The sequence below is a fragment of the Mauremys reevesii genome, linkage group 2 (assembly GCF_016161935.1).
Source record: "Mauremys reevesii isolate NIE-2019 linkage group 2, ASM1616193v1, whole genome shotgun sequence".
Taxonomy (NCBI): domain Eukaryota; kingdom Metazoa; phylum Chordata; order Testudines; family Geoemydidae; genus Mauremys; species Mauremys reevesii.
Window position 1 is genome coordinate 41,542,208 of NC_052624.1, and position 258,336 is coordinate 41,800,543.

At 42.2% G+C, this 258,336-nt stretch overlaps 4 protein-coding genes and 1 long non-coding RNA gene across 20 annotated transcripts; 3 read left to right on the top strand and 2 right to left on the bottom strand.

The window, feature by feature from the left end:
- Positions 1–7,115: 7,115 nt before the first annotated feature.
- On the top strand, positions 7,116–11,927 carry LOC120399281. Its single transcript, XR_005595067.1, has 3 exons — positions 7,116–7,244; positions 10,455–10,584; positions 11,593–11,927. It is a non-coding gene; the product is annotated as an uncharacterized LOC120399281 (long non-coding RNA).
- A 3,064-nt stretch (positions 11,928–14,991) lies between these two features.
- Positions 14,992–143,097, top strand: FAM171A1 (family with sequence similarity 171 member A1). 3 transcript variants are annotated; one of them, XM_039526971.1, is made up of 8 exons: positions 14,992–15,107; positions 93,486–93,713; positions 101,547–101,639; positions 115,926–116,084; positions 118,751–118,927; positions 136,705–136,821; positions 139,276–139,390; positions 140,044–143,097. In XM_039526971.1, the coding sequence occupies exons 3-8, from the start codon at positions 101,597–101,599 to the stop codon at positions 141,740–141,742; spliced, it is 2,310 nt and encodes a 769-aa protein (XP_039382905.1). In that variant the 5' UTR covers positions 14,992–15,107; positions 93,486–93,713; positions 101,547–101,596; the 3' UTR covers positions 141,743–143,097. The 3 variants fall into 3 exon arrangements, with proteins under 3 accessions (XP_039382905.1, XP_039382904.1, XP_039382906.1); XM_039526970.1 differs by lacking the exon at positions 14,992–15,107 and adding an exon at positions 15,266–15,647; XM_039526972.1 differs by lacking the exon at positions 14,992–15,107 and adding an exon at positions 70,839–70,858.
- LOC120399078 (NADH dehydrogenase [ubiquinone] 1 alpha subcomplex subunit 2-like) lies at positions 123,678–124,041 on the bottom strand. The gene has a single exon (XM_039526973.1). The coding sequence runs from the start codon at positions 124,039–124,041 to the stop codon at positions 123,736–123,738; it is 306 nt and encodes a 101-aa protein (XP_039382907.1). The 3' UTR covers positions 123,678–123,735.
- A 21,624-nt stretch (positions 143,098–164,721) lies between the features above and the next one.
- NMT2 (N-myristoyltransferase 2) lies at positions 164,722–217,479 on the top strand. 5 transcript variants are annotated; one of them, XM_039522497.1, is made up of 12 exons: positions 164,722–164,828; positions 177,249–177,384; positions 189,262–189,406; positions 198,131–198,249; positions 198,348–198,439; positions 198,535–198,651; positions 199,477–199,647; positions 200,767–200,875; positions 203,569–203,739; positions 207,309–207,476; positions 215,652–215,789; positions 215,974–217,479. In XM_039522497.1, the coding sequence occupies exons 3-12, from the start codon at positions 189,277–189,279 to the stop codon at positions 215,992–215,994; spliced, it is 1,236 nt and encodes a 411-aa protein (XP_039378431.1). In that variant the 5' UTR covers positions 164,722–164,828; positions 177,249–177,384; positions 189,262–189,276; the 3' UTR covers positions 215,995–217,479. The 5 variants fall into 5 exon arrangements, with proteins under 5 accessions (XP_039378431.1, XP_039378430.1, XP_039378429.1 ...); XM_039522496.1 differs by lacking the exon at positions 164,722–164,828 and adding an exon at positions 164,872–165,289 and having other exon boundaries at positions 189,262–189,364; XM_039522495.1 differs by lacking the exon at positions 164,722–164,828 and adding an exon at positions 164,874–165,289.
- A 2,333-nt stretch (positions 217,480–219,812) lies between these two features.
- On the bottom strand, positions 219,813–225,031 carry RPP38 (ribonuclease P/MRP subunit p38). 10 transcript variants are annotated; one of them, XM_039522508.1, is made up of 5 exons: positions 224,355–224,448; positions 223,840–223,921; positions 222,920–222,984; positions 222,537–222,604; positions 219,813–220,896 (listed from the first exon to the last, which is right to left on the bottom strand). In XM_039522508.1, exon 5 carries the CDS (start codon positions 220,861–220,863, stop codon positions 220,012–220,014), a length of 852 nt encoding a protein of 283 aa, XP_039378442.1. In that variant the 5' UTR covers positions 220,864–220,896; positions 222,537–222,604; positions 222,920–222,984; positions 223,840–223,921; positions 224,355–224,448; the 3' UTR covers positions 219,813–220,011. The 10 variants fall into 10 exon arrangements, with proteins under 10 accessions (XP_039378442.1, XP_039378438.1, XP_039378435.1 ...); XM_039522504.1 differs by lacking the exons at positions 222,920–222,984; positions 224,355–224,448 and adding an exon at positions 224,914–225,031; XM_039522501.1 differs by lacking the exons at positions 222,537–222,604; positions 224,355–224,448 and adding an exon at positions 224,914–225,031.
- Positions 225,032–258,336: the final 33,305 nt, after the last annotated feature.

The following is a 258,336-nucleotide window of genomic DNA, read 5'->3' on the forward strand; positions in this document are numbered from 1 at the left end:
TTGATACCCCAGTCTAAAGAAAAGCAGCGTTGCCACCCATTCAGAAATTGTGACTGAGGGCAAAAATTTAAAAAATGTATTTTGAGGTGTTTGCCTTCTGATTTTCTTGAACTGACAGGGAAGCCTCTTCCTCCAGTTTGTATGTGGTCATTCCAGTATGAAAATCCAATCTTAAATGCACATGCAGACATCTCCCTGGTTGTTAGGCAGGGAACTCAATTTCTTCTCTCCCAAACACCAGAACAGAGAAGATGTCATTCTCTCCCTCTTCCATCATCCTCTTTCCCTATACTCCCATCCCCTCCATGACCAGTCTTCTGCCCCCTTCATATTTTAATTTGGGCTCTCTCTCACCTTCCCATCTGTCCTAGGTATCCCTCTCTGCTTCCCCCCACCTTTCCTTTTCCTCCACAGAGCCCCACCATCACTTCACCCACACACACATCCCCCTGTTTCCTTAACATCTTTGCTGTGCTATATATGGAGAACAGGGGGCTGTCATCTTCACTGAGGGTAGCCTTGCTTCTGCCCCACTGAAAACAGCAAGAGACAAATGGCCATCTTTACTACCAGCACCTTTACCTCCACCTGAAAAGGCTGTAAGGAGCTACAATCATCTTAGGGGGGCTTTGGTCACATTTAAAAGTAATGAGACAGGGCAGTGATTGTGAACAAAGGCAAGAGTGTATCAGATAAAAGCAGGAGATCATGAGCCACTTTAAAAAAAATATCAAGATTCTCAATAATAGTAATGAGAACTGACAATTCAGTAGAAGTATTTATAAGCATGTGTGAGAGAACATAGCAGTTTCTTCTGAACTGTTTCCATGTATTGATACTACAAATAAGGGGATTTTTTTTGTATTGTGTCTGTCATAACGCATAATTTTGTAGCAAGCTCTGGATGAACTTGGAACTACACATAGCAAGAGCATTTGAGTTTAGTGACAGCAAAAATAAATAAATAAATAAAAAATCCCTTGAAGAATGCATCAACTTAATTGTGGTGGGAGTGGTGCTATTTAACACTAGCTGATTTGAAAAGCTGGGCTCTAAGGAACTGAGAAACTTGTTGCACTGGCTGGCACAGCTGTAGCTATCTAAGATATTACTCAGCTATGATGGGATGTGTGAGATAATCAGAGATTCAGCAGAGCAGTCATGTGAGAGGAATGACATCAATAATTGCCTAGAGACTTATTTCAAATATTGATAAGACAGTCCAGAAAATTAATTCCAGGGGGAACAGATACTGCAACTGTTAATGGCTGTATAACATGGTAAAACTAACCGAAGAAATGTTTAACAAGTCCAGTTATAGTGCACCTTGTCAGAGACCAAGATTGGAAGGCTTTATCTTCTGACAGTGTCCTCTTCACAATGTAATGACATGGCCTTGTAAATAACCACATAAATGTGGATTGTTTTTGAGGTGCTATGTAATTGTGTTTCAGAATCTAAAGTTTCATTTTTAAAAGATAAAGTTTCTAGATCTTATGAAGAAAACCTTAGAAAGGTGAACCAAATGTAAACTGATGTAGTAAATCAGCAGACAGTTTGAAACAAGGCAAGAGAGAGGGACACAGGATTGTCTCCCTCTTCTACTGATGGAACCATCTGCCTGGACCGCTTGGAAATAGTGACCATAATACAATAGCATTCAACATCCCTGTGGTGGGAAGAACATCTCAACTGCCCAACACTGTGGCCTTTAATTTCAAAAGGGGGAACTATACAAAAATGAGGGGGTTAGTTAGACAAAAGTTAAAAGGTACAGTGACTAAAGTGAAATCCCTGCAAGTTGTGTGGGCCCTTTTTAAAGACACCATAATAGAGGCCCAACTTCAATGTATACCCCAAATTAAGAAAAACAGTAAAAGAACTAAAAAAGAGCCACCGTGGCTTAACAACCATGTAAAAGAAGCAGTGAGAGATAAAAAGACTTCCTTTAAAAAGTGGAAGTCAAATCCTAGTGAGGCAAATAGAAAGGAGCACAAACACTGCCAACTTAAGTGCAAGAGTGTAATAAGAAAAGCCAAAGAGGAGTTTGAAGAACGGCTAGCCAAAAACTCCAAAGGTAATAACAAAATGTTTTTTAAGTACATCAGAAGCAGGAAGCCTGCTAAACAACCAGTGGGGCCCCTTGACGATGAAAATACAAAAGGAGTGCTTAAAGATGATAAAGTCATTGCGGAGAAACTAAATGGATTCTTTGCTTCAGTCTTCACGGCTGAGGATGTTAGGGAGATTCCCAAACCTGAGCTGGCTTTTGTAGGTGACAAATCTGAGGAACTGTCACAGATTGAAGTGTCACTAGAGGAGGTTTTGGAATTAATTGATAAAATCAACATTAACAAGTCACCGGGACCAGATGGCATTCACCCAAGAGTTCTGAAAGAACTCAAATGTGAAGTTGCAGAACTATTAACTAAGGTTTGTAACCTGTCCTTTAAATCGGCTTCGGTACCCAATGACTGGAAGTTAGCTAATGTAATGCCAATATTTAAAAAGGGCTCTAGGGGTGATCCCGGCAATTACAGACCGGTTAGTCTAACGTCGGTACCGGGCAAATTAGTTGAAACAATAGTAAAGAATAAAATTGTCAGACACATAGAAAAACATAAACTCTTGAGCAATAGTCAACATGGTTTCTGTAAAGGGAAATCGTGTCTTACTAATCTATTAGAGTTCTTTGAAGGGGTCAACAAACATGTGGACAAGGGGGATCCGGTGGACATAGTGTACTTAGATTTCCAGAAAGCCTTTGACAAGGTCCCTCACCAAAGGCTCTTATGTAAATTAAGCTGTCATGGGATAAAAGGAAAGGTCCTTTCATGGATTGAGAACTGGTTAAAGGACAGGGAACAAAGGGTAGGAATTAATGGTAAATTCTCAGAATGGAGAGGGGTAACTAGTGGTGTTCCCCAAGGGTCAGTCCTAGGACCAATCCTATTCAATTTATTCATAAATGATCTGGAGAAAGGGGTAAACAGTGAGGTGGCAAAGTTTGCAGATGATACTAAACTACTCAAGATAGTTAAGACCAAAGCAGATTGTGAAGAACTTCAAAAAGATCTCACAAAACTAAGTGATTGGGCAACAAAATGGCAAATGAAATTTAATGTGGATAAATGTAAAGTAATGCACATTGGAAAAAATAACCCCAACTATACATAGCCCCCATCATGTTATAATTTAGCTACAACGAGTCAGGGAAAAGATCTTGGAGTTATCGTGGATAGTTCTCTGAAGATGTCCACGCAGTGTGCAGAGGCAGTCAAAAAAGCAAACAGGATGTTAGGAATCATTAAAAAGGGGATAGAGAATAAGACTAAGAATATATTATTGCCCTTATATAAATCCATGGTATGCCCACATCTCGAATACTGTGTACAGATGTGGTCTCCTCACCTCAAAAAAGATATTCTAGCACTAGAAAAGGTTCAGAAAAGAGCAACTAAAATGATTAGGGGTTTAGAGAGGGTCCCATATGAGGAAAGATTAAAGAGGCTAGGACTCTTCAGTTTGGAAAAGAGAAGACTAAGGGGGGACATGATAGAGGTATATAAAATCATGAGTGATGTTGAGAAAGTGGATAAGGAAAAGTTATTTACTTATTCCCATAATACAAGAACTAGGGGTCACCAAATGAAATTAATAGGCAGCAGGTTTAAAACAAATAAAAGGAAGTTCTTCTTCACACAGCGCACAGTCAACTTGTGGAACTCCTTACCTGAGGAGGTTGTGAAGGCTAGGACTATAACAATGTTTAAAAGGGGACTGGATAAATTCATGGTGGCTAAGTCCATAAATGGCTATTAGCCAGGATGGGTAAGAATGGTGTCCCTAGCCTCTGTTCGTCAGAGGATGGAGATGGATGGCAGGAGAGAGATCACTTGATCATTGCCTGTTAGGTTCACTCCCTCAGGGGCACCTGGCATTGGCCACTGTCGGTAGACAGATACTGGGCTAGATGGACCTTTGGTCTGACCTGGTACGGCCTTTCTTATGTTCTTATGTTATGTTATGTTCTTTTGGCTAGGCTGTACCTAAGAGAGGAAAGAGGATGAGACAGGAAGGCAGAGGAGAGGAGGCTGCAGTGCTCAAGATAAAGTGACTAACTTGAGAGACATGAATTAGGATTTTAGCAATCAACACATCAAGAAATGGAAGAATTTTAGGGATATTATGAAGGATGAAGTGACAGGATTTAGAAGGAGCCTGTATGTGGGGAGAAGAAAAGAGAAGGGGGCAAAGAAGACACTGACTTTTTGAGCCTAGATGACAGAATAATGGGGAGCTATCAGCAATGACAGAGGAGGGAGGCATGGGAATGGGTTTTGAAGGAAAGGTGAAAAGCTCAGATTTCAATATTGAGTTTGAGATGGGAGTGGGCCATCAGAAAGAGCTGTCAGAGGAAGACTCAGAGCTGGAAGAGAGCCGGGGCAGAGAAGTAGATATGGGAATGATTAGCATAGAAGTGGTAGCTGAAATTGTGGGAGCTGATGAGGTGTCCCAGAACAGAGAGAGAAAGATAACACAGAGGGATGCAAAAAGGTGAGCCAATGAAAGATAATCTGGCTGAAAATTTTCATGTATTTTGAAATTTCAGTGACAAGTTTCACCAAGAAATTCTTAGAAATTTCCCATGAACAATTTTTGCTATCTTTTGATCAGCTTACAGTGCTCAATATTTTTCATTAAACACTTGATTTTTTTTCTGCCTTTTTTTTGTTTTTCTAATCAGCTCCAATGATGAGGGAGCCATCAGTGAGTTAGTAGGAGAAACAGAGTTGCAGATGTTCAGGAGGAAGTGGTTGGTACAATCAATAGGGCTAGTAGCAGCTGACAGATCAAGGCGATTAAGTAGAGTAGAGACCCTTAAATGTAGCCAAAAGGAGGTCGCTAGTGAAGAAGGTTTCGATAGAGCAAAGAGGCGAGAATCCAGGGAGGACTGAAAAGACTTGGAGGACAGGAAGCAATGTAGCAGGCATTAGACATTAGGGACCAACGAGAAGAGGAGGGTGAGATGATATATGGTAGGTCGCTGGGATGGTTCAAACAAGTGTTTCTTTAAGGTAGGGATTCAAGAGCTAGCTTGTGTTCTGAGGGGGCAAGTCGTTTGTTTTTTGCAATCAGTTTTAGCTTCACATTAAAATTTACTTTTGAAAAGCAACCCAGCTATTAGTGCCCATTTGCCATCACTTCTCATAGTACAAGGTGAATTTGGTATCTTGTGGTTTGCCTTTTGTCGCACTTTGAATCATGTGAGAAACTCAAAAGCCTCGTGGCAGCTCAGCCAATCACATGGGCCCGCCATGAGTGATATCCAGCAGAGTTTGAATCTAATATTGTCTCCATGGAGTGTCATACCATTGCTCCTAGTCATCCTTCCCCACACTACTGCAGTGGTCCCTGCGCTGTGGTTTTGAATATTGGATGTGATATAAACAAGTATTGGGAAAGGAAAATGAAATGCTGTTGGACAACAGAGTACAGTTTTTATGGTTATTTTCCTTAATGTTTTTTTAGTTTGCAATGGTCCCTACTGTTGATATGCACAATAAAGATAGTGGTGTCAACTTGTATCTTTTATCTTGAGTCTTGCAATATTTTGTTTTTCTTAAATCCCCAGCTCCTGAAGTCACATGACTACATAAGAATCTCAGCTGTCATTTTAAAAAAGTTTCAGCCTTCATGATTTCAGAGAGAAAAAACATAAACCCTAAAAGCTCAAAAACAAGAAGTGCAAACCACTTTCCCCATCCCAAAATGTATTTTTAAAAAACCTCTTGTTTTGGGTGCCTGGCTCATGATTTTTTGGGTGTTTAGGTAGTCAATGTGAAATAGTAAATGTATTAAAAACCTCAATGGGGTTAGGATCCTTTATTTTCTTTGATTTATTGATCGTATGGTGTTACATTTTCAAGTATGCAAGGACAGCCTTTAAAAGCAGGATGTACTAAGTGTCTTATTTACAGTATAAAAGTGCTCTAGTCTGATGACTTGACTGCAATAAGAACTAGAGTGTGAGTCACCTGATTCTAAAATGAATCAGAACTGCAATGCTGATACTCTATTACTGACTCAAAGCACCAGCAGTCAAGTGTTAAGTCCTGTCCCTGTTCCTGTCTGTGCACTATACATTTTGGTTAGTTTAGGTTTTGTTCTGTTCAGTTAAATCAAAAGCACCTGAGCCTAGCATAATTGGCAAACCATATGTACATCCACACTGAACAACTCTCTATTTTCCCTTGGTACCTTGTATAAATTTTCTTAAATTATAAACTAATAGATTAAAATCCTGATTTGAGCAGAAGCCTCTCTTTTAGGGAGAGACTTCCACCTGCTCCACATTTTAATATGTTGTGTCTTACTTCCAGTTTGCTTCTACTGAATTATTAATATTTATCCCTGGAAATGATAGCTTAGCATTTGAATACCTAGACTAGACTCTCTACAACTACATTCTCAAATCTCAACAGGGTCAATCCAACCCCTTCTTCTTTCAAAGTAGATAAACTCTCATTCAGTTACCTGTATGAGCATCCTTAAGAAGAAGCCTTAAAAGCAAAGAGCTGGGCTGTTCTATCTGGAAATTGAAGGTTTCATGGCAACTTTCATAACACTTAGTTTTTCCTACAGTGTTTTTGAGCAAAAATTCCTCTCCTACTTCTATGAAGAGTGCTATGCACTGGTTGGCTTTCACTGTCTACCTCAGAAGTGGTTGTGTTAAGTATGTCTCTCATTTTTAAGCACTTTGAGATTGCTAAGATAATAGGTGGTTATATAACTGTCAAATTAGTCCCAAACGTGGTTGCAATAAGTTTTGCATCCAGGCTCAACGTGATTACAAACAAATCTATAGCCATGTTCAGAAATGATGATCAATTTGTGGTAAAGACAAAGAACTATCGCTGCTCTGTTAATAAAACTGCTGCTCTCACCCACAAAAGAGAGCACTGAATAGCTTTCACCATCTTCTCATAAAAAGGCAAATGCATCATATCAGAATATTTCTAATTCACTTTGCTGGGGACATGGCAAAATAATGATCAGGGCTGTATACAAAGACATTGTGATCTTTTCAATGGATTTTGTGCACAATCTTTCACAGATGCAGGAACTTGTTCAATGTGGAAGCCAATAACTATGCAAGAAATGATGCAAGTGCTTCAAGGCCAATCTCAAATGCACTGTGCTGTACTACTAATCAGCAAGATAGGACAGCAACTTGCTTGTAGGTATGTTTATATTACAAGTATTTGCACTTCTTAGTTCCCTGTGTTCATTAGTTGTAATAGAGTTTAAGGTTGTATTTAATTATCTTTCAGTATGGAGTTGGCACTGATTACACAGAGCTGTGATGTGGCCTGATAATATTATGCCGATATAGGTGGAGGTTGGGGGGAAAATGGATAGGAATGAATTGGGCTAAATAAAAGTTCTTTTGAGTTATGTCCCGCTGGGTGCTCCACTCTAGGTGCAGCAGCGCCCCCTCCACCTGGGAGTGGAGATCTTCATCAGCAGTGCCCATCGGCCTACACATGTGCACCTCCTCCCTCTCGTGCTGTAAGCGGATGTATATAGTGCTGTGCAGTCCGACTACCCCCAAATTCCTTCTCTACCACCTTTGGTCTGGGACGGAATCTGAACAGAGCCTGCTTCTCCCTGTGCCTTACTAGATTGCGACTTACCTGTTAGTTTTAGTGTAGTATTGCTGTTTTTTCTTCTTTCCTCTATCTAAAGAAAAGCAACACACTTTTTTCTGTTTTTTTCACTCTACCTTTACTGTTGTTCCATAGCTTAGGTTTTTGTTTCCCTGCTTCCTGCCCAGGAAGTTTTCCCCTCACACTTATGCCCAGATCTCCCAGATTTAAGAGGTGGGTCTCCTGACGGCCCACCTTCCTGGTAACGGATGGTCCCTCTGTGTGGGAGAGGGACACATACCACAAAAGTGTTCCCACTACCATGACTTGATGATAATCCACTTCATCTATGTATCCTCAATATGCACAATCCACACCCCCATCACAACTCTGATATGGATCACTCTGGATGCAATTACATGTTCCCCTCCCCCAATATTGGCCATATTGGGACACCTGGGCCATGTACAGGGCACAATTCGGGAAGCCTTCCATGGAACAAAGCCGAAGACCTAGACCTTTTCCCTCTTTATCGCTCTCTCCCCCACCAGAGAACGAACCTCCCCCAGAACGGGGTGAGGAGTAAGAACAGCAGGAGGAAGCTCCACCAACTCTACATTTTTGTTCGTCTTCCCCTGATGAGGCTATCATGGCCCAACCTCTTACAGCTGTTGATGACTTCAAGCACTTTTAAGAACCGTTCCACAGGATTGCAGACTCCTTCCAGATCCTTTGAGAGGAAGTGAAAGATCAGCAGCATCAATTACTAGATATCCTGCACACATCTTCCTCCACCAAAATTGCCCTACCAATTAGAGACCTTCCTTGATCCCATGAAAGTGCTCTGGCAGACCCTGGCATCCATCCTTCCAACCTGCAAATGAGCAGACAAAAAATACTATGTTCCTGCAAAAGATGTGGAATTTCTTGTTTCGCATTCCACTCCAAATTCCCTAGTAGTTAACACGGTGCAATGTTCCCATTGCTGACATTTGCAAAGCGGCCACATGGGTATCAGCAGACACTTGCCTATGTAGCCTGTTTTAAAACTAGACAAATATCTGGATGAGTTTATGTACCCATTGGAAGACCTCTGTGTACTCCCCAGGGCTACACATATCCCTGGATGAGAACCACTGGATTAGGGATATGGAACAGCTTTCATCTGAGGAGAGATTAAAAAGACTGTGACTTTTCAGCTTGGAAAAGAGACAACTGAGAGGGGATATGACAGACGTCTATAAAACCATCTACGGTGTGGAGAAAGTGAATAAGGAAGTGTTATTTACTCGTTTGCATAACATAAGAAACAATATACCGGTATTGGGTGACCCCTAACAGGCAGCAGGTTTAAGAGAAAAGGAAGTACTTCACACAAATGCATGGTCAACCTGTGGAACTCATTGCCAGGAAATGTTGTAAAGGCCAAAAAACATTTTTGAGCCCCATTATAGATAAATTCATGGAGACTGGATCCATCAATGGCTATTAGCCAAGATGGTCAGGGATGCAACCCCATGCTCTGGGTGGCCCTACCGTCTGACTGCCAGAAGCTGGGAGTCGGGATGGATCACTCTTATTGCCTGTTCTGTTTATTCCCTCTGAGGCACCTTGCATTGGTCAGTGCTAGAAGACAGGATACTGGATTAGACGGGTCATTGACCTGTCTCAGTACAGCCAGTCTTATGTTCTAATCTTAGTGAGGGGCACCTAAGCCCACGGAGGACAGTGGAGCCCAGAGAGTATGAGCTTTTAAAATCTACTCAGAACAGCATCTCCTTTTAGTGGGGTGGAGCTTAGAAGAATATCAACACAGACTTTTCCAGTTTGGCCGCCTGATGATGATATAAAGTAATACAACAAACCAGTTTAAAAACAATAGCCAGAAAACAGACATTTACAGACAACTCCTGTTGTTTTTAATCATTTCATGAAGTGGTGGTAAATGATGACAGCATTCAGGTATATCATTTCTGGGAAGATGCACTGCATATTTTCAGGACTTTTCCTGGTGGATGAAAGGGATTGCATTTCTCTGGCTGAAAGCAAACAAAAAGCCATGATTTTCGCATCCCTTCATCAATACCTGCGTCTCCTTACTGCCTTATCTCCAATGCAAAAATAAATAAATAAATTTCTTAATTCCAGCTAGCTAACTTGAAGTAAAATCCTAGTAAAGACAAGGGGGAAGCCTAGTTTTTAACCTGAAATACTAACTCATGTGAAAACTACAAAGAACCTTGTCTTCATGTAGATTTTATCTCAAGTTGGTGAACTCAAGTTAGCGGATTCAAGTTAAGTACACTTCTCTTGTCAGAGTGAAGATAAAGCTTTGTAGTTAAGTTAGAGAGAGCACTGCAGGTTGCTATTTATACAAGGCAAAAATCTCGTTTTGTACAGACCTATTCACCTTATAATAATTAATGTTGTATGTGATATTAAGTGTCCAATTCAAAGAAAAACAGTAGAATTCTCACTTTTTTGTTGAAAAAGCAAAGTACAGCAAGTCAGACTTTTATAAAGTTTTATGTGCCTGCAGATTTTAGGAATGTATGAATTAGAACGTAGCCTTTGTTCAAGCTATATAACTTCTGCTTAAAAGGTTAGCAGATGAAATACAGCCAGAAGTTGGGTCTTGAAAGATCTGGTTTATTTATAATTAATGAAGCAGAACAGTCTTTAACAGAACAGTTTTGTTTCCACACACACAGAGCCAAAATAAGACCCCACATGATGGATCTTCCTATGCTATATATAGTGTAAGTACTGGACCAGAACCAATACACCATCATATTGTTTTTCCAGACTTATCTGTTATGTGGCTCCAAACATCTGATGGCAATACTGCTAACTGAAGATAACTAGCTGTCAATTCTCAGAACTGTAACAAGAAAGATGATGTCTGTATGTTTTTATTTCTACAAGGCACAAAAAAGTAAGCATGACTTTTGGCCAGTGTTTCAAGTTGTTTTTGTGGGATTTTGCCTTATTCTTATTTCTTATTAGAGGTGGCTACAAACGTTTTCTTGATGTAATGCAGAAATAGGAAATTTGATTCCTTAGTTGTTACAGATAGCCAAACATGCTAGACAAGAACTGAAGTAGCATATCTATACCATGATTATTTTTGTTTGTTGCTTAGATTGATAGCTGTAAATTACTGAACATGGATGCATGGATTAGCACCCTCTTTGATTATCCTGTCCATGCCTGTGTATTTTTAATATAATTTTAAACACAGAATTATTAGTGTTCTGAAAGCATTATTTTAAAGTGTCAATAATGCTTTGAATATTTAGCTACTGATGTCTAAAATATATAAAATTAATGATCTAACAGTTGGACTGTAATTAGGAAAAATATATTGTATTTTGCTCTAGTTTTCCTCACAGACTAAAATATCGGTTTTACTAGTACACCACCATTGGCATCAGTTGAATTACTCTTGATTCACATAGATGTAAAGGAGGGAAGAACCAAGCCCTCAAAATAGACTATAAAGTAGCACCGTGTCACTGCCTCTTGACTATTGTCTCTTGGAAGGCACAAAACCCTCGACTACAGGAAAGCAGATCCTAAAACACTGTGCATGAAGTTCTTCTCTGGCATGATTCCCTTGACTCTTGCAGATTCCTACTCTAGCTATGTGCTCTATCTTAACTAGAAGTTCATGCAGGGATTACTGAATTAAATTTGCTGTGTTACACCTGAAGTTAGAATTGATTATCCTAACAATTCCTTTTTGCCTCAAAATCTGAGCTGGATTGTCTCCACGTATCTGTTACTATGGGTGGTTGTTGGTTTTTTTTTAACAAAACAAACAACCTTCCAGAGAGAGAGAGAGGAGAGGGGAGGGAGAAGACAGGAGTCCTAATACCATACTTACAAACAGGCTGCATATCAAGTATTTTTTTTTTGTTAATCAAGTTTTCTTTACTATTAGGCTACACATGGACTGCACTGCAGTGAGCTGAATAATTTCAAGCAACTAACTTTTACCACCTGACACCAAATTCAGAAAACTGATTTTAAATCAATTGAAGAAAAGACTCTTGAAGGGAAATGAGAAGTATGCTGCAGTGCAAAACCACTGTCAAAAGTTTCTGGAATACACGGTCTTCAGAAAAATTTCAAAGAGAAACACTCCACAATTTCTTACCACTTGGGACAAATAGTTCTGAACTGAAACTGAATACTGCTTCCTAAAAGTAATAATGTAATACACTGCATTTTATAGCACTTTTTGTCTAAGCATAGTTTGAACAATAAATTGAGCTTCACCACACCCCTGTGGGTGTATTAGCCCACAGTTGCCAACTTTCTAATCGCACAAAACCAACAGGGCTGCCCAGAGGATTCAGGGGGCCCCCACTGCCGAATTGCTGCCGAAGACCTGGTACTTCGGTGGCGGGTCCCGGGGTGGAAGGACCCCCCGCTGCCGAAGACCTGGAGCAGAAGAAGCTCCGGGGGCCCAGGGCCCGCGAGAGCTTTCCGCGGCCCCCGGAGCGAGTGAAGGACCCCGCTCCTGAGGCCCCAAAAAACTCTCGTAGGGGCCCCTGCGGGGCCTGGGGCATAGTGCTCCACTTCTCCCCCCCCCCGGCAGCCCTGAAAACCAAAGACCCCTGCCTCGCCCCTGCCTGCTCCATTCCCTCTCTCTGTCGCTCGCTCTCCCTCACCCTCACTCTCTTTCAGTGGGATGAGGTAGGGGGTTGGGATGTGTGAGGTGGGTGAGGACTCCAGCTGGGGGTGTAGACTCTGGGCTGGGGCCGGGGGTGAGAGGTTTGGGTGTGGGAGAGGTCTCAGGGCTGGAGGAGGAGGTTGGGCAGCAGGAGGGAGTGCAGGGTCCCAGTGGCGCTTGCTGGGGCTCCCAGGAAGTAGCCACCAGGTCCCTGCAAACCCTAGGCACGTGGACAGCCAGGGAGGCTCCGTGTGCTGCCCTTGTGCCGCAGCTCCCCTGGGTTGCAGTTCCCAGCCAATGGGAGATGTGGGCCAGAACCTTCCTGGCCGTCCATGAGCCTAGGGGCCGCAAGGACGTGGTGGCCGCTTCTGAGAGCCATGTGGAGCTAGGGTAGGCAGGGAGCCTGCCCTAGCCCTGGGCCCCTACTGCGCCACCCACGGCAGTTGCCAAGGTCTCTTTTCGACCGGGTATTCCAGTTGAAAACTGGATGCCTGGCAACCCTATATTAACCTTCCACAGGTATATAACCTTACACAGAGGTAAACTGAATCAACTAATACTTAAGGACTAACTCATGAGGCTGATGGTCCTCACTTGGGGGTTGGCTGGTTGGGTAGTGTTGCCTAGTTCTCAGGGCTAAGACCCATGACCTCCAGGGGATTTGTTGGTAGGAGAGCCCAGGCCCTCCCACTCCACCAGGCTCAAACCTAGGGGCCTTTGAGGGCCATCGGTGATCTGACAGCCAAGGCTACTTAAGGCTGCCCTCTCTGGGCCACTTCCTAGCTCTCTCCCTCTGTAATTGTCCCAAAGTCACCATCCAGGTTAAGGTGGTGTGAAGGGTGCCCATTCATCACAAGGCACCTTTTGTTCGTGGCATGCAGCAGAGTAGCCCTCTTCCTCTGGGAGGAGTTGTTGCCTTAGCATGCTGGCATTGTCCAAACAAACAAAAAGGTGATTTCTAGAGCCCATAGGAAGAAGGGGATGCTTCCCTCTTAGGCTGTCTATGTGGCAGGTCCTCCCTTCCCTCAGAGAGGAACCTTTGGGCAGTTGCCTTAGGGAGAGATTTCTGCCTTTCCTCTGCTGGAGTTGCAAGTCTGCACTCTTCCCTAGTCTGCCACCAAATAAGCAGTTCTCCCTGCCTTTTAACTCCTCCTCCAGTTGCAACATTGGCTCTACAAGTGTTGTGGCTGGGCCCAAAGTAGTTCCTTAAGGCCTTGTTGCCCAGTTTGGGGTTTGTACTCAGAGGCCTATGAGTGGGTATGCCAGGGCCGCCCAGAGGATTCCGGGGGCCCGGGGTCTTCGGCGGCGGGGGGCCTTTCCATTCCTGGACCCGCCACCGAAGTGCCCGGAAGACCCGCGGTGGGGACCCCACGCCGCCGAATTACCGCCGAAGCCGGACCCGCCGCCGAAGTGCAGCCCGGTCTTCGGCGGTAATTCGGCGGAGGGGGGCCCCCGCCGCGGGTCTTTGGGGCACTTCGGCGGCGGGTCCCGGAACGGAAGGGCCCCCCGCCGCCGAATTACCACCGAAGACTGAGCTGAACTTCGGCGGTGGGTCCCGCTCCGTCTTCGGCGGTAATTCGCCAGCGGGGGGGTCCTTCCGCCCTGGAGCAGAAGGACCCCTCCGCCGGCGAAGACCGGGAGCGGCAGAAGCTCCTGCGCCCGGCCCCACAAGAGTTTTCCGGGCCCCCCGGAGGGAGTGAGGGACCCCGCTCCAGGAGCCCCGAAAAACTCTGGTGGGGGCCCCTGTGGGGCTCGGGGCCTGGGGCAAATTGCCCCTCTTGCCCCCCCCCTCTGGGCGGCCCTGGGGTATGCTAAAAGCTCTCCTTCCTTTGCAGGCCTGTACAAAGACCTCTCATATTAGCAGTCTGTCAATGGTAGGGAAGCAGATGCCAAAAAGGGGGTAGGCAAAAGGAGATGTTAGAGTCATGGCGTTGTACCCCCTTCACAGTGGCCCAGGGAGAAGGGCTGACACATCAAGGGAAGCCCTTAAAGATGGATCCTGGAAGAGGCCTCAGGAGAGACTGTGCCTGCCTAAGGCATAATCACCTCAATGCTCCTCTTATAGCCTCCTACACAGAACAGTGATGAGATGTTACTAGCTAGCCCTAAGTGACTTATCTAGGTCATACATTGAGTTTATGGCAGAAGTGAGTATAGAATCAAGGCCTCCTGTCTCCAAGCCCTGTGCTTTAACTGTTACACACTTCTGTTCATTAACAATTTTCTGGTGACATTTTTAGACAATTTCACACAAAGTTCAAACAAACAGAACAACTCACATCTGCCCCACAAACATAACAACAGACATAAATATTACACAAAAGGAGCAGGAGCAAAACTGACTCTCACTGAGCATTAAGGAGACCAAGTTGCTTGTGACTTAGGTTACAAGAAGCCATTTAAGGGTATTTTGTGTGACTTATCATATTTGATGTCTGCTCTTAGATCATCACATTCTTGTTTTCCTGCTGGACTGCAGCTGGGAATGAGGAAAGATCTAATACTGGTCTTGAGCCAGTAGGCAAGAAACAAGCATCACACAGGATGCATTTTGTATCTGTAAAGGGAAAAAGGGGAGGTCCAAATACAGCCAGTGAGGGGGGAGTGGCTGGCAGGTAAATACTGTAGCTCTTGGGGGGCTGAGGGTGGGTGACAGGAGCAGCGCACTAACTCGCAAGCAGTAATATGTCTCGAAGCAGGACGAGCTCCTAGGGCGAAGGGGCTGGCACAGCTGGGCTTCAGGCCTGTCGGACGCCTCTCCCCTGCCACCGGTTGCCCTGGTACTATTTTCTAGCAGCGCACCGCTCTGTACTAGGCATCTCCTGCTTTTCTGCCAGCGCGATGCGGGGCTGGCGGCCGCGGGCTGGCCGGCAGGTGGAGCCCCCTCCCGGCTCTGCGCTGCTGCTGAAGCGGGGCAGAAAGGGTTAAACAGGCTGCCTCAGCCTGTGGGGACCCCGCACACAAATAAATAAATAAGCAGCGCCCTGCTGCCGCCCTCCCCCCGCTTTGCAAGGCGCCGGCCGCGGGGACGCAGCGGCGGGGCCAGGATGCGGCAGGGGAGAGCAGGGGGGGCGGCAGCCTCCGCCGCAGCGAAAGGCAACATGGAGGGAGGCGCGGAGCGGGCCAGCCCCTGATGCAGCGCTTTCTCCGCCTCCTCCGGGCAGCAGCGGCGATTCCCTTCCTCCCTCCCTCCCGGCGGCGGTGGCTGCGGCGGCGGCGGGTGGAAATGAGCAGGTCGGCGGCGCTTCTCCTCTGCCTGCTGGGCTGCAACGTGTGGAAGGCGGTGACCAAAACCCTGGGGGCGCCCGGTGCCGCTCGAGGTGGGTGCGGGCCGGGCGCGCCTTGTGCCGCCAGGGGAGGGTCTCCGCGGGGCCGCATTGTGCTGGCGGCGGCGAAGTTGGGGGCGCTGCCCGGGCAGGCGCGGCCGGAGCCCCGCTCCCCCTCTCTGCGCTGGGGCCGCCGCCCCCAGCCCCGCTCCTGGGGCTTTTGTTAAGGACAGGGACTGCTGGCCAGGCCCGCCTGCTCTCCTTGCCTGCCCCCCCTCCCGGGCAGGTCCTGCCTGCTGCTGGCTGCTGAGCCCCCCCGACGTAGCGGTGATGGGCGGCTTCGTAGAACCTCGCTCGCCTCCCTTGGCGAGTCCCGCTTGGGGCTGGTTGTGTTGTGCCCCCTCCCCCGCTGTTGCAGGTACCGCTTGGCGCTGGTTACCGTGCAGCCTCCCTCCCAGTCTCTGCAGGTCCCGCTTGGTGCCTTCCCCGCTCCCTGCACGTCTGGCCGGGGACTCATTGCACCCCCTGGCAAGCCCCACGTGCGGTCGGCTGCGTTGACCCTGGGTTAGGGTCCTGTTCCGTGGCCCAGGCAGGAGGCCCTGGAGCAGCCCCCAAAAGTTTCCTGTCTCTTCCTGGCTGTATTCCGCGTGGGGCGCGCACTGCTGGCTTGTTGTTGCTGACCAGCCTGTCTCTTCGTCTGGCCCTTTTGTTTGGAGAGGTGGCCAGTCCGACCCCCCATCCTTACTGCATGCCATGCAAGCAGCGTGCCCCTTGCTAGTAATGCATGTGGCACTTCTGTTGGGGGTGGGGAGCGTTCTATTTTAAATCAGGGAAAATCTGCTTTAAATGACTGTCACACCTTTCCCCCAGCTGATTTCGTAGCAATATAATCGTTGACCTTAGAACCAATACTAACCCCTTCAAAGCAAAGAATGGACCTCAGTGAGCAACTGTTTTAGCATCTAAATCAACTTTGTGGTCCTTTTCACTTGATTTGAGCCCTTTCTAGCTGAGTAGGATGGCTCTACAGTAATCCTTTAGTTACTTCCCTCAGGTGATGTGGTTTCATCAGCAAAATGTGCCTGCACTGTAAAAATGTGACACTGCCAAGGAGATACTGTAGGTGGGAGATACTCGATCACAGATTAGTCATGCTTCCACACTGCATTTCTACCCTTTATTGTTGCAGTAGTGTTCTATTTCTCTCAAGGCTTCATTCTGCGTAGCTCAGAAAGGGGTCATGTAATACCTCTAGGTTTCCGGGAGCTCATATATATGTTAAACAGCAGAAAATGTAGTTTGCTGATGGTAAATAGTTTGCTACAAGAGAATATAGTTGCAAACTGGTTAGTATTTGCCTATTAGTTAACCTTGTGAAACAGCTAAGTATCAAATGTCATTTCATGTGGAAGAGGTTTTTATTTATTTATTCCCCCTCCTCCTCTCCCCCCCCCCCTTAGCCTTCAGGAGAGCAGGTTAATTATATCTTTCCATAACAACCAGGGTGGAAATGCCATACATCAGGGATACAACTATACTCTATTTCCTCCCACCTTCTCTACCCTCTTTTGTATTTCTTTAAGGGTCAGTAGCCTCTAAGTGGCCTTTTTTATATACAAACAATAAAATGACATTTAGGTTCTTAGAGGTCATTCTGTTTTAATAAATTATTTTGTTCTTTGATTACCAATCATCATTTCTACAACATCCAATAAAATGCAAACTATAGTTCTGTGCTCTGATACCAGGTGATCAAAATTTGGGTATCTTGTGGTAAAACCTACTGTGCAATACAAGATCTTTTTTTAACAAGATTGGAAAAGGGATAGAGGATTTGACTTTGAAACTTGAGATTTCTTATTTCAAATCAACTATTCTTCTAAATGTTGTGTTTGGGGCACTTGCAAACAGGATTTATACTGAATTAGTTCACAAATATGTCAACAAAAATATACACATCCTTTGAAGGTAACGTTTGACAACAGAATTTGAGTTTTATCTTGGTATATAATCAGTATTGTGATATGGAGACTATTTACTTGATATGTTGGTGAAATTACAGTGCAGTTCGACTATCTTTTTTCCCCCCTTCCTCTTTCACTGTCAGCTCTTTTTAGAGGCAGCTCTTTCTAACTCAGAAACAGGAAAAACTAATGTCTGCAGCAACAATATAACTGATTTATTAAATTTATTTTTATGTAAATCATGGGGAAAGACAGGGAGTTGGCCATTATACAGTATCTATACTAAGGACTGTCTTTAAACTTGATAGTTTGACCTTTTTATTGCTTGCGGATATGTCATTCTTGAGTGAGCAGAGAATATTGATGTATGGTGAATAAAATGGTCAAATTCTGTCTTCAATATTAGAACATCTGAGGTTTACTGATGTACAGTAGACCGCTTTCTAGGCTTTCACTACTGTTTCTCAGTTTCCCCCTCTATTCTAAGCTATCTATATGCTTTGGAAGATAGACATGTGGAGGTTCATTTTAGTATTAAAAAGCATCGTATTTAGTTCAGGTCGGTAGTGACCACAAGTTTTTTTTGGAAGCTTATGAATTTGTGGTCATAGTCAAGTTTAGTGGACAGATAGCTAAATCACCAAAATAACCATTGCAGTTGGTACTAATTGGGACCCCTTGTTGGTAGACTCAAAATTAAAGGCAAGTGTTTGAATGGTTATCAAGACTGAAGTACCCCCCTCTTCAGCAATTGTGTTGGTACTTCTAGGTCAAGGTTGAGGCACACTGGGGTCAGGGTTTAGAAATCTTTACAATTGTCCATGTTGTAACTCTTGTGTGGATGAAGTATGAGGTTGGTCTGGGAAGAGGGACGCAAATGGATTTGGGAAGGATTAGAGAGGACCACAGAGTGGATTGGATCAGGTTGATGAAGAGAATGTAAAGTTCAGGAGGGGAAGCAAGAAAAATATTGACAGTGAGATACAACTAGACAGTGGAATGATTTTTTAAAGAGAAATGGTGGATATCCCATCAACTGCAGTATTTAAATTATAACTGGACAAAACACTAGAAAACTCGAGAGAATAGTCCTCACTGACAGGGTTGGACTAGGTGAGAGTTGATTAGATTCGTCTATATCCTTAGAATCAGACTGGCTAAGTGGAATTTGAACTTTGCACCATATGAATGTGGGGTTGTAGTTGACACTTTTGTTAAGGAAGAGAAGAGAGAATACAGCTCCAAAAAAATCCCATGATTTGATATTTTTCTTCCTCCCCTGGCACCAGCTCTAGCCCCAAATTTGAATAGCACCAAGTTCAAATTCTGATCAGCCAGGCTGATTCTGCAATTTTATGAATATGAAAGGTACTGATAATTAAGCTTCTTCATTCACACCCCATTAAAAAGATTGGGTGACATTGACACTTGAGTTGTTTCAGTGTGTCTGGCTCAACATGTAAATGGATGGATGCAGTGTTGCCTCTGAAGATGTGCTTCTGAACCACAAGGATTAGAAAATATTTTAAGAAAAATAAATCCCCTAACTTCTGGAGTATATAGCAAAATCTGCACAGGCCCTAGTTTTGTTTATTCTATGAATGTTGAGGCTTGTTATCCCTGCAGATGAAGTCATTGTGAACTCATGTAGATACATTTTAAGAATTAGTAGGATTATAGGTTTTCACCCTCTCTGAACTCTACTGCTTAAAATCGAATCAATATTTCAAATTAGGACTTAATTTCAGATTTTAAATAAAACTATAATCATCAGCTCTTCTTATATTTGAACATGTGTTGAAACAATACTAACATAAGCCAGTGTCATAAATTAAAACCAAAGTACTTTGGCTGTATTTGCACTGGAAACTGTGTTGAATCTAAATAAAACACACGTTGAAGAATCTAAATAAAACACAGGGCAACATCTGATCATGTGAACCAATGTCTTCCAAGTTTGGGAGGCTTGCCAGGTTTCTCAGTAGTAATTCATTTAAGCATTACAGGAAGAGCAGTACAAATCTGTGGAGACTTTTAGCAAAATCTATTTAATTTCTGCAGGAATTTTTTATTTTTCTAGTTGGTGTATTCTATTTGAACAATGTGGGACCATTCTGAAATACTAGGTTTTTTAAGATGAGATGCCATGGCTGCTCGAGGATCACATTTTAGAGATATTCCAGACAATCTCTCGTTGTGCTGCAGGAGTCCAGCATGTTTTTATGTGACACTGTAAATGCCATTTATAATTTTTAGGGTAGTAGTGAACATCTCATTTGTTCAGAATATTTCACTACAGTACTTAACCTCTTCAAAATCTGCAACCTTATTGGAATTGCTTCCCGTTAATGGAGGGAGTCGCAGGATGTGTGCTAAGTATCTTCCCCTCCTTACCCCGCCATGATTATTAGTTGGATGTTTCTATTATGGCAGTAAGGAAAGGTAGACAGACAAGGTGGTGGGGTTGAGGTAATATCTTTTACTGGACCTATGTCTGTTGGCGCGAGACAAATTTTTTAGCTAAAAAAAGCATATAGTAAGGAAAGGGTTAATAGTTGGGATTTAAATGGCCTTAATTAGCCTTCATGGTATCACCTTGCTTGGATAAATGGTGGTGGTGGGGAAATCTGACACTTTTTGGTGCTATTGTTTGTTTTTTAACTGACTGGCTTCAGACTCAGACAACATTACATTAATTCACACTGTGAAAGCTAATTTCACAACCATAAGGGCTTTGATATTTTATGAAGGTGATTACTCTGAAGAATATGGTAAAAGCAACTGAGAAACCCTGAATTCTTGTTTTTATTGGGTGGGTTTTTTTCTTTTCTGTTTTTTGGTGAGCCATTTCCCCAAGCTGTCAGTTTTAACCTAGACAATAGGTATTGTTAGGGGGTTAGAAGTGAAACTAAGGACACTAACACTTTTTGGAATGCAGATTTTGGCCTCCACATTTGCACCCTATCTGCTTAATGAGCTACTAATTACTAGGATCCTTCAAACACAAACGTTTACCTTAGTTGAGACAATCAGTGTAAGTAAGGGTACTCACATGTTATCCAGATAAAGTCCTGAATTACTCCAAGGCCCAAATGTGTAGCCGTCGTTTTTTTATTTTTTAAAAATTAGTGTTAGCTAACATATGGTAAAATCCTAGTGTGGACAAGGCAGTTGCAGTTTTCACACAGGCCAAAGTAAATCCTAGGCTTGCCTCCAGTGTGTACTTCAACCTGCTAACACGTGAAAACTACAAACTGTCTTGTCCATACTAAGACTGGCAGTGTTAACTGCCACTAACCAACACATAGCTTAAATTCCCCGCCCCCAAAACCCTGTTGGGATGCACCCTAAGGAGTGAGACTAGAACATGGGTCTTGGAATTTGTGGAACAAAGGACTGCCTTCTTTGCCAGTTGCTGACTAAATGGACAGCTTTGAACAGCATCTAACTTACCAGAGAACACTTTGTTTATTTGATAGGTTCCCAGTAAAAGCAGCTCTAGCACGTGTATTGGAGAGAGGTTTGTGCTGATCATGTTTGTTGCAAAACTGAAATATGCAGGATTTCTTGTGAAACTTCAAGGAGCCTCACGCCTCAATGAATAATGAGCTTCAACGAATAATGCCTACTCATATTTTTTTAGGCATCAATGAGAGTAGGCACCTGTGCATCAAGGGAAGAGAGAGGTTTTACTATTGCAAGGTCTGCTCTAGGAAATTAGGCCAGTATAACTTGGTCACTCAGGGACGTGAAAAATCCATGCTCCTGAGCAATGCAGTTAAACTAACCTAAACCCCAAGTAGACAGCACTAGGCTGATAGGAGAATTCTTCCATCGACATAGGTACTCCACCTCCCCAGGAGGTGGTAGCTATGCCAGTGGGAGAAGCCCTCCCATCAGCGTAGCTTCTTCACTGAAGCACTATAGCAGCGGGTGCAGCTGTATATAATAATGAGTTTGACATTAGTAATGTACTGACATGAATAATAGTTAGCTGTGGTTACCATTATACCTTCTGTTGTTGCTTAAACCATACAAAGGAGTCCAACCTCTTTATAACCGGGGTGAGGGCTGAGCATTCCCACAGCCAAGCCCTGCCCACAATTGTCGTGGAGTCTCCAGGAATTAAAGGTTAATTGTTAACTAAAGATTATGTCGTGTGATGAAACCTCCAGGAATACAGGCAACCAAAATTGGCAACCCTAGTTCCAGCCCACATTAAAACGGAGCCTGTGTTTTTCTCTCTCTCACATGCACAAAATCAGTTGACTGGGCCAGGCTTAAAGCACCTCTAAACCTGGGTCAGAAACTTGTAAGAGCCCAGGCTAACTGCAGGCTAACTGGGATATACACCCAGTAAGGGGTTGTGGTGTGGAGCAGAAATTGTCCTTTGCTAAAAGCAAAAGTGAACTCTCCCTGAGTTATGTAGACAGTGATGGCTCCCTCTTGATTAAAGTAAATTGAAACATTGTCTGCACATAATAGAACATGGACCTCTTTTGTTTCAGATTTAATAGGTAAATGTATATATTAAAATTGCAACAAGTATTTATCAAATGATAATTTGAATACTTTCTTGGCCATAGAAAAACGACAATGAATAAAGGTAACTTTTATATACAAAACTTCCTTGGATCAACAGTTTTGCCCAGCCCTTCCAATTTACACCCATATCCGAGATAGCAGAACTAAGGATAGTTGTGTGACAAACTGTTGAATGTTAGGCAAAATAACTTGTTAATGAGGGTGCCAGACACTTAACAATTTGTATATTTGTTTTGCATCAAGTAGTTTGTTATGCAACTATAGTCCTAGTCAGGTTTTACTAACATGGTATTGCAGTCTGGCCCTGTCTTTGTGAAGCTGGATATCCTGAATAACATACATAAAATAAAACTATGAAGGGTCAAAGATGTGAAGACTTTCTGCTGCTCAGGCTGCAATTCATTAGGGTACGCTACATTGCCAAAGAGCCTAAACCAGAAGGATAACTTTTTTTTTTTGTTTTCTATGAAACTGTTTGCACATCTAATGGCTCCTTGTTCATTGATACATAAAAGTAAAGAAAGGCTTGGTGAAACAAGGCAGGGATTTGTGGAGCTATTTGGGCTTCTCATGATTAATGAGGGTAGTTATACTGGTATTCACTCCTTTATGCTGGTACAACTGCATCCACCCTAGGAGATTGCATCCATTTAACTAAATCACTTATTCTGCCAATTTAATTAAATTGTTGTGTAGACAACTTCTTAGTCGTCTTCCCTGTGTCTCCAAAATCTCCAGAAATGTTTAAAGGAAATGATCCATTTTGAAGAAGAAAATGGAGAAAGAATCAGAAGGGCAAATACTGAGCAGCATAGTATTAACTACTGCACCAGCATATATTCCTCAAGAAGGCTCTGAGTGCTACTCCTGTTGACTGACATAAGCAACACTTTCTAGGGTGCACTAGTGTTGCTTGAGGCAGGCAAGTACTGTCTGGAAAATAAATGGGTTCAGGATCTCTGGGGACACCAGTGGTGCTGCAGGCTGTGAGACAGACAATGGAAAGTAAACACAGCTAAACAGTAGAAAAAACTTTTTTTTTTTTTTTAATTTTATTCTTCACACTGCGTTCAGGGAAAAGGGGTGGCACAAACTCAAGATTGCTGTGGCAATTTCTCTTTGCTCTACTGTAAATTATTCCCCTGGCAAGTTATGAAACTACTGAGTGGCACACTATCCTGGACAAATCCTACACCAGCTTTAAAAGCTATTTGTGGTAATACTGATGGAAGCCACTGTGAAGTAATGTGGCATACTTGCTGCTGCCACTTCACTGTTAATACCCAGCTGTTTTCATACAAGAGCTTTTGTTTTGTTTTGGGTGAGCATCTGGGTTCAGTGTCTCCTATTCTTTGTGATTTGCAGGATCCCCAAATAGGTGAGAAAAAGAGCTGCTGGAACAGAAATTGCATTAAGCAATATGAAGGATTGCAAAATGTAGCTCTTCACATTGAGGGAGATTTTTTTTCAAAAGTGTGAATGGCAGTTAGGTACCCAGTTCCCACAAAATCAGTGGGTGCCTAACTGCATTTGTACCTTTTTGAAATATCACCCATCATGCTATGCTAATTTCCATCAAAAGTTAGCTCTCACACAGTGGTGTGCAAGAGAATGTGTTGTTCCTTTCTTTAGGATACCACTATAGACAAACATTGACTTTTTAGTGGCAGTTACTGTAGTTGACTTATTCAAAGTAAATACTATTGTTTGGGATCAAGATAAAAAGAATAAAATATACTTGCTTTAAACTGAGTGTAGCTTTAAGCACTAAATCGTCGAACGGGTTGAATCTCAGCCTCTACTTTTTACTCCAGGCCATTAGCCAGAATTGGAATATATAACTTTTTATTTTTTAAAGTAACAAATCAGACATTGAGTGAAGAGGATTTGAAGTATTAAAGATCACTTGGAAAGCAATTAACTTTTATAGAATAGAGGCTAGATAAGGACCTCCCCCTGCAAGTCACATCTGAAAAGCCACCTGCTCCCTGCAGTTTACTCTCAGTAACATCCATGTGCTACTCTTTCTTAAATTGTAGTTTGATTGTGATCTCTCTGGAGTAAGGATATTGGTTTTGTCTAGAAATGTCACTTGTTAGATGTGATGTGTAATTAGTCCTGTAGTAAAACAGTTTTGCATTATAACACTATTAAATTGTATGACTATTCTATAACTTGCTTTGAGAAAGAGGGCTTGGGCCATATCATTTTTTCTCATATTTCACATGCAAGGGATGTTAGGAGCAGAAAACTTGCTTTTTTGAGGACACAGTCTGTTAGTGGAGCGGGGGTGAAGGCAATGTGACATCACCCACTTGCCCTTCTGCACAGTCAGGTTTTCTGAGTTTTTAGAGGGCCATACGTAGTGGCAGCATTCCTTGGGAAGCTAGTGAGTATTTTCATGAGTAAGTTAATGAACACACTTGAGTGAACTACTGTACGCCTTTGGAAATTCCTCTGTGTAGGGGAGAGTTGGGGGAGTGAGCCAAGCAAAGGTGGGGATAGGTCATGGCAGCACAGGTCCTTGAGAAGTTACGGAGAGGAATGGGGAGCCTTTGCTATACCATGGGTGGTATGGGCCTGAGATAAATGAGGAAATCCTATGTCTTTCAATGCATCTATGGGTTAGGAGTGTCCCATCCACTGCCCACTCTGAATGGGCAAACACCACACCCAGTCTGTGTGGTGGAAACTTCCAAACCTGAAGTCCTTAGATTGTTCTGCCTGACGAGATGTTTTTCTGCAGGACGTGCAATGCATGCTTAAAAGGTGTGTGTGAGGAGGGCAGTTTCAGAGACACAATATGCTTTACAAGTTTGTGATGAAGCAGAGAAACTACCAGCCAGCACATGAAGTGTTTAAAGAGAGCCTTTGGGCCCAGCTAAACTGTTCCCTCCTCCCATCTTATACCTGTACCTAATGCCAGGTGTGGAGGTGGAAGAAAAGGAGAGAGCTAGGCTCAAATTGGAGCTGTCTGGCAAAGGGGAAGGAGCTAGCTGCCTCTGTAACTGAGGGGAAGGATCACTAACTTGCCTGCCAAGGCAGCTAAATGGAAGGAAGCACTGTCTCTCCAGCCACGGGAGACTGTGGAGGACACCTAGGAACCTCTGGCACTGTGAGTGACTGAATGGATGAAGCCCAGGGACATTGTGGGGCTCGGCCTCACCAAAACTTACAGCTGCCCTGCCTGAAGGAGTCCAGGACTATGGTGAGGCACTGCTCAAGACCCATGAGAGGACCCTACTGGAAGCAAGCTGTCCAACTAAATCGACTAGAGGGGCCGCGCCCCAAACTGAACAGACACTGGTAGGAAGTGGCCCACGGCAATGGATTTAGACCAGGGCCGGATTAACGCATAGGCTATAGCCTATAAGACTATAGCCTTAGGCCCTCCCATGTTTAGGCCCTAATTTTTAGGCCCTACTGTAGGCCCTCTATTCCATATTGAAGTAGAAGCTGAGCAATGGTAGTGGGGCCATCGGAAATTTTCTGTCTCATTAGATATTGCTTTGTACAAATGAATCCATCAAGATTATGAACTCAATTTATAGTGGTTATGATTTTGTCTTTGTGGGTTAAGTAAGTGTTTGTGGGCCTAAGCAATATTGAACTTTGTGTACAGTAGGCCCACATTGGACAATAGAAACCATGTCGAAGAATGGAGGATGGCAGAAATTGAAGGAGGCCAAAGAAAGACAGAAAAGACAAGATGTAGTGCTGAAAGGTACTCCTTCTCTCCTAACATTTTTTCCTTCGACTAAGTCTAGTGGTGGGGAAGTCTGAATACCAGCCCAAGTGAACCTACTGTGCCTGTGCCTGAGGAAAAGGAGCAGCCTCCTGTGACTTCTCTACCTGAAGTCTCACCCCATTCCTCTGAAGACTTTCCCAGTGATAGTAATACAAAAATATCATTCTCCAATGATCCAGGCGAGTGGAACATGACTTCTCAAGATCTTATTGCATATTGAACTGAGTAGGACCCACAGAAATTCCAGAATCTAGATGCTGACTTTTCATTAACAAAGCGAGAGTACACCAATCAGAATAGTTATCTGACCAAATCAGTGTTTGAATATGTGAAGCCTAACAAACAGATTGGCAAGCGAGTTGTACTGTTTTTATTGCTGCCTGTTTTCTGATACCAAAAAGTGGGCAATATTCTGTGAAGGCTTCAGTGATTGGAAGAATACTGCATACATTACCAATCATACAATGAGTGAGCAGCATACATTGTCAGTTAGCAGCTACCATGCCCGAAAGAAAGTTAGTGGCAGAATTGATACCCCCATGGAAAACTAGTTTTTGGAAGCTCATGTTTATTGAAAGAATGGTCTCAGACACGTAGTTGAAACCATAGTTTTACTTGCTGAGCATGGTCTGCCTTTCTGTGGCTCAAATGAGACTGTTGGATCGAAACACAATGGCAATTACTATGGTGTTCTAGAGCTAATCGCTACGTTTAACCCTTTCTTTGCTCAGCACATCAAAAACACGCAGATAGTGGAAAAGGCCATACATCATATCTATCAAAGACTATTTGTGATGAATCCATTGCACTGCTGGCAAAGAAGGCACTATCAGCCATTGTAGATGATATTTTTCAGTGTCCGACTCAACACCAGATGTGTCACATGTAGATTAGCTGACCGTCATCTTGCATTATGTGCTACCCAGTGGACTAGTTGAGCATTTCACGACCTTCATAAACATCACCGACCACACAGGGGAGAAACTTGCCTCATACCTACTAGATTTCCTCACCAAAAATGAGATTGACATCAGCCTTTGTTGTGGTCAAAGCTGTGACAATACAAGTAATATGAGTAGCAAATATTCAGGGATGCAGCAAAGATAAGATTGCAATGCTTTGGTTGATTACATACCAGATTCTGCACCCTCACTCAACCTTGTTGGCCAGTCTGCGATGGATTGTTGTGTTGAAGCAGTTTCTTTTTTTGGATTTGTCCAAGAATTGTACAGGTTTTTTTTTCTCTGCATCAACCAGTCGTTGAATGATTCTTAGAGATTCACTACCAAAGGAATGCCCAGTGCCCAAATCACTTCCAGGGACATGGTGGAGTGCCAATATTTAAGCTGTGAATGCAGTTGTTCTGGGATATCCCAACATCCTTGAAGCACTAGAGAGCATCAAGGATGATGAATCTCAAAAATCAGCAACATGAAAAGATGCAAAGATCCTGAGTGATGCAATGCGCACTTTGGAAACTGCTATTTTGTATGAAGTCTGGAATGATATACTTCAGCCATTCAGACAAATCCAGCTTAGGTGCAGTCTAAGCTTGCAAAGTACTCAAATTGACCTTTCCACTGCTGTAAACCTAATGAGGAGTCTTGGAACTGTTCTTCATCAAATGCTGGATAGTTTTGATGAGTATGCAATTCAGGGGGCTGATAGGACTGCTAACCATGCATATAAGTCAGCCAAATGACACAAAAGACAGAAGACATGCGACAATGCAGCTGCCCACTCATTCCATGACAAGGAGGCCTTCAACAGTTAATATTTTCATCACAATCATCGACAAACTGAAGAGTTCATTGGATCGAGACTTACGAAAATATTGACAAAACCTTTAGTGTACTGACAAATTTTTCGCCTAACATTTCAAGTTCCAAAGTCAATGACAGTATCAAACATGTCAGAAGTACCCAGAAGATCTCCCAGTACATTGAACTAAAGAATTTCTTCAATTTGTTGAATTTACATCACTCTCAGACAGAGAGAGAAAAGATGATGAAAGCAAATCTATTTGGATGTACCAAGTTACCACTGAATCCAATGCGATAGAATGTTTCCCAAATATTGAAATTGCATTACGGCTGTATTTGTCACTAAGATCACTAACTGTAGTGGAGAACATTCCTTCTTTCTTCTAACAAGGGTCAAAACTGTCCTCCAATCCATCATGACTCAAGAGCATCTGTGCTTTGTCCCTCTTGAGCATTGAGAATGAAATGGTCAGGTCTTATGAATTATGTCATTGTAATTCAGACTTTGCCACAGCTAAAGTTACGGGGGGGGGGGGGGATTATTCTACTCTCACTACACTCAATTCTTCAAATAAACTTGTTGTTTTTTACATAAATTAATATCTACATACATATTTACGTATTTGTAATTCATACTCCAGGCCCTTCCCGCCTATTAGCCTTAGGCCCCTCAGAACCTTAATCCATCCCTGATTTAGACTCTTGGCCAGGAGGGTGATCCCTGTTCACGGTCTGACAAACACAGGGCCCTGGGCTGGGACCCAGTGCAGAAGGAGGGCCTGGGTCCGTCTACCTGCCCCACGCCTTAAAAATTGAGGCCTTGCAACCAAGCACAGGGGTGAAAGCCACATGCTTGAACTCCTAGGCTTTCCAGCCCTCCGGGCTGCCTGTTACAAAGAAATATGGTGCTAAAATACCTAGTTACATCTCTGTCCTCAGACTATTTACTGGGTCGCAATAGGCCACAAACATTTACAAATGTGTCCTGAGCCCAAAAAGGTTGAGAACCACTTGACTAGATGACCTCTTGAGGTCCCTTACAGCCCTAGATTTCTGATTTCATGTTGTTTCACAGTTGGTTACTATTTATTAATATTATTCTAATAATAGGTAGAAGCCCTAGGTAAGAACAAGTCCCTGTTGTGTTTGCACGTCGGTGTTCACATAGTAAGAAACAGTCACTCCCCTGAAGAACTTGCTCTTTTTAATTAGACAAGATGGAAAGTACTATGACTCCCATTTTACACATGAGAAACTAAGGCACAGAGGTAATGTGACATGCCCAAAGTAACGCACACAATGTGGGGCAGACCTGGGAGTTGAACCAGATCACCTGATTCAGTCCTGTGCATTAACCTCAAGATCATCTTTCCTCTCTGCCGTTATTCATTTAATAACCAGGAGCCTGTTTAGTGGCATTGCTTAGATGCAGCTGTCAGTTACTTCCAAGGATGCTCTTGAAGTACCCACTATACAGTTATTTTCATGGCTAATGGGCACTCTTTTCCTCTTACCATTTGCCTTAGTTTTATATACTGCATGCTTGGGTGGGCAGATGGACAAAGGATGGAAGACAGGGCTGCAGCCAGAATGTTCAGCTGGTAGGAGATAGAAGGCTGTACTTCCGCAATCTGATCTAGCTTGCCAGACAGGTTGAAAACAGGCAACTGTCACCTTGATGATCTGCCTATGCTATATCAAGCCTGGAGTCTGAAACTGTCAGACTGTCTCTGAACATTAGTGTTTCTGTTTACAAAAGAAGTATTTACTATTGTTTTGACACAAAGATAGATAAAAGTTTGGTTTGTGAATTTGCATATGTAGCTTTAAAAAAAAAAATCTGGCAGAAAGATGGTATCCTGGCATAAAAGCCTTCCCACTTTCTTACGTAGGAAATAACATTTTGGGTAGGTTCCAGGCTAAGAAGCTTGCTTGCTTATTTATTTATTTTATTTGAGAGGTGATCTCATAGGCAGGCATATAATATTGACTTTATCTAGATTTATGGGGAGAGAGACAGATTTTCAAAAATAAAATTTGTCGGAACCTGCAGATTTCAAATATGTATTGTGTACACAAACATTAGGCTCTGTTATGTTTTAAGCAGCATTGCGGGTAAAATCACTTGTTCAGATCACGTTATGTTGGTTGCCATTAGAGAGTCAATCCTTGCCCACAGTTTCAAGAACAGAAATACTATAGGAAATAACTACTGTTTCACATAGCAGTGTGAGGTAACAATAGGTAAATGTTGACTTTAAATAGCTACCACTGTAGTTGTCTGAACTCATGCATAATGTTAGTAATCGGTACCCTTGGAGTAAAATTGTTTTTTAGGGTTTGTTTTTGTTTTGTTTAAGTCCGGGGTACATGGTTGTGAATATAACTGTACAGAATAATTAGATTTCATGAGTTTCATTTCTGTACCAAAAGGGAATGTTATCTGAGGTCATACAACATGTAAAAGGGGGAAAATTTAAAACCGTACAGATTGAGCTAACCTTAGGCTCATGTTTTGAATAATACATTTTTTTTAAACCTGCCATCAGTCTGTCTCCAACTTTCACACCACATGTTCACATCTAGGGTGAGTGTAGACAGGCCTAGCAGAATGGAGAAAAAATAGAGCTGTCAAGCGATTTAAAAAAATTAACCGCATGATTAAAAAAAATGAATAGCGATTAATCGCACTATTAAACAACAATGGAATACCATTTATTTTAAATATTTTTGGATGTTTACTACATTTTCAAATACATTAATTTCAGTTACAACACAGAATACAAGGTGTACAGTGCTCACTATGATTATTTTTTATTACAAATATTTTCATTGTAAAAAGCAAAAAAAAATGTCAGTTCACCTCATACAAGTACTGTGGTGCAATCTCTTTATCACGAAAGTTGAACTTACAAATGTAGAATTATATACAAAAACACTGCATTCAAAAATAAAACAATGTAGAACTTTAGCGCCTACAAGTCCACTCAGACCTACTTCTTGGTCAGCCAGTCACTCAGACAAACAAGGTTGGTTACAATTTGGAGGAGATACGTCCCTCATGCTTCAGCCACCATTCTGGAGGACATGCTTCCATGCTGATGCTGGGTGCTGCTTGCTAACAATGTGGACTGATGCATGTTCATTTTCATCATCTGAGGGTATGGCTACACTTACGGTTTGCAGCGCTGGTAGTTTGCAGCGCTGGTCATCCAGCTGTGTAGGAGCAGCGCTGGTGTGTGGCCACACTCACAGCTACCAGCGCTGGTGTGTGGCCACATTTGGAGCATTTGCAGCGCTGTTGGGAGTGCTGCATTATGGGCAGCTATCCCAGCATTCAAGTGCACCAACGTGCACTCAAAAGAGGGGGGTGGAGGGTGGTGTACTGTGACAGGGAGCGGGGAAGATAGAGAGTGGATTTTTGGAGCCAACACTGTGTGTTAGCTTCCTGGATTGGAAAAATCACAAAATGTTCATGAGCCCTTAGTCTTAACTCTAATTGCAAACAGCCTGCCTCCAAAACGGACTCCCCCCTGTTTCACTCACTCCCTGTGGTGTACTGTGACAGGGAGCGGGGAAGAGAGAGATTGGAAAAATCACAAAATGTTTGCGAACCCTAACAGCCTGCATCCAACACTGTTTCCCCTGCCTCTCATTTGATCGTTCACAGCCAGGTACAGATAGCTCCTGTTTGCTGTGATCAGTGTTTGTTTTTATAGATAAGCAGTTCAAACGGAGCTCCGATCGGCTCCGTTCTGTTTCATTCACTCTGCCTGCCTGCCTCTCATTTGATTGTTTACAGCCAGGTACAGAACGGAGCTCCGATCGGAGCTCATTCACAACAAAACAAAGAGAGGCTGCATAACAAAACAAAGAGAGTAATTTATAAAAGCATTCTGGGATACACCTTATTCCCTGGAGGCCAATCACAGCGCTGGTGTGTGGCCACACTTGATGACCAGCGCTGCAGCACCAGCGCTGGAATCCTTATTCCCCATGCTGAGTGAGGTGTACGGCCAGCGCTGCAGCCAGGGAGTTGCAGCGCTGGAAGTGCCCTGCAGGTGTGGCCACTTACTAATTGCAGCGCTGGTGGAGGCTTTCCAGCGCTGCAAATCGCCAGTGTAGCCATAGCCTGAGTCAGATGCCACCAACAAAAGGTCGGTTTTCTTTTTTGGTGGTTCGGGTTCTGTAGTTTCCGCATTGGAGTGTTGCTCTTTTAAGACTTCTACAAGCATGCTCTACACCTCATCCCTCTTAGATTTTGGATGGCACTTCAGATTCTTAAATCTTCGGCTGAGTTCTGTAGCTATTTTTAGAAATCTCACATCAGTACCTTCTTTGTGTTTTGTCAACTCTGCTGTGAAAGTGTTCTTAAAATGAACATGTACTGAGTCATCATCTGAGACTGCTATAACATGAAATATACGCAGGATGTGGGTAGAACAGAGCAGGAGACAAACAGTTCTCCCCACCAAAGAGTATAGTCACAAATTTAATTGATTGATTTTTTTAATGAGCATCATCAGCATGGAAGCATGTCCTCTGGGATGGTGGCTGAAGCATGAAGGGGCATACAAATGTTTAGCATATCTGGCATGTAAATACCTTGCAACGCTGGCTACGAAAGTGCCATGGAAATGCCAGGTCTCACTTTCAGGTGATATTGTAAATAAGAAGCAGGCAGCATTATCTCCTGTCAATGAAAACAAACGAGTTTGTCTTAGCGACTGGCAGAATAAGAAGTAGGACTGAGTGGACTTCTAGGCTCTAAACTTTTACGCTGTTTTGTTTTTGAGTGTATTATGTAACCAAAAAAAATCTGCATTTGTAAGTTATACTTTCATGATAAAGGGATTGCTCTTCAATACATGTATGAGGTGAATTGAAAAATACTATTTCTTTTATCATTTTTACAGTGTATATGTTTGTAATAAAAATAATATAAAGTGAGCACTGTGCACTTTGTATTCTGTGTTGTAATTGAAATCAATATTGAAAATGTAGAAAAACATCCAAAATATTTAATTAATTTCAATTGGTATTCTATTGTTATAAGTGTGATTAATCGCGATTAATTTTGAGTTAATCGCGTGAGTGGGCAGCTTCTTGCAGTAGACTCATTTTAATGATTGACTTTAATTGAGTTAATAATCAAGCTTCTGGATTGTCTTTCCTAAAGAAATACAAGAATGTGCTTTCACCCAAACCAACCTTTCAACTCTTCACTTTCATTATGAAAGTGATAGATAAGATCCTAGATCTGACACTTTAAACAAACAAAAACTACACAAACATACAATTCATAAACTTGTATGCTTTGTAGGAGTATTTTGGATGTGTCCAGCTGTTATCGGAGTTTTGCTCCTGTGATATACTGTCTATCATTTTTACATTAATTTTTGAGGGTACTTCCGTAGTATGCTTTTCAGTACTGTGTACAGTTTATACTCGTGTATTTATTTTGATGATGATCATGACCATTATTCCATTAAATTCCTTGTCCTTGATACTTCAAATAGATACCTTGGGTCAAATTCTGTCTTCACACTCATCCAGCTGTTCTAGTAACACTAGGATCTGGCCTCTTTATGTTTTGCCAGTCAGTTGCCTTGTGAAAGAAGTTTTGGCTTGGAAACAGTTTTTTTTGTTTGTTTGTTTCTTTTCAAACTTTGGCAATATATTGGAAATAAATCATTTGGTCCTGTATACAAGGCATGTGAGTTAACTGCAAGAGTATGTGTACTTTTTTTTAGTAATCTGTTGTGGTCTATTATGAAGATTAAGTATCTCTGGCTTCTTGTCTTGTATTTCTGCAGTTTGCATGCTATTTGAAGACTATGGGTATGTCTACGCTACAAGAGTAGTTTGATTTAACTTGGGTCGAATTTGTGGATTCGACCTTATGAAGTCGAATTTGTGTATCCACACTAAGGACACTAATTCGACTTTGTGAGTCCACACTAACGGGGCCAGTGTCGACTTTGGAAGCGGTGCACCGTGGGAAGCTATCCCACAGTTCCCGCACTCCCCGCTGCCCATTTGAATTCTGGGATTTCCCCCCAATGCATGCTGGGGGGAAAAATGTGTCGAGGGTGGTTTTGGGTAACTGTCATCATTGAACCGTCAATCACGCCCTCCCTCCCTCCCTGAAAGCGCCTGCGGGCAATCTGTTCGTGCACTTTTCTGCTCAGTGACAGCGCGGGCGCCACAGCACTTTGAGCACGGATCCCGCTGCAGTTTTGGCCGTTGTCAACTCCTCGCACCTTATCATCCACCTCTTCCACAGTCAGCTGCTGAGAAATCGGGCTACTTTTCAATGGTGCTGCGAGCACTGGTGGACCATGGGGGACGTTTTACTAACATCAACGTCGGGTGGCCAGGCAAAGTTCATGACACGCGTGTTTTCAGGAACTCTGCTCTGTTTAGACGCCTGCAGGAAGGTAGTTTCTTCCCGGACCACAAAATAACTCTTGGGGATGTGCAGATGCCTATAGTGATCGTCGGGGACCCAGCCTACCCGCTAATGCCCTGGCTCGTGAAGCTCTGTGCAGGCGCCTTGCACAGCGACAAGGAACTCTTCAAGTACCAGCGAGCAGTGAGCAGCGTGACCTGTGACTGTTCAGTTTCTCTACAGAGAAGCTGAACCTGCCCCTGTTTCTTTACCAAGTGACTGTTGACTAGCATCTGCAGTTACATACCCCGCCCACCCTGCTTCCCCAACTTCCAACACACGTTTAAAAATAAAAGACATGTTCCAGTGTAACTTTACAAAGGTTTCTTTATTGATGACTTTGCGTTACAGGGTTGAAACTGGGACACGGACTGTGCTGGGTAGGGTGTGCAGTGATGTAAAGACCGCCTGTAAACTTGAGGAATGACAGACTCCTGCTCCCAGAGCGGTCTGCAGTGCCGGACTGGATGTTTCAACGGAGCCTGCCATCCCTCCTTTTTGGGACTCTGTGTGCGGGGGCTATGTGGCCTTTTGGCGGGGGAGGACGGATACAGCTTCCTCTGCTGCGTGGCTGTGTGGTCCAGGACAGGGACCGTTGCATGAGATCTGTAACCCCCCTCCCCCGCTACAAAGTCACGTACTCCCCCATCCACAAAGAACCTGCAAACCACCTCCCATACCGATCAGGGTGCCTAATGACTGCAGTGTGTGTGTGACCTGCTGCTGATCCTGCCCCCATGTCTGTACCCTGGTAAAGGTGATTGTCCTGTCAAATTACCAACCCCCTTCCCCCCCCTTCAAACACAGTCTCCTCTAAAAGAACATGACGGAAACAGTAATTAACAGAAAAGTATTTTTTATTATCAACTAGACAGTTAGGGGATGAAACTGGGATGGGGGCTTGGGTGAGGCGGGAAGGAAAGGACTTCTCAAAATTTAGGGTATGAGAGCTTTTGGGTACTTGAGCACTCTGCTGGGGTGCAGTGACAGTTTACACGGCCTCTGGCGCCCCTCCTTCTGGTTATTTTGGGTGGGGGGGGTATGGGACTTTGTGGCGGGGGAGGGCGGTTGCAGATACACGGCAGGGGGGCTCTGTCCTCCTGCCTGAGGTCCTGCAGAACATGCACAAGGCGCAGGAGCATGTCCGTTTGCTCCCTCATTAGTCCAAGCAGCGTTTGAGTCGCCTGCTTGTCTTCCTCACGCCACCTCTCCTCCCGTTCGCTGTGTGAGCGCTGGTACAGAGACAGGGTCTTCCTCCATTGGCTCTGCTGGTCCGCGTCGTCTCGGGAGCACCCCATAAGTTCAGCGAACATCTCGTCCCGTGTCTTTTTCTTTCGCCGCCTAATCTTTGCCAGCCTCTGTGAGGGGGGATGCTGTGGCGGGTCTGGAGACAGTCCAAGCTGTGTGATAGGAAAAAGGGAGTGAATTCCTTGCAAAGATAAATTTTTGCGAACAATGAACACGCTGTAGTCTGTCTCTATGAATTCTGGGTTGAGATCCCAGTGCCTGATGGGGCAAAAACCATTTTCGCGGGTGGTTCTGGGTAAATGTCGTCAGTCATCCCTTCCTCCGGGAAAGCTACAGCAGACAATCATTTCAAGCCCGTTTTCCCTGGATTGCCCTGGCAGACGCCACAGCGTGGAAACTATGGAGCCTGTTTTGCCTTTTGTGCCTGTCACCGTATGTGTACTAGATGACGCTGACAGAGGCGGTCCAGCAGCGCTACACAGCAGCATGCTTTTGCTTTTGCATGACAGCAGAGATGGTTACCAGCCATATTGTACCATCTACCACACCATAAATTGGTAATAAGATGGGCATGGTTACCAGTCCTTTTGCACTGCACCATTTGCTGCTGTCCTAAGTGCCCCTGGCTGCTCTTAGCCAGGGGCGCAAAAGCCAAAATTGGGAATGACTCCCTGAGTCAATCCCTCCTTTTTGGTATCTAAAAATAGAATCAGTCCTGCCTAGAATATGGGCAAGTGTACTAGAGAACCACTGTATCAGAGAACCAGAGAGCACAGCTGCCCTGTGTCAGATCCTGCATAGATTATGAGCTGTATGCTATTCACAGGGGGTGCTCCTGCAACAACCCCACCTGTTCATTCCATTCTTCCCCGGCCTTCCTGGGCTACCATAGCATTGTCCCCCCACTTGTGTGATGAAGTACTAAAGAATGCAGGAATAAGACACAGTGACTTGTTAGTGAGAAATGAGTGGAAGGCAGCCTCCAGTTTCTATGATAGTCCAGATAGGACATTAAGGAGTGTGGAGGAGAGGAGCCCAGCATCCTGCTGCTAGTCCAGGGGCAATTGAATCTTTTCTTTACACATGAAGGGTGGGGGCTGATGAAGCTCAGCCCCCTGTTGCCATGATGACGATGGTTATCAGCCATACTGCACCATCTACCATGAAAAATTAGGTTCACCTGACACTGGGGGACCTGACAGATGGTAGTCGGCATGGTTACCAGTCCTTTTGCACTGCCCCATGTGCCAATAGGCTGATGATGAGGACGGATACCAGCCATATTGTACCATCAGCCATCCATAGCGTGGGGGGAGCAAGGATGTTGGTGTTGAGTGCTGCACCATCGCGTCTATCTGCAGCATTCAGTAAAGATACGGTGACATGTAAAAGAGTCAAGAGAGGATTGTTTTCCCTTTCACTTCTGGGGGTGGGTGGGGGGCTGCGTAAATTGCCTAGCTATGCCCTGACCCACCGCGGACACTGTTTTTGACCCTAGAAGCATTTGGAGCTCAGCCAAGAATGCAAATGCTTTTCGGAGACAGCAGGAACTGTGGGATACCTTGCGTCCTCAGTCCCCCCTCCCTCCATGAGCGTCCATTTGATTCTTTGGCTTTCCGTTACGCTCGTCACGCAGCAGCGTGCTGAGTCTCTGCTATGCCGTCTGTCCGGAGATTTTTTAAAAATACTTTGGACCAGGCGTAACATTAAAGTAATTCCCCTAATTAGATGCCAGAGTCTCCGAGCGAGATCACCCTGAGGACGGTCACTGAAGGAGATAGAGAGCGCATGCTGCGTGAAAGCCAGCACAAACCAGGGCCCTATGCAGCCGTGCTCGGGGAGGCAATGCTCCCTGAGTACCTCATGAAAGCCTCGCGCGGAAAAGTGTGCTGCCACGGAGCACCCAATAAGGCAGCTCTCCTCAGGAACCTTCTGCGGAGGCTTTTAGATTACCTCCAGGAGAGCTTCGTGGAGATCTCCCAGGAGGAGTTCTGTTCTATCCCCATATATAGAGAGACCTCCTTTTCACATACTTCAGATTCCTGTTATATTAAGAATAAAAGTTTACATGGTTAAAGCACTTACTGACTGCTCCTTCCCCAATTCAGGATCCGGGTTAATGGCCGGGGACAGTTGGTAGGGGATCTCCGTGAGGGTGATGAAGAGATCCTGGCTGTCGGGGAAACCACCGTTGTAAGCGCTGTCGCCTGCCTCGTCTTCCCCAAACCCTTCCTCATCTTCCCCGTCCACGAACATCGCCGAGGAACTGTCCGTCGACACTGTCCCATCGTCAGAGTCCATGGTCACTGGTGGGGCAGTGGTGGCAGGCTCCGTAGCGTCCGTTTGCCGCTTGGATTTTTTGGTAGCCTCGTCTGGGGTCCTTGATTTTCATGCGGCGCTGCGTTGCATCACGGCTGTATCCTCTGTCTCTCACGGCTTTGGAGACCTTCTCGAAGGTCTTTACATTCCGTTTTTTGGAGCGCAGCTCCGAAAGCACAGACTCCTCGCCCCACACACCGATCAGATCCAAGACTTCCCGATCAGTCTATGCTGGGTCCCTCTTTCTATTCAGAGATTACATGAACTCCTCTGCTGGAGAGCTCTGCATTGCTGCCGGTGCTGCTGAGCTCGCCCCGATGTCCAGCCATGAAATGAGATTCTAACTGTCCAGACAGGAAAAGGAATTCAAATTTTCCCGGGACTTTTCCTGTGTGGCTGGTCAGAGCATCCGAGCTCGGACTGCTGTCCAGAGCGTCAGAGTGGTGCAGTGTGGGATAGCTCCTGGAGCTAGTAAGTTCGATTTGCATCCACACCTAGCCTAATTCGACATAGCCATGTCGAATTTAGCGCTACTCCCCTCGTCGGGGTGGAGTACCGAATTCGAACTAAAGAGCCCTCTAGGTCGAATTAAATGGCTTCCTGGTGTGGACGGGTGCACGGTTAATTCGAATTAACGCTGCTAAATTCGAATTAAAGTCCTAGTGTGGACCAGGCCTATTATTAGGACTCCTTATACATTTCCAGCTTTCTCAGAATTCGGTTTAAATCTTGTAACCAAACATGCATCATTGTGTAGCTGGCTGTTTGTGTCTGTGTTAGATTGTTCTTTGTTTTATAAATGTGTCATACCTGATGGCAGTTGACACCTTCACCTGTAATTAATTAACAGGTTACAGCCTTTTATTTGTATTAATGTATTTGTCAATTTACAAAAATCCATAATTTTCTTTATTCTAAAACATCAACATTTATATTTATTTTTAATTTACCAATGAAGAGAAACTGGCATTCAATGTATTACATCTGTGCTAAAATCCGCATGATTCAGGAGCTAATAATGTTACCCTGAAAATGAACATGATTTTAAAGTAAATACACGATCATAGAAATAAATGAGATTCATTAGCATTGTTTCCAATTTGGAAGTCAGTTTTGCTTTCTACTAAATATCATCTGATCTAGTGCATATGCATTGCAATGAAAAAAGGAAATTCACATTTCCAAGATTATATTACATGTACACTATTATTGTTACATAGATGTAAGATGTCAATTAAAAGCTACAATGCCTTGTAAGAAAAGAATGCTGCTTTAAGACCATATTTAGTCACCTTTATCCACATAGAATAATACCTTACTCTGCAAGTAATGCTATTGGAAATCAATAAGCCTATTTGCACATTAAGCTGCTGTTCAGAGTCAGTAAGGGTGGCAGAATTGGGTCCTAAGTGTTTAAGTATGTCTGCACTTAATCTGAGCTCAAAGAGCCGAGAAGCGAAACACCTGTCTGAAACTAATGGGCTGCTCTTCATCTTGTCTTTGTCAGCATAAACCTCCAATTTCTAATATGTTCTGTTTGGTGCCTTCTGGTAGAATCCCACTGTGACCCCCCCCCCCCCCCCCAGGTCTTGTTTGGTTTGTTTTGCAGAAAGCTACAGAAACCCCAAGTCAGAAATCTTTTAAATATTCCTATTCTGGCTGAATCTTCTGCCTCTGACGTTTGGACAGAAAAGACTCCTCTCATAGGCTATTGCAGTAGGCTCTAGGTATAAATGGGGTTAACATTTCTGCTCAACTCTGGCCTTGGCAGAACAGCTAGGCTCTTAAGCAATAGCCTCACCCAGTCATGCAGATTTAAGGCTGATTTTTGGCCCCCTGAGCATACTTCTTTCCAGCATGTCCTTGTAGCCCACTTAAAACATGGAGCATGGCCAAGCCAGCCAATGCCCACTTACAGGAGGTAAGAGAGATTGGTGGGCGAGGTAATATAACTCCTTCTGTGTCATCAGCTCTGGTCACTTTGTCCCATCAGTGCTTTGTCTTAATCATTCTTTTTCTTCCTTACTCTCAACCTTCAGCTGAAGTGAAAAGGGTTGAGAAGGACTTGTATAATTGCTACTCTCCTAAGGGAGACAATGACCAACTAATAAGTGGCAGGGGCGGCAAGCCGGGAGGGTGGCGTGCTGGTCACGCGGATTCGGTGGTGTTCCTGCGGGAGGTCTGCCGGTCCCGCAACTTCGGTGGCAATTCGGCGGCGGGTAAACTGAAGGCGCGCGGGACCAGCAGATCACCTGCAGAAATGCTGCCAGAGGCTGCCTGACTGCTGTGCTTGGGGTGGCAAAAAACATAGAGCCGCCCCTGATAAGTGGGATAAGACATCGAGACTGCCTTCTTTAGTGCACACAGAAGTATGTCAGAATACAAGACCGTAGCTATTTTATTTACATAACTAGAAGGAATAGAAACTTTTTTTTTAATGGAAACTTGGTTGCTGTAGAAAACTTTTCTTGGCAGTGTACCTTTTGCTTGGTGACCTCCCATCGTTAAGAGCCACTGTGGTATTGGCTTTGGGATCCTGAGCTCATGGGAAGTCACACTTTGACATGAGTTCTGGTTGCTGTTTAGAAGATGAATGACAACCCATCAATCCTGGATTGATCTGGTGAGATTCAGAAAACCAAGTAGCAGGTAACTACACTTCTGTTTCTTCTTTGAGGTTGTGACAAATGTGAACTGCAATTTTTTTTAAAGTGACTATAGGCCCAGGTTTATTTCTGGTATCCTTCAGATCCACATAAAGAAATAAGAGTGAGGCTTTCTGTTGTCTTTGTACAGAATTTTAAAATAAACAAAACTTAATTGTTCCACATTGGCTAAGTGCTGTAAGAACAAATGCACAATTTTGTGCTCTCAGTGCTTGAGGTAGGCAGGTGTTGGACTATACAGTGTATCAGCACTTTTATTTTTCTGCTTTATTATTATTGTATTGCAGTAGTGCCTAGAGGCCCCAGTCACAGACCGTGGCTCCACTGTGCTAGACATTGGCTGGTGGTTCTGCTCTGTGTTAATAGCAGAGAGAAATGAACAAAATTCCTTAGCTGTGTAGTGCTTCAGAGATCAAGAATCTTGTAAATTTCACTTCGCTTCATGAACGGAGTGCTAAGCAGTAGCAGTGTGGTGGTGAGGAGAAACAACAAAGGTGGAAAGCTCTGGGGTAGGAAAATCACACAGAATGGTTGGTTAAGTGGAATAACAAAAGGAAGGGAAAGGAGGGGGATGAGATCCCATGGAAATGACAAGTAGTAGGCAAAGCTAAACTGAGGGCTTGTCTTCACTTACCAGTGGATCGACGCTGTGGCAATTGATCCATAGGGGGTTGATTTAGTAGCAGGTCTAGCCGATCACTCTCCCATGACTCCGGTACTCCACCAAAACGAGAAGCATCTCCTGTTGACATAGCATAGTGTGGGCCCTGCAGTAAGTAGATCTAAGCTAAGTCGATTTGCATTGCGCTACTAACGTAACTCAAATTGTGTAGTTTAGATCGACTTTCCCCCCATAGTTTAGACCTGCCCTGTAGACCTGAATGAGAGAGAAGGACATAGTGAGACATGGATGTCTTCCTGCTACTAGATGTTTGTTCCAATCAGGAAAGAGAAAAGCGGGGAATAAATCTACCACTCATAGTCGGTTCATTCACGCTTGCTAATATCTATATTTAATAATAAGGGTAACTTGCTCAAGACTGGTGTGGAGTCAGTGTTACGTACTGCCAAGCAGGAGACCCAGGATAGATTGCTATTCATGCACTCTTGCAGCAGGACTGGGAGTGGGAGTGATGGACTTTTAGAAGCAGAGTATTAAGGTTATAGACATGGTAAGAAAGAGAGGGCAGTATTGTAAGTTGTTTAACATACACCTCTCTATTGAGGTAAACAGGGGCACTCTTGGATTCTAAAGGGTGTCCTATCCACTTTACTGGGAGGATGGATATAGTCATATCGATGCCAGCTTCTGGATGGCATGAGGAAGATCCTCAGAGAAAGAATAGTTTCTCTGGGACAGAGTTCAGGATATCACATTAATTCTCACTAGATTCATCTTGCTTGTTAACCACGAGATAGTTACGTTTTTTAATCTTGGGTTGTTTTTTTCCAGCAAGGTTTTGGAGAAAACTATCTCATCACCTCTCCGAATGCAATCTCTTATTTAAAAATATATTTAGAGTGACCTTCACAGCACAAAGTCTGCCCTACAGTTATTCTAATGCTGACCTCCTTGCCTCTGATTCCCTCTCGTCATACTCTGATTTCAGAATGGCTGGCTTTCAGTATATCAATCGCTCATTGCTCCTTATGCTCCTCTCACAAGAAGCTGGTGTCTCAAGCACTTGAGTCCCTGTTGGGTTTCTGTCAGCTCCACCATAAGGAGCTACACCATAATTTTCTGCTGTTGAATGGTTCAAAGAATGAAGTTCTCCTTTGTCCCATGTCCTGACTATTATACTTATGCAGAGTGATCATGCTGTGGCATTCTTCTGCTTGGGAGTTTAAAAAAAAAAGCAAGGACTCCTGCATACACCATAGAATGACAAAAGCAAAGGAGTTCAAAGTAACAGCTGCAAAGAGTCAGCTGCTATTCTGGCCTTATTTCATGTCATGGGTGAAGAAGAACAGTGTTGGCCTGAATTTTGTTTAAATATTTTAGACTACACCACAAAATGCTAAAAAGGCCAAATAAAGTTGGGCTTTTTTAAATTAATTTGTTGCTTGATTGACTGAAGTGTTAAGAATGACTGAAATGGTGAAAAACTAGCTAGTATTGTGGGTCTTTGTCTTGTGCCAAGCTTGAACAGGTGTTGATGATTTTAATAAAAAGCCAGACATTTAATTTAAAAAAATATACAGGTCCTATGCAAAAACATTTGCAGTTTGTGACTTTTGGTTGATTTTGTAGAATTATTTCCATGGGAGTCCGTTGTAGTCCTTGGAACATTTTTATAACTTTCAGTACAAGTCTCAAGTTTTTGTGAATTACATAAACTTTAGTTTTCCTTGCTAGCAATGTGCATTTTTGACATACTGAAAGTTATTGTAGGCACTAGCAGTAGCCTGCACTTGATTTCTTGGATTAGTTTTTTCCAGTTCTGTGGTTTAATGGTGCAGGCTGCTGCTTATTCTTTCCCTTGGAACCAGAGCAAGACGATTGTTAACTGTAGAACTTGGAAAGCAAATATTTACAAGCTAGATTTAAAACAAGTACCTTTTTTATTTTTCATTTTCTGTGTGTATAATTGTGGTCACACTTAATTTTCTGAGTGAATTGCCAGGTACATATGGCTGCAGTTGGAACTTGTGGATTGGGAGGGAGGAAATTTGAATGAGGTGAAATTATTTGGCCTGTGCTGTACAGGAGGTCAGACTATGATCATAATGGTCCCTTCTGGCCTCAAAAACGATTAATGTGTAACTGCAGACATGATGGGAGAGACCTATAAAACCTGTTTTTTATCAACTTACTATCTGTATGTAGAGCCAAGTACGGTAAACTTAAATATGTAGCAGTAGGCAAGATGTTTGTCATTTTGTTCAATCTACGCACATATTAAGGGGCCATTGCTGCAGTCCGCACTCACATGAGTTTGAATTTGGATCCTGAGACTAGCTCAATAAAATTAAGCACAGTGTCTGTCTTTTGACCCTAGCTGATCAAGCCCTTCCCGTGCTGCTATAACAGACATGGGCAAACTGGCCTGTGGGCCACGTCCAGCCCACAGGACCGTCCTGTCCGGCCTCTGAGCTCCCAGCCGGGGAGCCTAGTCTCCGGCCCCTCCCCCACTGTCCTTCCTCCCCTGCAGCCGGGCCGCCGTGCGGGCTGAGCTCTGGCCTGCCGCTCCTGCTGGGCAGCATGGGGAACGCCGCTGGCTCTGGCCGGGTGTCGCGGCTCTGAGCTCCTGCTGCTGGTAAGGGGGCAGAGGATCCTGGGGGGCAGTCGGGGAGGAGGGGGCAGTTGGATGGGGCGGAGGTTTGGGGGTGGTGGTCAGGGGATGGGGAACAGGGAGGGTTAGGAGTGGGAGTCTCAGAGGGGGCTGTCGGGTGGGGATGTGGATAGGGGTCAGGAAGGCAGTCGGGACGGGGTTCGGTAAGGGGATGGGATCCCAGGGGGCAGTTAGGAGTGGAGGGTGGTCAGGGGACAAGGAGAAGAGGGCAGTTGGATGGGGCTAGGAGTCCTGGGGGGGCTGTCAGGAGTTGGGGGTGTGGATAGGGGTCAGGACAGTCAGGGTACAGGGAGCAGGGGGGTTGGAGAGGGGGCAGGGTCCCGGGAGGGAGTGGTCAGGGGACAAGGAGCAGGGGGGTTGGATGGGTCGGGAGTTCTGGGGGGAAGTCAAGGGGTGGGAGGGGGCGGTTAGGGGGTGAGGGCCAGGCTGTTTGGGGAGGCACAGCCTTCCCTACCTTCCATACAGTTCCCGGCCCTCCATACAGTTGCGCAACCCCGATGTGGCCCTCGGGCCAAAAAGTTTGCCCACCCCTGTGCTTAAAGTGACCATACGTACTGGTTTTACCAGTACAGTACTGGTTTTTTGGACATTGGTCTGGTTAGTCGTGAGATGTAACCAGTACAGTTTAGGACTACAAAATCAAAAATTATTAATTTATCAAAAGATTGAGTACATCAAATCAATCCTTGATAAACCAGCCTAAATCAATTTTATTAATTTATCCTAGTTTTAGTTTTATTTTACACGACGGTTCTCGTCGTTGGATCTCGGCAATACTCAGCATTCAGCACATGCACTCTCACTATATTGTGGCCGCGGCGACTCTTCAATAATACTCCACAAGATTACATACAGCCCGACTGTGGGAACTCGATGATGATGTCATCACACAGAGCCCGCCAAAATCGACCAATTCGGTGTTAGCTTCGGACTATAAAAGGCCCTCCATAGCACAGGACAGGCACCAGTGATCTGGCATCTTCGGACCGTGACACTGGCCCTCAGAGCTCTGCGCTCTCTCGGTTACTCGAGCTTTTCGCTCTGCCGTTTTCACGGCGCACCTCGCTGCTTCGCCAGGACCCGATGACTTCGCCCCCTTGGACCAGGATCGACGCCTTCGCCCCTTTGGACCAGGACCAGCGTCTTCGCCCCCCTCGATCCTGGACCGGGGTGACTTTGCCCCCTCGGACCAAGACCGACATCCGACGAAGTTTGTAATAATTGTTTATTTTTGGACACCCATGGCGCCAAAACGATGAAAGTGTGTCTTCAAAGATGAGTTAAAATCGAAATATACATTCATCAAAGCAGGTACTAATAATGACAATAGTGAGGTGGAATGTGTAAAATGCAGAAGTATATTTTCTATTGCAAACAGTGGAAAAACCGACATTGAAAACCACATACAAACAGTCAAACATAAACGGGCCGTGTCTGCAGCAATTGCAAGTACGAGTGTGACATCATATTTTAAGAAAAAACAATTTGAAGATGCTGAAAGAAAACTAGCTGCAGCTGAAGGTTTATGGGCGTACCACACAGTAATGCATAATCACTCATTCCGATCAATGGATTGTACCTGAAAACTGATTAAAACATGTTTTGATGCCAGGTTTACATGTTCTAGAACAAAATGCGAGGCAATAGTTACCAATGTGCTGGTGCCTTATGCGAAACAGTTATTGGAAGAGGATTTAGATGCTGCACATTTTATTTCTATTTATTCGGATGCATCAAACCACAAGGAAGTAAAGTTGATTCCCATAATAAGAAGATATTTTTCATACCAGTCTGGAATACACGTCAAAATTTTGGAAGTAAGAGATTTGCCAGGCGAAACATCTGACATAGTTACTGGTTATATTTTGGAAGTGTTAAAGTATCGTTTAGATACCAAGGTACTTGGATTTTGTGCTGACAACACCAATACTAACTTTGGCGGAATGCGAAGAAGTGGGAAAAATAACATTTTTACCAAGCTGAAATCAAATTTGGGTGGAAGAGAGCTTGTGGGAATTGGTTGTGCCGCTCATATTTTGAACAATGCTATACAAACTGCAGCCGACTGTGTACCAATTGATGTGCAAACTTTCATCACCAAGATTTATTCATACTTTTATATATATACTGTGCGCGTTAATGAATTGAAAGAATTTTGTGAATTCGTGGACATCGAATATAAGAAAGTCTTGGGATACAGTGTCACATGATGGTTGGCGTTACGACCCGCGATTGAGCGCGTCCTACAAATATATCCTGCCTTAAAATCATATTTTGTCTCAAACGAGAAGAGCCCCACAATTATCACAAATTATTTTGATAATTCAGAGACAGAGTCTTGGCTTTACTTTTTTTGCATAATGTGTCATCAGTGTTCCACAATGCTATTTTGAAAATAGAAGGACAGGAGATTTCTATTATAGAAACTAGCAATATTTACAGTGACTTAAAAACAAAATTAGCTGACAGAAAAGCAAACGTTTTCTTGCCGTTACAGGTGCGGCAAAATTTGAAGCAGCTTGAGGAAGAAGGCATATTAAAACCTGCTATTTTCAAAGAAAAAGTGGTAGAATTTTATGACACATGTATTCAATATCTAGAGGAATGGGAAGGACCTATTAAGCATACCGAAAAATTCAATTGGGTTTTGTTAAACACTAAACTCACCCATGACAATATTCAAGTTTGCAGTGATTACATTCTTCAGTATTTTTCTGAAATCAATTTAGTAGAAGATGAACTGTTTGATGAAACCTGCTTTGTCCTGCGCTACATTACAGATGAAAAAATTACTCACTGGAGACAAAATTCTGTACCACTATCGAACAGATGGATTGAAATATTCAAAGCCTTCAGTGAAAATGATGTTTCCTACAAAAATATCGGCAAATTGGTAGAATATTGTCTCTGTTTACCAGGAACCAATGCACCTGCCGAACGTCTTTTTTTCTTTGATGAACAATATCTGGTCCAGTGATAAAACTCAAGTACACGTTGGAACTTTGAAATGTTTGCTAATTACTAAATATAATTTTAACCAAACTTGCATGGAATTTTATAAAAACATCCAGGAAAACGAATTATTATTAAAATCAATCCACTCTTCACAAAAATATAAGAAGCAAAATTAGGAATGTAGATTAAGTACTTTTGTATCATTTTTTATTAAAACCATTTTGTTTTACTGCTACACTTGTTTCTTTATTACTTGGATCCCAAAATCCTAAGTATACAATTATGTACTAATCTACCCATATCAATTTTTTTCTGCAAAATTACTTTCATAATATATAATATAAATAAAAGAAGTACATTTTATTGTATTCTTTCACTTAAAGAAAAAAAAAGATAAGCATACTCTGCAATATTTTTTCAACTTATATTCTACGACAGCGACTATTACTCATGCTGGCTGAGCTATTTTAAATGTCCTGGTTTTAAATTAGAAAAAAATGGTCACCTTACCTGTGCTATAACATATACTTGCCTACACTAGGAAATGGAAAAGCTACAGTCTGGTAGCCAATCATGGAGCTCTGCCTCCTAGCTTCTCCTACTTGTCCTAGCTTTGCAAGGAGAGTCAGTAGGGCAACACTAGAGGAGAAGCTGAGATGCTGAATACCCTGAGGAGCTGATATGCCTTTTGCCTGCCCAGCAGAAGGTGGGAAGTGCATCTACCAGATGTGAAGACTTTAAATGGGAATTATTTCAGGTAGTTGGTGTATGGGGTGTAACATCATTCTTCTTAGAAATATGGTTATGATATGAATATGACATAACTAAGATATACTTTATGCAAGATGACTCATGTCATTATCATTGGAAAGGTTATGATTTACTGAATGTGATTATCCAATCGGTATGCATGTATCATTTCTGTATTTAAAGTTAGGACTATTGGCCATGTAACAATTTCAACTGTGTGTACACTTGGGGAGGAATGCCCGCCAGACAGTAGGCAATCCTCCTGAATGACCCATTTAAGAAGGAAAATAGAACTCTGAAGATACTAATCTCTCGCCTTCCTGAGAGGCGTCTGGGACGTAGCTGTAACACTACAAGGTCAGGTGATAATGTCACCTGATGCACCTAATGTCACCTTGGACACTGCTGGTACTGCCCCATTCCCCTAGAGTGGAGATCAAACAAAGGATTCCCGCTTTAGGTAAATCTTTTTAAGTCTGGGGAGGGGGTTGATCTGGACTCTTTCCCCACTGCCTTCCCACCCAAGAAGAAAGACTGCGAAAAACACCTGAAGAGACAAAGGCAAGGGCTGAGTCCAGTCTGAGACAGAGGAGTCTAGTCTATAAAGAGAAATAACTGAAACTCTAAGCGACAGAAACTCTGCATCCTCCCTAAGTCAACATTTAAGATGAGAAATTATATTTTGTAACCAGTTTCTTCTTTAAGATCTTAAGCTTAGTATGTGTTTTATTTGCTTTGTTGTTTGCTATCCCTTATAATCACTTAAAATCTACCTTTTATAGTCAATAAACTTGTTTTTGTTTATTATTAAACTAAGTTTGTGCAATCCATATCTGGGAAGCTGTGCATCTCTCTCTTCACATTGAGGGAAAGGGTGAATTTTTATGAGCTTGCACTGTGCAGATCTTTCTATACAGCGCAAGACAATATTATTTTGGGTTTATTTCCTAAAGGTGATGTGCACCTGAGTGCTGGGGCAAATCCCTTAAGATGAGTTTTCCCAGAGTTGATCTCGGTGTCTGTGTCTTTCTGCAGCCTGTGTGTCCCTGCCTGTGTGTGTGTGCTAGAGGCGGCTTAAGAGCCTGGCTCAGCAAGACAGGGTAAAGGGGGGCCCAGGCTGGTGGAACAGGTGGGCTCACTGGTATCCCAGATGTCATTAGTCTTCTCTACAAGTCCTACAATGCCTGATGTGCCTCATGGGAGGGGCTACAGCTTCCTTTGAGGTGCTCTAGTTTGGTCAGGGAGCCCCCTGACCAGCTGAGATGTACCTGGAAACTAGGGAGAATATTGTCTGCAGCAAGAGAGTCTGCAGAGCTCTTTCTTTTTTTACAGTGAAGCTTCTCACAGAAATGCAAACACCAAATATAAGTAATGAAAAATATAAGACAAAAAGAGCCTAAAGCACCAGCGTGCAGCACTGACACATTCCAGCCAGCTTCAAACATGAGCTGTAGTCCATTAGAAAGAGCTTGCTGTGACGAGGCATCAGACTGTTATCCATGTTCAGCATGGGACAGTCCATTGCTGCTTCCTGCCCAGAGCTTTAAGTAAGAGAGGAAATGCTCCCACAAAGACGTAAGCTTGTTCTCCAATGTAAGAGCTAGACAGGGTGTTTCTAACAGAGAACTTTGGCTTCCTTAGAAAAGTCATGCCCCAAATCCTAGATCTGTTCTCCCATCGGCGCACAAGTCTCTAGGAAAAAGTTCAAGTCTTTGGGAACCAGAAAATTTTCTCCTTTCTACATAGATAAGCCTGCTACTCTCCCTGCTGTCTCCAAGGCAATTGCTTCCTACATACTATGATACTTTAGGATACCTTCCATGCACCATTGTGGCAATTACCTTGTTGCTGAAAAAGCTCACCTTTTACAGTAGGGTATTTTCCCTCAAGTATGTTTGTCAGAAAATTTTAGACTAATTTCTGCAGGACACATGAACTGGACCTTAACTTCATTTCAGCTGGCTCTGTAATGGCTCTTTATATTGGGGGACTGGTGGCTTCAGCCAGGTATCACCTCCTGTGGATTTTCTTTATGCTGCTTTTGTGGCTGTGGACAGTCCTTGGCTTCCTCTTCTCTTCATTAGTAACCTTAGTTGTGGGAGAGCCCTATGATTTTGGCCCTGGAACAAGGAGTTTCAAGCTGTACAGAAACTCATCACTATCCCCTTTAACAATGAGAAGCTGATCAATGAAGCTTTTGATTGGGATCTGCATGAGGAGAACTGCCCTGATGGAGCCAAAGAAATTCCGTTCCCTTCTCCTTGGCAGAACTGCTCTGGCCCCTGCCAGTTTCCTTCAGACCCCAGGACAAGCCTCCTTTCCAGAGATATTATCAGGCCAGGGCCCTCAGAAATAGTCAAGTTGGGTGAAGTCTTCCTGGCTGGCTAAAGAATGCTTTTCACACCAGGGAAAGATTTTTCTTCCAGTACCAATGTGGGAGGTCTGAGGATTGTGGGATACTCTGTTTGCGCACTGGGATACCTTGTTTTGCTGTTTTCATCAGATTTCTATCCAAACAGCAGCTCCAGAGTACTTCTTAGTTCTTTTTTCTTGAGGTACTGTCATGCCTCTCCATCCACTGATGTCAAGCTAGTCCTCCTTCTCATCTTGTGACTTCTTCATACTCTTCTGCTTGTCTTGCTGCCCTTGCAAGAACACTCATCCTATTTTATTTACTTTAAAAACAACAAACTACTACCATAGTGGCAGCTAGAAAATGATCTGATTGAAGTTCATTGTCATGGCTGTCTGTGCTCCCAGCAATGGAATCTTCACTGTGACAGATGTAAAATGAATCTAACAAGCTTAAAATTAACAGGATAAATTCATCCAGTCACATCTGTCCCATTCACTTAATGTGCACATTAATGGTCTTGAAATAAATGATTTCATGATGTAGTAGACTAGTAATGTGGAAGAGCCATCATATTGGTCAGGATTGCGGAACAGTTTTATTTCATGGTTTAAAAATCTTTTTGGTGTGTGTTGTTTTCATACACACTACTCCCTCTTCCATTTCCCTAGTAAATGACTTTATACGTATTCAGATAGTACTTGCCTTTTAGTTTTCAGAACTGAGCTGGAATTTTGGTAAGGGAGAATGCTAAATGTTTTTAACTCTCTTTCCTCACCCTCTGGAATGGAGGGAAGATACAGAAGGTAGTTATGGTGGGGAACACTTACAACTACTTTTCTAGTTGTTTGCAGTTTTTAGTTTTGCAATAATTGGCTTGGCTAAAGTGATTTGGGCCTTGCTAGATGGCATATTAATATGGACCTTCCTCCCAAGAATTTCCTTAACTGATGCTTGCTGCTTACAGACTGACAAGAAATTCAAGGCATTACATACTCCTCCCCTCCTCCCCACCATGCCTCATAAAGCTGTTGTATAAGATGACAAATGTGTAGGCTTTCACTAAATAAAGCTTAAAATGACCAAGATGCTGACTTACTGTGCTGGTACTAGCATTTTTGACTACTGTTCCATAAGAATCTTGATATACATTTGGCATCACAAAGACATTCCTGTATAAGCCATCATAGTGTAGCCTGTAAATGCATGTTAAATATATTACCAGTGGATTTTTGACTAAATCCTTTATTTGCAAAACTCATAAAGATTTATCCAGGCCCATTGATAATTTTTCAAATTATAATTTGTTTCCTGTTATACAAGGCAATTAAAAATAGTGCTATCAGAAATAAATTAAAGGAAATTAAACCAAAAAAACTAAATTAATATACTATTAATGTTCTGTCTAAAATGTTCTGTAGTTTAATTTCCTGTACCTTTTTTAGTAATAGTTTTTTAAAATTACCTTAAACATGCTATATGGATCAAAAATTACATAAGATAACCCAATATTTAAAACAAAATAAGCAAACAAATATCCTACAGTAGGAAGGGAATGGGGTGGGGTTTGAGGGGGTCACAATATTGATTTATTTGTAAAAATGAGTTTCCTTGCTCTTGTGGGTTCACATTTATATGCATTAAGGATTAGCCTGTTGTTGTTCCTTGATTTTTTTACAGTTTAATTTTTATTCTACTTTACATTAAAGTGGTTTAACAAAATAATAATTCTTCTCGACTTTTTGCACTTAAATTGAATTAGTCATTGTTTGAAACCTTGGTGCACACACACAGCACATTATTATTGAGAGGAAGTAGATGCATGCACATATATTAAGAAGATAATATTTTATATCCAGATTTCAAGTCTATCCATTAACATTGACTTGAGCACATGAGGAATTTGTTTGGGTTTACTATTAATACAAGAAAACAAAATTTACTCTATTTGATAGTGGAGGGATTATAAAGGGAATACCAACCATGTAAATACAAATGCTTTGTTTTAATGAGCATTAAGCTGTGTTTAAAAAGCTGTTCTAAAAGTATTAATTACACAAGTCGTGGTTTTTTTTTTTCATTACTTCTACAAACAGGCTATCTTTAGTCTATATTTTAAAAACAGTATGAATATTTTTTTCATTGTCTTCAGTACTGGAAACACTTTTTTGGAAGGTTTACTTTTAGTTTGTCATTTAGTTTACAAATTTATTCATACTATTAAAGTTCTGAAGGACAAATATAAACAGACAAGCTTGAATAGGGTTGCCCCCTTCTCTCGCTCTTCCCCCAAGGCCCTGCCCCCATCTCACTCTCCACCCACTCTCCATCACTCCCTGGATTGTCTCAAGGAGCCTTCCTGCAGGTAGCAGGTGGCCCCGGCTCAGCAGGGGCTGGCGTGGGTTAATCACCTGGCGTCTCCCCCTGCCCCGCAGTAACTGGACTTTTGGTTCAGATGCCATTTGGTTCAGATGCCATGTCCCCTTTTCGACCGAACTTTCCGATCAAAAACTGGGCGCACCTGGCAATCCTAAATAGCACCTGGACACAGAAACCAAAAATCGGATGGTCCGGGTAAAACACAGAGAGGTGGCAACTGTAAACTTGAAATAGGTTACCCAGATGTTCCAAACTTCTTTGTTCTTACTGGACTAGTGCAGTAGGTACAGAGGTGGTTGTGCAGTATTTTGCTATATATTGATAGCTCCACCAGTAGCTGGTGTAAATTTTAGAAACAGTAGGTATCTTGTGTATTTGGTAAATATTATTTATTGAGTAATACACATTGAGTACAGTAACTCCTCACTTAACATTGTAGTTATGTTCCTGAAAAATGCAACTTTAAGTGAAACAATCCAATTGTTCCATAAGATTTAATGTAAATGCGGGGGGGTTAGGTTCCAAGGAAATTTTTTGGGGGCAGACAAAAGGCATTATACTGTATACTGTACAATACTGTACTCTGGTTGGGAAGTGCCCCTGGCTTACCCCACTTAGGCACAGCCCGCTGCAGGCAAGGACGCTAGGAAGCACCTTTGCAGCTGCAGCGGCAGCTTCCCTGGAGAACAGGTTCGGATTTTGCTGGGAATGCTCCAGGCCTGCCTTTTCCTGTTCCTGCTCCACTCCAGGCCCACCTCTTCCCACCCCCACTCCACCTCGTCTCTGGAGCACGCCGCATCTCCCCTTCCCTCCCCCACCCCCAAGTCCTAAGCACCGCCAAACAGCTGTTTGGCAATGCTTACGACCTTCTGGGAGGGAGGTGGAGGAGCAGAGATGCAGTGCTTCCCCACTCCTGCCCCTCGCTCCCAGAAAGTCCTAAGTGCGAAATGCTGGGAGGGAGGGGGAGGAATGGAGACGCGGGGCTCCTCCCCCTCCCTTCCAGCACTTCACGCTTAGGACTTTCTGGGAGCGAGGGGCAGGAGCGGGGAAATGCTGTGTCTCCACTCCTCCCCCTCCCTCTCAGAAAGTCCTAAGCACCACCAAACAGCTGTTTGGGGGGGGGGAGTGCTGGGAGGGAGAGGGAAGGGGAGAAGCGGAACTTGTGCAATGCTCCCTTGTACAGTCACTGCTCTTCCACAGAATCTTACAAGCAGACAGCCCAAACGACGTTATAAGGGAGCATGCACAACTTTAAACAAGCATGTTCCCTAATTGAGCAGGAACGTAACACTGAAACAACATTAAGTGGAACAAGGTTAAATGAGGAATTACTGTATACTTATTGAATATACACATTAAAATCTTTCTGGTGACAAAAGTGATCTGACCTGTCAGCAAAGCTCTTCTCCACATCTACTCCTTGCTACTCGTAGGTCAGAAGAAGAAAGGCCAAGGACAGCTAGTATTGGATTTGAAGTGTTTCATTTCCTATATTAAGCTACAGGTATTGGAAATGGTGCTTGCTCAGTATTGGTTGCATCCACAGTAGAGTTATGGGATTATCTAGCCTCCATGGATTTAAGGTTCTAAACTATCACACTCTCTCAAAGATTACTCTGATTTTTTTCCCTAGGGCTTCATTATTTTCTTTATACTGCTTTGCTCTTTGACCTCATCTGTGAATTAAAGACTTTATCTTAGGTTATGTCTGCACTGCAGGTAGGAGCGTGTTTCTCAGCTTGGTTAGACAGATGCGCTCTAGCTCTGCTTGAACTAGTGCACTAAAAAGAGCAGTGTAGCTCCGAGTAACATGGGTGGCAGTTCAGGCTTAGCCGCCTGAGTACAAACCTGCCTGGACCCCCGGGGTATGTACTTTAGGTGGCTAGCCTGATTGCCACCTGTGCTGCGCCTGGCTATGCTGCTATTTTTAGCATGCTAGCATGAGGAGAGCTAGTGTGTGTCTCTATTCCAAAGATGAGACGCACACTCCCAGCTGTAGTGTAGATGTAGCCTTTGTGTCAGGCTGTTCAAATATGATTTAGTGGGACTGGCCTTTGGAGAGTTGCAGCATGATCCTGTGTGCTCCGGCATCTGACCTACCATTTTTAAGTTCACCTCTTATATTGTAAATGAAACTACCTTCACAAAATACTCTTCCCAGGCAGTTTATAAATTATGTCCTAATACCCAAATGCTGGAGAACCCATCTGTTTTTGTTTGGTTGGGGTTTTTTGTTTTTTGACCCAGTTTTTTGGAATTGCTCTACCAGTTTCATATGGATGGAACAATCACTTTTGTCAAACCAAATCTAAGAGGAACCAGTAGAACAATTCCAGTAGAACGGAGTCCCAAAACCAGATGAGTTCTTGGCCTGTATCCCGATAAAGTCTTGCCTCCTGCTATGGGTGTTGCATTCAATTTTAGCCTAGTATGAATTGCCTATATGCAAGTCTATCCTTGAGCATCTCAGTTAGACAGTTTCCTCTTATTGTAGAAGAGTGCAGAGAGCTTTGAAAAGGGGGATGTCCTGTGGGGGTCTCGCTGGAAGGTGATCCCCTCTGATGTCATCTAGCAGAATGCGTAGAATGGAAGGAGATGCCTTGCTCAACAGCTCAGCTCTGTTTTTCTGCCTTGTTCAGACACCCAAATTCTCTTTCAGGAAGCAATGAAATTTGGTTCTGCTTTGCTTCAAGAATGTAGTGCAGTGATAGTCCCTATTGGAATATGCAACACCTTCCATGGCACTTGTCTGCCTTGCTTGTAGCTATACACCAGGAGCAAGCCCTGTGCAGGGGGAGCCTTAATCCTGATGAAATGGGCAGAGAGTCATCTGTTGGCTGTCAAGATGACGCACCCGAGAGTTTTCAGTCGGCACTTCAGTTTCCTGACTTGACAGTCTCTCAGTCTTTTGGAATAGACAGGTAAAGCCAAAATGATAGGAATGGTCTATTTTATACTCTTTCATTGTACTCCATCTATCTAGCCAAGTATTCCAGCTAATTCAGCTTTAAAAAAAAAAATCAGGCTGTGTAACCCAGTTTGTTCTTGGTGAGTGGTGCAACATCTGAAATCATTCCTGCCATCAGGTCCTTATGTGAATTCTATCACAGTGTGATACATAAAATGCACAAGAACAAAGAATATGCGGAAATTTATTTTGTGAGGCATACAAGGATCATCTTTGGGGGCGATTTCCAAGAGCACATTTCTTGTATCCAGTGGGGAATTTTCCCAACAATTCTATTTTTAAAATTGTTTTTATCAAAAGTGAGTTTTTTGACAGAATGGAGCTCAGTCTGTCACACCACCACATAAATAAGACAACGTATTTTTATCAGTTACATTTCTAAATATGCTTTTTTCTTTGAGTATTTATTTAAAAGAATGTTTTGTATTTGTTCTTTGGTTGGCATGCACACTTATAACCCTTACAGTCTTTAAAGACGAACTGTAGATTCAGGCTTCAGGGTATAATCTAATTTGTGTTAAGGGGTTAGGTAAAAATTATTATTTTTTTTTCTTCTTGTCCCTCTCCCCTTTCAACCTTCCTGCATGCATGGTGTGCAAATGTTCTGGTTTAATTAGTCCCTTTTTTAAACCCCTTTTCCTTGAAAGCTCAGGTTTAAGCCACTGCCACAGGCAGAATACCATACTAGATGAACTAATGGTCTGATCTGGTTTGGCAAATCCTATTTACCATTCTTGTCTTGTCTGGATGTTTTTAAAAATGCAAGCCAAGCCACTGTGAAATGTTGCCGATGCTCCTCTTCTATGAATTGTACATTTTGGATTAAACCATAAATTAAATGAGGTCTAAAGCATAAAAGAATACAGCCCTAGGGCATGTCAATACAATGTTTTAAGTAGTCAGGTGAATAGCTTTAAGTACACTAGACAAATGAGTAAAATGCACTATGATGAGAGCCCCACAAAAGATAATGCAGTGTATAGGATCATTGCTTCAAGTTCAACCCATCTACATACTTCACAGTTCAGGACTATTGAACTAATATTTGCTGCTACCATAAAAGAAACTGCCAGAAGGGAAATTCTAATGGTTCGACATCATTTCCTGACTTCGATGTTTCCAGTCAAGGCAGTGACTGAATTCTGTCACAGGGGATCTATCAGGTGGATTGTGCCTACCCTCTGGCTCTGTATAACCCAAAAATTGTATGGTTAAACCCATCTCAAACACATGAGCAGAAATCAATGTGTTAGTCAATTCTCTGTCATGTTTGCTGTCTGTTAAAGGGCACTGTACTCTGCTTTGTAGTAAACCTATAGTTAGCAAACATATGTTGACTTGAAATTACACATTTCCCAATTAAAAAAAAAAATCTTCATTCAGCACCCTGCGTGACCTGTTTCTAGCTATCCTTCCCTTCTACTACTTTACATTCATTTTTTGTCTTAAGATGAACACTTTAGGACAGTGTTCTTCCCTGCAAGGCCCGTGAGCCAGTGGGGGCTCCCATGGACCCTAAGTGTGGCACCCTATAAATCGTGCTCTCTGGTGGTGCAGTGGGGCTGCAGCTAAGGCAGGCTCCCTGCCCACCTTGGCCCCATACCGCTCCCAGAAGTGGCCAGTGTGCCCCCGCAGCCCCCGTGGAGTGAGGGGGAGAGCAGAGGTCTCCGTGCGCGACTCCTGCCTGCAAGCACCACCCCCACAGCTCCATTAGCTGGGAACAGGAAACTGGGGTCAATAGGAGTTGTGGGGGTGGTGCCTGCAGAGAGGGGCAGTGCACAGAGCCACGTTCCCCTCCTCCCACGCATTGGCCCCTTCTGGGAGCGGTGTGAGGCCAGGTATGCCCGAAGTAAGCGTCGCCCCCTTCAATGGGCAGGTTCTGAATAGCTCTTCCACCACTGAACCTGCAGCCTCCCAGAGCCAGCCCCCAATACTCCCTCTTGCACCCAAGCCCCTTCCCGAGCCCCCTCCCAGAGCTAACCCCCAATGCCCCCTCCTGCACCCCAAGCCCCTGACCCAGCCCTGAGCCCCATACCCCTTCCTGCAGCCAGCACCCCGTACCCCCTCCTGCACCTGAACACTTTTCCCCAGCCTGGAGTCCCCTCCTGCACCCAAACTCCCTCCCAGAGCTTGCACCCCTCACCACCTCCTGCACCCTGAGTCTCTGCCCCAGCCCTGAGCCAGCTCCCCCAGACTCCTTCCTGCACCCCAAGTAACATTACCATATCAACCAACAAAGAACTCAGTGTTCAACCGGCCGGGTTGGGTATGTATTCAACTGTCTGTGATGTGGCTCTCACATTGAAGGTTTTTTGCCAAAGTGGCCCCCACTTCAAAAATAGTGAAGAGCACTGCTTTAGGATAATCAGGGTATGACGGGAATAATTTACAGTCCGTTTAGAGGATTGTCTTTCTCTTAAGACATAACTTCGATCGTAAATTATCTCATAGGTTAGTGATGGAAAGTGAACATGGCTTCACACAGTAGCGTGAGAACTGCACAAAGGAAGTTGTTTTATCCATAATTATCAGAGCTAGTGCAGGGTATGTCTTAATGGTCAAAGAATCAGGTTTGGAATAACAGTACTTTAGAACCACTGGCAGAGTGAAGATTCAGGCACACCACATCTTTCACAGAAGCAAGATTATTGCTGAAAAAGGGCTCATTTCACTATTTCTGACTTTAGTTTGAACTGCCTTGCTTGTTGTGAGGGCACTTTTGCTTGCAGGGTTTTTGCATCACTCTTAATGGTTATCAGTGATTAATCCATTAAGGATATGTTGTTTCATCATATTGCTCTTATTAACCCACCACTGAAAAGAATTTAGGATGTTTTGGGGGATTTTGAGAAGCGGACTTCCAGGCAGCTCATGTGGTAAAGAATCACCTATTGGAGTGGGAGTGAGAGAGAGACTTGGTTGAAGAGCACTAGTTATATTCAGGTCTCACAGATTCCTCATGCAATAGATCATCTTCCATACTGATACAGCTAGGTCATGGAGGTCAGTTTTATCACTTTTATGGAAACATAATGGTTTGGCATGTATCTACCTGAGCCTTCCTGCAAGTGAGCAGCGTTTTAAGGAATCACATGTCCTGTTGGTAACTACGCAGAATCACTGACCCACAAATTACTGCAGTCTTGGTTTAGCTTTATGAACTTTCACACAAATACTCTTGTATTTTGGGCACTGGAGAGATGTATATTGTAGATGTTAGAATAGTTTAAGCCTTCTCTTGAGTCTTTGGTTGCATAAATTTGTACTTTGAGGTATAAAACTCTCTCTGGACCTTTAGGGTCTAAAAAGTAGTTTGAATAAAAGCCAAAAGAGTGTGTGGGATTTAGGGTTGCCAACTCCAACTTTGGTTGGACGTATTTCTGGAGGTTTCATCAGATGATCTAATCTTTAATTCCTGGAGACTCCAGGACAATCCTGGAGGTTTGGCAATCCTAGTGGGATTCCCTCCTCCCCCAACCAAATAGGTGCTGGGTTTTTTTTGTAGTTATACAGTAAGCAATACATTTGGGTCTTGTTTGGACCCAAAAAGAGAAATGAAATTAAAAATCTCGGACAGAGAAGAAAGGGACTTTTTTTTTCTTAACCTGAGATAAGAATAACGTTTAGACCTGCGTTAGTATTTCGACTGGAACCTCTAGAGGGTTCATCACCATACGTTTACATACATTAGTAGCAACTATTTTTCCAACTTTTTTCAACAGGCCAGAGCCTGGAAAAAGCAATGATCAGCATTCCAGAATCTAAGATACAATGCTCTCCTAGTAACATTACTTCCTCTAAGATTGGGGAGTAGCATCATAGAATCAAGAGTTACCTCTGATAGAAAAGTCAGTGTCTAAGGGGTTTTAATACTCCTGTGTAGTTTAACTGAGAGGTTATCTTTGATACCTATCCTGACATTAGTAGCTCTGGCTACATAGGCCACACAGACATATGGAGCTGCTAGAGCAGTGGTTATCAACCTGTGGCCCAATTAGCACACATCTGGGCTGCAGCTGTGTGCTTAAGGCTGCCAGCCCTGTGCGGTGGAGGTCCGGGGCCCGCTGGCCCTGTACGGTGAGAGTCCAGGGTTCTGCCCTGCCACCCAGTCCCATACGGCAGGATCCAGCAGGTTGGGGCTGCCACCCAGCCTCCTACCCAGGGCTCCACTCCTGGCCCCACTCTGTAGAGGAGTCTCTGGGCAGGAGGCACTGGGCATAGCGGTCTATGGAGAGAGGTTGGGGCTGGCGCACTATGTCCTGCGGCCCAGGTAATGTGGCCCACAGTGATAAATAGGTTGATAACTATTGTGCTAGAAGAAAGATAGATTGACTGTCTGTGCATTCCCTTCCCATCTTTTTACCCAGAGATTCATCAGGGAACAACCTCCAAGACAATATTTTCCCTTGACAGTAATCTTTAAAATTTGTACAACACCTAGCACAATGTGATGGCCTCCAGATGCTACCACAGTATCAGTGTTGAATAATAATTCTAGTGGGACTGAATGCAGGATCCTGTTCATTACTAGGTAGTGTGCTTAAAATGTTAATTGGTTTTTTATTAATTTCTTGCGAACACCAAGGAGGAAGAAATGACAAAATTACATATTGATAAAACAAATTGAGAAATACAAGAAACATACCCCCAAAACACAGAATAAGCCTGTATTCATTTACACGATTAATTTCATGTGTGCACTTTTTCACTTATACATGCCAAAAGGAAGTTTCTGTTCACCGGAAAAGGAAGCACTCCCTTCCTTTCTTCTCCCCCATTCCCTGGGGTGAGGGAGAAAGGATCATGGGAGTTATAGCCAAGTGTGTGGGGAATCTTTCTGAAAAAGAAACTACTTAGCCAAATGCAGACACTCCAAGCAAAGCCTGAAGTCAATTAGTGAAGAAGACATTTGCCAATTTTCTTTCAAAAAAATAAATAGCCTAACAGTCACGTTAAATTTATAACTTAGACAGAGCAATGTAGTGGTAAGCTGTGCTGCGTTTACAGCAGGAAAGTCTAATGCCAGGCCTCTATCCAAAATTTTCTATAAATATTTACAATAATTATGAAAGTTCTAGTCATTAATAGCATGACTCTTAATCAGCTAAGTCTTTTTTTTTTAAAGCAACAGCGAACTAAGCCAATTTAAGTTGGCTAAATTTGAAAGATTATGTGCAGTATTTGGGAAAATATGAACAGTTAAGTAATGAGGGTTTGATTTATGTTGTTCCTGGCAATTAACTGGTGTTTGTCATTTGACCATATTGCATTTTCACAGAGCTATTGTATTGCACTGACTTGAGAGCAAACATTTAGCTTTTCTTGAAAGTGAACGTTGCACTGCTATTTAAACTCTGTTTGTACAATACACATTTGTAACAAGCACACGTTTAACTGTAACAGATTGAAAACAGGAGGACTCTTAGACTAGAAGAATTTGTATTCTGAAAGCTTGCCCACTACTATCCTTTGTTTCTGAAGTTATAGTAAACTAATGTAATCTTACAGCTCTAGCTTCTGCTGTTTTGTAGACAATAGGTGTGACTTGAAGGAATATATTACCTTGAATAAACAAAATATATGTTAAGTATTAAACTCAGTTGTAATTAACGTGTAATGGCAACAATTTTGCTGAAAAACTGTCTCATAAGGCATTGGTAATGACAGTGCCTTGGAGAGATTGAAGCCAGTTCCCAATTTACAAAGTGGCTTAATAAATTATATTAATAGTTATCTACTAAGCATATAAGAAAAACAGATTATTTAAAACCAGTTTTCAGCTGGCTTTAATGTTTCTTCAAGTCTTTTCCAGGAGGCCCTCTCAGTGCTGCTTTCTCTAATGAGCCCTTTTCAGCAGGATTGGCATTTTCTAAACTAAGATCAGAAAAAAATCTTGAATTTCTTAGCAATTTGAGAGTCAAGAACATTTTACTAGTTTTAGATGGTACGCAAAACTGGTGGCACCTCTCCTAAGAACAAAGGCTGACTACATCTTTAAAGATTGGCAGAGACATGTGGATGCAAGATAAGATCTTGCAGACTAAAATTTTAACACTGTATGCCTTTCAGGGTATAATTGAAAGGAGGCAGGAACATATAATGCACAAGATTCCATGTTTCATAGACAAACATGCTTAGATCAGCCCATTTGTAGGTTGCCCTAATGCAGATTCTAAGCAAAGGTCAGTTCTAGGCAAGGTAGAATTGCAGCATCTCAAATTGACATGTTGTAGGGAACACTGCTTTACTTATCCTTTATTGATTACTGAAAGATGTACATATGAAATTGTACCATAGTGTGTTTTTACTGAGGAGTACAAAAAGGACATCATTCCACCAACCTGCATTTCTTTGTGCCCTACCTGCGGAACCAGGATTGATAAAAGTCTTGTTTATTGCATGGTTTAAGAACTCTATAATGATCAGACATGGTGAGAAAAATGCCACTGAGGGTTAATAACTGTTTTGTGAAATTGTTCTAAATTGGCAAATAATGCTTTGCTTTCTTTGACATCTGTTAAATAACTGAATATAGCTGAATTCAAATCAACCACGAGGGAATTCTATTCTGTTCATCAGTTCTGTTTCCCTTTGCTTAGCAAGTACTTTTGGGGAGACTGTTTTATAGAAGAACTCTCTAAAAGGATTACCATGTTACTTATTTTGCAGCAGTTGCCTTTATGTAGACACAGCGTGCCTTCAGTGGTCTAAAAATAGGATTTTTATAATCTTAGACACGTATCTGAGTATTGTTTAAGACTAGTTTAGTTTTGTTTTTAAAAAGAAATCAACTTAAGAGTGGTGAGCTAGCTGTCAGGGTCTGGCTGGAGTCTTATTAGAAGACCCTGAGAAGCTGTTCTAATTTGTGCAAAGCAGTACCAGCCCCAACAGGCCTAAAATGTAGCCAAGGATCAGTATGGCATAATCATCCTGCCCATGTCCCCTTTCCTCCTGTTGTGCCCTGTCATTCCTGCTATACCAGCAGCTAGTGTGCGGGGGGGGGAAGAGTGGTGTAAAAGTATTGCTACTGGCTCTGTCATGGGAAGGTTACTTTATATTGGGGGTGATCCTCCCTGGACCTGTTGTAGGGTTAGCTTGCACTGACAGTGTAGCACAAAACAGCTGCACTGCACGGAAGCATACTACCTAGAGTGTGTTTGTATGCCATTTTAGTCTCCAAACAAATCAAGTATTAACTTGTACTAAACAAATATGCTGAACTCAAGCTTTAACTTTGAGAATCTTCTGAAATCCCAAATTCTTTGGCAAGCAAAGTTATTCAAATGATCAGACCAAATGAGATTATAGTTTTGGACTAAAATTGCTTACAACCATTATCTGTGCCTTCCTACTGATGTTTGTTAGCCCTCACTAGTTCCATATGGTGAAGGGCTGGGGCAAAAACTAAAACTGGAAATCATGATTTCTTGGCATAACTGCAAATAGTACAGTCCTCCCACATGCCTGCCCTCCTTGTATCTGAGTCAAATACGTCCATCTAAGATCCTCTTGCTAGCCCACGTGATAACTACTTAGTGCCCCCTTTAGCTCTCTTCTATTTTATAAAAGAACACTCCTAAAAGATCTTTCCGTCTTCTGAACTGGGTCCCCACCCCCGGCAATATTGATACACACAAAATAAAAACAACAACAAACCCTTGTGCTCTAATTTGCCTCTCAAATAGTAATAAACCATGACAGGATGTACGTTAGCAGACTATTGGTGAACTCCTATGGTGGTTGAATATACTCTGCCTTTAGCCTAGTACCTCACAAAGCACTTGGTGTGCAACAATGGACTATTAGTGCACATCCTGCTGTGGCTTACTGCTTAATTCTCCTCAGTGTAACTCAAGAGAGACAGCCATAACCACTCAAGAGTGAAACTGCCATTTCTAAGAGGCCACCCACTGATTGAATTTGATACGTGACAGAATTCTACCAGCTATTATCTATTTCACTGACTGCCAAGTTATTGACTGTAAAAGTTTTTAATGCAAAAGTGAAAACTATCCATAGTCTTGTAGACATGTCAGAAGCCACAAATCTGCTACTGATAAAGCAAACCGCAACTCTGTGTATCGGTAATCCAGACAATGCCTTTTTTCGTTTTCAGAGTAAAATGTCTGGCTTAATGCTGCTTAAGCAAGTCCCTGCATGCAGCCAACGCCATGTATAAAAGTCAACTCAATGGATCTGAGCTGTGAGTCAATAGAGTATCAGAATGCACAAAGGCTGTTGGTTCAGCTTTGTTATACATATTGGTACTAATTTGTTCTGTGATGTACCAAGGAGTGTCCCTCCTTACCTGTCAATCAATCAGACAGCCAATCCCTGTGAAGAACTTTCATGCCTAGACATATCCTCCCCGGTGCCAGCAGGCAGTGTCTCTTAGTTATTTCTGCTTCAGTCTGCACCAGTAACTACCCATACAAATGCCATGATTTCTCTGGAGCTGTGTGGAGGAAGAACAACTTCCTCACAAGATCAGCAGGATCAAGAATCTGTTTCCTGTATCCCTTCTGCCCTCACTTGCTGGATTCTAATTTACTTCTGCCTACTCCTATCTGATACCCAAAGGTCATTGCTTGGCTCAGTAGTGACGCTGGGACAATGGACAGGCCTGTGTCAGGAAGTATTTTCTAATGGTTTTATAGTAAATGTACCCAAAAAACCTGCTATAGTGAGCTCTAGATGCCTTTACCCAAATTAAAAAACACAATCTAAGAAAAGCTCGCAGTTGTTCCTTGTACACATTAGAAAATAACTAACCAATCAATCAAGCCTCCACATTCTACCCTTTTCATATACAAAAAAATCAACCTTACTGTGCCTCTCTCTCCCTAAAAGCCTGGGGAAAACACAGGCTTTGAAGTGTGGCTTGGGCTGAACTTCTTGGGCTGCTGTAGACAGTGATGAGAGGAAGAGCAGATTCCAAAAACGAAGCCCCCTCCTAGAGAGCGCCCTGGTGCTAAGTCCTTTTTTGTTTTCATAACTATCAAAGGATTCCATATCGAGCACCCCATCCCCCAAATGCTTTTGCACTGCTATGGAAGCAAGGCAGGGTAGAGAGATCATCTTTCAGATAGGCTGGTCCAAAGCCACATAGAGATTTATAGGTGAACACTAATAGGCGGCTAGGACAGAAAGCAGTAACTTCCCAATTTCCAGTCTCTTCCCCACAAGGAATTTCCTGTCCTCATTAAACCACTCACCAAAAGGTAAAAGCCTCTCAGGCTTGCTCTGCTTGCGAGTTTTCCCCTAGGAGGATGATCATGAACACCTCTCTGCTCCTGAGGCTGAGCTTGGTGGATACGGCTCCCCTCTAGGAAAAAGAACAAATCTCTTATCATGGATTCCACATAATTCATAGAAATATCAAGTCCTTATCAATCTCCCTGCCCCACATACTGTAAAACTTCCTCATAGTGTGGATCACCTCTTAATAGAGAAACAACGAAGAGTCCAGTGGCATCTTAAAGACTAACAGATTTATGTGGGCATAAACTTTTGTGGGTAAAAAACCCCACTTCAGATGCATGGAGTGAAAATTACAGATACAGGCATAAATATACTGACACATGAAGAGAAGATTTAAAAGTAGCCAATCTTCAACAAAAAAAAACTTAAACAGACTTCAAAGAGAAACTGCAGAGCTACAATTCATTTGCAAACTTAACACCATCAATTTGGGCTTGAATAGGGACTGGGAGTGGCTGGCTCACTACAAAAGCAATTTTCCCTCTCTTGATATTGACACCTCCTCATCAATTATTGGAAGTGGACCACATCCACCCTGACTAAATTGGCCTTGTCAGCACTGGTTCTCTACTTGTAAGATAACTCCCTTCTCTTCATGTGTCAGTATATTTATGCCTATATCTGTAATTTTCATTCCATTTATCTGAAGAAGTGGGGTTTTTTACCCACAAAAGCTTATGCCCAAATAAATGTTAGTCTTTAAGGTGCCGCCTGACTCCTCATTGTTTTTTGTGGATACAGACTATCACAGCTACCCCTCTGATTCTTAATAAAGTCTCACGGACTTCTCCTTTCCTGTTCCCAGTCACTTGGATTTAGGAAGAGCTTTTATTTGTGTTTGGCATTGAATCCCCCTGAAAACAAAACAAACACATTGTGATGGGTTGAATCACAGAACCCCCCTTGGGAGCTGCCACCTGTTGTGCCAAGACTACTTCTGCCCCTGCCTTCCCTGCCAGTTCGGGACTCCAGCACCCTGTCTTGCTTAGCCAGTCACGCCCGTCTGCTACAACACATTACTTGCCCCAAAGCTGCAGACTTAACTGAAAGCAGCTTACACAAGTGTTCCTGCCTTTAACACTGATATGCCCAACTCTCAATGGGGTCCAAACCCAAATAAATCCGTTTTATCCTGTATAAATCTTATACAGGGTAAACTCATAGATGAGTTTATGGGTACATTGTTCGCCTTCTATAACACTGGTAGAGAGATATGCACAGCTCTTTGCCCACCCCCCAGGTATTAATACATACTCTGGGTTAATTAATAAGTAAAAAGTGATTTTATTAAATACAGAAAGTAGGATTTAAGTGGTTCCAAGTAGTAACAGACAGAACAAAGTGAATTACCAAGCAAAATAAAACAGAACACGCAAGTCTATGTCTAATATAGTAAGAAACGGAATACAGATAAGATCTCACCCTCAGAGATGTTTCAGTATGTTTCTTTCACAGACTGGATGCCTTCCTAGTCTGGGCACAATCATTTCCCCTGGTATGGCCCTTGTTCCAGCTCAGGTGGTAGCTAGGGGATTCTTCAGGATGGCTCCTCGCTTTGTTCTGTTCCACCCCTTTATATATCTTTTGCATAAGGTGGGAATCCTTTGTCTCTCTCTGGGTTCCCACCCCCTCCTTCTCAATGGAAAGACAGCAGGTTAAAGATGGATTCCAGTTCAGGTGACATGATAACATGTCACTGTAAGACTTCATTACTCACTTGCCATCACACATGTATACAAGAAGACTTACAGGTAAAACAGAGCCATCTGCAGTCAATTGTCCTAGTTAATGGGAGTCATCAAGATGCCAAATCACCATTAATGGCCCACACTTTGCATAATTACAATAGGCCTTCAGAGTTATATTTCATATTTCTAGTTTCAGATACAAGAGTGGTACATTTATACAAATAGGATGATAACACTCTATAGATTATAAGCTTTGTAATGATACCTTACACAAGAGACCTTTTGCATGAAGCATATTCCAGTTACATTAGCATATTTTCATAAAATCATATAGAGTGCAGCGTCACACACATGTAAACTAAGTATCCTTAGTTTCCTTTGTAATGTGTTCCATTTTCTAAATAAAATGACTTGACAGCTGCCTCGCATGCATTACAATTTCTTTCAGAGATCTGTCATCTTCTAGAATTAAGATTCATAAGCTTTAGTTAAAAATTTTCTGTGAAGAACAACACGTCAGGTATTTTTATTTAAGCATGTGTAAAGCATTTGCCGCATCCAGGGCTGAAAATGTATGTCTTTAAAATCTTTCTTGGTGGCATAAAATCTGTCACGTCACAACAAAATTGCATCAGTGTTAACAGCAAAAAGCTACTTAAACTTTTAAAAAGGTGTTGTGAATGTTTACACACACAGGTCAACATTTTCAAAAATAGCTTAAGCTTAAACTTCTAATGGTGGGATTTTCAAAAGCAGCTCATTGATTTAAGAGCAAAAGTCCCCTTGACTTCACACTGAAAACCATAATGGAAGTCTATAGCATAGTCAGTGCATTTAAATTTTCTTAACCTGTTGTAATTCATTGTGTCAGAAGATGATGTTGGCTGCAAATAACACTGGCTATACTTATCAATTTTGTGTGTAAGTTTGGGCGGTTCTCACAGTATGGATGTTAATGAGGCTCTGGACTTGCATCTTTGAGCACAGATGACCACCTTAAGTGATAAACTTCTTAGTAAAATTTCAGCTTTTACATACATATTTTCTAAGAATTATGAAGCTAATTAAAGGAAACCAGTACAAAATATGATCTTTGGCAATTTGACTGTAAAAAGGGAGGAAAGTAAAGAACTAGTAACATGTAATTAAAAAATCAGATTTAAATGAAAAATATTGTTTAAAATATTTTTAATCAGGTTTTTTGCACTCTGGTTCTATGAAAATGAAGTGAATAGATTGCAGTGGAGGATGACAATGAAAATAGCTGAGGTCTGTATGACTTCTGTACACCTAATGTTAAGTACAGCATTTTTTTGACTAGCTGTACAATTTAAATGTTGCATTACAAAACAGAACGGCATTGTGTATTACTGATGTATTCCACAGAAATACATAGGCTTGCAGCTGCCAGCTATAATCCTTTGCCATATTACATAATGTTTAATTTGTTTTTCCATAAAGCAGTTTATGGATCATCTTCTAGTTTGCACTCCACTACTTAACCCACAGTTTGCTAAAAGATGTGCACAACATCAACATTATAGTACTTGAATCTATTGTTTTTTGGTTTTTTTTTTTTTGGTGTTATACAAGTTTTAGCCTACAAATTGCAGCAAGTGTTCAAGAAACTGAAGTCTTCTGCTAAGATTACAATTAGAATTGTTGCATAAATCTGTCTGCCTCAAGCCATGCTACTTGGCACACTTCTCCCCCCCAGCTTAAAATGTTCTGCCTTGAAATTTGTAGTTAGCACTTCTGTTTGTTATGGGCCATGCTGTGACCAATGCTATACACCTATGGGGTGGGGGTAATAAGGTACTCCCTTGAGTAGCTACCAATCTAATCACAGTGTGTGAGAGAGAGCAGCCTTTACAGGGCTTCTACTTCCTGTCCCGTGCTGGTGTTGGGGAGTAGGTAGAGCCTTGATTTCTCTCCCCTTCCTCTGTTCACTAGCTATTGATGCTGAGCTGACATGGAGTGGGAGGGAAGTAATCTGTACAAGGTTGGGGGCTGACTGAGCCTATTTCCTTTTCTGCCCCTGCTAGAGCAAAGGGGAAGCTAGGGACAATGTAAAGACTAGGCAAACCCAGGATTATATTATAACATGTTTAAAAAGGGGGAGTTGGGGAACTATAGGCCAGTCAGCCTGACTTCAACAGCTGGGAAGCTACTAAAGCAATGTATAAAACATTCAATTTGCAAATACCTGGAGGATGAAGGGGTGATCACTAGCAGGCAGCATGGATTTACCAGGAACAAATCATGCCAAACCAGCTTGATTCCCTCCTTTGACAAGGTAACTATTTGGTGGATAGGGGGAATGTGGTAGACATAATATACCTGGACTTTAGCAAGACTTTCAACACAGTCTCACATGACATTCTCATAAGTAAGCTGGAGAAATGCAGGGTCGGTAGAGCTACCATTAACTGGATGCATAATTGGTTAAACAACTGCAAACAAAAAGTAATTATTAATGGAATGACATCAGAAAGGAAGGGGATCTCAAGTGGGGTTCCACAGGGATCTGTTCTGGGTCTGGTGTTGTTTAACATCTTCATTAATGACCTGAGTGTAGGAATAGAGAGCCTACTGATCAAATTTTTACATGACACACAGCTGGGGGAGGGGAGGATTTGCAAACACTTGAGGATAGAATTAAAATTCAAAGGGATCTTGATAAATTGGAGAATTGGGCTTTAGACAACAAAATGAAATTTAGCAAATCAAATGTAAGATGCTACACTTAAGAAAGAAAAAACAAATACAGAATGGGGGATAACTGGCTTGGCAGCAGCACTCCTACGAAGGATCTGAGAGAGGTGGTGGATTACAGCGTCCACATGAGTCAACAATGTGATGCTGTTGCAAAAAAAAGCAAATGCAATTTTTGGTTGCATTAACAGAGGCCTAGCATGCAAGTTGTGGGAGATGATAGTACCACTGTGGGTGGTGCTGGTTAAGCCTCAGCTGGACTAATGTGTCCAATTTTGGTCACCGCTGTATAAAAAGGATGTAGAGAAACTGGAAAGGATCCAGAGGTGAGTGACAAAAATGATCAAAGAGATGGAACGTAAGCCATATGAGGAAAGCCTGAAGGAACTGGGTATGTTTAGTTTGGAAAAGAGGAGATTAAGGGGGGGACATGATAGTGGTCTTCAAATACTTGAAAGGCTGCCATGAGAAAAGTTGTTCTCTTTTGCCACAGAGGTCAGGACAAGAGGCAATAGGTTCAAACTACAGCATGGCAGATTTAGATTAAATCTCAGGAAAACTTCCTAACTGTAAGAACAGCAGGACAATGGAACAAACTGCTGAGGGAAGTCATGGAATCGCCTTCACTGGTGGTTTTCAAAAAGGCTGGACAGCCATCTGTCTTGGATTGTTTCTAATGCTCCCATCTCTGGGGCGGGGTGGGGGAGGAGATACTGTGAGAAAATTAAACACAGAAAGATCTAACCCCAAACCAGCCATTTTAACAAATAAAACTAGGCACAGAGGAGATAATCCCAAAGAAAACAAAGCACAATAATCAGATGTTCTGACCTGTGAGAGGCTTTCAGAGAGTGATTGCTGGGTGTACTCAGGGAGGGAGTTACTTAGATAAAGACAGTTGTTCTGGATGCATTGGGGGGGGGGGGTGGATGGGGGAGCAGATCCCTGTATAGTGACCCTGACCTGCAGCTGAGGAGAGATGGGGGGAGGGTTCAGAGCTTCCTCTTTCCTTGCAAGGAGTGGCTGGAGTTGCAGGAAGTCTCATCCTCCCCCAGCCAAGCCAAGCCAGGTTTAGCAGCTGAGCCCAGCATAGCATAGGAGCCATCAGCTGGGGCATCCCCAGTCCCTTCTACTTCCCCTCCCTGGCAGTGATTTACCGCTCCGCTAGCTGCTGCAGGTGCCCGAAATGATGTACCTGCACTGCTGGGGAGAGGTGCATGACCACTCTTGTGGCTTCCCTTTGCTTCTCGGTCAGAAAGTCATTTTTCTGCAGGGAAACAAATCTGTGGGGGACATGAATTCTGCATAGGTGGTGATGCAGAATTCCCCCAGGAGTTTAAATTTTTCCTCAAACACCTCTGCCTCATCCTGTTGCACTCCACCCAGTCCAAGAGGAAGGACAACAGATGTGGCAATTAACCAAGATGATTCCCATTTGTGTTGGCTGTCTCTGCCCTTTCTGTGGTGGCACCCCTTTTTGGTGAGTAAGCTCTTGTTTTCACTAGGAAAATTCCTATAGGTTAGTAAGCTGAGTTAAAGACTAGGCTCCCTTATACTCTTTAATTTGACTTGCTGACTCATGTGAAGCCTACAAACTGCCTTGTCTTCACTAGGATTTTACCATGTGTTAGGTAACTCAAGTTAATACACCTCTTTTGCCTAGAGAGGATGCACCCTAAGGGCTATGCATACAGGGACTGGAGAACAGGATAGCTCAGTGGTTTGTGCATTGGCCTACTAAATCCAGGGTTGTGAGTTCAATCCTTGAGGGGGCAATTTGAGGCAAAAATCTGTCTGGGGATTGGTCTTGCTTTGAGCAGGGGGTTGGACTAGATGCCCTCCTGAGGTCCCTTCCAACCCTGATATTCTATGAACAGTGGTAGGAAAGGGTATATGAAGATTTGTCCTTTCCTGACACACACAAACAAAACCTGTGAGCAGTCCCACTCAGGTCATCTCATTAGGTTGCTTTTCTCATAGAACCAACAAACAGGTGGTTACCATAGTCAGATTAATGAAGGCAACAGATTTGGGGTGAATCCAATAACCAGCACTAACTGTTGCAAATGAGTGACACCCAAAATTAACAAGGGCTGTGCACACAAAGTGAGAAGAAGAAGCTACTGTTATATGGGAGGCTGCTGGAACCTGTAACTTCCTTTACCTAGAAGTAGGAGTAGTGACAGCCTCCCTAATCAGGTAGGATGGGTTCCAGATGTATTTAGTGGCCCTCCCTATGTTCTGAACTTCATCCCAGTATTGCACTAGTGCAATATTAACAAGAAGTTCAGAAGATGGAGTTCTGTATAGTTGGGTGGATGCTGGAATGCAGAGAGAATAAGAATATAGACCAGCTTTAGTGAACCATTAACATTGTTCATGGAACTTGAAGATTTTCAAGCACTTGTTTAATTACTCTAATCTTAGAATGCAGTAGACACACACACACACACCAGAATTTTATTTTTTTAAATGTTATGCCTTTACAGTTTTAACTCCTGTCATAATGTTTTTGTCTCATAACTTCAAGATTGACTAACAGACGTTTTGCAGCATGAGCTTTCGTGGGTGAATACCCACTTCTTCGGATGCTTGCATGCTGCAAAACGTCTGTTAGTCTATAAAGTGCCACAGGATTCTTTGCTGCTTCTACAGAACCAGACTAACATGGCTACCCCTCTGATACTTAACTTCAAGATTATAACAAAAATTGGAAAAAACCTAAAGATTTGTGGAAGCTTGATATAGATGGATTATCTACTATTTTAAATACAGTCCCTACACTAATTTTATAAAGCTGCTTGGAGACTACCACTAAATATTTTTTCACGGTCTTGAATATGGGCTCCTTACATTTTTTGCAATAGGACTTGTGGATTTCATAAATTCTGGATTTCATTGTTTCAGAACATATGTATCTGATAACTTCAAAATTAAGCTACCGTGTTTTTCAGGAACAATAAAAAGCCTCAGTCTCATTGAAGCTAACAGTATAAAATTAGTATGAATTTTTAAAGACCAGGCTGTTTTGGAGGTGAGGTGACAAGGAATCGTAGGAAATTATTGGGAAAAAATAAATTAGTTTAAAAAAAGCTGTTTCCTAATACCTTTTGTGATGACCTTCTAAACTTTCCAAAACCTGTTCTGTGTTGTCAGATGAATACAAATGGGAAATTTCAAATTAAATTGGTTTAGCCTTCTGCAAAGAAAGGGAAATAGGAATTGTGATTTTAAACTGCATAAGGAGAGACTGCTGTATCTCCATAATTATTAAGTAAATAAAATGAACAAAAAGTGCTGCTCCTCTTTTGTAGCGTGATACAATTGCAGTTACCGCATGGTTATAAAGTGAGGTTTGTAAACATACTTCTGTTTCCAGGCGTTCACATCTAGGGGGGAAAACCCTTGAATATCAATTCTGGTGTTTGGCATACAGTTTTGGAGTTTATAGATGTGGCACTTTACTGATAACCTTGTGTATACTATAGTCGTTCACCAGACCAGAGAAGCAATTTTTAAAAACTAAAACAACTTAACTTCAAGAAAAAACCTCCCAACCTTACTGGGTTAGACACTCACTCTTCTCTGTCCTGTCTATGCTGTGTAAAAGACCTGGAGCAGCATAAAGGGGCCCTAACAATCCCCTATCGGGCAGGATTGCCCTGGTGTACGAGTGATAGGAGACAGCCTTACATTTTCACCGCTGATTGATATGGAGTTAACAGTCAGAAGATGAACTTCACTAAACTTCACAGATTAAAGACTTCATTACATTCAATATTAAACAATGACTTTTTTTGGTAAAATTTGAATGGAACACCCATTATCTTTCTCCATCAGGCATATTTTCCCTTCACCCAAATGAGAGAATCCAACATAATTATCATCTCTGTCGTATCCGAGTGGTGCCGAGCTCGTAGCACCTTTTCAGTACCAGTTGTTCTGAGATTGCCTAGGATCTCCTGATACTAGAATAAAAACTCTTGCTGCCAGGAAAGTTTTGCTGTGCAAAAACATTAGCATAACTGGACAGCAATTTTTAAGGCTGCTGGAAAGCTCTTCTCTCTCCATTGCAGGCAATAGAAGGAAAAAGTACAATGAGAAAAATAGAGGGGAAAAAATTCCTTCCCCATATTGTGTTTCTTGCACTCGTGATTTTTTCTTCATATTTTGGGCCAACTCTACATGGAAATGTTGCACCAGTATTTTTTCAGGCAGTAACTACCATGTGTCAATACTCAAATTGTCTTACATTGCCACTTGAATCAAAATAACTAAACCATTTTCATGTCAACATAATTCTGTTTTGGCAGGAGTTATATTAGTACAGAGCTATGTGGCTGAATCATTATATTGATACAACTACACTGATTCAATCAGGCCATGTCTACACTAGGAGTGCATTGCCGGTATACCATACCAGCAAACTCCTAGTGTAGATGCAGCTTATACTGACAAAGCTGTGATTTTACTGATGCAGCTTATTGTGTCACCCCCAAGAAGAACCACATAGCTTAAAACAATCTTGCCAGCATTTCGGTGTCTACCTTAGCTGCTTTTGCCAGCATTTCTATATTGTTCAGGGATAGCACTCTTCACACCCCTGCCTGATGTAACTTTGCCAGCAGAATTCTGTAGACATAGCTTAAGTCCTTCCACCGGTGTCCCTCACTGCCATCAGTTTACACTTGCATTGACCTGTCTGGTTACTTATCTGCACTTCACTGCTTCAGGGTCATCTGCACCAGATGTCACTTTCTCTTTAAATGACACTTGCAGATGCCCCAGGATCTCTGTTGATAAAGCCCAGAACAAGTTCCCGGGACTGACTTTGTACAGTAACAGTAGGCAAGCAGGCACAGTCTATCATTAATATTCCCTTAAATAAATAATTTTGAAGACTAAAGAGATTGACCAGTTGTGTTATTAGATCAAAGAATCCTGTGGCACCTTATAGACTAACAGACGTTCTGCAGCATGAGCTTTCGTGGGTGAATACCCACTTCCCACGAAAGCTCATGCTGCAGAACGTCTGTTAGTCTATAAGGTGCCACAGGATTCTTTGTTGCTTTTACAGATCCAGACTAACACGGCTACCCCTCTGTTATTAGATCAGTTGCTGCTGAAACTAATAGAGCAGCTTTCCTGTGAAATAACTTGTCATACATTACTAATGCATGCATATATACATTTCAGACTGTGCATTTTGTTTTCACTTCAAGGATTTAGGTGGAAAAAGATGGGAAACAGCATTTATCTTATGACGTAGGACATAAATGTATTAAAAAAAAAGTTGCCTTATTTTGATCTTGATGAATCTTAATGCCACAAATCAGGAGCATATAAACTATTTTTTTTAAATTAAATCTGTAATAGTAATAGTGGCAAACGGAACTTCAAATAAAAAAATAACTTTTAGATGTCAGTGTGCAAGAATAGATAAAACCTGGAGTAGAAAAATAACAAAAGAATAATGGCCTTGTAGGTATTTAAAAAAGATAAAAATAGTAGGCAGCTTTATAAGGAAATATTAGGTTTTCATCTCATTTTGTTTTACATACTTACAAAGGGCCTAGTTAGTACTTGTCCAGGAGTCAGTGGAACTACTTGCATGAGGAAAGGTGGTAGCCTTCCATGTTTACTGGCTTAATTAACTGTGCCAATTTTTTTCTTTTAATTGCTCAAAATATTGGTCTATCATAACTGCCAGTTTCTTTTTATAAGTATGAAAGGAGAATTGCATGGCAAGCGACAAAGATACAGATTACATCCAGGTCTGAAATATACTATCCTTCTCCCTCCCCTTCCCGCCCTCGCTCCCCGTCTTTTATTTGTATCTGGGAAACTGGTACTCAAGAACTTCATTTTTTGCCCCAGAAAAGAGTAGTAACGTTAAAGAATAAAGGCGAGTAAACGTCTAATGTGTTTTTAAAGTTGTGACAGGGTGGGTATACCTTTTCACACCCATTAAGGAAGAGGTTAAGCAGCTGCTTTGGGCCCAGGCAGACCCAGCCTGCCACATCTGCAAAGCATACATAGCTTGGAAGAGGTGCTCAGCAGGAGAGTAGAGCAGCGGACAGTGGAGGTGAAGTGACCTACACACTGAGCTTCTAGGAAGGAGCTCTGGATTAACTATAGCAATGTGGCCAAAACCTAAGGGAGAGAGCTGGGATTCTCAGAAGGTCTAAGACTTTATCTTTGATTTCCAGTTATGTAATGACTTTTTTTTTTTAAACCCATTGGAAAAGAGGGAACTGGTAGGAAGTGATGCAGAGAGGCAGCAGTATAGTACTTTGGTAGTGCAGGACTTAGCTGCTTACACTGGGCCCGGGATCGGAACATAGTGGAGAAGGTAGGGCTGGGTTCCTTTACTAATCACTAGAGGGTGCTGAAGGCAGAAATTGACCCCTGATAGGGATAGTTTAGGGGAGAGAAGGCCCTTAGGATTGAAGGGTCAAGATCCCAAGACCTCAAACCAAGGGGAGACCTGGAGACCCTAGTCCAGTGGTTCTCAAACTTTTGTACTGCATTTGCTATGTTGTACTTTCACATAGCAAGCCTCTGAGTGCAACCCCCCCCACCTTATAAATTAAAAACACTTTTTTATACATTTAACACCATTATAAATGCTGGAGGCAAAGCAGGGTTTGAAGGCTGACAGCTTGCGACCCCCCCATGTAATAACCTTGTGCCCCCCCGAGGGGTCCTGACCCCCAGTTTGAGAACCCCTGCCCTACTCTGATGTGGAGGGCTACTCCATTGATGGACTCTAAATACCTGGAAAGAGGCAGACATAAAACATGTGACCTGGCCCCAGGGCTGAGTCATGGAAGGGACAGAGCACTGCCGGATTAGAATGGCTGTGAACGGGGGCACTGGGAAAGATGAGGACTTGCCATGCCCTGCCTACCCACTGGGTGCTGCTTGCAGTGAGTGATCCCCTTCCAGCATGGGCTGACAAAATCAGGCAGACTTCAAAATATGTCTTGTCCTTTATCCTCTTGTGCCTAGGTATAGCCTATATCCTTTTTGTTAGTCAGCTGCCCTTCCCTTTACTCAAGTATACATGAAACACTCAGGGGCAGCTCCAGGCCCCAGCACGCCAAGCGCGTGCTTGGGGCGGCAAGCCTCTGGGGGCGCTCTGCTGGCGCCGCGAGGGTGGGTCCGCTGGTCCCGTGGCTTCGGCGGACCTCCCGCAGGCACGCCATGGAAGGCAGCCTGACTGCCCTGCTTGGGGCGGCAAAATTCCTAGAGCCGCCCCTGGAAACACTGATTTGTGATACCTGGAAACACCAGGTAAAAATGTGTCACTTTTTCAGATGCTGATTATTGACATCACTGTGTGCATGCCATTTCAGCTGTTTTGGATTCCTTCAAACTTATCCTGTGAATACAGCTGCCATTTATGAGTTCAGTGTCTGCATGATTTAATTATTCAGAAACTCTCCCATTCTCTCCTTTCCCTTTTTTTTAAAAAAAAATTATTTGCACAGTAAAGGATTTTCCAAACAAAACAGCTGTTTGTTTAACCTAATTCAAAGTGCTAGCCTACAATATAGACTAATGTACTGTAAAATGTTCTTGCCTGCACCAGAAAAAAAAAGATATTGGTATATTATAGATGTGTATGTTTCTATTTGTTAATGACCAAATGGATTTGTCTGTCAAGTTATAAATGCCTGTAATCCTCGGTGACATATCCTTGATTTAAATGGATGTGTGTTTACAGTGCTGGTATCATAAACAGAGGGCTGAGATGGGACGCTATTCAGAATTCAGTACTCATTCAAAATCAAGGTCAGAACCTTCTTAAGGGGAATGGTCATATGGTCATGACATACATTTACTGCAGATCTTCACAGTATAAGTAATGATCCCTCTTTTCATCGCCACATGATCTATATAACGAGTTGGTATATAGAATAGTCAAGTTTTATGTTGAGATCAGTGTATAAGGAGAGCAAACAGTGACCCCAGCATTCACTCTGACACCTTGGTGCTGTGCCAATATGACAAGTGCAAGGAGTCCTTGTGGCAGAATTGTAATGCTACCACTGGCTAATTAGGTATGCCCCATTTTCAAGCTGTGCCAAAAGTAGCTATGTAAACTGGACTGGCGGCTTGGCAGCATCCCTGTTAAATAAATTTTGAAACCAGCAAGTAGCTAGCAAGGAAGATGCACAGCAAGATGCAGCTATAACCACATGATTCCCATTAAGGTTTATGGAGCGCGTGGAACACATGAGCCAGTAAGTTCAGATACATTGAATTCTGCTTAAAGTGTATTGCTAAGTGGCTGCTATATAATATCACTTCATATCAGGATGGATAGAAATCAATTTTGAAAAAAGATCAGATTTTAATATTAATCTGATATTTTAAAATTTAATTTAGATGTGTGTAGATTTAAAATTATCTGTCAAGAGTAAGATCAAAAGTTAAGATTACTATAAACTATTATAGTAATTTAGAACAAGTTTTGTTTGCTGAATCAGTTGTCATGCACTGAATATTTAGGTAGTCATCACAGCTGCAATTTACATGGTACAGCAGCCTTCATGAAAACATTAATTGAAAATTTAATTCAAATTGCCTTGGATGAGAATGTTGCTGCATGCATTGGTAACTGGATGAAGGCGCATACAAATGGTAATGACAAGTGGCTACCTGTCAGACTGGAGAAGTTTTATAGTAGGCTGCTATAGGAATCTGCATTGGGTCTCATCTTGTTTAACATCTTCATTAATTATCTGGAAGATGGGATAAACTGTAGGTTAATTAAATCAGCAAATGATTTTAAATAGGACAACAAACATTGATGAGGGCAGAAATAACGCAAAGGCCTGGAGATGTTGGAAGTGTTTGTAGGAAATAAGATTGGATTCAGTATGGACAAATTCATGTTAATGTATGAAGAGGAAAAATAATCAAAACACAGATACTGAATAGTAGAAGGACCTTAGAAAGAAGTAAAGATAAGTGATTCTTAGAAGTAACAGTGAACAACAAATTAGATACAAGTTTTCAGTGTGATATGGCAACAAGAAAATCTTAAGATGACCTAGGATGCTTTTATGTATTCAGCCCAGTTTGCAAGTACTGTATATACCTTTGTATATGCCTAGATAGCTCCAAGTCAAGCTTTGTTCCAACCACTGTCATGATCACTATCACATCTATTGTCTGTATAATAACAAGTAAATTGGACCACAGAGAAACACAATCACTACCATGATAGGTAGGAGACTTAATAAGTACATGCGAGTCATGCAAGAATAGCAAGCCTCCACCCTACTGGAACCAGCCAAAAATAAATATTCCATTACTATTGTTTATTTCAACTATAGACATCAAAACATGGCTTGTCAAAGAAGGGGGAGAAAAATTGGTGTTGACTGTAAACCAGAATAACCACAGAGATGTAGTTATGTGCTGAAGAGTCTTAACCATAAGACCAGGAACTGGAGTAGGACTTGGGAGATGTGAGTTCCGTTACCAACTCTGTCCCAGACTTCCCATGTGACTTTGACTATTCCAATTGATCTTTCTGTGCCTCAGTTCCCCATCTGCCCAACAGGAGTGTAATACCTCAGAGGGATGGTGTGAGGGTAAATTCACTGCTCAATTGCTTCAATTATGGGAGCATGTAAGTGCTTAGGTAGAGTTCAAATACACAGAATCTGAGTCTGCGCTGCAGCCTTGACTCGTGTGTACAATTCTGTGGGAATCAATTGGAGTACTCATGCAGCTTGAGTAAGGGTTATAGAATCATGCCTGCTTCAGCGATCACATCCCACCTTTGCTTTAAAAACTGAGCTTTACTGATTTCAGAAATATGAAGTAGGATTTAAAAAAATACTCTGGAATAAGCAAAATTAATGCATGCCTGCTTTCCATGCCCTAGCATGTGTATCCAGTTTCAATTATATTGCATAGTTAATAAAGATGTCTCTGATGTATTTTTACGGTCGTGTGTGTTGATTATTTAACATAATTGCAGCTTTGAGACCCCATTCCAAGAAACAATAGGTACAGCAAAGGATTCTTGAGGATGAAGGTTTTCAAATTAGGCTACTGGTAGATTACATGCAATTTTGGCCTAAAATCCTTGTGGGCTGTGCAGTGTTTTCAGCTCATCCGTGTGTTGTCATTCTAGAAGCATCTCATAGGTGATGTTACAACATCACCTGATTTTAACCTGAAGCAGTGGAGAATTAATGCTAGCAGCTGAAAAATATCAGTGCATAACTTTACTCTTGTATTGATTTCTCACCCGTGTTTCAAAAGAATCCATTGGGAAAGAGCAGATTTTTTTTAAACCAGGATTACTTTTTCATGTCTAGTAAAGAATGCATATGTAGACCGATCTATAGATTATAAATAAAAATTCCCAGTTATCACTTTGAGGTTTAACAGGTTCTTATCCCAAGATCAGGCCCAATATTATTAAAATTATTATATCATTGGGAACCCCGATATGCACAGGTGCAACACTCACACTATAGGAACTCTTTTAAATTTACAAATAAATAATTTATAATACATTTAGCAAAGTCCCACACACAATAACTCAGTAAGGTAGATGGAGATAATACAGAAAATACATCTGAACATCCATACTCACACCATCCTTTCCAGAACAACTTGACATGTTAGCCATTATCGTCTTCATCACCGTCGCCTTCCTTATCTTCACCAGTGGCCATCTCTGGCCCCTCCCAAGGGCTACATCTCTCTTCCCTACTGCCCTGGGATGCCACTTTTGTAATATGTTATGCTGGTATTACCAGTGATGAGCTGCCAAAATCTTAACAACTGGTTCCCTATAAAAAGTTCTGATTTAAGAGGGGGGGAGTTAGGGAGGGGCCGGGGCAGGGGGAGACATACTTGTGGGGCTGGGGGCCCCTGCAGGGCCTGGGGCAAATTTCCTAGAGCTTGCAGCCCCCGCCCCACTTACCGTGCCAGCAGCTCAAAGCAGCAGGACGACTCTGGAGCTCAGCTGAGCTGCCCAGCTGGTGCCGGCGGCTGGCCATGCTGCAGCTTGGGGGAACCGGGGGAAGGGCCAGGGGAGCCTCAGCCTCCCCAGCTGGGAATCCTGGGAGCAACAGGATGGTCTGGCCCGTGGACCAGAGTTCTTTGCCCACCCCTGGCCCTTTAACAACCGGTTCTCCACGGAGGTCTAATTTTAGCAACCGGTTCTTGGGAACCTGTGGGAGCCTGCTCCAGCTCACCACTGGGTATTACCATGTCTAATGCATATTCAATAGGGGTTTCTCCCCTCTTCCTTATTTGTATTTCCTCCCCTTACCAATGTTAAGGTGTCCATTTTCTATAGGTTAGTGTATTTATGATTTCACCCCATTATCATGTACATCAGTTCGTTGCCATGGCACTCTTGCAGTCAGATGTTCCATCCAAAATCTTCCAGAAGCTGGTGTCAGCTCATGTTCTGTGGTTGGCTGAAGTTATTCTGGACAGAATTCCCCCCTACACTCTACTTCCAGTTTCCCAAAACTTATGAGTTACCTAAGTTTTTCTATGCCAAAGTTCGTAGGCCTCAAGTCTCATGCTAACTGCTAAAGCCAATGTCTTACAGGATACAAGCCTGTAGGTCAGGGGTCAGCAACCTTTGGCACGCAGCTCGCCAGGATAAGCACCCTGGTGGGCCGGGCTGGTTTGTTTACCTGCCACGTCTGCAGGCTCGGCCAATTGCAGCTCCCACTGGCCGCGGTTCGCCGCTCCAGGCCAATGGGGGCAGCGGGAAGCAGCAGCCAACACATCCCTCAGCCCGCGCCGCTTCCCACCACCCCCATTGGCCTGGAGCGGCAAACTGCGGCCAGTGGGAGCTGCGATCAGCCAAACCTGCAGACACAGCAGGTAAACCGGCCCAGCCCGCCAGGTACTTACCCTGGCGAGCCGTGTGCCAAAGGTTGCTGACCCCTGCTGTAAGTCCTTTGCATTACTGCTGAATATAATAAAGCAGAATATAATGCAAAGCAGTGAATATAATAGAGGTAAGCTGGCCCACTGGGCTACAATTACATGTATGGCAATCTAAAGCCTTCAAACTCTACTTCTGTCTGCACTCCCTGGCAGCAGCATCTTATAGTGCAGGATCTATGAAATACAAGTTTTGGAAATGGAAATTACTGAGTGTCACGCACAGTTCCTATAAAGATCAAAGCTGGGGCTGTTAATGTAACTATTGCTATTCATAAGTTTCATAGTCACACAAGTTTCAGGTTAATTATAAACGCTTCTTTAATCGATTTACAATAGGGCATCAGAGTCTCATCTAGGAATTATGCATATAGCGCTCTCATTTTAAATTAAAGCAAATTCCTACTGTTTTTACAAGAAATTAATTTGTGGTATCATCCTAGGTTGTAGCAGCTCGGGATTTATATATGGAACAGTCAAGTGATGAATATTTCAAATGATCACTCACCCACCCAAGTACATGCTTCTTCAGTAGCCTGACTGTCACTGGAAATGGCATAGGAGTACTCTAGTTTACCTTCTGTTCAATTAGTGTTTTGTGCCTCTGGTTTAGAATACACATTTGCATATTGTTAATATATAGATATATAAATTGGGCTAAATGAATATATTTTTACTTTTGATTTATAAGAAGGTGACAGATTACTGCAGGAAGCACATATGCAACTTAATATAGCAGAGTATTTTGGCGGGGGATTCCATCACCACAAGACAAAATTGTGTTTCCCTTTAGACAAAAGCCTTTAGGGCTTTGTACTGTGCCCTAAACACAAACTCTATCAGACTAGCAAAGGGACTCAGCGTAAGGGCTTAGATTTCAGGCAGCAGTGAGGTTAGGCACTACTACTTATTTTGCCTTTGAGTTCCTAGGAATGGAGACTCTAACAGGTGACTCTTCATCCTCGTTATGGGACTTGCAGGCAACTCTAGTGTGCTGCTGATCCATGCCCATGAAGTCAAACTGCAGAAGTACAAGGTCCCCAGATATATTTACCTTCTAGCCTGTGAGCTTTGATAGAAAATCTTCCCTGTCTTTTTTTTTTTTCCTAAGGCTGGTCAGCTATTCCATTTTATTACCTCTTTGTCTGCAAGGGACTCCTTTCACCCATTGTCACCCCATTGCTCAGGGGAGTATAATTTATTAGGTGTGTGGGGAGAATGCCCCCGACCCAGTTGTGTGGACCAGGATTCAAACAGGGCGTGTGAATCCTTGCTGCTTAGTTGTTGTTTTTTCTTTGACATAAACTTCTTCAGATTGTCTCTTCCCTAAAAGAGCTGGGTCTTATTAATTACACAACTAGCTGCATCCAATCCAGAGATATGGAAAAACTCAGAGTTACCCCCAAACAAAGCTTGCTGCATTTAGCACTATAAAAGGAGACAGTTTTAAATGCAAGGTCCCAGGAGAACTTTTCATTGGCTATAAAAGCCTGCCTGGCAAGCTGAATGAGTGAGTGCTCAGCAAACAGGTGCTTATATTTGCTGTTAATACATTAAATTTTCCTCGTAACATATCAGTTACCTAGTTTTAACCAGGATTTGTTTAGCTGCTTCTTTTGTTTTGGTTTGATTAGTAAATTTTGTTAATAAATTGCCAGTTTTGGCACCTGACACTTTTATTTGTAGAAGTTCAGTTCATTCATTGCCACACAGGAACATTTTGACAAGTCATTGTGAGGTTTGCTTTTGCTGTTTCATGTGCTTGTATATTGCTCTTTACAAGATCAAGTTAGCAATTGAGAATGATAAAGAATTTGATGACAGCATCAGAGATCATACAGAGTCAGAAATCAGAAGCAGACCTTTCGAGCTAGATCCTCTGCTACTGTAAATTGGCACAGCTCCACCGAAGTCCGTGCCAATTTAGAACTAGCTGAGGTCTGGCCCAGGTGTTAGCAATCATGTCTTGTGACCCACACAGTATATCTGTATTTTCCTTCCCTCTTTTGATGCATACATGCCAAGGCTAAAAGGGACCACTGTGATCATTTAATCTGACCTCCGGTATAACACAGGTTGTAGAACTTCCCCAAAATAATTCTTATAGAAACAAAATAATTCCACGTGTCAGATACCCCTATAGCAGGATCGGTCCCTGTTTTGTACATGTTTTGTCTGGTTTTGATGTGGATCCTTTACAGGTTTGCTTGATTCACTATTTGATGTGGTTCAAACGTAACCTACCAAAACCACTTTCATTAGCCAATTCAAGGTTCATATGTTACTGGCTGTTGGATACATTTTTTATGCACACTCTTCCTTTCCTCACACACAGCCACTTGCATACACTTACTCTATTATTTTAAAACCTCAAATTGTTGGTTAAAAAAACAAACCAAAACAAAACTTCTTCTTGCTACTGTATGTTTAAATGAGATGGCAGCATTAAATATGTGAGCTGGCATTTGTGACAAGAGGGTGTGGAGCATTTCTTTTTCTATAAAATATTTTCCCCCAGATGAATGGAAATCCTATTGTTCAGAAAGGATGACCTTACAAATGGACCAAAGGTTTAAAGCAAAAAGAGGAAGAACCTATTCCTTTGGCATGTAGGTATCAAAACCAAGTGTGTTGCCAGTAAACTTAAACTGTGTGGAGGAAGTAGCTTTAAATGAAGTTAATAACTGTGTTGTTGTTTTCTTTTTAAATGAGCAGACTGTTTTCCTTTCCTTTTTTTCCCCTTCTTTAATCACAATCTAGGAATTTAAACAGCTTTTAATTTTGTAATATCCTGAGTTTGTCCTTGCTTAGGGAAGTCCCAAAGATGCATAATAATTACTGCCTTGATTCTGTAAAGCTTATCAGAAGCAGACCTCTGCCTAGTTGACATCAGTGAGTCTTTGCACAGATGTAGAAGGGTGTTCTCACAGATGAGTTTGTAGAATCCATTAGGAAGCTACAGTGCTTTCTGGCTTGAAGTTACGACTTCATTCCATTGTTGTTGGGTTTTTTTTCTCTTTTATTTTCAGTAGAAGTTCTGATACTTGGCACTTCTCAGGATCAGACCCTTCAATTGTATATGCCATTATTTACTTATGTCAGTAAAACAGAATGATTTTCAAGGGGCTGGTTTGCGAGACTACACTGACTGGCCTCAGTACTTGAGGAAACTGGTATCTGATAAGGGAAAAACATGGTTCATGAAACATGGCATCAAGTGGGTTCTTCAAACGATGTTTAGATTTAGTAAAAACTCTTAAAAGGATTGACAAGCCAGATAGGATTTTAGGTTTGAATGTCAGTGTTTAGATTTGGCTTTCCCAAATGATAACCTTGAGGATACTGGTTTTCTTTATATAGCTGAGAATAAATTTAGTACTGGAAATTGAGAGTTATAGTTAAGTGACTGCTTTCACTCAAACTAGTAGTTTTTGGTTTGTCCTTGTTGTAAAAACAAATAGGATGTGATTGCTCAGGAGTACAAAGCAGTGTAACTGTAAAGAAGACGACTCTGGCTAGTGGCACTTGCTTGAGTGCACCACTGTAGTGGCTCTGATCCTGTCTCATGGATTAACTCTTTAACTACTGCGTTACTAATTTTCTGGTTATTATCTGTAGTCCGTTTCCCTTTTGAATTCTTGAGTCCTAAGTCATAAGATTTTTCCACGGGTCTCTCTTAACACTTTATTATTTGTAAGCAAAACATTTACAACTGCCAGATTTGCCACCCATCAGTTTTCAGATCCATTTAAACAGGAGTCTGCAAAGCCTAAAACAAAAGCTCTCTTAGGCCTGGTCTACACTACGCATTTATACCGAATTTACCAGCGTTAAACCAAATTAACCCTGCACCCGACCACATAATGAAGCCCTTTATTTCTATATAAAGGGCTCTTAATATCGATATCTGTACTCCTCCCCGACGAGGGGAATAGCGCTCAAATCGGTATTGCCATTTCAAATTAGGGTTAGTGTGGCCACAATTCGATGGTATTGGCCTCCGGGAGCTATCCCACAGTGCACCATTGTGACCGCTCTGGACAGCCATCTGAACTCGGACGCACTGGCCAGATAGACAGGAAAAGCCCCGTGAACTTTTGAATTTCATTTCCTGTTTGCCCAGTGTGGAGCGCTGATCAGCATGGGTGGCCATGCAGTCCCAAATCCAAAAAGAGCTCCAGCATGGACCGTACGGGTGATACTGGATCTGATCGCTGTATGGGGAGACAAACCTGTTCTATCAGAGCTCCGTTCCAGAAGACGAAATGCCAAAGCATTTGAAAAAATCTCCAGGCTATGATAGACAGAGGCCACAGCAGGGACTCAACACAGTGCTGCGTGACAAGCGTAACGGAAAGTCAAAGAATCAGATGGACGCTCATGGAGGGAGGGAGGGGGGACTGAGGACTCGAGCTATCCCACAGTTCCTGCAGTCTCCGAAAAGCATTTGCATTCTTGGCTGAGCTCCCAATGACTGAAGGGTCAAAAACATTGTCGCCAGTGGTTCAGGGTATATGTTCTCAATTTACACTCCCGCCCCCCTCAAAGAAAAGGCAAAAAAAATCGTTTCTCGCCTCTTTTCAAAGTCACCGTATGTCTACTGGATGCTGCTGGTAGACGGGGTGCTGCAGCGCTAAACGCAGCATCCCCTCCCCTCTCCTCCCCGGTGGCAGACGGTATGGTACAATATGACTGATAGCTGTCTTCATCATCATCCCGTGAGTGCTCCTGGCTGGCATCAGTGAGGTCGGCCGGGGGCACCTGGGCAAAAATGGGAATGACTCCTGGTCATTCCCTTCTTTAAGCTTTGTCTCCTGGAGATTCAGTCCTGGCAGACAGTGCAATAGGGCTGGTAACCATCCTCATCATAGCAGCTGGAGGCTGAGCTCCTTCCCCCCCCCCAATGAGTAATGGAGATGTTCTGCCTGGAATATCATAGGAGCTGGAGGCTGCCTCCCTCTCATTTTATCTCACTAAAAAGTCAGTGTTTCTTATTCCTGCATTCTTTATTACTTCATCACACAAATGGGGAGATAACTGCCATGGTAGCCCAGGAGGGGTGTGGGAGGAGGGAAGCAATGGGTGGGGTTTTTGCAGGGGCACCCCCTAGAATGGCATGCAGCTCATAATTTCTGCAAGATATCTGGGGCTCTGACCCAGAGCAGTTGTGCTCTCTGGTTCTCTAGTAGCCTTGCCCCATATTCTAGGCAGGACTGACTCTATTTTTAGACAAAACATAAAGAAGAGAATGACCTGGGGAGTCATTCCCATTTTTGTCCATGCGCCCCCGGTCGACCTCAGCGAGGCCAGCCAGGAGCACCCATGACAGCAGCAGATGGTACATTATGACTGGTAACCGTCATCGCCAATTTCCAAAGCAGCAGACGGTGCAATAGGGCTGGTAACCGTCTCTGCTACCTTGCAAAAGCAAATGAATGCTGCTGTGTAGCACTGCAGAACCGCGTCTGTTAGCAGCATCCAGTACACATACGGTGACTGTGAAAAAAGGCTAAACGGGCTCCATGGTTGCCATGCTATGGCGTCTGCCAGGGCAATCCAGGGAAAAAGGGCGCAAAATGATTGTCTGCCGTTGCTTTCACGGAGGAAGGATTGAGTGACGACATTTACCCAGAATCACCCGTGACACTGTTTTTGCCCCATCATGCATTGTGATCTCAACCCAGAATTCCAATGGGCGGGGGAGACTGCGGGAACTATGGGATAGCTACCCACAATGCAACGCTCCGGAAATCGACGCTAGCCTCCGTACATGGACACACACCGCCGAATTAATGTGCTTAGTGTGGCCACGTGCACTCGACTTTATACAATCTGTTTTAAAAAACCGGTTTCTGTAAAATCGGAATAATCCCATAGTGTAGACATACCCTTACTCTGCTGTTTTATGATGTGTAGAGAAGGCCTGAAAAGAGAGTGGTTGTTTTTTAAAAGAGGGCGGATTGGGGATTTGGGTCTCATCTTTTTTATTTTTTTCCTGGAAGATATTATGGATGACTGGAGAGCCAGTAGGACTGTGTCACTCGCACATATTAAGGAAGCTACACCTGAGTGCACGAGATAGTAAGGGACTTTTAAAGCTTAAAACTTTTTAAATTAACCCCTATTTTACTGACATACAATTGAGTGAAAATATCTTTGCCAAAGCTCCTTCAATTAATGTCTATGAAAGCTCCCACCCCAGTTCTCTAATCTTCCAGATAGACCTCTAGCAAAATTCAGGGAGTCAAGCTGATAAGATCCCTGAAATGGGAAAGTTTTTTTTTTTTTTTAAACCCTGGAAAAAAAAAATAAAGCTCTGCTTCCTTTGTATGAGCTAAGGTAAAAACTCAATTCCAGCATCCCAACACGCCCCCTTGACTCATGTGTTGATGGATCTATTCTTTTAGAGTATTTTCTTTTGTCATTGCTGTGATGCTGGCAAACCGGGTGCCAGCTCATGCCAAAGCCCCGTTGACCATTGAGAGATGCATGGCGGGAAACCAGTCTGGTTCACCTGTGTCAGTATTGTGAGGATAGATATTAGAGTTGTAAGAAAGTTTTTGATGTTTAGACCTTATGAATAGCTTGTAGGATGCTGCATGTATTAGTTTCACATATCTGTACGCTATGTTTTAAAGCAATACCAAATGTTTGCATTGTTGGGGGGAGGGATAGCTCAGTGGTTTGAGCATTGGCCTGCTAAACTCAGGGTTGTGAGGTCAATCCTTAAGGGGGCCATTTAGGGATCTGGGACAAAAATCTGTCTGGTCAGGGATTGGTCCTGCTTTGAGCAGGGGGTTGGACTAGATGACCTCCTGAGGTCCCTTCCAACCCTGATATTCTATGATTCTATAACCTTCTGTAACCCAGTAACTCATCAAACAGGAAAGAAGCCTTTCTAATGCAAATGCAGGCTTCCTACACAAGATGTTAGGTTCTGCCCAGCCAGAAAGCTTATGAAACCAAATGCACCATTGTGAGATACCAAAAGAACAAAGACTTTGTTAATTGAACTCCTCACCCCATCTATGGGGAGGAGACCTACACGTGAACTCACCCCATCAGCTTGCACTCTGGGAAGAAGGGGATATAAATCCCTGACAAGGATAAGCTAGGTACTTTTTTGCTGTTTGGGCTCTAAAGGGCCAAGAATCATTAAGCATAAGGAAAAGACACCCCCTCCCCTGATGTTTTACTGGGGTTAGCCCTAAAGGACATATGAAGTTTGCTTATCATAGAATTTTCTATTATCTTTTGGAATCTACAACTGTAACTCATTCGGATGTGTTATATTACCTGCTTTAATCTTGTAAATAACTCTCACTTCTTTTTCCTAGTTAGTAAATCTAGTTTATTACAGGACTGGCTACAAGTGTAGTGTTTGGTGAGAGATCTACGGTACAATTGACCTGGGGAAAGTGGCTGGTCCTTTGGGGAACATTGTTATGATTTTTTATGCAAGGGACCATCAGTCACAAAGACTAGCTTGCCTGGGTGGCAAAATAGACCAAGTGGACTGACTGTCTGTGACTCCATGTTAAGGCTGTTATAGTGCTAGAGGAGTTCACACTTGATACTGGGTTGGTGAAATCTAATTCTAGAACATACAACCAGTTTGGGGTTTTTTCCCTGCTTCTTAACAGTCTGCCTTGAGATTGGCACTCACGCTTGTGAGCCACTCCAGAAGGTATGACAGTTGCATTCCATCATTCATCTCTATTTTTATTATATAAATATATGTATTACTTCCTTTTTCTCATTGTTCAATGATACTTTGGGTTGCTGTGTAAGAGGTTTTCTTTGTGCAGCTGCAAAATTTCCTCAGAGACCAACAGAAACTATTATGGAGGTGCCAGTTCAGCACAGGGAAATTAGCAGTAGGAGTTGCAGATAGTTCAGCATTTTGGTACTGCTACGATAGTTTATCATCGATGTCTCTGTCTTGATGGGCAAAACTGGTGTATTTTTCAATCATGTTAGCTCCCTACTAGAGTACACCTGGGCCTGCTAACTACTTCCTACAAGCTACCATGTGGCCAGCTAATGTGGTTTGAAATATATTAGCTAGTATCTTAATGAGCGTTAGGACTTTGATCATGTTAAGCTAACTCAAGTGAACTAATGTGGTTGAAAAACAGTCATTGTTACCCACAGAAGTTGCACTGATTTATCTTAAATTGGTTTAGAATCACACCTTAAGTTAAACCAGGACAACTTTCTCATGTAGACAAGCCTGCCTATCCTTTTTGCCCATCCAGACAGTGTCCTGGGAGCATCTGAAAGAAAGGAGTTAGTATATAGCTGGGTCTCAGACTTGCTTTGGGCATATAGCATTGCTAAGGCACTGTAATTGCAATGATGCTGTAAACCTTAATTTTTCCCTCCCTTCCTCCAAGTCCTTACCTATTGAATCAATAGACACTTTGTTTTCTGCTAGTTTTAATGAATGAGCATAACTTTTGTAAATAAAAAAGCACAACGCTAATATAGTTCTTCAGAAGACTCCTACTGACTCTTCTTCCGTAGTGCATATTCTCTGAGTACATCTTTCCCCTCTTCCGTACTCCCACCCCCTGCATTCTCTGCTTTCTGCTCTTCATCCAATTTTCCAACCATGTTGGAGTCTTCCTTTCAGTCCCATGTGTGTTTAATTCTAACGTGGCTCTCTGCTGTGGTATTCTGGTAAAATCGAGAATGATGCATCTGCTACATCTCCTCTGTCTGTCTTCTTGATATTTCCAGCTGACAACTTTGCCAGACGTTTTAAATACGTTCTTCCTGAGTTCATACTGATTCTCCTAAAGCAGCTTTTACTAATTAAACACTCCTTTTTGGTGTATCTAATAATTCGCTCTAAAACCTCATCGTTAACTTGAGGTCAGACTGTCTGATCTAGAATTGCTTACGGTCTTTATCTTTCTCTCTCCCCACCCTCCTTAAATCCCTTACTTCCCATCTCTTCCTTAAATAGACTCTAGTATTTCAGTTCTGGCTGTGATCTCTGTGCACCAGTTAGATTTCCTCTGACTTTTCCATTTCTATAGAGATGATCTTGCTACGGGGCCTCATTCTTAACACCATTTTGTTTTGAGAAGGGGTTTCCTGCAGCAGTCTCCGCCTGGTTGAAGTTTGTAATCAGTCTATTGCTGTGGAAATTATTGTGATGCTGCAGGTTCAGCATTCCTGACTTCACTGTTGGATTAGATAAGAAGCAAAAAGGAGCTGTGGGGGAGAGAGAACCCTTGTTTAAGTAGGTCTTTGACGGTTCACAATGTGTCATTTAAGATAAACAAGGAAAGAGGAACTAGATGTCTTTGTTCAGTCTACAAGGAATTTTTTCCTTCAGTACAAAAAAAAAATTCGAATTAAAAAAAAAATCTATTAAAAAAAGAGGAAGGAATAGATAAAATCTGGGTGGGTGATCTAGTGACATTGACTTGGAACAGCATTTCCGGTATATTTTCCTAACTTCCCAGAAGTGCAGGATGCATTGCTGTCCAATGGCCTTTATCATACCAGACTGGTAGCCGTAATCCTGGACTGTGGACAGTCAGATCTAGCCTGCCTTACTGGAGAGAGAGAGAGTTACCTTGACACAGGGCTTTGTGTGGAGAAGAAATGGGAAGAAGAAAATCCTGAATGGGGTGTCCTGGAGGGGAGGACCCATAGACCCCCACTCTCTTTTAGGAAAGAGAAAAAGATTTACATATAGATATTTTTATTACTATCTTCATCACTTGTTCAATTCTAGTAGCGATCTCTATTCTAAAATTTTAAATTTTGAGAAAAATTTCAATATGTATGACATTTTGTCAGTTTTCACTTCTGGTCTCCTCCCCTATTCCATTCTAGATCGCTCTTGGCATATTATTAGTTCTAGTTGTTTAGAACTGTGCTTCTTATGTTACCGATATTTCTTGTTACCATAATGTTCAGTTAGCCTTGTTTCCTTGCTCTCCCTTTTTATGCATGCCTCATTATCCTTTGCTGCACTTGTTCTTCTAGCTTTTGTTAGGCAAATCAAAAGGAAAAGAACTGCTAACAACTTGCCTATCTCACTTCAGATCTAAGAGCACTTGTCTTCTGCAGATTTCAAAAATAAAAGCACATTTCACTCCTTGCCTTTCTACTTCATAAATACATGTAGAAAAATAGTCTGTCTGTGACTAATGTTTAAGGTGGGACTCCTTATGAGGCACTTTGTGTATGGTTATACATTAGTGTCCGGGTCTACTGCAATACACGTGTATGTACATTTTTTTCAATATATGTTGGGATTTTAAACTATTAAATGTAAAACTGGGAACAAACCCAGAATCTTTAATGACCAGAATATACTTCATGCTGATTTACTTTAAACTGGTACCCTTGGTTGCCAAGTTACAAAATGAGGTGTTTTGGCGATGATGAATTAAAATGGGATTTTTGTTTAGGGTTATCTGGCACTTATCGTTCTTGCACTTGTAGGCTTGAGTTGAGGCTGGAGTTGAGGTGACCTCTGGTAAACGTTTTTGCATGGATATAGGTTCTTTTATCCTTATTAATTATGTTTTCTCTGTAATGCTTTTACCTTGAGAATAAATGTGCTTGCTCAGAAAGAGCTGTGTGGTAACCTATGACTGCAGCAATTATGCCGTTCATAGCCTCTGGAGAGAAAGCAAAGCGCAGCCACTGGCCTTTTAGGCAGTCTGGCTTGCTGGGAAGAACTGTGCAGCCTCGAAAAACTCCAGTCAGGAGGGAGGGTGGGAGAGAGATGCGGGTGTCCTCCCACAAGAGGTGATGGCTGAGGAACCGGGAGCCTGGAGTGGGTGCCATCGAGGGACCACAGAGAAGGAACACAGGTGCCATTACCTGGAATTGTGATGACTTAGGTACCTTCTAATTTGCACCTGAAGTATCCACACAGGGGAAGTTACAATGCAGCACAGCACTCTAGTGGTTACTGCAATTCACACTCCTGTAATCCGAATTGTGGGGCCATGTAGACAAGCCTCTTGAGTCTAAATTTCTGAAGGGACCTAATATTTTCTTGCTGATGCAGGGCCCATAAGGAGAGGTGCTGTTACTTGAAGGATTTCATTAGACAATGAAATCCTTCCGTAAATTTTCACCTTCACTAGCATACTCAGTATTATTTAACCACTGAACTTTACAGGAAAGACTTGTTGCCCTCTTAGCTTTGTTACTTGCTATTATTTCTTGCTGCTTTAGTGCCTGCATGTACAGTTTAAAATAAAATTGAAATGGTTAATACTACAAAATATTTATACATGCAACAGAACTTAATCTCCCTTACTGTTTTATATAAAAGAATTAGTGCTTATTTATAAATAGTTGAAGTGAAAATTAGGTCATGCTCTGTTCCTTCTGCAGCACATGAAGAAATTAGTTGCATTTGGAGCATGAGCAACATGCTTGTCAGTGAGGAGTCTGGCAGAATTCCCATGAACAGGAAGGCGAGGGTTGCATCAGATTATCTCAGTGCATTGGGGAATCGGTATGTGGAAATAGGGGGAGGGAATGGGAAAGCAGCAGATTTGTGTAAAATGGGAGAGTGGGAGGGATGGGTCAGGCCCATACTTTGGGGAATGGGAGGGAGAGGATAACAGATTGTAAAGGGGAAGCCTGAATAGCTATTCGGGTGGGGTCAGTTGAGGACTATTAGGGGGAGGGGAAACTATCCTGGAAATAGAGGAACTTGGTAGCACAAGCCGCACAGTGTATATCTGGCTTCTTATCCATCAAATGCAATATGACATACACCTCTACCCTGATATAACACTGTCCTCGGGAGCCAAAAAATCTTACCACATTATAGGTGAAACCGCGTTATATCAAACTTGATTTGATCTGCTGGAGCGCACAGCCCCCACCCCCCCGGAGCACTGCTTTACCGCATTATATCTGAATTTGTGTTGTATTGGGTCACGTTATATTGGGGTAGATGTGTAGCACATATTTTAAAGGCATAAGAGTGCCTCTAATTTGGATAAATAAATTGTACATCTGAAGGCACTTGCAAGAGTAGTTAGTTTCTGGAATAAGGACAAATTAAGCCACTTCCCCACCAGTGGCGGCTCCAGGCACCAGCGCTCCAAGTGCGTGCCTGGGGCGGCAAACCGCGAGGGGCAGCCTGCCGGTCCCTGTGAGGGCGGCAGTCAGGCAGCCTTCGATGGCTTGCCTGCGGGAGGTCCCCTGGTCCCACGGATTCGGCGGCGGGTACGCCAAAGCCACAAGACTGGTGGACCTCCCGCAGGCAAGCCGCTGAATCCGCGGGACCAGGGACCTCCCTCAGGCAAGCCGCCAAATCCGCGAGACCGGGGGCCTCCCGCAGGCAAGCCGCTGAAGGCAGCCTGCCTGCCGTGCTTGGGGCAGCAAAAAAGCTAGAGCCGCCCTTGTCCCCCCCCCCCCAGTAAAATGCACTGTTGTGGCTGTTTCTGAAATTCTAGTGTGGATAAAGTTGTTCTGCCTTGGGCCATTGCTTTTTGCTGCTTATGCTGACTGGTTGTCTTCTGCCCAGATACCATGGTGATGGGTGCAGTATAAGCACCTCAATAGTCTGTGCTAATTGCAGAGTAAAGATCAGGGGAGCATGGCAGGTATCCTGCAGTGTGCGTCAGAACCCATACATATAAATGATATATATGAAATGTGCTTGTGCATGCAGTACTACCAGGTGGCAGCTCTGTAGAATTAACAATCTCTTTGGAGGACCATGACCTAAAATACACAATCATAGGTAGGGAAGATCGATAACAATATACATCTGTGTGTCAGAGATTACCATTGAGCCCTGTATTTTACTGTTAGCATCTTAGTTTGTTCTAACTGCTACATATAACAAAAGTTTTCCAAGGCTAATCATTGTGGTTGTCTGTCATTACAGAAGTGACGCTGAAGGTCCATGTAAGCGATGCCAGCACGCATCAGCCAGTAACTGAAGCCTTCATTGAGATTTTTACCAACCAGATTTCCATTGCCTCTGGAACCTCAGGAGCAGATGGCACTGCCTTCATCAAGTTTCAGTATAAGCTGGGCAATCAGCTGATAGTTACTGCTACTAAACATGCTTATGTGCCAAATTCTGCACCATGGAAACCCACAAGATTGCCTGGTAAGAGATGTTTATTTTTGTTCTGAGGTAAGACTTTGCATCTAAAGGAAGTTACAAAATTACGTGTGACTGACTTAATGCTTAGAATTGTAACCCTGGTGGTAAAAAACCTCACTTCTTCAGATGCATCTTGTATGCCACTGTAAGATGCATCTGAAGAAGTGAGGTTTTTTACCCAGGAAAGCTTATGCCCAAATAAATCTGTTAGTCTTTAAGGTGCCACCAGACTCCTTGCTGTTTTTGTGGATACAGACTAACACGGCTTCCCCTGATACTTGACAGTGTGTTCCTGTTATTCTTGGGGAATGTTTTTCTAACATCCTTGATATCTGGATGTTCTGATACTACTTGATATCGGGATGTGCTTTTATGAGTACTCTGTGCACTCCTTAAGAATGTGTATTTCTGTAGTAACAGCCCCCTTGTCAGATTCTGTGAGCAGCTCCTGCCTCTTGCTCACGGCTTGTCTTTGCTTTATATTAGTAAAGCTTTGACTATTACTTTAGCTCAGGCCTCGGGCCTCATACCAGGCCTCTGATACAAGGGCTTATGGCTCTGGTTCTCTTCCTACTACAGCTGGGGACTCAGATGAGACATGGCACTTCCCAGCTCTGCCAGTGCACCCCCACCTTGCTAAATATGCACTCCACAGCTCTGCCAGGGGTCCCAACCTCCTCTCCTTGTATCCCCCACTCCTCTGCCCCCCAACTTCTCCTCCCTTCCCAAGAAGCATTCACATGTCTGATTTTCCCCCCAAAGACTTTGGGTGGTACATCGGTGTTGGGGTGCACTGGCAGAGCTGTGGGATGCCGGAGTGTTGGGGTGCACTGGCAGAGCTGTGGGATGCCGGAGTGTTGGGGTGCACTGGCAGAGCTGTGGGATGCCGGAGTGTTGGGGTGCACTGGCAGAGCTGTGGGATGCCGGAGTGTTGGGGTGCACTGGTGGAGCTGTAGGGCGTGGAGGCTTGGAACTCACATCACTGCCATCTTGACCGCAGAGGGCAAAGAAATATGCATGCTGCCAGGCTTGCCAACATATTGACTCTGGGAGATTCTTGGAACATGAGGTTGCAGAAGTTTGGGGGGGAGCAAAAAATACACCACGGCATAGGGATTGTTGACTATGGGCTGATTTGGTTCAGTACACAAATTGTGGGACATGATATATACAACTGCCTAAATCACATCTTAACTCCTATCAACAGACCTTTTTTTGTCTCTTGTTCAAAAGACTAGAAAGTTCACTGGCGAAATACTACACTAATGCAGAGTCAGAGTTGCTTAGGGGGGTGTCGTCCCCTTGCAGAACGCTTTGCTCAGCAAAACTCAAACGTCTGAAAACCTGGAAATTCAGAGTTAAGGTTTCTCATGCAACCTTAACTCTGACCTCTTTCAGCAGTGATCTAGTATGCCCCACTAACACACACAGCTGTACTCTGACAGTCCCACAGTTTCCCCCCCCCCCACCTCCCCCCGGCCCAGCACTGCTTGAGAGCCCGAGTTCCAACCTGAGTCGCAATGTCAAAGCAATGTCTACACAGCTATTTTTAGACTTGCTCTGAGACGCAGTGTAGACATACCTGGAGAGGTTAAGTGACTTTCCCAAGGTCACACAGCAGGTCCATGCCTCTTCCAAAACTGGAAACTGCTTTGGTGGTTATCCTTTTTGTGTAAACTCCTTTATTTCTACCAATCACTGAAGTCTCAGCTTCTTTAACATTCTTCTTATATTTCCTCAAGACACAACTACCTATCATTAGTGCATGCATTGCCAATAGACTCTTATGTGTTTTTCATTTTTCTCTTCCCTCTCCAGTTTCTTTTGAATAAAGCATGCCCTTACATGGCATGTTTTCTTCTGATGTTAACCTTGGGAGAGGGCAATCAAATGTGATGCTATTGTTTTGATAAGCCATTGAAATCTGATAAGCAATAGCTTTGTATACACGTTTTATCAAGACTTTTTTTTCTAGGCAGCTGAAATAAGAGCACATTTTGGAAAAACAAAGATTTCTTTGGCCCTGGTCCTTCTCCCATGAAGTCAATAGGCAATTTGCCATTGACTTCAGTGGGAGCAGGATCCACCCTTTGTCTTCTTTACCTTGAACTTAATCCCTCTCCTGATTAAATGGCCACACAAAACATTGCAACTAGATACATATAATGCAGATTCAGTATGGCCAAGTTGAAAACTTTCTGTACTTGTCCCTTTTAGAGAACACCATTATTCAGTAGTTTAGGCCTGAAATACTTAAGTTTTATGGAGGATTTTTTTTAATTACAAAACTGAATATTAAATGTTTGATTTTTTTTTTTAAATATAAAGAATATTTTTAAATTTAAACATTCATGTAGGTGTTTACAACCCAGACATTGCAGTGCTCTCCTAGTTCATGAGAACCAAAAAGTGAAATGGACTAAAAATAGAAATGAAATTGATTAGTTCAAGCTGAGTGACATACCAAAAGTGAACAAACAGCATATTTAGGCTCTGATCTTGCATCGAATTCTACACATGCAGAGCCCAGCACCCAAATGGAGCTTAATGTTGGACCACAGTTTAAGTTCCTAAACCTTATTTATTAGTAATACCTAGTATATGGGTCAGGCTCTGCTGTGTGCTTTGCCCCACAGACCAGGTATACCATTCCAGGCAGCAGTCAAGTGTGTTAATCTTATATTGGGGTGGGGAGGAGAGCTTCACTAATAAAACATAATACTGAAAGCTATGCAGACACTGATCTAGTGATACTGCTATAATAACTTACGGTGAAAGTGTCCGGGGGGGGAGGGGGGAGAATGGGAGAGCAGGTATTTTCATAATTTGGGCACAAAGTAACTTGGTGTAAATATCAACAAAAATAATTACCAGAATTTCGCTGCTTAGTTACTCCTTCTGCTTAAATTACTTAGCTGGAAGCTGCAGGAGAGAAAAGATTGGGGAGGAGGTTGTGGAGAACTCTTTTAAAAAATTATTTTATGAACACAGCAAAATTCCCTCTCTAATTAAAGATAAATTTAGACATTGCTTTAACTATTTATTCGTGCATAATAGAAGAGACACTACTTGTATATCATTCATATTGGTTTTTTTAATGACTTTGGGAATTACCTTGAGTGTGAAAGGTGCTGTGTAATCAAATATAGTGTATATGTATAATAGATCCCTCTGTCTGATGAGCCAGCTCTTTACACTTCAAAAATTCTATCTTGTTCTAATAGAACTCTCCCAAGAACGCAGTAGGAGGGACTCAGATTACCCAAAGTAAAGGGAAGGTGTTGCCTTTGATGTGTCTTCATTTTGGTTCCCCAGATGTTCCCAAACTACTTGATTTTATCCTGGGCTCCTAATGTAAAGAACATATTAGAATTTACATTTTGGGAGAAAGAGCTCAGGGCACCTCATTTGTCATGCTGAGAAAAAGCCCAAGGGAAGTTCAAAGGTTATCTATGCACTGTGGCTCAGCGTGTGATGGGAAAGACATTGGCACGTATTCTTGCATTCAGCTCTCCAGAGTGCTTGAGTTACATTGGTTTTCACTCCTACAAATTAAATTACTGGAGTAAGAGCAAACAATTTTTCTAATTGTGTGGCTTTTATACTACCTTCTCTATAGCTCTTCTTTTAATGTGCCTGATGTGTAAATCCACTTTGACATGTAGAATATTAAAAAGGAAGTTCTTATTCTGAAATAGCTGCAATTTGAGTTATAGTCAATTTTATTCTGTGATTTCAACAGTACTCACGTGAGCTAATGAGGAGTTAAGTTTTATTAAGTGGACACGGTCAATGTATTTCTCCTAACTTAAAAATAACATTTCATATTTTAAAAAGTATTTTGACATCTTGAAACAGAAATCCAATGTATGAACTTTTGGTTACAACAGGGTCTTTATTGGTGCTGGGGTAAAAGAAAATATTAATTCAGAGTAAGATTTTCTAAAGCTCCTAAAATTCAATGGGTCCAGTGCCCCTAAATCACTTAGGGTCTTTAAAAAAAAATCTTTCTCAGATTGTGGTAGCATACAAAATATTCTAGGCACTTTCCAAATGCAGATTAAGAGACAACACCTGCATCAAAGAACATACCATCCATGAGGAATTCCTCCTCTTCCCTCCTCCCATCCCTGAGCCACTGGAGCAGATGCAGAGCTGCTTCTTGCTGTTGCTACAGTCGCAGAGTGAAGTATGCTCAAGAACTGCTGTGGTACATATCTCTTGCTCTGTATGCAGAGAAGATTTTGCATGAAAGTGCTTAGTGCCCCCCCACATAATTCCCCCAAGTGTGCTAAGGCAGATGAAGCCTTTGTTTCACATGGGGCGAATCCATTGCAGCAGACTTTCTGCATCCTATCCATTTTCTATACCACATAGTAGAATCACGCTGGTTCTGCTGCATATAGGACCTTCTGTACTGGGCTTATGGTGGGTGGGCAGGCTCAATTCTGTAAAAACTCGGGAGTATTTTGTAAATAATAAAAGATAAGTGTGACAGGTTAGATCACAGAACCCTCTCAGGAGCTGCCACCTGATGTGCCAAGACTACTTCTACTCCTGCCTTCCCTGCCAGCTCGGGATCCCAGCACCCTGTCTTGCTGAGCCAGACATGCCTGCCTGCTCCAACAAAGACCCAGAGTCTGAATTACTTGCCCCAAAGCTGCAGGTTTACCTGAAGCAGCTAACAGAAGTGCAAATCTATGTCTAATCAAACTGAATGCAGATAATCTCACCCTCAGAGATGCTTCAGTAAGTTTTTTCCTCGGACTGGACACCTTCCAGGCCTGGGCACAATTCTTTCCCATGGTACAGCTCTTGTTCCAGCTCAGGTGGTAGCTAGGGGATTCTTCATGATGGCTCTTCTCCTTTGTCCTCTTCCACCCCTTTAGATATCTTTTGTATAAGGCGGGAATCCTTTGTCCTCTCTGGGTTCCCACCCTCTCCTTCTCAATGGAAAGACACCAGGTTAAAAATGGATTCCAGTTCAGGTGACATGATCACATGTCACTGCAAGACTTCATTGCCCACTTGCCAGCACATAGGTATCAAGTGGAGTGCCGCAAGGGTCGGTGCTGGGGCCGGTTTTGTTCAATATCTTCATTAACGATCTAGAGGATGGTGTGGACTGCACCCTTAGCAAGTTTGCAGATGACACTAAACTGGGAGGAGTGGTTGATACGCTGGAGGGTAGGGATAGGATACAGAGGGACCTAGTCAAATTAGAGGATTGGGCCAAAAGAAATATGATTGCAGGACAAGAAGGAAGTCCTGCATGCACTGACTAGGGCTAGGGACTGGAGGCATGCAGGCAGCAAGGCAAATGGGGAAAAGGACCTAGGGCAGGAAGGGGATGAAAAGCTGATGATGAGTCAACAGTGTGCTCTTGTTGCCAAGGGGTAAATGGCATTTTTTCTTGTATAGTAGGGGCATTCCAGCAGATCGAGGAGGTGATCATCATCATTCCTTCAGCACTGGTGAGGCCTTCATTTCATTATTGTGTTCATTTTTGGGCCCCACACTACAAGAAGTGTGGGGGATGGGGAGAGAGGAGAGAGTGGATAAAGTGGAGAAAAAGGATTAGGGGCTGAGGGGATGCGAGGAGAGAGGAGGCTGGACTGACAGAGAAGAGAGCTGAGAAGATGAGAAGAAAGAGAGAGAAGATTCAACTACTTGAGGGGTTACTTGAAGGGGGGTTCAAAGAGGGGTCCTGGGGGCTGGATCTTGGCTTTGCAGCTGCAGCTTGGCGCTGGTAGTTTGCAGCGCTGGCCAGCTCCAGCTGTGCCAGAGCAGCACTGTGGCCACTGGTGTGGTGTGGCCACAGGCACAGCTAGCAGCGCTGATGTGTGGCCACACACATTTGATTTGCTGCGCCCAGGGCATGCAGTGCAACAACGTGCTTTTCAATCAGTGTGCAACAACGTGCTTGGGGTGGAGGGGTGGGGGGGAGAGTGGGGAGAGGGGAGAGAGAGAAGAGAGAGAGAGTGGATTTGTGAGCCAACTGAAAAATAGAAAAAAAATGAAAAAATCAAGAAAATGTTCTTAATTGCTTAGTCTTAAACTCCCCTCCTCCAACAGCACTCCTCACAACACTTCACTCTGTACTGTGACTGCACTGTGAGAGAGGAGAGAGAGAGAGAGAGAGAGGATTTTTGGAGAGGAAGTTTGGATTGAAAAAAAAAAAAAAAAAAAAACAAAAAAAAGCAAAATGTTCTTAATTGCAGCCAGCCTGCCCTCTGTCAACAACTCTGTCCTCTCAAACAAACATTCCTGCCTCTCATCATTTGATTTCACAGACAGCCAGCTGTTGCTGTGATCAGTGTTTGTTTGTTTTTCAGCAGTTTTTTTTTAGATAAGCAGTTCACAACAACACACAAAACAACAGAAACAAAACAAAGAAAACAAAGAACAAAAATTTTTTTAAAATTCTCCTTATCTCCTCTCCTTCTGGGAAAGCGCTGGTGTGTGTGGTGTGTGCACACTTTGATGAGCAGTGCTGCATCACCACCCGCGCTAAACCCCACCCAACCCAGCCAGCCAGCCAGCCAGCCAGGGCTGCAGCCAGCAGCGCTGGTGCTTGTGTGTGTTGCAGGTGGACTAATTGGTTACTAATTGCAGCTACCAGCGCTGCTGCTTGCACTGCAAGCTGCAAAAGCTCAGTGGTAGAAGAAGATGACACACAGAGTAATGGGTCTCAAGTTGCAGAGTGGGAGGAGGGTTTTGGACATTAAGGAAAAACTTTTTTCACTAGTAGGGTGGTGAAGCTGGGAATGGGTTACCTAGGAGGTGGTGGAATCTCCTTCCTAGAGTTTTTTAAGTCAGGCTTGACAAAGCCCTGGCTGGGATGATTTAGTTGGGTTTGGTCCTGCTTTGAGCAGGGGGTTGGACTAGATGACCTCCTGAGGTCCCTTCCAACCCTGAGATTCTATGATTCTATGTATACCGGAAGACTTACAGGTAAAACAGCCATCTGCAGACAATTGTCCTGGTTAATGGGAGTCATCAAGATTCCAAACCACCATTAATGGCCCACACTTTGCATAATTACAATAGGCCCTCAGAGTTATATTTTATATTTCTAGTTTCAGATACAAGAGTGGTACATTTATACAAATAGGATGATCACACTCAGTAGATTATAAGCTTTGTAATGATATCTTACAAGAGACCTTTTGCATGAAGCATATTCCAGTTACATTATATTCACTCATTAGCATATTTTTATAAAATCATGCAGATTGCAACATCACAGTAAGCACAAAAGCTTAACTCATGTTGACACAGAATCACCACAATACTTTGCACTTTTATAGTGCATTTCATCTAAGTACCTCAAAATACTTCATAGTTAAGCCTTACTACACCTTTCTGAGGTAAGTAAAATCATTTTACAGACTAATCGACTTAGGCACAGGTGGATTCCGGGTTTCGCTTAAGATTACGTATTAAGTCATTAGTGGAGCTGGAAATAGAAGGCAAGAGTCCTGACTCCGAATTTTCTGTTTCGTACTTTACTTCCTCTCAAGTGTGTTCAACTTCACCAGAAGCAGAAAGTGAAATACGTTGTTTGGATCAATAACAAATTAGTCTGTCAACCTAGTTACTTGGTTTACAGAATACACCCCAGCAATTTTGTGTATGCAAAATATTTGCTTTTCAGTCTTTTTATAGTGGTTTGGACTGACTATCCTTCTAAGAGTAACAGAGAAAAAAATATGCTTGTATTCAAAAGAATTGTTAACAAAGATGAGAGAATCTTGGATTTAGGCATCTTTTTAATAATTTTTTTTTTTTTTAAGAATTCAAATATATCCCACTCAAACCACTTTCCTTCCACAGTGTTTTCTTCTCTGAGCCTTGGACTTCTTCCAGAACGGTCAGCTACTCTAATGGTCTATGATGACGTAGTCCAGATAGTCTCGGGATTTCAAGGTATGCTTGTTTGTAGATTTGTAGAAGTTGGAATTGGAATTTAAACCATATTTAAAAAACAGTGGATGAAATCCTGGCCCCATTGAAGTCGGTTGGCCAGGATTTCAGCCCTTGTGCTTAGGAGTTTAAAGCCGGGTCCCTAATGCATATCATGACTTCGTTAAATTATTTTATGGAAAAGTTCACCCCTGTCTACATGGCAGTAACCTGAGGGTAAACCAGTTTGAACTTCAATGTATACAGGGGCTCTGGTCCATCTCCTTGAATTTCTGCTATTCTTCTATCTCAGAATTTCTTACCTTTTGGTATATTAAATAGAGCTAGAGCTGGAAGTTCCAAAATCTTTATTGGCTTCTTATTCTGTCATCTAACATCATGGAACCCTGTTTAGTTATAAAACTTGTGTCTGCTATTCAATCTAATTTGCTTCCTGCTTCCTGCTGTAATTACTGTGGTTGGATTTAAAGAATAAAGTATGGGGCATAGAGACCTCATCACATGGCCACAAAAATGCAAACTAATGTAGCAGCAATAACAGTCAAGTGGACACACTGTTGTGACTCCTGAATGTACAGCTGAATAGCAGAATTGAAGGTTAATTCACCCAGCTCTTTATCTGTCACTCAAGTACTGTAAATTAGACCCAGGTCTAATTTCATTAGAATGATTTGATTTACTGAGGTTAGTCTGTTAATGAAGCTCTTACAAATGCTTTGATAACCTTTAAATTAAAGCCAGGACCTCTTTCTGCCTGTTATCTTACCTGTGCATGCTGGTAGCAAACCATGCACTAGTTTTTCATCTAATTTTTAAATATCCTCTTATCAGAAAATTAATGAGAAACAATGGGTATTACTTTTCTTTAGAATCATAGAATATTAGGGTTGAAAGGGATCTCAGGAGGTCATCTAGTCCAACCCCCTGCTCAAAGCAGGATCAATCCCCAGACAGATTTTTGCCCCAGATCCCTAAATGGCCCCCTCAAGGATTGAACTCACAACCCTGGGTTTTGCAGGCCAATGCTTAAACCACTGAGCTATCCCTCCTTTAATGTTTTTTAAGCCTGTGAAATGACCATGCCCCGATGGAATATTAATATAATAAGGATTTCCTAACATTTTTTATGGGCAGAAATCCGCCAGACACAGTAGGTTTTTCATAAGTGAGAACTCTGGTGTGGAAGAATCACTAAACAGTTTATATAACTGATGGGACACTGTTAAAGAGGGCTGTATAATAACCCAGCTATAGTACATGCATTCTGCAGTTGGAGAGCTGAGGTTATGAATTTAATAAAAGGCAGAGAAGACGTCGAACCTCAAGAGCCTTCATCAGATAAACCGTGAAACAAGGGTTACAGCATTATTTTATTAGCGTGCTTTTGTTAGAGATTCTCATTCTTCTGCAAGTTTGCTAACAAATTTCACAATTCACTGTACAATAAAAATCTTTTCATGGAAAATTGAGGCTAACAGCTTCCTTGCAACTTTTCTTGCTTTGCCTCTTTGAATAAAGAGAGCTTGGTGAGAAACAGAAATGCAAATAGTACCTGTCACACCCATCTGGCTGCCATCCCCACTTTTTCTTGAATCAGAATGTCTGAAGAAGAGGAAGAGAGGCTGGAGCACAAAGTCTCCAAAATGCTATTAACTATGGAAATTGGCTGATACCTAGACGCCCATCTTCTCAGAGTAAAAACCGCTCACAGGACCTATGCTCTCTTCTTAACTTGGGAATTCTTTCATATCCTTGTTTTTCTGTAAAAACCAACAGTGGATATCTGTATTCCTGTTATGTTGAAACATGAATGAGGAACAACATAAGCATTTGATCAAGAGCTGGGAGGGCTCTCCCTAATCCCTACCCAAAACTTTTATGGTTTGATTCTTCTCTCACTTATACTGAAGTAAAACTGGTGTAGGTTCAGTTACTTCAGAGGAGTTCATCAGCATTTTCCCCAGTGTAAATATTAGAGCTGAATTGGGCTTACTCAAGCCACTGAGATTCTATACAGATTAATTAACTCTACTGCGCGCTGATCAAAGGTAAAGAAGAGCCTGCCCAGCACAAAAGTTACTAGTTGCCATTGAATAATTAATAAGATGAACAACTAAATATGCCTTTGAGAAGTTTGTTTGCAAGTTTGCTTCCAACCTCATTCTCATGCTGAAGGTACAATCCACTGCTGTACTTTGGAAGTAATTGCACAGATGCAGTTTGCCAAGCATAGGTTCTTTGAGGTTATGCAGAGGAGTGATGCCATCTAAAATGAGCTAAAATACCAGTTTATCAACAAACAGGTTTGAGTACTCAATTTATGGGAGCTATAGATAGCTTCTCTCTCTACTAATACATAAAAGTAACATCAGACATTCTTTACAATATCTTCCCTACACAGTTGCACTAGGCCAACCATGCTTCAAATGGTTATTTTGCACACATTGAAACACAAACAACAGAGTGACGCCACGCTGCCTACCCTGAGCTGGATTACGGTTTGACCTGGCATTCACACTAAGGACTGCCTTAAATCATTTCTGAGGAGGGGATAATAGCATGTGAGGATATTGTGAACTGGGGCGGAGGGGGGGATGCAGACAGGTGACTCTCATCCGGCGAAATAAGGAATTTTGCCAGCTTAAGGAGTTGTAAGCTCTGACAGCTGACTAAGATGATGGCTATGAAAGTTGACAACCCACTCTTTGTGCCAGTGTGTTACATCAACACTGGCACTTGATCTACAGAGCCTCTTCAAAGATTGGGAGAAACTTGCGCCCATTGCTGGTCCTCTGAGCCACTGGTTGAGGTGCTTTTTTACTTAGAACCAAAAGTGTAGTTCAATTAATTAGAGACACAAGTTTTTCACCTTGATACATTTCTCCAGTGTAGAGAAGGCCTTAGCAATATGCATATCTTGCACTAATAATATGTACTGACTCTTTCCATTAAAGAATTTCAAAGCATTTTACTTACAGAATTATTCCTGCATTTGAGAGGTACAGCTAGGTAAATATTACTATTCTCATTTTACAGATGGGGGAGGGGAGAACAAGGCATAAAGATCTTTGGTAAATCACCTAAGGTCACATAGCCAATCTGTGATCAAGAACTCAGTTTTTTCAGTCCTATGGTTTAACTACAAGATAAAGTTTGTACCAACTTTATTATCTGTAGTATTTGAGGAAAGTGAGATTCACTTTAAATGTTTTGCCCCTTTGTAAAAATATTTTCAGTAACAAGTTGGCAGCACTCAGCTCTCACAGGCTGTGCTATATCAAGTTTCCTTAAAAGATAATTTATTACTCTCAATAATTTATTGTGCTAACGGGCTCAACAAGAATTACTTTGTTTTTTAATTCTTAATTACGTGAATCTTCAGAAATATAATACTGGTACTTGGCAACTTGATTGATTAATCTTAATTATATCCATACACGGCAGCCTCAAATCCTGCAATTTTACATTGAACTGTTAAGAGATAATCCTAATTCTGCTTTATTTTTTGTTGTTGTGTTGTGGTGGTGGTTGCTTATCCATATGGAACATATGCACACACAAAGCAGTGCAGGCAGAGATTGTTGAATATTTGAACAGATCTGTCCCTGAGGTACAGCAACTATTATCATACTGCACAGCACTGGGGAGATAAGTTTTTTTTTTTGTTTGTTTGTTTTTTTCCCCTTGAGTTTGTTGAAGTTAATGTCTTTAGTCTGTAATGTTGCTGTTTTCCATTTAGGCCTGGAAACTGGCTAAGAAAGATTTCTTCCTGTTTCAGAAATGTGTTTAATTGCTGTAGTAACCATTTAAGGATAGTATTAGTTTTAAGAAACTGGTACAATTATTTAAAAAACATTCCAGTGATTAAAAACTATTTTTTTTACTCAGCGTTACAGCTTTCCTTGCAAAATTATCAACTTTCAAAATGTTGCTTTAAAAAAAAAAGGGGGGTTGAATACAATTGTGTTGGACAAATAAAGCTTTGTGCATGTGATCAGTGTTTACTTCGGAGGCAGATGAAATTAAAGCTAAACTGTTTGGATCCATCTGTGTACAGATGCTGCAGTCTTTGTTCGGTGGCAAAGCTTGAATTGTGTGAAATTCTGTGTTTTGTTGTAACAATAACTCGTGTCTGGAAACTAATTAAAGAAAACTGAGAGGTGGGACTAGTCTCCTGGTTGGTGGCTTAAGCAATTGTAAAAATAAGGTGCCTGACTTATCACTCGTACATCAGTTATTCTGTGAAGTAACTTGGTTGACTTCAGTGAAGTGACATGCTTAAAACTGGTGTAACAGAGTGATGGAACAAGCCCATTCATATTATGGTTTGGGCATCTTAGAATGGTCATAATTTACAGTCAGAGCAGAGTGGTGTTTGGCTCTTGATACTGTGTCACTTAGGGAACATCCTTTGAGTATTGAAAAATGCTCTTGGGAATAGACTAGCTTTGCCTTCAACAGCTGTTTTCAGTCTCCATTTGCTTGTTGTCTTAAAGCTTGCAGATGGGGCCTTGCTGTGTGCTGCAAAACAGTGTGAATGGTGAGAATCCTTTGAAAAAGGCTATTGGTTTCCTAAAGAGGATGTTCAAAGGAGACTAAAATGTAAGATACTACGTGGAGTTGCCTTAAATCCTGGTGCATTGGAAAACCTGCAGTTCATATGTATTGATTTTGAACAAATGCAGATGAGGGTCTAATAATGGACATCATGGGATAACATTAAAGGTGAAATCTTGAACACACAGTCTAAGGAATCTAGTTTTATGTGGGTGATGTCTTAAGGATCTGGAGTAACCAATCATCTCCTAACCCTGGACAAGTGAATTGGGTTGGTATAGTAACTATTGTCTCTTACACTCCAGCCCACGGACAAGGAAGAGCTAAAGATCTATATAAATTCTTCACCTCGTCTGTCCCCTCACCGCAGCTATGTGCAGTGACTGTGGAGGTTTGACATGTACACCCATACTCCCCTCCATCAGCAGTGTCCAAAAGGAGTCCTTATGCAAGGTTTAAGTGGTATGGAGGTGTTTGCACTAGAATCATAGAAACATAGAGCGGGAAGGGACCTCATGAGGTCATCAAGTCCAGCCCCTGTGCTGAGGCAGGACCAAGCAAACCTAGACCATTCCTGAGACGTTTGTCCAATCAGTTCTTAAAAACCTCCAATGATAGGGATTCCACAACCTCCCTTGGAAGTCTGCCCTTATAGTTAGAAAGTTTTTCCTAATATCTAACCTAAATCTCCCTTGCTGCATATTAAGCCCATTACTTCTTGTCCTACCTTCAGTGCACATGGAGAACAACTGATCACCATCCTCTTTATAACAACCCTTAACATATTTGATGACTGTTATCAGGTCTCTTCTTCTTCTCCCCCTCGCCCCGCCTTCTTTTCGTAAAACTAAACATTAGGTCTGTCAATTAATCACAGTTAACTCACGCGATTAACTCACAAAATTCTTGATTAAAAAAATTAATCGTGATTAATCGCCGTTTTAATCGCACAGTTAAACAATAGAATACCAATCGAAATGTATTAAATATTTTGGATGTTTTTCTACGTTTTCGGATATAGTCTGTGTTGTAATTGAAATCAGTGTATATTTTTTATTATAAAATATTTGCACTGTAAAATATAAAAGAAATAATATTTTTCAATTCACCTCATACAAGTAATGTAGTGCAATCTCTTTGTCATGAAAGTGCAACTTAAAATGTAGATTTTTTTTTTGTTACATAACTGCACTCAAAAACAAAACAATATAAAACTTCGGAGCCTACAAGTCCACTCAGTCCTCCTACTTGTTCAGCCAGTCGCTAAGACAAACAAGTTTGTTTACATTTGCAGGAGCTAATGCTGCCCTCTTCTTATTTACAGTGTCACCAGAAAGTGAAAACAGACGTTTGCATGGCACTTTTGTAGGTATTTACTTGCCAGATATGCTAAACATCTGTATGCCCTTCATGTTTCAGCCACCATTCCAGAGGACATGCTTCCATGCTGATGATGCTCATTAAAAAAATTATGTGTTAATTAAATTTGTGACTGAACTGCTTGGGGGAGAATTGTATGTCCCCGGCTCTATTTTACATGCATTCTGCCATATATATCATTTTATAGCAGTCTCGGATGACGACCCAGCACATGTTGTTGTTCATTTTAAGAACACTTTCATTGCAGTTTTGACAAAACGAAAAGGAGGTAGCAATGTAAGATTTTAAAAATAACTACAGCACTAGACTCAAGGTTTAAGAATCTGAAGTGCCTTCCAAAATCTGAGAGGGCTGAGGTGTGGCGCATGCTTTCAGAATTCTTAAAAGAGCAACACTCCAATGCGGAAACTACAGAACCCAAACCACCAAAAAAGAAAATCAGCCTTCTGCTGGTGGCATCTGACTCAGATAATGAAAATGAACACACGTCTGTCCACACTGCTTTGGATTGTTATCGAGCAGAACCCCTCATTAGCATGGTTGCGTGTCCCCTGGAATGGTGGTTGAAGCATGAAGGGACATATGAATCTTTAGCGCATCTGGCACGCGAATATCTTGCGATGTCGACTACAACAGTGCCATGAGAATGCCTGTTCTCACTTTTAGGTGACATTGTAAACAAGAAGCGGGCAGCATTATCTCCTGCAAATGTAAACAAACTTGTTTGTCTGAGCGATTGGCTGAACAAGAAGTAGGACTGAGTGGATTTGTAGGCTCTAAAATTTTACATTGTTTTATTTTTAATGCAGTTTTTTTGTACATAATTCTATATTTGTAAGTTCAGTTTTCATGATGAAGAGATTGCACTATACTACTTGTATGAGGTGAATTGAAAAATACAATTTCTTTTGTTTTTTACAGTGCAAATACTTGTAATAAAAAAAAATATAAAGTGAGCACTGCACTTTGTATTCTGTGTTGTAATTGAAATCAATATATTTGAAAATTTAGAAAACATCAAAAAATATTTAAATATGTGGTATTCTGTTGTTGTTTAACAGTGTAATGGTGATTAATTTTTTTAATCGTTTGACAGCCCTACTAAACATACCCGAGTTTTTTAACCTTTTCCTCATAGGTCAGGGTTTCTAACCCTTTTATTCTTCGAGTGCTTGCTCATGTCCATTCCACATGTTGCCAATTTAATTACTTTCTCACTAGATCTAGCAACTTTTTGGTTTCCTTAGTAGGAAAATAAGTGTCAAATCTAGTGACTTTCATTGCCAATGACAGTGACATTCAAAGAAAGAAGTCACCAGTATCTATAGTCACAAATCATTCACAAGCAGCTCAATAGTGTTAATAAAATCCATTCCATGCTCCTCTTACTGCATTCTGTTGCACACCAAGTCAGTGTCATTACGTCTCAATTGAGGACATCCTCGGAAGGAATCACATTCCAGGGCTTCCTGGGTTGAGATCACCATAATCTGCAGGCGAGGAAAAGAAGTTTGTGGAGGCTAATTAGATACTTTGCTAAAGCCGGGCACACTTTGGAGAGAGCAGTACATTAGCCAGGGCTTGTTTTTACCCAAATGTGTTCTTTCTCGCTGCTCTGTAGTAGGTAGCGAATCCTGTGATGCAGGTGAAGATGGCTAATGAAGTAGGCAGCATGGGGGAAGCAGGTTAGCCAGCAAGGAGAGCCACACAAATGGAAGGTGGGGAGGGATGAGACAGGGCCATGTGCCCCAATGGGGCAGGGGACACTGTGCCTCCAGGGATGAAGCCCTTACTACATGATCAAAGGTGGAGCTGGTTTGATTTTGGTTCCCCTTTACTGCTTCCCCAGGCTTGGCCTGGGGTTAGCTGCCCAGCTGTTTTCAGAAATCAAACCCAGGAAGCAGAGGGATTGGGAAAGGGTCCGGCTAGCAGATTTTTGTTTGGAATCTACTTTCTTGGCCGGAGCCTGCCTGGATGCATACACATATATATATAATTCTCTGGAAATTTTGTTTAGTGACATTTTTTACTCTTTTAGAGTTCTTAAACAGCTACATCTAGCGACTTTTCAGGGTTTGTCTGGTGACTTCCTGTAATGTGGCATTGGCAACACTTAGTGCGTGTGCCCCAGGCATGTCGCTGGAAATTTTCCCCTCAGTAGTCGGGTCGGCTCTAGCGCCCTCTGGTGCCATGTGCCTATAGCGCAGCATAAGGGGTCCCGCACCCTCTCCATTCCTTCTTACCACCTGTGACGGTCGTTGGAACTATTCCTCTTGTTTCAGCAGGCTATTCTCAGTGGCTCTCATTTGTCATTCCATTCCTTCTTTTTCTTCTTCCCAGTAGTTATTTCTAAGTTTGGATTTTAGTTAGTAGTTGTAAATAGTTAGTTGGACTCTCACTGCATTAGTAGAGCTTCCTCTGCTCCCAGAACCGGGCATGCCTGGGTCTCCAAGCTTCAAGCCTTGCGCCTCCTGTGGCAAGGCCATGCCTTTGAGCAACCCACTCTCCAGTTGTCTTTAGTACTTGGGTGAAACTCATATCAAGGATCGCTGTCAGATCTGCCGCCAGTTCAAGCCACGTATGAAGAAAGACCGGGAGGCCAGGTTAAAGTGACTCCTGATGGTGGTGGTGCTCAGACCCTTCTCAGATCTGAACTGGTCAAACTCGGCACACAATGCCTCTGCATTGATATGAAGTGCTCTGCTCGTCGTAAGAGACTCTCGGCACCATTCCCAGTCACTGGCCGACGAGGGGAACTTGGGAGGGCTTCCCCCCACCACCAGATCCCCCCTCTAGATGCTCTTCCTTGGTGGTGTCTGAGAGAAGGGCTCCTCCATCTGATTGAACAGCACCTGACCCAGACTCTGGTACCAACCCTGGTACTAATATTCAGGACCTAGACCCGTGGGATCTGCATGGTGCAGAGGAAGAAGAGGAGGAACCCCTGCTTGTGCAGGCCTCCATCTCCTCCACTCCAGATGAGGAAGTGTCAGGGCCAGGCATGTCACACTCCCCGCCTCAAAAGACTTTAAAACTCATCAGGAGCTGTTGAAGAGGGTGTCCTCAAACCTAGGACTGGAAATGGAGGTAGTAAGAGTCCTCCCACAGCCTCGTAGACATCTTGGCTGCTGTGGCCACATCAAAGATGGCTCTCCCTCCTTAGTTAAAACCCTTTGGCAAACCCCATCCTCTCTGCCACCCACTTCAAAGAGGACAAAAAGAAGTACTTTGTCCCCACCAAAGGTTACTTGTACTTCCTCCCAGCCCTAGGGTCTCTGCTCATATCAGCAGCTAATGAAAGGGACAGGCAGGCGCTGCAAGGGTTGACCCAAAGAAACTAGATCTCTTTGGTAGAAAAGTTTATTCTATTGGCAGTTTACAGTTTCACATCTCCGACCCACAGGCATTGCTAGGGAGGTACGACTTCAACATCTGGGACTCGATGTCTAAATTTAAGGATTCACTCCCTTAGGAATCCAGGCAGGAGTTCTCTAGAAGAAGGGAAGGTGATAGTCAGGGCTTCCTTGCAAGCTGCCCTAGATGTAGCAGATAGATCTATGATGGCCATGCTCTCGGCTCCAGTCCTCTGGCCTACCGACAGAGTTCTACCGGTCCCTTCAGAACCTCCTGTTTGAAGGGTCCTTACTCTTCTCAGAACAAACAGATGTGAAGCTCCCCCGGCCTGAAGGACTCCAGAGCCACCCTCAAGTCCCTGGGTCTGTATGCCCCGGTGCCTACGAGGAAACATTTCAGACCAAACAGCCCACCTGTTTATCAGCTATGCTGCCCTGTCAGGACCAGCACAAAAGGCAAAGTAGAGTCTTTAGGCACAGGCAACTTCCTCCATCCCCATCAGCATCACTGCCTGTCCTCCCAGACACGCCGGAGGGTGGGGGGAGAGGAGGAAGAAGGGGCCCCAAACAGAACATGTGATGGGGATCCAAGGGCATTATACTAGTTCCCACCCCGGATCCTGTCCCCCTATTTTCAAACCATTTATCCCACTTCAGCTCGGCCTGGTTGCATATCACCACAGATTGTCGGGTACTGAGCATGGTGGAAGAGGGGTTTACCCTCCAGTTTGTTTCCACCCCACCCTCCCTCCCTATCCCCCTTCAGAGACCCTTCTCACAAGCAACTGTTAGTCCAGGAGGTGTAAGCCCTCCTCCAGCTAGGAGCCGTGGAGGAGGTTCCTTACGACTTAAGAGGGAAGAGGTTTTACTCTCGTTATTGCCTATTGTAAAGGCCAAAGGTAGTCTCCAAACCGTTTTAGACCTGTGTGACCTCAAAAGCTATCTGAAAAAGCTGAAGTTCTGCATGGTCTCCCTGGCTTCCATCATTTACTCCCTGGATCCCAGGGACTGGTACACTGCTCTCAGTTTGACAGATGCCTATTTCCATATCTCCATTTTCCAAGGCTACAGAAAGTTTCTCATGTTCTTTGTGAACCAGACCCACTGCCAGTTTGCTGTCCTCCTATTCGACCTGTCGGCAGCCCCATGGCTCTTTATGAAATGCCTGGAGGTGGTGGTGGCCTTCATGAAAAGGCGAAGGGTGCAGGTTAACCCGTACCTCGACAACTGGCAGATCAAAGGCCAGCCTGAGGCCCAGATGAAGTCCAGTATCTACCTCATTCAGGCAACCTTTCGAGCACTGGGCCTGCTGGTGAACAATCAGAAGTCAACCCTCATCCCCATACACAGGATAGAGTTTATCATAGTGGTACTCAGTTTTACAGAGGCCAGGTTTATCCTCCCAGAAGCCTGCTTCCAGACGATTGCACATGTCAAGGCGTCCCCTGTCATGACAGCCCATTTCTGCCTCAGATTTTTAGGTCACGCGGCCGTATGCACATATGTAATGCAGCATGCGAGACTGTGCCTCAGACTCCTTTAAGCTTGGCTGGCCTTGATGTACTCAACAAATCGCCATCACAGTGCCCACTCCGGTCCTCACCTCCTTCGACTGATAGAGGGATCCTTGGTTGGTGGGCTCAGGTGTTCCCTTTGCCAGGCCCCAGCCCTTGATATTCCTAGTCTTGGATGCTTCAGAGCTAGGTTGCTAGGGACTCACCTAGGACACCTCAGGACTCAAGGCCTGTGGTCCCCAGAAGAGCTCTCTTTTTACATATAGATGTCAGAGAGCTCAGAGCAGTTCATCGAGCATGTCAGGTGTTCTTACCCCACATTGCAAACAAGGACATAAGGGTACTTACAGACTACATGGCAGCCATGTTCTTTCTCAGGCAGGGAGGGGCTCGTTCTTCCCCCTGTCAGGTGGCTATTTGCTTGTGAGAGTTTCGCATAAAGCACTCAAAGCTTCTCACCTTCCGGGAGCCCAGAATGAGCTGGCAGATCACCTCAGCAGGTCTTTCTCCACTTCTCATAGAGCTGTTTGCAACCAGGCAGAACAGAAAATGTCTCTGGTTTTGTTCTCTGCACAGCCACAACCCGGGCTCACTCACAGACGCCTTCCGCCTTCTTGCTCCCTTGGACAAAGCACCTGTGGTACGCTTTTCCCCGCAATCCACTCATGCACAAAGTCCTGCTGAAGGTCAGGCTGGAGAGAGTGAGGGTTATTCTTATAGCCCCAGCCTGGCCACGTGCTTCCCTGGAAGTCAGCACACTACTAAACCTGTCAGTAGTGACTCGGATGCCGCTCTCTCCCCTCCCAGACCTGATCTTTCCGGAGCATGGTTGAATGCTCCACCCAAACCTCAACACCCTCCAGCTAACAGCATGGAAGTCCCTTGGTTAAATCCTGTGGAGCTGGCCGCCAGGTCTTGCTAGGCAGTGGAAAACCATCCACCAGAGCTACATACCTTGCTAAGTGGAAGCGTTTTTCCGTTTGGTCATCACAACATGGCCTCTCACCCACTCAGTCATCTATTCAGACAGTGCTGGTGTGTCTGCTTCACCTGAAACAGCAAGGTCTAGCAATTTCATTTTTAAAGAGGATCTCACAGTGACTTCAGCATTCCACCCCCTGGTGGATGACTAATTGTTTTTCTTGCACAAAATGGCCATTCGTTTCCTCAAGGGTTTAGAAAGGCTATACCCGCAGATACGGAAGCCTATTCCCCTGTGAGACCTAAACTTGGACTTATCAAAGCTCATGGGCCCTCCCTTTGAGCCCCTGGCATCATGCCCCTGTTGCATCTTTCCTGAAAGGTAGCTTTTCTAGTAGCAATTACTTTGGCCAGGAGAGTCTCAGAGATCAGGGTCCTTACTTCAGAACCCCTGTACACAGTCTTCTTTAAGGACAAGGGACAGCTTTGCCCTCATCCTGCATTCCTCCTGAAAGTAGCTTTGCAGTTTCACAATAATCAGGCTATTTTCCTGCCGGTTTTCTTCCCAAAATCTCACGTGAATAGAGAGGAGCGGTGCCTCCACACATGCGACGTTGGACTCACCCTAGAGTCCTACATCGATCCATGTTTTGTAGATCCACGCAGCTCTTTGTGCTGATAGCAGACAGAATGAAAGGCCTACACATTTTGGCTCAGAGGATTTCATCCTAGATTACGTCATGCATTTGCATGTGCTATGAGCAAGCAGACGTACCTCCACCAACCATTTGGGCCTCCCATTCCATGAGGGCACAAGCTTCTTCAGCGTGTTCCTAGCCCAGGTACTGATCCAAGACATTTGCAGAGTGGCAACCTGGTCATCGGTGCATATGTTTTCTTGCCACTATGCCATCATCCAGCAAGCTAGTTTTGGTCGCCAGGTCGCAATCTGCATGTCCATATCTCCAAGCCCGCTTCCTACGGTAATGCTTGGGAGTCACCTAATGGGAATGGACATGTGCAAGCACTCAAAGAAGAAAAATGGTTACTAACCTTTCCGTAACTGCTGTTTTTCAAGATGTGTTGCGCATGTCCATTCCAGGACCCACCTTCCTACCCCTCTGTCAAAGTTGACCTGCAAGAAGGAACTGAGAGGGTGTAGGGTCAGCCAGACTCTTTATACCGCACCATAAGCGTGCAATACCAGAGAGCCATAGAGTTGACCTGATGGGTACCGCTGAGGGAGAAATTTCTGGCAGCTGTGCATGGGGTGCACACACACCTCACATGGAATGGACATATGCAGCATATAAAGAACAACAGTTACAGAAAGGTTAGTAACCGCTTTTGTGGGTTTTTTTGCTCTCCTCTAGCTCTCCACACCACTGATGAACTTGAGCCTGAGTGAATATATGATGTTTTAACTAATAAATCATTGGTTAAGCAACTTGACCTTTTTGAGAGGTAGGGGGACAAGTTTTTATAAAATCACCCAGTTTCCAGATTCTCTTCTCCAGAAAGAATAGTGATCCATTGCCTGGTTAGAAGCATCCCACATCCCATCATTTCTTCTGTTAGTTAGCTACAACTACACACGTTAAACTCTCCTTCCCTGGAGGATTGCTTGGGCTTTTTTTGGGTAGGAAGGATGAACGGTAGCTTGGGTCACATGTTTATCAGAAATTGAGGGGCATTCCTGATATTGAAGAACTGAGCAGAGTCTAGGGCTTGATGAAGATTCTTCATTTGAATTTTGTCTATTTGTTCAGTCATTCGCTACACTTTCTGACCAGCATCTTACAGATTAGCACCTCAAATGATAGGTGTGTAATCTGTTGGCATGTATTTTGTTAGCCTTGGCCTTCAATTTTACCCAGATTGTTTTTAGTGAAGCTATCCCATATGACATTTACTTTGTTTACATATAGTATAATCCTGTTTTTTCCTTAATTTATATTTAGCAGTGTTTTGCACTGTGATTTAAATAATCATTGTCTTACTGTACATATAGTGAGGTGATGACTGGACCAAGCCATTATAATCAAAGCAAAGTAAAGAATTATGGAATAAATTGGATGGAACTACAGATAGAGTACTAGTTTATTAAACTATTACCTTGAAGACTTTAGGGGAAGTAAACTTTTCTATTTCAAGTGAAATAATAAGAAATTAAGCATAGATAGTAAATTGCAAACTTTTCTTAGATTTTACATGCATTACCTCTATATTTAGTTTGTTTTACCAGCATTCATTGTTGGAGGTGTGCAAGGAAACTTTTTTAAAGTAAGACTAGGAAATATTTTCAAAAACCCCTAAGGCATTAGGTATCTTTATATATTTTACCTAGTAACTCTTTGTGACAAAATATCACTCACTGCAAAGTAAATTAAAAAATGCGGTATTATCTTCACCTTCATAGTAGCTCATTGTTGCATCTGTCCATCACAGAAAGATTTTAATTTGTAATGGAAATGTTAAATGCACTTTTAAAGGGCTGTTTGATATAAATATAAGCTCCTAAGCAATCTACACTCCTTGGATAATGTCACCTTTAATTTTCACAGGTGCACGGATTCAACCACGAGTTCACTTTCAAAGGAGAGCCCTAAAGTTGCCTGAGAACACCAGCTACAGTGATCTGACAGCATTTCTAACTGCAGCCAGTTCACCTTGGGAAGTGGACAGTTTTCCATATTTACAAGGATTAGATGGAAATGGAACTGGTAATTTTGAGTATCTATCTTTGTTTTTGTTCTGAGTTGATATTTATTGGAATGTAGTTTTGGGGGTTTCAGTTTCTTTTTTCCATCTCTCTGTCATTTTCTCCCTTCCCTTCCCTTTTTAATTTAAAAAATATAGGTTCAGCTGTCTGATCAAAATACTGTTTCTAAAAAGCAGTAGTCCACATGACAGCGTTCCCGTGCAACTGACACTAATAGTTCCCCATGTTGGCAATCTCTAGATAAGAGCCCTGGGTTGAATCAGCACGGAGACTGAATGTCCTTCTCACCCCTTATATATGGTCCCTGCTTGATGAAGCTGGAGGCTCATTGACATTGGTGGATGAATAATTTTCTTATGTTGCACCTGTCATTTGAAGACTAGCTTCCTGGCATGTCAGTTTGGGTCTCTTTTACAAATGCTACATTTATCTTCAATTTTAAAAATTGAGAGATGTGGGGAGGGGAAAAGATTTAACCTTTAGATTCTGCAGCATTATTCATCTCTAATTATTCCTGTGCCCTGAAGTCTGTACAGTGTCCATATTCTAAGAATTTAACGTTCTGCAGCATTGTGCTATGCCAACAAAGAGTTGTTTCAACAGTCTTGTTAAATGCAGAGTAATTTTGGATCCTGCTTTGGCCAAAAGTGTTCAGATTCTTTTGAAACAAAGAAGAACGCTGTGAAGAACTTTTAATAGAAACAGCTTCCAGTGGACTTTGAACTTTGAGTTTTGAGTTATTTTGTTTACATTCCTAACATCTTGGGATGGCAGCAGGTGAGGCAATTTAACTCTTCTAATTTAGTCTCCTCTGGGTGCACTTGTTTCTCCTAGTTAATTTAAGTTATTTCAAATATATGCTGAAGTGTGTAAGGTGTGTGTTAGTGAATCTTGTGTATTTCTTCCAAGAGAAAATGGTGTGATCTTCCCCCTCCTCTTTGATTTCCCTTCTTTCCCCTCTTACAACTCTCTCCTCATTCACAGATGCAGAGGTTTCTTCCCTGCTCTCCTCCTCTAACCCCTTCAGTTGCCTCAGTGATCCTGTCCTGTTCCATCTCTGGATCTCTCTATCACCAATGCTCATCTCCTCCTGTTACTCTTTTGCATATCCTCTCACTCTCCTCTCCTCTCACAATATCAAGCATGCTGTAGTCTCTCCCTTCTTAAACCCACCTTTGACCTCACTTGCCTCTTCAACTACTACCCCACCACCTTTTCCCTTTTAAGCTCATTGAACACTGACTACAATTGCAGTCTGGAGTTCCTCTTCTCCAGTTCCAGCCTAAACCCTCTTCAAATCAACTTCTGCCTCATGCATTACACCAAAAATATTCTCACCAAAGTCTCTAATGACCTCTTCCTAGTCAGAGCCCAGAACCAGTACTCCATCCTCATCCTCCTTGACCTGTCAAGTGACTTTACCACAGTTAAGTATCAGAGGGGTAGTCTGGATCTGTAAAAGCAGCAAAGAGTCTTCTGGCACCTTATAGACTAACAGACGTTTTGGACCATGAGCTTTCGTGGGTGAATACCCACATGTATCCGACGAAGTGGGTATTCACCCACGAAAGCCCATGCTCCAAAACGTCTGTTAGTCTATAAGGTGCCACAAGACTCTTTGCTGCTTTAACACAGTTGACTATCTTCCTCTTCTCGGAATCTTAACCAAAAAGGAACATCTCAGATCATGGGAGTTGTCAATCTGGCATCTTTTGTAAGTGCTTTATTTTTATTTTATTTTTTATTATTTTGGTAAGGCCTTGACTTTGGTTAGCTGACTTTGTCAGTGAGAATAATGGTGTTCAATAAAGGTCATCCCTGAAATCTTACTGACTTTTAAGAGTCATAGTAAAAATCTTGTATGCCTATCTGTATGCCCTGGCTGTACTGAAACCTCATCCTAACAGATACCTGAATTGTGATACCACCCATTGTCTAGAGATCCCATTTCATGTTTTAGATTAGTAGGTGATCATGTCTGTGCTCTGGCAATCTCTAGGTTTAGTGTTTTTTAGATGCTCACTTAAAAGTTTTGCAGGGAGGTGTGAGATTATTTCCCAAAGGTGCTGCCATCTGTAGTTCTTTCCTTTTCTTTAGTAGCTCTCTTCCTCTTTCTGCTCTATGGTCATAGACGCATGGGTTTATAATTTTTTTTTTAAATCAAATACATTTTGATTAATACTGTACTTTGGTGGGTGATCATTTTTAAACATAAACTAATGATCACTATGTCTAATAAATTCTTTAATATAAATGGATCTAAGAAAAATAGTATTACAGATCATAAAAATGTATACGGTTTGGCTTTTAATTTCAGTAAAGAAGCAAAGTAAAAGCATTCTTGAATTTTAAAACAATAGTTAATATTGTCCTCTCTTATACTATTGCAAATTTTGGCCATTAGTGCATTTAAATTATGGGCTATATGCATTTGAACTATGCTTGTGCAAATCTTCTTAAAGAAGAATGGAAAGAAGAAAATGTATTTTAAAAAGTATAAAATACTTCTTGCAAAGATTATCAGGTGGAAAATTAAGAAATTTAAATGTCAGTTTTCTGGCAGTATTAACAGGTTAGCTTTAATTTCACCTTCCCTTGATAACAGATAATGTAATGTATAATAATTAATACAAATATGTAACATACCATTATTCTTTCACTTGATAGGAAATAGCACCAGGTATGATCTTACCCCTGTCACTGCAGTCAGTGTTCATTTGCTCAACAGCGATGGGACTCCAATCCCAGTGAATGGCCCCATCTACGTAACAGTGCCTCTGCCAACAAACAGCAACCTGAAGCACAATGGCCATGTTCCAGCATGGAGGTTTGACCAGAAATTTGGTAAGCAGTATTTTGTAGTGATCCTGCAATCATTTTCATTCCTCTGAAGCTTGCTTCTCACTGTTTTTCATTTAATGTCCCTTTTAGAGAGTATTTAAAAATCTGTTTTCTTGCTATGTCTAAAAGTAGAATTTGTATTAATAAAGCTACATGATTAGGTATTAAAAGCTAAACAGTTGTGTATGATGTGTATTGTTTCTTTTTTGTGTAAACTTTGTCAATATTCTAATCGGTGTTTTGAATAAAAAATTAATCTGCTTTTAAGTTATCTAACAATGTAGATTTCAACATCTGGAAGGGTTTTGTACATCTAGATTAACAAAAATCAGTTGTGAGCAAATGAGAGCCACTGAACACTTTGAAAGGATGAGAAATACCATGAACATACACTGTCAAAGAAAATGCACTGAGTTGTCTCTGTTGCTCCGTGAAATTCATTCCTTGACAGAAAGCCAGCAGAAGGCATATATATTATGCAAACCATATTTAAAACTTAAACCCTCATAGTTTGAAGTGGTGCATGTGCCTCGTGCTGGCCCTCTGTACAGGGGTAAATTTCACCTTGAATGATTTAATTGGCTCCTGAAAGGTTTATCTGATTGAGGAGCAATTTCAGGAGGAAAAGAAAGAGGAATGAAAGAGGAGAAAGGTAGAGATTAGAAAGAAAGAGAAATGGGAAGTCAGAAGCGTGGATTTCCTGGAGAGAGAAAAATTGTTTAGGTGCTCCTCGCAGGTGAGAGATTTGTCTTACATTATGATATCTTGTAGAAGATTTCAGAAATAGAAGAACAAGTATGAAACCATTTTTTCCTCAAATGAGCATTTGGCTTATCTTCTGCCTCTATTAACTGAAGGTGTATCTTGGGTTTTAAAGTGTCGTTCCTAATAGAAAAAAATCTGTTAGAGGAAATCTGTTAGAGAAAAAAATTATTAGAGGATTTATTTAGAAATGGCTCTGAACATCCTGTAGAACTTAATAAAGAAGGATATGTCTTCTGTAGAATGTTTAGATCAAATGTAAAGAATGTAATGGAGAAGGCTTTGCAATTTTTACACAAGATGTGGAATAGCTAGTTTTCTGTTTACCCCTAGCTAATTTGAAAATTCTTCTCTTAACTCCTACTTACTTGATCTGCTTTTTATAGCACAGTTAGCAGTAGGGTTCATACATTCAGGTTCTTCCTGAAACTGATTTTGATTTGTGATTCTAGAAACTGTTCTGTTTTTCACTTGTTCAAAAGAAGAATAGGAAGACTGACTCATTCACTTTCCACACAAGAAGCCGTCCATCCCTAATCCTTCCTGTCTGCTGCATTATAACTGAAGCATGGCTCACTGGTAGTTACTGTAAAAGATTATGATTTTGATTTTAAGGTGACTGCTGATTTATGACTAAACTTCCGTGTCCCAATAGTGGGGCAGTAAAAGCTCTCTTTGTGTTTCACTATTGCATATAAAGGACTAGATACCCACAAAACTGAGTGACTGGCCAACAAAATGGCAGAAGAAATTTATTGTTGATAAATGCAAAGTAGTGTGGCTTGGAAAACATAACCTCAACTATACATACAAAATGATGGGGTCTAAATTAGGTATTACCATTCAAGAAAGAGATCTTGGAGTCATTAGGGGTAGTTCTCTGAAAACATTCACTCAATGTGCAGCGGCAGTCAGAAAAGCTAATAAAATGTTAGGAACCACTAGGAAAGGGATAGGTAATAAGATAGAAAATGTCATAATGCCGCTATATAAATTCATGGTACGCACACACCTTGAACACTACATGCAGTTCTGGTCACCCCATCTCAAAAAATATATATTAGAATTGGAAAAAGTACAGCGAAGGACAACAAACAGGAATAGGGATATGGAAAAGCTCCATATGAGGAGGGATTAAAAAGACTGGGACTGTTCAGTTTGGAAAAGAGACGACTGTGAGGGAATATGCTAGATGTCTATCAAATAATGAATGGTGTGGAGAAAGTGAATCAGAACCAGGGATCGCCCAATGAAATTAATAGGCAGCAGGTTTAAAACAACAGGAAGCACTTCTTCACACAACACACACAGTCAAACTCTGATACTCATTGTCAGGGATGTTGTCAAGACCAAAAGTATAACTGGGTTCCACCAAGAATTAGATAAATTCATGGAGGATAGGTCTATCAATGGTTTTTAGCCAAGATGGTCAGAGATGATACCCAATGCTCTGGGTGTCCCTGTACTTGGACTGCCAGAAGCTGGCTCTGGATAACAGAGGATGAATCACTTGATAACTGCCTTGTTCTGTTCATTCCCTTGGAACCACCTGGTACCAGACACTATTGGAAGACAGGGTACTGGGCTAAATGGATCATTGGTCTGACCCAGTATGGCCATTCTTATCTTCATCTGAGTCCAGTATGCACTGGATGTAACTGAATGGGGGTAACTGGTGCCACAAAAATGGGCTGTTCGAGCCCTCTCAATGCTTTGGCTGGTTCTGTATTGACTGCATATACAGATGTGCCATGAGGCTAGCAGAGTATTGCTGGAGACTTCGATGCTGGTGAATGGATGATGTACAGACCATAAGAAAAGTGCTCCTGCACTGATGGTCGTTCAGAATAGTCAGGGAATTTAAAGTCCTACTCCTTCATCTCTCTAGCTGGTAGAGACTGGAAGTGGTACAGGAGAATCAAGAGCTCATTTGGGTAGTGGGGACAGGGACCATAATACACAACCCCACCATTTCTGGCTGAATAGGAACATCATTTAATAGACTCCAGGAAGGAGTCCCGGCCCAGAAGTATGGTGGCCAAGAACACTGGGAATCCAATTCTTCCTTCAGTTATGTGAGTGTAAATCTTGTTGAAATCAAGGAGCTGTATGGGGTTGCGTGTCAGGAGTGAAATCAGTCTAAAGTCTGTTTGTTTATGTATAAAGAAAGAAAAATGTAGCAATCTTCAAGATTCTGACAGGACCAAGGGAAATCTTGGAAGAGAAATGGCAAGACAGCTTTCATAAATTTCTTCCAAATATCCCTTACTTTCAAAATTATAATATAATCTGTAATATTAAATAAAAGTAACTCCCATTGTTGGCTGAGATTCAAAAGAAAGAAACCTACAATCTCCATAAATACCAAACACACATTCGCCAACACAGCAAGATGATGGACTTGCATTTTGGCATATCTTTAGAAGACATGACTCCATAATGCTAATGTACCTGTGCCTGCTATTCCCAGTACTTACAGTTGCTGAAGAGTACACTGTACCATCATGAAAATAAAGTTGGATTAATTAATTTAGACAAAACTTCTCAAGGGCATAATTAGTTGCTGTTTATTTTATTAATTATTCAAAGGTAATACTGCTTTAATTTGCTTGATGTGCCATGCATTCAAACCAGTACATTTGTTTAGTAATGAAACATCTTATTTGGAACAGTATGAAATAGATAAAGCAGATTGTTATCAGAATCGTTTTTCTGATTTTCCCATTCCACCAGTGTCCACCAGTGAACAGCTTTCACTTAAATATGCTTGGTTTCCACCCCCCAATTCCCTCTACAGGATAGAGCTTATGGTAACAAAAATGCAGACTGTCCATGGCAAAAAACCTAAAAAACTGTCAATTTTGGCCAATGTAAAGAGTCATCTCTCCACTCTGTAGAAGAAAATTCCGGTGTTTCAAGTCTAGAAGCCTGTGTTTCGAGTCTAGAAGCCTCTGGGTTTGTATAAGACAATGTTTTCCCAGCAAAATTTATTGAATCCTGAGGATGAAACATGTCTAATATTTCTCTCTCCCTGCCAGAAACGTGAGAAGTATTTCAGCTTTTTAGAGTCAACTATACTGCATACAAAAAGAACGAGGAGTACTTGTGGCACCTTAGAGACTAACAGATTTATTTGGGCATAAGCTTTCATGGGCTAAAACCCACTTCATCAGATGCATGGAGACTCCATGCATCTAAATATCCATGAGACCCATCATCATTTGGGACCCTACTTCCAGATGATGTCATGGTATCCTCTCGCACTGAGGATAGCCCAGTTATTGGGAAGAGACCGGTAATAGCAATGGGTGATTCAGTTATTAGAAATATAGATAGTTGGGTTTGTGATGGCCAGGAGAACAGCATGGTAAATTGCCTAGTGCGTGTGAAGGTTGCAGATTTCATGAGATATTTAGACAGGCTTGTAAAGAGTCCTGTGGCACCTTATAGACTAACAGACGTATTGGAGCATGAGCTTTCATGGGTGAATACCCACTTCGTCGGATGCATCCGACGAAGTGGGTATTCACCCACAAAAGCTCATGCTCCAATACGTCCATTAGTCAATAAGGTGCCACAGGACTCTTTGCTGCTTTTACAGATCCATATTAACATGGCTACCCCTCTGATATTAGACAGGCTTATGTACAGTGCTGGGGAGGAGCCAGTGGTCATGATACATGTAGGTACAAATGACATAGGAAAAAGATAGGAGAGAGACCAAATTTAGGCTGCTAAGTAAGAAATTAAAGTCCAGGGCCTCCATGTTAGCATTCTCTGAAAAGCTTCCCGTTCCCTGAACAGGGACAGAAAGACAGAACTGTATGGGGCCATTGGATGATTGGAGCGCTAAAAGGAGAACTCAAGGAACACATGGCCATTGCAAAGAAGCTAAGTGAATTCTTTGCATCGCAGCTGATTTTTTTTTTCCACTTTGTCAGACATGCTTTTATATGCGATTAATAAGTTACAATTACAGATATACAGCTTCTCCAGTAAACCCATTCAGGCAAGGGCTTCAGCATATGCAGGTTCAGTTCTCTTTGTCTTCATGTTTTGCTGTGAACAATGTTCTCCAGGGCCTTGGCCACTTGATCCACATTGAGATTATTCAGTGGCACGCAACTCTCTCTGCCAAACTCGTATCGAGCCCAGAGCTTAGGCTGCACACCAGAGCACTCTCGAATCAGGATGGGGAAGTCCGGGTTTGCCTTCTTCAGAGTCACGTAGTGCTGTTCAGTGAAGTCTCTGGTGCCCTGGCTGCCCAGCGAGCGCTGACATAGGTGGATCCAAAGCTCCCTGAGGCTCCGGCCCAGGCCGCTCCCGATACTCTGCACAGCCGCAGCCGCCGCCATCTTCCCAGCTGATGTGAGAGAGGTCACCACACCTGAGAAATTCTTTTTAGGTGACAAATCTGAGGAACTGTCCAGATTGAGGTGTCCATAGAGGAGGTTTTGAACAAATTTATAAATTAAACTGTAATAAGTCAGCACGTCCCGATGATATCCACCCAAGAGTTTTGAAGGAACTCAAACATGAAATTGCAGAACTACAAACTGTGGTATGCAACTTATTGCTTGAATCAGCCTCTGTACCAGATGACTGGAGGGTAGCTAATGTAATACTGATATTTTTTAAAATGCTCCCAAGGTGATCTTGGCAATTAAAAGCCGTTAAGCTTAACTCCAGTACTAGGCAAATTGGTTGAAACTGTAATAAAGAACAGAATTATCAGACACACCTGAACACCAATATGTTGAAGAGTCAACACAGCTTTGGTAAAGGGAAATCATGCCTCACCAATTTATTAGAATTCTTTGAGGGTGTCAACAAGCATGTGGACAAAGATGATGCAGTTGATCTAGTGTATTTGGACTTTCTGATAGATCAGTAGTAACTGGTTAAAAAGTAGGAAACAAAGGGTAGGAATAAATTTTTGGTTTCATAATGAAGCGAGGTAAATAGCGAGATCCCCCAAGGATCTGTACTGGGACCTGTGCTGTTATCATAAATGTTCTGGAAAAGAGGGTGAACAGTGGCAAAACTTGAAGATGACACAAAATTACTCAAGATAATTAAGTCCAAAGCTGACTGAGAAGAATTGCAAAGGGATCTCATTAAATAGGATGACTGGGCAGCCAAGTGGAAGATGAAATTCAGTGAAAGTGATGCACTATACGTACAAAATGATGGGGTGTAAATTAGCTGTTACCACTCAAAGAGATCTTGGAGTCATTGTGGATAGTTCTCTGAAAATATATGCTCAATGTGCAATGGAACCATTAGGAAAGTGATAGATAATAAAACAGAAAATATCATAGTGTCACTGTATAAATCCATGGTACTGCATGGAGTTCTGATTGCTCCATTACAAAAGATAGAATAGAATAGGAAAAGGTACAGAGAAGGGCAACTACAATGATTAGGGATATGGAACAACTTCCAGATGAGAGATTAAAAAGACTGGGACTGTTCATCTTAGAAAAGAGACGACTGGGGCGGGGAGGAGACTATGATAGAGGTCTATGAAATCCTGAATGGTGTGGAGAAAAAGTGTTATTTACCCTTTCACCTAACACAAGATCTAGGGGTCACCCAATGACATTAATAGACAGCAGGTTTCAAACAAACAAAAGGAAGTACTTCTTCACAGAATGTACAGTTAACCTATGGAACTCATTGCCAGATGATCTTGAGAAGGCCAAAAGTATAACTGGGTTCATGGAGAATAGCTCTATCAATGGCTATTAGCCAGGATGGTCAGGGACGCAACCCCATGCTCTGGGTGTCCCTAAAGCTAGAACTGGATGACGGAATGGATCCCTTAAAATTGCCCTGTTCCATTCATTCGCTGTGAAGCATCTAGCATTGTCCACTCTCAGACAACAGGATACTGGGTTAGGTCTGACCCAATATGGCCATTTTTATGTTCTTACCATTTGACTGGTTTCTGCTTCACTTTAACATGCTTGGTTTTTATTTGTTTGAGGAAATCCTTGGGGTCAATCACATTGGGGAATAGAAATTGTATGGCGGGCCATGAATGCTCATAAAACTGGGGTTGGGGTGCAGGAGGGGGTGAGGGCTCTGGGATGGGGCTGGGGACGAGGATTTTGGGATGTAGGAGGGTGCTCTGGGCTGGGACCAAGAGGTTCCGGGGGTGGGGGGGATCAGGGCCGAGGCAGGAGGGTGGGAAGGGCTGGGGCTGCAGGCTCCAGGGTGGGGCTTGGGATGAGAGGTTTAGGGTGCAGGAGGGGGATCAGGGCTGGGCGTGGAGGTTGGGGTGTGAGGAGAGGCTCAGGGGTGCAGGCTCTGAGCAGCACTTACCTCAAGTTGCTCCTGGAAGCAGTGGCATGTCCCTTCTGCAGCTCCTACACGTCGAGTGGCCTCTGATCCTGCTAGAGCTCCGGAGTGGGGCTATGCTGCTTCCAGGAGCCATGTAGTGCAGCCCCCAACCCTGCGCCCCAGAGCAGGGCCATGCTGTGGCTTCCAGAAACCATGTGGTGCAGCCCATGCCCGGGCTGGAGCGGGTTCAAGTCATGTGGTGCAGCACCGGAGCGGGGCCAACCCGCATGGTGAGGCCCTCGGCCCAACTGGAGCGCCAGAGCAGGGCAAGCCCCAGACTCCACTCCCCAGCGGGAGCTCGCGGGCTGGTTTAAAACAGCTCATGGGCCGTAGTTTGCCCACCCCTGTACTAATTCCTAATCTCTGTGTGATGTGAAAGTGCTTGCAAATGTATGTTTGGTGTCTAATTTTTCAAAGTATATGGCAATGGATAACTAGATATCCAAGAGTGCATAATGTAGAGATCAGGATTGATCCCTCAGTGAAGCTTTTGGTACATCCGATTAACACCTTAACCCCAAAGAGTCACATGTGGCTTGTCCTGGAAGTAATGGCAAAGGATTCAGGGGTGAGGAGGTTAAATTTTTTTTTACTTTTTTCCCTTAGTAAAATATTTATTTTCTCTTTCATGCTCTAATGTTTAAATGAAACTGAGTGTAGCTCAGTGTCCTGTTTCAGTGTATTTCCTTTTCCCTGAACACTTCATACGTCTTGGACATAACCTTGTTGTCTTTAACTTACCAGCTTCTGTGCAGAGAACAGAACGCATTCCATGATTAATGAAAACTCAACTATGCATTAATGTAAAGGATAGCAATGTGGAAGGAAGAAAAATATCTTGGGGATCTCTTTTTACAAAGAAAGATGTTTTATACACTGGTACAGTACAGTACTTAGTGCTTTGACTACATATGATCCTGCTAGGTGCCTATCTGCATCTTCATATGGCAAAACATCTTTTGATTTCAGTGGGGTCAGAGTTTCATCCCGTGTGTCTTGATTCCTCACCTGTTAAACGAGGATAATACTTCCTACCCTCAAATGGGTCTTGTGTTAATAAATACATGAATACACAGATACTGGTGTTGTGAGTGCCACAGAAAAGCTCATTAAATATAAATTTGAAGCATGCTTTTATTTGTTTTTACTAGGTAAAGTAATTCTCACATGCTGAGGAGGATTCTAGAGCACTGAAGAATTAAAACAGTTTATTGTAGATTCCAGCTGTCTGTTATACCGCAGTTATTCTAAAGCAATTGACTGGTGAAAGCCTCTGATTAAACCTCTTATGGAGAGTCTAGGAGATTCATCTGGGCTGAGAGGAGACTTGCTGCGTTCACATGTTCTGTGACAGATGTAGGCAAATGACACTGTCCAGACAAGGTCTTACGTATTTGGCAGGTTTATTTACTGTAATACTGACCAATGAAAAGTTATGTTAGAGAGAGCTGTGGTGGATGCAGTGAGAGGAGAGAGTCTGTCTGCTGGGCCAGGCTGTCTGTGCACACTTGCAAGCTTTTGGTGTGATAAGTGACTGGGAGAGGAACAACTGGGAGGCATCTGGTGAGGCATAGGTCCTGGGGGAATATTTTAGAAAATATCTCAAGCATTAAGATAGGGATCTAGAATTTTTTATGTTAAAGTGAATTATTTGTAATCTTTGGTGAGATGACTAATGTACAGTTTTCTAGAAAGACTGTTGATTTTATATGAGTGGTCTCGAAGGGTATGTCTATATAGCAAAGAAAAGCATGCGGCTAGCCCATAACACCTGACTTGGGCTTGTGAGACTCTGGCTGTAGGGCTGTTTCATTGCTGTGTAGACTTCCAGGTTCTGCCTGAGCTCTGGGATCCTCCCATCTCACAGGTCCTAGAGCCCGGGCTCCAGCCCGAGTCCGGAAGTCTGCACAGCAATGAAACAGCCCTGCGGGGCCAGCTACTGGTGTCTAGTTGCTATGTCGATGGTACCCTAAGTCAAGTATAATTGGACTGCAAGAGATAATTACTGCACACACCGTGGTTTACTTGCTATGGGATTTCACACACTTTGGTCCTTCACTGAATACCAAAACCTCTCTGTATGTGATTGTAATATAGTCCACTTATTGTGGTAACTATTTGTATTATAGTAGCACCCAAAGGCTCCAGCCAGGATCAGAGCACCATTTTGCTGGGCACTGAATGCACACACAGGAAGAAGACCCGTTCCCTGCCCCAAATAGCTTATAATCAAAGTCAGTCTGTATAACCAGATTCAAAATTCTGGCTATTATATCGCCAGAAACTATCAGGTTAGCTGAACACATGGAAATTCTCTTGCAAATTGTGAAGAGGAAATCGGCCTCTACAAAGTTCCCAGATTACACTGTGTATTACTTCTGTAGTTTACAAGCTCTTTGACAACTTGATTTTGACTTTCTTTTTAATCTCAAAACTGTCAAGGTTAAATTCCTCTTTTTAAAGATTAAATCCACTAAGGAATACAGTTTAACTGCTTTCAAAGAATTCTGTTCTTTCTGAGTGTTGCCATAGAAATGGCAGTTACCAAAAACAGCTTTTTAATCGTATGTGAAGCCTGCATAATATAATAGATGCAAATATAATTGCAGAGTAGTAGACAGATCTCAGCTTCAGTGAGGGAAGCGGGGAGAAGCTCTTTGCTGATGCTTCACATGTTTAGCTCTCTGAGGGAGGTTTTGGCTAGCATGATCCCTTTGGAGGAGTGTAATTAAGAACATGGGTCACAGGCAGTTGTGGTTGTGTTTTATTAACACGCAATGTGTGTTTTATTGTACTTTCTAAAGTACAGAGTAGAGCTTTCAAAACTAGAAGTGATATGAAAGGGTTTCCCCCCCCTCCTTCTCTCACTGATGTACCATATATATTGCTTGGACAATAGTGACAGGGATTTTGTGGCATAGCAAATGAGTCAGAAGCATGAATGTTATGATGATGTATAACAAAGGAGGGATGAGAAAGAAGATAGACAAGGAACAAAGTTGATGCTAAAATATATTAATATGCCCAAACAACATGTTGTTAAACTTGGTGAACACAACATATCTAATGCAAAACTGCAAAAGCAAGGAAATAAACGTCAAGACCAGGAACGTCATATATGCTGTATTCCTCCATACAGCAATACTGATTTCACTAATGCACAACCGCTATACAGTGCAGCCAGTACACAGCAATATTAGCTCTGCCCCTCTCGGGGTGCCAGACTTCCCGTTTCCCAACACAAATGTGTGTAGCAGAGAGGGGAGGTAGTCATTGGATTTGAGACTGAGAGAGCAGGGTAGAGCTGGGGGCCGAGGGGGGTTGTGTTGCCTGGGACTGTTGTGGGGAGGTGTTGGAAGCTGGAAGTGTGGGAAGGGAGTGGATCTGAGTATTGGAGCTGCCTGAGGGTAGAAGCTGAGGAAGTGTCAGTGGTAAAGCAGGAAGGGTCTGAGTATCAGGACAGTCTTCCTGTGTCACGAAGGGTAACTGTTAATTAATAATTCTAAGTGAAATGTGGAAGTCACCCTAGCCAATAGTATTACAAACTCTAGGCCTGATCCTCAAAAAGAACAGGAGTACTTGTGGCACCTTAAAGACTAACAAATTTATTTTAGCATGAGCTTTCGTGAGCTATAGCTCACTTCTTCGGATGCATAGAATGGAACACACAGACAGGAGACATTTATACATACAGAGAACATGAAAAGGTGGAAGTATGCATACCAACAGGAAAAGTCTAATCAATTGAGATGAGCTATCATCAGCAGGAAGAAAAAAACCTTTTTGAAGTGATAATTAAGATGACCCATAGAAGGTGTAAGGAGAACTTAACATAGGGAAATAGATTCAATTAGTGTAATGACCCAACCATTCCCAGTCTCTGTTTAGGCCAGAGTTAATTGAATCTAATTTGCATATTAATTCGAGTTCAGCAGTTTCTCTTTGGAGTCTGTTTTTGAAGTTTTTTTGTTGCAAAATTGCCACCTTCAAGTCTGTCACTGAGTGGTTAGAGAGGTTGAAGTGTTCTCCCACTGGTTTTTGAATGTTATGATTCCTGATGTCAGATTTGTGTCCATTTATTCTTTTGCGTAGAGACTGTCCGGTTTGGCCAATGTACATGGCAGAGGGGCATTGCTGGCACATGATGGCATATATCACGTTGGTAGATGTGCAGGTGTACGAGCCCCTGATGGCGTGTCTGATGTGATTAGGTCCTATGATGGTGTCACTTGAATGGATATGTGGACAGAGCTGGCTGGTGTCCACATCAGGGGCTCGTACACCTACACATCTACCAACGTGATATATGCCATCATGTGCCAGCAGTGCCCCTCTGCCATGTACATTGGCCAAACCGGACAGTCTCTATGCAAAAGACTAACACGGCTGCTACTCTGAGGCCTGATCCTGAAACCACTGCTCACCTACAACTCACACTGACATCAAAGGGAGTTTGAGGTGCTAATCATCTCTTAATGTGTTTCTGCCTCAGTTTCCAAATCTGTAAAATAAAGATAATGCTTACCTACCTCAAAGGAGTGGTGTGAGGCTGAATGGATTAAAGGATGTAAAGTGCTTTGAGGTCTTTGGATTGGACGAGTTAGAGTTGCAGGGTTTTGTTTATTTACTTAATATTAGTTATATAATATTAATTGTATTATTTATTGAAATTAGTCATGTGATAAAGGAAATGTTAAAGTGAATATGTTTCATATAAACATATTCAGAATCAGAAATTGAGATGGGGAAGGCAGAGCCAAGCTTTCCCATTGAAACAGAATTATTGATTTTTGTGTAATAGAGATTTCCTTTAATAAGCCTTTTCTCTTCTGGGTTTGGGGGGGGGGGGAAGAAACGATGGAAATAACTTTTGTATACAGTCTGCCCCTCCCCTACCTCAGATGCTATTAAAATTACTAGTAAAGAAAAATGGTATGTGCTTTTGTTAAATATTAGACAGGTAATTTTATTCAGCTTCTCTCTTTTATTATTAAGACAAAGGTAACAAAGGAAAACCACAGTGCTCTGTTCAAACTTCAGTCATGCATTGAACAATAACATTTTGTGATGCTGGTTTTTTGGCAGAAATAGTTTAGATTCCATGTAATAAAATGTGTATTTTTCTGATAATCAGTGGTCTGAAACACACCAAATTGGTTTCTTTTTGCCAAATAATGATGAGGTTACTAAAACAGTGGCAGGATTTAACTACACTATTCCCAAATGCCATACAACAAATGCTGTCAGAGTGGAAGAATAATGAAGATATGATCTCAGAGCATGGACATTCAATTATTGGTGTTGCTTAGCAACTTCAAAAACAATATTGTAATATTAACTTATTCCTAAGAATTGTTAAACTCCTGTGTATTTGTGGCAAGAAAAAATAGCATTTCTGTATAATAACAGTGGCACTTCTGATGTTATATTGATTGTCAAGTAGGAATTTTCCAAGTTGTATTTTCATGGCTTATGGATTTTCCAAAAAACAAAAAAATAACCCACCCTTGTTAGACTAAAATTTCTTATGCTGGTTGTAACCTAGTAATTTTTTGCTGCCAGTTTTAAGAAAAGCCTGTAGTTTTTCACTTATCAGAATAAAAAGTGTCCATTTACACACTTGAAGAAAATTGGGGCTTCTTTACTCAGAAGAAGAATGTAAAGGTTAATTTCATAAGCGTGCCGTAGACTTAATTCTCAGTGAGGGCAAGTGTCTTTTGACATGTCTAAAGAAATTAGTTTTAGAAATAACCATATTAGCAATATTTGAATATCACATACAGTACACATATGGTTTAATAGCTTAATGTCCTATCCCATTCTCTCTAACACATGCATTTGTTTTGAACCTTATATTTATAGACAGTGCCATCCTGTGTGAAATCACAGCCACTGAAGAAGAAATCATTAGCTAAATAAAAACTGATTCTTATTAAGAAATGTGTATTTATTACAACTAGGCTATTGTGTGGTAATAGTAAAAAATAATCCCCATTTCATTTCCAAGACTGTCCAGTGAGAATAATATTATGCATAAAAAGTAAATCAGGATAGTTGGCTTAATTTGATTTCTGGTTAATTAAATCGTCCATTTTATTTGTTCATACCACAGGAAACAAATCATTTGCATTGTAAGCACAACTTTGATCCTCTTACTTAGATTGCCTTCAGCAGATCTGGTTGGATAATTCCATCACTGGTCATTTATTAAAAACATTCTAATTAATTATTAGGGAGTGCTTCCTGTAGAAAGGTCATGTAGAAAAGTAATTGAGGAGAAAAAATGGGTTTCTCTGAGGAGGAAAAAAAAACACTTAAACGTCAGATTGAGGATGGAAAAAGAGGAAGATCCAAGACAAAAATATAACTAGCTACATTAAAACTAAATGTTTGTGTAGTTTGGACATTCTTTTTTTATATTAAAGATTGCTACTTCACTGCATACAAGCTATAGTAAAAGCCTTGTGAAATTCTTTTTATTTTTTATTATTTTTCATTTTATTTGGGGGGAATTTTGTGGTGTTTTGTTTGTCATTGAAAATTTTGTTTCATTTTTTAATTAAATTTAGTTTAATAAAATAGCTCAATGACATATATAAATAAGAACAGTGTGTACATTCCAGTCTGTCTATAAACATCATTTTATTAAGAATTATTCCATGGTATTGAAAGGTTTTAGGAATTAAAAGCAAGCACAGAACAGTAGCTCTTAAATATCCCCCCCTTCAACTGAACCCAACCACCCAATAGTCCCCCTCCCCCAGTGTTGCAAGGTATTTACATGCCACTGCTTGCATCCGAAGAAGTGGGTATTCACCCACGAAAGCTCATGCTGCAAAACATCTGTTAGTCTATAAGGTGCCACAGGATTCTTTGCTGCCATGCCAGATATGCTAAACATTGGTATGCCCCCTTCATGCTTTGGCTTATAGATTGTACTATCTCTTTTTAATCTTTTTTTACAGTGCAAATATTTGTAATAAAATAATATAAAGTGAGCACTGTACTAATAGTGCAAATTTTATAATGCAGTTCTATACATTGATAGTGCACCCCTGCCTGGAATACTGTGTACATTTCTGGCTACCTTATCGCAAGAAAAAAATACAGCACTTTGACTGGGACCAGTAGAAGAACTGCTGCTGCTATGGAAGATGGCGTACCTCACTCTTTGGCCACCACCTGGGGGAGAGACTCAAATGTATCAAATACCTATTGGTGAGAAATGACAGATATAAAAGACAAGAGGGACCTTTAGTACAGTCTTGGTGCAGGGAGCGGTATGCAGTGGGCTTCCCATCAGGTTGTCACCTAGAGCCCTGGGGGAACCATCCTTGGCATTGGCGTGAGGCAATGTATTTAGTTCTCTGAGGATAGAGTGATCTCCATTAAAAACTCAGCATTTTCCAGTTGTCACCACATAGTGGTATTTGATGTACCAAAGCTCTGTATTTAAAATAGGAAATAAGTGTGACCCATGGTGGTGTCCAGTGGTGACCCATGTAGTAGGTACCAAGTACATTTCTAGAGCTCTGGCCCTCTCTTAAGAGAGAGGGAACATCAGCTTCTCCAGCTGGCGTTTTGTGTTACACTGACCAGTTAGTGTTCTGGAAGATAGCCAGCAGTTAGCAAAAACTGGTGGGCGAGCTAAATGAGTGGAGGACAGGCAAGAAGGCTGCCTAGCCTTATGCTTTGTACGCCCTTTTGTTTGCTTTCTCTACAAGTACAGAGCTTCCTTTTGTTGGAAAAATGTGAGCAATCTTGTTCTGCTGGAATGAAGAGTGAGCTTTGCTCACAGTGCTAAGAGTGTAGTCTCTGTTAGCTTCTTGATCAGGCACATAATTAGCAGAAGAGCTTTTAAAGAGGCACTACAAGGATTCTGTTTGTTCCAGAGCAGTGTGAGGAAGGCAAGCTGGACACATGTTCCCCCTAGTGAATAGCTGCAATAATGACTCCTGCCATAAACGTGGATTTGGCTGCAGATATAAAATTCCTCATTCTCTAGAGTTATCCAGTTATTGATGTGATGGGGGATTCATGGATAAACTTGAAGATCCTGATTCTCAGAAGTGCTGAGCACTCACTGTCCCACTGAAGTCAGTCAGAACTGCAGGGGCCTCAGCACCTAGGTTTTTGAATCCCCTTAAACTTGCCTTGTTGCAGAGACTGAAATAAGTGGCATTTTAAGGAATTTCTCGAGCAGTCAGACCTAGTGATTTTTTTAATCACAAAACTTGCATCACACTTTTGCCTGTGTGAAATATATTTTAAAATAGACTTACACAGAAAGGAGGCGGATACTTTCTGCCCTAGTTTGTGTCTCAAGTCCTAGGACAGGAGCCTGCTCCTCTCTTCTTCTGTAGTCTTAGGCCTGGTCTACACTAAGAAACTAGGTGGGGTAAACAGCAAAAACGAACTAGAGCGTGGCGAGCTGAATAATTCGAACACCTCCCTTCGACTCCAGACGCCCCAGACGCCGCGCTCCGCGCTCCAACTCCAAGGCTCGCTAACTCCAGCTGCGAGGTGGAGGAGAGGAGTTCGTTTTCGAGCTTCGGGAGAGTTCGATCCTAGATCGCATCATCAGAGACGCCGATAGTTCGACGAAGTCGAACTCACCGCGTCGACCCGCGCGGTAAGTGTAGACTAGCCCTCAGATATTAGTCCTGAAAGCCTCCCTGCCTTACCCTTTAACTTGATCCAAAGTAATGGTAAATTAATCTATTTCTGTTAATGTCCAAATGTCTCCCACGTCTATCGTGTAACCTATAAAGTACCAAAGATGTCAGCTTTGCTACTAAGGTAGGAATGTGCCTGTATCCTTGGGGGTATTGAGACTGTAAAAGAAGCTTGGCTTGAAGAATAAGTCTCCTCATCACCCCTACCACACAGACACACTCTCTCTCTGCTGTTTGGCTCCTGTTTTTCTACCTGCCTTTTTAGACCCCTGCACACTCTCCAAATGCTCTTTTATGCTGCTGTGCTTTTTAATAATATTTATTCATTCTGCATTTAGCATCATGTCTTTGAAACAGGGTTTATTCCAAGACAAGGTAGTTTTATTATCAAGGCTGATCCTGCTGAGGATAGTAGAAAATTGTGGTTTCAGTTGTGGACAATGTTCTTGCTGATTGTCGTTTCAGTCGCAGACAGCAGTCACTGTACCAAAAGTTGATGGAATAAGGACATTCCCTATGAGATTGTTGGCTATGTTCTCAGCTTCTCATTCAAGGCTATTGGAGGGACAAATGTCTGCTACTAGAAAATTACCTGGTGGAAGATCAAGAGGAAAAGTGGCTGCTTGGGAGTTCTTGATTCATTTTATTCCTTGGGCCTACTAGAAACTTCTTTTGTGACCTTAGCCAAGTCATTTACTGCCATTGCCTCTGATAATACTTCCCTACTTTGTAGGGTTGTTCTGTAGACAAATTCATTACAGTAGATGAAGTGCTCAAATTACAATGTTGATGCTGATGTTGTGTGAAATGACACATTATACCTACTGGATACCTCCCTTACAACACAGAAAATACTTTCCTCTCCATTCCCCCACTGTGCACCAATATTGAATGTGATTACTGGCTACACATTCAACCAGGTTTCAAATGCCAAGTCGGTATATGTCGATGGTTTTCACCACTATGTAGCAGTCTGTCAAATAGTATGTGTCTTGCAAAAAACTTTTACTATATTAACACAAGCGCTATGCTGAGACCAAAAAATATGATTTACAAGGATTTGATTATGTAGAAGAAAAAAACAAACAAATATTCAAATATGTTCTTTAAAAGAAGCCATTCATCACACACTTCCATGATTTTCTCATGTGGATAATTTAAGAACTACAGTGGAAATCATCAAAACTTTAAGGTTAATTTTGTGGTATTACATATAACTAATAAAATCTCTTAAATGTGTTTTACAATCATTTTAAATTTTTCACCTTTCCTCCACCACCACTTCCTTATCTAATTCATTAGTGGCATCATAAAAAGGGTTTAGTTTCAGGCCAGAGACACTGACGACCATTTGGAGGGAAGGTTAGTAAGAATCAAAGTTTTCTAGATGAAAAAACAAAACCATCTGTAGGGAAATAAAAAGATTTATGCGTCTAAAAGGCCATTGCAAGTAAGGGAGATGGGGATGTGGAATGCTGAATACATGTGTGCTTACAGTATATGTATATCCATGTTCCTTAGAAGGAAATCTTTTCAGCCAAAATAGAAGCTTGAAGAGATTTGCTGTAATTTCCATAATGCCTCTTTGAACAGTGAGAATTCTAAAAGGGGTTTTATAAAATTTAAAACAATATATTTGAAGTCACTATGTAGTAGCTTCAGAAATAACCTCCTCCAGCAAAGGGAATCCGGGATGGCAACCACTAGTTCCCACATCCATTTTAGAATCTTTAATAGCTTTACTTTATTTTAAACAGCTTCTTTTTAGTATAAAGCTTCTCAAATGACTTCTCATGGAAGGACTCAGCGATGATTGTCAAAGAGAGATGTGTTTAAAGACCTGCAACTTCCCCATATCTTTAGAGTGATGTGTGACTTATAGTGCTCAATGATAAGTTTTAAGGCAAAAGTTTTGTTAACATTTATTTTTTTTCACTAGTATATGCTGATCTCATATTAAAAAATAAGATGCCCCATTTTGTATCTTGTATTTTACAGGGACATGGTTGAAGAGTAGTTTAGGGCTTGTACAACAAGAAGGAAATCAGCTGACCTGGACATACATTGCCCCACAGTTGGGTTATTGGGTTGCAGCCATGTCTCCAACTAACCCAGGTAAGACTGAATTGAAATGTATTAGTATTTCCAGTAATGAGTATTAATGTATTCATATATAACACTTATATTTTCCAGGATGACTTCATCTGAGATGCCACATCTTGATCAATAATGGATTATTACAAAAGAGAAATCTGAAAGTAAAGGGTGAAAATCTTTTGGGGAGAGGGGAGGAATCCCTGTACTCAAAATCACTTACACATGAAACTTTATAAGGAAGTATTCCTTGCACTGGTGTCACTTGTGTCACCACTATCTGGTAAATTAATTGCGAGAAAGTGAGGGGAATAATGATATCAATGTACTTCTGAGTTCCAACAATTACTAAAACATCTGTTCTGAAGTTTTTTAAATGGATTCACCTGAAGCTAATACAATCACAATTTAGAGTCTTCTTAATTGTTCATTTGAAAGCTTTTGAAGTTTTGTACTGACACCTGCTATAATCTCATTGACTTCATTGAGCTTGCACCAGGTGTAATTTAGGGTGGAATTTGGCCCTAAATAAGCAACATACCTGATTCTGTACTGGTTGACTGCCCTTTGCAGACTGTCATTGGTTGGCATTCAGGAAGCTATTTAAGTAACATAGAAATCAATGTAAACTAGCTGTGATGTGTACCTGTACTCCTGTTGAAACTATTCATGACGTGGCTTGATTTTTTTTTCCTGTGGCCAGCTCTCTTATTCCAGTTCCCCGGCTTCAAATAAACACAGGCTTCTTTGTTTAAACCAAACAAAAACCACCTCCTTGGAGAGTCTTCATTCATTAGGTTTTGATAAGTTCATAACAGAGGTAGTGTGATGAAAATGCCTTGTCCTGACTACACAAACAAACCATGTACCATGTACATAAACAAAGCAACCTACTGTGTAAGGATTAGTTTTCAAATCTGCCCAAATAGATTCCACTGAGCTTCCTCAGTATATGGAGAAAGATTCTTTCTGGCAGCTTTCTTTCCTTAAACAATTTATTTAAGTTTATGCTATAAAAAAATTCAATTGCTGAAAGATCCAGCTTGACCTAGGGCTGAACAAAGGTTTAGTTACAGGTGTAGACAAGGACAAACTGTGGTTTGAATTCAAAATAATCTTGTAAAATTAATTGTACCTTAAAAGGGGGAGAGGGGCAGATGTTTGTGTCACTTTCTTGTCTCTGACTTTAATGGTGTTTATACCAGTCGCATATGTCTACAATATTTCACCTTATCAAGAGTTTTGATTGTCCTTGTAGTTTTTCCTTTAAGGTAGAGATTCTGCTTGTGCTCTGACTTTCCTTTCTTCTTAAGGCTAGGCCAGCGTTTTTCAGACTTTGTCACAGTGGAACCACTCTTTAATTGAGAGTCTCATGGGCCATCTCTTCTCCATTCACATAATACCTTGTAGCAACTAAAGCAGTAGTTTACATGGAAGAGTAACATTAGGAAAGAATGAATGTATTTTTGGCTCTCTTTAATACAGTATGTTTTTTCCTTTTATTTATTTTTAGAACAGGTTAATCACTCTTTCTATTTTTGTTCTTCATTTCATCTCCCCATCCCCTTTCTGTTTCACATCTGGGAAAGAGGAGACTCAGCACTGTGTTCCCAGCCAGGTCTCCAAGGACCACCAGCAATGGCTTTTGAAGCACAAGTGGTTCATAGACCATAGTTTAGAAACCTCTAGGTTAGATCCTTAACATTGTTCAAACAAACAGGCAAAATTCTGTTCAGTCACAGTACATACTCATGTAACCCTGTCACTGGGAGTTGCACCTTTCTGTCTGAAAACAAAATTTGGCTCTGTATTTCAAACTGTGTGAAGGATCTGCTAAACTAATGGGATTACACATACATAACTGGGAGTGGAAATTGTATACGTGTCTCTTTCTCTGTGAGTAAAGAGTTTATCAACAGTTCTTAAAATCTTTAGTTTTACTCTACTGCATTTAAGGGCCTGGCTTTCAGAGGTGCTTAAAACCCACAGTTCCTATTGACTCGAACTAGAGATATGAGCAACCAGTACCTCTAAAGATGAAGCCCTAAATGTGCCACATCTGCTATGTACTGCAAATTGATCAAAACAGGCAGCAGAGGGAAAGCAGTTCTGCGGCATGCATGCCACTGGCCGAAGACACTGCAGGGGCTTCTGCACTTCAGCTGTGTGAGGTTGGGGCACTGTGGTATTGGATGGAGCCAGGAAGCAATGCTCAGCATGGCATGCTGTTCTTGCAGTCAGATGGATTTCCACAGAACAAACTGTTTGGCATTGTTGCCAGCAGAACCATCAGTCACTCTCACCACATCTTTCTCAGATATGGCATAAGCAGGCACTGCAGGTGGGGAGCACCTAATGGCAGTTTTGCTCATTCAGCATCCTGACAGCATGGAAGAAAGTGTCATGACTGTCAGTTAATTTGCCTCTTTGTTTAAAGGTTGTCACAAGTCTAAACTCTGTTTTCTTGCCTTCTAGGTCCCATTGTAACGCAGGACATTACCACCTATCACACAATGTTCCTTTTGGCAATTCTAGGAGGGATGGCTCTCATACTTGTGGTTTTGTTGTGTCTTCTTTTGTATTATTGCAGGTAAAATTTACCATTTTGGTCATTCAGTTTGCATTTAGAATATAAACATCCCTGCTTGCATGATACTGAAATTATGTACAATCGTCTATTGAAAAAAATTTACATTTAAAAAAACAAGAATTATGTACCTCACTGGACTTGAAAAGGAAAGAGACAGTGAGCTAAAGTCCTTCCTCATGTTGCTGGTTGCATATAGTGCAAGCTGTATTCCCCATGTTTGTTAGGAAAGGGGTTATGTGAAGCATGGCACCTTTATAACTTATACATTTTCTGTAGAAGACGTTTTAGTACTATGGATCAAAGAGAAGATGTGTATATCTTGAGCCATAACTCTACCTGTTTCAGTGCTGTATATGATCAGTTATCAACAATCCCTATTCTAAAATGAATTGTAAGCCTTTGTCAGTGAATATATGCTATTGGCTCTCGTTAGGCTTTTCTGTTCCAGTCACTAGCCCAGTTTAAAATTAAGTGTTTGGGGTGTTTCCCTAATGCTTATTTAATTCACACTCATTCCTTTTTAATTGAACTTTGCTACTGAGAGTTGAGCTTTCAGTCATTGCTTGAAAACCCCATTATTTCACGGCTGCTGATCTTTTTTATGTACAACAGTCATAAACATATATAACTCTTTTTGTTATGGCATACTATAGGAGGAAGTGTTTGAAACCACGTCAGCACCATAAGAAACTGCAGCTTTCTACAGCATTGGATGGTTCTAAGAAGGATCAATCAACCTCCATGTCCCATATCAATTTAATATTTTCCCGACGGGAGTCAGAATTTCCTGGTGGGATGTCTGTTGCCAGCAATGGGCACACTGAAAACTCAGGCGTTAAGGAGTTAATGAGTGCTGTCCACATGGTATCTTCTAGTGGAGAAGCAGATTTGCACACTCCTATGCTCAAACATTCGTACAGTACCTCACAGGAGTTTAGCTCCCGAGAGGAACTGCTTTCTCATAAGGAGAAAGACAAGAGCCAAATCTCCATGGAGAACCTGACTCCTAGTGGGACTTTAAGAAAAGACTACCATAAGTCAGTGGATACTTTTCCTTCAAAATTAAGAAATTCCATGGAAACATCAGAAGGATATGAGTCCCCTATCAAAGAAGATTACAGGAGAAGTTACAATGCTATGCTGTCTCAACCTTTATTTGAAAAGCAAGAGAGAGAGATTCAAGCATCCATAAACCATATTTCTTCAGGAAGTAAATACAATATTCAGGAACAAATGTACCCCTCCCCATCAGCCCCTGAAAAAGAACTGCTAGATTGCAGACCTACTGAATGTATGATGTCTCGTTCTGTTGATCATCTTGAACGACCTACATCTTTTCCTCGACCAGGTCAGTTGATCTGCTGCAATTCTGTTGACCAAGTTAATGACAGTGTTTACAGAAAAGTATTGCCTACATTGGTCATCCCAGGTCATTACATGAAGTTACCAGGAGAACATCCTTATGTTAGCCAACCGCTGGTTGTCCCAGCTGACCAGCAGATTGATATTGAAAGACTTCAGGCTGAGCTTTCTAACCCTCATGTGCAGCTTTTTCCACATCCTCAGCAGCAGATGCAACCCCAACAGTTATCATCACAAGCAATATCTCAGCAACATTTGCAAGATGCAGGTGCAAGTGAATGGAGTCCACAAAATGCTTCTATGTCGGAGTCCATATCCATTCCTGCCTCACTTAATGATGCATCTCTGGCTCAAATGAATAGTGAAGTGCAGCTCCTTACAGAAAAAGCTCTGATGGAGCTAGGAGGTGGAAAGCCATTGCCTCATCCTCGGGCATGGTTTGTTTCTCTAGATGGACGTTCAAATGCTCATGTTAGACATTCATACATTGATCTCCAAAGAGCTGGAAGGAATGGAAGTAATGATGCCAGTTTGGATTCTGGTGTTGATATGAATGAACCAAAATCTGCCCGAAGGGGAAGAGGAGATCATTTGTCCCTGCAACAGACTCACCAGCCGCTGCAGGCAAACCATCAAAGAGAGCAGAAAGTTTCAGATAGCACAGCTTATACACAGCTTGTGTATTTGGATGATATGGACCAAAGTGGCAGTGAATGTGGAACAGCAGTTTGCAGCCCTGAGGACAGTACCCTAAGAAGCCTATTGGATGGAGCTAGCAGGAGAAGTGGGGTCCAGTTGCCCAGCCTGCAGGAGGAAACAATAAAAAGAACTGCAGAAACCACACCTGACCCACTAACTAGTCCCGAACACGGAACATCCATCCATGATGAAGATGACGACGACGATGATGAAGATGACCAAGGAGAAGATAAAAAGAGTCCTTGGCAAAAACGAGAGGAAAGACCACTGATGGCTTTTAATATAAAGTGAGCTATTGCAAATCCATCTTTCTGTGGAGTATGAAATTGCCAAATATTCTTTCTGTGGAAGTGCTTAATTGTTTGTGGAAGAGAAAAGGAAAATCTGTGGTGGGCAACATTGAAAGAACTTTAAATGCATTACTGTGTAAATGTTAGAGAAGAATTAAATCATTATTCTGAAAAGTGATTTAATGGATGCCTCCAGTGAGACAGCTGTAAGAAGAGTGTGATTGGTATTCCATTTACTTGATGTTAGTTATCAAGGATGTTGAAAATATTGACATTGTTTTGGCAGGTTTATGACCTCAAATCTCCTTTGAATGGGAGCAGGTGAAACTTTGTTACATTTTCTTAAGTCAATTTTATCACGATAATGCTACTGAAAGGGTATCTTAAACACAAGAATTTGACACTTGGTGTCTAAAGTTATGCATTATCTCAAAGGAAGGCTATGCATTGCTGCTTTTTAATATTTTGCTTATACTATGCTTTTCTTATTTTTACAAGTTGGTTGTAAACATTTATGTCTTTATTATAATCTGTTCAGCAATTTGTTTTAATGTAAAACTCCAGGAAACTTGAGTAGCATCCCTTGGTATTGGAACCTTTTTATGAAACAAAATTGAACTTTGTGTCAGCTGCAAGCCCTTCAGTTCTGGTCTCATTAACTCCAAGTGCCTTTTTTACAGTAACAATGAACAGTCCATTCTTTTTCTAGTTGCTTAATTGATCTATTTGGATTTTATAAATTTCTGAAATGATACCTTTTATTTTAAACTGCATGCCACCAAGTGTCCCATTTGTGCTGAGCATTTCTCATTTCAATACAGTGTATTCTCTAGTTATCATGTGTACTATGGATTCTGTTTAGCTAAAGTAGACTAGAGGACGTTTTAAAGGCCCTGATGAAGCCAAGAAGATAGTTTTATTGACTGTATATGTGGTTACTTTCCTCTGGAATCCTATGAGCGAATTTAGCTCATATAACATGGACTATGGACTGAGCAAGTGGACTGAAATGTGCTTTAAATCTTTGGAAAAAAATTATGTACTATCCAAAAGTGCCAGAATTACTCTTCTGTGCTTTCTCTTTACAGAGCTGCTTGGTTATCCAAAAATTATAATTCAAAATAAACTTAAAAAAATTAACTTTGTGGGGGTTTTTCTCTATCGGGAGTCTTCATGTTGTTGAGCAGGCAAAACTATTTTGGTTCGCTTTTTGTAGTACAATTCTATGGGATTAATTTAATTTTTTTAAAATCGCTTAACTATTAATTTACCCCACATTTAGGCCCCCATTCAGGAAAGCATCCCTATCCAGAAAAAAAGAACAGGAGTACTTGTGGCACCTTAGAGACTAACAAATTTATTTGAGCATAAGCTTTCGTGGGCTACAGCCCACTTCATCAGATGCATGCAGTGGAAAATACAGTAGGAAGATATATATAGATATATATAGATATATATATACACACAGAGAACATGAAACAATGGGTGTTACCATACACACTCTAATGAGAGTGATTAGTTAAGGTGAGCTATGACCAGCAGGAGAGAAAAAAAAATTTTGTACTGATAATCAAAATGGTCCATTTGCAGCAGGTGACAAGAAGGTGTGAGGAACAGTATTGGGGGGGAGGAATAAACATGGGGAAATAGTTTTACATTGTGTAATGACCCATCCACTCCCAGTCTTTATTCAAGCCTAATTTAATGGCGTCCATATTGCAAATTAATTCCAATTCAGCAGTCTCTCATTGGAGTCTGTTTTTGAAGTTTTTTTGTTGTCATATTGCAACTTTTAGGTCTGTAATCAAGTGACCAGGGAGATTGAAGTGTTCTCCTACCGGTTTTTTAATGTTATAACTCTTGACGTCTGATTTGTGTCCATTTATTCTTTTACATAGAGACTGTCCAGTTTGGCCAATGTACACAATAATAAATAACAGAATAAATGGACACAAATCACACGTCAAAAATTATAACATTCAAAAACTGGTCGGCGAACACTTCAATCTCCCTGGTCACTCGAATACATGCGTATTTAGATTTAATCTTTTTAAAACTACTTTTCAAAAAATCCATTACATTATCTTGTAAAGACAAAGGCAAGCATTACTAAACTAAAATTGCAGAAATTTATTTCTAAAACTGACTTTAAATTTGTGCTGCTTTTACATTTAAAGGAAAAGTATATTGACGGTTGACAATTTTTGTATAGTATTGTAATGTATATAAATTCTACTTGAAGTGAACTAAGCCAAGATAGATATTTGCACTTGCAGACCTCTTTTAAAAATAGTGTTTAATGTTTTTAATACTACGATCACTTGTGGTAATATAATATTTTGATTGTCAGAATATGTATAAAATATGAGCCTTAGTAAATGAGATGTCTGAACTACATAGTGAAATTAGAAAAGAATAATACAAATCAGATGACAGATAGGGTTCTTGGTTACGGTCTGGTTTGTCACGGCATTTCCATTATAAAAAGTTAACCCTTCCCATAATCTCACAAGCAAGTGACACTAACTCTGTGCTGACTTTCTTTAATATTCAAAACCACACTAACCCAGATTGGTAAAATGTGAAGTCACTTGCTTATATTTTGCAGCTGCACAGTGATACAGAGACAGATTAAAAGTCCGAAAATGTGTAGAACCATGTTGAAATTCAAGAATATGTCTTGACATTTGCAGATTGAAGCAACTCAAGTCCAGGTAGCACGTGACTGAGAAGATTAGTGTAAGGTTGTGATTTTTTTCATTAAAAGACTGTAATGACAAAAGGTACAAAAGTAATGAAAAAAAGACAATAATTGAAAATTATGACCATTGTTTTGCACCCAGTATAACCATTTTTACAATTGTACAGACATCAGAGGATCTAGAATGTAGGGAGCTGATAGGTGGGTAAAGATGGCAACTCCTCCATTTTATATATGCATGACATATAACCTAGTTTAGGATCAAGGAAACCTCATGACCATGCTGGGAATTAATGTTCTCACTGAGTGTGCACTGATCTCATTGTTTGCCCATAAGTTCCCACTCCCTTAGCATTCTGATACCCAGCTCTCAAACTTTATTAAATTGTTCATAAATGAAGTTAAGATTTTGTCATGGTTATTTTTAATAAGTCACAGACAGGTCACGGGGAATAAACAAAAATAACTGTGATAATGTGGGGCTGATGTGGGGATGAGAACTCGAGTCCTGCTGTGGGAGGAGAGAGGGTGGTCCAGCACCTACCATTCGCAGTGGCTGGGAGCTGTGGGATCATCCTGCCACCTTGGGGCTGAAGCAGAAAATGTCACTGAGTCCGTGACTTCCAGAGACCTCTGTGGCATAATCTTTGCTTTATTCATAAAGCACTTTGACATCTGATGATGATTTATTTATATTACCATAGCGCCTGAGAGCCCTAATCATGGACCAAGTCTCCTTCATTCATACTCAGACCTCAGTGGTTCAGGAGCCAAATTAGCAATCAATATTACCCAAAAGAGCCACGGTAGTGTAAATTCATTGTTTGTTTCATTTACTATAGTACTATATTTAAACATTATGACAGGAAATATTTAGTTTATATGTGCTATTCTGACAGCAAAATGATTGACCAAGTATTATTATTTTATCAACTACAGTTGGTTAATAATAAAGTAAAAGCATCCTGATTGGTTAATAACTGATTAATAAATAAATCACACACTTTTAATATCATGTGCTGCAAAGAGTCGCAGGAGACACATTAAAGAGCCACTTGCGGCTCACGAGCCTCAGTCTGAGTATCACTGTTCAGGGTGCACTAGAAACATGGAACCAAAAGACAGTCCCTGCCCCAAGGAGCTTGCAGTCTGTCTGACACATGTTCTAGAAGTACAAGATATTCTGGCAGCAAGTGCAATTGGTTTGCAAAAAAATAGTTTGTAAAAAAAATAATAAAATGTAAATCGTTGAGACAAAGCTGTGACCCTCTTTAGCAGGGCAGTGACAGAGTTGACCAGTATTGGAAAGTGAGTCAAGCAAATGACATAGTTAAAATAGTTTTGGGCATGTTTTCTGTCTTAAGGAGTCCTCCTTAAACTTTCTCCTATCTTTAGTTTCTTCTTTTAATTTATCCTCGAAGGCCACATGTCACAGGCATCCATCTTTCTGAACTAGCCAGTACAGATTTCACCATGCAAGTTAATGGAGATGGATGTGGAACCCTTTCCCCATGTAAATGGATCAGATGATTATACTCACTGTTTCTCTGGGACTGCTGCAGTCCCTGGTGGAACCAGAGGATGAGCTTTGTAACCAGCTAACATTCACTTGAACAACGTAGGCAGCTCCCTTCCCTCCATGGCAGCTCAGTATTGTCTGTATAGATAAGACTAAACCTTGTTATAACATAGTCCTAATTAAACTGCATAGGCAGGCTCTAGCCCTGACTATGTTGGCCAGCCAAGTCGTTTTGAGAACATCCTTAGACATGTTTGAATGAGGAAAAGAATATAACCTTGCTTCTCTAACAGTAATGTACAATAGATTGGTAATCTTAAATCAGTGGGGGACCAAAGTATCCACAAACTACAGTGCTCTCAAAAATAAAGTTGGATGCCTGCCACCTAGTGGCAAACCGTTGTATCTACTAGTGAGACTGAGCTAGCAGCACTAGACAGCATTTTTGGAAAGAATTTAGGAGGTGAAGAAATCTAAGCAGATAAACCAATATAGACACTGCAAAACTGTCCTTTCAAAGCCCAGATATTTAATAGAAACCCTGTCAAAACTGATTGTTGACAGCCAGACCAAGCACAGAGCTATTGTCAAGTAAAGTGATTCCTGCTGAATAGAATAGCTGGGACACAATCCAACCTGCTCACTTTCCGTTTTCACCACCTTCCATTTTAATCACTAACAGCATTTTAATGCATTAAAGTGAATTTTTCTGCACTTTCCTCTCTCAGCTTATTACCTTCATCCTGTTTTAATTTTCAGCTTTCTTTCCTTCAGTAAAGTATCTACTCATTTTCCAGGCTCAGTTTAGAGAAAACATTATAATCTCTATTTTCCAGTTCTGTTACCTGCTGTCAATTTAAACTGACATGTTCAGCACAAACCAGCTCATCATTTTCTTGATCTTGTCACCTCAGAACTGCAAAGCCTTAGGAATTGTTTGAACTTGGAACTTGACTGAAAACAAGTGCTAATGTAAGAATAAAGAAGTGGTTAGATTGTTTTATTTCACGCTGACCTAGAAACTGTGATCAGGGACATCATTTATAGTTAACAATGATAATAGGATGGGACCCCAGTTTTCTTTGGCAGTGACCTTCAGTTATCTACCTAAAACTAGATTATCTTGTAAAATGTGGCATTATCCCTTAATTAAGGTACATCTTGGTTTATTGGCATGATTTCCTTTTGACATAGTGACTGATCATACTAGCAATCCCTAAATATCCCCAGATACCTTGAACATTTACACAATCAGGGGAATAGAATTTCATAGAATCATAGCAATGGTGGACTGGACTTAACCGTCATAATAAAAGCAGGCATAAATGAATTTCTTTGTTATGAGTTTATCTTTCTAATTTGTGGTAGAGAATATGTATGTAAGGAAAGGTGGCTGCACACAGAGTGCTGATTAGAGGCCGGTTGAGGGATGGTGATGCCAGTATAGCACCATAAAGGTGGGGAATGGTGCTCAAAAGTCTGCTGTGGATGTCGAGTTCTTCTCCCAAAATGATCACCCAGTCCTGACCCATGAAATGTTCAGCACCTTGGAGGATTGAAGCTGGAGGAAACTATTTGACAGGACTTATTTTTAATAATTGTTTTTAAATGGTTTGTCAGTAATACAGATGTACACAGTCATGACAAGACCCAGATACAGCAGTGACTCCCAGATGACAGATGCAATCTCAGGTTCAATCACATATGGCATCAACTAACCCAAGGAGGTTACCAAAGTAAAGATGTTATAGAAACCCTCCCAAAGTCAAAGCTGTTTGACATGCCCCAGCAACTGAAAGAAGAAGTTGTCACTGAAACTTATGTCAGTTTGGGATCAAGTTCCCAGATACAATTATAACAGAGTTAGAGTTCATAATTTCAGATTCAGTTGCTATATGTAAATCTGTAACAATAAATCTGTAGTTACTATGTAACTATGTATTGCAATATAAAGTTTCTGCCCTACAGAATTAATTGGTATGAGATTTCTTGTTTTTCAAGTATGTATCACTGTGGATCCTTTGGTAGATGTGCATGCACCTCATATACATAAGATTGGATTCTTCTGAACAGAACTTTCTGGGGCTGCGTATACACCATGTGCCTCCATATGGTCCTATGCAAGGGCATAAAGGGCAGAATGGTTGTGACCCTCAGTTTCTGCTTACCATCCATGGCAGCGAGACAGAACCTGGTGAGTGTCTGCCTCAGTAATCTTGAACTCAAGATAAAACTCTTCAAAAGTCTTCAGAACTCTTCTGTTTTACCTTATGAAGACTGCAGTGAATAAACTAGATCTGCCTGAACTGATTTCTGACTCTCAGCTTTCCCCATACATACCCATCTGTTCAGGGAATTTTCATAAAATCATAGAAATGTAGGGCTCAAAGGGATTTTGAGCTGCCTGTGCTATGGCAGGACAAAGTAAACCTAGACCACCTCTTTCTTAAACACCTCCAATGTTGTGGATATAGTTAGAAAGTTTTTCCTAATATCTAATCTAAATCTCCCTTGCTGCAGATTAAGCCCATTACTTCTTGTACTACCTTAAGTAGACATGGAGAATAATTGATTCCCATTCTCTTATAAGAAGCCCTTAGCATATATGAGGACTTATCAGGTCTCCCTTCAGTCTTTTCTCAGGTTAAAATCTAGGCATGTTTAGTCTTTTCTTCATAGATCAGGTTTTTATCATGGTGGACTCACAGCCTGCAGGCTTCAACCTTACCCTTCCTACAGCGGGCTTATCTCATTAAAGGATTGGCATAGCAGATTATTCTTGCCTAAGCAGAAGAGGCATATACCAGATAGATGCTTGATATGCCAGTTCTTACTGAGAACTATCAAGTCATGGGCCACTTGACTGCTTCACTTGCTGGAGCAATCTATAAAGGTCTCTTCAGACCTTGGAAGACAGTTACTCGAACCCACCAGGTACTGGACACAGCAACAGCTGAAAACACCCCATCCAGCAGTCATGCAACACCTAAGACCCAGGTGCTGAAGTAGACATCACCAGCAGCGAAACCAATACCATTGGCATCAAAGCTGGCACTGACACTTCTGGTTCCAAAGTCTGGCACCAAGAAAAACATTGATAAATTGTATAGTCAATTGCTTGATCACACTTTGATTTGATATGAAGTATACACAAGAGACCAAATAACCAATGTCAGTCAGATTTATTAATACAGTAAAGGAAAAAGTTTCTTCTAAAGGATACCGGTCTACGAAGAGCAGTCCTATGCAGTGATGCTGCAGAAGGTATGCTCCCCAAATTACACATTTCAGCTGGTATTATTTATATGATTTTACAAGTTACACGTTTCTTTACTTGTCACTAAAATCCAACTCATCAGTTTGTTTTGATTCCCTAAGTTCTTGTTATCCTTCCTTATCTTTGTTTTGGATACTAGCATTCTAGGTGCTGATCCGTGAAGGTACTTCCCTAGTTTGCACTGAGACATACACTGAATGTATCTTGATTTTTGACAAATTTCCTATCTGCTTGTGCCAAATGCTTGCTTCAGCAAATGCAAGGTGGCATGGGATACTTAGAATAAATTAACAGGATTATGGTATAGGCCAGTTTAGAATATTTGTGGTCAGTGTTGGTGTTTAAACCATACTAATATATACACAGTACAGATATTACATACTATTAATATATTTATATGCTAGTCAGACTATATTGGTCAAAAGACTGCACCAGCAAAGGCAAAGACTCCAGTCAGAGTTCAGTATCTTCTCCTAGGGAAAGAACACATGACCTCTGTGGAGAAAACCAGTAAGTCACAAATGAAAATGAGGGGCACTACCATTGCCAGCACTGAGACAAACTTCCCCAGTACTGACCCCTCTGGTACCAATAATACAGCCATCTGTGTCAATACTTTCAGTACAGTCATTCATGCCATCAGATCTATCCTAGGGGGGATCCAGAATGACTTAGCTACTGGTGCAGTTACTAGCACTGATGGAGACCCTGGCACTGAGAGAGCCATATACCTCAACAATGCCCCTAGAGTAAATCTATTCCATCTCTCCATCCCCAGGGCACTTGTTCTCACCTCCAACCAGCAGAAAACCCTCTTCCCTAAGATCCATGGGCAAGCCAGCTGAAAGAACAAGTGGCTCTCCTTATAGAGCTTAGCTGCAACCCATCTGGAATGACACTGGACTGGCCAATATCAGACAAGCCAGCCATACTATTACAGCATGCCACTGTGGCCCTATTGAGCTTACTGGTGTCTGCCTTCACACTTCTAGGAGCCAATCCCTGTCCAATTCCTGGAAGAGGTTGCGCTCCCCAGGGACATCCCTGGCCAGACCACTGACAACTGACAGGAAAGAATGCCCAGATCTGGCAATGGCACCTGAGGAGCAGCAATATCATCTTGCTTCACCACCCAAGGTCTTTCCATCTTTATCATCTGATGAAGTGGATAGCCCTGCACTGATACCAATGACTAGAAATAGAGATGCCTTTCATACAAAAGAAGTTGTATAAGCTGTTTGACATGTGGATAACTTCAGACCCAGCCAGGATCGCCCTCCCAATAAATGAAGGACTGTTTGATGTCACTAAGGCCATGTGGCAAGCACCAACCACTACAAAGAGGTTAGAGAAGCAGTACCAAGTCCCTCCAAAAAGGGTTTGATTACTTCTGTGCCCAGCCCAGGTTCTCTGGTTGTCTCAGTGGTGTAGGTGAAATCCAAGTCCAACAAAAACACCTCAAAAGACAAGGACCCAAAGAAGCTTGACCTGTTCAGAAGGAAATCTTACTCCTCCACTGCCTCCAACTACAAGTGGCAAATCACCAGGCCCAGCTGCCCAAATATAATTTTTTGACCTGGGACAGAGTTACACCCTTTCTGCCACAGATTATGCCTGAGAACAGGGAAGATCTCAGTCTCCCATGCTCTTCTGTCCTGTGTTGGTGGTAGGTTTTTAGCTGGTGTAGCAGCAATCTGAAATACTCCCAGTGACCCTCAATCGTGTATTACAATGCAGCTTACAACCCATCTCTTCTATGCTATCTTCAGCCATGAAGCTGTCATCTACTTCCCCACACCAGTGCCTGCATTCACTAATGACAAGAGCTTAGGAGGGCTTGGAAAGGGGTTATAACACTTAATGCACAGTGAGAACATTCACAGTTACATGAGATAGGATTAAGAAGTGTATTAAAAATATAAACCCATATCTTTCAGGATATAAGACCACCACAAAGTGTGACAGGGCTAGGGAAGGCTTTTCCCCTTGGAGCAGATTATCACATTCAGGAATTTTTTCATGCTTTTTCTGAAGCATCTAGTACTGGTTACTGTTGGAGACAGGATACCAAACATTTTCTTTAAAACTCTAACAATTTCTAAAGGGCTTAGATTATTGTGACTAATTAGACAGAATTGGGGGTTGGTAGGTTGGTTTTGAGCACCTGTGAGATGCTATGTATTTAAAAACAGAAATGGAGAGCAATAAACCTCCTGTCTGTTTGGTTGAAAGAAACCTTCTTCTCTTTAGTTTGAGCTAATGCAAAGTGTAGGGTAGAAGGCCCCAGTTCCCAGATTATGGCCTCAGGCCATTGAGGGCTTTATGTAGTCCTACGGGTCACAGAACTTCAGAATCCAGCAAGATCAATGCTATAATTTTAGGAATAGGAAAGCTGCAGCTCTAGTTTTAGTCTGTTATATTTTCTATTGCACTAGTGCTTCAAAAGATCCTTCAGTAAATGGGGACATCGATACCTGATAGTCCTAGTATTTAAACAAGTGCAAAACCAAGCAGAACTACGCAAAAAGAGTGTCCTTCCTAAATATATACGAGATAATCATAAAGGCAGAGAGGCAACTAGAAGAAAGGAAGGCTACAAAAAATTATCTATAAACGCTTTGCAATTTACCTTGAAGAGAGAAGATGAAAATAAGAAAAGAAACAAGTTTAAAATAATTGATTTGTACTGAAGTGAAGACATCTGAGGGAAGAAATCAGCAGATCTGGATAAGAATGCTAAGAGTTGGCTGAAGAGACCTGTGGCCTGCTGATGTTCATTTTTATTAAATCTTGGAATACCAGAGAAATTCCAGAAGACTAGACATATGCCAATGTTGTTACAATGGGCAAGCGGGATGACCGAGGTAACTATAGGCTGATATCAATCCTGGACAAAATAATGGAAAGCTGATATGGAATTCAATGGATAAAAGATTAAAGGATAGGAAAATAATAATACAATTCAATATGGTTTTATGGAAAATGGGTTTTGTCAGACAAACCTAATTTTTTTATGAGATTACAAGTTTGATTAGCAAAAATGACTGCGGAGATGTAATATGTTTAGACTGTTGTAAGGCGTTTGACTTAAAACTACAAGACACTTTGATTAAAAAGTTAGCACTATAAAATATCAAAGCATATATTAAGTTAAAAACTAGCTGACTGTTCTCAAAAAGTTGTTCTCAATGGAGAATCATCATCAAATGGGGATGTTTCTAGTTAGGTATCAGTACCAGGCCTTGATGCTATTCAACTTTTTCATCTATGATCTGAAAGTGATGACTGCCTAGGAAGGAGTATTGCAGAAAGGGATCTGGGGGTCATAGTGGATCACAAATTAAATAGAAGCCAACAGGATAACACTGTTGCAAAAAAAACCCAAACATAATTCTGGGATGTATTAGCAGGAGTGTTGTAAACAAGACACAAGAAGTAATTCTTCTGCTCTACTCCATGCTGATTATGCCTCAACTGGAGTATTGTGTCCAGTTCTGGGTGCCACATTGCAGGAAAGATGTGGACAAATTGAAGAAAGTCCAGAGAAGAGTAACAAAAATGATTAAAGGTCTACAAAACATGACCAATGAGGGAAGGTGATAGATTTACAAAAGCCATGTTGACTCTTCCCCCATAAATCAAGTTCATTTACGTGTCAGATAATTCTGTTCTTTACTATAGTTTCAGTCAATTTGCCTAGTACTGAAGTTAGTCTTACTAGCCTATAATTGCCAGAATTGCCTTGGGAGTATTTATTTTTTTTAAATTGGCATTACATTAGCTATCCTCTATTCATATAGTATAGAGGCTGATTTAAGTGATAGGTTACATACCATGGCCCCTCAGTATGCCAACATCTTTATGGCTGACTTAGAACAACGCTTCCTTAGCTCTCATTCCCTAATGCCCCTACTCTACTTGCGCTACATTGATGACATCTTCATCATCTGGACTCATGGAAAAGAAGCCCTCGAGGAATTCCACCGTGATTTTAACAATTTCCATCCCACCATCAACCTCAGCCTAGACCAATCCACACAAGTGGTCCATTTCCTAGACACTACTGTGCTAATAAGCGATGGTCACATAAATACCACCCTATACCGGAAACCCACTGACCGCTATACTTACTTACATGCCTCCAGCTTCCATCCTGGACACACCACACGATCCATTGTCTACAGCCAAGCTCTAAGATACAACCGCATTTGCTCCAATCCCTCAGACAGAGATAAACACCTCCAAGATCTCTATCAAGCATTCTTAAAACTACAATACCCACCTGCTGAAGTGAAAAAACAGATTGACAGAGCCAGAAGAGTACCCAGAAGCCACCTACTACAGGACAGGCCTAAAAAAGAAAATAACAGAACGCCACTAGCCATCACCTACAGCCCCCAACTAAAACCTCTCCAGTGCATCATCAAAGATCTACAACCTATCCTTAAAGATGATCCCTCACTCTCACAGATCTTGGGAGACAGGCCAGTCCTCGCTTATAGACAGTCTCCCAACCTGAAGCAAATACTCACCAGCAACCACACACCATACAACATAAACACTAACCCAGGAACCTATCCTTGCAACAAAGCCTGATGCCAGCTCTGTCCACATATCCATTCAAGTGACACCATCATAGGACCTAATCACATCAGACACGCTATCAGGGGCTCGTACACCTGCACATCTACCAACGTGATATATGCCATCATGTGCCAGCAATGCCCCTCTGCCATGTACATTGGCCAAACCGGACAGTCTCTACGCAAAAGAATAAATGGACACAAATCTGACATCAGGAATCATAACATTCAAAAATCAGTGGGAGAACACTTCAACCTCTCTAACCACTCAGTGACAGACTTGAAGGTGGCAATTTTGCAACAAAAAAACTTCAAAAACAGACTCCAAAGAGAAACTGCTGAACTTGAATTAATATGCAAATTAGATACAATGAACTCTGGCCTAAACAGAGACTGGGAATGGTTGGGTCATTACACTAATTGAATCTATTTCCCTATGTTAAGTTCTCCTCACACCTTCTATGGGCCATCTTAATTATCACTTCAAAAAGTTTTTTTTTCCTCCTTCTGATGATAGCTCATCTCAGTTGATTAGACTTTTCCTGTTGTTATGCATACTTCCACCTTTTCGTGTTCTCTGTATGTATAAAGATCTCCTGTCTGTGTGTTCCATTCTATGCATCCGAAGAAGTGAGCTGTAGCTCACAAAAGCTCATGCTAAAATAAATTTGTTAGTCTTTAAGGTGCCACAAGTACTCCTGTTCTTGTTACATACCATAGTTAGTAGTTATGCAGTTCCATATTTGAGTTCCTTCAGAACTCTTGGGTGAATACCATCTGGTCCTGCTGACTTACTATTGTTTAATGTATCTATTTGTTCCAAAACCAGCTATAGCGACAAGAAGAAAACAAAGGAAAGAAGTGGGACCGCTAAACACTGAGGATGGGTTGGAGTGGAGATTAAAGATTATCTAGGCATGGCCCAACCCCTAAACAAATACTTTGCCTCAGTTTTTAATGAGGCTAATGAAGAGCTGAGGGGTAGTCACAGAGTGGCTAATGGCAATGAAGATATGGAGGTAGAAATTACCACATCCAAAGTGGAAGTCAAATACAAACATCTTAATGGGACTAAATTGGGGAGCCCGGATAATCTCTGTTGCAGAAGAATAGAGTTCTCACTCTCTTGTTGGGTGCAGCAAAGTCAGATACTTTATTCTCAAGCAATTGCATAGAGGGAGAGAGTGCACTAGGACACAGGGTTTCCCCCTCCTAGGCAGGTCTCTCTACAAGGAAACAATTACAGCAAATATTTATACCTTTTGTTACATACAATAATGAGCAACAGATGCATTTTGTTCATATGTCATCCTGATATCTTATTTTTCTCACTTCTATTTAGACTATAGTCTACATTCCATATCTAACACAAGGTTGCAACAGCTTCTCACACAGTTCTTTCCCACTTGCCTCACATAATCCTCGCTTCTACAAATCTCGCATCATTAGGGTAACAGCTAGCCTGACTCTTGCTCACAGAGGTGACTGTTTGCATTGAAATCCCCTTCAAATCCCTGTCAGTTCTTGCTCTACTTCCACATCTCCATCCAAGAATATTAAAGAAACGGGCACATGAAATTGCAAGCTCAATAGCAAGGCTTTTTAATGAATCTGTAAACTCAGGAGGTCGTACCCTATGACTGGAGAATTGCTAATATGATTCCTACTTTTAAGAAAGGGGAGGAAAGTGATCCAGGAAACTACAGGATTGAGTTTGACCTTGATTGTATGCAAGGTCTTGGAACAAATTTTGAAAGAGAAAGTAGTTAATTCGTATAGATGTGTGGTAATTGGGATAAAATTCAACATGGTTTTACAAAAGGTAGAGCATGCCAGACCAACCTGATCTCCTTCTTTGAGAAGATAACTGATTTTTAGACAAAGGAAATGCAGTAGATCTAATCTACCTGGATTTCAGTAAGGCATTTGATACAGTTCCACATGGGAAATTATTAGTTAAATTGGAGAAGATGTGGATTAACATGAGAATTGAAACATGGATAAGGAACTTGTTAAAGGGGAGACTACAGTGGGTCATACTGAAATGGAGAACTGTCAGGCTGGAGGGAGATTACTAGTGGAGTTCCTCGGGGATCAGTCTTGGGACCAGTCTTATTTAACATTTTTAGTACTGACCTTGGCACAAAAAGAGTGTGCTAATAAAATCTGCAGATGACACAAAGCTGGGAGGTATTGCCAATACAGAGGACTGGAATATCATACAAGAAGATTTGGATGATCTTGTAAACTGGAGTAATACAAATGAGATGAAATTTAATAGTGAAAAGTGCAAGGTCATACATTTAGGGACTAACAAGAATTTTTGCTATAAAATGGGGACATATCATTTGGAAGAGTGAGGAGAAGACAGGCCTGGACATATTGTTTGATCACAGAATGACTGAGTCATCAATGTTATGTTGCTGGGAAAAAAGGCTAATGCAGTCCTAGGATGCATCAGGTGAGGTATTTCCAGTAGAAACAGTGAAGTGTTAGTACCTTTATATAAGGCACTGTTAAGACCTCATCTGGGATACTGTGTGCAATTCTGGTCTCCCATGTTTAAGAAAGATTAATTCAAACTGGAACAGGTGCAGAGAAGGGCTACTAGGATGATCTGAGAAATGAAAAACCTACCTTATGAGAGGAGACTTAAAGAGCTTAGTTTGTTTAGCCTAACCAAAAGAAGGATGAGAGGAGATATGATTGCTCTCTATAAACACATCCGAGGGATAAATACCAGGGAGTGAGAGGAGTTATTTCAGTTAAGCACCAATCTGCACACAAGAACAAATGGATATGAACTGTCCATCAACAAGTCTAGGCTTGAAATTAGGCAAAGGTTTCTAACCATCAGAGGAGTAAAGTTCTGGAACAGACTTACAAGGGGAGCACTGGAGGCAAACCTAACTGGCTTCAAGACTGGCATGTGGCTCATCGTTAGCTGTCAGTAGTGAAAATCCCCAATGGCCGGAGATGGGACACTAGATTACTACAGTGAATTCTTTTCCAGGTGTCTGCCTGGTGGGTCTTGCCCACATTTCCTGGGTCAGATTGGCAGAGACCCTGTGGGATGTTTTCCCCCTTCCTCTGCAGCATGGGGCATGGGTCACTTGCAGGTTTAAACTAGTGTAAATGATGGATTCTCTGTAACTTGAAGTCTTTAACCCATTATTTGAGGACTTCAGCAACTCAGCCAGAGGTTAGGGGTCTATTACAGGAGTGGGTGGGTGAGGTTCTGTGGCCTGCAATGTGCAGGTCAGACCAGATGATCACAATGCTTCCTTCTGACCTTAAAGTCTATGAGACACATCAGTCTAGGACAGTTCCACAGATTTGTCACCTAGAAAGAATGACTCAGGTGTGAGAATCTCCCTCACATCCTCTGCAGTGAATACAACTGAAAAAATCATTTAGTTTCTCTGCACTGGCCTTGTCTTCCTTGAGTGCTCCTTTAGAACCTCACTTGCCTTCCAGAGGTTTTTTTTTTTTTCTATTTTCCTCAGTAGGATTTGACTTCCAATTTTTAAAGGTTGCCTTTTTGCCTCTAATTGCCTCGCTATTCTATTGTTTAGCCACAGTAGAATTTTTTTGGTCCTCTTTTATTTGTATTTGGGTATACATTTAATTTGAGCCTCTATTATGGTGTTTCTAAAAGTATTCATGCAGCTTGCAGGTATTTCGTTCTTGTCACTGTTTCTTTACATTTCTGTTTAAGTAGCTTCCTCATTTTTGTGTAGTTCCCCTTTTTGAAGTTAAATGCTATTCCTGTGGTGAGCTTCCCCCCCGGAGTTAAATTTAATTACATTATAGTTGCTATTACCAAGCAGTTCAGCTACATTCACCTCTTGGACTAGATCTAGTATGGTACTTAGGACTAAATCAAGAATTGCCTCTCCCCTTGTGGGTTCCAGGTCTAGCTGCTCCAAGAAGCAGTCGTCTAGAAATTTTAACTCTGCTTTCCATCCTGAGGTGACATGTAACCAGTCAATATGGGGATAGTTGAAATCCCTCATTAATGAGTTTTCTATTTTTATAGCCTCTCTAATCTTCCTAAGCATTTCATAATCACCATCACTATCCTGGAGTGCAGGTTTTCTTTTGTCTACTTTTTTTAACCATACTGCTGTACTCTGGGTGGGAAGATATCTATAATTGTGCCAGCTATAAAGCATGAAGGCCAAGCTGAAACTAGTTTAAACTGATGTAGTACCACTGAAGTTAATGGAGCCAGTTTACACAAGATGAGAATCCTGCATCATCAGCAACCATCACTGTGGATGAGAAATGTACCATAGACTAGTCTACCCAACTTCACGTTTCTCCAAGGTAAATTTCATCTGCCATCATGCTGTTCCTTATATCCTTCTGCTCTGCAAAACAGAGATTAAACTCAGCTGGAGTGTCTGATTGCTCCCCAATTGTAAATTATTAGAAAAGACCTGCCTATGGTATAGTCAAATGTCACGGATTCATCAAACACAACAGTCAGTTCATAGCTACAGAATTTCCTTAGTTCAGCCTTACAGCTGCCAAACCTGGACCAGAGTTTGTGCTGTGCCTCTCAGGAGATAAATTAGAGCACCCCAGGGCAGCCTCCATGCAGCACTGCAGCTGCACTTCCTCCTGATCCCCTCTCCAACATGGCCCTATGCTAGGTACTGCAAGGGAAGACAGCATAGGGATTCATCCCAGCTTCTTTATGGAACCTGTATGCTGCTGGAGTTACATGTGGGGTCAGAATCTGGGCCTTCTGTCAGCAAAATCCACAGTGTCCTAGCTAAGGATCTACATAGCTGTAGTATTTACCTGCCCTCCAGCTTTCTATGTGAAGTGGAGAAAATCCTGTGGAAGAGTGGAAAAATGAGACATAATAGAAGATGGTTAGAACCAGGGTTTTTTTTTACCAAATGACTCACTTAGTTTTTTACTTCCTCCCACTAATCATTAGTAAACATAATGAATAAAACTGGTCTATTACTAACCACTGGGTGAACTTCTCTCTACTCTGAGGTTAAGCTGTTTATTAGAACCTGCCTCCTGTTGTTTAACTAGTTTTTAATTCACAACAGGGTTTTGTTCTTTTATTCTGTACTTATTTTCCCTTCTCTCATATACAGGATATTTTTAAAAATACAAATAAATAATGTTAAGAAGATCACCTCTGTATAGCCTGACTTTTCCAAAGAATGCTAACAGGTTAGTGAGGCATATTTTCCCCTTACAGCAGCAGTGATGGTTTGACCCTATCAGGTTATACTTGTCCAAGTGTTAATTACACACTCCATCAGTTTTGCTGGAAGTGTTAGACCAGGGGTTGGCAACCTTTCAGAAGTGGTGTGCCGAGTCTTCATTTATTCACTCTAATTTAAGGTTTCACATGTCAGTAATACATTTTAACGTTTTTAGAAAGTCTCTTTCTATAAGTCTATAATATATAACTAAACTATTATTGTATGTAAAGTAAATAAGGTATTTCAAATGTTTAAGAAGCTTCATTTAAAATTAAATTCAAATGCAGAGCACCCTGGACCAGTGGCCAGGACCCAGGCAGTGTGAGTGTCACTGAAAATCAGCTTGCATGCCGCCTTCAGCACACGTGCCATACATTGCCTACCCCTGTGTTAGACCCTCTGTCGATATTTCTCTGGATCTCTCAATTCCTTTTTAGAAAATAAGCACCACATTAACAACTTCTCCATATTCAGGAATAGTTGCTTTTTCTAAAGATATACTCCTTGTCAATATCTCTGCTATTTCACACTTCATCTTTAGAAGCCTTGGATGAATGCTTTCTAGTCCTGGTGATTTACTACACTTGAATTTTTCCAGTTGTTCCATAGGAGTTACAAGATGAAGAGATGGAGAAGACCTAGACTATTAAGTGCAGCTTCCTGCAATCATAGGATGAAGTCCCTCACAGGTGATAGTACCAGAGTTTACTGTGCTTGATACTCTATTTGATCATAAGTGTACTAAAGCCACACTTTATTTTTCCATTAAAAAATGCCTTTAGAACATAAATGTTTTCATTATCCTCAAGGGAAATGGAAAATGTCAATGCCCCTCCCCCCCCAAAGAAGCCCCCACACCTTCTCTGCTGCCTCCCTTTCCTCTTTAATTGCCCTCCTAGCAACCTGGAATGTGCTACAGTCACACATTATGGTAAAATTAAAATTTACCAGCAAAGCAAGGACATGGTGCACACATTCATAGGACAGTGAAAGAAGTATCTGAGATTCTTTTTCTCAGCTCCTCCCTTCAGAGTTTTTTTAGATTGATTGTTTTCTCATCATTAAAGTGAGGGAGTGGGAGTCAAAAGATGCAGAAATCTTAGACAAAAGTCAAAATTTTGAATCAGAGTAATTCATTAAGGACATGTAACTCAGAATTGGTTTGGTTTGATGAGTTTGCTTCAGACTTTGCTGGAACATTCAACTTTGTTTTAGAGCAATTTTCTAAGACAAGACTGGGGAAAGGGGGTCCTAAAATGACTTTATAATGAAAACTGTTTCTATCCTTACCACTTCATCATAATATTGCTACCTCAACTAAGTATTTTGAGGCTTACTTCAGCAGTGTTTGTAAAGTGTTTTGAGAACCTGAGATGCAAGGTGCTATCGAATTGCAAAATACAATTATAATGCTTGTGACAATAAACATCAAGAATGATACTAGTGGTGGAGGGTGAGAAAAGCTCCATGCGGGGAGTACCCATGGAAAATGGCTCCCTCTGCAGGAGGAAGAGAGGATCTGCCAGAGGCCTTTATGGGCAGACTAGAGACAAAGCCCCATTAGAACCATTGTGTGCGCGCACACACACACACACACTCTCACACTCATACTCTCTCACTCATTTTCTAATAGGGAGAAACAGAGGAGCAATCAGAGGACAATCTGTTATAAAGAGGAGTGTGATAAATTGTTCTCCTACTGAGGACAAGACAAGAAATAATGTTGCAACAAGGGAAATTTAGGTTAGACATTAGGAAAACTTCCTAACTATAAGGCTAGTTAAGCACTGGAACAAATTACTGAGGGAAGTTTTACAATCTTTGTCACTGGAAGTTTTAAAGAACAGGTTAGATACACACCTGTCAGGGGTGGTCTAGATAATACTTAATCCTGCCTCAGTGCAGGGGATTGGACTAAGTAACCTATTGAGGTCCCTTCCAGTCCTCCATTTCTATGATTCTATAAGGCAATTGGCAACATTGCCAAACCTGAGTATTCAAACATCACGTCAGGCCCCCCAACATTATGAAGTGGATTAAAAATCAAGAGGTTTTTAAAAAAATCAATAAATGTTGAGGATTTTTTATGTGCTTTCTGGTTTCTGAACCTTTAGAATGCACTTGCTTCTCATTTTCAAGCTTTTCTCTACAACCACTAGGACTAGAAACTTTACAAAAAATTAAAATCTGAAATTCTGATATAATCACATGAATCCAGGAGCTGTGGATTTCTGAAATACATCAACTATTGCAAAAGTCAGCAACACCGAGCTGGAGAGCAGTAGGTGGTGAAGTACCAAGTCCTTTCAGCAGCAGCTTGATGTTTTTCAGACAGCTCCAGTTTGTGCTAATAAAGTAAACAGAATTATAATATTAATTTGCAATTCTACAGCAGCCAATTTTGAAATCAATGGAAGTTAGGTGCCTAAATTGCTTTGAGGATCTGGGCCTTAGCATTTGTAATATAGTGCTTTAACTATTTCTAGTGCTTTACAAACATGAGTTAATTAATCCTCATGACACCCTGGAAGTAGGGTAAATCTGTCAGCAAGAGGGGAGACCAAGGTAGAAATGTTAAGTGGCTTGCCTCAGGTCACATAGTGACTCAGTGACAGCTGAGATTAAAACCTAGGTCTCAGATGCCCCATTCTATGTTCTAATGACTAACCTCTGCTTTCTATCCTATACCCCCACTTTCTGATGTAAAAACCAACAATCCATTTACTTTAGTAATAATAATAATAATTGGAAGAAAGTTGAACATGGCCAGGTGGCTGAAAGCTCTTGTGAAGGCACAGCTGGGCTTTGGAGGAAAAAAAGGAGGGACAAAGGGCTTAAAGGGGTCAAAGACCCTAAAATATAATAAACATCAAACATATTCCATATAGGGCTGGACAATGGTGTTTAAAGCCTTTTTCATGCTATTTTTTTCTGCTGAGAACTCCTTTTCATACTGAAAAGCTACATTACATAAATATCCCCAAATAGCTTATGTTCTCCCCTTCCTGCATGGGTCAAGGGAAGGATTTCCTGCATTTCCCTCAACATGCTCAGAACACTTGTAGTTCTGCATTAAGGTAATGATAACTATAATCAAATCTCATGCCTCCTCTGGTCACCTACAGGGTCAGGAAGGAATATCTTCCTTAATGCACAATTGGCCAGATATATTCTTTCCCCCTCCCTTCATCTTCCTCTTAAGCTTCAGAGGTTGGCTGTAGCTGAAGACAAAGACACTGGATAGGGTGGACCAGTGCTCTGAGGAGGTAGAGATGCCTGACTGGTGTGTCTTGCTCATATATTCAGGATCATACTGATCACCATATTTTGAGTCATAAAGAAATTTTCCCTCAGGTCAGATTGGCAGGGAACTTGGGGGCAGGGGGAGTTTCCTTCCTCTGTAGTATTGGGCTTGGTTCGCCTTCTAGGATCATCTGGACATAACAATTCCCTACCATTTCCCTAGTACAGTGGTTTTCAAGCTTTTTTTCCATTTACGGATCCTTAAAAATCTTTGAATGGAGGTGTGAACCCCTTTGAAAATCTTAAACATAACATACAGAGCCCTAGGTGTCCCTGGATCACAGCTTGAAAACCACTGTTCTATGGTAACAACCACCTTTTGGGACCCCTGTTCTGTTACCTGTTCTGTTCATTCCCTCTGAAGCACCTGGCATTGGCCACTGTCAGAAGACAGGATACTGGGCTAGATGGACCATTGGTCTGACCCAGTGGGGCCATTCTTATGTTCTTATGACCCCTTAGACATAGTCTGTGGACCCCAGATTGAAAACCACTGTCCCAATGAATTCCCTGTTGTTGCAGGGCCTTGAATGCTGCATGCAGTTCTGGTCACCTCATCTCAAAAAAGATATATTAGAATTGGAAAAGGTTCAGAAAAGGACAACAGAAATGAGTAGGGGTATGGAACAACTTCCGTATGAGGAGAGATGAAAGACTGGGACTGTTCAGCTAATAAAAGAAAAGATTAAGGGGGGATATTATAGAGGTTTATAAAATCATGAATGGTATAAAGAAAGCGAATAGGAAATTATTTATGTCTTTGCCAAACACAAGAACTAGGGTACACCGGATAAATTAATAGGCAAAAGGTTTAAAACAAACAAAAGGAAGTACTTCTTCACACAATGCACAGTCAATCTGTGGTATTCATTGCCAGGGAATGTTGTGAAGGCTAAGAGTATAAGTAGGTTCGAAAAAGAATTAGATAAGTTAATGGAAGATAGGCCCTTCAATGGCTGTTAGCCAAGATGGTCAGGGATGCAACCCCATGCTCCAGGTGTCCCTAAACCTCTGACTGCCAGAAGGGGTGAACACTCAAAATTGCCCTGTTCTGTTCATTCCCTCTGAAGCATCTGGCACTGCCATTGTCAAAGACAGGATATTGGGCTAGATGGACCATTGGTCAGACCCAATATTCTTATGTTCTTAGGGGCACCTTGGTCTCCCCTGTTCTTTTCCAGTGGCGCACAACAGTTTAGTCCTGGCTTACATTTAAATTTAAATCAATCTAGTTATGTTGCTCAGGAATGTGAAAAATTCACACCCAAGTGCTGTAATTAAGCCAATCTAAGCCCCCCGATGTGGAATGCAGCTACGCTGACAGAAGAATCTGTCCATTGACTTAGCTGCTGTCGCTTGGGGAGGTAGATTACCTACATCAATGGAAAAACTGCTTCTGTCAATGTAGAAAGCATCTACAGTAGGGAGTTGCTACAGTATCATAGCTCCTAGTGTAGACATGCCCTTAGTCTCCTGAGGACTGAGAAGTCTAACTAAAGACTTTGGGATTAGTATTGGGGTATCTGGGTTGATATTAAAACTGAACTATAAAATTCATGAGCCACTCTGATAGCACTAAGCTATATCAGACAGTATATCAGTCAGGCATTGGGGCACTTCTTGGATAGCTGTAGACAGCAAAACTCCAATCCTGCTGTGACCCTAAGAGTCCTTAATGCCCACTGGCATAGGGCACACTGTCTCTGATCAGACCCAACCAACTCATTACACCCAACACTGTGTAAGCTGGTTATATCATTGCCAAATACATGTTAACTTTATATGTGAACTTATGAATTCCCTCTGTAAGATGTTTCTAAACACATCTACAACCAAACAGCCTAGCCTAGATAAAGATGATGATAAACACCGCTGTGGGCTTCTAGAAAGCTAATAGGAATGTGGGCTTCTAGACAAAGGAATGTGGGCTTCTAGAAAGCTAATAGGTTGGAGTGTTTTACTGTCTCTGTAGAGGCACCGAACGTAACGCTTTCTCTGTGAGGGTCCAGTGAGAGGGACTGGTCATTGAAGTAGGATGATTTGGATGCAAATTCTGGGTTGGAAAGATATTAAGGTCAGCCTGCAAGGAGTACTGTAACCAGACTGGGCAAAGCCAAGGTGAGTCTGCGGGCTCCTGGCAGACTGTTAGGGTCAGAGCGCTGAACCCAAGCTGCACAAGTCACAAGATGCTCACCGAACCCCTTATTGGCCTAGGTGAACCCCCAAATGTCACACAAGCAATGAGCTCCATAGGGGCTGAGCACTGCTCCCCTGCCGGTGTTTGCTGTAGGACTGAGGCCCAGCTGCAACTGATCCTCAGGCTGGTACATTTCAAACAGTCAGCGCAGCCAGGTGCAGTATGCAGCCCCTTCCTGCAAGGGGGAAGGTAGAGCCAGGCCAAGGGCGAACCTCCAGATCCTGAGTCCCGACTCTCCCAGCAGTTTGGAGGGGTTTGGTGCTGCCAGCTCAGGTCAGCCTGAATTCCAGCTCTGGCCTGAGGGTTGGCTGCCATCCGCCCCCAACTGGCAGGGGCCTGCGTGCAGCTCAGGCCCCTCTCTGAGGGCTGCTGTGGGGCTGAGCCGGGTGAATCAGTTATTTGGGAAGTGGCACCAACGGGTGTGGGCTCCATGAGTCAGCAGGGCTCGTGCGGCCGTTACCTGCCGGCCGGGGAAGCGGGGGTGGCAGCCGGGCTGGGGGCTGCCGCTCCCCGAGCAGGGGGAGGACAGCAGCTAGAGGGAGCTCCTCCGGGCCGCCTCTGCCTGTGCGCCCCGGTTCCTTTCATAGGCTTCCAGTCCCTCCTCCCCGCCCTCCTTCCCCCGTGATGGCGGAGGACAGCGAGTCTGCGGCCAGCCAGCAGAGCCTGGAGCTGGATGACCAGGACACCTGCGGCATCGACGGCGACAATGAGGAGGAGACCGAGCACGCCAAGGGGTAGGCGGCAGCGCCCGCGGCTGAGCCGGCGCGTCCGGCCCCGGCTGCAGCACGGCCCCGGGCGCGGGGAGAAGCGCTGGCTCCCTCCGGCCCGGCTCCTTGCTGCAGCGGGGCCCGGGCGCTCCGGCGGAGGCAGCGCGGGGCCAGGCTGAGCGGCAGGGGCGGCGGCCCAGGTGCGGAGCGGGGCCTTGAGGCTGGCTGGGCTGGAGCAGCGCGGGGTCGCCGTAGCTGTTGTGCCGGGCGCTGGGAGGCGGGAGGCAGCCACTCGCCCCGCGCCTCCTGGGAGCCCGAAGCGGGGCCTGCCTGCAGGGGGCGGCGGCGTGGGGCGGGGAGGTGTCAGCGGGCAGGTTCCGCGCGGCGGGGCCTCCATGGGGGTGACAGGCATCGGTGCGGGGCTCCCGCGCTCCGCCCTGCTCGGCTGGGCGATGCTTGCTGCCGAGCCAGGGTGCGAGCCTGGCCGTGGGAGCGCCCCCACCCCCAGCTTCCACTGCGGGCATCGCGTCCGGCCGGCTGAGCCCCTTGGCGGGAGGTTGGCTCTGCCCTCAGCGGAGGCACGAAGGGCTTGTGCTTGGAGATCACCGCTTGCAGCTGGTGGCAGCGTCTCCTGAGTTAGGTGAGCTGCGGTTTTCTGTCTGTATATAAGCCCCGAGTCACCCCGCGAGGTGAGATGCCCTTGTTTCCAGCAAGAGGAGGCCTCGAGTAGAGGGTGTAGCCAGCAGCATGTCTGTGAAGAAGCATTGTCCTTAGGATAACTCTCGGGGGAAGGAGGTCAAATCCTGGCAAATCCATACTTACACGCGATCCTCCATTAAAAAATCAACCTTAACCCACAGCTCACAGTAGTATGTGAGATATCACAGACGCTTCCCTGTACATAGAAAAGCCCTGTGAGAGAAATAGAGGGGGTAAAAGGTGGCATTTTATTACCTCCCTGCTTAGGAAGTAATGGGATAGCACAGGGGTCGGCAGCCTTTCAGAAGTGGGGTGCCGAGTCTTCATTTATTCACTCTAATTTGGTTTTGCATGCCAGTAATACATTTTTAGAAGGTCTCTTTCTATAAGTCTATAATATCTAACTAAACTATTGTTGTATGTAAAGTAAATAAGGTTTTTAAAATGTTTAAGAAGCTTCATTTAAAATTAAATTAAAATGCAGAGCCCCCCCCCCCCCCGACCAGTGGCCAGGACCCAGGCAGTGTGAGTGCCACTGAAAATCAGCTTGCGTGCCGCCTTCGGCGCGTGTGCCATAGGTTGCCTACCCCTGGGATAGCATCTATTGTGTTTTTATTTACCATGATTTTTCTACTTGGGGCCTCTCCAAAGCTCTTTTAATTCACTGTATTTCTGTGAAATTAAAAGATGTCCTTCTATTTTCCCCCAAGTCTTTTTGTTTATAGCTTTCAAATGAATGATCAGGATAGACTCTATGGAGAAAATATGAAGATATTATTTTCAGAACTTTTGAATTATCCACCTGTGTCTTGTCATTCATTACATGAAAATATTCCTCCTTGTCAACACCACCTACTGTCCAAAAAGAAACATTGTGTATAAATCCACTTGTAATTGGAGTAGGGCATGAGTTTGGTCTCAAATCATTAATACAGCAAGTATATTTTAGTGGTAGGCCCTTCTCTTTATTGTTCTTAATCACTTTCTAAAAACTCCTTATGGTAGATTAAACTTTGTCTCAAGTTTCTGGATGAGAAACAGGATGGTCAGTCTACTTATATACAGCCCTGATCTTGCAACGTGATCCAAATGTGTGACCCCCTTACACATGCTCAGAGTCCCATTGACTTCAGTGGGTCTCAGTGTGGACATAAAGGGCCACTGGTGGATCTCGCTGCTGGATTGAGGCACTGAGGGAAACAATGTTTTAAGAGTTAATTACATTCAAATTTACATTCTTATCTTTTGGGTTAGAAATATGTTATTAAAGGGAAAAAATACTGTCGCAACTAGGAGTGGCCATGGTGACCTAAAATAGAAATAGGTTAGCTTATAACAAACTATATAAATATATTTTTAGTCATTAATTTCTTATTCATTTGATAGACAGCATTTCCGTAGGTGATTATGTTTGAGAATGTACAGTATTTGTATGCTGTTTGTTGTCTACTGTCCCCAGGACTTGCTTGGCAACAAGCTGCTCTGTACCTTAAGTGTGATGTAAAAAGGCTTTAATTTAAGATTTAGAAAGACCGGCTCCAGTTTTTCTTGTACTGCAACTTCATCAGTGTATTCATGCCTTGCATACTAAAATAGCTGTGTCAAAAATAATTATAGTAATAGAAATTTGGAATATTTAAAAAAGGAAGAAATTGTGCTGTGCTAACTTGGAGCTTTAAATTTGTTTGTTTGAAAGAAAATTCCAGCATTTCATAATTTCTAAATATATGAAATGAATACCACTGAAAATACAGTATGAGTGTACGTTATTGTCACCAATGGGTCACACTGACATTCCAGACTAGTTCAGTATCCTGCTAATGGTTGTCTAGAATTTATGCTTGGTAACTTAACTGTTTGTGGTCCAATTTCTCTTCTTTTCTTCTGTTTTTATTACTTTTCCTTGATTGATGTGTATCTGCCCTATAATAGAAGTCCAGCCTTCCAAGCCATTTAACTAGGCTTCTTCATAGGCATAGTGAGCACAAGAAGCAGTGTTTAAGTAGGAGCAAGGGTACAGTTACACATCCCTACATGTTCATACATAACTTGCAGCAGTACGTGCAAAGCAAGATAACGGCAGTCTTTAAATGAGAAGTAATATGGCCATGGACTATACACAATTCTTTTTGCAGTCTGTTAAGTATTATGATGAGTTCTCCACAGAAGCCAGTTTTTATGGGTGAGCAGTAAATGAAAAATAGGATACTTTCAGAAACTATAAAGTTTAACAAAATGAGTGGCTAGATCACTCCAGTATAACAAACAAACAAATTATGAGTGTCGTCAGTTTCATAGGACTTATATAAAGTCAGGTATGAAATTCCAATTTACTACTGTGTTTTCTCATCATTTTTGGCATGGTATCTGCTATTAATTGGAAGTTTTGTGTGAGGTTGGCCCTTTTTGTCAGTTGAGGTACTCAGTCAAAAATTCCAACAGATATTCTATTGAAAAGCCACGTCAGAAACTAGTAACTGAAAACCCATGCTGTTGCATCAATGTAATTTGTAAAGTCAGGCATGTAAAACAATCTGAAAATGGCTCAAAACTTAAAAATTGGGGAGTAACAAACAGTGATTTCCAGTGATGTTTAAACCTGGTGATACTCTAAACATCCGAAGAAGTGAGCTGTAGCTCCCGAAAGCTCATGCTGAAATAAATTTGTTAGTCTCGAAGGTGCCACAAGTACTCCTGTTCTTTTTGCGGATACAGACTAACACGGCTGCTACTCTGAAACTCTAAACAGAGCTGTCAACCATGCTTGTAGCTTTTTCCTTTGCCTCACTGATTCAACAGACATTCTGTGCTTCAGAGCAATGTTTGGGGTTGTTGTGTGGATGGTTGTGTTGATTTGTGTATGGGTTGTGTTGTGCTGGGAGATTTATGTGGATGGTGAATGACAGGTGAGGCACTACATGCATTTGGGGTTATTGTGTGTGCTAGTTGTGCTGTTGTGTGAGTGGTTTTGAAGAATGGTGGCAGTTGGGACTTCTGTGCAATGTCACTCGAACAAACGACACTGTTGCATGCAAATTAGCTGTGGAGTAAGGGTGATAGTTGGTTGAGTTACCTCTGTTATCACAAAGGTCTAGGTTTCCTGGCATGGCATAGATACATGCCTTACTATCACATGGGTGTAATCTGTAAAGTCAAAATGGCTGAGAATTTAAAAATTGGACAGTAACATATCATGAATCCCAGTGATTGAACCTGGTGATATTCTGAACAAAAAGAGCTAACGGCCATGCTTGTAGCTGTTTCCATTGTGTCACACTGACTCTACAGAATTTATAGGATTCAGAGTGACAATCCTGGAATCTTATTATCTAGATTACAGCAAAACATAATAGCATTTTAGCATTCTGCTCCAGAACTCGAAAATTCAACATCCTCATACAAATTCCCTTCTCTCCTCCCATTGTGATATGTTTGCTTTTGATGTTACTTTAAAATTTGCTTTGAGATTTCAGATTAGTTCCTATTGCACAGACGTGCTATGGAGTATTTACAAGCTAACTTGGTGCTTTAAAATATGGTCATGTCAAGTGTCTTGTTTGGAATAGTCTGCATTAGTGGTACTGAATATTTAATTTTATTTTGTCTCAGGCTTCACTTTTCTTATAGGGAGAGGTATTGTTTATCATGTGTTAGTTTTTGGTGTGAATGCTATGTAAATTAAATCACTTCTTCAAACTGTAGCTTGACATTTAAAATTGGGTCATACACTGTTGACCATAAATAGTTCTGTGATATAGTGATGGTGTGTGTGTGTGGTTGTGGTTGTTGTTGTTTTTAATGAGCTGTGGACAGTAGATGACAGGATAAGTATTCAGTAGAAAATAATACAGAACTCTCTAGGATGCAAGTGTCTGTGCCCTACACATCTGGTCCCATTTTCAGGATGCAAGATTATGTATATTTTGTGATTCTCACGTGCAAGTCTCCTTTTTCTCCCTCATCTCTGAAATTTGTTCCTGTTAGCTTGCTGTCTGCTGCACTCTGTTCCACTTCATAGGAAAGGACTGTTTCCAAAACAGCTCCATTAGTATATGTAGCTTAAAATAGGGTTAAATACATTAACTCAGTGTTGTCAAATACAGTTTACTTGACTCTGCCCCTCATTTCCCTTTCTCTGTAGGGTCTTTCAGTCTAATCTAAATGGCTCTTTGCATAGGAGTTCTGCAATAGTAAAAGCACAGAGAATTTTCAATAGACGGGTTCAGAAAGATTGTAAACATCAATATGAAATGCCTGTATGAGTGTTTTTAAAAAAAAACAACACACTGTAATAGAGCACTAAGATATAGCATTGTTGAATGGCATCTTTCTTAACATGTTTTTGTCTAAGAATTTTTTAAAAATTCTTTTTAAAGAAATGTGTAACATTTTTAGTCCAGAGCTTGGCATACAAAGTCTGAGTGCATTCTTAAAAAAAGATTTGTAGAGCAAAGGGACAGAAGAAACACATTAGTTTAACATTCAGCTATACTGTGTGTATGGCACTTTTGGTTTATTACTAAACTGTAATTCTTGAAGAAAGCAGTTTTTCCAAAAGTTAGCCCAAAAATGTTCACCTAGCTACTGTTGTGTTAACAGTAAACTTCAGAGGACCTTATCAAGGCTTTCTGGTTCAAAATATTTTCTCTCTTGAAATAGTTATGATCTAATGCGAGAGAGGAAACTCACAATCTTAATATTGATTTTTTTAAAAGATATAGAAACTCTGAGCCAAATATAGCCCTGGTGTAAAAATTATAACTCCTGAGTTCCATGAAATCAAACCCATTTACTTAAGATTTGAATTTAGTCTGATATCACAGAAATCATATTAAAAAAATCTTTGTGGTCCCCTGAAAAAATGCTTTTGTACGCTGTTATTGACTGATGCAGAGCCAAAACCCACTGTTTGGAAGAGCTGTGCAGGTAAAGACCTCAGCAGCCAAAATAACTGTAAACATCTGAAAGACGGGCTTGTTTCTGAAGTTCAGACATTTTTAACTTAAGTTAATGGGTAGTGGCAATTTTTAATAGAGATGTCGGAGTTTGAAAAAGCTGATTTTGTTGAAGGGGTACTGGGTATTCAGCAATACAGTTTAAAATAACACTCGATGTGCTTTGGGAAGGATATTAAGATCCATTCAAACACAAGAGAAAAACAGCAGTTGCCGCACTGGAGATAATATATAATACTCTGCACTTCTGTAGCCTCTTCCATCTGAGAATCTGAAAGCTTTGCACAGACTTTCATGAATTAAGCTTCTCAACAGGCATGTAGAGAAAGTAAATATCCCTGTTTCTCAGAGGATGGAACAGACACTCAGAGAGGCTAAGACCCACCGTTATAAAAATGTGAATGCACTTTTTCACACTCATGTAAAACAGCAGATGTGCATGCACAAGTAGAAAGGAATGTGTGGGTGGAATTACAGATTTACATGCAGAACAGTTGTAGACATTTGTAAAAATGTAGGCCTAAATAGTTTGCCCAAGGTCATACACAGAGTCTGTTTCTGTATTGCAAAGTTAGTCTATCTTGGGGCAGAGCCAGGTCTCTTGACTCTCTGCTTTTACCTTAAGTAAGGCCTGGTCTACACAGTTGTTGTAGCAGTATAAATATTTTGGTTAGGGATACCATTTTTTTAAACTGATATGCCAGTACAACCCCCTATGTGTTGTACCTCTTTAACTATGCAGGTACAGTATGGGCAACCAGGTCAGATTTCACTGCTGTTGCGATTATGTAGCTGGAGCAATGCTCTGGCAGAAACTGTACAGATTTAGTACAGGACCCCTGTTTAAAAGTAGTCACGGCCATGGCTGCCTCTTTCTCGTAGCCTATGGAACTTTAAGCAAGTGCAAAAACCTTGGGAAGGGGGGATTTACCTCCTGCAACTCCTCCTAATTGGTGTGTCAGTTGAATGGGTGCAGACTCAAGCCCTACAAGACTACAAAAACTGAATAGTTAAACATGATAGTGTAAATAACCAACTGTTCAGGTACAAATATGTTGTGTGTGTGTGTGTGTGTGTGTGTGTGTGTGTGTAGCATGCCCTTTGAACTTCTACCTTATAGGATATTCCTCCTTCTTATGCCCACATGTAGCTACTACAATGTGAATTTAATTTGTGTGCTAGACTTGTGGAGGAAAGACTAATACTCTCCCCACCCTCAGCCCCAGTTGTAAATTTCCTATAAGCCTTTCAATTCAGTAGTTTTGAAGAGAGTTAGAAATATTGAAGGTAGAGGCTTGTCTGTTGTTGCTTTTGCCCTCAGCTCTGCACAGTCACTGTTTCTAACTTTCCTCCATAGTCAATAAAAGTCACTGACCACTGCTGGATCTTTCTGCTGAAAACATGCCTAAAGAAAAGTGAAGTGAAGGACAAACAGATCTGTCTTTTAAAATGATTCATATTCTGTGAAATGTAACAGTAATGAAAGGCCGATATAAGCAGCTGACTTTACAGAGCATCTCTGCTTCTTGAACATTCCTGTTGCGTGGACGCCCTGTCAAAGAGAGAAAAATATTTCTTTTGTAACAAGTATTGTGAACATTATAAAATTGAAGGCTGTGAACCAAAACTGGGATTTGAGTAGAGGCATACTTTAGAAATGGTAGGGAGAGGGATTATTCAAACAAAATGCATTAGCACTTTTAATGTTGCTGATCTGCTTTATTTTCCCCTCAGCTGAAATCATAAACAAAATCAGACCCGTGCTTTTAAAACTACTTCTGAACACCACCAAAAATGTAAAGTATTGTTCTCAGCTGTCTGTCCTTTCATACAGAGTCACACATGTTTAAGAAGAAAAAAAGCAACCCTCTTCTGGCAAAAAAACAAATTGAGTATCTTGGTCTAAACATGATTTCACAGGGAGACCATTAGTAAGACTTAACAAAGTGCCATTCTTTCCCCCATCATTACCAAAGTGACATTTTTTAAGTGTAGTAATTTCATTATTTAACTAAACCAAATAAAACATTGACCTTTTAAGGATCTTAATGAGCAAAATTCCACAGTGGTATAAGTCAGAGTAGCTCCCTTTGAAAAGTATGTGAGTTGCACCCACTTATCCCAGAGCTGAATGGGTCCCAGTGGAAGTGCATGTTATAAGAACAGTGTTTGTAGTCCCTCATACCAGAGCTGTATTCAGAGGTAATGCCACCTTTGCAGTTCAACTGAAGGATAAACTAGCATAATTCTTCTGTCATCAGTAAGGTGCTGAGGGAAAAGTCAAAGTTTAGTGGAAAAGATCAAACCAACAGAAACGTTAGATTTAGTTGAGTGTGTTTATTAAGGTAAACAATATGGAAAATGACTTAATTTTGTTTAAAACTGTAAGGCACTCAGATGTTTTGCTTTTACCATAGTTTGTGAAGTCCTTGAAAAGTTAGGTCTGCCTGCACACATTTCAACTGACTCATAGCTATAACCTCTATGTGGACCTTTATGACTGTTCTTTCATTATAGTGTACACATACATATAGCACCCAGGCCTACTAAGTAATTTTAAGTGTGATTTTTTTTTAAAACAAGTATATCTTTTAACTGTTTAGGCTGGTGCAGGTTATAAACATGATTCAAGAACTAAAAATTCTCTCTGTTCCTCACTTATGCAGCTCAAACTCCTGCTTCGTCTTTGAGTAAATGCAGCTGTGTATTACACGTAGCTGTGTGTATAGCCAGGGCACTGGAGATGGAGAATTTTGCCTAGGAGTACCCGTAGAGGGGAAGCATTCGCACCTTGTGGCCATAGCCCCTCCCCTGGCTATATGAGACCGTGGCACTGTCCTGACCCTCCTCAGTTCCTTCTTTCCACCAGTGACTGGAGTCATAGCTCTGTGTGGCCTTAACTTCACAACCTCTCACTATTTTAGTGTCTTTCTTCTAGTTTTATATAGTTAGTAGTACCCTTAGTGTTAGTTAGGTTAGTGTTAGTTGCACGTAGTTAAGTATTTCCCTGTGAAGCCCTCACTGGGATTGATACATTTGATGTCGTGTGGGGGAGCGATCCCCAGCAACGATCCCCACACACAGTGCTTGCTGTGCTTGGCGAGGGCCTATGTCAAGGAGTGGTGTGTGATCTGTAGATTGTTCATGAAACGGACTCAGGTGGCTAGGGAGCATCACCTAAAGCAGCACCTGCTCAAACAGGCTACGCAGCCTGCTTTGGCATGAGGCCCTCGTTGGATCAGAGGTCATCCTCAGGTTATGGGGGTGGCGCCGCTTTGCATTCTGGAGCAGGTGCATCTCCAAAGAGATGGAGGAGCTGTTCCCTGTTGAATGCGCTGAGGAAAAGGTTGCATAAGACCATTTGAGACTGCTCCAGGTCTCGTGGAGACCCTTCCAACTCCCCCAGGAAGAGCATGGACTGGCTTGAGGCTAGTGCCAGTTCTCAGGATGTGCCTAGTACAAAGTAGGGAGGTAGAGACCCTGCACCATCTACTCCAGTTCTGGCTCTGGGGGGTCCATTGAGTCTAGTACTGACGAGGGTGATGCTGACACCGACCCTTTCCACATTGGCAGTGTACCAGGCAGTTACAGACCTCCTCTGCCTTTCCATCCTGACCTCTCCCTTGGCCCAGGACTTTGCCAGGTCTGCATTGCTTATAACCCGGTTGGCTGGACAGGCCTCTAAACCCTTGGGTCTGCTGGCACTGCACCACAATGTTCCCTTCCACAGTCTGTGGAGGAAGGGCCGGTACCAGACTTGGTATAAGGGACCTCCTTGGCACCGTGAAATGCCTTGGCACCAATGCATATTACCATAGCGGCTCTCACCGCTCTCCACTTGGGCACCATCATGTGCTTCGGTACTGCCACTGACTTTGGGGTTGACAGCACTTCTGGCACTGGCGTATTTGGTGCCAACAGTAGTGTTTCCATCATCGGTGCTGGTCACTGCCTCATTCTGGGTGATGGATGAGTCAGACCAGATATTTGCTCTATCAGGACCGGATCCGCCTTTGTGCCCGAAAACCTGAGGCTCCTCGGCACTGAGGTTGGGATCTTTCTCTTCCCATTCTTCATCACCCGACCCACTTCGGGGACCATTTATGGAGCACTATGGGCACTGGGATGGGCACTCGTCTCACAGTCAGGATGAGGCAACTACTGGCCACCAATGCCCTATCCTTATCAGTGGTCTCCGTGGAATCCATGGGACACTCCTGGGTTGTGGAGGTCGTGCTTCGTGGATCGCTCTAAGACAAGGTTGCCAGGCAGATCGGTGGTGGGAACTGTGGATCCACCACAGGTTCAGGCACCAGTGAGCCTTCCCTATATGGAGCCACCATTTCCAGCTCCACCGGTCCTGGAATGGGAGCCAGTTAACCACCTCCTCTTCATCCCCAGATGATTCAGCCTGGCTCCTCCTCTTCTCCAATACCAGAAGATTTCAAGGCCTATCAGGACCTTTTGTGGTACTTGTCTGCCTCCCTGGGCATTCAGGAAGAATTCCTGCAGGAGGACACCCATAAATTAATGGATATCCTGCAGCTGTCTGCTCCTGGGAGAATAGCTCTACCCAGTACTGGATTTACCATGGCACCGGGCCCATGCTCCAAAGGGGCCTTGGCCTGGCCACTCTTCTCCGCCCCCCACTCTCTCCTGGGGGAGAAGAAGCTTGGTGTTGCCGGCTCCTGGGGCTCTGTCCTGCTGCAGCAGGGCAGGCTCCACCATCAGCCAAGTTCCTACCCCGCCGCTTTCCCCACTGTGCTGCGTTCCTGTGTCTCCAGAGGTAACATGCTTGTTAACAGCAAAAATGTTTTTAAATAAATAAATAATATATAGTGGTGAGAAATAACAGACCTCAACTCTATTGTCCGTCTGCAAATTTCTGTACCCAGTCAATCCCTTATCTCTCTCTAAATAAGTGCAAAGTTTCAAAAAGTTCAATAAGTTGTTGGGGGCGGAACAGATCTGGACAAGGAGAAGTCTGGAGATAAATGTGAGAAGCGAGGGACATATGCTTTTTTGTTAAAATATTATGTTTACTGTTGAAGAAAAAAATCCAGAGTACTTAACATTGTTGTTAGTTAAATAAAACGATTTGAATGTCTGTCTAGTGATGTTCTCCTCCTAATACAGCCTGGTAAGAAAATCCTCCAAATATTAATGATTAACCTGTTGAATTGGAGCTAGTTCACCTCCCAATGACTTCATAAATATCTGCTTCAATTATCTTTGGTAAATGAAATAACCAAACAATCATTCATTTTCTGATATAGCTGTAAAACTCATCTGAAAAGTTTTTTGAAAATAAATCACTGTTTAAAAACGTATAGTGTGTACCTTCTAAAAATGAAACCTACATCTATCTCTGAGTTGTGAAGAATATGTATTAACGTTATGACAACCAACAAGAATGCACTTTTATGTAGAAATTCATGATTAAATCAAGTCTTCCTGACTAGTGATTTAAATCAAATCCACCCTGCCCACTGTGCTCTTGCCCCTGGCCCCTTCATTCCCCAGGGGGGGGGGCAAAAATATGTTTGGTGCCGGGCCCACAAAAAGTTAATCCGGCCCTGGCTCTCCCTATCTACAATGCACTTCCAGAGCTACAAAGATCCTCTGGAGTTCGCCATCTTTGGTACCGTGTACTATGAAGGGCATGGAGAAACACCATTTCATCTTGGTGCAGAGATTTGAGAGCTTTTACTCCCATCCAGCCCCAGATTCCCTAGTTGCAACTGCAGTGAACAATAGGGCCTGGCAGGGCAGGTTCAAGTCCACTCCTAAGCACAAGGATTCCAAAAGGATTGATTTAATGGGCAGGAGGATTTACACCTCCTCCATCTCTGGAAATGCGGATTGTGAACCAGCAAGCATTCTTGTCCAAGTATGACTTTTTACATTGGACAGCTATGTCAAAGTTTGTGGACCAGCTTCCCTGAAACCTCCAGAGAGGAATTTCAGGTATTTTTACCAAATGTATGGTCATGGTGACTGTGGACCTCAGGAAGAATGAAATCCATGTCTTCCCTTGAAGAAACAGTTAATGTTTCTGCTATATAAAAGCCTAGGGGATGGCATTGACTGTTGTATGGTGCCCAAATGACCTGTAAATTAGGGAACTGAATGGAAAGCAAATGATCAAGTTAACATAGAGAACTTTTCTGCAATTTACTCCTTTGTTTGTCCTGATTTTCTTCCCCTTAGTGTCATGTCTGACTGTTGTTAGTTTTCATATGTAAGAGTAGTGGTTTTCTAACTTTAACTTTCATATACTTCAAGCTTTGTATTGGTTTTTCTCATTTCACCTTCTCTGAATTTCCTGACAGAAGTCCTGGAGGGGATTTGGGAGCTAAAAAGAAGAAAAAGAAACAGAAGAGAAAAAAGGAGAAACCAAACTCCGGTGGCACCAAATCAGATTCTGCATCTGACTCCCAGGAGATTAAAATTCAACAGCCTTCAAAAGTGAGAGCCTTGTTTTATTTTAACTTCTGTGGTTTCCTGTGAAAGTGGGTAGTGCTGCCTTAACACTCATTTGAATCGGGCATGGGTAGTTTGGGTTATTGCCATGATTAGAAATTAAAGGACAAGGAACTCTGTGAGAAGGTAAGTATGTACAGTAGTTGGCGGCCTTTAAAAAGCTGCCTCTGATATTCTGGTGATTACCAGGGAGATGTGCTCTGAGAAGGGAGGAGGTGACAGCTTTTTCAGTTGGTTAACATTCAGGTTGGTGGTGGCCTTGTAGCAGAGAATTTTAATCTGCACTTGTAATGTTTTCGTAGCATATTTTGTGTTTGATAAATTGCCTCTAGTTTAGCCTCATTCTAACTTTTCCTGATTTATATCCAATTTCTTGAACAGTACAGTGCCATCTGGTAGTGGATTTTAGTAGCAGGGAGGCAAGTCTATGCTGACTGCTGCACTTTGAATTGGATCTGTCTTCAGCTGCTGCTGCTGAAGAGGTTGTGGAATCTCTGTCATTGGGGATTTTTAAGAGCAGGTTAGACAAACACCTATCAGGGATGGTCTAGATAATACTTAGTCCTGCCATGAGTGCAGGGGACTGGATTAGATGACCTCTCGAGCTTCCAGTTCTGTGATTTTATTTTTGAGGGAAAATACCATACAAAGCGTCTGAGGAAGCTTCTGTGTCATGGGCAGCCACACTTTGATAATGCAAGCCTCAGTTGGAGAAACAAGCAGCCTGTTGCCTTGAAGTACACACCTAATTGGCATAAAATGGAGCCAGTTGCAGCAGTTCTCTTTAGTATTGAGATACAGTCTGGGGAGGCTCCAGATCCATCCAGATCTGTGCCCAGGGGCCGATTTGGGGGCCCCCTGCAGGAGTCCATAACTTGGAAGAAGTGGGGGGGCCACCAGTGCCGTAACTGTGGCCCTGCCTCCTGCGCCTCCTCTTCCCCCAGGGCACCGCCCCTGGCCAGGCCAGAAGCCAGAGCTGGACAGTGGTAGGAGCCTTCCAGGGAGCCTGGGCCACTGTAGGGGTAGCCCTGGACACTCTGTCTGCTCTGGGCGGGGCCCAGGGTACCCAAAAACAGCTCCTAGCCTGTGTCCCCACCCTCCGGGGCATGCTGCTGCCAGTGGGACCCAGAGAAAGGGACTCTGGTCTGGCCTCCTGCTCCTTCCCTTCCCAATGCCAGGCTGCCCTTGTTGGGTCCTCCTGCTCCCGGTGGCAGGTTGCCCCTGCTGCCACCTGGGCTTTGAGCCCAAGGCAGCAATCAAGTGCAGCACCGCTCCTCCTGTCACCTCTGGCCTGAGACTTGCAGGTTGGGGGTGGCAATGCCATCCTGCCTTCCCCAGACTGCGCCAAGCACGGCAGTCAGGCAGCCTTCGGCAGTGTTTCTGTGGGAGGCCCACCGGTCACGCTGATTTGGCGGCGGTTCTGCGGGGGATCTGTTGGTCCCGCGCCTTTGGTGTACCTGCCGTCGAATTGCCGCCGAAACCACAGGACAGGCGGACCTCCCGTAGAGACGCCGCCGAAGGCTGCCTGACTGCCGCCCCCTGCGGCTTGCCGCCCCAGGCACGCGCTTGCTGCGCTGGTGCCTGGAGCCACCCGTGTCTTTGGAGCCCCCTTTCAGGTAGTTGAAAGCAGCTATCAAATCCCCCCGCATTCTTCTCTCTCTTCTGCAGACTAAACAATCCCAGTTCCCTCAGCCTCTCCTCATAAATCATGTGCTCCAGCCTCCTCATAATTTTTGTTGCCCTCCGCTGGATTCTCTCCAATTTTACCACATCCTTCTTGTAGGATGGGGCCCAAAACTGGACACAGTAGTCCAGATGAGGCCTCACAATGCCGAATAGAGGGGAATGATCACATCACTCGATCTGCTGGCAATGCCCCTACTTATACAGCCCAAAATGCCGTTAGCCTTCTTGGCAACAAGGGCACACTGTTGACTTATATCCAGCTTCTCATCCACTGTAACCCCAGGTCCCTTTCTGCAGAACTGCTGCCTAGCCACTCCGTCACTAGTCTGTAACAGTGCGTGGGATTCTTCCATCCTAAGTGCAGGGCTCTGCACTTGTCCTTGTTGAACCTCATCAGATTTCTTTTGGCCCAGTCCTCTAATTTGTTTAGGTCCCTCTGTATCCTATCCCTACCCTCCAGCGTATCAACCACTCCTCCCAGTTTAGTGTCATCTGCAAACTTGCTGAGGGTGCAGTCCATGCCAGCCTCCAAATCATTAATGCTTCAATCAAGAATTCCAAGTGATACAACTTAGAAACCTTATCCTGAGGAGTGAGCTTCATAGCACCATCATGTGAAAGTTCACAGACCATTGATTGTGCCTGAGTGGGGAGGTTGTCTCATCTGATTAATGCAGAGAAACTCATCCTCATGCCATTAGTCCCCCATAAGATTTGACAAGTGTAATAGTGTAATCTGTTTATTTCAGGGGAAAAATTGTGTTCTGTTTTGCTGGCATGCTGATAAATTATATATTGTCCACTCTAGGGCAGCGGTTCTCAAACTCTGGGTCGGGACCCCAAAGGAATAGTGATAGAGGGACCGATGGGAATGAAGATGTGGGGGTAGACATTACGGTATCTGAGGTAGAAGCCAAACTTGAACAGCTTAACGGAAGTAAATCGGGGGGCCCAGATAATCTTCAGTCCCTCCCTCCCCCCCCAGGGTCATGTAGTAATTTTTGTTGTTAGAAGGGGGTCGCGGTGCAATGAAGTTTGAGAACCCCTGATCTAGGGCTTTTTCAGTGTCCCCTCCAGTGCTATGCATGTGCTGCTTTTGTATTAGGTTTTGCATTTTTAAATGGGTAGCAAGAACATACAGTATCACCAAGAGTGATCACTTTTTAGACTCCTCGTGCTGTTTAATTTTGATTTTCTTTAAAGAATGGGCTGATTGGCATGGGTCTGCAATATAATACAGAGTAAACAGATTTGAAGTTAGTTGCTTATAGTAAGGTCAGCCAAAAGGATGTTAGAATTTTTAGTACCTTTCTGAAGTAAAGATGCAGTTCCTTATTATTATGTTTTGAACTGTGTATTTTAAAATACATAAAGATTTAAATTCCTTTTTGATGAATTACAATAATACTTTGTTAATCCAAATTAATGTACAGACTATTTTCCCTCAAGAAAGAGAATCTGTAGCCAATCATTAATTCTCCTGTTTTGGTAAGTGTGGCCAGCAGTTAATTTTTCAGCTACTCCAAGCAGGGTTTAATAGATTCATAGACTTAAGGTCAGAAGGGACATTTATGGTCATCTAGTCTGACCTCCTGCACAATGCAGGCCACAGAATCTCACCCATCCACTCCTGTAACAAACCCCTAACCTATGTCTGAGTTATTGAAGTCCTCAAATCGTGGTATGAAAATGCTTTATATTTTCTTATTCAGTTGACTCTTCCAGGAGCATCTTCCTTTAAAACTATTTTAAGTACATTTCAGTGCATACAAAATATTTTTAAAATGTCAACTAAGTAAAAATTGCTCTCCACCTCAAATGGGGAAACGAATACCACAGAATTAACTGAGAGATTTAACACTTTATAATCAAATGATATGGGGAGGGGGAGGTAATCTGATTCAAAACCAGGGATTATGACCTGTCATTGACACTATAGCCAATGGATCAGAATTCATTAGTTAAACTATAAAATAAAGATTCTGTAAATTCGCTAATCTTGACATCCTCACTTTTAGGATGTCAGGAAGGTAGTTGGCCTTTGACCTCAAGTTACATAGGGGCATGTTACACTTTCTGGGGAAACTAACTCTCTAATCAGAATAGCCAGATTTCCATCAAATCTGTAGCACCATGTTTCACAGATTGGTTTGTATCAGCAGCAAGCACAGTTAAGCTCTGCGTATGATGGCCAGGGAAAGTGGATAATTGCCTTTCTGCCAAGAATTATATTTGCTCACTATTCGCCAGAGAGCTGGATGGATCATGCGAAGTGCTGATGAATGCCCTCAACTTCTGTTGAAATTCATGGGGATTGGGGGTGCTCAGCACTTGCAGTTTTGTATTCATAGTTTCTTTGGCAAATGTAGACTGGGTCACATTATGCTACAGGTATGATATGTTGTTTACTTATGCTCACTAAAACACCTGATGATATGATGGTCACCACAGGGACAAAGCCTCGCTAATTCCACTATGTTTGTAGCCATTTTTATTGTAAATAGCATGTGAGATTTGATTTTTATTTAAATATATATGTTAATAAAAAGCCCCTCTCCAAACCTCTAGTGATTAAAACAAGAGGCCTTAATTTCAGATTCAACATACAGGTACCCATTTCACTTGCCTTTGCATTCACCAGCTCTGTTCCTGTCCACACAAGTAGTAAGTAAATGGAGCTTTTCTAGCTAGATTTCTGAGCTGTTTTGGACTGTCAAGCTGGTCAAGTGCTGAGCAATATTAATTTTCTTTACTAGTCATGGAAAAATGTGTGTTTCTCCTTATTTGTGATTCTTGAGATTTATAAGTTATACTGTGACCTTTGGCATTTGTTTCACTCTTAAAGGAGTTTGCAGGTATTTTAGCTGAGATGGGTATTGTGTGCCTTTCCTCTAAGGTAAACATACAGGATCATCTGAGAGTGCTGTTGGGTTTAGGTGAGGGTGGGGGCTGAAGGTGGATGATGAGATGGGACAGCAATGTAAGCAGCTTCAGCAGTCAGGAGACCACAGGAATACAAGACTATCAGTCTCCTATGACTTTTTCCTCTTTTGACTGACACATTTGACCTTTTGAACTTTTTGATGCAGGTGGGTTCCCAGTAGTAACATGTTGTATTCTGAGGCTGGCAACATTTAGGTGCCCAACTCACATTAGTTTTCCTATAGAAGTTGGGTACCTAGCTCCCATAGGTGCATTTTAAATTTTCTGCCTGCAAATAAATGTGAGTAAGCTTTGTATATCGGAACATGCAGGTTCTTAAATTCAGTACATTCTTTATGTAGGGGAATAGTGTATAGCAAGGCACGTGGTCATGATATAACTACTCATCTCAGGCACGTAATGAGGCTGAAGGCCATTTCCAGGATCTGAGAAGTACCACTATCTTAGAACTGTCATGGTTTTTCATTTACAGGAAGGTACTGTTGTCATTTCTGACTTGGAAAAACGTTTAGGCTAAGTAATTGAGTCAGATGGTTGGTGTCCCATAATCACAGCGGGATAAACTGTAGTTACTCAGATTTCTCCTTCCATTCTGCCTGTTTTATAAACACATTTATAAATATTCCAGTGAACTTTAAAAGTTTAAAAGACCAGAGATATGGATGGCTGCAATTTTAATATGCTACTTAAAAATGTCCTCTTGAACTGTGCAGGGCTGCAACATAGTCTACATTTAAAAATTAGACTTCAGGGTGAAACTAGTAAAAACAAAATAACCTACCTTCCTCCCCCCACATTGTATTATTTTTTGCTGACCTACAGTGTCCATAAAGCACTTCCCTATTGACTCTCCCTATGCCTACCTTCGCTGTTCTCATGAGCAAACAGGGTGTTGAAATTTACAGGAATCCTGTTCTGCTAGGCATTTGTATTTGTGAATACAAAGACAACTACAGCCAAGGGGGACTTGAAGACAGACTAAGGTTATTGAGCTACCAGCGTGGACCACAGCTTTTAAGAGCAAATAATATAATTTATGTGGGACTAGCAGCAATTCTGAATAGGTTTAATCAGTACAAAGACATTGCTGCCAGTTTTCCCCAAAATCAGAAAACTCTTTCCTGTCCTGTAGATAATGAGGATTAAGTTTCTGAGTTCTGAACTGATCTTGCATAACTATTTAGGTGAAGCTCTGACTGGTTTTAGTTGGGGATTTGCCTAAGTAAAATATGTGGTGGATCTGGCAATATTTTATTTCACTGGGACTTTGGGGCTGTTAGGGTATGTCTGCATTGCAAAAAAAAACAAACCTGCAGCATCAAGTCTCAGACCCCGGCATAATTCTACATCCTTTCCAATTTTTCAACCTCCTTTTTAAAATAGGGGCACCAGAACTATATGCAGTTTTGTATTCTTAGTCTCACCAGTGCTGTAAACAGAGTCAATATAACCTCCCTATCTCTACTTACTAGTTCCCTGTTTATAGACCCAAGGATTACATTCACCCTTTTTGTACAGCATCACACTGGAACCTCGTGTTAAGTTGCATGTCCACTGTGATCTCTAAATCCTTTTCAGAGTCACAATTTTCTGTAATACAGTTTCCCCTCCTCCATTCTATAGGTATGGCCTGCATTCCTTATTCCTAGATGTATAACTTTGCATTTGGCTATATTCATAGATTCCAAGGCCAGAAGAGACCATTGTGATCATGTAGTCTGAGCCCTTGTGTAACACAAGGCCATAGAAATCCCTGAAAATAATTCCTATTAAAATTAAAAATGTGTTTTGTCCAATTTACAGAGCAAACTGGAGCACTTGGTACAACTGCCCTATCCTCATCATTATTTACCACTCCACCAATCTATGCATCGTCCACGAGTATTAATCAGCAGTAATTTTTACATTTACTTCCAGCTCATTGATGAAAATGTTGAATAGGAAGGTATAAAACCCCTATAACTGGATAATTAAGCAATAACATGCCTGTGGGGTGAGTTTCTTCCTAACCCTATGCAGCTAATGATTGCGTTATATCTTTGTTTGTAAATATTTTTGAATGCTCTGGTCTCTCATTTGTAGTATGAATTCATTCTGTAAATGTGACATGGAAAATATCTTGTTTAATATCCTAGTGGCGCAAATACATATAGGAAAGGGCATGTGTCAGAGTCTACCCTCACTTAAAACTGGGGGGTTTCAAAGTGAGGACCCGCATGTCTCCCCCCCACCCCAAAATCCTAGGGTAGGTCTCCCCTTTGCTGCCACCACCTCGGTCAATTACGTGGGCCGGGACACCCCTGTTTTCCCCCTGTCTCCCTTCAAAGACACTCCCTGGGAACACAGATCAACTCACAGAGGAGGAACCTTCCCCCTCCCCTCTCTTCCCTCTCTCCAGCCTGCTCCAGAGAGAGAGATACCTTGATTCAAACTCCTTGAATCTCTACACACAGGGAAGCAGCCCACTTCCCCCCCTCCCTCTCTCCTAGCCACTGTGGAGAGATACACACCGATTCAACTCTGTGAATCACCGAGAGAGAATGTCTAGCCCCTCCCCCTATATCCACAGTAGAAGGGATTTAATCAAATCTGTATAGAAATAATTTATTAAAAGAAAAACAAGAAAATACAGAATCTCTATGAGTCCAAGCTGGACACTCATAGGGTATAACCTTGCTAAGTTCTGGAGAGAATCCCCTCTCCTTCTCAGTACAACCAGTACAAGCAGAATTAAGAATAATCAATAACAAACACACAGAATTGCAAGCATAGGATTATTAGGTAAGGACACAAAGTATCTTTCTAATGCAAGATAGTGCACTATCTTGACTAGAAGAAATTAGTTCAGAAAGGTGAAAGCTGATAGAGACTTGATTAAAACATCTAGACTCTTGTAACTCCAAACGGCCAAAGACAAAACACACAGGATCAGAGGGAAAAAGTTCCCTCCTAGAAATTTCAAATTCTCTTCCCTGATTGGTCCTCAGGTCAGGTGCCTACCAGGTACTATTTTTAACCCTTTACTAACTATTCATGACAGCATGTTTGCATGAAACTCAGTTTTCAAACTCTCTGCATTGACAGAATATTGTCATCACAAAAGGTGCCATCTGGGAACTTTTGTACTGAAGAGAGGCCTTTTACTTCCCAGCGGTTGCTGTCTAGGCATATATGTAGCAGTCCTTACACAGCTCGCCTTGCTTTCTGAAATCTTATCTTTGCATTTTGCGCCTCTAGCCTACAAACAGCATGTCTATCCTTGTACTCTGTGTCTGTTGCAGGCTACAATGTGGAATTAACTTTGTAGTCTTTTATTTTGCAGCCTGCAGTATGTGCGAACACAAAGAAACAAAGCAGCAGGAGGAAATGTCATAGAACACAGACAAGGAGAGTGGCAAAAGGCAGTCTTCCCCCCACCCCCCAAATAGACAAATGGAGAGCCACAAAGAACTAATACATGTGTGAGCAAAGGCAAAAACCAAAAATACCTGTTTTGAGGTGTAAACGTAAAGTACAGTGTGTATATTCTGTATTGGTAATTCCACTCCATAGCCCACATCTTTGTTCTGTCTTCACTTGCCAAGCAAAACTGGACATAGTCTCTTTGCTGTAAGTAAGCCCTGTCCATGTTCTAGTTCAGGATGGTCTTTGTCCACAATCTGTTTGTCTTAAAGTATTATCAATGTTTGTTCTAATCACAGACATTTCCACAGCTGTTTTCTGTGTTTTTTAAAATGTCAGACTTGAGGATAATGGCATTTAAACAACTATCTAGATAGTAAGTAGTAGTTAGAGACATTTTCTAAATGATGGAACACCTTAAATGGAATAGTCCGGTAATTGAACTTATGGTTACAGTTGCCTTATGGTAGCCCTCTTCCAATTTTGTCCCATTTATTCCATCAATTACAGGTGGCTACTTGGATTTTGGATAGGGTGACCAGATGTCCTGATTTTATAGGGACAGTCCCAATATTTGGGTTTTTTTTCTTATATAGACACCTATTACCCTCCACCCCCATCCCGATTTTCCACACTTGCTATCTGGTCACCCTAATTTTGTATAATACATAAACTGCCCCCAGTAACAGTCTCACCAAAAAAAGTCATTAAGGCTCAAAAGGAAGTGTGATATCAATACGCTTCAAAATGTCACTGATTCCCTATTCTTTCCAACTAGTTCCTCATCTGTTCAGCATATCTGCACATGTAACAGAATGAACCTCCTCCACAACTCCTCCTGTGCCATAAGGGAGGATTCTAGGCACTGACAAAGCTTCACTTTATGCAGAAAAGGCCACCAGCTCCCTCTATATATCAGATAAATTTCCCTTGGATCACATAAAATTGTACATTTTGCTTTCTTCTTTCAGTCTTTGTGCCATTCCTCCAGAGAGTTTAGCCAGTCCCTCTTAACTGCAGGAACTTGCTCTAAATTGAGAAAGTAGATATTGCTTTCCAGCTTACGTGTGTTTTTTCAGAAAATTTTCCTTCTTTATTTGGAGAAATGAAGAGACACTGGAAACAAATTTCATACCACATACCTATCTCTGAATTAGTTGCAAGGAGTGAAGAACCCTTCTCTCTTGGGAAGAAGGACCATCAACCATAGACTAGTCATGCTTAACGTCAGAATGATATATACCTTTTCCCCCTTCTCTTCTATATTATGTGGACAGATACCTTATTTATAATGGTCATTTATTATTGGCATAGAAATAGAATAATGATCCCCTATTAACAGGCTGGCTAGCCTGTCAAGGGGAGTTGGGCTCAGCCTCGCCTGTGACTTTAGCAGTTAACCCCCAGCTTATACTGATCTGGTGGCTCAATTACAATTAGTGATCTAAGCTATGAAAGGCTCAGAGAGAACTACATAGAGAGGATTGAGAACTCGGTGAAAGAAGAAACCCAGGAGAGAGGAGCCTAGGGAACCCCCTCTCTTTGGGAAGGGCCTAGTGAAGGCAGGCTGGAGAAAACCACAAGGAACAGGTTGGATTCCTTTGAGAGGCCCTGAGATAGAGCTTGTAAGAAGCAGGGAAGACCCTGAAAGAAGCTGCTAGAGTAGAAAGGTTGGCAGAGGGCAAACCTGCTAGGAAGAAAGGCTCCCAGGGAAAAAGACCTGGGAGGCAGTGCTCAGCCAAAGGAGCAAATAAATCTGCAGTCCCCAGTAGTAGGGGTGAAGAACAGGGAACGTCAGTGTAGCCTGAGGGGAGCAGGAAGATCTTTTGCTTGGATAATGGTGTAGATTCTGTAGTTGGACTTTGTTACCCCATAAGGGGAAAGAACTGAACTTAACAGATCACCTGGCCAGAGAGCTGGGTCATAGGAGACATACAGAGAGAGTATCAGAGGAGAGAGAGGCCATTGCAAGGCTAAAGAAGTGGTCAAGAGGGGTCCTCCCCTACTCACACTGCCACTTTCTGATACCAAAGGGGTGCTACAGTGGTGAGTGGAACTGCTTACACTGCTAAAATAAAATAAATCCAAAATACTAATATTGACACATCAGAATTGATATTTGATTAGTCCGTGTACTGGTAAGCATTAAAAATCTCTCTACTTCCTTAGAAACCTTCATACTAGACCAATGGGAACTATATATATTGATCTTTAGTTGAGAACACTGATCCATGTCACTATGATTTGGATCTAGAAATAGGCTTTTTTTTTTTTTTCTTGCTGTAACAGTGTTGACATAACTGGGTGACCCAAAGCCCATAAGTAAATAAATGTTAATGCACTGACCTTTCAGGCCAGAGAACAGTTTTATTAATATGTTCATAGTATTATTTTCACAGGAAAATCTTGCAGTACTTCAGTTAACTAGAGAAAGTGCATAATGTTTAGAGGATAAAAATATATATTAAATGTTAAGACATACAGGCTTTTTTTAAGTTGAAAGTTCTTAAACTATATGCAGTAGATCTGCCTTTGAGATGGATGGTACTGAAGCCTGCTGCTTGTCCATATTAGTTGTAGCTTGTGGTGTTTTTCTCTAGATGAGTCCTAGAAAGGAAGTAAAATAATGAAAGGATGACAAATTAATATGGAACTGAGAAGCAGGGAGCTTGTATATTCAACAGTTGGGATAGAACACTTTAAATAATATATGTAATCTAATCTAAAGAATTTATCTTTTGCCTTGGAGAAAACCTGGGGTGAAATCCTGTCCCTCCTGAAGTTGATGGCAAAACTCCCAAATCTGCTCCAGGAAGGTACTTTTTCTTAAGAAAAACAAAAATAGAAATATCCCTTCAGATTTATAACTCACTGTGCCTATCACTGGTTTGCTGTCTGTATACGCTACATGGGCAAAATTCTTATTGAAGCTGTGGGTGCTCAGCTTTATCTCTGAAATGAGGATTTAGATGCCTAGTTTTAACCACCAAAGTTAGGAAAGTTTAGCCCTAGCTTTTAGGCTGTCTGGGTGGGGAGATGGTTCTGTAAAAGTCTCTTTCCTCTTTAATTAGAATTTTAGTTTATTTTATCTTTACTCTTAAATGCTTCCTTCGTTTTGAAGCTTTGCTAACATCTACAAAACAACATTAGCTGTAGCACTGGGCAGAATGGACTTATAACACATGCATATTCTGTACACTGAAAAGTAAAGCAAGAATTAATCAAAAGAACATCTGACAGACCCTCAGTAAACATTGAAATATGTAGCAGTATAGCATAACAGAAATATGGAATAGTGCTGACTTTTTTAAGTGATGTTTTACAGTATCTATCTATCTATCTATCTATCTTAAATGACCTTATGTGCATTACTAATAACACATTAGATTGTTAAACCTGAGGGAATTTTAAAAGTCAGCTTTGCTTTTAGCAGTTTACTCTGTTTTACCATTTCAACTTTGTTCGGATGGAGTGGTGGAAAAAAGAATGGTTAGCTTCACACTGTGGTCCTCATACAGTAGCATAATGCTGCAGTGCTTGTGCTACAAACACTGTAAGTTCTTTATTAAATGTAAACAAACTATTTTGAGGATGTTTAAAAATAATTAAACTACTTTTAAAACAATGGAAGTTTATAAAATTGTTTTTCCCCCAACAAAACCTACATGTTGGGCCTGAGCTCCTTGGCAGTGCCTCACTTAAGGTGGGAGCAAATATACAAAATGCTATCAAAATATCATTGAAGCAAGTGACATGAATATGGTGAGTGCACTACTTTTTCAGTGTGTATGTAGTAAACAAGCCTCTCTCCCCTGTTGTCTCTCTGTATAGAATCCAGCCATTCCAATGCAGAAGCTGCAAGACATTCAGAGAGCTATGGAGCTGCTCTCAGCATGCCAGGGACCAGCAAAGAACATTGATGAAGCAACCAAACGTAAATACCAGTTTTGGGATACGCAACCTGTACCCAAACTTAGTAAGTTTAACTGGGCCTGTATATAAAATTGACCTTAACAGTAGCTAAAAGGAATATGTTGAAATTTTACTGTGTATTCTGTAATACAGATATAAAGTTGGACTGCTTGGATATATTCTTTATCAAAATGTGTTAGGATTCAGTAGTCACTTCTGCTCTTTGCAGCCATCGGAAATTACTGATAAACTACTGAGGTGGGTGGTTTGGAGGGAAAAAAAAAAGGTATGTCATGAAATATCAGAATGAGTTTCATATATGAAAACAGGAAATATGCTGTTGCAATGATCCCATTTAGGCTAATTGGGGTTTGAACTTGAGAACTCCAGGGAAGAAAGGTCTCTACCACTTAAGTGAAAGGAATAACTTAATTAGTTGGTAGCAGCAGTAGACTTTTAAACTGTTATGAGCCAGGTATCAGAGAGGAACAAAGACCCACACTATGCTGGTGTGGGATACACTGTTTTTGCATACATTGATGCTAATTACACATCTCTCCCATGCATAACTATTTTGTTCCTATTTGTTCACCTGCTTCCTCCACTGCATACAATTCTTATCTGTAGTCCATCCTATATACAACAGTGTTTTCCTTCCTCATGGTTTTAGAGGCAGTTTGATTGAAGACTTCTTTAAACTGATTCAATGTCTGTCTTTTGCACAGCTGTTGCCCATCTCCAACCACCCCCACTCATTACTGCTATGGGTGAGTGCAGTTGCTGACTCCTCCACCCTTGGAAGAAAGCCCTATTTCATTAGTCTCCTGTAAGACAATACTGCTAATTCCAGGAACTCTTCAGTGCCAGGGAAGCTTGGGGACCTTGCAAATGAAGCAGTCCCTACCACCTCTTTCAGCAGTGGTTTCCACTGACCATTTTCCTGCTCCTGAGCCTGGTTCCCCATTCCAGCACTCTTGAGGGATTGAACTGCACCACCTCAGCACTCTCAAGTCAGATAGTGCAGTAAGTTAATGTCACCGGTGTATTAAGTTAATGTCACCAGTCCTGGCTGGATGCCTAACCTCTATGCCACAGGTTAAATGAGTTCTCCTCACACACTGTTCTCCCTCTCTCCCAATAGTTAATTATTTCAATAGCCTTGTTATTTTGACCCTTTTCTCTTTCTGAAGGGCATGATGCAGAAGAACCCTCTTAAAATTACTACCTTTTGTAACATTTGGGGTTGTAAGGGCTTGTATCACTGCCTGCCCTTAAATGCTATGCTTCTGCATACCTTAAATGCTATGCTTCTGTGTCTGAGTCCTGACACTGCCAGCCAGTCTTACAAGCATGCAAGTCACACCTTGGCTTCTTCCACCCAGTTACTTTTTTGCAGAGTGAACGCAACACCCTCCAGTCCCAAATTTCTCCAAAACTGTCTGCCAATTGGACAATCGGCAGAGGTTCCCAGAATTGTGAGTTCTTCTTCGAGTGCTTGCTCATGTCGATTCCATTCTAGGTGTGTGTGTGTGCCCATGTGCGTGGTCGTTGGATATAATTGCCTTAGCGGTATCCATAGGGCTAGCTGTGGCACCCCCTTCAGTGCCACGCTCATGCGTCGGTATATCAGGCACCGCAGGCCCTATGCCCTCTCAGTTCCTTCTTACTGCCTGTGGTGGTTAGTTGGAGCACCTTTCCTTGCATAGCAAGGTCTAGAGGTTTCGTCTCTTCTCACTTCGAGCCTTAGGGTCTTGTAAATAGTTTGTTTATTGTAGTTAGTGGTAAGTAGTTCTGTTTGATCTGGGGAGTGGACTGAGGCTCCCTGTCAGACGCCTTTCTCATTCCATGGTCGGGAGCACTCCTGTATGTCTTCCTGCCAGTGCAGTTGATTCACAGAGTCCTTGTGAAGATCAGACAAGATGGGGTGAAAATTATCCTAATAACCCCTGCGTGGCCTCGCCAGCACTGGTTTGGCACATTGCTGAGCCTTTCGATGGCTGCCACACTGCAGCTGCCCCTCTGGCCGGATCTGCTGTCACAGAACCACGGTAGCCTTTTGCATCTGAAACTGGTGGTGCTGCACTTGACGGCTTGGCTACTGCATGGCTAAGCGTGGATGAATGGGTATGCTCGGCCCGTGTCCAGCAGGTCTTGCTCGGTAGCGACTTACCTGGCCAAATGGAAAAGATTCACGTGCTGGACCTTTGGAATGATGTATTCAGGCCAAGCAGGCCCTGCTGCAAGATATCCTGGATTAACTGTTGCATCTCAAACTCCGAGGTTTGTCCCTGTCATCTATCAAGGTCCACCTGGCCACTATCTCGGGTTTTCCTCCTACGTTCCAAGGCAGGTCAATCTTTGCTCACAACATGACGGCACAGTTTTGGAAAGGTTTGGAGCATCTCTGCGCACAGGTCTGATATCCCATCTCCTCCACCCCCCACCAGGGACCTGAATCTCATGCTGTTGAGGCACATGGAGTCTCCATTTAAGCCTCTGGCTTCCTGCTCTCTCCTGCTTCTCTCCTGGAAGGTCTCATTCCTGGTCGTGATAACATCAGCCCGCAGGGTGTCCGAGATCAGGGTGCTTACTTCAGAGTTTTCTACAAGGATAAGGTCCAGCTGCGACCACACCCAGCATTTCTGACCAGGGTTGTTTCCCAGTTTCCTAGTTTCATACTGGCTAGGACATATACTTGCCCGTCTTCTTTCCAAAGCCTCATGCATCAGATGAGGAGTGCAGGCTACGCACCCTGGATGTCAGGAGGGCACTGGCCTTCTACAGAGAGAGAACAACGCCTTTCTATAAGTCAATGCAGTTGTTCGTTGCAGTGGCAGACAGAATGAAAGGTCACCCAATGTCTGCTCAGAGGATTTCATCTTGGATCATGGCCTGCATCCACTACTGCTATGAGCTGGCAAAAGTGCTTCCACTGGCGATCGTGATGGCACACTCAGCTAGGGCACAAGCATCATCAGCGGCCTTCCTGCCACAGATACCAATCCAAGATATCTGTAGAGCCACTACCTGGTCATCTGTCCACATGTTCGTGTCTCATTATGCACTTACCTAGCAAGCTTGAGACAACACTGGCTTAGGCAGAGCAGTGCTGCAAGACCGTGAACTCCAAGCTTGCCTCCATTGATACTGCTTGAGAGTCACCTAGAATGGAATAAACATGAGAAGCACTTGAAGAAGAAAAAACAGTTACCCACCTTTTTCATAACTGTTGTTCTTCGAGATGTGTTGCTCAAGTCCATTCCATTCCCCGCCCTCCTGCCCCTCTGTCGGAGTTGTCGGCAAGAAGGAACTGAGAGAACGTAGGGCCGGCGGTGCCTGATATACCAATGCATGAGTGTGGCACTCGAGGGGGCGCCACAACTGGGCCTATGGATACCGCTAAGGCAAAAATCTCCAACGACCGCACAGGTGGGCGCGCACATAGCTAGAATGGAATGGACATGAGCAAGGCATCTTGAAGAGCAACAGTTATGAAAAGGTGGGCAACTGTTTTTTATTGTTAAACACCCCCCCCCCCAACCTCTGCAAGTGAGAGTTTTGTTACTGCTAAGCTGTGTGACAACTGCCCTGACATACTAGCTTGTCTTCCTTGCAAGTAAACTCCTCATGACTCTACTAGTCCAAACCTTGCCTTGCAGGTAAACCAACAGTGAACCCCATCTCTTTAGCTTGCCAGAGATGTCTCCCTGCAGTATCCATCCTTCTCATGGAACAGTCACAGAAATTATGTTCTCTACTCCTTTAAGTAGACAGTAACAGCAGCATATTCATTTGACTGGGGTTTGACAAACATTCTTAGTTCAATCACAGCACTGAATTGATTTATAATAAAGCTGAAACAAGTTTATTTAATAAAAGGATGTAGGATTAAGTGATACCAAGAATAAGTAGTAAAGACAGAAAAGGTTACAAGCAAACAAAAGTAAAAATACATTTCTAAGATGTATTTAATGTCAGCAAGTTATAATCTTTGTCTAAGCAGGTTTCTCTCCTATATTCAATTCCCAGAGACTTCAACATCCTTGGTTGAAGGATCCAACGTTCTGTGATTTCAAGAGCTCCAGCCCCCTGAATCCCCCAAGTGATGGACAACTATGGGATTCTCTCCCCTTTCTTTTTTTAGTCCAGTAAACCTTTGAAATGTATTCTGTGAAAAGTAAGCCTAGACAAAACTTCTCTCTCCTGCTGGCGTGTAGATGCCATGCTGTCTTCCCAATGTTCATTGGCCCTCCTTCAAGAGGCAGGAATGCTTCCTGGGGGTGTGGTCTCTATTCTCCTGCTGATTCATATGTAAATTGGCTTCCATTGTTTTGATTCCACACTGCTTAATTTACACTGGAGACAGGTAGATAGCTGCCTTCCCTCCTGTCTTCATGAAAACCTTTTTCTCCCTGTGTTTAGTCACCAACTTTTAAAGTGTAATATCAGTGAGTACCTATAATTGCTCATATAGTACTAATGCATACATTTCACAATGCTATTAATCACCAGTTTGTCACAGGCTTTCACAAAAGACCTTACTCAATATACTTTTATAATACAGTAATATTATATACAATCAGCTGATCCAGTTGCCTTTTTATTTGAGATTCAGTTCTCCTGTCTTTATAGTTAAAAGGCTATCTCCCCCAGTTGTTAGTTTGATGGCTTTGTTTACCTTTTATGTAAATATACCTTCATTGTTTCTGCCTGACAACCAGGCGGTTTAGATAAGCAAGTATACATCCGTTTGTCTAGGGCAGACTGGGCTTATTCATTGCTTGCCAAAAACATTTTAAGAATATAATTCTACCACATGTTTATAACTCTTCGTTCACACTCTGTAAACACATCATGCAAGTTTATTAATGATCAGTGAGTTGTTCGTTTTCCAGTGATATACTACAGGCCACCTTTTGTTACATATATCATGACAACAGTGTGTTAGGTGTAGTAAGTATGTCAAGCCTGACAAAAGTTGTTGACACAGAGTAATGAAACCAGTGGGCCCCCGTGTCACGCTTATATTACAGTACCACCCAGAAATGAGCTAGGTGGTGTATAGAACACACAGTAGGAATTCACAGGCACTGCCCCAAAATGTACAAAGACTAAAAGGACTCAAATATTTGAATATTTAATCTAGCACCATGTCTGAATTCGGAGGCCTTGGATCCTAGGAAGTATGGAAGTATTCTTCTTTGGGATAAAATCTCCCTCATAAACCTAAACAGAATTTTCTAGACTTCTTACACTGAATGAGTCTCTGTCCCAAACAGAGTTTTTAGGATCACTCATCACAGACTGCGATCCAGGGAAGTCACCTCACAGCTGGAGAAGGAACCAAGCACCTGTCTCCTCCCTGCTGCTGCACCCAGGAAAAATTAATCCAACAGAAACTAGAAATGTCAAGAAGCCACATCACCATCCTTTGGGATTCCCACTCCTCTGTGGGGCCACCTCTGGCATACCAGGAGTGCCTGATCCCTTATGAAGGGCAAAATCTCCCAGAATCACACTGCCTAGGAACACATTTTAACTCCAGTAAGACAGATGTGTTAAATTGACCTGGTCTCCACACTCATAGAGATTGAAGAATTTGGTTGCTCTCAGACTAAGAAAAATCAAGGATGAAGCATCGTAACATCTGAGTCCCTGGAGAAAATAGTCTACTCCGCATGGACTCATGGTGGTCACAAACATCTAACTAGCAGAGCATCAAAAAACACTGCTCTAAAGCAAAGCTGACAAACTATTTCCTGTCCTCAAGCTCAGCTCCTCCTTTCTGGTGCTTAACTCTAGATCAGGGGCAGGCAACCTATGGCATGCGTGCCGAAGGCGGCACGCGAGCTGATTTTCAGTGGCACTCACGCTTCCTGGGTCCTGGCCACCAGTCCAGGGGGCTCTGCATTTTAATTTAATTTTAAATGAAGCTTCTTAAACGTTTTAAAAACCTTATTTACTTTACATACAACAATAGTTTAGTTATACTTTATAGACTTATAGAAAGAGACCTTCTAAAAACGTTAAATGTATTACTGGCACGCAAAACCTTAAATTAGAGTGAATGAATGAAGACTCCGCACACCACTTCTGAAAGGTTGCCGACCCCTGCTCTAGATGGTTGTGAGCAACAAAAATTTTACTGTTAAGAAAATAAGGCTGTGAATTAGTCTCCAATGGCCTCTGAGCCTCTTGGCCCCAGTAGTCACCTGGACAGCCCAAACACCTGCTCCCATGGTCTGCTCAAGTTGTGCACTCCAAAAATAGGAAGTTATGGAGAGAATCAGGAAAGGTGAAGAAACACCCAGGAACTCTTTTATTGATGGTTATCCATGTGACAATACAAAATTCACTGCACTTTTTAAGTTAACCCAGTAGCTTGCTTAGGGTGCTGGTTATAGGCTTGGTCTACACTACAGAATTAGGTTGACATAAGGCATCTTACGTTAACCTAACTCTGTAGGTGTTTACACTGTAATGGTGCTCCCACTGATGTAAGTTGCCCACTACGTCGACCTAATAACTCCACCTCTGCAAAAGGTGTCAAACTTAGGTCAACGTTAGGGTGATGCAGTGTCTGTGTAGACACTGCGTTACTGATATCGCCTGTTGTCTGTCAGCCCTGCACGGGACTGACAGCCCAGATTACTGCTGCTGCCTCCCAGTGAGGGATTGAGAGGCAGAAGAGCCTGAGCCTGGCCACCGCCTAGGCCTTCTCCCCCACCCTCCATGCCTCACTGGGAGGCAGCTGGGCCTGGGCTCTCCTCCCCTCCTCCTTTCCCCCAGTCCCTCACCAGGAGGCAGCTGAGATCAGGCTCTCCTCCCACCCCCATCCATCATCAGGAGGTGTCCAGGATCGGGCTCTCCTTCCCCCCCACCCCTACCCCAATCCCTCACCGGGAGGGGGGCCAGGATCGGGCTCTCCTTCCTCCCTCCCTCCCCTCTCCATCCCCCACCAAGAGGCAGCAGCGGGACTCCAGGCTGTCAGCCATGGTGGTGGGGAGACTCCAGCTGTCAGTGCCCCACTTCAGTCGGTGGAAGCACTGCCGACAGAAGGAGTTAGTGTGGACATGAAAAACAGTAATTACTGTGGTGGCTCTTTGTCAACCAAACTTTGGTCAACTTAATTTTGTAGTGTAGACAAGTCTATAGACTTCATCTCCAAAGTGCTGTTTGATGGCTTCAAGTAGCGTTCTGTGTAAAGCTCTCCAGCATTCTTGAGAATTTAACAAAATAATATCACAACATTATTGCCTGAGGGACTCTAAATCCAGCTTTTGGAATTTTAGCCATCTTTTCAGAACACCTCAAACTAGTAGTCCTTTCACTCTACATGTGGCACTAGAATGTATTTTGTTAGCAGTCAGTGAGGTCATACCTTGAACATCCTTCAGCACCAGCTCAGAGATGAGCGCTTGCTGGTCCTATCACTCACCAGTCTAGGAGGATGAGGAAAAAAATGTCTGGGCAACTACGAACAAACAGGATCTAGAAGTGATTCTGAAGGGCTGCTTAATAGAAATAGGGTTTGTAGAATTTGAGTGGTCTTTGAATATTCTGTTAAGCTGCCTGGCTGAATCACTTCTACTTCCAATTTGTGAGAAGTAGAAATGGCCTACACCTTTACATTTTTCAGCTTCCTCCTGAGGTGTTGCGTGAGGGGGGGGCGGGGAAGGAAGCTCTTTCTTCAATGTGTTGAAGATTATGACTTCAGATGGAAGCATTAGTCTTTCTGCTTCAAGAAATAGTTGCAGGAATCTTTGTGTTCATAAACTTGAAAGTTTTCCCTCCTTGTACAAAGACGAGACTACTAGCAGCAGTCCTATAGGTAGTATACCATAGCGGATCAAGACTATCATTTTGTAGCAATGGTATCTGGAGGGTTCTCTGTACCCAGAGTCTTCATGGAGCTGTTGGTGATTCTGGCCTTACCACTATTAGGCAATCTCCTGACAGAAGCTCTTTCTGCAATAGAAGCTGCGTAGTGCACCCTACTGGTCATTCAGGTGTATTCATGAGAACTAAGATTGCAATAGTCTGACACGCTATCAATAATTTGTACAAGCATGATTAACATGTTATAATTTCCTAATGTTGTTCAGCTTTGGAAGCCTCTTCTGGGGCTGGTGGGCTGATGTGTAATAGCCATCCAACAGAAGAAGAGTGGATCCTGTTTATATTTTAAAAAATATCTTCAGTCTACCTGCTTCTGAAGTTATGGAGAAAAACAAGATTACCCAGTAGCGAGTCCAGAACTATAAGTGTAACCACAATTTTAATTTTAAATTTCCAAATGAAAGTTTTTTCATTTCACCAGCAGCCATTCTATAAAATGCCCTGATCCTGCAAACACTGATGCATGTGAGTAGTGCCATTGAGTTCATATAAGTCAATGTTTGCAAGATCAGTACCATAGCTTGTGAATCTCACTACTGAACTGCAGAACTCCTCCCCAGATATGGCTTTCAGTAGTTGACTAAGTGATACATACATGCTGATAATTTGCTATTCAATTGTGCTCTGTTATGAAATGTTAAGATATAAACTGCAGTAGAATAGCTCTGAGCCTCTGTACAATAGCTCTGCTGAAGTATTAGCAGACTTGAGTGAGTTGTAAAACAGGGAAATAATGTAAGCAAACAAAAGCTTATTTTTAACATTTTTAAAAGGCTTCAGATTCTGATTTCATAATTGTACATTACACCTTGTGTAAAGTGACTTCAAAACTTACTAATTTTCAAATTAGCTAGTAATGTAATTTTTCCCCTCTCTCTTTCTATAACAGATGAAGTTATAACTTCTCATGGTGCAATTGAACCAGATAAGGACAATGTCCGCCTAGAGCCATACTCTTTGCCGCAGGGTTTTATGTGGGACACTTTGGACCTGAGCAACGCTGAAGTTGTAAGTAGAATCATGTATGTGTACACACAGTCTTTGATGAAACATTCTGGCTGATATGTGTGAGATAAAATTCTTCCTTTTTTGATGTGTGTTTTCAGCTAAAGGAACTGTACACATTATTAAATGAGAATTACGTAGAAGATGATGATAACATGTTTAGGTTTGACTACTCACCTGAGTTTCTTATGTGGTGAGTAGCAATTTCTGTGTTGGATTGCAAAGAAGGGTGTTTTGATCACATTCTTTTGAGCACTAATTTGTAATGGTTTCTGCCACTGATTCTAGGGCACTACGTCCTCCAGGCTGGCTACCCCAGTGGCACTGTGGAGTTAGAGTATCGTCAAACAAAAAATTGGTAGGGTTCATAAGCGCCATCCCTGCACACATTCGGATTTATGACAGGTAAATATAAATAGATAAAAATAAATATAAATAAAAACAAATGATATATCTTGAACTGTCTTTCGTGGTGGGGATTGTCTGATTGAAGAGCTGAGTGCTAGGCCTCATTGACAGTAGAGGGAGAAGAAACCTTACACAGGTCTGAAATTTTTCACAAGGCTTTTGGAAGTTCCCAATTAAAACTAATGGCAAACAAATATCCACCTCAGAAAGATTCTATTGATAGAAGATGTGGAGAGCTGCTTGATGTTTTCTGGCCTATTGGAAAGTATAAAGTGTATGTTCAGTCAGTTAAACTTACCAGGGCTCTCTCCATAGGGTTGGAGCACTGGAATAATTAATTAGTGAATATGAGCTGTGGAGCCTTTTGATATCTCTTTCCTCCTGCTTTGATTGCTTTCCAGGGCCTTAAATCCAGGCCACAATTCAGGTCATGGTACAGGTCTAAAGGGTATTCCAGGCAAATTCTCCAACCTAGTCATCTTGCCAGATGCAGTTACAGAATATTAACATTTGTTGTATACTTTGAGGATGCAACTTAAGGCAGCCAGGTTAAAAATTTGGATATGTATGCTTAGAAGTATGTAAAATACAAAGAGCATATACCAACATTGGATAAGAAATCTCAATGATTTATCAGAGTCCTTTGTTACATAATTGAGTCCTTCTGTTGAAGACTTTAAAATGAGCATTATTTATGTTTTTGAGAAGCTACCTTGTATAACCTGAAATTTAGTATCAACATAGAAAATAAAACTATATAAACAAGACTATACTGTGTTTTAGTGAGTTTTATAACTGTTTTGTTATTTAAATTGCTTTTAGTGTGAAGAAAATGGTAGAAATCAATTTTCTTTGTGTCCACAAGAAATTGAGATCTAAACGAGTAGCACCTGTACTGATTCGGGAAATAACCAGAAGAGTAAACCTGGAAGGGATTTTTCAGGCAGTTTACACTGCAGGAGTGGTACTCCCCAAGCCTGTGGCCACATGCAGGTAACCTAGGTGGTGTTCATAGTAACATTGCTCCCAAGGATGATCATTTTAAAGAGGATTCCTTGTCATTTTCACAAACTAGCTAATAAAAATTGTTCATTTTTCTGCTGTAAACTTCTGGTAAACATTCTGGATTTGATTTTAATGCAGAGAACATGGCCAACTTCTTTGTGATGCCTTGGACAAAGACATTTCTTGGAGTAAAATCTAGTTCTGTTTGGGGCACTGCCTGCACTTTGTTAGAAACTGTGCTAGCAATTACAAGGTTGTATACTTCGGTACATACTTTTTTCAAGTGACCTATTGCTTGACTGGTGGGGTGAACAGAGTTTCTGGGAATAATATAGTACTACTTTTTAAACACCTTCCTGTAGGGTCTCCTCTCTGGAGAAAGAGAGGTTTGTTGTGCATCTTACAATGATGTAAGAACTGTACTGTCAGAAAAGTTTTGTCTGAAGTCCAGCATAACTTTGTTTGCATGTAGTGGATTCAATATTGCTTATGCTGCCACAAGTTCAAATCACTGAAGAGTTGGCTCAGCCCTTAATCCTTCTGGTAGATAACCAAGCTCTGAGTAATTTTTTGGATTAAATTTTAAAAGCTGAAATCTTGTTTGCAGTTTATGGACATCAGAAATACCATGAGTCTTTTTTGGAGGGAAGAGTAGGTATAGGTTTTGCTATCCCTCACCATAATTTTTCCTCCTTTGATGCTGGGTATTCAAAGGTGTTCTATCACAGAGACAGCTGGCAGGAGAAGGCCCTCCCAAAAAACTGCTTACACAGACAAGCAGAGGGTCTTGTCTGTACAGCAAAATGAGTGTTGTGAAAACAACCAAGGCTATGACAAGGGTGAAGTTGCCCTGATTACTAATCTCAATATTAAAAATGTGTGTGGGTACAAACTATGATAGTCAACCATACCATAGTCATTAACAAGTTTAAAAGGTGTAGGGTTGACACTTTATGCTGCTCAAGTCCCCCATAGATAGTAGTATAGGATTGCCCCTTAGATGCAATTGTTTAATTTTGGGAGGCAGGGATTGGATGAAATATATATAAAACATATATTATTAAAATTAGTAATTATATTAACATGTATTTTAAATTGTATTTCCAGGTACTGGCATCGATCACTGAACCCCAGAAAATTGGTAGAGGTGAAATTTTCACATTTGAGTAGAAATATGACTTTACAAAGAACAATGAAGCTCTACAGACTTCCCGATGTAAGCAATGTATCTACCTAAAGAACCCTCACAGTTATTGTGAGGCCCAAAATACCCTTCCATCAGCCTCCTACAAGGCAAGATTTTCATTTTGGAAGGAAAGCATTTACACCATGTAAAAACATATTTGTTCGTTGGGAAAGGGGTTACAAGAGTAGATGAGTTTATTTAGGAATACCAGAGACCCTAAAAAACTCACAAAACTCCCCAAGTAAACTTCAACTCAATCCTATTCAACCACAAACTGAAGACACACACTTTTTACAACTCTATACCATTAATTTTTCATCCAATTAACATATCATTTTTAATGGAGTAAAAATGACCTGAATTTCTTACATAGAAAGAATCCTAAAATGTTGATAAGGCAATGCTGAGAAGCATTTTAGTCCAATTTGCCAGAGAATGTTTTCTCCACATGGTGAACTGTTTCAGCAAATTGTAGCTCAGGAAATGCTATGTACTGTGCATGTCTTTTCTTTGGATAAAAATCTCTCCCCCTGCCCCCTCCAAGTTTTTCCATAATGACTTACCTGCCTTTGGACAGCCATGTCTGCCATCATTGGTTGGTCTGATGTCACAGATGCTCATTACTTTTATAGCATCAACACTATACTAGATGCTCCCCTGCACAGCAGAGTCCATTGTTTGTGTCTCAGTACGTAATGATATCAGTATGACCCACTTCCCATGCTGCGCACACATGCTCTCTCACTGTATGCAGTGCAGTAGTTGGCAGAGCCTAAAAATGAATAACTAAATTAATTTATTTTTTAGGCCCAAAGAACTAAGTCTAACTTTAGTCAAATTTGAAATAATTTTTAGATGATAAAAATCTAGTAGATATTTCAGATATAGGGTTTGATGGCATTTCTATTCTTTTCATATAGACAAGGTTCATAAATAAATGGGGTTTATTAGAAAATATACAACTCTTATTCTAACCAATCTTTCTAATTCATAAGTTACAGACTACAATAGAAGAAAAATAAAGTATGGGGAGGGGGGGAAATAAGACCTAGAAACACACCTAGGAAGAGATTAGGACGTGTATGCAGCACTGTACACAGACAATAACTTCTGAGTAAAATTTCTAAAGCACCTAAGTGCCATTTTCAAAAGTGACAGAAGCACTTAGCAGCCGATGTCTATCAGAAAGTCAAGAGAACTTAAGATCCTTGTACCTAAAGGTATGTCTGTGCTGTAATTGGACATGTGATTGCAGCTCAGATAGGCCTAGCACTAGCTTTAATCTAACTAGTGTAGCTAAAATGAGCTGTGAGGATGTGGTGGTGGCCTGGACCTCAGCATAGTTAGCAACACAACGCTTGATATTTTTTACTGTCTACTCTGAAGATCTGTTTGAAATCATATAAGAATATTGTGATTATATTAACAAAATGTTACTCTAAACAACTCTTCTTGGGTATTTTTCACTTTCCAAGTATATAGTTACTTAATAGGGGACTTTTAAGACAAACTTAAAGTGAGGAAAAAATATACCAAAATGAACCTACCTTGCCGATCTGTTGTTGTTTCAGACATTTGTTTTCATACCTTCTTCTGCCAGGAGCTCAGAATCCTTGGCTAGAGCTGCCACTTAAGGTGGGATACAGCTGAGGATTTCTGGGACTTAAGGATGCCTCAGCCAGGCTTCCTTCCCTACAGGCGCACTCCCTATATGGGCAGCTGCACTAGTTCTACACCACTCAGTGATCCGGCTTCCACAAGGGGTATCCTCAGGGATCCATTAAGCTAGTTTTTTGACTGCTTTGTTGGAATTGGGCAAAGTTGTAAGAGCCAGCCTGAAAATTGGGGCCCCCTGTATTTGACCTTGCCACGTTACCATGAAAAATGACTAACATATTAAACAAATTCATTATATGACTTCATTGAATGATGAAGCAGATAAGCTCTGAAAGAGAATGAACCTTTGTTTAATGAAGAAACATGCTGGATAATTAACAAAAATTTGGTGGAGAAAATAAGATTCAGTTGCTTGCCACACATCTAAATGTTAATTACAATGTATTAAAAATATTTTTTCTCCATTGTATAAAGTCCCTTTGTAAAATATCTTATTTTCTAAAATGTACTGTAGATTAGTCATTCCAGAATGGCCTTAATTTATGTGAGGAGGGCTTTCTCATGAGTAGAAAAATGGTTATGTCTGCATAGAAAATTTAGACAACAAGCTAGTTTGGAGGGGTAAAAGTAGCTGGAAATTTTCATGTTAAATGTTTGCTGACCAAATATAAGCACACGAGATAAAGTGATTTTTACTTGGTATCCAACATATTTTTGTCTTCTGGTCAGTTACTGATAATCAGGGTTTTTTCTGGGCCCTAAATAATTTAGAAGAAAAGAAGTAATGATCAAACTAAAAAAGGAACACACTATGTTTGTAGTTTACGCTACAGTCAACAGTGTCTGTTTCCCTGGAGAAATGAAGTAGTACTAGTAATGGTATGTAAAGATTGATGTGCCCCAGACTGTCTCAGTAATTAGAAGGTAGGGAATATTGATTGAAGGCAGTTTGTAAATTGGCATAATGAATTATAATGCTAGAGTAAAGTAGGCTAATAATGAATATTCTATAGCAAATGGAGTGCGCTCTGTAACCTACTTTCATATATTTTGTAAATAAATTCCTCCTTTCAACATCTTATTTTTTTTCTTTTTATTGTAACAAGGCCACAAAGACTTCAGGTTTGAGACCAATGGAACAAAAAGACATTAAAGCAGTGCAAGAACTGATCAACAGTTACTTGAAGCAATTTAATCTTGCTCCTGTAATGGATGAAGAAGAGGTAGCCCACTGGTTCCTGCCTCAGGATCATATTATTGACACCTTTGTAGTTGAGGTAAAAACATTGGTTAACAATGTAAATGAGATATATGTAAATTCCACCCTTGCCTCCCCAGTAATATTACACAGGTAATTCAATGTAAGGCTATATTGACATTAGGGTTTTGATGGCATCAAGATAACTACCATGAGAAACAAGAGGGCTTTCTAGTGTATTGAGAGCCATGATCTATACTTAACCTTTCATTGTAGCATTTGTGGAGCTTGATATAGTTTATCCATTTTGTTTTTTATATTAAACAGAGAACAGTAAACATTATTGTACATTCTAATATTCTAATTGCATGATAAGGAAACACTTATTTTTGGCGTCTGTATGGACTGCAGTGGTAATATAACAGGGTGTTTAAATAAGAATTCTAAAACTCTGAAAGTAATGACCATCTGGGAGGCACTCTACATTATTAAAATCTTGTTTGCTTTTCACCACCCCTTTTTGGGAAAAAAACAATTTGATTATAAGTATTAATATTCGAATCTGCTTTTCCAGAAAGAAAAGAGCTGCTAAAATGACTGAGATGAGGAAATGGGAATCTGATTGGGGTCTGATGTCATTTCTTCAGATGTCAAATAGGAACTCCACAGCAGGCCAGCACAAAATTTAAATCCTGTTTAGCTGATTTCAGGTGCACCTATTTATATGGAGAGTCCTAGTATCGGATAAATCTGCTTCAAATGTAATCTGATACTCAATTTAATAGTTTAAGTTCACATCTCTTGGTGCTATTATTTGTGGGTAAACTTTTCAAAATGACCCATGTAGCTTAGAAACCTAAGTTCCATTGAAAGCTGTCAGTCACTATATTAAATTTGTTTGCTAGTGCTTAGAAATCCTTTTAGGATGAAAGAAACTACAGAAAAGTTAGATTGCAATTACATGTTAAGAAGGCTGCCTTCGCAGCACAAATGGCCAAAGGCTTTCTTTTGTTTTAAATTCAAAATGTTGGTACTAAAGACCATAGCAAAATGAAAGGGGGAGACCTTAATAAAGCTCATAATCACTGAATTAACATTTCTAGCATCCTTAATGATTGTGCAGATTTCTTAAGCTCCATAATTAATTCATCTCTGTGATACAGAGCTCAGCGGAGACATCCTCATATTTGATATTTGAACTTTACATCAGAGGTCCTTAAAAAAATCTGACATCTCCCTTATCACACTTCAAGAGCCCTTTTGAGCTACTATCTTGCAATTTGGTATACTTTTTCAATGTGAATCACTTGAGCTGATCTAAATATGCTACACATTTTCCACAAAAAATTGCTGTCAAAAAGCAAAAAATTTCCTTTTCCAAAGAACTGGAAAAATGTTGAGAAAAGAAGCCTGATAGGTCTCTTCACATATGTTAAGGACTGTTACAAAAGAAGACAGTGATCAGTTGTTCGTAGGAAGGTAGGACAAGAAGTAATTGGAGAAAGTGGTTAAGGACATTGAGGTCAATGGTAATTGGGACAAAATACAATATGGTTTTACAAAAGGTAGATCATACCAAACCAACTTGATCTCCTTCTTTTAGACGGTAACAGATTTTTAGATAAAGGAAACACAGTGGATCTAATTTACCTTGATTTCAGTAAGGCATTTGATACGGTTCCACATGGGGAATTATTAGCTAAATTGGAAAAGATGGGGATCAATATGAAAATTGAAAGGTGGATAAGGAACTGGTTAAAGAGGAGACTGCAACGGGTCATACTGAAAGGTGAATTGTCAGACTGGAGAGAGGTTACTAGTGGAGTTCCTCAGGGATCGGTTTTGGGACCAATCTTACTTAATGTTTTTATTCCTGACCTTGGCACAAAAAGTGGGAGTGTGCTAATAAAGTTTGCGGATGACACAAAGCTGGGAGGTATTGCCAATACAGAGAAGGACCGGGATATCATACAGGAAGATCTGTATGACCTTGTAACTGGAATAATAGTAATAGGATGAAATTTAATAGTGAAAAGTGCAAGGTCATGCATTTAGGGATTAATAACAATAATTTTTGTTAAGCTGGGGACTCATCAGTTAGAAGTAACAGAGGAGAAGGACCTCGGAGTATTGGTTGATCACAGGATGGCTATGAGCCGCCAGTGTGATATGGCCGTGAAAAAAGCTAATGCTGTCTTGGGATGCATCAGGCGAGGTATTTCCAGTAGAGATAAGGAGGTCTTAGTACCGTTATACAAGGCACTGGTGAGACCTCATCTGGACTACTGTGTGCAGTTCTGGTCTCGCATGTTTAAGAAGGATGAATACAAACTGGAACAGGTACAGCGAAGGGCTACTAGGATGATCCAAGGAATAGAAAACCTTATGAAAGGAGATTCAAAGAGCTCGGCTTGTTTAGCCTAACCAAAAGAAGGCTGAGGGGAGAGATGATTGCTCTCTATAAATATATCAGAGGGATAAATACCAGGGAGGGAGAGGAATTATTTAAGCTCAGTACCAATGTGGACACAAGAACAAATGGATATAAACTGGCCATCAGGAAGTTTATATTTGAAATTAGATGAAGGTTTCTAACCATTAGAGGAGTGAAGTTCTGGAACAGCCTTCCAAGGGGAGCAGTGGGGGCAAAAGACTTATCTGGCTTCAAGACGAGCTTAATAAGTTTATGGAGGGGATGGTATGATGGGATAGCCTAATTTTGGCAATTAATTGATCTTTGTCTATTAGCGGTAAATATGCCCAATGGCCTGTGATGGGATGTTAGATGGGGTGGGATCTGAGTTACTATAGAGAATTCTTTCCTGGGTGTTTGGCTGGTGAGTCTTCCCACATGCTCAGGATTTAGCTGATCGCCATATTTGGGGTTGGGAAGGAATTTTCCTCCAGGACAGATTGGCAGAGGCTCCTAGGGGTTTTTCACCTCCCTCTGTAGCATGGGGCACGGGTCACTTGCTGGAGGATTCTCTGCACCTTGAAGTCTTTAAACCAGGATTTGAGGACTTCAGTGGCTCAGACATAGGTTAAGGGTTTGTTGCGGGAGTGGGTGGGTGAGATTCTGCTGCCTGCGTTGTGCAGGAGGTCAGACTAGACGATCATATTGGTCCCTTCTGACCTTAAAGTCTATAATTGAGTCTATAATTGTCTTTATTTGCAGCAGGTGATATTTAGATTAGATATTAGAAAAAGTTTCTAACTATAATGGTAGTTAAGTACTGGAACAGATTACCAAGGGAGGTTGTGGAATCTCCATCATTGAAGGTTTTTAAGAACAGGTTAGACAAAGATGTGCAAGGGAAGGTCTAGGTATATTTGGTCAGTCCTGCCTTAGTATGGTAGGATGGACTAGATGACCTCTCAAGATCCCCTCCAGCACTGCCTTTCTATTTATGATATTAAGATGTTCTCAGGGCACCAATTCCATGCGTCTGATTTTAACCAAGAGAATTTTTGAAGTTGTGATGAATGCGTGGTAGAGACCAGTGCTCATAGCCATGCCACCTGAAGGGTAGGCTTCTGGCAGCTAGTATTTGTAATTTCCCAAAATATCTGCTGCGCAGAGTGAAGGCTAAAACTGTAGCTAATTAATTACAAGCTGATTCTTCATTCAATGACTTTTTTCTTCCCCAGAGTTCAAATGGTATTTTAACCGATTTCCTGAGTTTCTACACGTTACCTTCAACAGTTATGCACCACCCTGTTCATAAAAGCCTCAAAGCTGCCTATTCCTTCTACAATATTCATACAGAGACTCCTCTCTTGGATCTAATGAATGATGCACTCATTATAGCTAAATTGGTAAGTAACTTACGTTCCCTATCTACTTTTCTCAGAAAAGTAGGGTAATTTAAAAAAAAATGAAAGGAAGTGTTTAATGTGTAACATTCCATTTTTTTTACTTTAAAAAGGGATTTTTAATGCACTTGCAGAACTTAAAAAAATCTATACTAGCTTTGCTCTTCACTTTGAACAGTACTAGAGAAAAAGGAAAAAATTCCCATAAGCCTGCAGTATTTTTACAAAATATATTTTTAATAGTGCTGTTGATTAATCGCAGTTAACTCACACGATTAACTCAAAAAAATTAATCGCAATTAATCGCACTGTTAAACAATAGAATACCAATTTAAATTTATTTTTGATGCTCTTCTACATTTTAAAATATATCTATTTCAGTTACAACACAGAATACAAAGTGTACAGTGCTCACTTTATATTATTTTTATTACAAATATTTGCACTGTAAAAATGATAAAAGAAATAGTATCTTTTCAGTTCACGTCATAGAAGTACAGTAATGCAATTTCTTTATCATGAAAGTGCTACTTACAAATGTAGGTTTTTTTGTTACATAACTGCACTCAAAAACAAAACAATGTAAAACTTTAGAGCCCACAAGTCCACTCAGCCCTACTTTTGTTAAGCCAATCGCTAAGAGAAACAAGTTTGTTTACAGGACATAATGCTGCCCATGTCTTAATTACAATGTCACCTGAAAGCGAGAACAGGCATTCTCATGGCACTGTTGTAGCTGGTGTCGCAAAATATTTATGTTCCAGATGTGCTAAAGATTCATCTGCCCTCTTCATGCTTCGGCCATTGATCCAGAGGACATGCTTCCAAGTAGATAGCGCTGGTGAAAAAAATGTGTTAATTACATTTGTGACTGAACTCCTTGCGGGAGAATTATATGTCTCCTGCTCTGTTTTACCTGCATTCTACCATATATTTCATGTTATAGCAGTCTCGGATGGTGACCCAGCACATGTTGTTCATTTTAAGAACACTTTCACTGAAAATTTGACAAAATGCAAAGAAGATACTAATATGAGATTTCTAAAAATAGCTCCAGCACTCCACCCAAGATTTAAGAATCTGAAGTGCCTTCCAAAATCTGAGAGGGATGAGGTGTGGAGCATGCTTTCAGAAGTCTTAAAAGAGCAGCACTCTGATGTGGAAACTACAGAACCCATACCACCAAAAAAGAAAATCAATCTTCTGCTGATGGCACCTGACTCAGATGATGAAAATGAACATGCATTGGTCCACACTGCTTTGGATTGTTATTGAACAGAACCCATCATCAGCATGGACGCATGTCCTCTGGAATGGTGGTTGAAGCATCAAGGCATATATGAATCTCTAGCGCATCTGGCATGAAAATATCTTTCAACGCCGACTACAACAGTGCCATGCAAAGACCTGTTCTCACTGTCAGGCGACATTGTAACAAGAAGTGGGCAGCATTATCTCCTGCAAATGTAAACAAACTTGTTTGTCTGAGCGATTGGCTGAACAAGAAGTAGAACTCATTGGACTTGCAGGCTCTAAAGTTTTACATTGTTTTATTTTTGAATGCAGGGGTTTTATGGTACATAATTCTACATTTGTAAGTTCAACTTTTATGATAAAGAGATTGCACTACAGTACTTGTATTAGGTGAATTGAAAAATACTATTTCTTTCGTTTTTTTACAGTGCAAATATTTGAAATAAAAAAAATTATAAAACTGAGCGTTGTACACTTTGTATTCTGCTTGTAATTGAAATCAATATATCTGAAAATGTGGGAAACATCCAAAATATTTAAATAAGTGGTATTCTATTATTATTTAGCAGTGTGATTAATCACACAATTAACTTTTTTAATCACGCGATTAATCGCGATTAATTTTTACATCACTTGACAGCCCTAATTTTGAACAAAGTTCTGTTACCAGTAAATTCAAAGCAAGTGGTTTATTATGCTGTTTAGTAATGTGATAACTGAAACCCACAGTCTGAGTGTTGCTAGAGCTATGCAGAGCATCTAGAGCAGTAATAGGCAACCTGGGGCCCACGGGCCACACGCGGCCCGTCAGGGTAATCCACTGGAGGGCTGCCAGACAGTTTGTTTACATTTGCATGGCCGCCTGCAGCTCCCGGTTCACCTTTCCCATTCAATGGGAGCTGTGGGAAGCAGCAGCCAGCACGTCCCTGCAGTCCGCGCCGCTTCCTGCATCTCCCATTGTCCGGGAACGGTGAACCGCAGCCACTGGGAGCTGCAGGCGGCTGTGCAAATGTAAACAAACTGTCTGGCGGCCCGCCAGCGGATTACCCTGATGGGCTGCAAGCAGGCCACAGGTTGCCCACCGCAGATCTGGAGCATACTGGTGAAAATCTGACCCTTAGTATCCAAATTAACAGTAAGCACTGGATATTCAATGTTAGAAGAATGCACAGTATAATTAAAATGGTGACTCACTGATGGGATTGGACAACTTATCAAGGTTTGCAGAAATAAATTAGTTTGGATTTGTTTAGTAAAATGGAAGGGTTTATTTTGTGTTGGGAATTAGTTGAAATTACAGCTAGTAATTAACTGTTTTTGCCTTTTAAAGCTACAAAAGTGGTATTGTATATGGAAGCAAAGAAAAGATGTGAAGTGTTTAAATTACGTATTCTCAAATTTTAAGTTGTAAAAACATTTTCTCACACAGAGAGAACAACATTAATGATGCAATTTGGGCAAATGGGGGGAAGCCACTACAAATGAAGGGTTCAGAAGTAAATTTAAAGTATTCTCATGGGTTCAATGCCATCTAGCACTAAAAATAGTAGACACCGTGCATTACCCTTGTAAAATGTTTGTAAGTGATTGATGTAGGTGTTTATGGTGATATATATCTACAGAATCAATACCTCATATATTTACTTTCATTTTTAAAAAGATGAACAATTCAGAAGTAATATAGAGTACAAATCAGCCCTGTGAACTGAAACCAGTATGTAGTATTTTTGCTTTTCCTCCATGCATGAAGTTTTGAGATTATAACAAAATAAGGTTCACTAAGGTAAAATGGAAATTTAACAAGAACTTATATGTATACTTTTTCAAAGAACAGATGGTCTGGTTTTAATTAGTGCCCTGTTCAAACTGCTGACAGCAAAAGAAAAGGGAAAAAAGCTGTAGAGAAGTATTGAGCACTGCGTAGTATGTTCATTTGTAGAGACTGATGATAAACTTCCTTGAAACGTGCAAATATTTTTCTGCTGAGAATCCAGTGGCACATTTAATGAACAAAGTGGGGGGAGGGATAGCTCAGTGGTTTGAGCATTGGCCTGCTAAACCCAGGGTTGTGAGTTCAATCCTTGAGGGGGCCACTTAGGGATCTGGGGCAAAAATTGGTCCTGCTAGTGAAGGCAGGGGACTGGACTTGATGACCTTTCAAGGTCCCTTCCAGTTCTAGGGGATTGGTATATCTCCAATTATTACCTTTAAACTTGCTTTACTTTTGTAAATTATACTCATTCAGAAAAACACTTAACATCTTGTTAAAATAAGATGTTATATAGATTTATATGCAAGCGGAGTACCTTTATTTACTTGAAGCTAAGACTGAAGTCTCCAGCAGTATGTAGTGTAGCCCTGAGGATTAATCTGTTGGTCTGTATAAAATGTCTTTTTGATAAAAGTATGTAGGCTTTATAGATTATAGAATTATTGCAATAGAAATATAAAATGTCTATAGACATCTAGGCCAGACACCCTGGCCAATTTCCTGCGTGATGCTGAAAGTAACCTTTAGGACCCTTACTCAGAAAAGTAATAATAGAATACAAACCTACGTAAATGTCTGGGGACCTTTGAATGTCTGAAGACCTTTCACCTAGTAAGGGTGGAAAGTGGGGATTTCTGCCCACAAATTTAACAAGTACACCACAAATTGCGTACATATTTGTCATTCATACGCATATCTATGTTGGCCTATGAGGGATGGTACCTTAACCTTTCCATGGGGGAAAGACAAATTTGGGCATAGGATTTCCAAATAAGCCCTATAAGAAGGGTGTTGATACACCATATGGTAGGCGATACATCCAGCTATTTCCTTATCGTCTCACCTTGTCGTCGTCTCCCCCCCCCCCCATGAAGGCTGTCAACTACTGATGGTATTTCTTTTCACAGCTGTAAGTATAAAGAAATCTAATGTCTGCTTTATCTTTTGAAAGCATCTAGTTTATAGAGGTAAACTTATACTTATACTTAGTCTTTTTATTATTTCCCTTTAAATAAGTGTGAAACCACACTTAAGTGTCTGTTGCACAAAGTAAATTTGTCATAAGTATCTTTCTTATAGAACTGTGATATTTGTAACTTTGTAATCTCAAACTGCTTTTAACATTTTACATTTACCTATTGTTTCATTGATTTTAAATAAAGGGTCTTGATTGACTAATTTTGTCTCAGAGTAAGTTCCTGTCATATACCCCAATCTCCTTGTATAAATTCTGTGAAGCCTGATTTAGGACAAACTCTTATCTTCTGATCACACATATTGGCAAACCATACCCATATTATTAATATCTATTAATTATTACTAACATTACTAATTAATTAGAAAATTAATTACCAAATAAAACTAAATTAAGTGGATAAATTCCACTGACCCTAGTAACCCACCCCAAATCAGGCTACAGTAGTTACTTAATATTTTACTGTGTGTATATAAATCAGAAACAACTCACAAAGACAGATTAATGGTAACAGAAGGACTAACTATGTATCAGGATCATTCTAATATTTTTTAATCATATGAGCTATTGTACCTTGAGCATTGTCCTGATGGATTTCTTAAACTAAACAGGATTGGGCTGGGTTAGAACTTGAATGGTAGATACCCATCAGATGCGGGAAGCAGTGTTTATGATCCAAGTAAATACTGTACGTCCCTGCATGGTGTTCAGGGGCCAGCACACTACTGGAGGTTCAGGGTCAGATTTTCAAAAAGTATTTAGGCACCTGAGGATTCAGATAGGTGCCTAATATGACTTTCAAAAGCATCTAGGTGTCCAGATCCCATTGAGATTTGATGCCTGGGCAATTTTGAAAATCCCACTAGGTGTCTGTCTGCATCTTTAGGCACCTAAATACCTTTAAAAATCTGGTCCTCGGTGTTTTAGATGAAGGGGGAGAGAGGAAATGTAAAATATCACCTAATCAAGAGCTAATTACAAACAGAAATCACTCTTAAATAGAAGAGGAAAACAGGAAGCTGTCCTTTTGGCGGTAATTTGTGGTACAGGAAGTGCAGCTCTTTATTAAACTGCATGAGACGTTCAGAGTTGTAAGTTCTGTGTTCATTTAACAGTGGTTTTAATATGAATTGTTCTAAACACATATATTCATGTAGACCAGGAGTTTCAAACTTGGATGTGTAAAGTTAAATACCTAAATTTATGTTTAGGCACCTTAAGTAAGTAGCCAGACTTTTTCAGAGGTACAGAGCGCTTTTCAGCTTCTATTGGAGTCAGTAGCTTAAATCAACCAAAATATACTGGACTATACATAATTCTAATAAAAATGGTATACATATTCAAGAATGAAGAATTACAAGTTGTTACATGTGTGTATCTAAAATTATAAAGAAAATTCTGTTTCTTGTGAAATTATTTAATAATTAGATTAAAAGGTAGGGTGTAGAATTAAGATTGTAGAATTAAGATTGTATGTGCAGATTTAACTTTGTCATTTCCTGACCTTTGAGTGCTTAACTGTGCAGCTTTAATGTTCTTTTCACTTAGTTCTGATGGAATTTCTGCAGGAGAAAGGCTCTCTACTGCTAATTTTGGAGTAGTTCAGCTTTTACTTTCCCAGACGCAGAGGCCTTGCCTCTTGTGTGTGTGTGTACTTTCTGTACATTTTTTCACAGCACATCTAACTTAGACACATGTATGCATGGCAAGAACTTCTTTAGTAGCATAACGTAGTGAGAAATCTGTGCAAAATTTACTGGGCATATATGGTGTGTGATTTTTTTTTTTAAAAGGGGGCAATAACTTGGTCAGAACAAAAATATTTTCACCAAAATATTTAAAGGCACTTATTATAGCAGAAGTCTGTTTGCATGCCAAATTTCAGCTTTATGCTTCCTGCTATTCCAGCATAATGTTTTTTTAATCACTTTTTCTTTATAATGGGGAAAGGTGTTTTTTTTTTTTCAGTCTCAAACAGCTGAACATTGTTGCTGTTACTAATAATTTGTATTACAGTTGTGCCTAATGGTGTGCTGTACTCACACAGAGGATAGCCCTAGTGAATTCAGTGGAGCATGACAAAAGTGAAGCAAGTGTGTGACAAATTGCAATATCAGAGCCTAATTAAAGACTAGGGCTCCTAGGCACTACAATAATACAAATAATAAATAATAATGAGTCAGCTTAACAAAGAGTCGAAGGCAATCGGGTGGGTGGGAATGTGTAAAGGCCAGTTTTACAGTAGAAATTTAAGACTACTCAGTTTCTGTGGCATCTTGATGGTAAAAAGACTAATGTAATGGGAAAGGGAGGGAGTGGACAGTTGGCAGAGGGCAAGAGAGCAGGAGAGGGGCACATGCAATGAAGACGTAGAAGATCAAATTCTTGCATCACTTTTGGGAAGGAACCAAACTTGAAGAAATTAAATCCTGAACATATAAAATATATAAATGACTGAAAACAGGTTAGGATTGATATGTTTATGCAGCCTCAACTGTAGCAGCTAGTACTGTGCCTGCTCAAATGCAGTTTAATGTAGACTAAACGAAGATCAATCTTGATGACTATTGTGCAAAGAAACAAACATGTAACTTTGAAACTGCATTAGGATTATTTTGATGTTTTACTCCTGAATGTCACCTAGAGCACTGGTTCTCACCCGGGGGCCACTTGCGGCCCAATCAGCACATAGCTACAGCCCATGTTGTGACATTCTCAGGGCTCTAACTATGGCAGGGTGGGAGGAGCACATGCCTCAGGCACAGAGCCAGCAGGGGGGGGTCCAAAAATGGGGCGGCACAGGATCAGGCCTAGCAGCATCAGCAAGAAACCAGGGTGCTCTGCGCCCCTCCCCCCACCCCACCTTTACCCCATTGGTCCAGTGACCCGGCTGGAGCAGACTCCCTGGCACTAGGACTGCAGTGGTAGGCGGGCAGGGCAGGCTGTATGGCTAAGCTATGTGTAACCAAGGTAGGAGACCAGTGGGCACGGAAAGGAGGGTTCAGGGGGCTAGGGCCCCAGTGAGAGGGTGCTGGGCGCTGGGGCGTGGGAAGGAGAGTGCAGCCAGTGCATGGGGGACAGACTGTAGGTGTGTGGACTGGTGGCTGGGGGCAGTCCTTGGATGGGAGGCTAGATAGGCACAGTCCCTGGATGGAGGGGTTGAGGGCTGGGAGCAGGTTCCTGGGTGGGGGACTGGATGCTGGAGGGGGCAGTTAATGTCTTGACTTATTTTGCTAATTTAAAATGCTCTTGATAGACATTTGCCAGTACTGAAATGAAAGGTACTACATTGATTTGAATCGTATTGCTGTCATATAACAAATACTATTTTTTTCCCCAGAAATATTGCAGTGGTTCTCAAACTGTGGGTCAGAACCCCAAAGTGGGTTACAACCCTGTTTTAATGGGGTCGCCAGGGCTGGCGTTAGACTTGCTGGGGACTGAAGCCGAAGCCTGAGCTTTGGCGTCCATTAAGCTTCACCTTCCATTTAGCTTCACACCATCCTGGGGTGGCAGAGCTTATGCTATGGCCCCCGGGGCAGCTGGGCTTGGTGGGGCTCAGGTTTCCAGCCCCCCTTGCTGGGGTCATGTAGTAATTTTTGTTGTCAGAAGGGGGTCCCGGTGCAATGAAGTCTGAGAACCCCTGATGTATTGTATTGTGGATGGGGCCCACATAACACACAGAGAGCTATATGTGTCCCACAGTGGTAAATAGGTTAAGAACCACTGCTCTAGAGAGAGAACCTTCAGTCTAAATTACCCTATGTGATATGCAGACAGAATTACTTTCTATTGGAAAATCTTCTATTCTGCATGCATCTCAGAATGCAGGATCAAATCTAATGTCTATTCAGTGAAAATCATTAGACTCTTGGATACATTTATACCCATTATGTGTGTATATAAAGTATCATTTGAAAATCAAAATAAAATTTCAAAAATGTTTTGATATTTCCAGAAAGGATTTGATGTGTTCAATGCACTAGACTTGATGGAAAACAAAACATTCCTGGAAAAACTCAAGTTTGGGATAGGAGATGGGAACTTGCAGTATTATTTGTACAACTGGCGGTGTCCTGGCATGGAATCAGAAAAGGTAAGAGAGAAAAGAGCTGCTGTGCACAGTTAACAATAAAAATAAATTAACTTAAGAATGTCAAAACAGACAAAACTTTTAATTTTTTTTTAAACTGAACATCTAAGATTCATAATTAAGTTCAAAAAAGCCAATGTTTGTTGCTATACTTGCATTAACTACTGCATTTTGCTCCTTACTTTAGGTTGGCCTTGTATTACAATAAGGAGGACCCTTGTATTTCTAGAACTCTCAAGTTGTCATTTGGATTGATTTAATCTACATAACAGTTCTCAGAACAGTACTGTTCAAGAGGAATAAAAGCACATCATCAGTGAAATTGAAATAATCCATCAAATCTAAAATAATGAAGAAATCCATATCTGACCGATTTTACACATTTTCAGATAGAATGGAAAGTTCATGAAACTTTTATTGTCCATAAAAAAAGAATAAAAGCACATTCATTTAATTTTCAAAGCTTAGCTCGCACCTTGATAAAAAGAAGGTATTTTTTTTCCACTCTGTAGAAAAGACTGTTTTGTACAAACTGAACTGCAGTGGTGGATTAGGGTACAAAAATCTTTGCTATTATGTGAATGAACTGCTGCATTTCTATTTATTAAGTGGTGGTGTATGTTTGTCAGTGTAACAGAATGAAGGATCCAAACTGAGTATCTTTGCTTATAAAATTCACATGGATGTCATCATTTGGGGTAAAATAATGGAGTTATGAAATATTTGTAGCTAATATGAAAGTCTTGGATGTTTTTGTAACTGGAGCAGTATGAAAATGTGCTGGTTTGACTAGTGCATTTGTTTCTCCATAAGCAACGCTGCCAAATCAATAAAAATACAGATTTGTACTTTGATCTTCATTAGATCAGTGGATTGATTCAGTAGTATTGCACTGTTCAGTGCAGATATCTGTTGCCAGAATGATTATAAATTACTGTACTTAATTTATAGTTGTGGCACAAAACCTTAGTTTTTCCTCAGTAGATCAATATCAGCCTGTGTGTAAAACTAAGAATTTTGGTAATGCTATCAACCTATTTATAGTTTTGAATGTTTTCAATGCTTCTGCAGAATTGCACATATTCCTTTGTCTACTTTGAAGTCTGTAATTCTAACAAAAAGTATCTTGTGTAAATAAGTATTCATAAATTGTTACTGGTAGTGTTTTTATCCTGAATTTTGAACAAAAGGTTTCACTGTATATAGTACCAGTAATCGAGAGAGATACATGTACTGGCCTCAACTTAAATGCAACAACCTGATTTTTATTTCCTCGTGAATGCTCTACAACTAGAAGCATTTGGTATACGTTCCATAATGTCACACTCATAAATTGTGATGGCAATTCTTAGAGTTTAGGTATGATATAGTCACATGAGCAGCAAAATCTATGGTTCTAGCTGAAAGTGCCAAATAGTGGTGAAGGTTACATGCTGTGCAGGTATTTTGGACATTACTTGAATATTTGGTGAAATATTTATGGATAAACCTGGCTTTAACACCCCCATAATTCTAAATGTGAAAGCAAATTTTGCTCAACTTTAGGAGCTGTCTGAAATTAGCCATGTAGAGATATTTAGTTCTGCGTCTATCACTGAACTTAAGCTGCCATACCTGGTGTTATCTCATAAAAGTCATTCTTTTATAATGGAAGGGGACTCTACCCCATATGTACAGGGGTAACAGGCTCTCAGGCTTTGTCTAAACTATGATTTAAAGGCATATTGCTAGGTAAATGTGTTCTAACTCATACTAATACACAGTTACTCCAATGTGAACAGTGCAGCCTGCTTCACTCTGTGCTCCAGTTAAAGCACCCTGCCCCTGTCTACATTAGACTTTGAAAGGTAGTACATTCCAACACCCCAGGGCTAGCTTCCGATTATCCATAGTAGGATTTAATTAGCCACTTATGTCATTAAAGCTAAAATGGTTTGTACCTTAATCAAGGAGGGCCTTTTGCTGGCCTGAAGAACACAAGCTGTGTCTACACAGGCCCATCCAGGAAAGTTATGACAAATCAACTTAACCTTACATTGATGTGCATAAATTAAAGCCTATTAATCACTCACATGGATGCTCTCATGCAAGAATAAAGCAGCCTTAGTCTGCTATAGTTTAATTCTCTGCCAAAGACTGAGGATTAAACCAGTGGTTCCTGAATTTATTGTGAGCTACAAACTGCATTTTGTCTTTTTTTCGCACCTACCATTACATATATGAACCCTCAGCCCCAGCACTACAACCCTAAATCCCATCTAGGTTCAGAGGAGGTGGGGGGAGGGTTTGGAGCTCACCCTGGACTCATCCCAGTGGCAGCTCCTGTCAAGGTGGGGGAGGAGGGTTGGCCCCAGCTCTGGACATTGCAGCACCACTCATTTTTGCATACACCCCCCCCCCCCCCCAAGTTTGACAGAGGGGTGGCCAGGCCAAATTTGAGTGGCACTGCCACTCCTATTTGGCCCTTCTACTCCTCTGTCATGATAGAGTAGCTGCACCAAACTTGAGTGGCACTGTGACCACAAGCATCAAGTTGCAACACCCAGCATGGGGAACTGGACCGAGTCCCACAGGACAAGAGCTGCTGCTGCTGTGGGTGAGAGCTGGGCAGGTTTTCTCTCCACCACCCCTACCGCATTGGGGCCTCCCATCCGCACCAAGCTGGGAAAAGTATATGTTAGCCTAAGTCTGGGCTCAGCAATGGGTTATTCTGACCCTGGACATGGCAATCCATCTAGAACCTTCCCACAACCCACTGCTTGGGAAACTTAAGGCCATTTTATTTGTGAATGAGAACAACTATTGGGGTGGTAATGTGCTTTAATTTACCCTTTTAGTTGATTCACTAACTTTCCTGAGTGACAAGCCCAAAGAACACACACAGCATGGCTAAAAATTAGTATCTGCCTTCTCCCCCCCCCCCCCCCCCCCAGGCATTTTGCTAGTAGAAGCCTCTGCTGCAGTTTAACCTTCAGCTAGCCTCATTACTATGGAATCACTGCTTTTGACCCTTTTTAATTTGTCCCCTTGTACATGAGTGGAGAGAGAAGGGGAATCCAGAATACAGGCAGCCTAGATAATCTTTGACCTGGAACACAGAAGTTTCTCCCCTATTTAAAAAAAATAAACACAGGCTCACTTAAAGAAAGAGGTTTTTGCTAGCTTTCTTCCTGAAGGACAGTAGTAGCTTTTGAGTAAAATGTGAGATCTAAGTAAATTACTTCTATTTTGTTGAGGTTATACACTTTTTTTTTTATTGCAGTCTGAGCTGCTTCACTGTTCCCTACCTTCTAAACATCCTTACACAATTTCCTGCAAAATATCTGGTGTGTGCTCTCATTACATTCTACTGCTTACTACGGCAGTTTCTTAAAGTGCATTTCTCTTCAAGAGTTAAGTATCATACCATTTTCAGCTATTTGGAATTATTACAATTCTCACCTGCCATTTTACATGAAATAGTTTCTAAACTCCCTTTGTGAAATAATTTTGACAGTTAACTTCATCTTTGTATTATGTGGATCATGTGAGAGAATGTCTGTTTGCATACAACAGTCTTTTTTAAAATGCATTTTTCCTGCAACAGAAGTATTTAATTATTCATATGTTGATCAAGACTAATGTTTTCCTTTAGCACATCAGAGACCAAACATATCTGGAAACCAGTTTAGCATGCATCTCTTGACCAAAACCAACCTCGTAGAGCAGAGTATTAACATTCAAAACCAGAGCGTGTGGGTGCCTACCAGTTACAGATGTTTGCTTGAAACATCTTATAAATGACCAGCTTTTAAAAAATAAAGTTTATACCAGCATGGACACTTGTTTGAATAAACTTTCAATTTTGATATTCATTTGTTTGAATAGTTACATTTAATTTTAGAGTTTTGTTCTAAGTATATTCATTCCCTAAAACCAAAAGAATTTGCTTAATGCTTTTCATTAATAGCAAATGCACATTCTAGAACTATACCACACACCAGTAAGCCCAGGCTCTCTAAAAAAAATAATTAAGCAGGAAAGCGGTTAACACTTATGCACAATTTTATAGATTGCATGCTTTAATGTCAGAACAAAACAAGTCTGAGTTCATCTTCTATTGGTCAAATGACTTTACATCTGAAGCCATGACATTTAAAAGCAGCTAACTTAGTAACATGGGGCAGTTTCCAATACTACATAAAAATCACTTTACTCCCACTGTAAAGATCTGTACTAAACTAAGTTATTTTGAAGCAGCTTTTTTATTTTTGGGAGGTTTTCGTATCTTATTTGGATTTGGAACAAGCTTTTTAATTCTGAGAGCTTGTAAAGTTACATTTGAAGAATCCGACTTATTGCTTTCAGTACATTTCCACTTATGGCTTTGAGAGAACTCCTCCACTGAGGTCTGCATAAGCTCGGTATCTTGAATTTCCAAAGGATCAGTATATGCCTCTGCCATATGTTGCTCACTTCTGTGATGAATCCAGGGCACATTCAAGCTAGGTATCCGTGGTATTATAGCTTCGACTACTTCAGTAAAAGTATCAGAATTCTTTTTAAAACCCAGTGCTAGAACAGATGTTAAGCCAAGCATAGGTGCTATGCTTTCACTAAGACGTGGAACCTGCCCAGCGGGGACCGCTCGACTTGCACTGAGCTGAATAAGGTGCATGGTGATCATAGTAGGTTTTGCAGATTTACACACCAGCACTAGAAGTAGTTCATTTTTTTCCAAAGATCTAGTAACCTCATTAATTCCAATAGCAAGCTGTTTCCTGACATTTAAGTCAGTCCATCCTTGTTTTTGTTGAATATGGTCTATTTCCTTCTCCTTTGGAAGTACACTAAAATCACTAGCATCACATTTTTCTTTAATTTGCCTTTTTGCAATAGAACGCTTTTTCCTTCTTTGAGTCTCAATCTTTTTAAGTCCAATGTGTTTAATGCTTTCTTCCAAGGTCTGGAGTATAAAGTGCATATCATCTCTTTCTAGGGTATGCCACTTGATGATATATGGGTTATTTAAAGATGTTTTTACAGTAATTTTCTTTGCTTTACGGACTGATCCACCCCTGGCCTGCACTATGGGCATCTTGATGCTTTTCTCTGTGTGTTGACAACTCAGCTATGAATAAGAGAAAAGAGGAAACTAGTAGTTAATATTTTAAAGATACCCATAGTGAACACACTTTAAAAAGTGCCTCTCTTGGGCATGCAATAGTCAAACTCTTTCTATTGCAACAGATTTGTGCTTCTTAGTACCTTTCCTAACGTTTTAAGAGATTTATAGCCTGTTTCACACCAGCGCAGTACCGCTTTTTAAAAAATCTTTACAAAAAGCACATTCAGGAATCACCCAATGAAATTAATAGGCAGCAGCTTTAAAACAAAAGGAAGTACTTCTTCCACAACACAGAGTTAACCTGTGAACTCATTGCCAGGGGATGCTGTGAAGATCAAAATCATAACAGGGTTCAAAAAAGAACAAGATAAGTTCATAGAGAATAGGTCCATCAATGGATATCAGTCACAATGGTCTGGGATGCAAACCCATGCTTTAAGTGTTCCTAGCCTCTGATTGCCAGAAGCTGTTCTGTTCATTGCCTCAGAAGCACCTGGCATTGGCCACTGTCGGGAGACAGGGTACTGGGCTAGCTGGATTGGTCTGATCCAGTGTGGCTGTTCTTATGTAGTATTTGGTAACATGGCACCTGCTCCATTCATTAATGAAAAAGCAACAAGTCAAGACTTGTGCCAGAAGTGATACATCTGAAATTGCACAGAGGCTGCTAGAGGTTCTACAGATTAAAAAACTAAGTCAAAGCAAACAAAGTTGTAGGAAACAAATATTTAATTTTTACTGCTGCACATATTATAGGTTCTCTTGATAGTTTCCAAAATATATATCTCAGCTGTAGCAAACTATTTTATATTCTTGAATTCATGAAGTATCTTTACTTTGATTAGCATCCTCAATCTTTCCCCTTTTGATATGTAATTCACATTAGCAAGTGTTCTTGTTTAATGGCATTTAGAAGATACTATTTTTAAAAACTAATTCTTAGGCTTTAGTAAGGAAAGGCAGATATTCTACTGTACGCCTCCATGGAAACTCAGATTTGACCTGTAACAGTAGCATGTTATTCCACACATGGTATTGTGACATCTAAACTAAAAGCAGCAAAGAATCCTGTGGCACCTTATAGACTAACAGACGTTTTGCAGCATGAGCTTTCGTGGGTGAATGCCCACTTCGTCGGATGCAAAACGTCTGTTAGTCTATAAAGTGCCACAGGATTCTTTGCTGCTTTTACAGAACCAGACTAACACGGCTACCTCTCTGATCTAAACTAAAGCAGCTCAGGTTTCAAATCAGAAAGGTTGAGACCTGTCATTCTCAAGGGAAGATCCACAATTACAGAACTCCCTCTAGAGAACAGACCAAGCACAATATTACTCACATTTAAAGGACAAGTGTATCTAGTTTATATAGGTATTTACCAAATAACCATTTCATAAGTCACCCTAGTCCTGCCTACATAGGCTCAACTTGATTGAAATCACTTTAACACCTTGAAGACATAATTTAACACCATTACGATCATTTGGGCTGCTCATGTGCCTAGGCTCTCACCTAGACCACAACACAACCAGCTCAAATGATCTTACAATAGTTTTTCCAAATCAAGCTGTCTCTACACAGACATTTGGGAGGGTAGGGGTTGTCTTCACTGAGTACAGTTAACTATTTGATTGAAAAAATACCTCTTCTGCCCATGTAGACAGGTGCAATAACACTGTTCTCCAGGAAATCAACTACCACTATCTGTTCACTATAAAACAGAAGGAGGAAAATAAAAATAAATAAGTTTATGCTGACTACAAGATGGGAGTTTTTCCTTTTAGAGGCTATTTGATATCTTTTAATTTTATAGCTAATCCAGAGGAGTTTTTTTTTAGTAGCATAAGATTGGTCAAACTGCTTAATTTGTAAGATGTCTCATAAAAGGAGCAACCTAAAGGCCGAAGCAACAAGAAGACAGAAAGGTAAGTATATGCTACTGCTGCAGAGGCTGAATGTGTGTACCATGGGCACAGCCTAAGAGAAGTGACAGCCTATGATGGAGTGGGGCAAAATGAGAATGTACCTTGTGGATTTTCTTCATCTGAAGACTTTTAAGGAAGGACCCATGGCATATGCGTACCCTTCATACTGGACAGAAACCAAGAAAGAAGACAGCAGTAGAGTAATACACAAAAAGTAGTAGGACAGATAAGAGAGATTAGCTAGGCTCAAATCTCATTGTGTGGAAGGGATTTCGCTCCATGAAATTAGATTTCTCTCCTTCCCAAATAATCAGATTAAGGGAGAGTGATAGTAAAAATAAATGTCCTATGGGTTCTCTACATTATGTGTACTTTGGACCACAATTTTATATAATATAGGCGCATTGTTTTTGTTCAGGTATCATTTAATATTGGGTCCATGGTCCTAAGATCATCCTAGATGTTATAAAGATGAGTATTTTAAAAGTATGTACATAAATGGGGCTTAAAAATACACTTGGGAGCAGGAAGCCTTTCCTGGGCAGTGTACGGGTTACGGCTACATCTTCAATTTCTGTAGAATTGTTTAAGATAAGTTACCTTTGCAAGCATAAGGGCTGGAAACATCACAAACATGAACTACATATAACATGTGCTGAAAGACACCTTTAACATTTCTGCTGTTAGGTAAAGCTATAAGCAACAGCAATAGAGTGAAATTAGCAAGTATCTAGTTGGTTTTGCAGGATCTTTCTGAGAAACATGTTGACAACAGTGAAGCTGTCAGTAATGATGCATTTTCACATTTGCTGCCATGGAAAGATCTGAGCAGAAGAGGCAGGCACTGAAATTATTCACTGGATAACGTAATAAAAAAAACGCAGGTTGGATGACTGAGTATCCTCCTGCCATAGCTAAAGGAGGAATTTAATGCTGATCACCAGGGGTAACAGAGTAGGGTTACATCCCTGGACTAATCTGGTGGACACACTCACATATCACCTATAGCTTTTATATTTACCTCTGACTAGTAGATTTAGTTCTCCAACAGTAGATGGTCTGGTAAATATCTGAAGCCCTGTAGATACCTCAGAACACCAAACCTACAAAATAATGGTAAACTGTGATTACGGGCAAAATATCAACATTTAGCCTTGCTTATCTGCTCCTCATTGAACTAATGTTTAAAACCTTCCACTTCTCTATTCAGAAACTAAGAAGAACATCCAAATCCCAATTCTAGCGGGACTTGGAACCAGGCAGTAGGTGCCCAACCCCAACTCATCTTATCCCCACTTGAGCCAGAGCCCCATGGCCCCTAAACCCAATCCCCCACCCAGGCCACAACCCCCTGCCCCGGCCTGGGGCGCAACCCCTGTCGCTCCTCCCTAGGGTGACCAGACAGCAAGTGTGAAAAAATCAGGACAGGGGGTGGGGGTAATAGGAGCCTATATAAGAAAAAGACCCAAAAATCGGGACATCTGGTCACCCTACTCCTCCCCCACCTGAGCCAGAGCCCCGTGGCCCCTCACCCACCTGAGCCAGCCCCTTCCAGGCCCCGGGGGACCGGGGACCCCCGTCCTCTCTTCGTCGTGAGCCAGAACTAAACCCCGCCCCCTCCTCCGCCACCAGCCCCCTCGCACCGGGCTCGGGCTCGGGCTCGGACTCGGGCCGAGCCGCCGGCCCCGTCGCGCTGCCTGGTGCGGCCTCCTGCGGCCCCGCCGCCTCTCGCTGAGCCCGCGCCCCGCCTCCCCGGCAGGCACAACACCCGAGACTCGCCTCCTCCCGCCGCTGGCGCTGAGGCTCTCAGGCCGCGCTGCGCCCGCAACGTGCCGCCAGGGGGCGCTGCGAGAACGGCCGCTGCCGCGCCGCGTGCGCCGGAACCGGCCCCCCCCGGCCCGCGCCGAGCGAGCCCCACGTGCGCCGCTGTAAGGACAGAAGCCGCGGCCGGCCCGGCACGTTCCCCGGGCAGCGGTTACCGCCGCGGGAGTGCGGCCGCCTTTGCTCGCTCGCCCGCCCGCGGAATTTGCCGCCAGTGGCGCTGACAGGTGAGCAGCGCAACAGGAGCATTTCACTTGCCTCATTTCATTCTTACCTGGCGCGAATGAGAAAAGCGCCTCTCACGGTTTGTGGGCGAGTCTACAGTGCACGCGCCGGTCCCATCTTCCGGCCCAGGGTAACCGTGCTCAGATCGCACACGGTCACGCTGCGTCCATTAGTGAGCATCGGCAGTGCACGTATGTGCTCTTCTTCCCCATGTTTTGCAAACATACAGGTTCAACTGGAAAAAAAAATGTTACACCATAAACTTACATACAGACTTGTCCAAAGGAATGTTCCTACGCCTATTTGCCATTTTATGTGTAATTAGCAACAGTAATATCCTATCTTTTAGTATTACTATCTGAAACAATTGTTGTGGGGTTTTCTGGTGGGTATGAGACATCCCCCCCCCCCCCGAAAAAAAAAATCGTGTAGCAACCCTGCTGGAGTGAGCAACAGCAGTGTTTCCAAAATATAAGGTGAATGTTCACAAACAGTTGTCAGCAACAATATGCCTTTAAAAAATAATCACAAGGGCAAGGAAACCCATGTTCACCGTCAGCTATCTGTGGCCTGATAGTGAGGTTGAACAAATAGTAAAAATAACCTGAAAAAATCAGTCATTACCTTATTATTGAATTCAGGATAGAGATCTGACAACATCGGCTGTGGGCATCAACGTCAAACAACCATTTTGTACATGATGTTTGCCACCTCATATGCTGACTTAGTTCAAAGTGGAAAGGCTTCCACCCATCTTGAAAGATAATCTATGTCTGTCAGTATATATTGGTACTCTCCTTTGTTGCTGGTAATGATCCTATTAAATCAATTCCCAACAATTCCCAGATCCGACTGACTTATATGCAAGGGTACCAGTTAGTCATATTTCACATTTCTCTTACTAGATGTTCTCAATAAGCCCATATGTCATAAGCAGAGTAAACACTGCAATACAATTACAACAGCCACAAAATCAGAATGTAATGACCGCTTTTAAAAACACAAGAAAAAGAAATAAAGAAAGAAACAAAAAGAAGTACAGGAATGGGGTAGGAAAAATGACACAAGAGGACCCCTGAAGAAATATGCCATGCCAGTGCAAGGAGCTGTAGAGGTCATTGCTGGCTGTGCTGTGCCACTCGTATGCGTTACGCTTGTTCCAAATGCAAGGCCTTGCATAGCAATAATAAAAACACATAATGATAAACAATTAACTTTGATTCTGTCTTTCAAAGATTTCTTACTTACTTTTAAGGAAATGAATAAGACTTTGTAGTGCATACAGCATATATATGACAAATACCAATAATGCATTGACAATTGAAAGGATGAATAAGAAATTTCTGAATAAACATAATAGATATGTCTGATTCCAAAATTCACCTTTATGCTTTTGAAGGTGGTATCCACATTTAATTCTTTTCCCTCTTTCTGGCAATGCAGACATTGTGCAACCTAGTTTGGATGGAACAATATGCTGACATTAACATTTTTGTATGGAGATATTATTGCAAGGGAACAGAGTTCACCTTTTCACACCAAATGTATTTATATATTTCTTTGTAAATTTCAAATTTGTATTTAAATTGTAAACAGCATTCTTCAGGATTTAGTTTAATTACTTTACCTACCCAATCTGCAATGTCTTTTGTCATCCCTGGCCAGGAGTATCTTGATGTCAGCACAGTTCTCATTTTGAATATTCCTTGATGTCCACCATGTGGACTGTCACGATACATTTCAAAGAGTTGTAGTGCTTGTTTCATGATGTGCACAACGACAACTTTTCTTCCTTTTGCAGAATGGAACAGTGTCCCCTCTCTTAATCAGAAAAGATGGAGCCCAGAGGCAGATTAAGGTTTTTCAGGGCCCTCAGCCAGAGCAAGTGGGGGGGGGGCCTATCAAACCCTTCCACCTATCTGTGGGCCCACTACATTCTGACCCTTCCACCTGCAGCACCGCCCACAGCCCCACCCCTTTCTGACCCTTCCCTGGGACCCCATCCCTGTTCCACCCAGACCCCCCACATTCCACCTCCCCCACAACTCTTTTGCTCCTTTCTCCACCCCACACCCCTTGTGGCCCAAGACTGGAGAAGCTCTGTCCCTGTGTCATGGCCCCAGGGCCGTAGTGGGGAGTAAAAGCTCCTCCAGTCCCAGGGCTGCAGTGGGGGTCTGGGTGCCACGCTTATTTAAGGGACCAGGGTCAGGGTGCTGGTGCCTCTCCTGCCCCACCTGGCACTTCTGCCGGAGAGTGGGATCGGGCATGGGGGCTTCCCCTGCAACCCCACAGCTTCTGCTGGGGATGGGGTTGGAGGCTGCTGGTGGGGGCTTCGCCCGCCCAGGAGCTTCTGCCAGGATGGCTTTTCCCATCCCATGGCTTCTGGGGACAAGGTTGAGGGGGTAATCCTGGGGGGGAGGTGTTCCCCCATCCTACAGCTTCTGACAGGGATGGGATGGGGGCGATAGTGGAAGGGCTTCTTCTGTTCCACCCACCGGGCGGAAGCTGGGGGCCCCCCTGTGATGGGTTGGATCACAGAAACCCCCTTGGGGCTGCCAACTGATGTGCCAAGACTACTTCTGCCCCGGCTTTCCCTGCCCTGACAGCTTGGGACTCCAGAGCCCTGCCTGGTTTGAGCCAGACTCGCTAGTCTGCTGCAAACCCAGACCCAGGTCTGAACCACGTCCCCTAACAGCTTAGCTCAATTGTAAGCAGGTTAAGAAGTGTTCCTGTCTTTTACACTCAGATGCCTAACTTCCAATGGAGTCCAAACCCCAAATAAATCTGTTTTACCCTGTATAAAGCTTATACAGGGTAAACTCATAAATTGTCCGCCCTCTATAATGCTGATAGATGTGCACAGTTGTCCGCCTCCCCCCCCACCCCCCCGGTATTAATACATACTCTGGAAAGAGTCCTGTGGCACCTTATAGACTAACAGACGTTTTGGAGCATGAGCTTTCGTGGGTGAATACCCACTTCGTCGGATGCATGTAGTGGAAATTTCCAGGGGCAGGTGTGTGTGTATATATATATATATATGCAAGCAAGAAGCAGGCTAGAGATAACGAGGTTAGTTCAATCAGGGAGGATGAGGCCTTCTTCTAGCAGCTGAAGTGTGAAAACCAAGGGAGGAGAAACTGGTTTTGTAGTTGGCAAGCCATTCACAAAGATTGTGAATGGCTTGCCAACTACAAAACCAGTTTCTCCTCCCTTGGTTTTCACACTTAACTGCTAGAAGAGGGCGTCATCCTCCCTGATTGAACTAACCTCGTTATCTCTAGCCTGCTTCTTGCTTGCACATATATATATATATATATATACCTGCCCCTGGAAATTTCCACTACATGCATCCGACGAAGTGGGTATTCACCCACGAAAGCTCATGCTCCAAAACGTCTGTTAGTCTATAAGGTGCCACAGGACTCTTAGTCTGGATCTGTAAAAGCAGCAAATACGGCTACCCCTCTGATACTACATACTCTGGGTTAATTAATAAGTAAAAAATGATTTTATTAAATACAGAAAGTAGGATTTAAGTGGTTTCAAGTAGTAACAGATAGAAGTGAATTACCAAGCAAAATAAAATAGAACACGCAAGTCTATGTTTAATACAATAATAAAACTGAATACAGATAAAACCTCACACTCAGAGGATTTCCAGTATGCTTCCTTTTACAGACTAGTCTCCTTCTAGTCTGGGTCCAGCAATCACTCATACCCCTTGCAGTTACTGTCCTTTGTTCCAGTTTCTCTCAGGTATCCTTGGGGGTGGAGAGGCTATCTCTTGAGCCAGCTGAAGACAAAATGGAGGGGTCTCCAATGGGTTTAAATAGACTTTCTCTTGTGGGTGGAGACCCTCTCCTCTCTTCTATGCAAAGTTCATCTCCAAGATGGAGTTTTTGTGTCACATGGGCAAGTCACGTGTTCATGCATGACTCAGAATTTACAGGTAGCAGCCATGGGTCACATGCTGCCTTGAACATCCTCAAATAGACTTCTTATGTGGCTTGGAGCCTTCCAAGATCCATTGTCCGTTAAGTGCTTCCTGATTGGGCACTTAACTTGCATATTCCTTTCTCAAGAAGCTGACCAAATGCTTTACTAAGGCTACTTAGAAAGCAAGCAATATTCATAACTTTGAGCACAAAAATGACGCATGCATACAAATAGGAGGAATAGATTCAGTAGATCATAACCTTTACAGAGATTTGTTACATGGCATATGTAGCATAAAACATATTCCAGTTATGACATATATACATTCATAAGCATATTTCCATAAAGCCTTATGGGGTGCAATGTCACACCCCGCATTTGGCCAGGGCCCAGTGGCTAATGCACCACTGAGGGAGACATGATGATGAAATCAAATGTTGCACTTAAGGTTTTAGCAGTTATTTGCAAAGCCATTATTAATTATAAGGCATATGCATATCAAAGATATCTGTAAACTGTCTGGGTCAGAATGGCTTGAGTACAAGGAGGGAGTTTCAGTGTATGGTTAGAACTAGATGTTCAATTTTTTATTTTTTTTTTAAGTAGAAATCATTGCTCAGTGAACATGTAGTGATTGTTGTTGCTGCTTGCAGGATACACTGGATAACATACTTGAGAAAGGAAGCAAAATCATAGGGGGTTTTGGTAACATTTATAATTTATACTCATTTCTCATGTAACTGACAAATACGTTTGTTGCGCCACCTACGTAGGTAGCAAAGGAGATTTTCTAAAAAATGTGAATAAAACCAGTGATCCTAGTCCCGGTCCCACTGAAGGTAAGGTTAACACTCCAAATAGTCTCAGTGTTGGGACATCAGGACCATCATTTATATGCTGAAGATTCCAGTGTAATGTATTATATGAAAAAAAAAATATTCCTTGCCTTCCAAAGGAAAGATGACAGCAAATTGATGCAGGTTCAGTCTGCTTGCTTTATTCATTCCTTCAGGATATATGTTACTCCTCATATATGCCAGAACATTTGCAATTTTTTCCTCAAAAGATTTCCCTGAGTATTGTTCACAGAAGAAAACAGTTATGTAAATGCAAACATGTAGTATGAATCCATATAATAATCACATTTCCGTTAGTAGGTATGACATGTACATTGCAGACATATAAGCAGGGTAAGCCAAAATCAACAATGCATCATTCATAGGCCAATCACAAGAGAAACATAAGTAAATTGGAACTATGTGCATAATTTTGATACATTTGTGACTTACAAAATCTGGCTGTAGTAGATCAATGCAAATTGAATGTCATTTGAGATAATAAGATCACCTACAAGATCAAAATCCACAAGCAGGGTTGCTTGAAGATAATGTGTTCAGAAAACAACAGAATAGATATGGATAACTGTGGGGTTACATCATCCCTATGCTGTAACTTTCCACCAAGGCAGCATAGGGATGATGTAACCCCACATCTCCCCATCTTTTCTTATAAAAAAAGAAAAACATCCAATAAACCTCTTCAAACTTCATTGCAAAGGGCATACAAAACAGGAAAATCACTAGTGCTGGAGAAGCCCCCGGGCGTCCGAAAAGAGAGACGCACGTGAGCCCTGAGGAGAGCGGCTATAAGCCGCGGAGGAGAAGGGCGGCTATAAGCTGCGGTGGAGAAGGGCAGAGCAGCTAACGTGAGTACCGCTGTATCAGCTGAAGAAAAGATAACACAGAAGCTTTATTTGCACATTATGAACCGACAGGGGGAAAAGATTTCCCCTGCTGCACTGATTTACTTATTAAGAAGAGAGGGGGAGTTGGGGAGGCTCCTCCTGACCGGCCTTCGGGCACAGGACGAGGAGGTGCTCCGCTGGAAGCGAGCCCTGGACGGGAAAACTTTGGAGTGCATGGCGCAGGCAGAGGCTCGTGAGCAGGCAAAGGCTCGTGAGGAGGTGCTCCGCTGGAAGCGAGCCCTGGACGGGAAAGTTTTGGAGTGCATGGCACAGGCAGAGGCTCGTGAGCAGGCAGAGGCACGTGAGGAGGTGCTCCGCTGCAAGCGAGCCCTGGACGGGAAAACTTTGGAGTGCATGGCGCAGGCAGAGGCTCGTACGAGGACAGTGCCGGGAATACCGTTATGCTTCTCCGGTATGAGCAGCAACAGCTGGGTGTTCTGACACAGGATTTACAGTTTAAAAGAAGCCAAGCATGGAAAGAAAAGGACAAGGTAACGTGCTGGCTAATCTCTCCCTCGTTCGCTGCAGCCCCCACGTCCTGATTATTTCCCCCGTAGAAGCTGAACCACGACGGTGGTGGAAAAGAAGAAAAAACACTCACGTTGTTGATATTGCCAAAGACCAGGAATTCCTGACTAAAAAGACATTGAGAACTGACCCTGGTGAAGAAACGAAGAATTGTACACTGGCAGGACAAAATTTGGGACTCCTGCTAAAAAATGTGGTATTGATTGGATTTTGGGACTTATTCTACAGGCTGCGCCCTGTGTTTTGGATAAAATTTTTAGCATATATTGCCCTCCCTAATTGGATTGTAATGATATTACCCCCCCCCCCCATTACTACCCCGGTTTTTTAGAGTTTAATTGTTTTTTGTTTTTAGAGTTTGAGAAAACTCAGCCAAAGGTTTGTTGAGTATTCTCAAAGGGGGGGGGAGTTTATGGTGTTATTAGGCATAAATTTAGGTAATTTGGAAAAATGGCTTTGAATTTATGTGATCCAAAGTACCTTTATGTAAAGTGCTTTTGTTAGTTTTATTAGACCTTTTGTAAATTTTGTGTTATGTGCTGATTATTGGTAGCTGTAAGATTGCTTGATATTAGATGTAGCCTATATTATAATAGATAGGTTAAATGTAGATGTTGTAATTAAGGTATGCTTGAGAATGTAGCCCCCATGGTGGGAAAGTACAGATAATTGCTTGCAGTAGAGATTAGAAGGGTGGGGGCTAGTTAAGAAGTACACCCTCCTAGCTAAATTGATAGTGAAATAAGTTGGTGTTTATGTAAGGAACGGTTTAGCAAGAGGAAAAAAGGATCGGGCCCAGGCGGCAGGCAACAGACTACAAGCTTGGAAAACTGGTTGATAACCTTGAGGGTGTAGTTGATAGAAAAGGTAATTAACTACAAGCGAGTAATGTTAGGCAGAGTAAAAAGTTAACTCTGTGGTTGCTGGAGGGAATAGCAGTTGAATTTTGTAAAGATGCTAAAGAGAAAAGTTTTTGGTGTTTTTGAAATGTTTGTAAATAAATTTAGGCAAAGAAATTAGTTTGTAATTGTTTGGCTATAAATAATTTTGTTGCATTAGTTGAAGATTGTATATTGTGCTATGTAATTGTAATTGTATTAGGCTAAGGGTGTATAAGTAGTGATTTTTTTAGTGTTTAAAAGTAGAAGTTGATAGTAAGAAATTTTAAGCTGTGATTAGCTTTGGATTTTAGAGGTAAGCTAGGAAGCAATTGTATTATTGTAAATGATTTAATTGATTATGTAATTTTCCCTTTTTTGCCTGATAGTAATAAGGGTATTTGTATATTGTATGTAATGATTGCTTGCCCAGTAGGGGTAGATTTGCTTTTGTTTTTTAGATAATTATAGAAAATTGATGTTAGTTGTATAGTATTTAATGTACCATGCATTTATTTATAGAGTTTACATTTGTTTTATGTTTTATGTTTGTTTGTGATATGTGTTTTTGGCCAGAATTGTTGTGGTTTATGTTGTGTTTTCTGCTGTGAATCCCCCCCTCAGTGTCAGTTTGATCACCTGACATATGAGGGATGATTGGTAATAGAAATTTGTCACAATTTGGTGAGCAATAGAGAAGGGGGGAACCCTGCAGAATTTACACCATTTATTTGTTTTATTTGTTACTTTATGTTTGTTGTGTTTGATGTTGTTGGTGTTGTATGTTATGAATTGCATGGTTATAGGTGAGCCCTGTAGCATAAGATATATATTTTTTTTGTTTTGTTTTGCATGCCTTTTGCTATGAAGTTTGGAGAGGTTTATTGGATGTTTTTTTTTTTTTATAAGAAAAGATGGGGAGATGTGGGGTTACATCATCCCTATGCTGCCTTGGTGGAAAGTTACAGCAGCAGGATAACAAGAATAGAGGAGTTAGATAAAGTTGTTATGAGAAAGTAGGGAACTGCCAGAGCGAGGCAAATGCCAGGTGGCCTAATTGGGATTAGATAAGTTGCATGGGAAATGGGAAACCAGTAAGCAAAGGGCCATGCATGTGAAAAGTGTGTGTATCAGACAAAGAACCAATCAGCAGCAATGTAATGTTGGTGTGTCTGACGTTTGCTAATATGGAGAAGCTTATATAATATGATGCATTGTAAATAATAAATGATTCAGCTTGCAATCATATTGGTTGTTGTGCTTTATCCGGCCCGCATGCAACGCAACAGATAACCTCTTCTTACCTGCCATAATGATTTGTAGTACAGTTAATTTTTTGCCTAGTACAGCGTTTTTGGAGAAAATAGAATTGCAGAAAACTGAAGAATCTGAAATAAAGAAACCCCTATAACATACACATTTCAGTATCCCCATGATCACAGGCATTGTTACCAGATTTGCCTGTTACTTTGGGGTATGCTCATTTATTAGGGTTACTGTTCTGGGGGCAGGAGGGAGGTTCTGTAATTCTATCAATGTACTGCTTGTGTCACTTGTGTTCTCATGCGGAGCTCTGCTTCTCCCTTCTGCAAGTTCCCTCCCAATGGAGCTATCCTGCCGGACCTAGGTGCCCCAGGGCTGGGTTCCTCCAGCCCCAGAATCAAATGAACACACACACATTCACAGAGTGCGTCTTAACGGACCAGGTCAATCAGCACTTCCAAGCTGACCCCTCATATGCCCCTGCATTCAGCAGGCTGGGTTGAGCAGCACTTCCAAGCTGCCACCCTCCTATGCCCCAGGTTCAGTACATCCCTATCCCCACTTTCACGTTACAATTGTTCTGGTAGTAACCCACTTGATGAGCAAACCCCACAGGATTTTTGGGCGCTGCAGGGATCTTGAGCTTAGGGACGAGGAATGTTGCTGCAGAGAGAGAGAGAATCAACCAGCTTAACCATGAAAGTTATTTATTGCCCAGTAATAACCATACAAGGGGAGCCAAACAAACAAAACATTTATAATAAATCTAACTTAAATTTGATTATAAAAGACAGGTTTAGAGAACTATAACTGATCGGGGTCAGAAGGCTATACCTAGAGAGAGAGGGTTGGGTTCTCACCGCTCCGTGAAGCTTGAATCAATCAGGGTTCCCAGGTGATGGTAGCAGAGAGTCCGGGTGCTGGAGACAGGGGTGCTGGGAGTGCTGGAGACAGGGGTGCTGGGAGCCCCCAGCACGATCAGTCAGGAGAAGATGAAGTCCCAATAGAACTGATGCAGATTTTAGATCCAGGCATCAGAGCACTTACTTGAGCCTGGGTAGGGGTTTTTGTAGGGAAACAACAATGGTTCAAGGGAGAACACTAGATTTGTTTATGGGTAAAGTGATGGCTCAAGGGAGTATACCAGAGTTGTTTTGTTCAGGTTAGACAACAGGAACTGATCATTCCTGGCTATGGGTGGTGTTCCTCCCAGGGAGCTCACAATGCAATTAGGCAGCTTCAGTATTTTAGATACCAATCAAGGATTCATTACTAGGATTGGTCTGATAACTACTGAGCCGGGTGTGTGCAGGCATGGGTTCATTAACATCTGGAGCAGAGATCCCCCATCATGCACTGCTTCCCTGCTTTTCTGGTCCTAGAGTTCAGTGTGGTTCTTGCCTAGGAATCTCTGTTCTCCATTCTGTATGCTAATGGAGATGCCTCCCTGTCCCATCTTCAATGCAGATGAGGCTAGAGGACTTGCCTTAATCCTGTCACCCTTGTCTGGAGGGGTTTTGGTGTGTCTCTCACTGCCTTTTAATTGCTTTTTGTAAGTCTTTCTTCTGATCAGTTTTGGTTCAAGCAGAAGCTGGGGTAGGGGTTATCATAGGTTTATTCCCCACTTGGAACTTTAGCGTCCACAAGATGGGGACCTGCATGGGCTCCTCTAAACTTAAATCTAGAAATTCCTAGAACTTTAAAATAAACAGATTAATAAAACACATGCACCGTTACATTTACTACTAATTATGTAAGCAACAAGATTTTTCACATTTCAAGAACACTTTTTAACCATTTGATTCTGGGAAACTCTCACGAGAGAGTGCATCAGCTATTTTGTTAGAAGCTCCTGAAATGTGTTGAATTTCAAAATCAAAATCTTGGAGAGCTAAACTCCATCGAAGCAGTTTTTTGTTGTTTCCCTTGGCAGTATGGAGCCATTTTAGCGCAGCATGGTCGGTTTGTAGCTGGAACCGACGTCCCCAAACGTATGGGCGTAGCTTTTCCAGGGCATACACAATGGCGTAGCATTCTTTTTCACTGATGGACCAGTGGCTTTCCCTCTCAGTCAGTTTCTTGCTGAGAAACACGACAGGATGGAAGTTTTGATCCGGTCCTTCCAGCATTAAAACTGCTCCCACACCACGCTCAGATGCATCGGTGGTTACAAGGAAGGGTTGTCAAAGTCCGGGGCCCTTAGCACAGGGTCAGACATGAGCGTCGCCTTAAGCTGGGTAAAGGCTTTCTGACACTCATCAGTCACTTAACTGCATTTGGCTGGGTCTTTTTGGTTAGGTCAGTTAGTGGGGCAGCGATTTGGCTGTAGTGTGATACAAATCGCCTGTAATACCCGGCCAAGCCTAAGAAGGATTGAACCTGTTTCTTAGACTTTGGGACAGGCCACTTTTGGATAGCCTCCACCTTGGCCTGTAGGGGGTTGATTGTTCCTTGACCCACCTGGTGCCCTAGGTAAGTCACTCTGTTTTGGCCTATTTGACACTTTTTGGCCTTAGCAGTGAGTCCTGCCTGCCTTATGCACTCAAAGACCATTTCCAGGTGTTCTAGGTGTTCGGGCCATGAATCAGAAAAAATGGCCACATCATCGAGGTAGGCAACTGCATATTCTCCCAATCCTGCTAGTAGACCATCTACCAGCCTTTGGAAGGCGGCGGGTGCATTTCGCAGTCCAAAAGGAAGCACATTAAATTCATATACCCCTGCATGAGTGATGAAGGCTGACTTTTCTTTGGCGGGTTCATCTAGTGGTACTTGCCAGTACCCCTTGGTTAAATCTATTGTAGAGATGAACTGGGCACGTCCCAGTTTCTCCAATAGCTCATCGGTGCGTGGCATTGGGTAGTTGTCGGGGCGAGTTACAGCATTCAGCTTACGGTAGTCCACGCAAAAGCGTATTTCCCCATCTGGTTTGGGAACTAGAACCACTGGAGATGCCCATGCACTGGTAGAGTGGCGGATTATACCCATCTCTAGCATGTTTTGGATCTCCCGGTCAATAGCAACTTGGGCATGAGGAGACACCCGGTAGGGTGGGGTTCTAATTGGGTGAGCATTACCTGTGTCAATGGAGTGGTATGCTTGTTCAGTCCATCCTGGGGTGGCTGAGAACAAGGGGGCGAAGCGAGTGCACAGCTCCTTGATCTGTTGCCGCTGTAGACGTTCCAGGGTTGTGGAGAGGTTCACCTCTTCCACACCACCATTACTTTTTCCTTCGTAGTAGACACCTTCAGGCCACTCAGCGTCATCTCCTCCCTGGGCTGTAAACTGACAAACCTGTAAGTCTCTGGAATAAAAGGGCTTTAGAGAGTTAACATGGTACACCTAATTCCTCCTTAAAGCCTAAGGAAATGCTATGAGGTAGTTAACAGCTCCCAGGTGCTCTTGGACCGTGAATGGTCCTTCCCATGACACTTCCATCTTATGGGCCTGTTGTGCCTTTAAGACCATAACCTGGTCTCCTACCTTGAAGGAACGCTCTCTGGTATGTCTATCATACCAGGCCTTTTGCTCTGTTTGAGCATCCTTTAGGTTTTCTTTAGCAAGGGCTAAAGAATGTCGGAGGGTGCTTTGTAGGTTGCTTACAAAATCCAGAATGTTAGTTCCTGGAGAAGGCGTAAACCCCTCCCATTGCTGCTTCACCAACTGTAATGGCCCCTTAACCTCATGGCCATACACAAGCTCGAATGGTGAGAACCCTAAACTGGGATGTGGTACAGCCCTGTAGGCAAACAGCAACTGCTGCAACACTAGATCCCAGTCATTGGAGTGTTCATTCACAAATTTACGTATCATGGCCCCCAAAGTTCCATTAAACCTCTCCACCAGGCCATTGGTTTGGTGGTGGTAAGGGGTTGCAACCAAGTGATTCACCCCACGAGCTTCCCACAGGTTTTTCATGGTCCCGGACAGGAAATTTGTTCCCGAATCTGTAAGAATGTCGGAGGGCCAACCTACCCTGGCAAAAATGTCTGTTAAGGCCCGGCACACAGTGGTAGCCCTGGTGTTGCCTACAGCCACTGCTTCCGGCCATCTGGTAGCAAAGTCCATGAAAGTCAGTATGTACTGCTTTCCTCTGGGGGTCTTCTTTGGGAAAGAACCCATAATATCCACAGCTACTCGCTGAAATGGGACCTCAATTATGGGGAGTGGCTGGAGAGGGGCCTTGACCTGGTCTTGGGGCTTTCCTACCTTTTGGCATACCTCACAAGACCAGACATAATTGGCAACGTCCTTGCCCATCACCTCCCAGTGGAAGGACTTCCCCAACCTGTCTTTGGTTCTGTTCACCCCAGAATGGCCACTGGGATGATCATGGGCCAAGCTTAAGAGCTTTTCCCGGTACTTAGTTGGAACTACCAACTGTTTTTGAGGATACCAGCCTTCCTGGTGTCCACCACAAAGAATCTCCTTGTATAAAATTCCTTGTTCTACAACAAACCGGGATTGGTTAGAAGAGCTGAGAGGCAGTGGGGTGCTCCGTGCCGCCGCCCAAGCTTTCTTAAGGCGGTCATCGGCTTCCTGCTCAGTCTGGAACTGTTCCCTTGAGGCTGGAGACACCAGTTCATCCTTAGACTGTGGACTTGGGCTTGGTCCCTCTGGAAGCGATGTAGGTGATGAGGTTGTTTCCGTTGACTGTGAACCGCTCTCCGCTGGTGCAGTAGGTGATATTTCAGGCTCTGGTTGAGCCTGTTGGGTAGGGTTGTCTGCTGCTTCTGCCAGTTCAGGCCCGCTGGCGCCCTCTGGCGATGGGGTTGGAGACGGGTTTGCAAGCGCTGGCGTCAGTGCTGGCAATGGTTCTGCTGCTGGTTGCTTTTCCAGTTCCGGTTCTGGGACTGGATGTACTATGGCTGTTGTAGTTGTTGGCATGGGATCCGGTTCCACCACCTCTGTCTGGGTCTCTGGTAACACAGACGGGGCCCTGGTGGACGGCTCAGGAACAGGGATGGGAGTGGAAGCTTGTTTGGTCTGGCTGCGGGTGACCACTCCCCACTCTTGGCCAGCTTCACATGGTTGGCCAAGTCCTCCCCCAGTAGCATGGGGATGGGATAATTGTCATAGACAGCAAAAGTCCACCTTCCTGACCAGCCCTTGTACTGGACAGGCAATTCAGCTGTAGGCAAGGTTACAGATTTTGATATGAATGGGGAAATTGTTATTTGGACCTCTGGGTTGATGAATTTTGGGTCCACTAAGGACTGGTGGATAACTGACACGTGTGCCCCGGTGTCTTTCCACGCGGTAACCTTCTTCCCACCCACTCTCAAGGTTTCCCTGTGCTCCGGGGGTATTTGAGAGATCTGAGCCTGGGGATCCTTGGTGTGATGGTGGTGTAATGGACTGTACTCGATTGGGGTTCTTGAGGCAGTTGGCCTTTATATGCCCCAGTTCATTACATTTAAAACATCGCCCAGCTGACGGGTCACTGGGCCGAGGCAGGTTGCTGGAGACTGGTAAGGTGGGACTGTAGGTAGTCTGGGGCTTTCCTTGGGTTGTAGCTGGGGTCTTGGGTGGCCCCGGTGGTAGGGTTTATTGTCGGTTTGCCCCTTGTTATATTCACTCCCCTTGATAGTAGCTTTTTTCTTTTCTGCTATTTCCACCCATCTGCCTCCAATCTCCCCTGCCTCTATTACATCTTTGGGCTTCCCATCTAGGATGTACCGTTCTATTTCCTCAGGAACACCATCTAAGAACTGTTCCATTTGCATCAGGTGGGCCAGGTCTTCTAGAGATTGAATCTTTAGTCCTGACATCCATGCATCCCAATTCTTTCTAATGTAGTAGGCGTGTCTGGGGAATGACACATCTGGTTTCCACCTTAGGGCTCTGAACCGCCGACGGGCATGCTCAGGTGTTAGCCCCAGAAGAGAAGAATGAGGTGGGATTTGATAGCTGCTTTCAACTACCTGAAAGGGGGTTCCAAAGAGGATGGATCTAGACTGTTCTCAGTGGTAGAAGATGACAGAACAAGGAGTAATGGTCTCAAGTTGCAGAGAGGGAGGTTTAAGTTGGACATTAGGAAAAACTTTTTCACTAGTAGTGTGGTGAAGAACTGGAATGGGTTCCCTAGGGAGGTGGTGGAATCTCCTTCCTTAGAGGTTTTTAAGGTCAGGCTTGACAAAGCCCTGGCTGGGATGATTTAGCTGGGTTTGGTCCTGCTTTGAGCAGGGGGTTGGACTAGATGACCTCCTGAGGTCCCTTCCAACCCTGAGATTCTATGATTCTATGATTCTGATTCTGGCCTTTGTTTGAAACAGTTTATAATTGTTCATGTTTTCCTTAGGCATTTCAGCCGCCACCTCTGCTAAGGGTCCACTGAGCTGTGGCCTCAGCTCTATCACGTACTGGTCTGTAGGGATGTTGTACCCATGGCAGGTCCTTTCAAAATTTTCTAAGAAGGCCTCAGGTGTCATCACCTGTCTTGTAGGTGGGAAATTTCCTGGGATGGGAAACAGTGCCTGGAGAAGGGTTGTTAGGGTTTGCAGGATCATTCTGCTTAGCCTTTTCTAATTCCAGGGCCTGCTGTTGGGCCTCCCTCTGGAGCTCCAACACCCTTCTGTGGTTAGCCTCCCTCTCTTTTTCTTTTATTTCCATCTCCTTGAGTTTTAATTCAAATTCCTTTTCTTTTAATTCCAGTTCTTTTTGTTTTGTTTCCAGTTTATATGCTTCCTTGGTACTCATGTTTTCTGCTTTCTGGTGCTGACCACACACCCCTGCAGTCAGTGAATTGACTGTGTTGCTTCAGCTCAGGTTGCTTGGTTTACAGTTTCCTAACCTTTTTATTCCCGACTGAATAAAAAGAAAACAAAACTTTTCATTTGCAAATGACTTTTGCTGGTGGTTGCTGGCTCACAAGAAACCAGAAAAACTGGTTTTGTAACTTGTCTCTTGCAAACTGCTAATGCTCTCTCAGTGGGGGTCCTTTCTAACAAGCCTTGTTAGAAAAACTTTACACCTCTTCCCTCAGGCTGTTTGTCCAACAGCCAAAAAGGAAAAACTTCTCTGCTTTGGTTTCTAAAAAAAAATCTCCACTGCTGCCTACCATGTCATAGGTTTATTCCCCACTTGGAACTTTAGCGTCCACAAGATGGGGACCTGCATGGGCTCCTCTAAACTTAAATCCTAGTTTAGATCTGATAATGCTGCCACCAGCTAGAAATTCCAGTGTCTAGCACACTCCCTGTTCCCCCAAAACCTTTCCCTGGGGAACACAGATCGAAACTCCTTGGATCTTAACACAAAGGGAAATAAACCATTCCCCCCACCTTCTTCTCCCTCCCTTAGTCGTTGGGAGAGATTACCTTGATTCAACTCCTTGAATCTAAACAAAGAGGGATTCACCTCCCCCACCCCCACCTGTCCCTGGTGAGTCAAACTAATCCCCTGAGGTTTCAAACAAGGGAAAAATCAAACAGGTTCTTAAAAAGAAAACTTTTAATTAAAGAAAAAAAAAGAAAAGTTAAAATTTTGCTCTGTAAAATCTGGATGGAAGTTTACAGGGTATACAGCTTATAAAAACTAGAGAGAGCTAGCATCAGTACAAATACAGCAACCAAAATTAAAATATTTCTCCAGCAAAACACACATTTGCAAATAAAGAAATTAATTAGAAGACTAATCCGCCTTTCTAATACTCACTATACTGAATAGAAGAGAATACTTCAGGAAGCTTGGAGAGCCTGGATATACATCTGGCCCCTCTTAGATCCAAAGAGAGAACAGCCCCCAAACAAAGAACACAAACAAAGACTTCCCTCCACAGAGATTTGAAATTATCTTGTCCCTTGATTGGGCCTCTGGTCAGGTGTCCGTCAGGTTACTGAGCTTGTTAACCCTTTACAGGTAAAAGAGACCTTAACCCTTAACTATCTGTTTATGACAGGGGTTGTCCTACGTGAGAACACAGAGCTGACAGGTAACAGCATGCAAACCATTTAAGAGGGTACATGAGACTTCTGTGGAAGGGTGCAGAGTGCTAAAGGATTTTTGGCCATGCATGGCAGGTTACTTGTCTCAGTAGACAATGAGATACCCCTCTGCCTGCACACAGCCCCTAGCTATCCCCTCCCTTCACCCTGAGCTGCTTTCAAACTGTTTGAGCTGAGCCCCCTATCTTTGAGTTATAATTCTGGTTGCATCCCCCGCCCCCCCACCCAGACAGGCTAGGTGACCTGCTGAGGTGAGTCAGGGCACCATCTGCAGCTCCTCCACAAATGCCTCCAACAATTTTGAATTGGTTGTCGCTATATCCTGCACCACATCTGTTCTGGGAGGAAACATCATGTCCACCACATCTGTTCTTGTGGCTCAGTACATGCTGCATGATTGTGCAGAGCCATGCAGGCTGCATGCTTCTGTCAGAGATGGCAGAGAGTGAGAAGGGCCACACGGGTTTGTGGGATATAGGAAAAAAGGTGCAAAAAATATGCATAATTGTACATATGTGATACGTATAACATTAGGGGATGGTGAGCACTGCACTATGTGAAGTTGATCCCTGTGTGACCCATTTTGCCCAGCATGCATTGCCAAAACTTCCAAAAGTACGGTACGGTGGTGAGTTGCACAGTGGGATACCTATCAATGATGCATCACACTGTGTATTGTTGATGCAAACATTTCTGGTGAGTACGCTCAGCGCCGACACAAGGACTCAAGAAGGCATGTGCACATGTGACATACGAACTGTGGTGATTCTACGGTGACATAAGTTGAGTTAATATAAGTTTGTAGTGTAGATACGGCCTTACCTATATGAACTGTTTGGAAGAGGTAACAGGAAAAGTATGAGGATAGGCCAAGATTCATTCAGGTGTTTAGGTTCCTGCTTTTGTGGAACTGGGCTTACTACACCCTAAAGGCTCATGAACAAAGAGGCACATAAAAAGAACCCAATATCATTTTTTTTAATAATTGCATGACTTGAGGGTTTATAACTCATGATTTTCGAATTCTTGTGGTTGTCAAGCTATCTTGGGGTTACAGATGTGTGGTCATTACGTTGTGAGGGCCAAAACAATAACCGAGTTCAAAAAATAATTTTATAAGTCCCTCAATAGGTCTATCAATGGTTATTAGTCAAGATGACCAGGGATGCAACCCCATTCTCTGGATGTTCCTAAACCACTGACTGCCAGATGCTGGAAGTGGACAACAGGGGATGGATCACTTGATGATTGCCTCTTCTATTCATTCCCTCTGAAGCACCTGGCACTGGCCACTGTAGGAAGCCAGATTACTGGGATAGATTGACAATTGGTCTGATCCACTATGGCCCTTGTTATGTTCAACAAAAGTTGCAGAAGATTTTTGCCCTTGGGAAGGATGTAACATGAGACAGTATAATGCCCTCCCTTATTGAATATTTGTGAATCAAGTTCTACACAAAAGCAATGATGTGAAAAAGCGCTAAGGGCTGGATTGAGAGGTAAGATAACTAGCAAAAGGCAATTCTAATTGGTGGATCAACTACAAATGAACTGTTGACAACAGGGCAGGCAATCAGTCATGCTGGAAGTCACATGACCCAACAGAATAAACTTGTGCTATAAAAATAAAAAAACAAAAAGTTAGAATTAAAATCTCTAAATTATATATCACAGTACAAAAAAACATAGCAAGTGTTATACTAGAATCACAGATGGAATTGCTAAAACTACTAGCAACTATTTACTTATAAATATTTTTGATGAGCATTCGCTATTAAAATAAAAAATAAATAGCGCAATGACATGCATCTGCACTATGATAACAAAGATAAATGATGAAGTGGTCAGAGCAATAAGAGTAATAGAAATAACATTTTAAAAAGTGCAAAACTATAATTAAAATGGATTACAAGGAAGGGAGCGCAATTCAGGGAATCACGGCAGCATATAAGACACATTTGTGAACTGTTATGAGACTTCATGTAGACATATAAACTGACAGAGGGGGTGTATGTAAAATATTTCACTGCATCAAGTCTCCTATACCTCAGCATGTACCTCCTGTACCTCTCAGCACGTTATATCAGATAGAGAGGAGCTGCTATGCCTAAGGTATTGACAGTCTAGGAATTGGGATTGGGAATTGCGCCTGCACCTTTAAGAAACCAGCTCTGGGAAGCCTGCGCTGAGATGTAGCATCTTGTGAGAGGGGAAATAAAAAAGCTCCTCTGCCCCCTCCCCCCTATTTTTGTAAACATGACAGGTGGCTCATGCCACTGGGGTAATTGTTACTCCTTCTCCCCTTCCCTCTGCGGGGCTTTTGCCCCTGCCACGGTCTGGAGCATCTCCCCCCGCATCCCCCTGGGTTTAACCACAGCTCCTACCCCCCATCCCTGGTTTTTCCCCTCAGCCTCTCTCCTGCCATTACCTACAGCCTCTTGACACACAACCCCACTCCAGGCCAATAATTTCTACCCCCTGCTCAGACCCTGACCTCCACCCTCCAATTTGTCCCCTTTGCCCCTTTTGAAACCCTCTAAAGAACAGGCAGCAGAGTAGAAGTAAGGGCAGAATGAGGGCAGCAGCATCAGCAGAGGTTACTGAGCCTGCTCAGTTTGTGTGAGCAGGCCAGGACTGCCCCCACCCCACCACCACCACCACCATACACACACATGTGTGCGGGAAATTAGCCCCAGCAGGCCAACCCTAGCCCAGCACCCTACCCCAGACAGGCCAGCCAGACCCAGTCCTGCCCATCCTAGTGCCTCTCCTCCCCCTGCCCCCCGCAAGCAGGCCAGACTTCCACCCAGGCCCCACCTTGTGCATGGTGAGGGCACAGTGCATGCCCCCAGTATGGACCACCCCCAGCTTGTGTTAACCGGGCCCATTCCCCCAGATCCATGTGCTAGAATTAAGGTTGCTCATGCCACTATTCAGCCCTTTTGTGCATATGCATTATGACACAATCATTTCTATGATCACACTCACACACTGTTTTTCTCTCAGGTCCTCTTTCATCATTGAGTGCACAGGGGATGCCCTGGGGATGAATCATGTTTGTGTAGTGAATGAGGCTGTTGGCTGTACAACTCTGCCTCCAGGTAGAATTTGAAAGGTGTTTTAGCAAATAAGACGGGGCTGCTGGGAGAGAATGTAGTGCTCAATGTCATTCAGGCTTAGATCCAAATAGGTATTCAGACTCCTACCTTCCACTGATTTCCGTGGTAGTTAAGAGCCTAAATATCGTTGTGTATTGGGCCTCAGAACTTGCAAAAGTTTCTGGTTTATTCAGTGTCTGGCTGTGCATAACGAGCTTCGCAATGCCCCACACAGACTCTTTGAGAAACTGAGTCCTTAAAGGCGTAGTCCCAAGTATGACATTTTCCCTTCCAACCCAGAACTTAAGCACAATAACACTTTTAAAAAAACAATATTAGTATAACACACAATTCCAAATAATCAAACTTGATAACGTTCAATTAATATTTGAGGTGTTTTGCATTGTCACATGGACTAGTGGGGTTCCCCCGGAACATCAGCCCTACTGCCATCAGGAGGTGGCAAGTCCACTTGCTCTGGGAGTTCCATGTTCTGGAGCTCTGGAGTCTCAGCCTGATGTGGTTGTTGCCTTTCTGAGACCCTCCTGGGCAAAACATCAGATTCCATGTCCCCTTCTCTCCGGCCTTTCTGTGCTTTGGAAAAGGTGTCACCTATCTCTCCTCAGTATGTATCCATCTAGGCGAGGTTGACCACCTCCTTCAACCATGGGGTAGCCATTTGGGGCACCATTGCTCTTTATGAGCATTGTTTTCCATCACAGAGACACACAACATCATTTTCATGAAGTGGCGGTTGCTCCCGTGGCCCCAAATTATATTGTTTTTTTTGTTTTGCTTTTTGTATCTCTTGTAATATTTTGCATTCTCAATCATGTTATAGTGTCCGCCACCCCATAAGCTTCATTCTGGACGGGGTGACTTGCTTCCATTGCCTGGCAAATTCTAAACGCTTTGTCAAGGGTTAATTCTGGATCTTCCATTAGTCTTGCTGTGAGTATTTTGTTCCAGATTCCATTCATATAATCTGGTCTCATATTAGGGACTCTGAGCCCCCCCTCAAATCTCAAGATTGGCTTTCCAGCCTCAGATTAGTCACAAACTTGTCTATAGTTTCACCTTCCTTTTGTACCCTGGGATTATAAACATCTTTCTGGTCTCTCATTCTCATGTATAGTGCAGTATTCTTCACATTTCTGTACTACAGTTTTATAGTTAGAGGCTCTGCCTGAGTTAACTGAAAACTATTAAAGGGCGTCAGGTGCTTCAGAAACGGCCACTATCAAAAACAAGGCGACTTTCTAAATGTTTTCTGTTTTGCTCACACCAATTGCTAACAGATACAGAGTGAAGCATTCTCTAAACTTCCTCCAGTTGTCTTCCACATTCCCAGAGAGTTTCAGCTCTGGTGGACCTTTCAACTGATCCATTCTTCCACACAGAGTATTTTCTTAATTTCTTTTTACTCTTTGTACCATAATGTGTTCAGTGATCAGTCGGCATTGAAGGTGCTTGCAGGATATCTGGTTTATTCAGTTCTCAGTGTTGTTAGATGTTTGGCGTGTGTGTGTTCTCCCTGGTGCTGTAATTTGTCTTTTTTAAAATCTGATGTTGCATGTAGCAACACATTCCCATTAGTGCAATTACTGTTATGACTTATATTCCCATTAGTATTACACTAAGTGTTTGGACTATTGGGTGTAGAGTAACATTCTCTGGGATTGGCCACCAAGGTGTTTTTACCTCTCTTTGCACACTTCCTATTTCTTTATTTGTTGTTGAATAAGATGAGCTGTGGGTATTATGTATCAGGTTAGTCTGTATCCACAAAAACAATGAGGAGTCCAGTGGCACTTTAAAGACTAACAGATTTATTTGGGCATAAGCTTTCGTGAGTAAAAAACCCACTTCTTCAGATGCATGGAGTGAAAATTGTAGATGCAGGCATTATTATACTGACACATGAAGAGAAGGGAGTTACCTTACAAAAAAACTCCCTTCTCTTCATGTGTCAGTATAATAATGCACAGTGGGATAGTGCTGTACATAAGTATCATTTACCAAAGTTCCCACGCTGCTGGCATAGTACACTTTGGCTGGATTTTGCATCCACCTTGGGATGGCCATTAGGATGTGAAGGGAGGCAGGGAGAGATAGCTCAGTGGTTTGAGCATTGGCCTGCTAAACCCAGGGTTGTGAGTTCAATCCTTGAGGGGGCCATTTAGGGATCTTAGGCACCAAAAAAAACCCCAATAATCTGTCCAGGACAGTACTTGGTCCTGCTAGTGAAGGCAGGGGACTAGACTCAATGACCTTTCAAAGTCCCTTCCAGTTCTATGGGATAGGTATATCTCCATATAAGGCTTTTTACTGTTGTTATGATTCAAACGTCAAAATTAGCAAATTGTAAAAACACTGGTGCAATATTATTTACTCCTTGCTCCTGTATTTGTTTTAAATGGCTGTGCAGTCCAGTATTCATGGCCAATCTTGTAATTTTAATTGTAATAAGCTTTGCTTGATGATTTCAATTACTCTATCTCCATAGGCCACACAGGCAACTGTCAGTGAAACATCATTTTTTTATGCTGTTAATAGTTAACAGGATAGTAGAATTTAGGTGGCTGAACCCTAGAGGAATTGAATGTATATCATCAATGGTAATTGCATGTTGATTTAGCAATAAGAACATAAGAACGGCCGTACTGGGTCAGAACAAAGGTCCATCTAGCCCAGTATCTGTCTACCGACAGTGGCCAATGCCAGGTGCCCCAGAGGGAGTGAACCTAACAGGCAATGATCAAGTGATCTCTCTCCTGCCATCCATCTCCATCCTCTGACGAACAGAGGCTAGGGACACCATTCTTACCCATCCTGGCTAATAGCCATTTATGGACTTAGCCACCATGAATTTATCCAGTTCCCTTTTAAACATTGTTATAGTCCTAGCCTTAACAATCTCCTCAGGTAAGGAGTTCCACAAGTTGACTGTGCGCTGTGTGAAGAAGAACTTCCTTTTATTTGTTTTAAACCTGCTGCCTATTAATTTCATTTGGTGACCCCTAGTTCTTGTATTATGGGAATAAGTAAATAACTTTTCCTTATCCACTTTCTCAACATCACTCATGATTTTATATACCTCTATCATATCCCCCCTTAGTCTTCTCTTTTCCAAGCTGAAGAGTCCTAGCCTGCTAATGCCTTCTCCCAGTTTGACTGCCTTACCTATTCCATTAATGATGCTGTTTATTTTTAGATTGAGATTTTTGATATCTGCTGAATTCCAGATGGACATGCCAAGACCTGAGCCTCCCAATATGGTCCCCATAAGACCTTTTTTCCCCGTCTTTGCTGTAGGGGATTTTGAAAACCCTTCCAAAAATACAGTTGCATTTCAATTTCTGAATTGAACCAATCTTTGTATTGTTAGGGGCATTGTATTGGCAGGGTTATACTAGCAAAATTTAGTTTTAGTGGCACATACATTTATCCCACATTTTCTACCATATACTCTGTTGTAGGGTGCAGGAAGATTCCTGATGCGGGCTAAGGTTGTAGAGTTGGACATTCCATTGGTGGGGTAATGATAGTGGTGAATAGAGTGGATGGGGATAGGGTGGTGTTTGAGTTGGACAGGCTCCTTCACATATCTGTCCATGATAAAGGCATTTCCTAATATTTGAGGCCATTGTCCAAGTTCCTATGTATGTACCTTTGTCTTCTAGCTGAATGTTCTTTATATTAATGAAGGCACTCCACCTATCCTCCAAATTAACAAAGGGCTCTATTTGACAATACCCCATGTGTTTTAACAGTTCCTTTGCTATAACTAATTACTATGTCATTTGCTCTAAATCAAATAATCCATACTCTCGCTTTTCCCTTTGGGTATGATTGAATATTACACGGTAAAGCCAGATTATCTCCTATCAGGGCCACTAAGTGATGTTCCATTGTTTGTTGTGTGGTTAATAAAACTTGTGTCCTTTTTGGTGTTCCTGTTTTTTGTTTCTTAATCTGTGTGGGTTCATGGTCTATGGATGCCCCTCTCTCAGGTGTATTACTAGAACTGGTCTTTGGAGATATGGTAAGGGTTAGGAGTTGTTCACAATTAACCTCCTCATTCACCTTCCAGCAACAAGCATAGTGTCCCTGTGTCTCCTTGGTTAAAGTCAGTTCCTTCTCAATTCTTCGTTTGACTTTACTAATTTGTCTTGTGGGAATATGCTATATCTGGGTTGTGTCTTTCATACTCCATGCCCAGGCCAACAGTATGGCTACAGGTGATTCTTTAAGGATGTCTTTCACTTGTTGTTTTCCTTCAGCTTTGCAGACCAATTTCGAAACAGTTCCAGCAGGATGGATTTGGTTTGCCACAGCCAGCACAGTAGAGTTGTTTGGAATCTCAATCTACACATTTCTGGTTACGAAATATGTTTGATTTATCTTTTTAGTATTTGACAGTCATTTTGCCTTTTGGATCATTACCATTACACTCAACAGTCTCCATATCCAGGTTGGCATCAGAACCTATGAAAATATAAATCAACAATCGCTTCTTTTTTTTCCCAAGCAGCAATAGTAATAGGTATAATATACCTATTAACCTGCTCTTACTTTTTGGGTTTCTTTGCCACAGCACCTTCTGGGCAATAATTTCAGTCCAGTATAGCCAGGACCTTCTGGTCATTCCAGGGGCTTTATAAACAGATATTTTGTGCATAGGGGAAGAGTAGGTGTTGTGTTCATTCATCTGATTCCTGTACCCAACAGCCAAATAGACTGCTTTCCTTCTTGGTCCAATTTCTGTATCGAGGTGTGTTTGTCGTTCTACCAGATGGTGATTACATTTCCTCTGCCCCACTCAATTTGTCCCTTTGCACTCAATTGTCTTACAGGGTAAGGTTTATACACTTCAAATCTTTTTAATTGATTCCAGGCAATATGAATCAATATCAGAGGTGTGGATATGGCCTGGAGATTTACATTTAGTAAACCTTCATCATTCATTTGAAATGATCCATTGTGCTTACCTTAACCAGTTATTTTTTACACTTAATTTGCAAAAAAGCACAGAACATATAGTATGCAGTTTAACCCTTGTATTCCTTTAACTGTGTTAGGCCTGAATGAAAATATAGCAGACAAAACAGTTATGCTAACCTGACTGAAATCAGGCTAGCAAAGGTTTTGGTAATCCCAGAGTGGAAAAGTATTGAAAAGCAGCATTGTTTAACAGAGCCCTGGAAAACATGAGACAAGCCTGAGATAAACCAGGGATTGCATGACTAGCATGCCATTAGCTGTGCTAAGGACAGTGTTTGAAGAGCTGATAAGGAACTCTAGCATCCCACGGTTCAGATTCTAACTTTTTGGTTGAGTTATAGGTTTGTTTAAAAACTCCCCTGTATTTCTAACTTTTGGGTGTTGTTAAGATATAATTAATAATCTAAAGTTGTAGACATAAAGTCTAGGCATGTGTGTATATTAAAAGTGTCTAGTTTTAAGTTGTTAAACAAAGGGGGGTGGGTTTTGCTCAAGTGAGTGATGTATGACGTAATAAAACTGTCTATATAGGCTAATGCTAAGCTGTAAAAAGGGCTGGTTCTCACTGGAGACGAGCGGCCTTTTGTTGATGCGTGCACTTGTCAATAAAAGGCTTTTGAACGGACCTTGCTGGTGTTGACTGTCTCTCTAGCTGAACAGACAACGAATTTCGCTGTCGGGGTTAAAGTCCCCAACAACTGCATGGCATGTTTCCAATGAGGCTGATCTTTTATTTTAATCAGATATAATGAGGGTCCCAGCTTGTTTATGATTGGCCATGGACCTTGTCATTCCTCCTCTGGAAATTTTTATTAGGTGCTGGTTTACTTTTAACCATTACTTGGCTTCCAATTTGCCACTGCTTAATATCACTGTTTTCGTCAAATGCTTGTTTCATTTTTTGTTGTTTTGCAGCTTGTGCTGCAGCTGCTTTTTGGACTGTACCCAACCAGTGTTTAAGACTGTTCATTCAGATTGTTGTTGTCAATGCTGTTATAGTCTCCCAAACTGGGGATACAGCAAGTTTTCCCAGCCAGGCATGGGTCTCCCAAAGAGCACCTCATAAGGACTAAGTCCTGTCATGCGGTTTGGATGGCTCTGGATCCTCATAAGAACCCATGGGAGCACCATATCCCAATTTGTTCCTAGCTCATTGCACACCTTGGATAATTCAATTTTAAGAGAGTTATTCATTCTTTCCACTTGACCTCTAACTTGAGGGTCGTAGGGGATATGCAATAGGAAGGGGATACCAGCCCACATACCCATGTTCCGGTACACTTCCCCAATGAATGCAGGTCCATTGTCAGAATCAATACTGTGTGGTAGTCCCCATTTGGGAAATACTTCCATCATTGGCGTTAGCAGCTGCATGGCTGTCTTCCTTTTTGGTGGGAAATGCCTCTATCCACCTGTAAGTGCTGCAAGTAAAGTGACCAGACAGCAAATGTGAAAAATCGGGATGGAGGGGTGGGGGGTAATAGGAGCCTATATAAGAAAAAGACCCAAAAATCGGGACTGTCCCTATAAGATCAGGACATCTGGTCACCCTAGCTGCAAGGAACCCTTTAAAGCCTGGTGCGTTAGTTCTCCACACCTTTTTCCTTCTAGCAGGGTCTTGCTTTGCACATTTTAAGCATAGCAATATAAATCCTCTTTCATTTCAGGCCACCAACCCATTTGTTTACGTTTTTCTAGGGTCTCTTCTCTTTTAGCGGTCCCCCAACAACAGAACCATGTATCCAGTCTAAAAGGAAGTATTGCACTTGCTGAGGTATGGCTAAGACCCATTAATTGTCCGGCTTTGCCAGAACTAAATTTTCTTCCTTTTTCAGAGACATACCTTTCCATTTTTAGGGACACTCTGCAAACCATTGCTGTATTAGCTCATCTTTTGCCTGCGTGTTCTGCAATACTTGCAATCCTTCCTGGGTTTTTTTATGAACAGGTTTTACTTGTGCCCGGCTGATTACTGCCACAGACATGTGTTCCAGTAAGTGCTGCTTCTTTGGCAAATTTATTTGCCTGTTCATTTCCCTTTTGTAATGGGCCTTTCCCTTTATGCGCTTTTATTTTGATGACCCTGACTTTGCTAAATTCTACTGCCATTCTGCTGCCAAAGGATTCTGTGTTTAATTTCAGATCCATCTGTTCCTGTAAAGCTCATGGTATTCCACCATCAGGGCTGGCTCCAGGCACCAGCCGAGCAAGCTCATGCTTGGGGCGCAGATTCTTAGGGGCGGCTTCCGTCCAATCCTAGGGCGGCACGGATACCCTTTTTTTTTTTTTTTTTTGCTTTGCCTCTGGGTCCTCTGGGTCCGGCCGCCCTGCACCCTGGGGTTTATTTTATTTTATTTTTATTTTTGCTTTGCCTCTGGGTCCAGCCACCCTGCACACAGGGTTTGGGGATTTTTTTGCTTTGCCTCCGGGTCCGGCCGCTCTGCACCCAGGGTTTTGGGGGTTTTATTTGCTTTGCCTCTGGGTCCGGCTGCCCAGTTTTCATATATATATATGAATATATTTCAAAATATATAATATTTTGTTTGGGGCAGCAAAAAAGTCAGAGCCGGCCCTATCCACCATGAAAGGTAAATGGTGGTACCTTTGTAAACATAATCAGAATCAGTACTAATATTATTTCAGTTTGTTTGTTTTTCATTCTTTTTAACACTTCTAGAATTGCTAACACTTTTGCAAGCTGTGTTCCTTCCTTTCCTAATTTGTACTGGGAATAGTCAGTTATTTGCATGTTTCCAGTCAGGCATATCCTTGCAAATCCTGTAACTCGCTTCCCTCCCTTATAATATGAGCTATCATCCACAAACCAGATTGTTTGCCCAATTACCTATTCAACCAGAGTTGAATAAAGACATGGTGCGCTTTAGATTCCTCTTAGGGTTCACAAACATGTTCTTGACAATTTAAGGTCAGACCCCATACAGATATTTTAGGATCTTTCAGGATGATCACTTGAACATTTTCTGTATAGCCTTATTCACTCTCACATGCCCTTTGGATAAATTTTCCTGACTTAGTAGTTTTCCCAGAGCATGATGGCTTTTTACAATTATTTTACTTGCTCCGACAATTGCCTGGGCTTTCTGTATGTCCAGTAAGCAGCAAGAGCAGTTTGCTCACAGATTCCCAGTTTGCTTTCTGGAGCTATTAACGCTCTGCTATAGTACGAACAGGTCTTTCCCTAGCGCCAGTATCCTGAGTGACCACACTAACAATACAGAAATGTTTAACACTAGGATATAACATGAAGGGGAACTCATTGTGAGGGGCACCCAAAGTAGGTGCTTCCATTAACCCCCTTTTCAACTTTCCCATGCACTGGCTGTTTCTTCTGTTCAAGTCCATTGTGCTCTTTTAAGTGCAAGAGACCCGCCTGCTGCCCTGCTAGAAGAGCTTGGCTTTCCAAAGCCTGAGTTACCTCTTTTACTTCCCTGGGTTTTTTCCATTATTTGCCTGGCCAGTACTGTGGCATATTGTTTACGACATTTTACTACCATGGCCATTAATTGCAGTATTGTACATTTTTTATTTTTGTTATCGTTTTTTCAAAGTTTCCGTTTCTGCCATTGCTTTACATATTTCAGTTCACGTTTTCCCACTTTCTTTTTAAAATTCATATGGACCCCCCTTGCTGGCAATCCAGTGGTTCCAAATTTCATCAAACTCTGAGGGGATTTGCAGGGAAGGGATAAGGGGGTTCTCCAGCTCATAGTTTTTTGTCATGTTAGATTGCGATTTCTACAGAGGACAGCTCGCTTACTTACCAGATGAGAGGTTGTGGGTCACCAGTGTTGTTAGATTTTGGCTCTGTGTGTGTGTGTTCTCCCAGTGTGCTGCCCCATCTCTGCACAGACATCTGGCACAGCAGACCTTGACAAAGCATGGAAATAGCACCTGGTAGACTCTACAAGGATATGAAGACATGTATGCTCGTGACAATGGATGCGGCTCAGGGAATGGCAAGACTTTCCATTCCCCCCTCGGCTGGACAAAGATACTGTCTGTTCCTGTTATCCTTGGGGGAATGTTTTTGTACCATCCTTGATATCGGGATGTGTTTGCGTGAGCACTCTGTGCTTAGCACTTTTTACAAATGTGTATTTCTGCAATATCAGCCCTGTTCTTGCCAGATTCTGGGAGCAGATCCTGCCTCATACCAGACCTCTGATACAAGGGCTTATGTCTTAGGGTACGTCTACACTACGGGACTATTCCGAATTTGCATAAACCGGTTTTGTAAAACAGATTGTATAAAATCGATTGCGTGCGGCCACACTAAGCCCATTAATTCGGTGGTGTGCGTCCGCGGTCCGAGGCTAGCATCGGCTTCTGGAGCGTTGCACTGTGGGTAGCTATTCCCTAGCTATCCCATAGTTCCCACAGCCTCCCCCGTCCCTTGGAACTTCCGGGTTGAGATCCCAGTGCCTGATGGGGCAAAAATCATTGTCGCGGGTGGTTCTGGGTAAATGTCGTCAGTCACTCCTTCCTCTGGGAAAGCAACGGCAGACCTTTTTCCCCTGGATTGCCCTGGCAGATGCCATAGCATGGCAATCATGGAGCTTGTTTTGCCTTTTGTGACTCTCACCGTATGTGTACTAGATGCCGCTCACAGAGGCGATTCAGCAGCGCTACACAGAAGCATGCTTTTGCTTTTGCATGATAGCAGAGATGGTTACCAGCCATACTTCACCATCCAAACCCTTCCATAAATTGGAACTAAGATGATCATGGCTACCAGTCCTTTTGTACCATTTGCTGCTGTCATAAGTGCCCCTGGCTCCTCTTAGCCAGGGGCGCAAAAGCCAAAATTGGGAATGACTCCCTGAGTCAATCCCTCCTTTTTGGTATCTAAAAATAGAACCAGTCCTGCCTAGAATATAGGCAAGTGTACTAGAGAACCACCGTATCATAGAACCAGAGAGCACAGCTGCTCTGTGTCAGATCCTGCAGAAACTATGATCTGTATGCTATTCACAGGGGGTGCTCCTGTAACAACCCCACCTGTTGATTTCGTTCTTCCCCCAGCCTTTCTGGGCTACCGTAGCATTGTCCCCCCACTTGTGTGATGAAGTAATAAAGAATGCAGGAATAAAAAGACATGGTGACTTGTTAGTGAGAAATGAGTGGAAGGCAGCCTCCAGCTGCTATGATAGTCCAGACAGGACATTAAGCAGTGTGTAGGAGAGAAGCCCAGCATCCCTCTGCTAGTCCAGGGGCAACTGAATCTGTTCTTTACACATGAAGGGTGGGGGCTGATGGAGCTCAGCCCCCTGTTGCTATGATGACGATGGTTACCAGCCATACTTCACCATCCACCATAAAAAATTAGGGCCAGGCGCCCTTGATTGACCTGACGGATGCTAGTCAGCATGGTTACTGCCCCATGTGCCAATAGACTGATGACGAGGACGGTTACCAGTCCTTTTGTACCATCAGCCACCCATGGCAGGGGGGGAGTGAGGATGTTGGTGTTGACGGCTGCAGCATCGTGTCTATCTGCAGCATTCAGTAAAGATAGGGTGACATGTAAAAGAGTCAGAGGATTGTTTTCCCTTTCGCTTCTGGGGTGGGTGTGGGTGAGTAGATTGCCAAGCTATGCCCTGACCCACCGCGGACACTGTGTTTGACCCTAGAAGCATTTGGAGCTCAGCCAAGAATGCAAATACTTTTCGGAGGCTGCAGGAACTGTGGGATAGCTTCAGTCCTCCAATCCATGAGCGTCCATTTGATTCTTTGGCTTTCCGTTACGCTTGTCACGCTGCAGTGCGCTGAGTCCCTGCTATGGCGTCTGTCTGGAGATTTTTAAAAAAGGATTCTGAATTTCATCTTCTGTAACGGAGCGCTGATAGAACGGATTTGTCTGCCCTTACAGCGATCACATCCGCATGGTCCGTGCTGGAGCTCTTTCTTTATTTTGATTTCGGACTGCATCGCCACCCGTGCTGATCGGAGCTCCACGCTGGGCAAACAGGAAATATTCAAAAGTTCGCGGGGCTTTTCCTGTCTACCTGACCACTGCATCCGAGTTCAGATTGCGGTCCAGAGCGGTCACTGCTGCACTGTGGGATAGCTCCTGGAGGCCAATACCGTCGATCAGCGTCCACACTAACCCTAATCCGATATGTTAATACCGATACTAGCGTTACTCCTCTCGTTAAGGAGGAGCACAGAAACCGGTTTAAAGAACCATTAAAATCGATATATGGTGCCTCCTAGTGTGGACGGTTGTGGCGTTAAATCGGTTTTACGCTCCTAAAACTGGTTTAAACGCCTAGTGTAGACCAGGCTTTAGACTCTCTTCCTACTATACCCAGTTCCAGCAGGCTGTGCATGACAAAAGGATCTTCAGGGCTTCCTGCCCAGTGTGTGTCTGTGAAGTTCAGCCCTTAGGCACAGTCCCCAATACCACAGAGAAATTATGGTCTTCTGGTTTAAGTAATTGAATGCTAACCTATGGGATTCGATTCTATCCCTGCCTCTGCCACAGAGTTCCAGAGTGATGCTGGACAAGTCACTTAAACCACATTTTTCATAGGTGGCTACTAAGAGCATGTTCCTTATTTTCTGGGTGCCCAGTTTGAGACTCCTGGGGTCTGATGTGCAGATGTGCTGAATATATAAAATGCTGTGTACTCTGTCTCTCAAAGTGGGCACCCAAAATTAGTGACAACTTTTAACAATCTCTCCTTAATCTCTCTGTGCTTCAGTAAAGTTCCCAGTGTAAATAGGGTTGCCAGGTATCCGGTTTTCAACCAGAATGCCTGGTCGAAAAGGGACCCTGGGGGTCTGGCCATTAAAAGTCTGGCTGGTGCAGGGCTTCTGGAAGCAGCGACATGCCCTTGGCTCCTAGACAGAGGGACGGCCAACCCCTGCCGCAGCCTGGTGAAAATGAGCGAGTGAATGAGGGTGGGGAAGAGCGCGTGACAGAGGGAGGGGGGATGGAGTGAGCAGGGCTGGAGCCCCTGCCCTGCCTCTTCCCCCCTTAGGCCTCACCCACCATTTGCTCTTCTTCCCTCCTCCCTTTGTCGCTCGCTGCTTTTCCTCTCTCCTCTCCTCCCAACCCAGAACTGGGGCTTGGAGCTGCAGCAGCTCAGTGTAGGTTGGAGGTGGCCATGGCTGCATAGGGGATGGCACAGGTGATGACCCGGTGCCTCCTCCATCACCTGCCCACAGTAACTGGATTTTGGGTGTCCAGTCAGTAGATCTGAGCAAACACTGTCAGGTCCCGCTTTCAACCAGACTTTCTGGTCAAAAACCGGACACCTGGCAACCCTATACCTCACACATATGTAAGGTCTGAGGCCTTTTGCTGCAGCCACATTAGGACAGCAGCACCTATAAGCCAAGAAGCAGAACGTCAGATCTTCACATTCCCTCTAAATTATGTCAAAACAATGTACTATCAGGCTGTTAAGGCGATCCTGGCCTAATAGTACCCACCCAAGATATGCTCCACATCTTGCAGGCTCAGCAGTCTCTTAAAAGCATTGTGGAAAATGACTATCTGGAAGTGTTGTAGTTAGCAAAACAGTGAAAATGATCCCTGGCTCTCTCAGTATATTGATTGTTGTATAACTTTTGTATTTATGATTTGTCTATGGTAGCACCCACAATGCCCTAGGTGCTTTCCAGACACTAAAGATGGGATTGTTGAGGCCCTGAGAATCCCACATTCTGAGGACAGACAGGCAGGTGGACAGAGGCTAGGGGAAGGATGATGCTTCCCAGAGATATCCAGGTTGTGAGACACCTCGCCACCACCTGCCCTTAGCATGAGGAAGTCCTGTCTGTTCCTGCTGTCAATCAGCTCCCTGAAACCACCAGCCCCTGGCAGCACAAGCACTACCTTCCAGGTCTCTGCAGGCCTGGCTCTCTGTATAAGCAACAGGCACCCCCCACCCCCCCAAGTCCTCTGAGTGTCTCTCTCGAGTACTCAGACCCTGTTCCTCTGAACTCTCACTGAACACTCTCAGATTTGCTACTCCCAAAGGAACAGTGCATGCCAGGATGCAAGATTCAACTCAGGCTCCCCACTGTGCTTAACACTCAGCATTTATATATATAAATGAAAAGAAAAATATTTTTTTATCAACAGAATAGTAAGAATATTAGAATATTGAGAATATAGTGAGAATATTGAATATAGTGAGAATATAGTGAGAATATTGGAAACAAATGGTTAAATATAAAACAAAACACAACACACTTTCTTGAGCCTAAACTTAACTAACAAGGAATTCCCTATGTCCTACAAGATAGCTTCCCCCTTTCCCAGCATTTTGAATCAGGTTGGTTGAGATCCCTTCGGCTGTCAGCTTGTTCTTACAGACTGAAGAACTAACTGCGGGTTCATCTGCATCCCAGATGTAGTTTCAAAAGTTTGTTGTCTTACGTCTAAACCAAATAACCCTGTCTGTTGTTGTTTTTTCCTGCAACCTCTGCAATCTATTAATTAGCATTTTGCTGAGACTGTAACTGGGAGTGGGGGGCATTGTGAATCATATAGTACATAATTTGCATATGACCAGCCAGAGTGAGATAATCATCTCTTTCCCACTGCTTACCAGGACTATGTGGATCACCTTTTGGTGACTTGTCTTAACTCACAAACCTAAGGAGCATACTTTTTAGTATAGATGCATAACACTTCACATATGTTCTGTAAATACATCTCACAATGCTTATGATGACCAGTGGGACATTTGAGACCTTACATGACATTCTTTGGCAGACTAGTATGCAGATATCAGACCCAGGAGATCGCTGTAACCCTTACGTACCCCTGTTCACTTTGCCAGTTGGCAACAAGAGGTCTTTGGGCCACAGGAAGGGTAACAGCAAACATGGAGGTTTTAATACAAATCAGATTCACAGTAGGCAGCAAGGCAGAAGTGTTGGTTTAACAAAATAACTTGTTAAATGCTGCAGTGTCTTTTTTCCTGTTGCCAGTAGCCCATCACGCAGGAGTATAGAAAATGAGCCAGTGTGTATTTGTAGTTATCATTCTGATGAGGAATTTCAGAAAGGATACAGATTTGGGCTTTGTTGCCAATG

What these genes read in the sequence shown, in the direction of transcription:
- FAM171A1 (XM_039526970.1), top strand. Translation starts at nt 15,461, where the DNA reads ATGCAGCGCTTTCTCCGCCTCCTCCGGGCAGCAGCGGCGATTCCCTTC. An exon ending in GGCGCCCGGTGCCGCTCGAG is followed by an intron (nt 15,648 to 93,485) that starts GTGGGTGCGGGC and finishes CTGTCATTACAG; the next exon opens with AAGTGACGCTGAAGGTCCAT. An exon ending in CATGTCTCCAACTAACCCAG is followed by an intron (nt 136,822 to 139,275) that starts GTAAGACTGAAT and finishes CTTGCCTTCTAG; the next exon opens with GTCCCATTGTAACGCAGGAC.
- LOC120399078 (XM_039526973.1), bottom strand. Translation starts at nt 124,041, where the DNA reads ATGGCGGCGGCTGCGGCTGTGCAGAGTATCGGGAGCGGCCTGGGCCGG.
- NMT2 (XM_039522495.1), top strand. Translation starts at nt 165,180, where the DNA reads ATGGCGGAGGACAGCGAGTCTGCGGCCAGCCAGCAGAGCCTGGAGCTG. An exon ending in CACATTCGGATTTATGACAG is followed by an intron (nt 198,652 to 199,476) that starts GTAAATATAAAT and finishes AATTGCTTTTAG; the next exon opens with TGTGAAGAAAATGGTAGAAA. An exon ending in TTGACACCTTTGTAGTTGAG is followed by an intron (nt 203,740 to 207,308) that starts GTAAAAACATTG and finishes TTTCTTCCCCAG; the next exon opens with AGTTCAAATGGTATTTTAAC.